Genomic DNA, 288,358 nt, shown 5'->3' with positions numbered 1-288,358 from the left:
CCATTCCTCACTTCACCTGTTCTACTCTCCAACTTATGAAACAATGCAGAGGAAATTGAAGAGTTCACAGATTCACAACCACATCTAGGAAAGTGAACAATAATCCTACAGTATGATCTAATATGCAACTCATATTCAAAATTTCTGGTCTATAGTATAGTATGTACTCTGTATACTCTACCACAGCATCCATCACAACTGTAGGATTCCAACAACTGGAGGATTCCCTATGTCCCCACAGGGAGAGTCCACTTGAGGGATGGGATCAGGAGCTTTATATCTAATCCTGGGTTGTAACAAGCACCAAGAGTTGGCAAAAATGTTTCCACAAAGGGAAGTCAGCCTTAAAAATGTAACTTTTTAAGAGGTATAGACAGCCATCAAAAAAGGGGAAACTATTTGATCTTGTATAAAAGCAAGTCGCAAACCTGCTCTCATATAAAGAAAAACCCATGTGCTAAATCCTTTCCCTTTCCATATTTGCTGTCAAGGAAAAAAGTCTCTCTTAATGAACTGAATCCAAATACATTTTATCCAGTCCAAGGATATTTCTTTGATAAATAATACATGCCATTCTATATTACCTGGTACTCCCTGTGCTTGGTAATGAGTATTATAAGTGAGCAAGACTAAGCCCCCAAGGAGTTCAAACTCTAAGAGGAAGAAGAGACGTAAAATAATTTTTTAAAGTAACTACATAAATTTAAAGCACTATGGAGATACGCACAGGTTGTTTTTATTTTAATCATGAATATAATGTAGCATGAGTAGGAAGGAATCAGATCTTAGTGGACTTCTAGCAAGAAGTCTGAAAGGTTGCTAATATATGCAGCAAGAGAGATAAAAGCAAAGACACAGTAAGAAATAGCATAATGTACACAGAAACTATAGGTATTACTGCTGAAATATTAAGTCCAAGAAAATGAGTAGAGAAGCGTTTCCTTCAGGGGATGCCCCAGCTCTGTTAAAGAGTTCTCCTACGAGAACAACGGAAGGGTTTTCATCAATGGAGTGGAGCATCACATTCGATGACAAAGTAGGTGTCTTCTAGGGTCGGACTCGACTGAAGCGACTTAGCAGCAGCAGCAGCATACACTTTTCAAAATTGGGAAATGCATGCTAAATTTCACTGTATGAGACATTTACCTTTTAAGAAGTGAGATTTAAAAACCTGGGTTGGGAAAAAAGGAAGTCTGAACAGCTTAGTGGTGTCATGGGAGTGGCAAGGGAGGGTTTATGGAGGGCAAGAGAAAGAAACACTACCATCCAAGCCAGGAACCAAACAAATTAAAATTATTTTCTGATAAATCTTTCACTATCTGAATTCCTTCTGCTTACTGAAATTCAGATCCTCAGATAATACTTAAATATTCAGGTAAAATGGGATCCTTCAGTATACCACTGAAATGGCATCCAAAACCACACTATTAAATTAAAAAATCAAAGAAAACAGAATAGTGAAAGACACTTATTAGGTACTTAAATCTGCCAAAACCTGGCAATTTATCAGATTATTAGGATCATCAAGAGGAATAAGTCATGGATGACTCCCAGGTTTTTGATCAGGGTGACAGTAAAATAATAATGATGTCACCAACGGAGATACCGAAAGAAGTCAACCAAATCTGCAAGCCACTTACACAAACAACCATTTTTCCTGGTGCAAAATACATTCTTCAGGTACTAGAAATTTTGTTTCTATAGTCTAAGACACGGAATAGGATTCAGTACATTCATTAAAATTTATAGGAATACTCTGTCACTGTCACGAGGACTGTCTTTAAATGAGACAAACTGATTTCAAAGAGTATTACATAAAACTTAACTATAGATTCAGGTTGGCAGGTACTGACCACACACCAGTTATATCTCAATAAAACTGGAAGGAAAACAATGTACAAAAAGTTGACCTTAAATGCACTCTCTAAAATGCCACCCTAAATATAACAATGAGCATTTTATACGTTATTTCAAATGTACTAGAAATCTACTCGTCTGCCTTCACCACAAAACATAGAACTCCAACAAGGCAGGGACCCTGCCTAGAAAAAAAAAATAAAGAAAATAATCCATTATGAACGGACAGTGTAACAGGTGGCCAAAAACTAGTCGACACTGACAATCCTTGACTGAACAGACAGTAAACTAGCTAAGTCAGTTTACAACTGCCTGCTAAGATAGAAACTTAGTTATCAGAAACCTCTGCTTCTATGTTCCACCTCTCAGTCTCAAGCAAAACCACCAAACCCAATCTATTTGCAGGGAGTACAGAATAAATTACTTCAATCAATAAGCACGTCTTCAGTATGCAAAACTAACCGGCCAAATTTAAACACAGATACAAACCAGAAGAAATCTCGAGTATCTGTGTAATTAGTCAAAAAATACAGCAAACAGATTCTTCCTAAATCAAAAGCTTACTCTACAGGGAATTAATGCAGACTGTATAACTTAAAGTCTAGGGAGTAACAACAAGAGGGGAAAAAACACACTAAGAAAACAACTTACGAAATCAAAAAAGTCTGACTTTTTTGATTGAAACATTTCGGAATTGGGTTACATTATTTCTTAGTAAACCTCTGCTGCATGCTAAGACGAAGCAGAAAAGTAATCCAGACTAGAGCACAAGTTCGACGCCAATCAAAGTCTACCGACTTTTACCCAGAGTTAAGAGCTTGGGAGCCTGGCGCTGCACCTCTAAGGCCTCTATGACTCTAGGTGGGAACACCCGGTCTGGCCTTTATTTCCACCTCTAGGAAGACAGGCAGGACCCCGGCACGAGCCAGTCTGAAGCCCAGGCCCGAGCGCCTGCGGGGGCGCAGGCCAGACCCGGCTGCAGTGGCGGGCGCCGGAGGCCGTTGGCAGGCCGCGCGCGCACGCGGCTTTCGCGCCTCCTGCATCGGTAGCAGCCCGGCCTCCCGCTCCGGGCCCCGATCGGCCCTCCCGAGCCCCCACTCCGCTCCGTCACCTCCTCACCTCACGAGCTTCATCCTAAAGGCGCCGTCACCCTTTCGGCCCGATAGTACACGAAATCCGACCACCGAGAGCCGAGGTTGGGCGTATGAATGGCCGGAAACACTTACTCTCGGGGCTCCGACGTAGAGACCGCGCCGAGCGCAGGGACGCACGGCGGAAACGCTGCGGCCGTGCTTGGGCTTTTCCCTTCCGGCTGCGCGAAGCGCCACGGCGGCCCCTGGCGGTTGGAGGTGTGCCTAGCAACTGCTGAGGGTGTTTAGGGCAGGTTTAGGAGACTTTCAGTATGGAGATTTGAGATTACATTCCCTTAACGGGTAGGGCAGGGCTCCGTGTATTATGCAGCACCAGATTTACTCTTAATGAAAGTTAGTTCTGGAAGAAGTCCAGAGGATTATGCTAATTCTGTTCCAACAGCAGGAACTTCAACATTGTTTTATGTGCCTGAAGAAAATCACACAATTTAACTGATTATTTTCACTTTAAATTGTGGTCACAAACCTCAAAAGGTGCCCAGAGATCTAGAGATCGTGTTACACTTCTCTAATGGATACTTTCTCCTTTAGTCCAGGTGATCTCCAAAACTAGGGCTTTAATTTGTATCTCCAGCTTGGACTTCATCCCTGGTCATCAGAATTCCTGAATATTGTGAGGCATTGCTCATCAAACATCAATGTCATCTGGAGGAAATGTTCGAATGAAATTCTGTCAGCATGGGGTCTGAAATTCTGCACTTCTAACAAGCCTTTTTATTTTTTTTATTTTATTTTTATTTATTTATTTTTACTAACAAGCCTTCAGATGCCCCTAGTCCATGGATCTCAATTTGAGTACCAAGACTGTAATGGACTTATGTGTGCTACCTTCTCAACATCTATCCCCCTGTCTTCCCAACAGCTCCTAATAATCTCCTGTCGATCCAATGTGGACCAAATGGCCATCATTTTTGTTTTTATTTTCTAGCTTGAAAATTTTTAAGAATTTTTACTCTCTCATAGTATAAAACCGTCAAGAGTCCTGAAATAAAGTCAGCAAGAATGGAGGAACAAAGAAAAAGCCTTTATTTGCTGCTAGCTAGAGGGTCAGTTTGAAAATGAGACTCCTCTGTCTTCTTGGAGTTAGCTGAGGTTTTGTATGTTACAAAAGGCTTCCCTGGTGCTGCAGAGGTTAAAGCGTCTGCCTGCAATGCGCGAGACCTGGGTTCGATCCCTGGGTCGGGAAGATCCCCTGGAGAAGGAAATGGCAACCCACTCCAGTATTCTTGCCTGGAGAATCCCATGGACAGAGGAGTCTGGCGGGCTACAGTCTATGGGGTCGCAAAGAGTAGGACACGACTTAGCGACTTCACTTTCACTTTGTATGTTACAAGTATTTAGATTGGCCATGAGAAAGAAAAGAACAAGGAAATGAGAATGCAACCAGCGGGGCAATACAGCTGTTCCATTAATTTTTAGAGGCGGATGTCTTAATGATAAGGGCTTCCCTGGTGGCTCAGTGGTAAAGAATTCATCTGCCAATGCAGGAGGCTCTGGTTCCATCCCTGGGTGGGGAAGATCCCCTGGAAAAGGAAATGGCAACCCACTTCAGTATTCTTGCCTGGGAAACCCCATGAACAGTGGAGCCTGGAAGGCTACAGTCTTTGGTTGCAAAAGAGTCAGACATGACTTAGCAACTGAACATTAGCAACATGCAAACCCTCACCAAATTCACTTATGCAAATCTTCACCAACACGAATTGTCACCAATCTTTTTATGGACAATTTGATAGGGGTAAAATTAGACCAACAGGCTACAGTCCATGGGGTTGCAAAAGAGGTAGACATGACTTAGCAACTAAACAATAACAATTAATTCGTTATGTATCAAAAATAAATACATATGGTTTTATATGGTGTAACCTTTGTAAGGATTTCCAGGTTCCTGATTGTGGCCAATACAAATACAGTGAATAGACAACTCAGAAGCAGAGGCTCTGGAACTTCCTTGGTAATCCAGTCGTTAAGACTCCATGCTCCCATAGCGAGGGTCAGGGAACTAGACCTCCCATGCAGCAGCAAAAAGATCCCACATGCTGCAACTAAGACCCAGCATGGCCAAATAAATATCTTTTTTAAAAAACAAAAGCCAATTTTGGGGGAATGGAAACTTGTAAATATGGGTTGTGTAGGTGTGTATGTCAGAATTTGAGTTATTACAGATAAAGTGGTTTACACACAAAAAAATTCCACCAATTGTCTTGACAATCTAAAGGTGAAGGTAAATGTATTGATAAGTCAGATATTTTATCAGTAGTAGATAACCAGCTTTAATCAGGTTGGCAGTCTACTCCCTGGCATTAAGGGCATAGACCTTCTGCTTAGTGGAAAATCCATGCCTAATTTAGAGCTGCCCATCCATATTCTGGGTCCTACAACCTCCCAACAATCAGTTGATGATGACTGTTAACTCTTGTATTTACTACTGGAAAAAAAAAAAAAATCCCCGCATAAACGGGTATGTTTAAACTTGTGTTGACCAAGGGACAAATGACTGTCAAGGATTGGGGATGTGGGGGTGAGGGGCGGCAGACAGGTTTTTGCCAATTATCAGAAGATATGGTGGTGTGGCCAATGGCTTCACCCACCAAGAGCTCTCATTTTGGTTTTTAAACCATAGCACCTCTCCAGACTAAACTGACAGGCAGCTCCAGAAAGTTTTATGGAAGATGATGAAAAAAAAAATCAGGTTTCACCAACTTAAGAAGGGTATATTGGGGTGGACTTGGCTTCAAAATAGGAGGGCAGTAAAAACCATGGGGAGAATCTACTTATGATCACCTCTTCAGATTCTCAAAGGCAAGAGGACTCATTTACCCATCTTCACAGTCCTACAAATAAGCAAAGAGAAGCACAGAGGGCGTGTTCAAAAGCAGTGTAGAATCAAGAATCCTAGGATCCTGGATTCAATCTTTGGAGGCTTTTGTCTCAACACACGCCGTGACTATTTGGTGGAACTTCCTACAATTTCTTGTCGACTCTTGTGCTCTGATGTCCAAGGAGGAAAGTGTGCAAAGAGACGCTGAAGCCCTGCATTTTGGGGAGACGCTGGAGTGCAATGCCGGGAAGGAGGGAGAACGGATCAGTCGCCTCCCCTTTTTTGTACACTGGCTCGTGTGGAAGATGAGAGGTATCTGAACTGGAAGTCGCAGAGAGCAGTACCTGCAACCAACAGAAGAACCGCTGGCGACGGATCTTCAAGACAAACCTCCACCGCTGGGGGCGTGGGTGGCTTTATTCCGAGACGACCCGGGGGAAACAAGGGAAGCGGCTGCCGGTCGGGTACAAGGCGCCCACCCGTGGAGGCGCGCACGCGAGGCCTCCCACCGCGCCTGCGCTGCGGCCGGACGAGGGCTCGCCTCTCCCCGACGCCCCGCCGTCCCGGCCGGGGTGAAAAACGGCGTGACACGCAGCGAGCGTGGCGGCCATCTTCAGCCTCTGGGCACGTCAACGGAGCGGGTTCGGGCAGAAGAGCGTTGCGCAAGCGCGCCCAAGACGGTCCCAGGTAACTCCCATCTGACGGGCGAGGCGTCGCCGTCGTCGCCGGAAGTTTGGCGTTTCTGTGCCGCGGGAGAGGAGGCGGCGGCGGCAGCGGCAGAAGCAGCTGAGTGTCTCCCGATACCCGGATGTGAGGCGGTCTGCTGGCTCGCGTCGGACCCTCGGCCGGGAGCGAGGAAGGTAGGCGAGCGTCCCGCCCGCCCCGCCGCCTCTGTCGTCCTCGTCTCCCTGTGGCCAGCCCCTCCGGAGAGCCGGACGCCTCTCGCCTTTCCCGTCCCACCCTCTGGGGTCGCGTCGCCTCGCACGCCTTTCCTTCTCCTAGGGTCTCGGCTTCGGGCGCCCCCGGGAGGGAGTGGGCGGTTCCGGGACGCGGTCGCCGGAGGCTGGCAACCAACCTGCGCGGCTCGGCTGCCTGGCCGCCGCATCACCTGCCGCGGCCCGCTGGGAGGTCGGAGGTATTGAGGGGTCGTGGCCAGGGTCTCGCCGGGGCTTCTGGAGCCCCGTGGCGGCGTGCAGCCATTGCGGCGGCCGGGGCGGTGTCGGCCCGCAGGTGGCCGGGCCTCGTCCCGGTCTTCTCCCCCGAAGCCGCTGCTCCAGCCCCGGCGGAGCTGCGGTCCTGCGGCTCGCTCTGCTGCCCGCCGCCCACCCACTGACCCGGCGTGAACCCCGAGGCCTCTGCAGTCTGCGGGCTGGGCTGTGGGGATCCCGGCTTCACGATCCTTAGCCTGGGAGGGGAGCGGTGGCCTGGGTCCAAGGTCAGAGAGGGATTCTGGTTGGACCCGAGGATCTGGGCGCAGGCCAGGCTCTGGAGTAGAAATTGGGTTTGTTGAGGGCCATCGCGAAGTTTGTATAGATAGATGGGAGCAGAAGGGAGTTGAGTCCTCGATTTTGATCCCTGTTCATAAGATTATTTTACAACGCGGGTTGTTTTCCTCGGGCAGAATGGGAGAGAGAGCTACTCCAAAAACTGGAGAACACTCCCTCTCCCACACCCTCAAGCTTCCCCTCCCCCATGCCCCCAATTTTTTTTTTTTAATTGAAAACCCACCTCATACAGTAAGGCTTCTCTAGTGGCTCAGATGCTAAAGAATGCCTGCAGTGCAGGAGACCCAGGTTCGATACTCGGGTTGGGAAGATCCCCTGGAGAAGGGAATGGCTGCCCACTCCAGTATTCTTGCCTGGAGAATCCCATGGACAGAGGAGCCTGGCAGGCTGCAGGCCCATGGGGTCGCAGAGTCGGACACGACTGAGTGAGTAACACACGCACAGTATTTTCCAGGAGACGGGGCGGGGGAGGAGGAAGGAGTAAGCTTTGAGGTTTGAAAAGTACTGTGAACCTTGTTTTCCGGTAGCCTTTGGATGGCTGAAAAGGGATTCTTTCTGCAGGAAGTAATTGCAGCACAGAGTATTTAGATAGTATTATCAAATGCCGTTTCAGTAAATAGCCTTTGCAGGAACCAACAAAAGAATGCTACTTAGTAGAACAGTAGGATGTGGGTGTACTTTGTTTTTTTCCCACCTCAACATTTTTTTAAAAGCTGGGTAAAGCACGAGTTCAGTTTAAAATATTTTGAATGCCGTGAATTATGCTATATTCAGCGACTTCTGATCAGGTCTTTAATACGCCCGGCACCAGCGGCAGTGGAACTGTGTTTAATTTGAAAAACTTAAAAAAACCCCATGGATAGAGGAGCCTGGCGGGCCACGTCCATGGCGTTGCAAAGAGTTGGACACGACTTAGAGACTAATACGCTAAAAAATCTCACCGTGGAATTAAATATGAGAGTAGGATGAAAAGTGCTTAATTTGGAAGCTGCAAATTGAGGCCTAGAGCTTGTGCGGAAGTGAGAAAGCTGTAACACAGACACTTCCCCTTTTTAGGCAGAATGCAGTATATGCCCCTAGGTCAGATGTGTGACTTTGGAAGTACCCGGCTTAGAAGAAAACTTGTCCTTCTTTATGCACATCTGTTCATCTTACTATTTCTTGGGTAAAGAAAATTCGTTGATTAGTATTATGATTTTGTAATGGAAAAGTAATTGTTTTAACATCAGCTTCAAGCAAGATTTTGTGTTAGCCCTTTAAATCAATACATTATGCTTCCAGAACTGGGGAAAGGCCCTAATTAATGAATGTCATTAACCCCTTTTGCTGGGTGGCCCTTTTTAGCTTGGTCATTCATTACAGCACAAAGCTGACTGTAATTATTCTAATAATGAAGGAGACTGGCATTGCACAATGGATTTTTAATAGTTAAAATGTTTATCAGGAGATTTGTTACCTGATTTATATTACACTTTGTGAGTAAGTTGAATAACCTCAACTGAAAGTGATCAGAAGTTGAGACGGTAGTTAGAAACTAACTCCAGTGAGATTTTAACCATACATAATTTGCTTAAGGACTCTTTTTCCCCCCCCCCCCCACCCCCCCATCCCCCCTCTGCAAGCCTAGACTTTAATGTTTTTCTGTGCATCCTTTTTTCTTGGCACAGTAAAAGTTCTTTGGCTCGCTCTCTGCCTAAGTTCTATCAACTACTGTGGTTACTTCTGACGAATAACATTCTGTTGACCTGACCACCCTGTCTTCTTTTTTGCGAGAGCTACATTTTATGCTTAGTTGCATTATAGTACACCTGAAGAAGTCAAGATTTATGTCATCTGCTCTCTTCAGCTTACTTTAAAGATTTATGGCTGTGTATGTGAAATTCACAAGAGATAAAGCTCAGTATATAAATTAAAATGGGGTTTAAGATGTTACTTTTAAAATTTTTATTTTATCAGCCACACCTCATAGTTCGCAGGATCTTCATTGCCTGGCTTTGAAAAGGTAGAATCCTAACTCCTGGACTGCCAAGGAATTCTCTTAAGTGTTACTTTAATATAGTGGTCTTAAGCTTTTTGGTCAGGATCTGTTTACATTCTTCTTTTTTTTTCCCTTTACATTCTTAAAATTATATAGGACTCCAAATAGCTTTTATGTCTGTTATATCTATTGGCAGTTACTATATATTAATTTAAATATATATAATATATAATAAATAGCTAATAAATAATTACAGGTTAATATAAATAACTTTTTAGATATTCTCCCGTACATGTTGTATATGAGAACCCTAAGCATAGTCTCTTTTTTTTCAAACTTTAAACTTTTTATTTTGTTTTGGGGTATAGCCAATTAACAGTGTTGTGGTAGTTTCAGGTGAACAGCTAAGGGACTCAGCCGTAAATATACAAGTATCATCTTTCCCAAACTCCCTCCCATAAATAACTTTTTAAATGCAAAACTACTATTTCCCCCCTGCCCCCCAAAAAAAGATTAGGGAAAGAATAGCAACTGTTTTACATTTTTGTAAATCTCCTTATTGTTTGACCTAATAGAAGACAGCTGGATTCTCCTATCAGCTTCTGGATTCAGTCTTTATGTTCTGTTTGAAGCGTACATCCAGCTGCACAGGAATGTGTTGAGAGGAGTAATTGAATAACATTTTGAATTAATTGTGATACTCTTCTTTGACTTTACAACAAAACTCAACAAGTGGTAGTTTCTTAACAGTTAGTTGTGGTGTGGAGTCTGAAACTATACCTATATCCTTCTCATATGGTGTTGCATTAATTTCATTGGTCTGTTTGCAGTTTGAATTGATCTTTTACTGGTATATGATTTTAATCTCATGAGCCTTTGAAAGGGTCTCTGGAATCTGCAGGATCCCTGTACCACACTTTGAGAACTACTGCTTTAAGGTAAATAATTTAATAGTTTAGAATTAATGTAATTACTGAAGCTGAAAGGGATAATGGTAATCTGGAAAGAGTTGACAAGTAGTTAAGTGAAATGAGGCATAATTAAGACAAACATTTTCTTTTTCATGCTTTCTTTTCATAAAAAATGTTACATCAGTATATTATTACAGCTAATTATTATAACTAATACTTAATAACTGCTTACGGTTCTAGGAACTGTTCTAAGAACTTGATATTAGGAAATGAAATGTTCCTGTTGTCATTGTTGCTGTCATATTCATTTTTGGGGCTTTATTTTCTTGATGTGGGTAGATGGTAGTATAATAAATTGTGGAGAATGGCGATAGTGGACTGACTTGACTGACAGCTGAATTTAAGGTGCCTTTAAGACATCAGGATGTATATGTCCAGTTTGTTGTTGGAAATCTGAGTAGCACTAGGGATGGAAATTGTGTTGGGCTATTCGTTTGTATGTTAGTGGTCTACAGGTAGTAATCGAAAGTATGAGTATAAATGAAATGAGTTAATGTGTCTTTTGTGGTAAGAAACCAAACCTTGGGGAATACTAATTTGTAAGAGACTGGTGGAGGAAGAGAATTTAAAAAATTAAATTGTCTGTCTTGAGTTTTAACTACTGATGTTGAGAATAACGTTGTTTTACTGAATGTCTATTATAAATCTAGTGTAATAAAGAGATTTTTGTCTTTGAATGTTTGGAAAAATTTATTAGGGACAGTACCTTGTATTACTGTATGTTCCTGTTGCATTCTCTGTTAATGGTTTATTGTTGCTTCGGTTGTAACATTTTATATGTTTTTGGCTAGTGGTAATTCATTTAATTTTATGTTCCTTAACATGTTTTTTTAATTTCTAAGTATTTATTGGGCACTTTAGAACATGAGAAACACTTGGATTACCCTAAATAGGGGATAATGAATGGATTGGCAGGATACACAGAGAAATAAGGAAGAGAAGACTGTATTTGTAGAGCCAGATCTTGTGGAAGGAGTAAACAGGAATCACCAACACTAGGCTTTACAGAAATCAGAAGTTAGTTCAGGACTCAGAAGGTTGCTGAGAAAAGGTGCAGCTCTGGCATTTGGCTAACTTACAAGGTAAGCCAAATGTTCATCCAGGGGTGATTTTTGCCTTCCAGGAAACATTCAGTATTGTCTGAGAATATGAATATATTTGATTGTAACAACTGAGGGCAAAGTGCCACTGGTATCTAGTAGGTATAGACCAGGGATGCTAACTGTTAAAACATCCTCCATGCCCACACCTCCATACTCCCTGTCAAAGATTTTTATTTGCTCCAAAATATTAGTAGTGGCAAGATTGGAAACCTTGCATCATATTGGCTGCTTTGGTGTCAGGAATCAGCTGGAGAGCGTAGGGACAGGAGGTTCAGAATATTAACTACTTATGAACTCCCTGAAGGCCCCCACCTTTGTTTTTTAAAGCAGGTACCTGCGGACATGGTGAATTTTCAGAAGAGGTTATGAATTTGACAAGCCACCAGTCTCAAACATAGAGTTTCCATATTGCCCAGCAGTTATATTCTTGGGTATATATCCAAGAAACTTGAAGACATATGTTCACATGATAACTCATTCAGGATTATTCATAGCATTGCTCATGATAGCCAAAAGGTAGAAACATCCCATCAAACAATTTATCTACTAATGGATAGGTAAATAAACTGTGATATATTTATACAGTGAAATAGTATCTGCCAGTAAAGAACAAGATATTACAGATACATGCTGCAAACCTACTGAATGGAGAAGGAAGTGGCAACCCACTCCAGTGTTCTTGCCTGGGAAATCTCATGGACAGAGGAGCCTGATGGGCTACAGTCCGTGGGGTCATGAAAGAGTCGGATGCGGCTTAGCAACTAAACAACTCTACTTGAGCCCTGAAAGCGTTAACGTTAAGTGAGAGAAAGTGAAGTCACTCAGTCGTGTCCGATTCTTTGCGACCCATGGACTGTAGCCACCAAGCTCCTCCGTCCATGGGATTCTCCAGGCAAGAGTACTGGAGTGGGTTGCCATTTCCTTCTCCAGGGGATCTTCCTGCCCCAGGGATCGAACCCAGGTCTCCCACATTGCAGGCAGACGCTTTAACCTCTGCGCCACCAGGGAGGCAAAAGAAGCCATCCACAAAAGGCCACGTGTGTTGATGATTTCATTTGTATAAAACAGCCAGAATAGTGAAATCCGTGTCCATGGAGAGTGGATTTGTAACTCTCAGGGACTGGAATGGGGTTGGGGATAGGGAATGCCTGCAGATGGGCTTGGGTGGTGAAAAGATTTTGGACTTAGTGACAATTAGTATACAACTCTGAACATATTAAAATCCACTAAATTGTATAATTAGGTGAATTTTATAGTCCATCTCAAATTATATCTCAGTTAAAAAAATTTTTTTTTTATTCCTGATCACACTGCTTGTGGGATCTTAGTTCCCTGACCAGGGATTGAACCTGGGCCCTTGGCAGTGAGAGCTTGGAGTCTTAACCACTGGACTGGCAGAGAATTCCCAATTGTAAAATGATTTTTACAATATCACTTTAAACTTAAAATATTTTGGGTGATGTAATCTAAATGCTTTAATGATTAAAATTTGAATATATTTTATTATAACGCACAATGCAGAAATTGGGAGTACTCTTAAATTCTCAGGTACTTTCTAACATGTGTCTTGTAAATTATCTTTCTATATAAGTGTTGTGGATTTTCTGAAGTGATCATTTTATGTTAAGTTTGATTATTGTTTTTTGGCCCCAATATTGATTTTATTAGAATTCTATTAAGAAGCTAGCTTTGGCTTGTGGAGGGATCTTGTCAGTTTGTTAACAGGTGAGAGAATGCATTTTTACAAGATTTTATTTAATAGAAAGGGATGTTATTAAGGTATATAATGCTAGGTTAATAATGATTTAACATATAGGGCAAACTAAAGTGAACTAATCCTTAGCATAACTGAACGGGTGAGTGACGAATACTGTAGATTGGTGTATCAGTTAACTTCTTTGTTCTGTTAGGACACAACTGCGAGATGTTAAAATATTTAGAAATTGGGAGGAAAAGGTGTAAAGTAATTCATAATTTTTAAAATTAAAGTTGTTGGTGCTTAAGTAATAAAGGACTTTAAATGAGTTTTTTCAAGTAATTGTACCTCAGAGGTTTGTGTCTGTGTGTGTGCGCGTGCACAGTTGCTCAGTCATGTCCGACTCTTTGCCGCCCTATGGACTGTAGCCTGCCAGGCTCCTCTGTCCATGGTATTTTTCAGGCAAGAATACTGGAGTGGGTTGCCATTTCCTACTCCAGGGAATCCTGACCCAAGGATCAAACCTGTGTCTCTCTGCATTTCTTGCATTGGCGGGCAGGTTCTTTAGCACTGTGCCACCTGGGAAGGTAAACCTCTGAGGCTTAATCTTGGGAAAATCTGGGGCTTCCCAGAAAATTTAACTATAATATGTATTAGTCAGTTATTGTTGTATGAGAAACTGCCCTACAACTCAGTGGTTTAAAACTGTGTAAGCAATTGTTGTTGATTATACATCTGTAAGCTGCTGTGGGTTAGGTGATTTATGTTAAAGTGACTTGAGTTATGCTTTGCTGTGGGTGTGGGTGGGCTTGCTGCCTCATTAGGGGTTTGGCTCCGGTTTACTGTTTATGTTTCTTCTGGGGCCTAAGCTGAAGAGGCAGCATCTACCTGCTGAAACTCCTCTTCTGGTAATGGCAGAGGTAGCAAGAGGGCAAGGCCAATTGCACAAAGACATTTTAGATCTCTCTGTATCTTTTCTGCTAACATCCCATTGGCCAAGTCATCAGACGGCAAAGCTGTAGGGATAGGGAAGTATGCTCTGTGCACCATGAGGCCAAAGTAAGACATATGGTCAAGCTGAGCCTCTGATGGGAAGGAAAATAATATACTCCTTCCATGAAGGTGGGGTTTGGGGTAGAAGATAGTGATTATTTTCAGAGAAAAACCAAATTTATTATACGGTATAAGAAAATGGGATGTAACCATATTGAACTGCAAGATTTTTGTGTATCAAGTGAAAAATTGTCACTAAGCCATTGTTAGTCTAGCTTAGTCCAGGTTGTTCTCATAGTTAATAGACAGTTAATAGATGATACTGTTTTTGTATTCTCATGTTTTTTAATAGATTGTTTTACTTTATCCGTATGGAATTCTTTTTTTTTTTTAAGATTAACAGCCAAACACATGGAAATTATTAGAAGCATCATCTATCAACTTGAAGAAAAAAATTATATGTAATTTTCATTTCAATAAGGTAAGTAGCTTATATTGTTATAAGAGATAATTGGTCAGAGATAATTGGTCAGTATGCCAAATACACATAAATATATTCAGAGAAATGTAACTTTTTTTGGACAAGATTGTATGTTCACATAATAAAATGGAATATATAGTGAAAAGTAAGCATTTTTTTCCCACACTTCTTGCACTTGGTCCCATAGTTCTCTTTCTCGGAAGTCTTCACTGTTACTAGTTTCTTGGGCATCCTTCCAACCTGTTGTGTTCACAGGCAAGCATACGTTTCTATACCTTTCCTTCCTCCCACTGTCTTCCTTTTTTCTTTTTATGACAAGGGGAAGTCCGCCCTGTTATGCACCTTGCTTTATTTGGTTTAACAGTGTTTCTCAGTTGTAGGACCATATGAGTTACTTATAGTTCTATTTTATGGGCAGATTTATTAAAGCATAAGTAGTGAAGTGACGTCACTCAGTCGTGCCCGACTATTTGTGACCCCCTGGACTGTAGCCTACCAGGCTTCTCCATCCATCGGATTTTCCAGGCAAGGGTACATTAAAGCATAATGTATGTATAAAAAATGGCAGCCTTTTAAAGTGTACAGTTTGGTGGATTTTGACAGATTTGCACATTCTTGGAACTACCATCACAATCACGATAGAGATCATTTCCATTACCTCCAAAAGTCTCTCTCTCCCTCTACTTCTACCCCAGGCAGTGATTCATCTATTTTCTGTTACTATAGATAAGTTTTCCTTTTCTAGAATTTCATAAAAGTAAAATACTTTATGTACTCTTCGTGTCTAGCCCTTTTCATTCAGCACCATGATTGTGAAGTTCATTCACGTGGTTCCAAGTACTTTGTTCCTTTTGATTGCTGAGTGTTCTGTTGTACTGAAACACCATATTTTTGTTTCCCCATTCACCGGGGCAATAATTGAGGTGGCTGTGTGGGGATCTCTCCCCTTTTGTGAGTCCCATTTTCTCCCCATCTTGTGGTACTGCCCATTTCTGCTTCTTGAGAGATCCTCTAGTTTAAGTAGAGTTGCTGCTCACTTGGCTTTCCTCAATTTCCAGTTTAGGATCAGGTTTCTTTGAGTTTGGAGGTTATTTGTCCTTCTTTGTAGCTTCTGTACTTTTAATTTTTATCATCTACACTTTTGTTCTTTATCCTTTGGGTTTATGGTTTTGTCTTGCTTCATTTTAATCTGTTGCTTTTTTTTTAAGTATTACATGAGAGTAGACATAAATGTTGTGTATTTAAATCTGCCTTTTTACTGTGTGTCACTATTTTTCTATCAATATAATTATTTATGTGCTCTATTTTTCCTCAAAGTAGGACTTGCTTTACTAGCTTAACCACTGTATGTTTGTATTACGATTTTTTTTTAATTACAAAGTTTTTCTAAAATGTAAAATTGAAATAGAAAAGCTTACTTCATTGGATGCACGTGCCATAGTTTACTTCAGATTCGAAATACTATACTTAAGTGTTACGTGTAAATGGAGCTCTGAAAACTAATGTTGCTGCTGCTGCTACTAAGTCACTTCAGTCATGTCCGACTCTGTGCAACCCCATAGACAGCAGCCCATCAGGCTCCCCCGTCCCTGGGATTCTCCAGGCAAGAACACTGGAGTGGGTTGCCATTTCTTTCTCCAATGCATGAAAGTGAAAAGTGAAAGTGAAGTTGCTCAGTCGTGTCCAACTCTTAGCGACCCCATGGACTACAGACAAAATTATGGAGTATAGATTAATATATTGATTAATAGATGAGATGTAAATAACTACATCTTTGTACTTTATAAACATTTCTCAATATTTTACTTTTAGGTGCTGTATAATGTGTTAAAAGGAAATTATAAGGAATGAGTTTGTCAAATTCTTATGAGTTATGGTGGCTGAAAGATCAAATGTTTCTTGTGGGAAAGGAGATGTAAGTAACCTCAAGGAGTAGATTGATTTTCAGCTATTCTCTGTTTATTTAAGACAGGTTTTCGATTTATAAGTCTATACTTAGGATACTTTTTTTCTGTTAGCCTTAAGTATGCTGCCCCTTCAGCTTGGCCCCAGAAGAGACACAAACAGTAAAATGGAGCCAAACCCCTAATGAGGCACCAAGCCTACCCACACCCACAGCAAAGCCTAACCCACAGCAGCTTACAGCTGTGTAATCAACAACAATTGCTTATACAGTTTTAAAGTGTATTCTAAGTATACACACTCAGTAATTGAAAGAGAGAGTAACATTTTTTGTAAGTTGTGGTTATTTCTTTGTAGTGTTAGCATTGCCAAATGCTTGGATTGTACAAAATTTAATGTTTGTTTTTTTATTTTTCCAGAAATGGCAGCACAAAAGGAAATCTATATTAATAGAGTATTTTATTAAACGGACGTGGTTAAATAAGAACTTTAAATCCAGAGACTCAGCAAACAAGGAAAGAAACGTGTTAGCTGTAAGACATGTTTCTAATGAATCAAAGTCCAATAACTGTAGACTTCAGAAGAAAAAGATTTTCAAAAACTTTGTCAAAACAGACAGGTCAGTGATAAATAACTTCTCCAGTCATAGGGCTAGGCCTGAAAACGAATTTAATTGAAACATTAACAAAACAGATGAAACTTGAATTAAAATTTTTGTCATAAAAAGTTCTGAAAATATCAGCTTAGATTTAAATTTTCCTCAAATATCTATTGCCTTGTCCAAAGTAAAGCAAATATCATTCAGCCTTCATGCCATAAGGGTGACAGAAATCTTAGCATACTAGTCTTTTGTTGAAAATGTGTATCAGTATCAGTTGATTTTTTTAGACCTGCTCAGTAATAATACTAGACATTCAGCATTTATTATTTACTAGGACACAAAAATTTCGAAAATACTCAGAAAAGGAGGACCTTACTCAGGAATGATGTCCATTCAGGAGAAATCAAAAGAAAATTCCTCCAGTGTTATTAAAAAGAATGAAGATAAGAATTTAGAAACACAGGTTCAAGGTTCTCAAAAGAATCTAGCCAAAAAATCAGATCCAAAGGAAGCTATAAAATCACTGGTTAAATCTTCCAATGAAAGTAAAGTAAATCAGCCTGAATTAGGAACATGCATGAGCACAAGGTCAGCATCCACTGATAAAAGAGCCAGTAAACCTACTAATAAAAATATGGTGACTGTAAAGGGACATTCACAACAGGAATCTACAAAACAGAAGAAAATATCTCAGAAAAAATCAGTGCACGAAACCCCTAAATCAAATGAACAGCTGAACCGGAGATCACAAAGACTACAACAGCTAACAGAGGTTTCAACAAGGTCTCTGCGTAGTAGAGAAATTCAGGGTCAGGCTCAAGCAGTTAAACAGAGTTTGCCACCAACAAAAAAAGAGCACTGTAGCAATACTCAGAGTAAATCTAATAAAGCTAAAACAAATCAGAAACATGTGAAAAGAAAAGTATTGGAAATAAAGCCTGATTCTAAAGAGGAAGAAAATTCTGTAACTAATGAAGCGATCAATTCCCCCAAAGGAAAAAAGCGCAAAGTGGAGCATCAGACGGCTTATACTTCTAGTTCTCAGTGCATAAAAGGATCTGAAAAGTGTCTGCAGAATACCAGAAAAGAAGAAACAAAATCTTCTTCTGAGATAAAAAGATCCAAAGTGGCTGCCTCAGTGGTCTCTAAAAAGAACGAGATGAAGAAGTCGGTTCACACACAAGTGAATACTAGTGCAAAATCCCAAAAAAGTCCACAGCCATCAGTGCCTGAACAAACGGTAGACAACGGGCTGGAGCAAGCAGGAACAAGCAAACGCGGGAGCATTCTCCAGCTCTGTGAAGAAATTGCTGGTGAAATTGAGTCAGATACTGTAGAGGTAAAAAAGGAATCTTCACAAATGGAAAATGTAAAGGAGGAGAAGCCTACAGAAATAAAGTTGGAAGAAGCAGAGACTGAAAGACAAATACTTCATCAGAAGGAAACGAATCAGGACGTCCAATGTAATCGTTTCTTCCCCAGTAGAAAAACAAAGCCTGTGAAATGTATACTAAATGGAATAAACAACTCAACTAAAAAGAACTCCAACTGGACTAAAATTAAACTCTCAAAATTTAACTCTGTGCAGCAAAATAAATTAGACTCTCAATTTTCCCCTAAATTGGGCTTATTACGAACCAGTTTTTCACTACCTGCGTTAGAAACGCATCAGCAAGTGACTCAAAGTACATTTTTAGGGTCAAAACCATATGGTGATAAAAATAAAGCTTGCCAGCAGGAAGAAATGAAGGAAGTTAATTCTGAAGATGTTAAACCTAATGATATTGCAGTTGAAATGAATAAGATCCCCCAAAAGGCTCCTGAAAATTGTCATTTGGGTAATCAGATAAAACCACCTCCTGACCAGCCATTGGATAAGGAGAAGAAAGATGCTTTTGAATCAAGACCGGATAAGGTAATCTATTTTCATTATGTATCTGGAGGTGTCTGAGTATTTTCTGATGAGAATTAAGTGTTTATAATGTACTTTAGCTTAAGAATTAAGTTGTAAAAGATGGAAGAGTTATTTGGTAAGGAATTAGTGAGAGTTTCATTAACCCAGTCTTGTAGTGAGTGATAGAACTTACTGACTCCTTTAGATGGCTCATATTTACATGAATGCTTGTCATTGTTTCCTTATTTTCACCCTTCATTTTTATTTTATGTGAAGCACAAACCTGTCATTCTAGCTTTTCATTTTCATTTAACACACTGGTTTGTTTCCTTTTTCTATTAATTATAACCAAAGAAACTGTTTCATAGTGAGTGACTAAAATGTGGAACTTGAAATTGGGCTCAGTTCTGATCAAGTTGTTAAAATAACTTCATCTGGCACAAGTCAACTTTTCACCACCTGATAAAACTTGAATATTTCTAGCAGAAATGCCTTTTGCTTTGACTTGTGCAGCCATTTTGAACAGTTGGCAAATAAATGCCTGAAGGAAGTAAATAATTCAGTCTTCAGGCTAAGAATAAAATTGTAGTGGGCAAAAATTTTGTAAATGGGAAAGTAAATTGAAAAACAGAATCTAAATAGCTGGAAGAAACTTGAATACCTAAGAAGTAGTTTTGGAACTTTATAAAAGCAGCTGAACCATTTCTTTCCAAATTAAGATGTAGTTAAAATATCATTATATAAAATCAGTAGGCAGAACTTTAGCACTCTATAACACTGATTTTTAAAACTCCACCAATTTTGTTTCAGTTATTTGATTTTATAATGAGAAAGCTGAGAGCAGTAGAAGAATGTGGGTTAGGCCATGTGTTTTGTGGCACAAAGAGATTTGAATTCAGATGTCCTGATTTTCAGTCCTTAATTCTTTCTACAGTGACATACTCTGGATATAAGGAGATAATTTGAGAAAGAAAAGTCACTTGAAAGTTTTACAAGTGATTTAAAGTTCTCTTTCAAGGCATTTAGGTCTAGAAGCAAATTTGAGTGAGTAAGGAGTCAGGGTTTGTGTCAGAAGCCCCCAAAATAGATCGTTGTTTATTCTCATTGATATATGGGTATTTTAATAGTTGTAAAAAAATATACCACACTTTATTTATGGTTTCCTCTGTGAAAGCCCTTTTACGTTGTTTCCAACTTTTTCACTGATACCAACAATGTGATTACTATCATAAAGAGTGGTTAGGAGATGTGGTGTTGAACATATCGTTTCAAGACATATTGAATGCCTGCTGCATTCGAGACACCGTGCTAATAAGGCTATAGACGATGGTCTGTGTCCCCCCTTTAATGAACTTACATTATACTAGTCACTTAGAGATTTTTCTTCTTCCCATAAGTACTAAGATGTTTAGTGAAGCCATCATAATAGCTTTTGTTTAATGAACACTGCTTCTTTATTAAGCAAAGGAGAGCTTCATATAATTGTCACCACATTCTACAGCGTGAGTTCTATTACTGTCCACGTATTACAGGTGAGGAGAGTGAGGCTTAGAGATGTAAGTGAAGCTTAGAGATCTGTGTAACATGTAAGTGATGGAGCCAGGCTTTCAACCGAGATTGACTGGCTTCAGAATCTAGCTGGATTTATACTTGGGGAAGTAGAAGAGTGTAAAAAAGCAAACCTTACACCATTTGAAAACTTTTTCTGTGGCTGTCTGCAATTTTTCTTCTTATTATTACATGGTGTCAGTCTCAAAAATACTGAAAAATGATGGTTAGTAAGGCTAAGCATCTGTCTGATTGGCCTTCTGAATTCTTTGGGCTGAATTTAAAGTATTTGGATTTTACAAATTTTATTTTATTTTTTAATTTTTATTTATTTTTTTAAATTTTACTTTACAATACTATATTGGTTTTGCCATACATTGACATGAATCCGCCATGGGTGTACATGAATTCCCAATCCTGAACCCGCCTCCCGGATTTTATGAATTTTAAAGCTCAATTATTTTATGATTTTTTTTAAAAACTAGTAATTCTAGCTTCCTAATGGAGATTGATTACTAACGTCATTATTTTTATTTTTTAATTATTCTACCTTTTAATGACAAAAATGTTCATATTTCAAAAATGTAATGTTCAAGAATAATGTTATGTGTTCTTTGTAACAGTTACAATACAGATAGATATAGACACACACACAAAAATTATCTGTTCACCACGACATTTCCATTCCTCTGAGATAGCTAATGTTTGAGTTTGCACTATTTTCCTTTGTTAGTTTTTGAGTATCTACTTTGACAGAGTTCTGATTTAGGAGCGCTTAGAGATACAAGGATAAATATAATAAGTTTTGCTCCTAAGAGTATTAGGAGATTAAAAAATATATACTTGAAACTATATACTTAAGTATATATATATATATATACAAAAATATACTTACATATATACATATGCATATGTACTTAAGAGTATATAGGAGATTAATAAAAAAAATAATTCAAAATAGAAAGTGATAAGGGCATGGAAGATGGATGAGGTAATTGGGAAATTTGGGGAAAAGGAATGGAAAACTTAGAGGAGATTTGATGGACGGGGTTAATATTTAATGAGTTTATACAGGGGTAAGCTGTTGTAGATTAGCATTGTTCAGTAGAGATAAAGTGTGAGCCACATAAATTGTTTAAAAATTTCTGCTAGCCACATTTAAAAAAATTGGTAAAGTTAATATATTTTACTTGTCATGTAAAAATAATGGTTCAATGTGTCATGAGTTTTAGCGGGGATGACCCAGAGAGATGTTGTGGGGAGGGGGGTGGGAGGGGGGTTCATGTTTGGGAACGCATGTACACCTTGGTGGATTCATGTCAATTTATGCCAAAACCAACACAGAATTGTAAAGTAAAAATTAAAAATAAATAAATAAATAAATAAATAAATAATTGAGGTGTTTTACTTTTTTTTTTTGTCTAATACCTCAGAATCTGGTAGGTGATTTATATCTGCAGTAAATCGCAGGTCAGTCATATCACATTTTAAGTGCCCAATAGTGAGCTGTGGCAGTGGCTCTTGTAATGGACAGTGGGACTTAGGTAGATGAAACCCAGAAAAAGCATAGAGCCGGCAGATATGGAGTGTATCTGTGGGAGAGGTAAAGTTTTCAGTCTGTCATGAAGGGGAATAATAAGAGTTGATACTGAGAGGAAGGGTAGCTTGTAGGGAGATCATAAAGAGACTCATATCTTGTGTGAATTACTCCATATATGATCTTAAATTTTCTTAGTATAGTGCTAAAATTCACTGAAAATATTGTAGTAAGATCCAAAGGTTGATACAAAAGTGAATATTAACATTTTGGATTATATGTGCTTAGAATTGCAGCCTGTGTTTGGAATCTAAGCTTGAAAACAATCCAGTGGAAAATGCCACTACTGTCTCAACTGTGCTCAGTCAAGCAAAAATTGATACAGGAGAGAATAAATGTCCAGGTAATACTTTGAAAGTATTGTTTAGATTTCACAGTAGTCAGAGATTTTTTTTGTCAGCATAACAGAAGACTATATCCACTATCAAATAAACCTGTTAAATCCTTTTAACCATTGCTTATGTTTTTCAAATGTGTGATAACTGTTCTTTGAAGGGGGAGAACTGCGCCTGTTGATTGGGTTGTGTACAGTACTTAAGGTGATTCTTTGACTCCCTACCAAAACTACTTTGCTTTTAAATCTTTTATTTTGTTTGTGAACTTACTTTCTGGAGAAGTGTTATTTAATGAATTGCTTAAATTAATGATGGCAGTTTATTTCTCAAGTATAAATGACTAGTTTACCAGGTTCTTATCTTTAAACCTTAATTACTCAGTTTTCCATCTTAGTAATTGTATCTTTGAATTAAATCACTTCTTATAGTCTGTTCACTTTTACCATAAAACACTATTTTTGTAACCTAATGAATATCTTGAGGGTAATTCCCTGGCAGTCTAGTGGTTAGGACTCAGCGCCTTTTCTGCAGGGGCGTGAGTTCTGACCCTGGTTGGGGAATTAAGATCCCACAAGCTGAATGGCGTGGCCAAAAAAATTGGGCAATATAGTCTTTGAACTCTTGAATAGGAATTTGTTCACCTACATCAGATGAAGCACCAGGAGATACAGAAGAGAAATTGCTAAATATTGATTGCATCGCATGTGTCATTTAACCTTCTCACTTAGGAGTGCTTAGTTGCTAAGGTGTGTTTGACTCTTGTGACCCCATGGACTGTAACCCACCAGGCTCCTTGTCCATGAAATTTCCCTGACCCACCAGGGACGCCCTTAGTGGGGGAAGGGGAAGTATAATATGAATACCAGAAATGCATTTATTCATTAGAAAATTAATTGTTATTGCATTATTTGATTAGTAATGTGATTAAAGGACTTCCCTGGTGGCTCAGTGGTAAAGAATCTCATCTGCCTGCAGTGCAGGAGATGTGGATTCGATCCCTGGGTTAGGAAGATCCCCTGGAGAAGGAAACAGCAACTCACTCCAGTAGTCTTGCCTGGGAAATCCTGTGACAAAGGGGCCTGGCGGGCAACAATCCATGGAGACGAAAGAGTCAGACACTACTTTGCACTTAAACCACCACCAGTGTGATTAAAACTCCAGAGACTACAGGTTTTTTTAAGCTAATGTTTTCCTTTATTTCCGTTTAGAGACTAAATAATTATGAAAGCATTATTATGAACAATTATGAAAGCATTTAAACAATTTCCTTTATTGTTCAGTGCTAGTAATTATTGCTGAAACTAGAGACACACTGTTAATCTACCATTAGATCTCTCTGTAGCTCTGTAGAGCTGTTTTGCCTCTTCTCTGCAGAGAAATTCCTAGAAAGGTGACTCTAATTTTATCAAATGGTATTTATTAAAAATAAAGCATTTAGTGCATTGAGGTTGTTTTTCTTCATGATAATTTTTAACTGTTAGGTGGAGGGCTAGTACAAAGCTTAGTACATAACCCATCTTTTTATTAAATCACAGGTTCAATTCCCAAACAGCACAGTATATTCTGTAATCAGGCATCTAAGACGAGTGATAACAGGTAAGGTATTAGATTAATATAAGTGTAAATATGAGAACTTCAGGATTTTATACTTGGAAGTTTTGAGTTTGGGGAATTTTTTCCCTTGAAAGGTTGCATTAGTAATCATCAGTGTTTCATACAGATGTGATAGAAATTCTGTTTTTAGTGTACTTTTTATTTCCTGTGTGTACACATAGTGTTTTGCAACTTTTAGTGTTTTCTCAGTGTGTTATGGAAGATAGAAAAGATATTTTCTACCTTCTTTCCTCATTCTTTTAAATTCTGTATTAGATTTCATTGTGCACATGTTCCATTGTTTATGAAACAGTTCTCTATTGAAATCTTGGTTGTTTCTAGTTTATTTCTTTTTTTTTTTTTTTTTTGTTCTAGTTTATTTCTGTCAGAAAAAAAGTGCTGCAATAAACACTTATCTTGGTCCACTTATGTGGCTCTATCTAGGATAAATTCATAGCTGTAGGATTTAACCTGCCTTGCCAAATTTCCTTGCAAAGTGGTTGAGGCTTACACTCCCCGCAACAATATATGAGAATGCTCCTTTTGCCCAAAAAGCCTCATGATATATATTAGCAACATGTAAAAGTGTTTCAGTAGATTGAAAGCTTTTTGTTTCTTTACTTTCAAAATAAATTAGTATGACATTTTTGCTTTACTGATTACTGAAAACAGTATTTAGGACAAACTGTAGTGACTCAAATTGCTGAAACTATGAAACTTAAAACTTATTCATACTATAGTAGGTACTACATTTTTTTGTCTTTATGTTGTAAATAAGATGTTTCTTTGGGTTTCCTTTTGGTTTTTAAAAGGTTATTTCCTCGCCCCCACACCCCTTGGAATTTTGTCACATTGATGTATAGAAAATCCTAAGTATTTTTCTACCAGTGATTTGAAATGATATGGATCTATAACATTTAATAGTTGGTTGGTTGGTTGGTTGTTTTTTTAAAGGGAGATACAACCAAATCATTCTTGGCCCAAGTGTAATTCCCATTTGGAGATAACAATTCCAAAAGACTTGAAACTAAAAGAAGCAGAGAAAGCTGATGAAAAACAGTTGATCATAGTAAGTATACAACTTGACCTTTTAGCTAAAATGTATTACACCATCTTATTTATGCACATTGTCAAGGAATAAGTTCATTTTTTTCCCCTACAGAGCCTTTTTGTCACTGTAATTCTTCATTATGGAAATAATTCTTGGTATTATGACAGCCACTCTCTCAGTGATTCCATCCTATAACAATAAAAATTCAAATTTCCTTACTTCTAGTTTTATTTACAACAGATTGATACTTTATTTCACATTATTTTCTTAAATGTGTCATTTGTTCCCTACTTTCTTTTAGTAGTTGGTTTAAATTTTAAAATAACATGGAACTTAATAAATACAGATGATTTTAAATATGTATATTTTAGTATATGGTGTAATTGTAAAACTACATTTTACAGGAAGATAAACCAGTAGTTAATTTGAAATAGAAAATAAGTACAATTTGGTGGCAAGGTAGAAAAGAGAGGGAGATAGTTTAACTGATGAAAAATCTAATTTGAATGAGTGAGCGTAAAATAAAAAATATGAAGAAACCCAAAATAATAAGAACATTTAATGTAGTTCCAGTTGACACAAGTAATCAGATTTTTTGGTACTGGATAATTGGTTCTAGCTTTAATATGGGGGGATACTTTTGTAAGAATTGTCTAGAAATCTTTTTGAGAAAGATTAGTGAGGGAAAAATTATTTCATCAAATTTAATACTTTTCTGTAGTCAAATCAGTATGGTAGTGAAACAGGATTAATTAGACAAGTAGAGTCTAAAGCTGCACCATCCAGTGTGGTAGCCACATGTGACTGTTGAGTACTTGAAATGTCACTCACCAGAACTGAGGTATGCTCCAAGTGTAAACACATATGCTGTGTTTCAAAGATGAGTACAAGAAAACATGTAAAGTATCCCACTAAGTTTTACAAACATTTCATGTATGTTGAAATTATAACATTCGGTATATGTCTTGTTAAATACATTATTTATTTTATTGGTTTGCTTCTGCACAGTTTAATGTGGCTATTAGTAAATTTAAAATTACCTTTGTGCATGATGTTTTTGTTGGATAGTGCTGGTCAAGAGTTGATAGTAATGATGATGTTGATGATCACGATAGCAGCTAATATTTTTCACTACATTGTTCCATTTCCTCCACTTATATTAACTAAGTTAAGCCTTAGAAAAAAAAAATGAGATAGGTACGACTATTATTTTCCATTTACCAGTGAGGAAACCGAGGTAGATACTTAGTCATTACTAAGAAAACTGCCTGCTTGAAGAGGTTGTTTGCACATCTGTGTTTGTTACTCACAACTAAAGCAATTAAAGAGTGGAAGCAACTAAAGAGCCCACCAGTGGGTGGATGGCTGAACAAAATGTGGTGTGTATGTAGACGGTGGAATGTTATTCAACCTGAAAAAGGAAGGGAATTCTGACACATACTACGATTGAACCTTGAGGACATTATCTAAGTGAAATGTCAGTCACAAAATGACAAATACTACATGATTCTACTTCTATGAAAGGTGCCTAAAAGAATCAAATTCATAGAGATAGAAAGCAGAATGATGGTTTCCAGGAGCTGGGGAGGAAGGAGGATTGGGGAACTGTTGAGTAGGTATAGAGTTTCAGGGAGTTTTGTTTTGTTTTGTTTTTTGACCACTCCTCACGGCATGTGGGGTCTTAGTTCACTGACCAGGGATCAAACCTGTGACCCTAGAGGTGGAGGTGTGCAGTCTTAACCAGTGGACCACCAGGGAAGTCTCTAGAGTCTCAGTTTTGCAAAATGAAAGTAATTCTGTGGATTGGTTGCACAACAGTGTGAGTGTACTTAATACTACTGAAATGTACACTTAAAAATGGTTAACATGGTAAATACAATGTTTTGTATCTTAACCATAATTCAAGCAATTTTTTTAAACTCCCTGAATTTTCAGGTAATATTTTGTCAATAGTTTCAGTCTTTCAGAATGAGCTTCCCTTTAGTTTTATATGCAATCTTTCATTTACCATTTGATTTCTTTTTGCTCTGTGGCCCTAGCTGTAAGGCACTAGGATATAGTTATCTTCTGTGTTTTGTTTTCAGTAATTAGTTGAAATTTCCCAGTTTCAGAGCAGCAAGAATAAAGGAATTATGCTTTTAAAATTAATATTAAAGTTAGGTCATATTGCTGTAATTTGTCCTCTTAAATGAGGATAAGTATAGAAAACCTTTTGTAACCAGTTACTATGCTACAGCACAAGTATGAATTACTGGAGTATAGGTGATTATAGTCAGTCTTTCATACTTACTTGATATAAAGAAAATAGAGAATGTTTAATTTTACCTTTGCTTAAGAGTTTCTGGTGACATCAAAATACTCTTTTTAATATAACTAGAACAAAACTATTAAAGAGAAAAGACTTAAGACATTAAAGTCTATGAAGCATTTCTTCTAAACTTCAATGGTAAAATTATCACAGATACAAAATGCATACTAGTTCTCATTTATAAGTATTTGACATTTGAGGCTTTAGAACTAAGAGTGTAGTGTTAAAGATACTTTCTCAATTCTTTTCAGTTGTTATTAAATGGTGTGGAGTGAATGATTACTAAAATGGAAAACAATTCTTAATAAAACTACAGATTTTGAAAGTTAGCATCTTCATTTTTGTCATCAACATAGAATGTTGTTTTAAACAGTTCTCACTCTATGTTCACATTATAACTTTAGAGACTGATATTGTCAAATTATTCTTTTGTGGGGGGGAAAAAAAACCCTTCTGTTTGTTTTTTATAAATAGGATGCAGGACAAAAAAGATTTGGAGCAGTTTCCTGTAATGTTTGTGGCATGCTTTACACTGCTTCAAATCCAGAAGATGAAACACAGCATCTGCTCTTCCACAATCAATTTATAAGTGCTGTAAAATACGTGGTAAGTGGAATTGATGACTTCTAAAATGCAGAATCAGATCATTAGAGGTGAATTGTCAGATTCAAGTCATGGAAAAAATTTTGTCTTTAGAAAATAGCACCATATACAAAGCCTTTGTAGTACATATACAGGCTTATTTTTTAAAACAAAGCCAAACATAAAACCCAGCAAATTCATTCTGGCTGGTGTATGTTGTGGGATTTTTAAATTTAACTTAATTTTTAAATTGTTATATTTTTAAAGTGTTATTGTACCTCTTCTAACAAGTGATGCTCTTCAACTTGAGTATTTTTTAAAATTTCCTTTGATTTTAATTGTTAACTATTGCTAAGTCTGTGTAGTATTCAGAATAGCTTGACACAACTTTTTTGGGGGGTTGATAGCGGTATATATTATACCGAATAGATTGTGTGGGGATTTCCTTTACCTTCTCTTTGCTAACATAAGAGTTTTTCTTATTAAAGAACAATTCTTGATGGCTAAAACCTCAGAATTTGTAGTATACTTTAAAAAAAAATCCCACAAAGTAAATATGTTTTAGTATATATATTTTAATGTATGTGCAGTTGAGGCATAATGGGTGTTATTTAATATTTGATTTTGGAAATAGCAAAATTTTAAATAATTTTGAACCATTTCAGATATCTTGTGAAAATAGTAATTTAATGTAATTGCTGTTTACCCGTATCTGAAATGGAATTTATTTTATACATGTTACCTTCAGTACTGTACACTCACATTAATAAGACCTCCAGGATATCTGAACTGAGATCACCAATTCATTTCACATAGGCACTAGATTTAAAAGATCTTTATTGGCTTCAGTTAAATTTGTATCCTTATCTTTGGTTGAAGAATTCATATTCGTGGTTTTATTTATTCAATTACTTCTTCCCAAGATAGGTGGGGTTTTCCTTTTTTGGTTCCCTGCTATGGTGATCCTTTATATTCCTTATTCCATCTGCTTTTCCCCCCACACACCCTCCTCCCACTTCACTAAATAAAATATAAGGTGTGTGGATATAGAATATAGCTAGATATTTATTTATAATTTGAAATTTGTCCTTTTCCAATTTGACTCTGTTAATATCCTTACAACTTGAAAAGAAAAATAGGCCTATCAGGTAGCTAAATTATGGAATACTTCTGGGGCAGAAATACTTATTTATTTTACATCCATCAATCTGGTAGAATTGTATTCTGCTCAAGTTACATTATTTGATTCTTGCAGCCAATTTCCAAAAATTATAAAGAAATTTGGTTTAAAAGACTTAGTTCTTTATTTTAAGGGAAGTTCTTAATTTCTGAGACCAGTTGTAAGGAAATCAACCAGGAGATAATGTACTCTGCTCTTCCATAACACCAAAGGAAATTAGTTTATGGAACAAGGTGGAGGCCTCACTTCTTAACAAATCCTGGCTCTTGCAAGTCCGTAAAGCAGCAGAGCAACTTAAGGAAGACTGATTCCTGCCCCAGATCCCCCTCTCCCCCTTCTTGATGGGACAGAGCTACAGGTTATTTTATTTACTTTGATATAAGCTCAAGAGAAGGAATTGAGTTTAGCAGTTGGCCATCCTTTGCTAACATCAAAGTTAACGTTCTTACCTTTTGTTGTTTTCAAACATAGATAAACATAGATTGTAAGGTAGAAACTCCTCCAGAACTTTGTAGCATTCTTTTCTAGTGTATGGAAAGGATAAAATAGTACACCCATATTAAAAATGTTCTGCTGTGACCACAGCTCTGGATTCTGGGTTGTCACTTATGTGAATCTTTTATTGGGCACCTAGTGTTGTGCTTTTGCATTAAGTACTCGTACGTGTTTGATGAAACATCTAAATTTTTTAAATGCCAGTTTATCTGTCGTGTCTGTTTCTTGGAGAGAAGCACTTAGAACTAAGAGGTCATTTTGTGCTGTGGCTTTTGTTTATATTTTTAATTTTAAATGGGCAGTGTTCACGGATGGGGAATAAAGTTCTGTACTGCTTAATATAGAATTAATTCTGTACTGCTTAAAATAGAATAAATTAGAATAAGTTTTACTTCTTTTATTTTAATCAAACACTGTCTATAACATAAGCAGTTTTTCTTGACAGTAGAAATTTTTTCTTATAATTATTTCATGATGATAATCTATGACAGGTAAAAATGTCTGAAGTCTTCTTTTCAAAAGATTAAAATAATATATGTTATATAGTCATAGTAGAAATTGATGCCACAGAACCTACTTTTAGTTGACTAAAATATTTTATCTCTTATGTATTTTCTTTGACTTGGGGTAGGGGAGAAAAATGACAGTGCTCTCTGTGTATTCCTTCATTGTACTCCATCTGCCTCATTGACCCCATTTGAGGAAATGTATTTTATGTGACTTACTGGAAACTATTTAGGAAGGAGCCTCTTAAAGCTTCCTAGGGATCCTGGATTCTGGTTTAGACCTAGCTTCCCTTCAGTTTCCCTTCAAGAAGTGTTTTCCTAAAGGTGTGAGGAGAAAACAGGAAAAACTCCCCCAAGAGCATTCAGCCTTATTGCCAAGCAAGGAACTATCCAGAATTCAGCTGTATTATAAACTTTCAGTAATGCAGAAGAGGAATAATATTTTGGGTTCTTTGCAGAAAAACTCCTGACTTAATCCTTCTCTACCTCTGTTTTTCCCTTAACCTCCTTTGAATTGATTATATGACTGAATGCATTGTGGAGGACCTTACATGCAGGATATTGGATATGCCCTTGGCCTGCAAATTTAGGAACAAAGCCTGAAAGAAATGAAAAGTTAACAATAAAAGATTTAAACAGCTATTAAAGCAATAAATCAATATTAACTGTTTAAATTATAGATTAATTTTTCAGTTTAGAAGTGATAATTACTTTGGTAGAGCAGTGATCAGAAGATGGGTGGTTTTTCCTGTCTGGGTAACCAGAGAAGCTTTGAAGAAAGGTTGGCCCAATCCCTAGTTGGCTGTATAGCTGCACTGTCCAGTTTGGTAACACCAGGCCTCCGAAAATGAGAAATGCAGGTCCTCGTTCACACCAGCTGGTGCTCTGGTGTCAGATGTTGCTAGATGCTACATGTCACTGTGGAGGGAGAATATTTGAATTGTCATAAGGAGTTCAGTTAGTGCTGCTACAAGTATATTTATCAAAACAAATAAGCTTTAGTGGAAGAGTAGGGATTCTAGCCTCTGTTTAGTTCAAATATTGCAGGGAATGAGAGAAGTACAGTGGAGGTGATCCTGCCGTCATAGCATAGCTACAAAATGAAGTCTTTAAAGCATCTTTAGAATTGTATCCAAGTTTTCTAAAGTAAAACTTAAATTCTTGTGTATATTCTTTTATTCCTGACTTATTCAGTGAGTGAAAAAAACCACTATGTCATGGGACTTTTGTTTTTCTCAATACCTTCTTTCAAACTATGAAAGATTAACTTAAACAGGTTGGCTTGCTTTTAGTGGTTAAGTCATTCAAACTGGGAAACCATGAATCTTGAAATACTCTAGTGATAATAAATATAGCTAACAGATTTGAAGGTTAGCTTCAGAAAGCATTGTGCTTAATTATGCTTTAATAGACCAGTTATATCATTCATGTCTTGTTAGCTGAACATAAGTGAAAGTCGCTCAGTCGTGTTTTCGACCCCATTGACTAGAGTCACTTGAAATCCTCCAGTCCAGAATACTGTAGTGGGTAGCCTTTCCCTTCTCCAGGGGATCTTCCCATCCCAGGGATCGAACCCATGTCTCCCACATTGCAGGCGGATTCTTTACCACAAATTAACATATATAAGATACTAGGTTTTAATTATTTTATTTTAATTTCAGCAGTTATATTATGTGTACAATTAAATTTAGTTCAGAAATAAATTGACCTCAGTCACTTTCAAACTAGTCTCAGATAATCATCTTCAGTGCTTGTGATATGTGATTTATAAGAACAATATTTACTTAGTTCCTGACTCACAGCCCCCAAAACCTTTGAAATTTCCTAAGAGATGGGATACAATGTGTTCTGTTATGTTAATGAGATGACCTTTGGAACTAGCCTAAGGATGGGAGCCAACTACTGAGGGTTGGAACTTTCAGTTCTCACACAGTGATCCTAGGAGGGAATAGGCACCGGAGATTGAATTCTGTTACCAGTGGCCAGTGATTTAATCAGTCCCACCTCTGGTGAAACCTTCAAAAAGCCAGGACAGGGTTCAGAGAGGTTTTGGGTTGGTGAACACATGGAGATTTGGAAAGGTAGTATGCCTGGAGAGAACATGGAAACACATCTTTAACAGTATTGTTAATACAAAATTATTTTTTGCACAGTAACCAAACATGAAGTTAAAATCTTCTGCTTGGGGGTAGTTAAGGTATATTAATACTTTTATTATACCATTTTATAAAAGTAGAAAAAAACAGGGAATACAAATAAGCCAAAAGGAAAAAAATTAAATCACATAAATAACCTTAGTTTATAATTTGGTGTAGAGTCTTACTGACTTTTAAAATATTCATAAGTACATGTTTGCTTTTAAAAATCATTTCAACAGAAATCTTTTTACAAAAAAAAAAAAAAGAAATCTTTTTACGTATTTCAAGAGTCTGTAATTTGTTTCTCTTATGCAGTTTTTCTGCAGTTTTTTATGCTGTGTGCCATGGGTACTGTCAAAAAGAGCATGTGACTGAATTTTGAATGAGCTAATTTTAATTTACTTTTGTTTCTAAAGATTAAAAAATTTGGAGTATGTTTATTTAAACAACAACTGTTAGTCTTGCTGTTGAACTAAAATGTCTGTTTTTCAAATTCCTTTAGTAATTTAAATAAAATTTTAATTGAAATACAACTTGTAAAGAGAAGTACACAAATAATGAACGAGTGCACAGCTTAATGGTGTATTTTTGCAAAGTGAACACCCACATGACAAGAAGCACCACTAATATCTCAGAAGCCCCTTTGTTGCCCCCATTGCAGTCAATGCTTGTCTCACCCTCAGGTCTAATCACTCTGCCAACTGGATTCATTTTACATTCATTTTTCACTTCTGAATAAATGGTATTTGCATAAGCCTTGGACCCTTGGCACAGTTTGACAATTGGGTGATTTGAATTTTCCAAAATAAAGTTCAATCCCCACCCCTCCCCACCACCAAATAGTGAATCCCCATGTGTTTTTCACTCAGCTTCAGCATAGCAATAAACAAGATTTTAAGAGTATAATCACACCTTTAAATTTTAATTCCTTAACATCAGCTATTCCCTCAGGGTTCAGAATCTCCCCAAATATCTCATAATTTTCTGTAATGTTTGAATTAAGGTCCATATATTGCACTGGTTGGTATGTCTCTTAAATGTCTTTAAAGATTCTCCCTCTAGGTTTTTTTTCCCTTGCCACATTTGTTGCTAGTCTTTTTGAAAAGCTAGTTATCGATTTTATTTCTCAGAGTATTCTTTCATGAGTATTTCCATTCAACCTTTAATGGAAGTAATTAGTAGGAACTTTTATAGTTGGGATATAATTTTAACACACAAATCTTAAATGTTTGATTGATTAATTTTGACAGTTGTATATACATCAATACATTTACCACCCAGTGTATTTTGTTTTCAATTGTAATCTTGTTCAAATAGAAAAAGAGGAAAACCCTTTCCATTCTTGAGACTCTAAAGTCTAGAATAACTAGAACAGAAAGGGCAAAAAAAAAAAAAAAAAAAAAAGATCATTGATTGCTATTAGCAGTGTAAAGCTTTCTGCTTTTTAGCAGCCAGATAGGTGAATTAAGAATGGGATTTGGAAAATACTACTTGCTAGCAGAGGGCTGTGTGTAACATCTTAGAGCTAAAGATGAAAGGTGTAAAGGCACTGCATTGAAATTTATATCTTTGGAGAAAGATAGTTAGGAGAAAGCTGTGGCTATTTGGTTATTCCTCTAAATCACATTTACCCTTCAGCATACAGCCTCTGCCTCAGTTTCAAGCAGCAGACAGACTTCGTCTCATCTAAATTCTCTAAAGATAGGATCATGTGGTTATTGACTCCAGGAAAGAGTTAACTGCAATTGAGGCATATAAATGTCTTTAGTATCTTACTTGACAGTTTTTAGCCACGTTGGTTCTTTCATCTTTGCCTTGTCCAAGGTTTGAACTTACTTTTGCATGTAACTTTGGGGGCTTTATTAATTGTGTTTTCTTAAAGTAGCACATTGATTGTAGTTTGACACCACTAGGAAGGTAGAGTGGAAATTACTAAGAGTTCCTGAATAGCTCCTCTGTGTGAGGAATCATCTTAAAGCAGTTCTCTAAATTACTAAGTGATGTGGGTGATGACAGCTATTTTGTCCATAGCCTAGGCCAGGAAACAGAATGGGTTGCAGTGATTTGCCCAAGATTATATTGCTAGTAACTCAAGAAATGGGATTTAAACCCTCAACTTTTAATCCAGAACTCTTAAAGTTTTCTCTTAAATATGCTGTCTTCATGGGTATTAGAAACTGAAGCAGCAATAACTCTGCCCTTTGCAATTCCTCCTGCTTATACACATACATGAAAAAACAACCATGTTTAAAACATTTTTTGAAAATGTATCAAATCCAATTGTGAAACATTTTCTGTATGAACATGCAAGTCTCAACTTGTTTCAAGAGAAAATTTTGTACAAAAAAGTCAATAAAGCAAAATAATTTATATAGTGCTGAATATATAAAGCAAAATAATTTATCTAGTGCCGATGGTACAGTATAATGTTGGCCAGTATTGTTATTTTTAAAGACAACAGGAAAGTAACTTATCAAATTATTTTTAGATAATTCAGCTCAGGAAACTATGACTTTGTTATAAGTTGGAGTTAGTTAAATTCTAAATCTTCATTGAAATTGTAGCTTAGTTTTTAAAATGAAAAGTCTCCATTTTCATTTTGTGTAAAATAGATTTATTTTAAATGCTTTTCCCCAAAATAACATTAATGTAAATTTGTTTTTTAAAGAGGATGATATCTCATGCCTTTTCAAAACATTTACCTATATTCAGGTCTGGATATGATTCAGATTTCATTTCTGATTTGAAAAAAATGACTTCTGTGACTATCGTTTCTGCTTCTTTTTTCTTTTCAAATTTTGGGAACACATGACCATCCTAATTATAATCATCTGAATTTGCTTTACTTTTGGGTGCTCTATTTTTAAACAAATTCTGGTTTTAAATACTTTAATCCAAACAGTTGTTTATACCAAGTTTGTTACTAGACTTTTTGTCCCAGACTAAGAAACCACCCTTTCCCAAAAGACCGTTCTAGATCATTTAGGAAAATCAATCTCCTTTCAGACCTGCCATAGTGTTTTTTAAAAATATTGTTGCCTTTTTCTTGGTTTCATTGAGCTTTAATACTCTGAAACAAATCTCAGAAAGATGCTGGTTTTCTTTAAGATAAATACATTGCTTCTTGAAAAACCTTTTTATTTAAAGTTGGTTGGGTAAGACAAATGGAACAACCAGTTAAGCTCATTCCTTCTGTACTTATTTTTAACCTCAAAGCTCCTAGTTTTAACCTCTGGTTCAGTCCCATCTTACTAGATTTAAGTGGCTTTTGTTTTGTTTTTTTTTTCATGCAGGTTCTGCTCATTAATCACCACGAGTGTGGATCTGAAGAAGAGTTTATTACCTCTCTTTTTTTGAGTATGTTTAACTTCAGATACACACAACGTAGCCTCTCCTTCCCTATTAGATTCTTAGAAGGTAGTTATATTTTTATAGTATCCTTCTTGTGACTTTTGATAGTTGTGATCAATAAGAATAAAAACTATTCCTTACATATTGGGCTCCTGCATGCAAATCAGTTCATTTAAAACCTCCTGGAGGTCTTTGGCATGCCAGACATAAAACCACGAGTGTTTGTTTGTGGAGGTAACCATGTTCCAGAGAAATTTAAGACTTTACTTACCTTATCAAGAAACTGGGAGAGTTATCCTTTAGGTTCTGGGAGTCACTGACTTTAAGGGGCTTGCTTTTGCTGTGTGATTTTCAAAATTAATTTAAAATGGAAAATGATAAATTAGAAATGCTTTTGTGGTCTTAGATCTCTGAGTGAATAGTAGAAAGAAATTAGCTTTTAATTGTACCTGTGTGTGCTTAACAAATTAGCTGATTTATCATGTCTTTTTAAACATTGGCGAGCATATATACTTTTCCATGTTTGTAATTTTTAGACACATTGATGTATTTTTCTTATTGTACATGAATATGATGTATGAAATGTGATAAATAAATTTTATTCTTTTTTTTTTATATGTATCTAGGGTTGGAAAAAAGAAAGAATTCTAGCTGAATATCCTGATGGCAGGATAATAATGGTTCTTCCTGAAGATCCAAAGTATGCCCTGAAAAAGGTAACTTTCCAGTGAAATTTCACACAGAATGAATAATTTTGCATCTGATTTTAAGAGTACAATGTATTGCTGGCAGAGCACATTTAAACACCCCATTCTGAGAATAAGAAATAAGCATTTAGTCACAACCCAACTGAAAAATGAATGCTTTAACTTTGTAGTGTGTCATTTGTTGTTGTTGATTTTCTAAGTCATGTCTGACTCTTTGCAACCCCATGGACTGCAGCAAACTAGATTTCCTGATACTTCACTATCTCCTGGAGTTTGCTCAAACTCATCTCCATTGAGTGAGTGATGCCATTCAACCACTTCATCCTCTGTCCCCGCCTCCTCCTGCTCTCAGTCCTTCCCAGCATCAGGGTCTTTTCCAGTGAGTCGACTCTTCCCATCAGGTGGCCAAAGTATTGGAGCTTCAGCATCAGTCCTTCCAATGAATATTCAGGGCTTATTTCCTTTAGGATTGACTGGTTTGATCTCCGTGCTGTCCAAGGGAGTCTTCAAGAGTCTTCACCACCACCACAGTTCGAAGCATCAATTCTTTGGCACTCAGCCCTCTTTATGGCCCAGGTCTCATATCCTCACATGAGTACTGTCTAGCATATGTGAAATGAATTTTTAGTGGATTGATTAGTATCTCATATTATCAGTAATTTGAGTAATGATATAGAAGGCATAGTAAGTGCCACATAAGTGATTTCAAGAATCAAAATACAAATCTGAATAATAATTTATAAAACTGAAACTAATAGATGTCATTTTATTCTGAGAGTAAATTTCTAATATCCTTGTTCTTAGTAACCTACAGTTCAGTATGTTACTGGTTAGTAACCCATAATAGGTTAAAATCCAAAGAATTGTGAGTCATTTGCCTTTAGGAACTGAGTCAAGTGTTGCATTGTGGGATTTTTTCCTAGGATTAAGAGGACTTGGGTTTTCATCACTGAATAAGGAATGTGTTACATGGTATTCTGCAATTCAGAAGTGTGAATACTTAACCCCCTTAGGTGTCATTTACATTTTAAACTTAGTGTCACAGATGAATGTTTATTGGACTGAATATTTGCAGATTTTTTTTTTTAACTGGCAAAGGAACTGATGTTTGAGTGCCTATAAAAATCTTGACTTTGAATACCTACAAAAGTTTGAGCTTATCGTATTTGACCTTGACAAGAATTCCAGGAGGTAAAGTGGTAGAAGCAGTTTGAGCATTATGGGCTCAAATCCCAGAAATCCCAGCTCTTTGGTTCCCAGTGTCCCATATCTGACATGGGAAAGTTATTTAACCTCTGAATTTTATTTCTTTCATATGCAAAGTGAGAAACTATCAGCCTGTAAGAGGTGTTGGATTTAAATTAGATAATACTCGTGCTTTGCATAATATCTGACCCTATAAATTTTTGATAAGGAATAAACATTTATGCCTTTTCTTTGTGCTCACTTTCACTCCACTGATGAGAGTACAAATTAAGGCTTTCTAAGAACAATGTGGCCTGCCTGGCTAAGGTTCCAGTGAAGTTCTCTCCAGTGCTCCATTCCGTGATGCTTACACTGGGAAGCCTTAGTGTCCTCATTACCTATCAGAGGAGCTCTCACTCTTGTTCCCAGACTACTGGGCTTGACATTACTCTCCATTCTTTCTTCCTTTTGCAGATTGGTCCACAGAGCTTGAAAAACATTTAGTGATCAGGATAGTCATTCACAGGCACTCTTCAGAGGATGTTCTGCTTGGAATAATATGCTCACTTTATTGAACTGAAATAGAGCATATTTTACATATATAAAATGCTTTTGTTTAAAAAATAATAATTTTTCTTTATTTGGCAGGTTGACGAGATTAGAGAGATGGTTGATAATGATTTAGGTTTCCAGCAGGCTCCACTCATGTGCTATTCCAGAACAAAAACACTTCTGTTTATTTCTAATGACAAAAAGGTAGTTGGTTGTCTAATTGCAGAACATATCCAGTGGGTAAGTGATTTTTAAAGAATGGTTGTATGTAGTTTGGTGTTTAAAGAGTTACAGCAATAACATCATTCTGGTAAATTTTTCAACAGTCTGTGTAAGGAAGAGTATGAATGCGAGAACTCCTGTGCATAATTTTTTTCCTACAGTGAAGTTGTCTTGCATGGGAGTTTGTTTAAGTCAGTAAATATAAGATAAAAATTCTACAAATCAAAAGTACTATTAAATTTTGTTTAGGAAGTTTCCTTGTTGGCTACTAATGAAATGTCTGTCTCAGTCCCCTTCAGCACTGAAATAAATCAAGGGTTGCCAGGTTATAGTCCAGAAGGCAAAATCTAGCCTGTTTTTTACAACATCTTATTGTAACATAGCTATGTCGATTTGCTTAAGTATTGTCAGTGGCTGCTTTCATACTGCAGAGATTGAATTAAGTAGTTGCAAGGGGCCAGTTATGCTGCACCACCTGAAATACTTATTTCCTGGCCCTTCACGAAAAACTTCCCACCCCTGCATTAGGTTACCACTTCTTTGGTTGAGCTCTGTTGAGGACTTGGCTTGTATTTAAGAGCCAAATGTAAACAAATAATAGGATTATAGTAGAATTGATATGTTAATATTGTAAGATGGTCCCAAGTTAGACCAATTTAAGAAAACAGAAGATTTTGGACTTCCTAATCATGCTCACCTTGAGGTAGACCTCCTGTGAATTGTCTTATTTTCAGCTGAGTTCTTGCTCATGAATTCAGTGTGCATTGGACTTGACTTTCTGTTTAGTTGATGTTTTTTAGTGTGTTAATAGTTGCCTGCAAGTATATACGCTTCATCATAAAAGTTTCTAATAAGGTGCAGAGCTGAAACAAATATGTGTGATTAATGTCTATATGTTAAGCTACATAAAAATTCAATCTGAAAAAAAAATTCAACTTGACATTGTGTAAGTTTATGAATTTTGCTATTTGTAATCACAAATTTGATTTAAATAAATAGGTGACAAGGTAGTTTGGAGATATAAATTTGATATAAAAGGACTAAGTCATAGAAGCTTGCCATCCTGTAATTGAGTTAATTTTGCATAGTGCACCTCTTATGGCTTTATTTTTTCCATTGCCCCAGATTTATTCTTTGCTTTATCATTTGTCCACTTGATAGGTCTCTGAGTCTTGATTGTCCCACTTTTAAAAGATAGCAGCAATGTTGTGCTTGATTTACCAATATGTCAAAGTGCTTCCTATGTGTATTGAATAACTGTGTTGTGTGTTTAAGGATTGTCCTTAGCAACTCATCCCCCTTAAATTCAATCCAGCTAGCATGATTTATGACTCCTGAGGAGGGTTAATAGTAAGGTACCCACTTGAAGGAAGTATCACTTTTTATGTGGGACATAACTTCAGACAGAATTGATCATTGAAACAAATGAAGTTAATTAGAGGAGGGGAAAAAGATATTTGAAGTCAGATTTGCACAGAGTGATAAGGATATTTGCAAATTTTATAGAGAGTATTCTTAAATTTGTTTGGCAAATGACTAAGCATTGAAAAAAAATTGCAGACATCTATCTTGTTTTTTGACTGTTTCTTACAGTGTTTTTTTTGTTGTTGTTTGGTTGTTTATAATGAATGTTCTTTGATAAACGCGAGTGTTGTGTGGGGTTTTTTGGCCCTGCTGAGTGGCTTCTGGCATCTCAGTTCCCTGACCAGAGATTGAATCTGGACCGTGGGAGTGAAAGCACTGAGTCCTAACCCCTAGACTACCAGGGACCTTAGCACCCTTGAGTGTTTTTTAATTTCTATTCTACCTAGTTCCAAAAATGACTTGTCGCAGTGTTTATATTAGAACATAGCTGTGCAGTACTTGCTTATTCTTTGTTAACTCTCAGTTGTGTTGTCTAATTGTTTTAACTTTTGTACCTCATTCTGTCAAAAGGCTGGTGGTGTCCCTTTTTGACCACTAGACTGGCAGAAGAGATGTATGTTTTTCAAAGTACTTTTTTTATTTTTAAGAGATAGGAGTGTAGGGAAAGGACCTTCCTAAACTTCTGATTCCTCTGCCATCGTGAGCCCCAGTTCTGCACAGCTCTGAACCCTGTAACGATGACAGCTATCACAGAAACACTTGTGTGACTGCTGAGTTCACCACATGTACTTTCACTGGTCCTAGAACATGGGAGGTGGAGAAAATTAACATTCACTTCCTATGATGTGCCAGCCGTGATGGCCAGGTGCTTTGTATTTCCTTATTTAATCTCTCGCAAGTCTCTGAAAGAGATGGCGGAGAGTTCCAGTTTATAGACAAGGAACCCAAAGCTAAATTAAGTAACTTCATCTTGTGGTCACATAACTAATAAGTGAGTTAGAACAGAATGTAGATCCAGGTCTGTTTATTTCCTAAAATGAGAGCAAAAGGCTAAGTGGTTCCTATGGTTTGTTAAGAAGCCAGATGGACGTAGTGATGACCTCACAAAAGGTCAGTATGAGACAATTGCTTAATAGTTGTCTCACTTTAAACACCCCGCCCCCCCTCCCCCTTCAGGAATGTCTGTGTGTGTATAACGGACTCACTTTGCTGTGTAGCAGAGAGTAGCACAACATTGTTAATCAACTATACTTCAATTTTAAAAAAGTCACCTATGAATTTCCTCTTAATTTTGCTGCATACAGGGCTACAGAGTTATAGAAGAAAAACTTCCAGTTATCAGGTCAGAAGAAGAAAAGGTCAGATTTGAAAGGCAAAAAGCCTGGTGCTGCTCAACATCGCCAGAGCCTGCAATCTGTGGGATCAGCCGCATATGGGTGTTCAGCATGATGCGTCGGAAGAAAATCGCTTCTCGCATGATTGAATGCCTAAGGTAACTTGGATGTAATCCTTCAAGTCATTGTCAGTAGTTTAGCATTTAAGCAGAGTTTTATATAAAGATTGACATTTAGTTCATCGTAAATGTATAACCTTTATTTATATTAATTTAAAATTTGCATAAGATTGTCAATATGTAAGAAGTATGGGAAATTTCTTGGGAGTTTAGCTTTTAGGAAAATTTTTAAGAATAAATTTGTAAATCGTAGTCTCTCAATAGTTTTTCTTGATTTTATTCCTTTTTTCTTTTTTTTTAAGTATGAAGTATGATAACACATTTACGGGAGACTTGGAAAATACGAACAAAGTTATATATATATTGCTTGATTTTTAATCAAAGGGATAGAGATTCCAAAAATTACGTTTGTTTTTTTGTCTCTTGCATTTACATATGAATTTTAGGAACAGCTTGTTAATTTTTGCAGAAAAACTCACTAACTATAGATCAATTTGAGGAGTAATGCCATTTTAGCAATATTAAGTCATCTGATTCATAATCATGGGATGTCTTTCTGTTTAGTAAGGTCTCCTTTAATTTCTTTCAACAATGCTCTATGGTTCTCATTTTTTAGGTCTTGCATGTCTTTGTTAAATTTAATCCTAAGTATTTACTTAGATTACTGAGTATTTACTATGTATTTCAGTGTTGTTTTCTAAATTTCATTTTGAATTGGTCATAGAAATAAAATTAATTTTTTAATATTGATTTTATAATTTGAAAACTTGCTGAACTCATGTTTTATTAGATCTATTATTTTGTGAATTCCTTAGAATTTTTGTATATAAAAGATCAGGTCATCTGTGAAAAGATAATTTTACTTCTCCCTTTCCAACCTGGTTGCTTTTCATTTCTTTTGCTTGTTGAATTGTCCTTGATAATAGAAGAGGTATCAGCAGTATGGCCTTACCCTGTTCCTGATGTCTGAGGAAGTTTTAAGTCTTTTTTTTTTTAACTGTTAACTTTGATGTCTTTTGATGCTCTTTATCAGTTTCTTCTATTCAGAGTTGTTGGAGTATTTTTATCATGAAAATGTGTTGGGTAAATGTTTTTATAATCATTGTTGCTTTTACAAAACAATTATTTTTAAGTTTCTAGAATATACAGCATTATTTGACGGGTTTTTTCCATGTTTAATGGTTAAAAATAATTTAATTTTCTTCTTTTCACCTTCCACCCCCCCCCCCGTTTTTTTTTTTTAACAGGAGTAACTTTATATATGGCTCATACTTGAGTAAAGAGGAAATTGCTTTCTCAGACCCTACTCCTGATGGAAAACTGTTTGCAACACAGTACTGTGGCACTGGTCAGTTTCTGGTATATAATTTTATTAACGGACAAAATAGTACCTAACATAAACTCATGCCTGCAGTATCAGAAGACATCTACTGATGAGAATGGATTGGTTGTTGACTTAAACCAGGAACTAGGGCCATTTTTATTACAGTGAACTCAGGACTGGCAACAACCAGAAGGTTGTTCCATTTTCATAAAATTGGAAAAAAAAATGAAGTAATTGCTTATTGTTGTTTTGTTTTTTAAAGAAGATATTTTATTATCTTTTACAGAAATTTATGATTGATGTATTTTATCTATAGTTATTTAGACATGTTTACATGCAGCAGATAATTGTTCATAGTGGACTGAAAACTAATGCAAGGACTATGGTCTCAGTGATAAGTATAATCTGAAGTTCTTGATTGTGGCGATATACCAGTGTAGCTTGGTACTGTATTTTTTTTATATTGATCTGCTGATACCAGTTATAGTTTTAAAGAGTGTATTTTCACAGAGTGGAAACCAATGTTTTTACATTATTATTCAAGAAGGGTGTGATGTGTTTAGGAACCAAAACTAATTCTTAAAGGGTCTGATACCTACTTTAAGGGAATCATCACAAAAAAAGCAAAGCTCCTTTAGCAAGAGAGAATTTGAAATACTGAGTTTGTTCTTCTGTTTCTCTTTTTCTGCTTCTTGCTGCCATCACGAAGCAGAAGGTGGAAAAGAATTGAAGCTTTCCTCCTTGGAGAACTATGAATGACTCGAATTAGAATGGTGCCCTTTAGTTTATTTATTTTTTCATTCTGGTTTCACTTTTTAAAATAAACGTCAACTTGGCACACTTTGGCTATTCACAATCCCAAAGAGGTTTATAAAAACCTGTGGACTAGTTGCAAGCTAAATATGTATGAATTGGTATCTGCTTTGTTACTCCTCAGAAATACTACACTGAGTATATGCCCTCATTATTGGACTTCATTTTGATACTTGTCTATCCTTCATAGTGCCCTCTACTTTTAAAGGGTTTATATGTTGAAAAACTGCTGTGGCCTTTTATGACTTGTATATAGTGTAGAATAAAATAATAAAATACTTGATAGTTTTTTCTAAGTGATAAATGTGATAATGATATGTTGTTATTGTGCTTTTTCAGGAAGTCTGTTAGGTTTGCTACCTTGAAATAAGATTAAAACAGTGGGTTTTGAAAAGGTAGTTTTCACCAGTTTGCTGCAGAATCTGTATGTCAGTAACATCTCCAAAAGACAAGATCCTAACATGGGAATTTTCTGGTCTTTCAAAGAAATGAAGAGCCATGGCCCAAGAATGAAACACCACTATGATTTAATATAGGTGAATGTTATGAGCTGACATTAAAACCAGCTAAAAATTAAGACTTTTAAGATCGACATATTGTGATATATGATATATATCATATATATCATTGTGATATACACACACATTATCACCCATAGATGTGTGATTAATTGAGTGGTGTAAGGCTCTGTACCTGTCAGTAGGGTAGAATGGTAAGGCAGTGTGACTATTTATTCTCATTCATCATGATGGTCCAACTCTTGACACTGCTTTTCTCTTTGGTCTTGAGATTCTTTTAGTCATCGCTGGTCTCAATGTTTGCCTGACAGGGAACCCATGATTTTTTAAAAGCCCAGGATGAAGACTTCAGGTGTAGCATAGATGTTCCAGTAACTGTTAAACTCACAATATAGGCCCAGATCCCATAAAAGCAATAGGATTCTTTGGGTAGCCATACTTGGTGGGTTTCAAAGGGACTTGGAAGTAGACAGACTGTATTTATTGGTTGGTTTAAAGGTTACCATTACTAGGAAGATTGTTTCTTTTCATGTTTATATTAAAGACACAGCCCCTCAAATAAATTTTACACTTTAGCTATTTCTCCAAGAAGACAATTATTAATAATATTTAACATTTGAGTGTTTGCCATGTGTCATACCTTGTGTTTGTGCTGTGCTTAATCACTCAGTCGTGTCTGACTCTTTGCGACCCTGTGGACTGTAGCCTGCCAGGCTCCTCTGTCCATGGGGATTCTGCAGGCAAGAAGAATACTGGAGTGGGTTGCCATGCCCTCCTCCAGGGGATCTTCCAGCCCAGAGATTGAACCCAAGTCTCCCACATTGCAGGCAGATTCTTTACCATCTGAGCCACCAGGGAAGCCCAAGAATACTGGAGTGAGTAGCCTATCCCTTCTCCAGGGGATCTTCCCGACCCAGGGATCGAACCTGGGTCTCCTGCACTGCAGGCAGATCCTGTACCAGCTGAGCTACCAGGGAAGCCCTAGTGATGCATTATTTAATTATGACAGCCACATAGGTAGAGTTACAGGTGAGGAGTCTAGAATTTAGACAAGCTTATAGGAGAGGCTGCAGTCTTTGTGAAAGATACGCAAATTGAACTACAGCTATGATGTGTAGGTGAAAATTAGACAAATGAACTCTGAGAAGTTAAAATTGAAGAATTGATGGAGTTGATAACTGACTAGAGAAAGATCGTGACAGGAGAATCTGGGTAATTTTGGTTTAGGTAGCAGAGTAGGTGGATTTGGGGCCGAGAAGAGCATACTGGAGAATTAGGTGGGGAAGGATGAGCTTGGTTCTGCTCACAGTTTGAAGGTGGTTGCTGAATCTCCAAGTGGAGATACCTGTTTGGTTTATGTAATGGAACATGTAGACCTCGAGTTCGGGGAAAGTTTGAACTAAGCCAATTTATTTAGTTATTTGAAGATTTAGAGGAGATCTCCACCCTGGGGTTTATAAAATTAGAGGGTAGAAGAGACTGTTGAAGAACTTGTGAGGATGCACAGGCAAGGGGAGAACCAGGGGAAAGTGGCAGAAACCAAGACTCAGGAACCGTCGACACTGTCACACCACTGAAGACGAAGAGTGACGACGGAAGCAGCATCGTGGTCTCTGGAGCTGCGGAGGCGCCAGTGCTACAGTGAGTAAACGCTAGTGGTCACAAACGTCAGCAGACCGATTCTGTAATTGCTAACTATACAAAGGTGCCTATAAATGTTTTCTCAGCTACCCTTGAATAGTTGGGCTGAATGTCTAGTATATTGACATTATAGGACCCACCAGTATAGACAGACACCCTGCAATCTTATACGTTATGCTCTTGTTTACGTGGACATACAATGGTTTTATTTCAGTTTGTCAGCATTATAAAAATCAGTATTTTATCAGTTCATAATGTGCAAGAGTGAACTTGATATATCTACTAAAATCATGACTATCATAAGAACAGTAAATACAGTAGACATATACTGATATTTTAATTGTTGCTTACTTTGCATGGCTGCCCAGCTAGGGGATCTTGGTAGGAACACAGCCACATTCCTTCCTGGCTGTAGTTCACTGGCGGTGAAGGTGGCTAAATTGATTTCTGGGGTAGCGACTGCAGACACACATATGCCTTCTACCTGTTTGCATGGCTCCTGGGCTTTCTAGCAGATCAAGGGAAGATTCTGTCTTAGAACAGCAAAGAATTGGTAAGAAAACTTAACTGTTGTTGCTTTTCCTAACTATTCCTATTCCATTTGCTATCATAATCACTGAAGTACAGTTGACAACTTGAACAACGTGGGGGTTGGGGTGCTAACCCCACACGTAGTCGTGAATCAGGTGTAACTTTACAGTCGGCTCTTTATATTAGCACTTTGTAGATTCAACCAACCAGGGATTGTGTAGTACTGTAGTTCTTTTTTTTTTTTTTTTGAAAAAAATTGTGTATAAGTACCCTGTGAAGTTCAAACCTGTATTGTTGAAGGGTCAACTATAGATTCTTTCCTCAGCTTAATACTTGACAGCTAAGACATAAGAATTTACAGTGTTTCCTTGGTCCCAGAGGTCGTTCCTGCATCTTCAGTGATGATTTTTTTGTTTTTTTTTTTTTTTTTTCAGGGAAGCCAGGGTTTCATTGTTTTATCAATATTCTCTTAGACCCAGAGGGAGCTATGAGCTTCTTGCCATGACTGAAGACAAGCCTGAGCAATGTGTGTTCTCTGGATATTGTTCAGCTCTACGTAGTTGAATACAAAGGTACAGCAGTCAGTTTCACAGCTGGTAGTCTTTCCAAGGCAGCTCATTGGAGTTTGTAGTGGGACACTGGCAGTTTCCTCCTTGCTCCTGAATCTGTCAGCATACTTAAAATAGTTACTGGCCCTCCTGAGGCAACAGCCAGGGACCTCTAACCCTAAAGAATGTTTTTACAGTTCTATATCAAAGGTTATTTTAGCACTGTCAATATAATAGAACTGAAAGGCATTTTCCCCCCCTGGAATAATAATTCTCCAAAGCTGGTGAAATTAGAATTTAGAAATAAAATGGAGAGTAACCTTAGGTTATACTACACAATTCTACCGTCCCACAGTCTGCCTCTTGGGACATGGAGATGAATATAGTTGCCATCTATAAAACAAAAGATCGGGGATGTACCATGGATATTTCTAACATCTCTTTAATCATTTCTAGATCTGTTATTCATAATTATGTGGCACTCTGCAAGTGGGCATGGTATATAGATACTTTATATGTGTGTATCTGCTTTGGATAAGCTATAGATGTTCAGTCCACAAATACTTACTCAGCACTTTCTTGGACTGTTAAACCAGAATAGTAGAATCTTAGAGTTAGCCAACTTATGACAGGTGGACTTGTGGCCTTTCTCGGACACTGGCAGAACCAGCTCATTCCATTTTTGAACATATCAGAAAATGTAAAGAAAACACACTTTCTTTTTAGGGGGTGAGGGAGAATTTAATACATTCACCAAATTAAATGAAAGGACAAGAATGTACTGTCAACACAACTTAAGACAATTTAGAATCATAAACAAAATGTGAGGTAGACTGACTAGTGAAATTCACCAAATTTTGGTTAAGAAACTTTACAGTAATAAAGTAACACAGGTGCCTCCTTTTCAAACAATCACAAGAAGCAATTGCATAAATTACAGCCCAAAAAACTGAATACAGCAATTCTCATTGTAAGTTTACATTCAGTATTAACCTGTGTGAACCCTCACATATGGCAGGGTTTAACAGGTCTATAGATCAGTTATTCTGCAGGCCAAGTGAACACATTCACACCATGATATTCTAAGGGCTGGCGAGGCTCGAAGTGGAACACACCAGGGGTTGTATTAACCAAATCATGGTGGTCTGTGCTTGTGCAATTTTATCCTTAAAGGAGAATGACCTAACATTCTCTAAAGAATTATACTGATAAGGTGATTTTAAAAGATCCAAGCCTTAGTAAGACAGACACTGAAAAGAATAGGCAGGTCAGTTTAAATTCTCCATCATCAGGGTGATGGTCTTTTGGCTTTATTCTGGCATTTCTCTTCCACAGAGTTAAACAGAATTTAAGAGATGATAATCATCTGATTTTTTCAGAGTGTAGCCCTAATAAATATGGAGTCTCCACAGCTCAAATAAGTACTTAAAATTTTTTTCTTTAAACTGAAGCCATAAAGCCAGAAGAAACCCTGAGAGGCCATCTGCCCCAGGAACAGCTGTTTTAGGATTATTTCAAGTATTTTATTTGCCCTATATAGTAAATATTGGAATATTGCACAAACAGTGGGTTTCTTGATATCATCTGCAGTAGGCCCTTTCAACAAAACAAGTGAAATACATTCATATCTAAATCAGCCTGCTTCAGAATGTACCTCTTTGCCAAAAGTTCTGCTGTACTAAGAAATTAACAAGTATTTTTAAAGCATATATAAGGCAGGTCCTCTTTAAAGATCAATTAAAAATGGAATTTTTAAAAGGAATTGTTCATTTTAAGATAATATACAACAAAAATAGCTATTAAAACCAAGAGATATGAAATCATTTTCAGATTAGTACATTCTATCTTTTCACTCTCTGTAAACTCCGTATCACAAACTAGTAAAGCTGGTCAGGTAACACTATTTATTCTGAGTGAATGCAGGCTTAGCAGGCCCTTCTCAGTAGTTTCATTCCTTAAACAAGACATCTATTCAAGTAAAAATGGCTGTGTAAAGTGGAGATAAAGTGAAAGTGATATATGGGCTAATAAGAAAAATGTCAAGCCATCAATGAGAATTGAAGTAATTTGGAAGAATCAACTTCCAGTAAACTTAGTATGTTCTAGAACATTGTCTAGAAATCTGTTTTTGATTAAAATATGTGGTAAAAGTCTGTATAAATTTATGCCTTCTACTGTTGATACTGAACAAAGATCCCCTGCTGATTTTTGAGTCAAAAAGACTTAAATGGAATTCTTCTTTACTGCACACACACACTCACTCACTCACTCACTGGTAGAATTAAGTAAAACAGCATTTCTCTATGGCTCTGTTTCCCATTTCAGCAGTTTCTGTGGTATTGTCAGTATAAGGCAGCTAATTCAGTGTATCTTGGAAAGGAAACTCTGCTTTAGTCTTTGAAACAAACTGGTTCCACTCCACATAGACGCTTAGCCTGCCTGACATTTAGCTTTGCTGGTGCCAAATGCTTAATTCCAACCCAGTGGAGTGGGTGTGGGGTGACTGCTGAAACCTTAATTGGCTCAACTTTTGAATCAGGTTTTCCTTGTACAAGATTAATCACTGTTCATATTCTCACAGGCATGATGTGCTTAAGAGACTGGAAACATTTTTAAAGAATGGATAAAGCAAAAGAACTTAAGCCAGGAGAATCTGCATAAATACACACAACGCCTGCTCTCCATTTACTAACGTGTTTGTTCAGTTTAAATAGTAAACTTTCAACTCCTGTGGAAATTTTGCCAAAAGTTTCAATACATACAAGATTATAAATCATAAACTAACACTGCACAGAGAAAGACAAGGCTACTTTTTTTTTTAAATACAAATATCTTCTACATTCTATCATTTCAGACCCCTGAGTAATACTGTACCAAAGTACAGATCTGAAGAGAAACTGAGGGCTCAGGCCTCAAATGTTAATCTTCAATTAATTCCACACCAATGGCATGAGTCTCACATAACACATTCAGGCTTGCTAACGCCAAGAGTCAGTTTTCCCCCTGACAGAGCATAGTAGAAAAAAGCAACGCAGCGTCCATGCGGTTTCTCCACAGTATTTCCTACTCAGGCTCCCGTGGGCAGACCACATCTTGAGTTAATTGCATAACTACCTAGGGTGGAGTTAACCTGAATTTAAGGTCCTGAAACTGGAAGTGAAGGAAAGTGATGCCCCCCAGAGATCTGGGTCAGATTTGGGGGTGGGGGGGTTTCTTTGGAGAACAAATACATGTTGCACTTTGCTCCACAGTGATTGTACTTTAAAGGAAAAAATTAAATCCCCAATAATTATTTCTGCCCCACCCCATCTAGGCATCCCTCTGCTAGTTTTGGTCTCTTCAAAAGGTCATACATGACGTCCGGTGAGAAAGTAGAGCGGCTTGTCGTCGCTGCTGTTGGCGGTCTGGAACTCATCCCGGAGGCGGAACTGCCACTCGTCCTCCAGCTCCAAGCGGACAATTGTTTGGCGCAAGGAGCTTCTGTCTTGGCAGATGACACACAGGGTAGCACCTTCAGGAGAGAGCAGGGATGTGTCTTAGGCTCAGGGGTTGAAAGGACTTAAGAGAACCTTTCTTGCCTCCCTCTGATTATATCCCCTAAGCGAACACTTTTGAGAACCAACGTATAAAAGTAACCTGTCAGGACTGTTCATTTGATTATTTACTTTGAATAAAGAAACTGATACAAATACCAAAGTTTGAAAGAGTGTAAAGCGAAGGCCCTCCCAACCCCACCCCACCCCTTCTTCTGTGTGTGTGTTAGTTGCTCAGTCGTGTCCAACTCTGCAACCCCATGGACTTTAGCCCAGCAGGCTCCTCTGTCCATGGAATTCTCCAGGCAAGAATATTGGTGTGGACTGCCATTCACTGCTCCAGGGGATATTCCTGATCTAGGGATTGAGCCCAGGTTGCCTGCATTCCAGGCGCATTCTTTACCGCTGAGCCACTAGGGAAGCCCTTCTGCTGTGGTAACCAGCATTAAAACTCGCGTTGTAAGGTTCTGTGAGTCCCGCCGGATCAAGGGCTCTCAGCCTTGGCAGTGGGGGCCACAAGACTATTGTGGGGCTATTTTGTTCTCGTGGCATGTTTAGCAGTGTCCTTGGCTTCTTCCCACTCTGTGCCAGCAGCACCCCACCCTGTGACAACATGAAATGTCTCCAGATACTGCCAAATCCCCCCAAGATGCTTCCTCCTGTCCCCCCCCCGACACACACACCTCCAGATGTGTTTTATACACACACTGTTCTCATAAAAATGGCACGCTGTACGCAACATACTGAACCTTTTTTCACCAACCTCAGGAGTCACCTTATCAAGGTTATTTGTGATGCTTAATCTGCAGTTTGTTCTTAAGCAAACCTCTGTATGCTACATACCTGTTGAAGCAACTTTGGCTTCTATTCCAGAATCGTAGCTCATTAATTTTTATTGAAATTAGATTTATATGAGAAGCATTTGCATTGCATCATTCCTATGTAAAATTAATAGCAGCGACAACATCTTTAAACCTGGCTATATTTATCCACATTTAGCCTAACTCCCTTATTTGAAAAAAGTCAGTGCCCCAGTTTCAAAGGAAAGTATTCAGCTTACTGGCAAAATGATTGTTAAAGTGCTCTTTTATGGTTTTCACCTCTGCATTCTGTCCAGTGGGAACTAACAGCACTCACAAGCAAGATGCTGAATTTGATTTACCTTTGAGAAACTTAAATTTCTTAAGAAGATCAGCACCTACAAAAGAGTCACAGAGGTACAAGAGGAGTCCACCGAAGCACACCCCTTCACAGTTGACGTTGCTGGAGTGGGGTCTGGAGCTGATGTAGCATACGGCCACCTGCAACCACCAAGCACAGAGCACACTAGCATTTCAGAAGCCAGTAAAACCTCTGCATCGTCAGGTGAATGATCCGTGCCTGCCTTTCTAGCTGTCCCTCTCAGGGTCAGGTAACGGAGACGTGTTTTATTGGAACTTAAGGGGGCTGCTTATCTGAGCTTTGTACTCCCTTTGTGTGTCATATTTTATACCTAAAGCTTCTCTTATTTCTCATAATAAAGCGTAGTTATGAGAAACTGCCAGATGCAGAACAAGCCCCTCTACCTGAGCGCCCCGGCCCCTCCCCCTTTACCTCTGGTCCAATGTTAAGGTAGCAGTCGATGGCCAGCACGGGGCTCCGAAAGTTTCGGATAGCTTTGGGGAAGAGTTTGTAGGAGGCGTGCTGCAGGAACTTCTCCAGGAGGAACTGTGCAGGGGCTGCCAGAAGGGTGTGCTCACTGTCGGGAGCACAGACATACTGTAGGGGCAGGATGGGCGCCATGCTCTCTGACACCTGGAATCAGAGCCAAAGGAGTGATGGGAAATGGCACTGTGTGACCCCCGCCAGGAGAGCACGCCTGCACCCTGACAGCCCGCAGGAAAGGCAGCAGCACCATCTTGTCATCCTGGGGTTCTGAAATTCTTCCCGTTGGATTAAACGTAATTTATACGCAGCAAGGGCCCGAGCAAATTTTAAAGGAGGCTTCTTTGAAAGTTTGCGCATTTAGCATGTACATTGTAAGGACCAACAGAAACCTTTTTACAGCACTTTTTTACAGCACTACTGGATGTGGATGGGTTAAATCCCATCCTGTCAGCACCAGGAAAAGAGGTCTTTAAGCTCCACTGGACAGTCCACGTGCTATAAATGATTGTGCATGCCCAGTCGAGTCCATCTTTTCCAACTCCGTGGACTGTAGCCTGCCAGGCTTCTCTGTGGGATTTCCCAGGCAAGAATACTGGAGTGGGTTGCCATTTCCTTCTCCAAGGGGATCTTCCCAACCCAGGGATCAAACCCGTGTCTCCTGCATTGCAGACAGATTCTTTACTGCTGTGCCTCCTGGGCAGCCCTATAAATGATTAGCTACCAGCAGATCTTATAAACGGAAAAGGGTAGGCCCATAGAATTAACCCTTAACACGTTTTGATCTGCCTTACTTTAAAAATAAAACTGGCAAAGGACCATGCAAGCAAGCAATTTGATTTACATTTCTCTCACCTGTTACATAAAGAATGTAAAAAATGTTAACTTTGCCAGTTTATAGAACACATTTGAAACTAAAGCTTTGATGGAGTTAAGCCTTAAATCTAAAGAAAGGTAATTTGTTGAAATTTCAAAATGTAGGTTTGGTTCTAGATGAGTCTTCAGGGAAACAAGGCTCCAGATTTGACATTAAGAGGGGCCTCCCTTGTGTCCCCTCACTTTTAAGTGGCACGTAGTTAATGCCGGTACCAGGAAGCAGATATTGAGGGATCATCGTATTTTCAGCAAGAGACTCAAGCTTGCCAGCTTACCATGATCTTTGGTTTAATGATGAAGTCCCTCTGCCCGCCAACTTGCACATGTTTCTTCATGAGACTGAAGTTGTTAAAGCGGCAGATGAGCAGTCCACTGCTGTTGGTTCTCAGGTTAAAGTCAACGTCTTCACAGAAATACCTAAATTAGAACCACAATGGCAGGTTCCATGGACTGTCACCTCTCAGCTGTGCTACTTACAGAGACAACATCTGTGGCAGATGTTAGGTGACCACCTCAAAGAGAGCTGGCCTTTCCCCCACATGGGGCTGGCTCCGTGAACACTGGCTTGTGTTGTAATGCCCTGATGGGGGCACTACAGTCATTAAGGAAGGAGCAGTGAGGTGACTGGTCCCAGACATGGCACAGCCCCTTACTTAGGCACCCCTGAACTGAAACAGGACCACATACTCTATACTCTCGTGGGACAGGAGTGCAGAGCTGCTCCCATTGTTAACATCCTGGCTGCAAACAGGATGAAGCATCTGCCAAATTTAAAACAGAAGTGAAATCGCTACAGAATATTGTAAGAGCTGCAGCTTGGGGGTTGACTTAAGAGGGACTTGCCCCCTCTGACATTCTTCTTGGCCATTTCGGATTTTCTGGGACAAGTGCATAGTTCATTCGGGAGGCAAGGCCAGGGCTAGCTGGCTTTTCCCCACAGGATCCAGATCTCAGGGTCTTGCTGACATCTCAGGAAGTGACTACCTTCCGAGTTCTGAGTGAAAGGTTAATCGTAAATAGGTTTATGGGTCCACACACTGATTTCCACTGATGAAACACTTTGGTCCCTGTTTCAGTTCTTGTGGAATAATAAGATGACTGAAATCTAAGCATTTCACCCTGCAGCACTCATGACTGAGTCTGGGTCAGTTTGAACAGTGATGATGGGGCACCTGGGAGCTTGCGATGCCCCATTCTCTGTCCATATAAACAGAATCTTAGTTTCTCAGAGACAGGAATAAACACATTACAGAGGCTGGAGCTGGGCAGAAACAGTAACCGGGAGGATGTGCATCCAGGAGCCCAGCTTACCTGTTGAAGTCGTACTGCACGTTCTGAGTCAGGTCTATGTTGAGGAGGATGAAGTCGTGCACGTGGCACCTAGAGAACGGGACCTTGAGGCTCCGAGAAGTCAGCCTGCTGCTCCACTTCTGGATGCCCAGGATCGCGTAGTGCACGATTTTTGGTGTCGCCTCCATGTGCTGCAAGACACTCTTCAAGGACACATTCTTACTGGAAACTCCTGTTTCCATGGGCTGGCTATGAAATGCAGAGTTCGTTTACATAAGAGATCACTCAGTATCACTGAAGACATGGTCACTTGGGAAGAGCTGACACTATGGTATTAATATCTGTAAAGGACACAACTAGCTGGTTGACTTTCTCTTAGTCTGGAGTGGACAAGGATGTCAAGCCTGGTTTTCATGCTGCTGATCTAGAGAAGCTGCCTTCCAGAGGTGAGCATCCTTGTGTGTGTCCAACTCTTTGCTACCCCATGGACTGGAGCCTGCCAGGCTCCTCTGTCCTGTAATTTTCCAGGCGAGAATACTGGAGTGGGTTGCCATTTCCTCCTCCAGGGGATCTTCACGACCCAGGGATCAAACCTGCACCTCCTTCACTGGCAGGCAGGCTCTTTACCACTGAGCCACTAGGGCAGTCCCCTGGGGGTGAGGCTGACCCCTTAAAGAAAGAAATCCAGCCCATTTTCAAGGTGAGTAATGAACAGGGAGTTACCAAAGAGAGGCAGCCAGAGGTTAGGAGCACACAGGTGCTCTTCCCAGTCCTGGTAATTACAGTATAATAAAGGAATATTTCTCAATGTCCCTGGCTTCAAATCCAGGGAAATGAGGGCACAGGATCACATGTCTGAGCTGGAAGGGCCTTGAGACCATGTGGCACAGTGTTTCACTGGGGCTGAGGACATCTGGGCTCATTTACTGCATAGGACTTTTCCAGGTTTAGCATTTCATGGTCCTCATGGATCCCCTCACCTCTGCGCCAGGAGGAGAAGCACGTGTTTTTGGCCCAGTCGTAATTTTATAGGGGATGGAATTGAGACAGAGATGGAATAACTTTCCTTTTCATCCAGACAGTTAGGAAGAAGAGCTAGGGCTAAAAACCATTCCAGTTCAGAAGCCAGTGGTCTTTCTACATAAACCACAGTGTCTTTCAACAGACTCTTACAGCAGACCAAAGCTGCGATAACACAAACAGTCCAGGAGTTTAATGGCATACCAAGTGTCTAGATTTAAAAAATCCCTAAGTCGCCGCAGAAAGTGCTGGTGAGATTAAGTGGTCTCAGATGGTGGCTCTGCTCTGGGAAGCTGTGCCCCTCGTTTACTTTCCTGTGCCATGATGGCCACGGAGAGGACCTGCTCGGTGGCATGTCACATTCCTGGAACTGCACAGAACCGCCCCTACCTAGTCTGCTCCTGAACACTGTGAATGTTCCACAGGACACACGAGTCATCCATCACGACGATGAAAGGCCAGACACACTGGCGTTTAACTCCCAGCTCTTCCAGGCGGTTTCTCTCCAGCTCCAGGTTGTGATACGACAGCTCCTTAATGAGGAACCTGGCAGCACCTGGAAGGCAACATGAAAAAGGCTGGGACGTCCCCCTCTCAGGCGTGGCGGAGGCCCCACAGACATGTCACATTCTCTCCATACGCACGCGTGTTCGCCTGGTGACTGTACACATCGGGGTTGACCGGACATCCAGGAAACCGTTTAAAATGCAGACTCCGGGAGCCCACCACCAGAGGCTCACACTAGTGGTGTCTGATGAGGGGCCAGAGACCTTTTCACTGGTGATTGGTTAACTGCACTTTGAGGAGTGCTGCTAGAATCCCTGTGCCTAGGCTGCCCCACCTGTAAGAAGGCGATGATAATGTCTACTTCGTAGACTGTTGTATGGTGCTCAGGACAGTGCTGCACATGGTGAGTGAGTGCGCAGTGTTAGCAACTAAGATGATGACCATCAGGAATTAGCCAGGTTTTATGAGTGGGCCACGCTAAAAAGAGGCTTCCCTAATGGCTCAGATAGTAAAGTATTTCCCTGCAATGCAGGAGACACGGGTTCAATTCCAGGGTCGGGAAGATCCCCTGGAGAAGGGAATGGCAACCCACTGCAGTATTTTTTTTCTTCCACTCCAGTATTCTTGGAGAATCCCACGGACAGAGTAGCCTGGTGGGCTACAGTCCTTGGGGGTCACAAAGAGTCAGACACGACTGAGCGACTAACACAGACCCTAAAATGAAACAAAACAAATAAAGAAGCTCAAAAAACCCCAGTTAAGTCCATGGAGGAAGCAGGAAAATAGTTTGAGTAGATGGAAGGTAATGCTAGAGTTTAGGAAAATCCACCAATACCTTTTAAGAGCATTGTGTGTAATACTTTGCATTATAAGGGCCATATATGAAAAAGCCTACAGCGAACATACTCACTAGTGAAAACCTGAAAGCTTTTCCTTTAAGATCAAGAATAAGACAAGGATGCCCAACTTTACCACTTCTATTTAACATAGTACTGAAAATCCTAGCCAGAGAAATTACACACACACACACACACACAAGTCACCCGAGTTGGCAAGAAGTAAAATTGTCTGTAGACATGACTTATGTGAGGAAAACCTTAAATATTATACACATGCACATGTTAGAATAAACTCAGCAGAGCTGCAGACACAAAACAACACAAATTAGCTGTGTTTCTATATGATAACAATGAACAGTCTAAAAGGGAAATTAAGAAGTGCTTCATTTTCATCAAAAAGAATACCTGGAATCCGTGTTTAACCAAGGAGGCTAAAGACCAGTATACTAAAAAGTACAAAATACTGCTGAAAGTGTTTCCAAATAAGTGGAAAGACATGTTCAGGGACTGGAAGGTGCAATACTATTGACAAATCCCACAAAGAATCCACAAATTTAATACAATCCCTATCAAAATATCAGTTTTTCTTTTGTTAGAAAAATTCATTTTTAAATTCACATGGAACTTCAAAGGATTGTGAATTACCAAAACAATCTTTGAAAAAGAACAGCAAAGCTGGAGGTCTCACACTTGACTGATTACAAAACTAGAGTAACCAAACCAGTGTAGCAGTGGCATAGAGATAGACATAGACCAATGGAATAAGAATACAGAGCCCAGAAACACCCTTGCGTATATGATCAAATGATTTTTGACAGGTGCTAAGACCATTCAAATGCGAAACAATGAAGCTGGACCCTCACCTTAAGGCTGTATAAAGAAGTCAAAATGGACCGAAGAGCTTTTATAAAACTCTTAGAAGAAAACATGGGGGAAAGCTTAATGATACTGGTTTTGGCAATAGTTTGTTGATTTGTTGGCTATGACACTAAAAGCATAGGCAACAAGAGAAAAAATAAATTGAACCACATAAAAATTTTAAACTGTGCAAAGAACACATTCTTGTATGGAACAGGAGAAAATATTTATAAACCTTATCTGATAAGGGGTGAAAATCTAGAATATACAAAGAACTACAAGTCAACAACAAAAACCTTACTAAAAAATGGATTCTCCAAAGAAGACACACAAATGGCCAGTAAGCAAATGAGAATATGGTCAACATCACTAACCATTAGGAAAATGTAAATCACAAAATACCATCACATACCCATTAGGTTGGCTACTAACAACAGCAGCAAAAATTCCCAAAAAACAAAAGTGTTAGTGAAGATGTGTTAAAACAGGAACCATTTTACATTGTTGGTAAGAATGTACAAGCCACTATGAAAAACAGTATGTCAATTCCTAAGAAAAAGTTAAAAGTGGAATTACTGTGTAATTAAGCAATTCTACTTTGGGGTATATACCCATAAGAACAGAAAGCAGGGTTTTGAGATTTGTGTTCATGTCCACAGCAGCAGCATTCACAATAGTCGGAAGGTGAGGAGCAGACCAAGGGTCCATTAGTTGAGTGAATGGTAATAAAAATGGGGAGTTAACCTTTGATGTTACTGAGTCGGTTTTGCTAGATGGACTAGAGTTCTGGAGACTGGTTGCATAACAATGTGAATGAACTGATGAATGCTGAACCCGTACACCTAACACTGGCTAAATTTTGTGCTGTTTTATCAATTAAAACAAAAAAAAAGCTGCTTCATTTGCGTATATGTTGGTTTCTCTCCCCAGATGATTACAAAAATGGCAAAACCGGCACGAAACAAATTCACTCAAATCTAGGATCAGCAAGTACTTTCTCCTAAAGGTCAGTTAGGCACAGAAAGGTGTGAAGGTCATGTAAATATAGAGAAAGATTTTAGTTAAGTTTGGGGATATGTGTTTTTGGGGAAGGATAAAGGACCAAAAATATGTGAAATTCTTACCTCATTTGATGTTAAGTGATGGGAAATAAAATTACATTAAAAATATAAACCTGTTTGGAAAATATTTTAATCAATATTAAGGCTAAAACTTAAGGAAATGAAAAGGAATGAAATGGAGAACAAGAAAGGAAGAGTCTTAAGAAGGAAAGGGGAGAGAGACCTGGAGAGAAGGGCCACCTGGATCCAGGGCACTACTCGGGTCTTTTCTGCCTTCACTCCAGAAGTGGGCTCTAAAGCTCTTCTTGATCCTCAGCCCTCCTGAAGCTCTGCCTCGAAGTTCCCACTGAAGCCGACGTGAAGTGAGTGAGATGCAGGGAGTGGGCAGAGGGCAGAGCTCTAGGACACTGGGTCCAGTTGGAGGTCTCCTGCCTTCAGGGGTAAACGAAGGAGCTCTGGACCTCTCTCTCTAGTTCCTCCTCCTGCTCTGTCAGTACACTCAACAGCCAGGTGTCCCCTTGAGAAATCAGCCCACTGACCTTGAACCCCGAGAGGAAAAGCAGGAAAGACTTCGAGGCACTTTTAAGATGACTGCCATCGGCAGTGATGGTGCTTCCAGTCCCCAGCTGTACAGCACCCCCGAGAACTTGCTGTGTGCCTTTAAGATCAGCGATGACCCCCAGTGATCCCTCCAGACCTGGGTCTGAACTGCTAACCACCCCTGCCTCCTCTGACTGTCCTCCTCTCTGTGAGGTCCCTGCTGCCAGCCGGTAGCGAGCAACACCTGCAGCCTGTGCTGGCCAGAGTCCCAAGCCCTCCCAGGGTGCTCAGTGTATCAGTGACTTCTTTGGATGCTGGTCCTCAGAAGTTAAAACATTCTGCAAGACTGCAGATAAAGAGAAATGAAAACTCCTGTAAAGAGGAGTCAAGGGCTTCCCTAGTGGCTCAGGGGTGAAGAGTCTACCTGCCGACACAGATGCAGGTTTGATTCCTGACTGGGGAAGATCCCACACGCTGAGGAGCAACTAAGCCCGTGTGCCGCAACTGCTGAGCCTGTGCTCTAGAGGCTGGGAGCCACAACAGCCCACGTGCCGCAACCATTGCCATCTACATGCCCTGGAGCCCATGCTCCGCAGCGAGAGAGTAGCCACGGCTCACCACAGCCAGAGAAAAGTCTGCAGCAACAAAGAGCCAGCCCAGCCAGAAAGAATTTTTTTTTTTTAAGAGTCAAAAGTCCTTTGGTCCACAGAACAAGACACTTCCTAGGGCCACGGGACCCTCTGGAAGCCTGAGGAATGGAGCTTGGCACTTTCTTCCCAGCTCTTGCCCGGCATCCCGCGCGCCCCCTTACCCACGCCTGCGTTATTGAACATGCCAGGAAGCACCAGCATGATGTGGTTGGGCCAGTATTTGCGGTACAGCGGCATCTCATACTCTTTGACCACCAGGAGGTGCAAGTGGCTGATGCCCTCCATGGCGTGAAAGAGGTTTAGAAGTCCGTGCTCGTGGCGACCGCTGGAGGGGGTGAAAATAGGGCTCTTGACCACATTCAGATTCTGCTGAAAGAAAAAAAAAAAAGGCCAGAGGCCAGAAAGAGAAATTAGATCCCTTAGATACTAGATGCTTATAAAACTGGCTCTAGCACCTGAGGCCGGCTCTATCCCCCACCTTGTCTGAGACCAGTGGCAGCCGCATGCTCTCCAGGTGCTTGCCCTGCTTGCTGAAGACAAAGTGACTCTCTTTGGATTTGGGAATGATGAAGTAGAGCTGCACCTCTTCTCCCAGCATGGAGGACGAGAATGTGAAGGCGTGGAGAGTGGAATCGGACATCTGCATTTGCAAAGAGCAAAGGGAGGGCGTGTAAGCTCACAGTTGGCAAGCTTCCAGGCTGCTCCTCTCAAGATGGTTATTGATAGAGGCCAGCTGTCCTGGGCTTCTACCTCCCGCCAGACCTGGCTGTGCGTGCAGTGTCAGAAAAGGCAAACACTTCATCTTTTAGTGGCTGACACGAGATCCAAGCTTCTCACCCCAAAAGCCTCTCTGAGGGTGGTGCAGTGACTGCTGCTGAAAACCACGATTTCTCACCTTCTTAGAACCACTAGTGCTCAGCCCTGCAGAGGTCCAGTATACTGTGAGGTCTTGCTATGCAAACACTCCCAAAGGTGCCCAGTTACGGGGGGAAACGCTTCTCTGTGCATGTGTGTGTGCTAAGCTGCTTCAGTCGTCTCCAGCTCTGCTACCCTTTGGACTGTAGCCCACCAGGCTCCTCAGCCCATGGGATTCTCCAGGCAAGAATGCTGGAGTGGGTCGCCATGCCCTCCTCCAGGGGATCTTCCTGACCGAGGGATCCTCTTCTGAGGGGGTCAGGTCAAATGATATTTTTCCTAAATAAACTATTAAGACTGACATTATTAAAACAGCCCTGTGGGCCCATCTTTCCCGGCTACACTGGAAGCTGAAGATGTCTGAATGGTCACTTACCCTAGAACTCTGGCTTCCAGAAGACTTTTGACTCATCCAAGCCACATACAAATATAACCTCTTTTTTAAGTTGCTGGAAAGTTCACACACTCTCTCATAACCCACCTCAGTGAATAATTATATACAGGTCTTTACAATGCAGACAATATTTGGCCTAATGAAAAGAGAGCATCACTAGTGAGCAGGCATGAGATGAATCCAGGTAGCCTTCCCAAGAGGTTCAACCTAAATATTATATTTCATAGAAAATAATATTGTAATAACTCCCCTTAAGATCTCCTTCATTCTGCTTCACAAGTATCAGGCAGTACTGTAATCACACAGAAACTAAATAGAAGGTTTTTAATATACTGTCTAAAAAATGAATTTTCTAATGATTTATAGATCAGGAGCTTGTATCATCTATATTCCATAAAGCATTGCGAGCTGATTTCCAACAGTCCACTGAAAGTTTTCAGTGACACAGGAAACCATTTGGGGTATGAAAGGTAACTTCTATCAGAAGAGCAGAAAGGCCAGTACATCCTTCTGGGTTCCCTGGGGAAAATGGAGAAGATCAGATCCTCAAGCGTAGCAGCAAGTCTGGGGAGGAAGCGGGGTGCCCACCCAGCACATGCTATAGAAAGGAAGAGTTGCTCCAGATGTTCAGGGCCAAGCGCTAAAGGTCAAGAAGATAAAGTGGGGAAGCAACGTGGAGCTCAGCCCCCACACAGGCGCTGGAGACAACCATCAATGGCTGCTTTCCCATCCTCTATGCCTAAAGATGCTCTAGCCAATGAGGAGAGCAGCGGTGCGGGGTACTTGCTCAGCTTCCGTGTTCTACCTCTCAGTGCTCTCCAGATAAAAGAGCACACGCTGACTCCTCTGTGTGCCTAGTGGGCAAAACCACCCCACGCTGGAGTAAGAGGGAGACTGGGTCTGTGCAGATCACAGCTCACAGGGCACACCCTACGGACTTGCAGATAGTAACACCATCTTCATCAACAACCCGAAGGAGGGAAAGAGACCCTTTTGCCAAACATACTGTAATATCCAGCTTTTTCAGAATCACAGACATACCAATTACTTTCTAAACACAACACATGAAACCATTTGATTAAGTGACTTAAGACACAAGTCAGTTTCTTTCTCTCCCCTGCCTATAATCCCAATAAACCCAAAGTCATTTTATCAACTGCTTCATGCATTCTGCTCACAAATGAGTGGCTCCATCTCATAAATAAGCTATCCTTGGAAGTTCCCTGATGACCCGCCTTAAGAATCCGCCTTGCCATGCAGGGGACGTGGGTTCGATTCCTGGTTGGGGGACTAAGATCCCACATCCCTCGGGGCAGCTATAAAGCCCACAGGCTGCAACTACTGAAGCCTGCACTCTCTGGAGCCCATGCACTGCAACTTCAGAGTCTGTTCACAGCAATGAAAAGATCCTGCATGTGGCAACTAAGACCCGACACAACTAAGTATTTTTTTAAAACCAAACAAGCCATCCTTTGTCTAGGGCTTGAAACTGGGGCTTTCCCTCTCTTGCACACAGAACCCAGGCTGGGTAACAGGCAGGAGCACAGGGGCTGCACCTGGGAGGCAGAGGTGAAGTCCATGTACTGGTGGCACTGTTCACAGTGGTGGAAGGTGTTGTAGGCCGCATACTTGGTCAGCATCATGGACATAGTTTCTCGTTTCCGGGGCTCCTCAGCTTTGGGTTCCTTTATCGCTTCTGTGTAAAAAGAGACAAAACACCTTCCCATGCTGTGTGTGAAGCCCCTATGCCTCGGCAAAAAGTCCCCCACCCCCAGAAGGGCTTTTCCTAGGATTCTGCGGTTTATGCCCTAAGAGGCAGCTCTGAAAATTACAAGGTGACCTTGCTGTTGTTTAGTCGCTAAATCACGTCCAACTTTTGCAAACCCATGGACTGTAGCCCACCAGGCTCCTCTGTCCATGGGATTCTCCAGGCAGAAATACTGCAGTGGGTTGCCATGCCCTCCTCCAGGGGATCCTGCTGACCCAGGGATCGAACCCACGTCTTATACATTGGCAGGCGGTTTCTTTACCACTGAGCCACCCAGGAAGCCCAAAAGGTGACATTCATGTGAATAAAACGAGACATGCAAAGGAGTGTGACAAGCTGCTCTCAAGGAGTAAACGGCCCCAGGTTTCCTGCCCTCATTTAGGTGAACCCTCGACCTTCAGGCTCCACGTACACTGACCTTGTTTGACCCCTGCCAGCTTCTCAGTATATACCAGGCTCATCGAACTGTACTTGGGGTCGTGCACACTGACGTCAAAGGGCATTTTACTGAAGCTCTCAATGTCAGGCCAGGGTTCGCCCTCTGACTGGCTCACTTCACTGCTTTCGCTGTGATCTAGGCCAAGAAGGAAAGTGCACAGAGCAGCCCAGTCAGACCGACTGGCTGCCCTCCCTCCCTCTTACCCAAGTGTCAGGGAAACATACAGCCCAGGTAGGTGGACAAAGGCCTTTCTGAGAAATGAGCTCCCGAGTCCAGGGGAGAGGGGTGCAGAGTGTCCTTCAGACCTGCTGGGAGGGATGCTGGCCCTCACTGGTCCCCATTAGCTTCTACACACCCAGCCCAGAAACTCCCAAATCTAAGAGATCCAACAGTCTCCCAGCCCGACCTCCAAGTGTCCTTAAAATCTTGTTTGACTTTGGATGATCTGAATCCTATCACAAGAGTTTTAGTCATGGGGTTTTAAGATGCTGACAGCTGAAAGGATTTCAGGGGCTCATTAAGCAAGATTCACAGTGTGGCTTATTAGAATCCACTGGAGCTTGTAAAACCCCTGTGCTCAGGCCACACGGCCTAGAACCACCTTCCTTAGGCACTTGTTGTCGTATTTAAAGCTCCTTCAGTGCTTCTAACATGCAAACGAGGTTGAGAGCCTGGGGCCTTGGATTTGAGTCCAGGCCACTGCCCCTGCTGATCTTGTGACTTCACACCTGCAGGCACCTTTATTTCTTAGGGTTCCCTGATTGTTTTAAGAAGTCCAGATGGCATATTGAAAGTGCTAACACCATGTGGCAGGCACATGGTGTGTGTCCAATAGGTGATATTTGTTATTAACAATAAAAACTGTAAGATCAGCTTAGGACAGTGTAGAGGGTGTGTGTGTGTGTTAGTTGCTCAGTTGTGTTCAACTCTTTGCAACCCCATGGACTGTAGCCTGCCAAGCTCCTCTGTCCATGGAATTCTCCAGGCAAAAATACAGGAGTGAGCTGCTATTCCCTTTGCCAGGGGATATTCCCAACCCAGGGATCGAACCCATGTCTCATTATGTCCAGATTTTTTAAACCTCATTATGGCAGATTCTTCACCATCTGAGCCACTGGGGAAGCCCTCAAAAGGAGAAAGAAAGAAAAAACTCCCCTCTGCCAAAAGCCCACAAGCTAGAAGCACAGCTATTACCTTTTAAGCACAACACTATTTTTACATCCTGGACCTTTTTAAAGTTTAAGTTTCATTTAAAAATATGCATTGTATTTAAAAGTTAGAGCTTATTCTCATTTAATAAAAACACATCCCCATGCCTCTCCAGTGCACCGCTGCATTCACTGGCACCAAAATGAGAGTGAAGGAATAAAGCCAAACTAACAGTGCCGCTCATCACAAAGGCCAGGTTTGACTCTCACAGCTGCAGGCCCTGTAGTAGAAATGTGAGATGAAAATTAAAGGCATCGTTCTTCCCAGGAGCCTAGGAAGTGGGGGTCAATGGGATGACGGCCCCTCACTCCTGGTCAGCTTGGCTCTGCCTTTGCACTGTAGCCCTGCCTGCTCTGGGCAGCCCCCGGGGTCTTTCAGTCCCCTCTGTAGTGGCCTGGGGTCTGCTACAGCTCAGCCAGGCACACAGACAAGGAGATGTGGACGGGAAGACAGGACTGTGTGCGTTTGTCTGGAATCATGCATGTAAACTGCAGAGGATGGAAGTTGAATCGAAAGCCATAGGAAGATGATTAAACATGGCTGATTTTACCTAGTCTGGCTCTGAACTAATCTATCCCTTGGGCTAGTCACAGGACAGGTCCAACTGTTTAGGAAAAGCAAGCGAGTGGAGTCTCCAAGGGCTAATGTGATGGACAATGCAAGGCCTTTTTCTTCTCTGGCTTCATCTTTCAGGGCTTGGGAAGAACGTCTACTCGTGACTACTCCTGCCCCCACCCTACCCACCATTTCCTCCTGCACCATAGTCCCTCTGAGATGCGAAGCCACCCTCCCCTGGCTGCAGGGCTAATGCTGGCTGACCCCTGCTCATGCCCACGCTCTGGCCCTGCTGGACAGGCTGAGGGGAACCGCCTCCCTCACAAGTGACAGCAGGGTGGCAGGGCCAAGAAAGGGGGCAGGAGGTGCAGGCTGGGGATGGCCTGTCAAGCACCAGCCCCTCCACCCTTCTGCCAGTCCCAAGGGGCTGTTGATGGCGCCAGGGTTCTGTCCTGCTCAAGGAAGTTTTCCTTTGGGTAGTAACCCATGTACCTTCACTCGCAGCCAGCAGGCAAAGTATAAGGTTACCCTGATGGAGTATAAATCGTGCCTTGGACCCTTAAGCCATAGAACACCGCAGTCTACTAATTTTAAATCTGAGCACTGTCACCACTGAGCCGTGAACCCACCTGACGGGCTTTATAAGATGCCTCTGTGCCCAGCGACTCGGGGGACACAGTGGGGATCAGGGTTCAAAGGAGGGGAAGTCACACCCCGACCTAAACGGCCACTGCATCTTACAACTCTTTGCTGGCTCCTGGCCTCTAATTTCTCAATCACCCTGCACTAACCCCGCGGAGGCCGCGGACAGCCCCGGGATGTGGTGGTAATAGCGCGCACCGCCATGCCCAGCGCTCACCGGTGTTGATCTCGGCCTCGTCGTACACGTCCACTTCCAAGAGCCGGATGAGCATGCGGAAGAGGAGCCTCAGGAACTGCAGGTAGGAGCCCGTCTTCCCCACCTGGGGCGGGTATCGAATTGTAGGCGGGGAGGGGGAGGAAAAGAGAAAAGAGACGTCACACCTGGGCTCTGAGTGGGGCCTCGACGCCCCCCGACCCGGGACACCCTCAACCCCAGACGCCGTGCCCCCACGCGCTGCCTCTGACCCCCCAAGCCCAGAACCCCTGCCCCCGCGCCCTACCCCGACCCCCAGACCCCGCAACCCCAGACCCCCGCCCCCGCGCCCTACCCCCGACTCCCGCAATCCCAGACCCCTGCCCCCGCGCCCTACCCCGGATCCCCCAATCCCAGACCCCCGCCCCCGCGCCCTACCCCCGACTCCCCCAACCCCAGTCCCCCACCTCAGCCCTCCCTGCCCCTACCTGGGGGGGCCCGCTCAGCAGGAGCCGGCGCGGGTGGCAGGCCCGCGCGCCAGAGGCGGGGTCGGGCGGGTTGCCATGGTCGGCGTGGTGCGGCCGCGCGGCCGTCCAGCGGCGGTAGTAGAGCGACTGCTCCTCGGGGCCGGCGTTTGCCGGCGGCGGCGGGCGCAGCGGGCTGGCCCAGGCCACGTCGGGGTGCGGCAGCAGGGCCGCGGCCGCCGGCAGCTTGCCGCCCCGCCGCGCGCCCAGAAGGCTGTAGGCCGCCTTGGACAGGATGACCACCGGGGGCAGCGCGGCCTGGGGGGGCCGGCCGGCCCGGCCCGGCGGCCCGGGCCACGGCAGCGCCCCGGGCCCCGATGACGACGGCGACGGCTTGGCGGTGGTGCTGCTGGCCAGCGGGGGCCCCAGCGAGTCGCACTCCTGCTTTAGGGGCTCCCCGGGTCCCGCCGGGCCTGCCGAGGGCCCCTCGTCCAGCCCCGCGCTGGGGACCGGGCTCCGGAAGCTGGGCGTCGGGGGCGGCTTCTGGGACTTGTCGGCGGTGCTGGACGAGCTGACCCCATTCTCCATGATGGAGCCTGAAAGAGGACCCACACGCCGCGCTGTCACCGCCGCCCCTGCCCCGGGGGAAGGCCCGGGGGTCCAGGCGGCGCTCGGGCTTCGGGCCGCCGCGCTGCCCCTGGCGCCCTGCCGCCCCCCTCGCGCCCCCTCTTCCCCGCCCTGGCTGCTGGGTGGGCTCGGAAACGGCCACTTATTCCCAGTTTCCTCTGGCCGGCCAGGAGAAACCTGGACCCACGTCCGATCCTCCCCACGTCTTCAGGCCGCGGGTAGTCCCCGCGCCCTGGGACCGACCACCCCGCCGCCTCCTGCTGCTGCTTTCCATCTGCCCGCACGTCTTTGTACACCGCGGGTTATTAAACTCTCCTCTGGTCACGTCGTTTGGATAAGCCATCCGAATCACTCCAGAACCCTGACCAACACACGCTCCACACCCAAGTCCTGTCCAGTGGCACTCGCCTCCTTCTGGGGTCCCAGGCCCCACCCTCCTGGATGTGGACAAGCTCCCCAGGGTGCAGCCCTTTCCACAGATGCCCAGACCAGACCGGCGTGGGAAAGCGGGGGGTCAACCTCCTCCCTCCATAACCCCCAGGGCCTGAGATCTGCTCCCCTGCAGCCAACTCACCCCAAATGTCCCCCACCCCTACCCTTCCCTGGTGGCTCAGACGGTAAAGAATCCGTCTGCAGTGCAGGCAGGATACCTGGGTTCCATCCCTGGGTTGAGAAGATCCCCTGGAGAAGGGTGTGGCAACCCACTCCAGTATTCTTGCCTGGAGAATCCCATGGACAGAGGAGCCTGGAGGGCTACAGTCCATGGGGTCACAGAGTCAGACACGACTGAGCAATGAAGTGGTTTGAAGACAAACCAGAATCGAATTGCAAGACTCTTGCTCAGACTGGTGCCTCCCAGGCATGGGGGCAAATCCCAACCTTGGGAGCTCCTAGGTGAAGGGCCAGTAACCAGAGGCTTGTGACCCCATCACCGCTGCTCAGCTGACTTCTACGTGATGGTTTTCTTCTGCCTTCAAGGCCCTTGGGTCTTCTGGCCTGCATGCCTTGGGCAATGAGCACCCCCTGAGGGACCTGAAAGTCAGCTGGAGGCTGGTGGGGTGGTGGGTAGGGTGGTGTGTGTAGGAGGGCAGCACCTGGGTCCTCCAAGATTGGGGAGGGGGAACTCCAGACAGCAGAGTTCATGAGAGCAAGGCCAGAATCCAGAGTCTGCGGGGCAGCTCTCCACGCAGAGGGGAGGGAGGGGCTGATTAAGGAGCCCAGGGAGGAAGTGGACTCTAATCACCCCACCCCACTCCACCTTCCTCCTCTCCCTCACTGATGCTGGTTGGTGTGGAAAAGCTTCTGTGTGTTCTTCCCCTTCCTTCTGTTACCCTTTACCATCTTCCCAAACTCCCTCCTTTATTCTGAACTGGCCTACCAGGCAGAACTGGGGAGTCTGTCGTTAGAGGCTGGGGGTACAGCCCTGACCCGTGACTGAAGCAGACCTCGGTAAAACAGTTCTCATGCTCTTCCAGGCACAGATACCTGCCTCCTCCATTCGGAAGGGGGGTGTGTGTGTGTGTCATGAGATAAGAGAAGGGAAACACGGGGCAGAAGGAACATGAATGGTGGTTCCCTCTGTTGTGGGATTTTCATTTTTCATCTCTCCTCTATACTTCATTACATTCTCCAAGTTCTCTATATTACACTCTATTATAACTTTCACAATCAGAAAAAAAAAAAAGGAAATAATGCTGTTGGGGGGGTAAGTTGCTTCAGTTGTGTCCAACTCTTTGGGACCCCATGGACCATAGCCCACAAGCCTCCTCTGTCCATGAGATTCTCCAGGCAAGAATACTGGAGTGGGTTGTCATGCCCTCCCCTAGGGGATCTTCCCTACCCAGGTCTTGAACTGATGTCTTTTATGTCTCCTGCATTGGCAGGCGGGTTCTTTACCACTAGCGCCACCAGGGAAGCCCTGGAAATAATGCTGCCAGGCACTGCCATCAGCCACACAGTAACATGATCAGAGAGCAGTTGGTAGGCTGTAGGCTGGATCATCCCAATCAACCAGTGGTCCCAGAGTAGCCTTCCGTATATAAACACTTGCCATTTAGGTACTTGGGGGAAAAGTCACTCATTCATTCATTCAAACAAACACATACTCAGTGCCAGGTACTAGGCCAATTAGCACAAACCACTTCAGGGTCCCAAAGGAAAAGAAGGCCTTTGTGCAAATATCAGATGCGTAATATCGATGAGATGATTAGGGTGCAGAGACTAGGAGACGTGGTGTTAGTGAGGATTCATGAAATTTACTTATTGTATTTAGCCTATTGGTCAGGAAGATCTCCTGGAGCAGGAAATGGCCACCCACTCCAGTATTCTTGCCTGGAGGATCCCTTGGACAGAGGAACCTGGCAGGCTACAGTCCATAGGGTCACAAAGAGTTGGACATGACTGAAGTGACTTAGCATGCAGCGTGCACGCATGCATTTAGCCTATTAGCAAGCTCTTCATTAAGTGCTTCCCAGGCAAATGTCTTGTAGCTGCTCATAACTCACATTTGTCAACTATGTCTCCCCAGGACTGAGGTCTGGAGGGGATGCCCAGATCAGCCACCGCTGCTCTGAAAGCTGGATGGGAGTCAGCAGGTGCCTCTGCTTTCCCTACTTCTACCTCTTCCTCTCTCCTGCCCCAACCCCTGGAGAGAGAAGGTACTGACCTGAAGTTCCTGTGACGGCGCTGCTGTTACTCTGGGGTCTCTCCAGGTCAATCAGCAGCTCCTCGGTGTCATTCTCGCTGGCCGCGGCTCGCTCTTGCTCCTTGCCACTGAGGTCCAGGGCAGCAGTGGGCCCCCGGATCACCTCTTTGGACACGTAGCAGCAGGCCAGCCCCATCTCCTGCTCCAAGGCCGTGCGGGTTAAGTAGCTCGAATCAATTAACCGGAGGTCACAGTACTTTAGAGACCTGCACAAAGTAATGGTGTCTTTGGTGAGGCGCGAAGCGTTTACGTGTGGCTGACAGCGGTCAAAATGGTGAGCTTCGGTGCCAGGTAATCCTTGATGTAAACCTCAGTGCTGCTGCCTCCTAGCTGTTAGAGCCTCGGGACAGTCACTGCACTTTCTCCACACATGGAATAGAGTAACAGTGCCCAGTGGACAGTTATTGCAAGGAATGACTGACACGACACAGGCAATGTGTTTAGAGCAATACCCAGTGGGCTGCCCTGGTGGCTCAGACGGTAAAGAACCTGCCCACAATACAGGAGACCTGGGTTTGATCTCTGGGTTGGAAAGACTCCCTGGAGAAGGGAATGGCTACCCACGCCAGTATTCTTGCCTGGAAAATCCCATGGAGAGAGGAACCTGGTGGGTTACAGTCCACGGGGTCGCAAAGAGTCAGATATGACTGAGCAACGTTCACTTAACTCACAGCAAGCATTCAGTGAATGCTGTGACTATTCTTGGGCTTCCCAGGTGGCTCAGTAGCAAAGAATCCGCCTGCCAATGCAGGAGACTCGGGTTTAATCCCTGGGTTGGAAAAATCCCCTGGAGAAGGAAATGGCAACCCACTCCTGTATTCTTGCCTGGAGAATCCCATGGACAGAGGAGCCTGGCGGGCTACAGTCCATCAGGGCCCCAAAGAGCTGGACACAACTGAGCAACTAAACAACAACAATGACTATTCTTGCTATTGCCTTCCAACCCACAGGCCCCAGATCCTTGAGGGAACAGCAGCCTAACAGAGACACTTCATCCAAAAAGCTCCTCATTGGGGGCAATGCTTCTCCTCTCTGCCTCTCTCGCTGCCCAGCTTTCATGCATAAACACTTCTCCTCCGGGGCTTCTCTCTCATTCCCCAGATTGCTAGGCAATCTCTGGAAAGTTGAAAGAATTCAAGAAGGCTAAATTTCTTATATCCTCGAGTAAAAAAATTGCCTTCTCACTTGCCAACTGAAGGAAGTGGGTGAGCATCAGCTAAGTTTTAACTGTCAGCTCAGCCAAGCAACAATGGAAAATGAGAATTAGTGATTCACATCGTACCTGGGAAAGGTTTCTCCAAGAGGATCTTTGCCAGTTAATATCACAATACAAGGCAGACCTTCTAGGTCCTGGTACGTCCGAGGGACCCATTCTTCCGCTTCATTTCCTCTCCAGGTCTGTAGAAGGGGACCCATACGATAAAATTAAACCCCTCATTGAGTTTCCACCTTTTTTGTTTCTACAGTCAGATTTTACACACATCTGTGCTTCCAAATGACTTCCACTAAGTGTGTTTGTGTGTGTACATATATTTTAATTGCTACTGAAAAGAATAAACCAAGTACTCGTGGGCTTTCACGTTATCTCAATAAGGTAAAACAGGAGATCTTAATGAATATATCATCTATTAGCCATGCACATCAAAGAAATATACAATGTGAAATATCCCACCAATGGTACAAACCTTACAGAAACTCTACTTAAACTACCTGACTCAGTGCTTTTAAGTACAACACTTTCTTTGTATAATGGAAAGATTCTTGGGATTGATTGATTGAAAAAGACCATTTCGGTTGTAAATGACTAATAAAATAATCACAGCAAAACTTATATATAATCACCTCTATACATTAACTGAAATGTACATATACACACATATGTATATCTTTAATGAATGGAACAATTTCAAATACAGGAATTTATCAAGAGGAAGAAAATCTCAACTTGAAGGATGCTCAAAAGTGAAAAGATCTTACAGATTTTTTTTCTATTTTAGAGCAGAAAGAAAATAAACCATCTCTTAAGTGGATAAGGTGATTTCTATTACTTTTTATGAAGTGTGTAGCATCTAACTGGGCTTTATATCAGCTTTCTAGCAGGAATTATTATAAGAAATGAACTGACATTTCTGATGTTTTGGGGAACAAGAACTATGAAGTGAAGTATCAAGAGATGCATATAATGTTATTTTAAAACAGACAGGAATTTCCTTTGCTAAAACCAACATGGGATAAAAAGAAATATATCAGGCAAGATATGATATAATATAACAGAGTTTGGTTACAGGTTGTTGATGTCTATAAAAACCAGTCTTGGAAATAAATATACCCACAATTACTTCAAGTAAAATGCATACAGTTTGTAAAACCAGAAGAGCCCCCAAACCTCAATCTTTTGTCATATATTTTTATGCCAAGGAGAACTCAGTGGATCTACATAACTATTTGTAAGTTTGAGAGACTTTCTATGTCTTAGAAAATCAATCTGTCAAAAACATTAAGACATTAGCAGAAAGTTTCTCCCCACCCCCAATTCAGTTTTCCATATATCTTCATGTCAAAGGGAACTAGAACATTACCTAAGTCAAAACAAATAATTCCGCAAATAAGAATCATTTTACTCATAAACCTTCTTGTTGGACTTATGAGATCCCTGAATATACTTAGGTCTCCCCAAATATACTTCATGGTTCTAGCAAGAATGAGGTTGGGTTATAATGATGGAAGAATAGAAGTCATGTTTTATAAGGAGAATTATTTTCAAAAAATGATTAAACAGATTCCACTTTTACTCTTGAGCAATCAGAGCGAGACAAACCCTCTATATGTTTTCCTGTCACATTGTTACTTATGATGATGGATGGCTGCCGTTCTTCTACTGGTCTATCATGCCCTCAGGGAGCTTTTCCTAAAGAAGCAGTTAAGACAACACGAAAGACTGAGAGAGCATTGACTTAGGGGCTCCTATGGGGTTCAAGGTCAAGGAAATCTAATGAAAGCTTCACAGGCCTTCTGGACACTAACTTAGATATAAACTTATATCCTTCCAAAGTACTTATCATCACTTAAGAGTTAACCACAATACCTAAAGGATAAGCACAAAAATAAGGCTCCCTAATGGAAAAAGAGGCACTGGATATTACCCAAGGCTAGAGACAAAAGGGATGGAAAATCCCATGGACAGGGGAGCCTGGCGGGCTGCCGTCTATGGGGTCGCACAGAGTCGGACATGACTGAAGAGACTTAGCAGCAGCAGCAGCAGAGACAAAAGGCATCCTGGTGCTGTTTCATCAGTGGTAAAGGTTGGTATTAATAATTTAGAAATCAGCAGGTGAAACAGAGACCACCTGGCAAGTGGCAGTCTTACTAAGGATGCGAATGTTTCAAATTTTCACTTCCACACTAGTGGAAAATAGGGACTTGCATGCTGGTCCAGTGGTTAAGATTCTACCTTGCAATGCAGGGGGCCTGGCTTTGATCCCTGGTCAGGGAACTAGATTCCACATGCTACCAACTAAAGATCCTGTGTGCGGAAACAAAGACCCGGTACAGACAAATAAATAAATAAAAATAAATATTTTTAAAAATAAAGAGGTGGAATATAAAAAGGATGGATCAATGTGATTAAGGGATTTTGAACATATGGAAACTCTCTCTCTTTTTTTTAAGCCATCCCCCACACATGTGGGATCTTAGTTCCAAGAGGATCAAACCTGCACTCCTGCATTCAAAGTCTTAACCACTGGACCACCAAGGAAGTCCCTAGAAATCTCTTCTGTGTAGCTGGTGCTTGGCCACTACTCATGCGAATTGAGGTGTAACTGCTTGAGAAGTAATCACTTGTGATCTCTTCATGGCACACCCCCAGCAGCCCCTGGAAGCCCTGCAGGTGATTCTGATGTGCTTGCAGCCAGGTAGGAACCTCAATTATTGACTGGTTTTCAAACTGTGGCCCACGGGGGCAAATTATTGAAGACTGCTGATTTACACTGACTTGGTAAGTGTCTGGAAAATCCCATGGACGGAGGAGCCTGGTGGGCTGCAGTCCATGGGGTCTCGACTGAGCGACTTCACTTTCACTTTCCACTTTAATGCACTGGAGAAGGAAATGGCAACCCACCCCAGTGTTCTTGCCTGGAGAATCTCAGGGATGGCGGAGCCTGGTAGGCTGCCATCTATGGGGTTGCACAGAGTCGGACACGACTGAAGCAACTTAGCAGCAGCAGCAGTAAGTGTCTGAACAAACGACCTAAGACGCTCTAAGCAGCTATACCCGGTCAGTGCCAACGGAGACCCAGAGAAGACCTTGCAGCCTCATAGCCTTTTAGAACATCTCCCTGCAGTAGGTGTGCGAGACCTCACAGAGCAGTGCTGATTACCTGCCTGTCCAGATTCCTCATCATTAGCATCATTCAAATTGTCTCATAACTAACAAGTTGTATTGTAAGAATAGTTTCAGGATTCTCATTTCTTACTTATCCCAGGAATACTGCTATATTGTGGTTTATGACTTTAATTCAAAACTGTGAACATTATATATCCATATGTGAAATGTAAATGTTACAACTTCCACTAAATATAGGAGCTTCTATGTTTAGACAGATTTGTTCCAACTGTGTATCAAGCTAATACAAGACATTTTGTTTGCATTTCGGATTATTTGAGTTAGGTAGTTGTACACAATACAAAGGTTTACGTTTGCAAAATGCTCTATGAATATGAAATAATAAAATGCTCAAATTACAGCCCTTAGAGACCATGCAGTCTAACCCTCATTTTGCAGCTAGTAAACTGCAACCCAGATGGAAATGTAAATCCTCTAAGACTGCATGCTTTCTTTTTATACAATTTGTGTCAAACTAGGCTTTTCTTCATCCAGGTTAGCTCAGTATTTAGTTTCTGCAAAGTTCAGAAACCATGTTGATCTAACCCAGACATAGAGCACCTTGCTCAGAACCGCACCTATCTGTGTGCAGAATTTCATTAAGTGCTGTCAAAGGGCTGGACACATTGGATTAGAAGAGTCCCCAGAAAAATCTGAGCGGGCCATGAGGTAGGGACTTAGGTTAGTTGATCAAAGAAGTCTCCCCCGCCCACCACACCTGACAAGGAGGGGTTCAGAAAAAGCAATGCCTTCCCCGTGCAGAGGGGTGGGGGACTTAGCCATGCACAGGCTTGGAAGAGTCTGTCCAGCCCACGCTTGGGGCCAAAGCAAGTACAAAGAAACAGCAAACTGTTGGGGAATCCACATGCAAGAGGGTGGGCAATCGTCCTCTGTGAGCTCTGAAGAGAAAACAGGATACTTTAGTGACTCTGGGTGGACAGAAAAGATTCAGCGAATGGATGATATTGAAAGGTGTGCCCCCACGGAGGTCCGAGAGAACAACTTACCTTTTTTTTTTTTCTGAGAAAACAGATGGCCGAGGGCTAGATGAATCTTGAACAAGGTCAATAAACAGGGGGTGAAATTGGGTCATCGCATTTTTTTTGCACCTGCAGTCGGAGAGCATGGAAGACCAACTGCATGCATGCACTAGCATGGGGACCCAGACCGAATGTTAATAAACTAGGAAGGCGGACACGTCCCTTAGCTTAGCCTTAACGTTGTCACGAAGATCGCATGACACTCGTGCAAAACTCTAGCAAACTGCAAGCCTCTGAGCCGCCTGCACAGGGTGGGGGTGGGGGTGTCCTAGAAAATGGAGTGAAGGTCTGTCCATTGCTAACCTTTAGTCGCGCCACAAAGTGGGCTGCCACGCTGAGTTCAGAGGCGGGGTTCCCCAGGACCACCTCGAAGCGGTACTGGAGCCCCAGCTTGTCGCGCACCTCCTGCAGCCGCTCCTTGGCCAGCATCGCCAGCTGCACGGAGGGCACCCTGAGGATAAGCATGTGTCCGCGCCCGCTGCGGTTCTTCCCCGGGCAGCTGAGGAGGTCATCCATGATGTTGAGGGTCTCTGGTGTGCTGTGGTCACGCAGGGACGCCACGGCGGTCAGAGCCATCAGAGCCTCCGAGTACTGCTGGATGAGGAGGTAGCAGCGAACCACCATGCTGTGCAACCTGGGGTACCTTCAACAGAACACAGGGGCGCTAGCATGGGGGCCGTGGGGCCCTGGGATCACGAGGGCTGTGCGGCAGGAACGGAGACCCAGCAGGGCGGGCAGGGGATAGTGGTGGGTGGTGGGCTTGAGCTCAAGAATGACCTGGATTTGAGTCTGTTCTTATAAGGTGGATGAACCTAGAGCCTATTATACAGACTGAAGTCAGAAAGAGAAAAACAAATATCGGATATTGACACATATATATGGAACCAGAAAGATGGTACTGATGAACCTGTTCGCAGGGCAGCAGTGGAGATGCAGACAGAGAGAACAGACTATGGACGCGGGTCGGGGGGAGGAAAGAGAAGGCGGGACGAAGGGAGAGAGTGGCATGGAAGCGTATACACTACCGTTTGTAAAATAGCCAGAGGAAATTTGCTGCATGACTCAGGGAACTCAAACTAAGGTTCGGTAACAACCCAGAGGGGTGGGATGGGATGGCAGGTAGGAGGGAGATTCAAGAGGGAGGGGACATATGTATACCTATGGCTGATTCATGGTGATGTACAGCAGAAACCAAAGCAATATTGTAAAGCAACTATCTTTCAATTAAAAATAAATAAATTTGTTAAAAAAGAATGAACTTGGAGACCTCCTGTAGAGCACAGGGAACTCTGCTCACTGTTATGTGGCAGCCTGGATGGGAGGGGCGTTTGGGGGAGAATGGCTACATGCATATGTATGGATCAGTCCCATCCTTGTTCACCTGAAACTATCACAACATCGTTAATCGGCTATACCCCAACACAAAATTAAAAAGTTTAAAAAGAAGAATGACCTTGGAGCCCACATCACTAGAAGGAAAAGCTGAGCTCACAACACCTGCTGGCACAGGTACCTCGAGTTCAAGAGGCTTAGGACAGTCTAGGGATCCGAGCTTCTCCCAGAGTGGTCTCTGAACCAGCAGCATCCCCACTGGGGAGCTTGTTAGATGTGCCAAACCCTCCTACCCGAAGTGCACGGAATCAGAAACAGCCTGGACAAGGTCCCTGGGTGATCTGTACCACACTGTATCTTGAGAAGCACTGGTTCGCTCAGACTATCCAGAGTCGTAAACGATCATCCCTAGATTCTAAGCTCTTGCTGCTGTCCTGGGGTTTGAATGCTTGGTAGCTTATTTCTCTGATACTTAAAATTACAGTTGAGGAAATGGATACATTAATGTAATGTCTGTGAAGTATAAGGAGTAAAAAGAGTAATTATTATGGCTAATTTGAGGTCAGCTCCCTTGTAGCAATAACAATTGTTGTTGTTCAGTCGCTAAGTCCTGTCCGAGTCTTTCCAACTGCAGCACATCAGGCTTTCCTGTCCTTCACCATCTCCTAGAATTTGCTCAAACTCATGTCAGGGCAATAACAGTATCTTCTCATAAAAATGGAGGAAGCTTGGAGCCGGCTGGAGAAATGGCATCCCCTAGTGGTGTGGTCTCCCATCCACCTGGCCGAAAGGAGCCTCGGGAAATAAATAGCAGGGGTGTCCTTGACTCACCCCAACATTCCCCGCTCAGCACCTTCCACTGGACCAACTCAGCTGGGTGTTTTTTGTTTTTTTTTTTTAACAATTACAGAGCAGGCAGAAAATAAACCTCTCATTTATGTGCTATTCCTCATAAGACCAAGCCAGAAGACAGAAGGAATACACACGGGTAAAGAGGACCCGCTTGCAGACCTGAAGAGGTACTGGTCAAGAAAGCAAGCCTGGGGGAAGCAAGGCCTGGACCGGAGCTTGGCTGGGCCTCCCGTGGAGCCTGCAGAAGGATGGTGGGTCTATGAACTTTCTTCCTGGATGCTGGCTCATAGCACAGGCAGTCTCCTCGCAGCTGGGTAGACCAGAGGGGAATTTCACCTTTGCTCCACTTTATAATTCTATTTAAAGTGAAACAGTCATCACCAGACTTGCACAGGAAAGCCCAGGGTCAAAGTACCAGTTCAGGTCAGCAAATTACTATGGTTTTGAAGTACTTAGAGCTGGAAAAGACCATGGATTGATTCCTGGGTTCTGATTCACTTTCTCATGGAAGGATGCTGATTTAAGGACTGGGAGAAATTCAGCTACTTGCCTAAGATCATCCAGCCAGTCAGAGACAAGAGTGTGGACTTTATTCAGTTCTTTGACAATGTCTTCTCAAGTGGTAAAGATTTAGTAGACTGGGGAAAAGTAAAGAACTCCTTTAGTTCCATCGGTCCTCCTGAACCAATCCATTCAAGTTCAATAAATCATAGCTATTATGAGCCTGGGGGACCTGGGCTGGAGGAAGTGAGCACAGATGATCCAAGTTTAAGGCTTACTGTTTTGTGTTTTTGTTTTTTTTTTTACTGTGGCATGTAAGAAAACCAAAGTTAGATCAAAGGGTAACTTTGATATGAAAAGTGAAAGTGTTACTTGCTCAGTTGCGTCTGATTCTTTGCAACTCCATGGACTGTAGCCCACCAGGCTCCTCTGTCCATGGAATTCTCCAAGCAGGAATACTGGAATGGGTTGCCAATCCCTTTTCCGGGGGATTTTCCCAACCCAGGGAATGAACTCAGGTCTTCCACATTGCAGGCAGATTCTTTACCATCTGACATGCAGGCTTTTAAATTTTACACTGAAAGAGCTATGAATTTAGAAGTGAATAGTTTTCCCAATTTTGTTTTTGTTTGTATTCAATTGTAATCATAGTTTTTGTAAGGATTACAAAAGTTGTATAGGAGCTGATGGGACTGTCCATTAAAAATACGAGTTATAAAACTGCAAGATGTTACTGAAAGAAAAGATAGGTTCCAAGCTGGTAGATAGAACAGGAAGCTGGGGAACACTTAGAGGGGAGACTCATGAGGTGGTTTTAGAAATCTCAGATCACAGGTGCCATGAGGGGATTAACATCTCAGTGTCTGTTAAGTCTTCTCAAACCCAACAGCTGCGAAAGTACAAAATCCCACTGCAAGCCTGTTCCTTTTCCTGACACCGCCCGATAACTTGCTGGGTAGGATGTTTCTCCCTGATCATCTTTCTTTCTTTTTCTTAGCAACCTTATAGGGCAGCTTTTAAATAGATGGTTTGTGATCGATGAGAGACAGTGTTAAGAACTAGAGCTACTAAAAATGTATCTCATCACATAGTGCCTGACTGCCCCATCACTGGATTATCAGACAGAATATTGTAGTGGAGGACAGGGAGGAACCTCTACTAGGTTAAATTCTTTTCTTTTTTCTGGCCATGCTCAGCTTGAGGGATCTCAGTTCCCCGACCACAGATTCAATCATGGTCCTAACCACTGGACTGCTATGGAATTCCCTGTTAGTTTAAATTCTTATGCCTCTTTTTTTGAGTCTATAGTTCAAGATCAGAGAGGGGGAAAAAAAAGTGAACAAACAAAACAGAAAATCCCTTTGCTCTTCCAGCGTTTCACCTGAAATTGAGGAAGAAAAAGGAGACAGAATCATAAGCCTTTACCCCAAAGTCAGGGACTGGAGGAGGGCCACTTGGAACTGAGCTCAAACAATCTGATTATTCTTTAGTGTTCTCCAGTTTACACTTCCGGAGAAGGCAATGGCACCCCACTCCAGTACTCCTGCCTGGAAAATCCCATGGATGGAGGAGCCTGGTGGGCTGCAGTCCATGGGGTCGCTGAGGGTCGGACACAAATGAGCGACTTCACTTTCACTTTTCACTTTCATGCATTGGAGAAGGAAATGGCAACCCACTCCAGTGTTCTTGCCTGGAGAATCCCAGGGATGGGGGAGCCTGGTGGGCTGCTGTCTATGGGGTCACACAGAGTCAGACACGACTGAAGTGACTTAGCAGCAGCAGCAGCAGTTTACACTTCAAGTCTCTCGTAGTAAAGTTTCATTTCTTTACTGAGGGTGCTTGCCTGTGGTAGACAGAGGAGACAAGTGTGGGGTGCACGGTGGGGAGGGGGAAGCCAGACCCCAGAGGAATGGCTTCTAATAAGCCAATCCCTCTCTGCCCACATCATCTCTGGGTGCAGCTGTGAACCTGCCTGGGAGATGATTCAGAGCACGGAAGGTGGTCCTCCTTCCCACTCGGGGTCACCGGATTCCTTTGCTGGTCCTGGATGATGATAGAAAACCCAGCTGAGTGAAAGGTCATCTCAGGACAAGCTATTTTTATCCTGCTCTTGAGTGTTATTTGCATAGCCTGGGCTCCACCAAAACTCCCTGTGACTCTGACAAAAAAGACGTCTGGCGTGTTCAGACAAACAAGAGCAGCTAAAGACAAGGTTGAAGGTCCTTATTTACCTTTCCAAGAGCGTGTTCACCATTTTTTCAAATGTCTCATCACATCTCAGAAGGGGGCTCGTGATTCCCCACTGCAGAGATTTACTGTACTCATTCAGGCCAAAGTACAGCTTCTCCTCACAGCTCACGTCCTCCTGGTTCAAAACACAGAGCAAAAGCCAGTGAGGGCAGGGCACAAGGTGTCTGATTTTCAGGGTTGGGGAGGAGGGACCTGTAACACGTTAGTGCCTGAAAATTAGAAAAAATTTGTCCCACTTGTGAATAAGCAAGTGGGACTATATCAGACTAAAAAGCTTCTGCACAGCAAAGGAAACAAAGTGAAAAGGCAACCTACTGGATAGGAGAAAATACTTGCAAACCATTTACCTGATGAGGGGTAATATCCAGTATCCATAAAGAGCTCGTATAACTCAACAGCAATCCCCCAATCCAATTAAAAAGTGAGAAGATCTGAACAAAATGCTTTCATTTTTTTTCCTTCTCTTTCTTTTTTCTTAGCAAAATGATAGGGGCAGCTTGTTACACAGATGGCTTAGAATCACCTGGAGCTAGCAGGGTTTGAAGAACTAGAGCTACTAGGCTCCCCCAGTATCACAAATCATAAGTGACATGATTTACTGAATTCTTGTATCTTCGGGGAAAATGTTCCTCTGCTTAAAAAAAAAAAATCTCCACTCCCAGAGTCCTGCCCTGTCAGTGACCCTGAGCTTAGCACTCCCTGTCTTTGCACGGCCATCTCTGCTTTCCCTCCAGCCCAACCCTCTGCTCTGTGGACGCTGTTCCCTGGAAGGTCACCAAGGACTCCTGAGGCCAAACCCTCAGTCCTTGGCCTCACTGCCCTCTCAGCCATTCTCTTCATTATTTTCTTCCATGATTTTATCTACACCAGCTGCTTTGGTCAGTGATCAGCGTTCCTGAAAAAATATTCCAAATCCTCAGCATAAAGTCCCAGCTCCTACCCCAGCTCTGTGTCTGCCACAGCACACTTGCCTGGCCTCCGCTCAGTTCACATCTGCCTTGTCTGCTTTCTGCACGCAGCTCTACTGCTCTACTATCGTCTCTTTTCCCACTAAAGGCACCACCTTAAAAATATCTCTGCCTTTTCCCTCTTCCTCAAAAGACAAATCCTAGAAAAGTTACCATTTCTTCCATCCTCTTTATTGCCAGCACCTCTATTCTGATTGAGGTATTCGTTCATTCAAACCTGAATTATCAGAGAAGCCAGATGACTCACCCCCACCTTTCTAATCACCTTGACTTGACTTCTTATAGTTAATAAATTGCCTTAAAATGCAGCCTCTTAGTATCCACTAAAGCTGAACTCTGCACTCAGCAATTTCACTCCCAGATACATACCCAACAAAAGTGTATACAGATGTCTACTAAAAGGCATGAGCTAGAATGCTCAAAGCAGCCACTGAAATCAGCGAACAGGATGAATAAATCAACTGTGGTGAGTCACCCAGCGTAACCTATATACAACCAAAAGAACGACTGTTTCACGGCTGATGTAAAATATAAAAGAATCTCACAATGTTGAGCAAAAGAAGTTATATCTAACAGAGTGCCTACTGCATGTCTGCATCACTTTAGTTCAGTTCAGTTCAGTTCAGTTCAGTCGCTCAGTCGTGTCCAACTCTTTGCAACCCCATGAATGGCAGCACGCCAGGCCTCCCTGTCCATCACCTCAGTCGTGTCCGATTCTTTGCGACCCCATGGACTGCAGCCCGTTAGGCTTCTCTGTCCATGGGATTCTCCAGGTAGAATACTGGAGTGGGTTGCCATTTCCTCTTCCAGGGGATCTTCCCAACCTAGGGATCAATCCTGAATCTCTTCCGTCTCCTGCACTGGCAGGCGGGTTCTTTACCACTAGCGCCACCTGGAAAGCCCATGCCTGTTGCACAGTTCCATTTATATAACATTCAAAATGAGGCAAACCAAGCCAGAAGAGTGCCTCCTTCTGGCGATAGAGTGCCTGGCCTCTGGAGTGAAGCTCACGTTCTAGTTTTTCATCTGGGTGCTGGTTCCACGGGTATGTTCAGTTCACAGAAAATTGAAAGTGAAAATTCACAGAGCTGTATATTAACATTGAATAATGGTGAAACTAAAAAATATAAGAATTATGCATATTCTGGGAGTTCCCTGGCGGTCCAGTGGTTAGGAGTCAGCACTTTCACTGCAATGGCCTGGGTTCAATCCTTGATCGGGAAACTAAGATCCTGCAAACTGCGTGCACAGCCAAAAAAGAAAAAAAGAGTAGGTTCTGCTATTTCTAATAATACTGTGTCCTTGCTAAAAAATTGTTCACCGATGTGTAACAAGTGTAAGCTTTCCCAGCCTGGTCTCAAAGATTCCATATGTATGTTTTCAGGTTTCATTCAATCCCACTAAGTATTCTCTGAACAATGCCTGGTGCTTCCTCCTCTATGGCCCTGCCCTGCTGTCTGCTGTCGGCAGTGTCTGCTCTGTCCTTCCTCTCCTCCAAAGCCCACCCCGTGCGCGCTGTCCTCCTTGTCACCATTCCTGATGCTCTCAAATGGGTGGCACTTTCCCTCCTTCAACCCACAGAGCACTTTGGTTTTTTGCAATTGTCTTCTTCTACTTTGTTTTTCTTTTTTCTTTTTTATGTTTGTCATTTTGTTTTTACAAATAAAAATTGTATTTATTTAAGATGTATATATTGGAGAAGGAAATGGCAACCCACTCCAGTATTCTTGTCTGGAGAATCCCATGGACAGAGGAACCTAATGGGCTACATACAGTCCATGGGGTTGTAAAAGAGTCAGACACGACTGAGTGACTAACACACTCAAGTGACTAACTTGATTTTTTTCTTTTTTAAAACTATTGAAATATAATTGACATGAACATTACATTAGTTTCAGGTATACAACGTAATAATCTGCTATTTGCATATGTTGTGAAATTATTACCACAAGTTTAGTTAACATCCACCCATCACCACATATGGTTGTAATTCTTTTTTTCTTGTGGTGAGAACTTTTAAGATCTACTCTCTGAGCAATTTTCAAATGGGCTGTACAGTGTTACTAACTATTGTTATCTTGCTGTACATTATTCATTTTATAACTGGATTTTGGTACCTTTTGACCACCTTCACCCATTTTGTCTGCCCTCCAGCCCCCACCAATTGGCAACCACCAATCTGTTTTCTCTGTCTCTCTCTCTCTTTATTTTTTAATGTGGACTTTTTAAAAGTCTTTATTGAATTTGTTACAGTATTGCTTCTGTTTTATGTTTTGGTTTTTTGGCCAGGAGGCATTAGCTATCTGACCAGGGATGGAACCCACATGCCCTGCATTGGAAAACAGTCTTAACAACTGAACCACCAGGGAAGTCTCAGAATGAATCATTCAAAAGCACAGAACTAATCCAGGATATTGATGATTATGTCAGATCATGTTACATTTTAGGGGGACAAACTCCACAGGTGGATAGTTTTGTATCTGCAGGATAACCTAAAGTAGAGCCCACCAAATCAAATTCATAGAGAACACTATTCACTAGCTTTTGTTGTTGTTATTATTTAGTCACTAAGTTGTGTCTGACTCTTTGTGACCCCATGGACTGTAGCCCACCAGGCTCCTCTGTCCATGGGATTCTCCAGGCAACAATACTGGAGTGGGTTGCCATTTCCTTCTCCAGGGGATTTTTCCAACCCAGGGATTAAAACCAAGTCTCCTGCATTGGCAGGTGGATTCTTTACCACTGAGTCACCCGGGAAGCCCATTCTTTAGCCTTTAGTGAATACTAATTGTAAGTATATGGAACTTTTAGAAGCTAAAGCATCCGTGAGGCTTTTGACCATATTTTATGATGCTCGTCTGCTCCCAAGGGAACAGAGAACATGAAGGTAGAGGAGAGACTCACTGTGCTGTCCAGCTGCATCCAGTGCACCTCGTTGCTGGTGCTGATTCGGGACTGTTGGGTCTGCAGAGTGTATGGACAGGAGGTGACCTGGAGCACCAGGAGGTTGAAAGCTTCCAGAACCTCTCTGCCATTAATGACCCTGTCAGCCAATCCATGGCCCGGCTCACCGTGTGACAAAGAGCCCGACATGACACTGTAGAGACATTGAAAGTCACATTAACACCTCCTCATTTACGTGACGAGATGCACAATCAGAGAGCAAAATAGAGGTCATGTCTTAGCTCCTATTTTTTTCAGTTCTTATTAACAGACCAGCAGTGGAAACACCCAGCATTTGATGTAGAAGAGCAGAAACAACCCTCTTTCTTACCCCTTTCAGACAGCTTTCAGGGACATTTTTTTCTTTTCCTTTTTCAGTTTGTCCCTGATACACCTTGAAGTCTAAACTCCATTATCCAAGCCAAGGATATCCAAGTCTGTAGCTTGAGGTGGATGATTTTAGTTTGAAAGCCTCACCAGTGTAAGAGAGCTCTCCATCAAAAAATGATGCTTATAACTGAGCAATGACCTGTGCCCCTAGAGAGATTCCCCAAATGACAAGGAATCCTTGCTGTGTTAATACACTTTGCTTCCTCCCTTGAGGCTGCTAGACCACGGAGAGGGCTCTTTCTGCCCTCTCCCCATGACCAACACTTTTATATCTTTGTTCCATTCAATGTGGATGTACCAGGTTTCCATGCAGCCTCAAGAACACATGCGTTTGTGTGTGTGTGTGTGTGTGTGTGTGTATATATATATATATATAGTCAAAGAAGTAATCTCAATGCCCATGAGAATTAAACAGAGAGATTCAGTGTGAAACCCTCAGAGGTTTCAAAGATGAGGTATATAAGGTCAGTGAGCTATTTCTGTTCGTAGGACACAAGCAGTAACTGAACAGGATGTGGGCAAAATTTCTTTTCTTTACCTTTCCTACCCCCTTCTCACCCGTCTGTCCTTCTCTGCAAATTTAACAAGTTATGCAAGATCTTACTTACACCTGCATGGGGCTCTAGACCAGATTATGGAGTACCAAGCACATTCTAACTTCTGAACAAGTGCTTCTGTAATTCTAACATCTCTATCACAGATCAAAAAACAAAATCCAGATGCCTAGCCTCAGTGTGTCCCGAGGAGAGAAGTCTGAGTGCTTGAGGATGCTAAAATTTCCCTCTCCCTCCCTGGTTCGGACAAACCATGATATGTAATGTGTGACAACTATTTTCCCTTAAAAAACACCTTTTTGCTTTTTTTCAATCCATAGCAACAAAGATACCCCCTACCAGATAAGTACTGTGATTTGATCTGACTCCATCACACCACACATACTACCCTATCATTAAAAAGCCCACAAAGAGAATTTTCTCTTGTTTAAACTGGGAAATTGTGTAAGATTCTGGAAATGCTCTCAGATCCTTGAAGTGGCATCCCTACTGCTGTTAAAGGGAAGAGGGAAGAGAGAAAGGTAAGGAGGAGGAGAAATAGCAGGAGAGGAAGGAAAAGAGGGCCCGGAAAGGGAGGGTAGGAGAAGAACCAAGGAGGAAGAAAGACAGCAACAGGAAAGCACATGGATCTTCTGGGAGGCCGCTCACCAGCTCTTCCTTGCTGTTACCCTCTCCCTGGAGCAGCCAAGTCCCAAGATGCTCTTAGGAGGGAATTTTAACAGGAACTTGAAATTTTGAATTTGAAAATTCACCCACAGTATAGTTAACATCAATATTAAAGCAGTAAGAAACACTGGGAGAGTAAGGAAAGGGCGGGAATGAGTTACCCATGAGAAGTTGCGCTTTCAAATTACCGCCTTTTAAATCATTTATTACATAACCATTACTGTTGGAGAAGAAATATTGTATTTGCTCACTCTGAAGCAATCACCTCGTTAGTTCCACATGGGAGTTGTCATGAACTAGCACAAACAGCGTGTACGGGTTCTGTTTCACCCTTCTCATAAAAACTTCAAACTTGGTTTGTATCTCATTGTCTAGACGAACAACATATTTCTCTGCTCTCTGATAGGCTGTCCCATTTTCCTCCAGACCCAAGTCTACAAGGACACCTGCCAAGAAGAAAACAGAGATTATCTTTTTTTACGTACATATCTATGAGATAAACTTAAGTTTAGTGTCAACTGATTTACTGAGTACTAACCATATATGGAGAGATTTACATAGTGGACAGCTTTCCTTTTCCATATTGCCCACCACTATGTGAGGAGGAAATATCAGCTCTCCTTTTCTTTAGAATACCACACTTGACCTCCCATACCACATACAAATGATACCAGGGACCAATCTGATACATTAAGTAGAAGCTTGAATAATGAGACCTCTGTCCGATCAAATTCTATTTCTATGTTAAGTGCTCTGCTATAGGCCTGCGGGGGGAAAAAAATGAAGCTTTGGGCTACAGCTCTTGGCCAAATTAATATAACAGTGCAAGTTTTCCTTACCTCAAATTTAGCAACATAACACATATAAGAAAAAAGGAAAATAAAATGTAATGTCCAAAGATACCACAGGCAGATCATGAGCTTTTTTAAGGTGGAATTTTACTCATTTTATACAGTGCCAATGTTGCACAGTATACAAAGTATGGGAAGACCTCAATGAAAGTGGGATTATGTGCCAAATCAAAAGAATGAACTGAATTACTCAAGAAAACTATCTTTTCAAAATGTTAGAAAGTGTACAACTTTAATACTGTATCATTATCTCTGTCTATAGTAAAATTACTTCTATATACAAACATCTAAAATAGGTCTAGGCGCAAGAAGCTGTTATAATTAAAACACCAAATCCTCCTTTAAAATGAATAGACAAAGTGGTAATTATGTGAGGTGAAGGACGTATTTACTAACCTTACCATGGTGAACGTTTCACAATATATACATGCATTAAAACATCACATTGTATACCTTAAACTTACACAATATGTTCATTATGGCTCAATACAGCTGGGAAAAATACCGCTCCCAAACAAGAGTGCACAGCACTCTGTCGCCCACCCTGAGACACTCAGCCCTCTGAGAGGAGGACCTTGTGACTCAAGCCTATGACCCTCTGGGGAGGAACCGGAAGACTGATCTGGGGTGATATGATCTTCCAAGCATATTCATTTAACATCCAATATCAGCCACATCCATCAGTCCCAACTGTGTGGGAAAAAGTTTTAAATTAAGACAGATAAGTGAAATGAAGAGACTTTTACCAATTATGTTGACTTAGTTTCATTAATCAATTTTTTCATATAAAACCAGCTCAATTAACAACAACATGCACTTAGCATCTAGATGCCATAATATTAACAGCTCTAAATGGTATAAAGGAAAGTAAGAAAAATGTTTTACAATATGAAACATTCACTATACTGGAAAAGGTGAACAGAACGGTAATTTTGCTTTCAAACTTTTTTCATTATTCAAAGATTTTGAAACTTTTTTATAACTTTTTTCTTTAATCAGAGATTGTTTTCAATTTCCACCCAAATGTAGTCAAGTGCTATTTGTGACTATTTCCAAAAGCCATCAATCAGATATTTAATTTGGCAGGTAGCCTGATTTCTTGGAAAATGAACTGCTTATAAAGTGTATTTAACATTCAGTAGAGGTTTCTTCAACATCTATTATGTATCAGGTACTATGTCAGGTACTGTGCTAGGCTTGGGGATACACAGGAGGGCAGGACAAAGATCTTAATCTCATGGATCTTATGATGGAGAAGACGGATATTTTTGACAAGTATCTGATGAGAGACAAAGCCCTTTGAAGGGAGCAGCTGAGCAGAGGCACAGAGAAAGGGCCTACTTAATCTCTGGGGGCTTCTGTTTCCTTTTTGTAAAAATGGAGAGAGTAGAGCCAGTCGAAAATTAGCCTGTATTTCCTAAGTTTATCCTTAGGAAACAAGCAGTGCAAGTTAAAAATCTCTAAATATGAAAACGTGATAAATAATTCACAAAAAGGAAAAACATATCTTGTGGATAATTGAGTTGATCACATTTAAAAACAAATGAAATGAAGACCAATTGTGTATGACTTTTTCACATCAGGTCCATACACGCCCTTAACGGAAAGGTAAAGTTGCACGCATCTCCGAGGTCGTTCTCTTAGACATAACATGGTGTGTTAGTCTATGTAGCCAGCTGGCTCTGCGGTGGTGTGTCTGGGTGGAAGGAGGCACATTAGATGTACTTGATTGTTTTAGCTCTAACTGGACATTTTTAGTAGATCATCCTTACCTTTAAATTTTGTTTTAGACTTGCTTTTAGTTTTAAGTTTTGTTTCTTTCCTGGTTATGAAAGTGATAGATACTCATCTTGGGAAAACTGGAAAGTATAGAGATATATTAAAAAAGAAGAAAAAAACCATCCATGATTCTTTAACTCGAAATAAGAACTGCAAACATTTTTGTGCATTTCTTCCTGTTTTTTTTTTTTAAATGGATATTCTTCTACCTAGCTGATATTTTGCAACTGTATATCCTGACCTTTTTCACCTATAACTGCAAAGTGAGAAAAAAAACCATCCACAACCAGTCTAATGATACAGTATTTATCCTTTCATAGAATCTGGTGGTCTTATACCATGTATATTAAAATGTAAACAGAATATAATTTAATATTCCAGTCTAATTCCTTTCTCCCTTCACAGCTTTTCCTTAGTGAATGTAAAACAAAAATGGGTATGGTCTCTTCCTTCAGAGGGTCTCTTTCAAGAGGTGTTAATGGCACGATTACAAGCATTTTATTTCAACTCAGTAAAAGTTTCTTGTGCAGCTACTATATTTAGAAATAAGTGGAACAATCAATTACTGCAAAAACAAAGGAGAAAGAAACAAAACTATCATTCTTTACTACTAATATATTTTGGTAGCAAACACAAAATCATCCACAGATAAATTAATTAATACAAATTTAGTTAAGTTGATGGATTCAAAATCAATTTATAAAAATTAGTTGGATTTCTATATACCAAAAGCAAACAGGAAATCTGTTTTTAAAAAACCATTTTCAATGATGTCAAAAAAATACTGCTTAGGAATAAATCTTATAAAAGATATGTAAGACCTTTGTGGAGAAAATGAAACTATTAATGACATTAAAGAAAACTTAAATAGAACTATATCATAAAATATAGTTAAAATTATTTTTAAAATGTATATGGCAGAGCAAAAAACCAAGAATAGTCAAGACAGCTCTGAAGTAGAAAAGGTGGGAGAAATCTATCTACCCAGAAACCAAGAATTATCAGCTGTATTATTTTGTATACAAAATCATTATGTATTTGCCCCATGTTTTGGCATGGGGCAAACCCTGAAAACAGACCCCCATGCATGTAAAAACCTGATTTATGATAAAGCTTGTAATGTACATCAGTGGTAAAGAATGGACTCTTTAATAACCAGCACTGAAGAAAAAAGAATATTGGCTCTTACCTTACCTGATATTAAAAGAAAAGAAATTCAGGTGGATTAAATGTGAAAGACAAAACTCTAAAACTTTTATGAGACAATGAAGGAGAATAACTGTGTGACCTCACAGAGGATTTCTTAAACACAAAAGGCCAAAGGATAGATAAACTTTAAGATTCATTTAAGTTTATTCATCAAAGATGTTATAAACAAAAATACGAGCCTTCCAAATCTATAACTAGTATTACTAAAAAGGATTAGTATTCAGAATAGAGAAATTGCTCCTATAAATCCAAGAAGGGCAAAAAAACTGGAGCAGGCATTTCCTAGAAGAAACCCAAATGGCCAATAAACATCTGAAGAGATGTTCAATCGCATTAATAAAAAGAGAAATACAAATAAAAAGCATATAAAATGGAAGCATATCAAATTAATAAAATTTTTAAAAAAACAAGATAATTGTAAGGAAGAAGTAGATGAAAGACAGACATGTGTGTTAGCATTTCTGCAAAGTAAATTCAAGAAGGATAAACCAGAAACTAAAGAGCTTGGTTACGGGAAAGCAGTGTAAAGAAGTGAGAATGAGAATGGGTGTGAGTATGAGGAGGGAAGGGATGCTTTGTACCACCTTTGGCTCTTAGAACCACAGAAAAAAGTTAATCAAGAATAGAATGGGGGATGGGAGAGTGGAGTCAGAAGGGAGAAAAGGCAGGCAACACGGAATCCAAATGGTAACAAATGAAATTGAACATCACCATCCTGCAAAGGTGAGCATGACAAGAGCAAGTGTAAGTTTAAACAAATCAGTGTGGGTTGGGAACTGCACAACTTCTAGAAAAAAAATCAAAGAAGTGAAAAAGTGCATTGTAGATAACAAGATCTAGGTTCCCTTGTCAGAGAAAGAAGTCACAAAGACACAAGAAGGACTAAAAGGAACCTTGCTTCACTGTATGACAGACCCCAGGTCCATCCACATCTCTAAAAATGACCCAATTTTGTGCCTGTTTATGACTGTGTAATATTCCATTGTATATGGGCGGGAGGTCCAAGAGGGAGAGGATATATATATGTGTATATATATAGCTGATTCACTTCTTTGTAGAGCTGAAACTAATACAACATTGTAAAGCAATTATGCTCCAATAAAAATATAAAAAGCATCTTGCAGTGTTCATATGGAATTGGCAAGATCAGTATATAGATACAGAAATAAAGAGGTATCTGAGTCTATATACAGGGCTTCCCAGGTGGCACTAGTGGTAAAGAACCTGCCTGTCAATGCAGAAGACCCAAGAGGTGAGGGTTCAGTCTTGGTGGGGAAGATCCCCTGGAGAAGGAAATGGCACCCCACTCCAGTATTCTTGCCAAGACAGAGGAGCCTGGGGGCCATATATATGCCTAGGTTAATATACATACATGTATTTTCTACCTCTGTGTGCTGAGCAACTACACAGCAGTAACAATAAATACAGTTCTAGTTTCTCTTCATATTACTTGTTATCCTTTCTGTTTTTGCTTATAGCACTCTTAGTGGGTGTGAAGTAGTATTCATTGTGGTTTTGATTTTCATTTCTCCAACAGCCTAACGGTGTTGAGCATCTTTCCATGTGCTCATTGGTTATATGGATATCTTCTTTGGATATGTGCCCATTCAGATCCTTTACCCATATCTTAATTAGGCTATTTGTCTTTTCATTGTTGAGTTATAACAGGTCTTTAAATAGTATAAGTCCCTATCACAAATATGATTTGCAAATAATTTCTCCCATTTTGTGGGTTCTCTTCATTTTCTTGATAGCATCCTTTGAAGCACAAATACTGTTAAATTTTTTAAAACTATGTAAAAATTTATGTAAAATTAAAAAAAAATTTTTTTTTAATTATTTAGGCTGCACCAGGTCTTGGTTGCAGTACTCGGGATTTTCTATCTTGGTTGGTGCATACGGGATCTTTTCTTTTGTTGTAGTTGTTGCACCCTGTGGGATCTTTAGTTGCAACATGAGAACTTAACTGTGGCTTGAAGGATCTAGTTCCCTCACCAGGGATCGAACCCAGGCCCCTGCACTGGGAATGCAGAGTCTTAGCCACTGGACCACCAGAGAGGTCCCCAAATGTTTTTAATTTTGATGATGAAAGTGAAAGTTGCTCAGTCATGTCCGACTCTTTGCAAGTCCATGGACTATACAGTCCATGGAATTCTCCAGGCCAGAATACTGGAGTAGGTAGCTATTCCCTTCTCCAAGGGATCTTCGCAACCCAGTAATCTAACCATGTCCAGTCTGTCTGTTTGTTGTTGCTGGTAGTGGCAGTGGTGATGGTGCTCTTGGAGTCTTATCTGAGAAATCGTTTGATCCAAAGTGATGACGATTTACACCCATGTTTTCTTCTAAGAATTTTATTGTTTTAGGTCTTACATTTAGGTCTTTGATCCATTTTATTGCTTTTTGTTTGTGAGGTAAAGGTCCAACTTCATTCTTTCGCATGTGGATATCCAGTTACCCCAGCACTATTTGTCGAAAAGATTACTTTCCCCATTGAATGGTCTTGGCCACCTGGTAAAAATTCAGTTGACCATAAATAGGAAGATTTCTTTCTGGACTCTCTCCACTCTACCCATTGACTTATATGTCTATCTTTATGCTAGTACCACAATGTCTAAACACTATAGCTTTGGATTAAGTTTTAACATGGGGCAGTCAGTCTTCCAACTTTGTTCTTCTTTTTAAATATTGTTTTGGGTATTCTGGGTCCCTTGAATTTCCACATGAAATTTAGATCAGCTGGTTAATTTATGCAAAAAACTCAGCTGGCATTTTGATATGGAATGCATTGAATCTGTAGATCAATTTGGGGAATAATGTCATTCTTAAAAATATGAATGGGACTTCCCTGGTGGTAGAGTAGATAGGAATCATCTGCCAATGTAGGGGATACGGGTTCAATACCTGGGGGTCTGGAAAGATTCCACATGCTGCAGAGCAACTAAAACCCATGTGCCACAACTACTGAGCCAGCAGGCCCAGAGCCTGTAGAGAAGCCGCTGCAATGAGAGGTCCGTGTACCACACGCAGATTAGCCCTTGCTCACCAAAACTAGAGAAAGCCCAGATGGCAACAAGGACCCATACAACCAAAAATAAATAAACAATAAAAAAATATTAATGTCCTCCAATTCATGAACATACAATGTCTTCCCACTTATTTAGGTCTTTTAAATTTTCTTTCAAGAATATTTTCTGGTTTTAAGAGTATAAGTTTCACACTTGTTCCATCAAATATACTCCTAAGTATTTTATTCTTTTTGATGCTATAATAAATGGAATTCTTTTTAAATGTCAGTTTTGGATTTCTTGCAATATTTCTGTGACTTTTTTGTAGTATTTTAAAATTAAAAAAGAAAAACTTAAAAAGAAGCACAACCATATAAAATATTTGCAACTGAGACACACTGCTGGTGGGAATGTAAAATATAACCAACCACCTTGGGGAAAAAATGTAGCATTATTTTAGTAAGGTTGATAAGCGTACACAATCTATGCCCCAACAATTCTACTCCGAGAAACTGTTTACCTGTGTACCAGCACTGCTTGAAATAAAATAGAAACAACTTAAATGTCCATCAGTAGCAGAAATGAATTTCTAAAAATGTGTGTTATATTCATATAATGGAATACTAAAAAGCAGTAAAATTAGTAAATTGCAGCTATACACAACAACAGGATTAATCTCAGGAACATATGTTGAGTATAAAAAGGAAATTACAGACAAATGCACTTAGAGAAGGGATTTAAAGTATACAAAATTAAACAATATACTATTTAGGAGTTTTGTACAGTGGCAAAACTAAAATGAAACAAGGGAATAATAAACACAAAACTCAGCATAATGGTTACCTTTCAAAGAAGATGAATGTTAGCACAGAGAGGGGAACAAGAGTAGCATATTTTGATGGGAACATGGTGTGTTCCCTATATTGTGATTTTTAATATCTCTTACAGAATTTATAAATTTGATCTGTTCAATATTTAAAATTTCTTAAAAGGGGGAAAATAAATATATACCCCTCTTTTAGAAATTTTAAAAAGACATTAATAGCCATACAAAATCTATTTGATGGATATATCATCAAAATACAGTAACTACTTTCCCATCACTTTCTACTTTTACTATAGAAAAGTTGAAAGACTAGTGCAAGAAATACCTATATACCCTTCAATGAGTTTCACCGATTGTTAATATTTTGCTATATTTGCTCTTTCTCTTCATTTTTATCCATTGTTGTTATTCTTGCTGAAAAATTTGGAAGTTAAGTCACATGTAATATTCAACCCTATATACCTCAATGTGTACTTCTTAAGAGCAATGGAATTCTCCTATATAACTAAAATATCCTTATCATGTCCAAAGAACTGAACTAACATTGATATAATACTCTCTAGTACACAGCTTAGATTTGTACTTTTTTAATGAATTTTAATTGTAATATAGGCATGGTATCCAGTCCCATCACTTTATGGCAAATGGATGGGGAAACAGTGGCAGACCTTATTTTTGGGGGCTCCAAAATCACTGCAGATGGTGACTGCAGCCATGAAATTAAAAGATGCTTACTCCTTGGAAGGAAAGTTATGACCAACCTAGACAGCATATTAAAAAGGAGACATTACTTTGCCAACTAAGGTCTGTCTAGTCAAGGCTATGGTTTTTCCAGTAGTCATGTATGGATGTGAGAGTTGGACTATAAAGAAAATTGAGCACTGAAGAACTGATGCTTTTGAACTGTGGTGTTGGAGAAGACTCTTGAGAGTCCCTGGGACTGAAAGGAGATCCAACCAGTCCATCCTAAAGGAAATCAGTCCTGAATATTCATTGGAAGGACTGATGTTGAAGCTGAATCTCCAATACTTTGGCCACCTGATGCAAAGAGCTGACTCGTTTGAAAAGACCCTGATGCTGGGAAAGATTGAAGGTGGGAGGAGAAGGGGACGACAGAGGATGAGATGGTTGGATGGCATCACCGACTCAATGGTGATGAGTCTGAGTGAACTCCGGGAGTTGGTGATGGACAGGGAGGCCTGGTGTGCTGCTGTCTATGGGGTCGCAAAGAGTCAGACACAACTGAGCAACTGAACTGAACTGAACTGATTCACAATGTTGTGCTAGTTTAGGCGTATAGCAGAGTGAGTCAGTTACACATATATACATATCCACTCTTTTTTAGATTCTATTTCCATATAGGTCATCATAGAGTATTACTGAATAGAGTTCTCTGTGCTAACAGTAGGTTCTTATTAGTTATCTATTTTGTATATAGTAGTGTATATGAATTTCATTAATTGTCCCAGAGCTGTGTTTTTTATTTTTAGGTCTAAGATCCAATCAAGAATTAAGCATTGTACTTGGTTGTCCAGTCTATTTATTCTGTATAATTAAAAACAGTCCCCTTTTTTTGTTTTTGTTTTTTTTCTTTCTGGTCTTTTAAAAAATGCAGGTTAGGTGTTTCGTAGTGTGTCATACACTGGATTTTCCTGAGAGTGTTCTCAGATGATTAGATTCAGTTAAACACGTTTGGCAGTTATACTTCATGGGTGATGTCATGTACTTCCCTTTGTTCATAAGGTCAATCTGTCCCATAATGGGAGATGCAAAGTTTGATTGCATGGACTCCATGCGATCCTATGGACTGTAGCTCACCAGGCTCTTCTGTTCCTGGGATTCTCCAGGCAGGAACACTGGAATGGGTTGTCATGCTCTCCTCCAGGGGATCTTCTGGACCCAGGGATTGAACCCACATCTCTTACGTCTCCTGCATTGGCAGGCGGGTTCTTTACCACTAGCGCCACCTGGATAGCCAGAACTGGAGGTTTAGACAGGGTTAACAGAGGCTTGTTTTGTCTCTGAGATAGTAGGGCAGCTTAAAACTGATGGGATGAGTTCCAGGCAGGAAGGAAATGGAAGGTAGCAATGAGAGAAAAGAATCAACAATGAGGAAAAGGCAGCATCCAGAGCCAGGTTGGGAGCATCAGACTTCAACAGAGGAGGGCAGCTCTTCACTGATTGGGAAGGGAGGGGAGAGACCAGTGTGTATGCAGTTAGGTGTCCAGATTTAGAAGGAAGTTTATAATCTAAAGTGGAGAGGGAAGGGAGAAGCAAGCAGCATGGTCATTTGCTAAGAGAAGGAGGAGGTCAGAAGTGTGAATGAAACTGAGTCTGCAACAGCCAGTCACTGTGGAGGGTGGGAGAAAGAGCCAACCAAGAAACCAGAAAGAATTTATGAGACATCAATTGAGCTGATTTCTCCCCCTACACTGTGTGTTGCAAAGGAGGCTGTGGTCTGTTGTTGGAGACCTTGGGATTTACAGTTCCAGGATCTGTAGGGTCTGCAATGTGACTAGAAGCAGGTGACTAAGCAGGAGTAAAGGTGATGGTGTTTCGGAAGAGAGAGTAAGAAGAGAAACTAGGAGCTGGTGAGGCAGAGACTGTGAGCCAGGTGCCAGCATCGGCTATATACTAGAGGTGGGCACTGTGTGCGGCTGTTTAGTTGGAAACTGACTGCACAGATGCTGACTTTGGGTACTTGTTCAGTTATACTTAAATGAAGGCGTCTTGTTATTTCTCCACTTCATCTCAGGACAGAGTGGTTTCCTTGTATTTTTTTCCCTGGATCTCATTCCATGCTGTCTTTGTCACTGCCTTTTTTTCTGGCTTATGTTTCAGGTGATGACAAGGAGATCTAAGGTTGATGATATCAAGAAAGTACCTTCCAGAAAGTGAAAATGCCTTCTCTCTCTCTCTGCCTCCCTCCTAATCTCTACCACTGCCTTAAAGCTTCCTTAAGTTCTTTTGGTTGGAATGACCTTTCTACATATCAGCAGATGACACTGTCTCTGGTTATTTTCTGATCAGGCATGCACTGAGCTGTCAAATTTATGTCATTCCCCTGCACATGATGAAGTTTCCCTGACTGGATGCTGCCAGACCTGCTCTCGGTTGCTGGGGGCTCCCACTAATACCATTCTAAAAGCAGGGAGGAACACTTCCCTGGTGGCACAGTGGATAAGACTCCACCTGCTAAGACAAGGGACACAGGCTCATTCCCTAGTCCAAGAAGATTCCACATGCTGAAGATTCCACATGAAGCCCATGTGCCACAGCTACTGAGTCCTCACGCTGCAACTACTGAAGCCCGGGCTCTGCAACAAGAGAGAAGCCCCCCACTCTTTGCAACTAGAGAAAGCCCAAGTTCAAGGCAGCAAAGACCCAGTGCAGCCAAACTAAATAAATATCCCAAGGACTATTTTTCAAAAAAAGCAGAGAGGAGGAAAATATGGACAGTCACCAACCCTTCCTGTTTTCATCCTATCCATGTTGAGTTGAAAGTGGCTTACAGTTTGATAACCTAATTCTAATTTATAGAACTTGGAACTTTTTGAACTAGAAGAATCATACTACAATATCAGCCTATTTAAAAAATGACACTAAAACAGAAGTACCTCCTATAGTCTAGAAATCCCTTTGGTTGCTTCTCCACTGATTGCTGCAGCACTTACGAGTCCTTTTAGGGCAAACATAATCCCCCTGAGGAGGACATGGCAACCCATTCCAGCATTCTTGCCTGGAGGATTCCCATGGACAGAGGAGCCTGGTGGGCTACAGCCCATAGGGTCACAAAGAGTCGGACACGACTAAAGCAACTTAGCACAGCACACACAAAAACGATTAACCCATTTCATCTTTTTTTCACCTTCCAATTCTTTTCTTAATGTCTTCTTTCCCTCTCTGCCTCCCTTCCATAATTAGAAAGGGACTTGAGGTATCAGTGGGTCACCTCGGTGCTGAGTCGGCAGCAGCTTGATGGTTTCTATTTCCACCTTTTTCTTTCAGCCACTCAAGGGCTGCCAAGGAAGTGGCCTTTCTGCAAGTCCTGGCTGCTTCTCCCTGCCTGGTGCTTTTCCTGGCAGGTGGGCCCCAGAAACGCTTCTTTTAGGGAAAGGCAAATGGAACCAGAGAGTGAAGCACTTAGACACTGGCGCTCCCTCTGCCCATCTCTCCCCTTCCTCCCTCCAGCACCGTTCAAACAGTAGCTGAGCCCCTACTGGTACCAGGCCCAGGAGAGGCAGAAAGGAGGCACCAGACACACAGAGATGAGAAAACAGTCCTTGTCCCCAAAGCACTGCCCCCTGGACCTTACATAAATGAAGCTCTCCTTGATTCACAGACCAAAATACAAGGAAACTGAGTCAAATGACTTCTTGAGAATCCTTTCTGTTTTCATAGCAATGACTTTCAAGAATTGTTTTAGTGGAGAATCTCTGTTCTGGAAAATCTCTTTACACCCTAACATGCTCCAGGTCCTTCACATTCTATCAACTGTTACGTGTTCCAAGAATATGAAGGTATTCAAATAAAAAAGTGAATATATTGTAGTATTGTTATGATATAGAATATCATATACATTCATTAAAAATGATGCTTACAGGGGACTTCCCCAGTGGCCCAATGGTTAAGAATCCACCTTGCAAAGTGGGGGATGCAGGTTCGATCCCTGATCAGAAAACTAGGATCCCAGGAGCCCTCACGCTATCCTCAGGTGAGTCTGTGCTCTGCCAGGAAAGATCCCCAGTGCCACAACTAAGACCTAACATAGCCAAAATACATAAATATTTTAAAAAACAAAAAATAAAATAAGAATGATGCTTACAAAAGCTTAATGAGACGGAAAAATAGGCCAACTATAACACCTGACTCCGGCAGAGAAGAGAGCCTAGAATATTAGGTATTAAGTCACTGAAAGTGATTATCCTTGAGTGGCAGGATAATAAGTGCTTAAAACTTCTGACTTTTATTTTTCAAAGTTAAAAAAATAACTTTTTTTCTATAATAAAAATGAGTACAGTTATTTAAAAATATCTAGAAGTGATTGTTTCTGTAGCAAATATTTCAGTATACATGCCAAGGCCAGATGTGAATACTTTTAAAAATGTGCTTTGCCTTGAATTTTCTGAATCTGTCTATAGCACTGATTTTCCTTAATTTTAAGTTACTGTAACTAGTCAAATTCCAGTACCTTTCAGAGGAATGATAATCTCAAAATACTCACTTTGGAAGAATCCAAGGGCATTGAGAAGGGGAAAGGAAGGGCCAATGAAATCTCTCTAGCTGTCAAATGTGCAGGGTTTTATTTAGGGTCTTGCACTGATAAGCTCAGTTGGTAAAGAATCTGCCTGCAAGGCAGGAGACCCCGGTTCGATTCCTGGGTCAGGAAGATCCACTAGAGAAGGGATAGGCTACCCACTCCAGTATTCCAGGGCTTCCCTTGTGGCTCAGCTGGTAAAGAATCCTCCTGCAATGCGGGAGACCTGGGTTTGATCCCTGGGTTGGGCAGATCCCCTGGAGAAGGGAAAGGCTACCCACTTTAGTAATCTGGCCTGGAGAATTCCATGGACTGTATATTCCATGGGGTCGCGAAGAGTCGGACATAACTGAGTGACTTTCACTCACTGATTAAGAAAGGTGAAAGTGAAGGTCATCAAGAGGTTATTTGAGGAAAAGGCTCAGGGTGAGGGAGTCCAACCACTGACCAGAGATGACTTCACCTCCTGAAACAGGTGCTCAGATACCCTGGCCGGCGTATGACTGAGCTATTGGATAACAACTCGGCAAGATCACAAATGCCACTTGGTACAAGGAAAACACCTATAAGAGAAGGTGCTCCCTCCACGGCAAGGAAGTGGAAAATCCACAAGAAGTAACCAAAATCTGGTGAATGCCTGGTGTGACGAAAGCCCCTCTACTTCCCTCAATGGAAGTGGGCAGAGAGAAAAATGCAGAATGGTCAGTAGTGGAAGATGCCTAGAACTCACTTCTGCTTCTGGAAGAGCTGAGAGAGAAGATGTCTAACCATCTCTGGCTAATTCACTTACAAGTCAGTATTTCCAACTGACTGTGGTGTAACCTGTCAATCAAAATTTTAGAGGCTAAAGCGAAGATTGCACTGTTAATCAGGTGCTTGGGTCTCCAGAAGGAACGGACAAACCTTTCATGTCTCAAGCACAGCCACTAAGAGGTGTTAAAGAGGGAAAAGGCTATGGTTAGCTGGCTCATCTGGCCCATGGAACTAGCAATGAAAGATTTCACAGGGAGCTGTACTTATCAAAGGGCGCTCTTCTGACAAGCCATCTGGTCTCCCCTGGGAGCTTGCTGGAAGCCAACCCAGTCCTGCTGAAGGAGATGTGCTTTTCTTTTTTAATGAATTTTTTTTTTTATGAGCACCATTTTTTAAAGTCTTCATTGAATTTGCTATGATATTGCTTCTGTTTTATGTTTTGGGTTTTTGGCCACAAGGCATATAGGTTCTTAGCTCCTGTTGGACCAGGGATCGAACCCACACCCCTTGCGTTGGAAGCCAAATTCCTAATCACTGGACCACCAGGGAGGTCCCAGGAATGTGTGTTTTATTAATAACAAGGTCCCCAGGGGCTCTGCATGTACAGTACAGTTTAAGGTGTAGTAAACGACAGGTGCAGAGTATTTCAAGCTCTTCTGAATTTTCCTGCTTCCCACCTGTTTTCAAATATATAGAAAATAAATTTTTTTACTGTGGCAAAAAGATTTATCCTCCACTTAAAAATCTCTGTGAGTGTGTTTGTGTGTGTTTGCCATCAGCTAAGGTACTCAGAAGCAACTTGACATTTATAATTTCCTTTTCAAATCCAAAGTTAACAAAAGCAGACATTTTCCAGCAGTCTCAATTTTCTAAATTCCTTATTGCTTCTTGTAATTCTAACCAAATGTGATGTTTGAGAGGGATGTTATTTACCACAGACTACTAAAATATTTGCTCCTTACCTTTTTACATTTTCTGGAAAAAAAATTTTTTTCCTTCTCGACTTATTCTCTTAGGAGATGACCTTCTCCTAAGGTCATCAGGAGAAATTCTAACTTTGCATTTTTTAAATGAGGTTTCTTGTTGCTGACACGGGGAGTGGTGTTCTGGTTTCTAGGTTGAAAACGTGTTGGTAGTGTGCTTAGCAGCAGCAGCAGTGTGCTAAATGTATAATAAAAGTCCTCCTGTGAGAATGTGACTCACTGAGCCATAGAAAGAGCTCAGGTAGCTCAGACCCCACCATCCCAAGCAGGGTTATCTCTGCCCTGAGGGAATTTCTCTTCATAAATGAGTGGCCAGCTTCCAGGCCACTGATGATATCACAGATTTAACAGAATCAGGCAAACATGCACATCAGTTTACCCTTGACCTAGGAGGAACAAGGTCAGAGTACTTTGAGGACATACTTACACATGAATTTGAAGTAATATTTAAAGTACTCCTGTGATATTTAGTACTGTAAACAAAAGGACAGAAGTGCCCTAAACATGCTTGGATTAAGCCAAAGGGAAAACGCAGAGTGAATCTAAGACTGGATCTAGGTAGGACCCTCCTTGAAAGCTCCATCTTACCTGATTGTCGAATCCGTTGAAGAGTTTGTTGTACCAGGACTTCTGACCTTGGGACAATGATGATGAAGTCCACTTTGCTGAAGTGGCCAAGGTCCAGGCTCTGGCTGCCGCTGTCCGCGATAGCACACACCTGGGACAGGAGTTTTCTGGCAACTGTGAGCTGCGGCTGATAAATCTGGAAGGTCTCATTCCCTAAATCTAAAATGTGAAAAAGTCATAAGAACACGATTAATTCACTTCTGTGATGGTCTCTATGAATCTGTACAGGGACAAATAATACACCCAGCGTAAAGTGATGCTCTGTTACCAAGAACCTTCACTTCCTACCCTCTCTCTCTATTAACTTTTAACAGATTGTCCAGATTTAATAGATTGTTTCCCTGACAACTCAGCTGAAAGGATGTGCTCAAGAGTGAATGTGGCAATTTCACAAATGTATTATTATAAAAATCGATTGTCTCACAAAGTATGAGCTCAGCACCCCTGCCTTGCCCAGAAACAAGGCCAACAGACCACATCCTTGCAGCTGGAGCCAGGACTCATCTCTGGAAAGGGGACGAGCTTCCTGGTTTCCTTAGAACTGTCAGCACAGGTCAGGTGCCCAAGCCCAGACCCCAAACAGAGGCAATGCCATAACCATAATCTTGCTGAGTTCCTTTGAGCTTTTCTGGATGGCACTGCAGTAAACACTGTCTCTCCAGCAAGTCAGCTGCAACATGGTTTGAAATTCTCCTCCCCATGACACTAACTTCACCTTTCTTTCCACTTAACTCCACTTTGCCAGTGCGTGTGACCTGGCAGGTCTGGTCAACTGTGGAGCTGACGCCTGTACTATCTGAAGAGACCTGATTCATGACACATCCAGCTGGCTGCTCAACAGGTGACATATCAGAAAAACATTGCCCAGATACTTTAAACATGCCAGTAGTTTTTTATTACAAGTTACAACCAAGCGATCAATCTCTTATACGTGCATGCGTTCGCACACACACGAGAGATAGGGTTAGTCGGCTAAACACCTGAGCAGGAAACATTTAATGCTTCTTGAAAGGACTGCTTTTTATCAGGAACACATGTGGAATTCTGAGCGGCACACACAAGGGCCCAATTAACCTGTGCTAATGAATGTTTTCTAAAACCAAGCTGCAACATAGCCCAGGCAAAGACAGTGGCCACATGACCACCAGCCACCATGGAACCCTGACAGTAAGTGGGTCTCCCACTGGCCGAGACAACCCACTAGAAAAGCCCCAAACTGCAACTTTCAAGAACAGCCCACATAGTTTTTGACCCACAAAGATAATCAAAATAAAAAATCCATCTTTGGATAGTTAGACTGTTATATCTTTCACTTCACAGGTTAGACAGCTGGGGACTAAAAGAGGAGGCATAACTTTGTAGAATTGAACTTAGCAAATTTTGAAGTTGGATGAAAGCTAAAAATGTGTTTAAGCTGTGTTTCTTTTCTTTTTCATCATTAAAATCTCTTATTTATTTATTATGTATTTTAGGCAATGTTTCTTAAACAGGGAATGGAGGGTGTGAATGTGGGAAGCTGTAAGTCTGAGAATTTTAAAATTCTAACTTGGTTCACATAATACACTTTAGATCATGTAGATGACTACTTTACTGCCATATAACGTCCAGGAGTCAAAAATCTTTATTGCCTTCAAATTCATTTTTATGCCTGGGGTGATGCCAAGCCACGCTCCTTTTCCTATTGTGGTCATCCTAATGCCTGAAGGATGCATTCCCACCAAGTATTAATAGAAGCCAAAAAGCTGTCAGCAGCTGCTCACACAGATCTGTTTCATATCCATTCCTCTGTTCTTTGTTCTGTCCTTTTTGACACTGTCCCTATCAAACAGGAACCTGAGGTAGGAATCTGAACCTAACGGAATCCAACCTAGAGATCCAACTCCTCACCCTGGTCCCACCGTCCCCCTTGGCATCCTGCAGTCCACTGTAGGGCACATGATGTGCCAGTGTTTCTGCTCCAGCTTCCAGGAAGGCCTCACTAACCCTGAGACTGTGCTTGCTAAGTCGCTTCAGGCGAGTCCGACTCTTTGTTGACCCTATGGACCGTAGCCCGCCAGGCTCCTTTGTCCCTGGATTCTCCAGGGAAGAATAACTGGAATGGGTTGCCGTGTCCTCCTCCAGGGAATCTTCCCAACCCAGGAATCAAACCTGTACCTCTTATGTCTCCTGCATTGGCAGGCAAGTTCTTTACCACTAGCACCATCAGGGAAGCTCTGAAATTATGTGTGTTTTACATATTGGAAGGTAAGTGCAGGGAGTGGAGAGCCAGGGGCCCAGGCCAGACTTTGTCCCAGATTCTTTCAGGCAGTTCTCTAAAGCCCTATGTGAGCACCCAGAGCTGGTGGGCCCAGCTGTGGAGCTAAGGAAGGTACACCAAGGACCCCAGAATCTTGTGAGGGAGAAAAAAAGAGAGAGGAGTACTGTGTTTAAAATAAAATCTTTGACCTAATTCTAGGTGACATTTACTAAGAACAAAGGCATCAGACCCAGGCCACAGGGTAAGGGAGAAGGAAATGGCAACCCACTCCACTATTCTTGCATGGGAAATCCCATGGACAGAGGAGCCTGGTGGGCTACAGTCCATGGGTCACAAAGAGTCGGACATGATTGAGCAGGCATGCACGCACAGGGTAAGGCGTTTTTAACTTGAGCCAGACCTCTCGAGGAGATAATGAGGAAAGGCCTGTCACAGTCCATGACTGAAAGACAAGACCTCAGAACCCTCAGAAGGAGTCAGCTTCTACGTCCGTCCCGAGGATGGGGTTCCCTCCTTTTGGCCTGAGGTGACATTACCCAGGTTCTGCGTGGGGATCATAGCAGCAGCCTCCTGAGGCGACACGTATTCGTTAAGGTCTCCATTGAAAGGGGTCACCACACTATCTCCTCGTCTCTGTTGCATTTTGTCTAGCAGCTTGTCTAGGTCATCACCTGTTACAAAATGAAGCAGAGATGAGGAAGTCACCAGGAAGGACGTGTTTGTATCAGATGTTGGGCAGCTAGGCTGGGTTTCTGTCGAGATCTGCCAGCCATCCCACTTCTCACATCAGAATTCACACTCAGTCACCCCTGTAACAGAATCATAGCCAGAGCTATCCTTGTTTGTATCATGCTTACAGGTTGCACGCTCTCACATACTACTGATAATTCTCTCTCGGCCCCTGTCATACCCAGAGCAGGCAGGATGGGATCATTGCGTCTCCATTTGACATACTAGAAAACTAGGTCTGGGAAGGCCCGGTGTTGCCCAAGGTCACACAACAAAGTAGTGGCTGAGCTGAGGCCTCCCATCCTAGCGCCTAAACCCCTCTGCTGCGTCAGGAGCAAAATGCTTAGCAGAAACCATTCCAAATGAGAGAACGTAAGTTGTCAAGCTTAAGCTCCACTCTCAGCTCATGGACAGGTTAAGATTTAGATCCAGAAAATCATGCAGCTGGGGACCCAGCAGCATTGCTGAATCCGACAGCCACTCACCTAATGATGTGGTTTTGAAATGCGATGCCAGGAAACTGACCTTTCCCGTGATGAGTTCATAACTAATTTCTTTCAAAAACTCACTTGTGGTGAGCATGCTCTCTGCCAGAGCCCTGGACTGGTGCTGACCTGCAGAACAGAGGGAGAGATGACGTGCCAATGCACAAATGCTCACCGGGACATGATTCATAATAAAACATCCAGAACTGAAAATGCAACCAGAGTCTGTGCCTAGAGGGACTTGGATGAGGAAAGTCTGGTGCATCCAAAGGTAATGCTGGTGACTCCCCAGCATTTGAAAGGATGATTCCAAAACTCCATTTGAAATGAAGTTTCAGATACAAAGTTAGGTGATTAAGGGAAAAAAAGCATCCCTTATGTGCATGGCAACCCACTCCAGTATTCTTGCCTGGAGAATCCTGTGGACAGAGGAGCCTGGCACACAGGCACACATGTTTGTAACTGGGAAAACATGCCATGGATGTATTTAAAAACTCACAGAGGGATGTTAAAAACCTTTAAAAAATTGTCTGCATGGCTATTATGAATATCAGTCTTAAAAATGTAAAGTTATGTTTTTTTTAAACAAATGAAAATGAGAATAAATGAATGTGTTATACTTTCTGATGAAGCTTGTTGAAAGATACATACATCACAGAGAGATAGGCAGGTGGGTTTCGTCAAAGCAAGGAGGCTTGGCCCCTTTGTTAGGAAGATGTGAGAGCCATTCACAGAGAGGAGAAAAGCAAAATTTAGTCCAAATGGCAACTCAGGATGGCATCTGATAGAAAATCAGCACCAGAAACAAAAATGCATTTTGTAATGTACCAACTCTCTGAAGCTTTTCTTTATGGTCAATGTTACAGCATTAAATACCCTCTCTGGTGAAGAGGTGAATATGTGAGTTAAGCTCCTGGCAGATAACGATGAACTGGCTTAGGCCACCTGTGGCAGTGGCTTTCTCACATGCTAGAGTGGTAACATTTCCAAAACCTTTTAAGGACAGAAGCGACAAGAGACAAGGGTATCTGTTACCAGGATGTGCTTTGAAATAATGCTCCCACCACCAGCTGACAGGGACGCCAGCCAAGCTACAGGCTACAAAAACTCTGATCTGAGGAGCAAAGGAAAAGTTAAAATTAGGAGGAAGAACCCAAGCTGAGGCCCTTGATCAGAGATTAATTGCATGGATTCCTGAGACACTCAGCAAGTAGTTTTCAAATGGACAGATGATTGAATGGATAGATTTTTAAAATTACTCACCTAATACGACCACGCAAAACTCATTTCCTCTGATTTTCGAAGCACAAATGGTTACCACATAATCCGGTAGTTTTTGATAGTGCCTCATTTCACTGAGAGTCCTCAAAGTTTCTGAAATGCCCTCTGCCAAAGAGTTCTGGGTCACAATCACATGAACCAAGTCTTGAGACACGCTGGCAATTAATCTAGCCAGCCAGGGGAGCTGTCCTGGTGACACTGGAGTGCACTGCACACCCATCTGCAGGGCTCTCTCTCTCAGAGTAAATTCCTGCATAGCTTTCAGCATAATTTGTTCAAATTCTTCCCTGAGAGGTATCTGATCAGGACCTAAATTGAAGAGAATTATAGCTAGAATTTCTTTTTTTTTTTTTAGATCACAGCTAGAAAAGAGAGACACGTACACACACACACACACATACACCAGTATGCTGTCTATTCCGGCTGGCAAGTAAGCTTTTTTTCCTGTAATGGCCTTAAGTATGGTGCATCTACTAATCATTTTTAATTGTGAAACTGCCTTCTCTCTTCTCTGTCTGCCTCAGTATATATTTTTACAATGCAGACTTCTGTTCCTATTACCTTTGAAAAAAGATGTGCTCAGAGAGTATCAATTCCACTGTATGCCTTGGGAGATGGTCACTGAGGGTGGTAATTTTAAAAATAATATCAGAAATATTATTATATAATATTGTTGTTGTTGTTGTTCGGTCGCTATGTTGTGTTCAACTCTTTGCAAACCAATAGATTGCAGCATGCTGAAGGCAGTGTTTTTGTTGACATATGAAACTTGGCATTATGGAAATAGTTAATGACTAATAACGCAAGAAGCTAAGCCACCAGTGTGTATAATCAGCTTCAGGCTTCATGCAGTTCTCATTTTATTCATAAATACTTTAGAAAAACATTTGCATGTATAGCCTCTGTACCAAATTTTGAGAATACTGTCCACAAAGAAAGTTAAGTTATTTTTCACTCCCAATTTATATTTAGGCAGTTTCACGCTTTCCCCAGATAAAGAATGCTCTCATCAGTGAGTTATTTCCCAGAGTTCTGGGGTAAAGATGGCCTTTGGCCCTCCTCTCTGGCTGTGGTTATGGCTAAGCTTTCACGGTTGATCCGTCCACCCTGGAATTAGGGGGATTTTGTTTCTCTTTAGAAACTCAACCAGGCTTTAGGACAAAATAAACAAGTCAATGTCTGGCATCCAAGTGACATAAATGAATTCTTATACTTAAGTTTAAGTTGAAACTGGAAGGACTACGTTTACTACTGCTACCCACAACCCCTTCTTTGGCTGTGCAGAACTGAGCTTTGAAACTCAGGCTTCTAAAACAGATCTAGAACCCTCGGTGTCTGTGATCTGAGATCAAGCAATTGCCTTGGAATCCAGAGTCAAAAGCCCCTTGCAGAAAAATACAAGGATGAGGGACCTGACTTCTGTATGGGAAGTAGGCAACTGAATGAATCAGAAATCTCTCCTTCCCTTTAACAGGGATTTAAGTGGTTTCCCTGACCCTGCCCGTCATCTCTGGGAAAGGAAGAAAGTGAAAGTTTAGTAATGTTTAGGACAATGAGAATTAAATAAAATGCTATAGGTTTTTTCTTTTTAAATATGTTTTTAAAATAAACAATTTTGGATAACCACAAGTACACCAATTGTCTCGCACAGGGAACTCTGCTCAATGTTATGTGACAGCCTGGATGGGAGGGGAGTTTGGATGCATGTATATGTATGGCCGAGTCCCTTTGCTGTCCATCATGTGATTGTGCTGTGAAACTATCACAACATTGTTAATCGTTGTGATACCCCAATACAATTATACCCCAATACAAAATAAAAAGTTAACAAAAAAAAAACAATTTTAATTTGAAAAAAAAACAAAAACAGTTTTTTCCAGGATTGGCTGGAGCCAGAGGGAAGTAAAAGAGTGAAGTCCTCACAGACTTTTCTCTTCTGTATATAGAAAGAGGGCAAAGTATTAGCAATGTTAACACTGGCTTTATGTTTCCATGCCTTCCCCAATCCTTTACTAGCGGAGACCTTTCTTATCACCTGGGAGCCACCAAAGTTTCTGGTCTTCATTTAACTTTACCAAACTAGCACCACGGTTCACGGCCATTAAGTACACACTTAGTAGTGAGAGGTTCACGGCCATTAAGTACACACTTAGTAGTGAGCTCAAAGTGCATAGAATTGTATTGACTGTATCAGGAGAAGGGAAGGTGGTCGTCTGTTTAAAGATTTCTCCCATCAGAACAAACCACAGCTCAAAAAGCATATGGCTCTGCCTGCCTCCAGCTTCTCATAGGCCATCTGAAGAAGCTGGTGAACAGGTATGTCGTAGGACCCACACCAAACCATGATGGAATTAACATGTTCTATTAGGCAGCATCATGAATCCCAAACACAAAGGCATTCTGGGAAAATAAACTCTCAGACACGTTCATGGCATTCTTGGTTACCTTAAAATTCACTTCTAGAGTTTTGATCGAATTACTGTTAGGAATGAGAAATGGAGGAAAAAGTATTAAAGTTTAAATGAAGTAAGAGACTTTTTTTAGAGTAAATTGCCTAGTTTCCAATCACCTCCCATCATTTCTTCATCCTTAGCCTTTACAGCTAAATTGCAGGAGGCTTTTCTCCATTTGATTATGGTCATTTTTCCCCCTTCAAGTACTGATCTCCAGTTACTCAGCCCAGACAACAGGGCTGAAAGCTTTTCAGCTAGAGCTGCCATAATAGGAAAGAACAAGGGTCCAACCGACTCAAGGTCCTCCAAGACTCTGGATTTGCTGATTTCATCATCTACTTCAAAAGACTTTCAGATTGTGAAATAACTGACTTATTTTTTTTAAAGTGACTGTAGTGGAAGGATCCATTCTTTCTGAAAAATCTTGCTTTTCTTCTTCTCTGTTACATTCAGGTAACTGAACCATCTGAGTATTAGCCCTGTCCTCTTAGGAGTCTGGATTTATTTTTTTGGATGTCTATTTAAAATCTATACAATATGTGAAAATATTCTTGCTGCCTTCTTTGAAATTTCTGAAGGCCAAAGAAAAAAAAAAAAAATTAAGGACTCCAGAAGAGTTAGTTGAGGAGAACTGACGTCTCAATGTTTAAAATTTACATTAAGAAAAAGAAACAGCTATTTATTTTGGACACCGAGAAACATAATTAATTGGTTGCCAGTAAAATTCTGGATTGAATTGATCCTGAAGGGCAGAGAAGAGTTTTGTCTAATAAAGAGTGTTCTATTTTTTAATAAAAGAACTTTTAGTAATTTAAGGGAAGATGTTTTGTTTAGACCATGTGGTTCATTTAATTAACTTGGACTTTGACTGCTTAAATTGTTACTGAGATTGAAAAAAATGCTATGCTGATATGTTTGGTTTGCTATAATAGCATTACTTCATGTGGTCTTATCTTACTGATCCTGAAGGCATCTTGAAGCTGTTTTTTCATCCTGAAACATGGTTGAAAGTCAATATGTATCAATTAAAATTATGATGTCAAATGTCAGACCCAGGAGATTTTTTATAATTTTACCACCTGCTAATAAAAATGATTAGCAAGTCCAAGATTTATCATGAAAGTGGCTCATGAGATACCTGAAGCCTCACCAAATTTCAAATGTCCATGTCAAGGCAGATCCTATGTCAAGGGATGTCTTTGGGCTCTCGAGGTACTAAGAGCTGCAAGGTACAAGGCTGCAGGCTGTTGCTCCAAGGGCTGAAGGTGAAGTTTGTGTGTGTGTATGTCTGTGTGTGTGTGTGTGTAACATTGTTTAGCCCCATGTCTTTTTATCATTTAACACCAAAGTACTTTAAAACATTGAAAAAAATTCACAAGAGCACAGATAAAATTTTTAATGTGTAATTTTACAACTCAAACATTTTTCCTAAGTAAATCAGTGGTTTGAAGTCATGGAAAGAGTGTATAATTAGGCTGCATATTAGATGGCCCACTGCAGTTTGCAAAATAAAGGACATTGCAATGTAAATGCTGCAGAGCCACTGCATACACCCACTATGGGGCTCAGGAGGAGATATCAAACAGAGGAAGGAAGTGAAGGGTTCCTGACCTACGTATCCCTTTACCCTAAAGCCCAGAAGACCTTCCAGGGAGTTCCAAGATACTACCTCAAGGAAGGGAAGTGGTCTGGGACCACATCAAAGGGATAAAGCTAGAGAAGAAAAAAAAGCGTGTAGGGACAGTGGATAAATAAGATAAAAAGGCCAAGTGGAAAATCGGAAAATAACTGTCTACGGCAATGACTACATTTGCATTCCAGATGGGAGCTGCACTTTCAGAAAGGTGGCTTGGCCTGAGTCCCCAAGGGAGGTACCCATGGCACAGCTCTCAGTTAGTCTGCCATCAACTGCTTTGGAGACCTTAGACCAACATGGGACTGGACACTAGGTGGAGCAATTTATCTCTTCTAGAACCTGAAGAAGTAAAGCAAGGAGCAAGGGAGGCTAGGTCTGAGAAAAGAGGAGAAAAAAAGTAGGAAAGAGAAGGAAATGAATAGGAAAGAAATGGAGGAAAGGACGAGGAAAAGTCATAGTGAGTGGGGTTGAAGAAAAAGAATGTTAGAAGCAAAAAAGGAGAAGGAAGAAGTGGATAAAGGTGAGAAAGTGAGTGAGAAAGGAAAAAAGTATGTTACAAAACAGAATAAAAATGGCCACCATCAAATGATTATTGAAAATAGCTTACCCAGCCGTACGAGATACTGTATTGTCAGAAGAATCATGTTTTCCACGCTCAGGAGTTGGCTGCCAGTCAACCCTAATTGTTCCAAATCCTTGTTTTCCAACTGTGGAATCTTGTAGCAGTTCACCAGCAGAGGACTGACAACAATGTCACCAACATTTCCATAGAAATAGGGTAAAGTGCCATAGCCTGCCCCAACAGAAGCAGGTCAATAAAGTTCAACATTTCCTCCTGAGGTCCAACCAGGTATATTTGTTCAGCTAGGATCAACGATGCCTACCAAAGTTCCCTGACCTCTGAATGTCTACCAAACAAATTACTCAAATATATCAATCCTAGAGAATTTACTCAAATGCTCTAAATGCTACCCTTTTATTAAATTAGATGAACAAGAAACAAAATACTCAAATTATATAGGGACATGCTAATTAATATCTCTGCCATAGAGGATTGATGAAAGTTTGCAAAAACATCTCTGTATCCTTCGTAAACCTGCAGGAATAAAATATTTTCAGATAAAATTCCTGATCAGATAAGAAGTCAGAGAATAGATAGACTACCATAACATGCTTACTTCACTTCTTGATGTTTTCTTTTAAAAAGTTTAAGCTAAACTCATAGATCAACAGCAATATTCTGCCAGTCACAAGTATTAAAACTTGGAGGGTCTTACTCTTTTTGCTATCTTAGCTATTTTTGTTATGTTCTCTTCCTGAATGTCAATAAAAGTCTCAAATCATCTTAGAAGTAGATAGGACAAAACGTGTTGAAAATACACACTGTGTTGATGGTCTGATGGAGAGAACAGTCCCTCCATGAGTCTTTCTAAAAGACAGACACCAAAGGGTCGTAGTTTTACTTATCCTTCCAAGGCTTAGCTGCACCGTGCATGTAACTCGAATGCTCAGTAAGCACTTCCTGACTATACGGAATTTAAACAACTGGATTTCCCCCAGTGCCTGGAGGTCCAGGGGGCAGCCTGATAAAGAACAGGGCTCAAAGCAAAACCACCCATGTCAGTAGGCTCAAGCCAACTGCAAGAAACAGATAACACCTCACATAGACATACCATAAAGACCCCCTGGGCTTAAACACCCTATCTGTTTAGTCCTGGGGGTAAAGTCAGCAGTCTTCTTCTGGCCTCAGCTAGCCGCACCTCCCCCCACCACACCACCCCTGGCAACGAGGGGACTCTTGATGTGGGTATGAAAGGTACCACCACTTATCAAGAGCTTAGAAAGGCTCTCACTCCTACAGCTTCCCATGGTTGAAATCTGCAGCTCTGGGGCCTCTTGGTCCTCCTGAGAAGGGCCTCTTCGCCAACTCAGCTTGTTCCTTTTCTCTGCAGCCTGGATCTCTTTGACTGAAATAAGCCCTCCCCAGCTTTGTCCGCTTTCACCCACCCTTCTCGTCCCTAGCTGAAAGGTGACTTCTGAGAAGTCTTCTCAGACCCCTCCAAACAGAGTTAAGCTCCCTCTCCTCTGAGCTCTTGGAGTTCTTGGCTGTGATCTCTAGACTCCCCCCAGCTAAACAATGCTCTTTGTGGGCAGAAAGACGGCCTTCTTCCTAACTTCTAGTCCCTTGTTTAGTATAGCTTGAAGGAACTGACCAATAAAAGCTGAAAGAATTAATAGAGGCATCAATGAATACATTCACGAATACATGAATAAAGACACATCGAAATGGAGGAGTGCTTCTAGATTCCAGGGGACACAGGCAACTTGGAATTCCTTTCCTTACCTATCAGGATAACTGGTCTAACTCCTGAGTTACTCAGCAGATTTTCAGGAACAATTACAGTTTCCCCTGCAGGAATGGGTCGAGGTTGTAAAATTCCAGTTAATGGGGTCTGTGGAACTGGGGTAGATAAAAGGGACTCTGCAAAAAAAAAGTTGTTTGACAAGAAGGATTAGATAGGAAGGCTAAATGAAATACAGTTGAAATCAACACAGTGTGACTGCCTTTAATATGCAAGTTTTATAGGTCTAATGGCTGTTTTATTAAAGATATTCATGCTTACTATATAAAATAAGAAGTGAGTGGAACAAACAAATATATCAACCATTATCAAATCATCTGGAGATAGCTACTATTTAACACTCTGGCAGTTTTTCCTTTTAGTTGTTTTCCCATATACAGTATTTTGGATTCTGTTTTGTATTTTATCTCTTCCAGCACTAAATTATCAAGGCATATCTAGTCATTACAGAAAATGTGAAAAGTATAGAAAAATGAGAATAGGGATAAATTCATAATTAGTCAGTATACCTACAGGCAATCACAGTACCATGTTGGCACAATTCTTTTTGTATGTATCATTTCTACATAGTCTTTAGAATTTTTAATCAAACAAAGTTTTAAATAACCTTATGTCCTAGAATTGGTATGTTTACATTTGTCTGTGTTTTATACAGCAAGGTAGATGGGCATTTGAACATTTTAACTGTAGGCATCAAATGGCCACAGTTGGGTATTATATGGGAGAATCAGTTGGATTTCAGGATTCTAGTCACAGACTGAACCACTCAATTCAGAAATAGTAAGTACAGGTCATGTAAGGACCCAGATCACAGGAGAAGACATCTAACACCACTACTCACAGTGCAAGTTCAGTCATGATCTGTGATGGTGGGCTGGTAGCATTATGCCCTCTGTAAAGAATGGTTTATGGATACTACAGGATACAACAAAGCCAGATGGTGACTCAAGATGATGACTCACATGATGGCACATGTGCTTGTTCAGATGGCAGATACGATGGGGACAAAAGATCAGCTGCTAGAATGCTGGACACAATTGTTGGTAAAGGAAATTTATCTTCAAGGGTTCATGGAAAGAACAAGATTAGGAGATACCTCTGCTAATTTAAGGAAACTTAAAACCCATCTTCTGTTGAAATCTTACCAGTTCTTGAAAGAGGGCGAACTGTAGGAATAGGTACAACTAAACCAGGTTGGGGGATGGGTGACCCAGGATACCATCCTCGGTGTCGCTTCTTTGGTGGCCCAGAAATGAACATGGTAGCTGAATGCAAAAAGAAAGATGAGGCTTGTCCTTAGTGATGGAAGTAAGGAAAGAAGTCAAAGTAACACAAGACCTTTACTATGATTATACTCAGAAAGTCGACGTCACTTTTCTAGAGGTAAGGATAAAATTAGAAAAAGTCACATATTTACAATACCATCTAACAACTGCAGGCTGTTTTATGATGTACAGTTTTACCTAAATTATTTCATCTGATTCTATCAACAACTCCATGAAGTTGCAGGACAACTACATTGTTATACCCATTTCATAGAGAGTGAACAAAAGGCTCACATTTACTCAGGGTCACATAGCAGAGATGAACTTTGAACCCTGTAATTTGGTCATCAAAGCCCATGACTTTTAAAGATACATCTTATATATTTGCTTCAATGTTATTTCCTTGGTAGGCCCATCCTTGTAGAATGGGCAGTAGACACACAACTGTAATTGTTCATACCAATCATAAACTTTCAAAATATTGCACGAGAAGCTAAGGAAAAACTGGGAATGCCCTGCCAGACAGTTCATCATTCCAAACTCTTTGGAGCACTTCTTCCATAACTGAGTTGCATTATTTCAAAACTCTAAGATGGGTATTGTACCTTGGTCTCCCGAGGCAAAGCTAGGTCTTGGTGACAACGAATAATTCCCTGGGCGGGCGGGCGTGGAGCTAGACGCACTGCTCTTTCCTCCGTGGCTACTGTTCCCATTAGCAGCATCTGTGGTACAAAAGAGGGGCCACTCAGAACAGAGTCTGGGCAGGACACTGCTTTCTGTGACGCTGCAACCGTACGACAAACCATGCACCCTAGGATTCAAAGACATCCCACTGATGGGACAGCTCAGCTGCGCAAAGCCAACTACAACCATCAGAGTAGTACCTTCAGTAACATGAACTATCACCCCAAGTAATTTTCTAGGACCCTAAACGATCTTTTTTATTTAGTTAGTTTTTTGGCTGTGAGGCATGTGGGATCTTAGTTCCACAACCAGGGATGGAACCCATGCCCCTGCAGTAGAAGCACAAAGTCTTAACCATTGAACCGCCAGAGAAGTTCCCCCAAGAGATCTTTTAGAATCATTTTCAGCGACATCTTTGGAGATAGTGGGTGGAAATAAAACTTTAAAAAAGACCTTTATCATGGAAATTTTCAAATATATATAGAGAGAATAGTATATGAGCTACATTCCCCCCACCCAGCTTCAACATTTATCAAGGTATGCCCAATCCTGTTTTATTTATGCTCCCTATCTCTTCAACCCCACCCCACATGTGCACATATGGGCTCTAGATTATTTTGAAGCAAACTCATTTATCATATCACTTCATTCATAAATACTTTTGTATGTGTTTCTAAAAGGACTCTTAAAAACAGAACTGTGATATTGCTTTATACTTAAAATTAACAATAATCAATAATTTCTTAATATTAAATATCCCATCAGTATTTGAATTTCCCCCAGTCATCTCAGAAATGGCTTTTTACATTTCTTATTCAAACTGGGGTTCTAAAAATATCCACACATTTAGTTGCTGCTGCTGCTAAGTCGCTTCAGTCATGTCCGACTCTGTGCGACCCCATAGATGGCAGCCCACCAGGCTTCCCTGTCCCTGGGATTCTCCAGGCAAGAACACTGGAGTGGGTTGCCATTTCCTTCTCCAATGCATGAAAGTGAAAAGTGAAAGGGAAGTCGCTCAGTCGTGTCCGACTCTTAGTGACTCCATGGACTGCACCCTACCAGGCTCCTCCATACATGGGATTTTCCAGGCAAGAGTACTGGAGTGGGTTGCCATTGCCTTCTCTGGAATTTAGTTGCTCTGTCCCTTAAACCTCTTTTAATCTATAAGATTCTCCTTTTTGTTTTCTTTTTAATTTTTAGCTTTTCCTTCAAGACTTTTTACATTAATTTTAATTAGAGTATAATTACTTTACAATGTTGTGCTAGTTTCTACTGTTCAGCAAAGTGACTCGGCCATATGTATACATATATCCTCTCTGTTTTGGATTGCCTTCCCATTTAGGTCAACACAGAGCATTGAGAAGAGCTCCCTATGCTAAACAGTAGGTTCTCATTAGTTATCTGTTTTACACATAGTATCAATAGTGCATATATGTTAGTCCCAATCTCCAAATTCCTCCCACTCCCTTGTTTTTTCTTTCTTGCAATTAGTTTGCTGAAAATATAGCAGAATTTCTCATTTTCTGTATTTCGCTGACTGGATATCCATGGTATAATTTGGTATCTCCTCTAATTCCTAAACTAATCATCAGATATAGATGCTTGCTCAGATTCATTTGATTTTTCTTTTTTTCTGACAAGAATACCTCCTAAGTCTTGTTGTATACTTCCATTAAGAGAGGCACATAATAGCTAGTTTGTTCGCTTCTTGTGATGCTAAGATTCATCAGTGGGTTTAAGAGTTGTTAGCCTAATCCTCAAGTTATATCAGCCTTTCATGCTATAGTTTTAGCAACCATGATGATTACCACCAAGATTCATAATTTCATTAATTTTTCCTTTTGCTGTAAAAACTTGGGATTCAGTTTGTTCCAGTCTATAATCTAACCAGAAGACAGATTCTGTAAGAATTGTTGGACCAAAGGAAGAACAAAAGTGGTCTGGATAAATTATGATGCCTAACTGTTGGAAAGTTGCCAACAATAACAGGTTCTCTTTCACATTTACTTCTACCTCCCTGACCATTTCTTTTTGTTAAACACTGCCATTTTCTAGGGTTCCACCTTTAGTTCACAGCTTGCCTTACTCTACATTTCTCCTTGATTGATATCATTTACTGTGGCATGCTGGTGGGTCAGCTTTACACCATTAGTGCTGCTTTCTCTCTATGACAAATTAAATGACTGTTGAATGGCTCCATTTGGATGCCTCATCGTTATTCCAAACTCAATACGTCCTAAATTGAACTCATCATCTCCTGGGGAGACTGCTACCCCTGCTGTATTCCCAATGTCAAGTAACAGAACCAACCACTAGCCCAGAAAGACGGAGATCAACCGAGACCCCTTCTTCCACTTCACGCTCCCATTAATCAGTCGAGTCTGCTCATTTCACATCCTGAGTTCTCCAATCTATCTCCTCCTCCCCTACCGATCTTCACTCTGGTCAAAGACCTCATCATTTCTCACCCAGACTACTGAAAAACCTGCAACTTGTATTGTCATCTCTTTTTGCTGCCCAAATGATCTAGTCAAGTTAAAAGAAGACTATGTCACTCCCCTGTGCCATAAGTTATAGAGTAAAATTCATGCTTCTGAGTCTGAACTCCTATGACCTTTCCCTTGTCTGAAAGTGAAGTTGCTCAGTCACGTCCAACTCTTTGTGACCCTGTGGACTATAGCCTGCCAGGCTCCTCCATCCATGGGATTTTCCAGGCAAGAACACGGGAGTGAGTTGCCATTTCCTTCTCCAGGGTATCTTCCCAACCCAGGGATTGAACCCGGGTCTCCCACATTGCAGGCAGACTCTACTGTCTGGGCCACAAGGGAAACTTCCCTTGTCTGCATCGTGCTTACTTCCTGCTAGTTCCTGAGTTTCATATTGTGTGTTTCTAACAAGTCCAACCTGCCAGAAGTTCCTGAATATGTCATGTCATACTGCTTCTCTCCTTTTCCTTTCAAGCTTTGCTCCCGCTTTCCCCTGAATATGAAATGTCTTTCCCCTATTCTGCTATACAGTGAACATCTCCTCATAGTTCAAGACTGCACTCCTCTAAGAACTCATTCTTAATTTCTCCCTAAAAGGCTGTGCTAAATGCCCCTCCTCTAGGCGGTGCTCCCCTTAGGATATTGTGTATTTACTGTGACCCTATGGACTATAGCCCACCAGGCTCCTCTGGCCATGGGATTCTCCAGACAAGAATACTGGAATGGGTTGCCAGGCTCTTCTTCAGGGGATCTTCCCAACCAGGGATCAAATCCATGTCTCATTATGTCTCCTACATTACAGGTGGGTTCTTTACCAAAGCACCACCCAGGAATTCTGCCCTGTATTTGCTGCTGCTGCTGCTGCCAAGTTGCTTCAGTTGTGTCCGACTCTGTGCGACTCCATAGATGGCAGCCCATCAGGCTCCCCATCCCCGGGATTCTCCAGGCAAGAACACTGGAGTGGGTTGCCATTTCCTTCTCCAATGTATGAAAATGAAAAGTGAAAGTGAAGTTGCTCAGTCGTGCCCGACTCTTAGCGATCCCATGGACTGCAGCCTACCAGGCTCCTCCATACATGGGATTTTCCAGGCAAGAGTACTGGAGTGGGTTGCCATTGCCTTCTCCGGTATTTACTGCAGTATACTGAAAACATCTCACAGGTCAATCTCCTCTACAAGGTTACGAGCACATTAGAGGTCAGGGATTGAGCATTATTTATCTTAGTATCCCCAGTTCCTCATCATAGCAGGTACCCAAGAAATGTATATTGAACAGAATCAATCTGTTTTGTCTCCCCTGTGTGCCAAATGTCCACTGACTCTTTCGGATCTAACAGAGAAAATGCAAATCTTTGTATAATAATGTGCTATTGTAGACAGCCCCACTTTTGCCTTCAGCTGGCAAAGAAGGAGCTTCTGTTTTCTTCTACCAAATTGGTAATTAAACTTCTCACAAGTCTTTTGTAGACTATGTATTCACCAAAGAAATATAAGTGAGGAAAACATCACCTGCAGCAAAAGTCTTCCCTACAACCTGCAAAGACAAAGCCAGTGGCTTCACAACATTCTTATTCCGGGTCAGGTCCTGAGCTCCACTTAAATTGATTGCAGAATTAGCTGGACTGAGAACCGGTGAATCTTTAAAATGAAAGAGGTTGTTCAAATTAGAAACTAGTTATATATGCAGGAAGGAAGTTAATTCAACAAGAGTGAGCCGAGAGAGAGTAGACTGTAGAATTACAGTTTCCCCCTTGATCTATTTTAAGAAAGTCCATTTTGCTGTACATCAGTTTTATTTTCTTTTTATGTATTTAACAAACACTCACTAACAGGTACAATGTGCTGGGTGATAGTCTAAGCACTTTAAATATATCAATTCACCTAATTCCTATATGAACTCAATGAGGCTGTTGCTATTACTTTAGATAGTGGTAGCCATTTAACTTGGTCAAAGTCACATGACGTGGCATCGAAGATATGATCATGTGTCATACTAAAACTGTCTCTACAGTTTCCTTCAGTCATATTTTTATGAGATATATTTATCTCTATCCAGATAAGTTTATCATTTAAAAAGTATTATGCAAGCTAAGTCATTGTAACATTGGAAAAACAACTTGCCTTTGAAGAAAACTCATGTTAATATTTGGAAATAAACTAGAATTTCTACCTATGTAATACCAGGGACATCCAAACAAAAATCCCAATTTGGATTCACAAAATAATTCAACATAGAAAAGTCAAATGCCATTTCAGAGGCAGGCTATGTGAGAGATAAAGACTCCAGCCAACTAGAATTTTCTGAAATGAATATAGCAGACCCCAACTCCCTGACTCCATGGGCTTCCCCAGTAGCTCAGTGGGTAAAGAAAAAAAAAGTGAAAGTGTTATTCGCTCAGTCGTGTCTGACTCTTTGTGACCCCATGCGCTGTAGTCAGCCAGGCTCCTCTGTCTATGGAATTCTCCAGGCAAGAATACTGGAGTGGGTTGCCATTCCCTTCTCCAAGAGATCTTCCTGATCCAGAGATCAAACCCAAGTCTTTTGCTTGGCAGGTAGATTCTTTACCATCTGAGCCACGAGGGACCTACATTTTAGTAGACACAGGAGGCATGGGTTTGATCCCTGTGTTGGGAAGATCTCCTAGAGGAGGAAATGTCAACCCACTCCAGTATTTTTGCCTGGAAAATCCCATGGACAGAGGAGCCTGGTGGACCATAGTCCACAGGGTCGCAAAGAGCTGGACACAACTGAGCAACTAAGTAGGAGTGTGAAGTCCCTGACTACACAAGCAGAACAGTGTAATTAGGTAACATAGGAATGGGTCAAAGGAACTACTAAAACTCTGAGAGTTTAAACAACAAAGTGTTCTGAAGAGCAGGATTCTGACGATGCTACGTTAGAAATTATATAAAAAATTAATGCTCACACCACAATGTGACTCCCGATATATTTAACCAGTGCATAAGAATTCATAAGAACTAAAAAGACTGAAATGGTCCCCTACTGGCTCAGGAGAGTTCGTATTCCTCTCTGCAGCTCTAACTTACACCATGGAGTGATTTTAATGCCTACAGGAAGAATAGAAGCCAGCAGCTGCACACACAACATTATAAAGTCTCAGGAAACTGAAGACAGCCCAAGTTTTTCAGGTACTAACAGAGAACCGTACAGGACAGGAGTCCCAGTTAACTATGCCATGTCTCTATACAGGTTGGTCACTATGTTTCAGGCCACAAATACACTGTTTGGTGCAAGATTCGTTGTTTCCTAGTTTACACTTAGAATTTTAGCATATTTCTAACAGTCCAGGTAAGCATACAGGTAAAATCTGGTTAATAAATTTTAAGTGATGGTAATTTTTTCAAGTCAGTGAATTCAGATAAGCACAGACCATCAGGTACAAAATGAATGTACAGAAATATGCACAAGAATAAAGAAACTGACTAATAAAAGCTCTTCCTTACACCATATATAGAAATTAACCAGAAATGGATTATAGATCTAAATGTAAGATAAGAGCTAAAACTATAACACTCTTAGAAGAAAACACAGGAGTAAATCTTCATAGTCTTGGCTGAGGCAGTCATTTTTGGATGTGACACCAAAAGTGCAAGCAACAAAAGAAAAAATAGATGAATTGGACTCCATCAAGATACAATAATGTCGCGCTTCAAGAGACACCACGGAGAGACCATTGACAGACACCACCAAGAGACGAAGAGACAACTCAGGCGAAACATTTGCAACTCATATATGGTAAAGGACTTGTATCTAGAATGTATAAAGAACTCTTACAATTCAATAATAGAGAGACAAATAACCCAGCTAAAAAATGGGCAAGTTGTTTGGAATAGACATTTCTCCAAAAGAAGATACACAGGTAGCCAATTAGCACAGGAAAATATACTCAATATGATTAGTCATCGGAAAAACACAAGTCAAAACTATACTACCAACATACACTAGGATGGCTAAAACAAAGTAAAACATAACACAGCAAAATAATATTAAGTACTGACAAGGATATGGAGAAACTGGAATCTTCACATGTTGCTGGTAGGAATGTAATATGGTGTAGCCACGTTGGAAACTAGTTCCTCAGGGACTTCCCTGGTGGTCCAGTGGCTAAGCCTCCATGCTCCCAAGGGCAGGAGACCTGCGTTCAATCCCTGGTCAGGGAGTTAGATCCCACATGCTGCAAATAAGAGTTCACACACTGCAACTAAAGATCCTGTATGCCACAACTAAGACCTGATGCAGACAAATGAAAATATGTACATTAAAAAAAGAAAATAGTTGCTCAAATGGATATACACAGAGCTATGACCCAGCAATTCCACTTCTAGGTATAAAATGAGAGCAAAGTAAAAACATGCCCATGCAAAAATCTGTACACAAAGGTTCATAGTAGCATTATTTACAACAGCCCCAAAGTAGAAAGTCAAGTCAAGTAAAAGTAGAAAGTCAAGTCAAAGCATCACTACGAACAAAGCTAGTGGAGGTGATGGAATTCCAGTTGAGCTATTTCAAATCCTGAAAGATGATGCTGTCAAAGTGCTGCACTCAATATGCCAGCAAATTTGGAAAACTCAGCAGTGGCCACAGGACTGGAAAAGGTCAGTTTTCATTCCAATCCCAAAGAAAGGCAATGCCAAAGAATGCTCAAACTACCGCACAATTGCACTTATCTCACACGCTAGTAAAGTAATGCTCAAAATTCTCCAAGCCAGGCTTCAGCAACACATGAACTGTGAACTTCCAGATGTTCAAGCTGGTTTTAGAAAAGGCAGAGGAATCAGAGATCAAATTGCCAACATCTGCTGGATCACTGAAAGAGCAAGAGAGTTCCAGAAAAACATCTATTTCTTCTTTATTGACTATGCCAAAGCCTTTGACTGTGTGAATCACAATAGATTGTGTGGATCACAATAAACTGTGGAAAATTCTGAAAGAGATGGGAATACCAGACCACCTGACCTGCCTCTTGAGAAATCTATATGCAGGTTAGGAAGCAACAGTTAGAACTGGACATGAAACAACAGACTGGTCCCAAATAGGAAAAGGAGTACATCAAGGCTGTATATTGTCACCCTGCTTATTTAACTTATATGCAGAGTACATCATGAGAAACGCTGGGCTGGAAGAAGCACAAGCTGGAATCAAGACTGCCAGGAGAAATATCAATAACCTCTGATATGCAGATGACACCACCCTGATGGCAGAAAGTGAAGAGGAACTAAAAAGCCTCTTGATGAGAGTGAAAGAGGAGAGTGAAAAATTTGGCTTAAAGCTCAGCATTCAGAAAACGAAAATCATGGCATCCGGTCCCATCACTTCATGGGAAATAGATGAGGATACAGTGGAAACAGTGTCAGACTTTATTTTTTGGGGCTCCAAAATCACTGCAGATGATGACTGCAACCATGAAATTAAAAGACGCTTACTCCTTGGAAGAAAAGTGATGACCAACCTAGATAGCATATTCAAAAGCAGAGACATTACTTTGCCAACTAAGGTCCCTCTAGTCAAGGCTATGGTTTTTCCAGTAGTCATGTATGGATGCGAGAGTTGGACTGTGAAGAAGACTGAGTGCCGAAGAATTGATGTTTTTGAACTGTGGTGTTGGAGAAGACTCTTGAGAGTCCCTTGGACTGCAAGGAGATCCAACCAGTCCATTCTGAAGGAGATCAGCCCTGGGTGTTCTTTGGAAGGAATGATGCTAAAGCTGAAACTCCAGTACTTTGGCCACCTCATGCGAAGAGTTGACTCACTGAAAAAGACCCTGATGCTGGGAGGGATTGGAGGCAGGAGGAGAAGGAGACGACAGAGGATGAGATGGCTGGATGGCATCACGGACTCGATGGACGAGAGTTTGAGTGAACTCCGGGAGTTGGTGATCGACAGGGAGGCCTTGCATGCTGAGATTCATGGGGTCGCAGAGTCAGACATGACTGAGCGACTGAACTGAACTGAACTGAACAAAGGAGAAAAACCTAAATGTCCATCAACTCATAAATTGATAAATAAAATGTGGTACATCCATAAAACGGGGATGTTATTCAGCAGCAAAAAGGAATGAAATACTGATATACACTACAACGTGGATGCATCTTGAAAACATGATGTCAAGTGAAGGAGGCCAGTCACAAAAGGCCACATTTTGTAGGCATATAGTCAGAAAGCAGTTAGGCATTAGATAAGGTCAGAGTGAACATGAATCCTTTTACATTAGTCCCTAGTCTTTACCATCTTGCCCATGCTTGTATTCTTGAGCTTATCAGGTATTGGCATATTCAGTGTTTAACAGTGGTTTTGATCAACTGGGGGCAGCCCCAGTGTCCAAAATTCAATAGCCTTTGTGATCTTACTCAGAGGTGAAGCTGAACTGTAGGCTGTTGTGCAGAAACTGGTGCTTAGACAGTAAACAGCTGATCACCTGGCCCGATTGTCACCAAGACCTGATTATCTTTACCAGTGAACTTGTAAACATGAGAGCATTTGAAAACTTGGAAAATTCCTTGAGCAAGTCACAGCTGTGCTCTCTGTGTTGTAGGATTTTGTAATATCCTGTTTCACTCTTCAGGTCATGAGCTCCTTAATGGCATTCCCAGCTTCTGGCACAAGGTCTGCCACATCATGGCTAAAGAAACAGTGAAAAAAAAGCCACAACAACTTCCTTATCCTCTTTATGCGATAGCTCAATCTGTTAGCCCAAGATCACTGGGGAAAAAAAATTTTTTTAAAGGGCGTCATTTAAATAGCAAGTAGAAAGATTCTGATTTTTTCAATTACTCTTTTTTTTTTTTGCCAAATATTACCCTTTTCTGAGATTCTGTTTTGTGACTGGCAAAATGATCCTAAAACCTGCCTCACTGTAGCAATTAACATGTTTAGCAAGTACCTAGAACATAGCAGATATTCAAGAAATACTTGTCTTGCTCAGTCTTATTAAGGGGCTTCCAGATGCTTGAGACTTTAAACCTTTACAAGCCCTCTTTTTGCCCTTGGTACCTGCATTTAACTTAGACCGTGTAGACTTCCCTGGTGGTCCAGTGGCTACGACTCTGAAGTCCCAGTGCAGGGGGCCCAGGTTCGATCCTTGATCAGGGAACTAGATCCCACATGTCACTGCAACTAAGACTTGGTGCAACCAAATAAATATTTAAACATAGACTACATAATTTGCTTCTTTCCTGGGGATAGTACTCTGAACCTATTTTCACATTCACACTGGCAATTAGAGTAATATTCTTCTAATAAGACACAATATTTTCACTAATGCACGCTGAGGCTGCGTCATTCATGTCAGTCATACTTTACTTCTGACTTAATGAGACGAGCATTTAATTAAAACATAATCCTTTACTCATGTCAGCAGCACATATACTAAAGCTGGAATGATGCAGAGAAGGATAGAATGGCCCCTCTCAAGGATGACACACAAATTTGCGAAGCATTCCATTTTGGGGCTTTTTAATATCTTCAGTGTCTACTTAGCTTCTTGAACATACGAGATATGTTTAATAACTGTTTTGATGTCCTTTTCTGCTAATTCTGACACCTCTGTCAGTTCCGGGTGGGTTTTGATTGATTAATGAGCCTCCTCAATATTAATCGTGTTTCTCTGGGCTTCCCAGGTGGCTCAGAGGTAAAGAATTTCACCTGCCAATGCAGGAAGTTCTGGTTTCATCCCTAGGTTGGGAAGATCCTCTGGAGGAGAAAATGGCAGCCCACTGCAGTATTCTTGCCTGAAGAATCCCATGGACAGAGGAACCTGATGGGTTACAGTCCATAGGCTCACAAAAAGTTGGACACGTCTGAGCCTGCACACACTCATGGGAACTCTATAAGTTCAAGGTGTACAGCATTTGACTTACATACATCATGAAATGATTATCACAAGAAGTTTAATGAACAGTCATCATCTCATATAGATACAAAATAAAAGAAAAAGAAAAAATTTTTCCTTGTGATGAGAACTCAGGATTTATTGTCTTGACAACTTTCATATACATTATATAGCACTATTAATTATGTTTATCATATTGTATGTTATATCCCTAGTACTTATTTATCTTATAATTGGAAGTTTGTCTATAAATATTCTTGAGCTTTATTCTGGAATACAGTTGAACTGCATGTGTGCATGCTAAGTCACTTCAGTCATGTCCAACTCTGCAACACTATGGACTGCAGCCCACCAGACTCCTTTGGTCCATGGGATTCTCCAGGCAAGAATACTAGAGTGACTGGGTAAGATACATATTCCTACTTTGTTCCCCATCTATAAAAACAGGCAAATGACCTAAGCTTGTCATCGGCTCTCCATGACTATCAGGAAGGCAGCCCACTGTTCTTGGCTTGACTCCCACTCTAATAAATTCTATTTTTCTTTTTTTTAATTAAAAAAAATTAAAAGAATACTGGAGTGGGTTGCCATGCCCTCCTCCAGACAGTTAAATTGCTTGGAAACAATTTGATCCTTTTGGATTTTGCTTTTCGATATTTTTAGGCTATTTTGAAGTAGTGCTCAATCTAGAATTAAGTATTCTTCATGACTGAGACAAGACTTTCCCAAGTACTCCATCCAATGCCTGATAAATTGTGAGGTTTTCCCACCTAGCTGGTTGGAACAGCCCTTATTCCTGGCCCTGTGTGAATGTTCCCTCCCACTCTTCTGGATGGAACTTTTTACCAGCCTTGATGTTGTTCAGTCACTCAGTCACGTCTGAACTTACACAACGCCCATGAGTGTCTGCAGTCATGTACACTCACTACATGCCAACCACTCAACTGAGGATTTTCTAAAGTAATCCTAACAACACTGTGGAGTGGCTGTAGTTCACACTTCTGTTCGGCAGATGAGGAACTAGACTCAGAAAGATTAAGTGTTCTCAGTGTCTGCCACACAGCAATAGATACACATGGAACTTAAACCCGAATGGGTGAATTCCAAAGGGTACATTTGTAGCACCAAAATATTTAAATAAATAATGAGTGGGGATAAAAGAAGAATTTGTTTTAAATTTTTTAACCCATGTCTCAAAGAACTGGATAGATCTCATGTTGTTGTTCAGTCACCCAGTCATGTCCAACTCTTTGCTACCTCATGGACTGCAGCACACCAGACGTCCCTGTCCTTCACCATTTCCCGGAGTTTGTTCAAGCTCATGTTCATTGAGTTGGTGATGCCATGCAACCATCTCATCCTCTGTCATCCCCTTCTCCTCCTGCTTTCAATTTTTCCGAGCATCAGAGTCTTTTCCAATGAGTCGGCTCTTTGCATCAGGTAGCCGAAATATTGGAGCTTCAGCTTGAGCATGAGTCTGTCCAGTGAATATTCAGGACTGATTTCCTTTAGGATTGACTGGTTTGATCTCCTTGCAGTCCAAGGGACTCTCAAGAGTCTTCTCCAGCGCCACAGTTCAAAAGCATCAATTCTTCGCTTTATGGTCCAACTCTTACAGTCATACATGACTACTGGAGAAACCATAGCTTTGACTATACAGCCTTGAGTAGTTTCCAAATATGCATGCATCAGCTGACTCTACACTGAACATTTCAGGGAAGTTTTCGCACAGTGCTAGGGATCTCTCTGTGAGGCTGTCTGCCTTCTGGTACTCAGTCCAGTGAACTTTACCTGCTTTGGTTCCTTCCACTCAATTTAGGGGATCATTGGGCTCCACCACAGTTCCCCCTCTCTGGATCATGGACTGAAAACTGGCAAGTAAGCTGGGGCAATGCTAAGACTCACATTATTTGCTTCCTATTGCTCAGAATCAATGTCATTTGTTGCCTGAAGGACAGTGTCCTAACAACTGTTTTTGACGTAGTTTTGTCTCTTTTTTCCTGGTTGTTTCAGGTGGTATGATAAATTTAGTCCCTTTTAATGAAATTTGGCCAAAAGTGGATATAGAATTGATCTTTATGGATTTTTTGGGGGGGATGCTTTTTTAAATTAGAGTATAGTCACTTTACAATGTGTAGATTCTGCAGTATAACAAAGAAAATTAGCTATAATATACACTTATCCCCTCCTTCTTGAGCCTGGCGCCCCCCGCCCCACCCCATCCTTCTAGGTCGTCACAGAGCACCAAGCTGTGCCCCCTGTGCTATACGGCAGCTTTCCACTGGCTGTCTATGTTACACATGGTGGTCAATGCTACTCTCTCAGTTCATCCCAGCCTCTCCTTCCCTGTCTGTGTCCACAAGTGTTCTCTACATCTGCGTCTCTATTCCTGCCCTGCAAATAGATTCATTAGTACCATTTTCCTAGATTCCATATATATGCATTAGTAGATGATATTTGCTTTTCTCTTTCTGACTTACTTCCTGGGCATGATAGACCCTAGGTTCATCCACATCACTACAAATTACCCAATTTTCTTTTCTTCATGTATTTTTCAACCTTAGTCCTCCCCTCTCATCTTCCCATTCCTCTTGCCTTTTACTCTGTTCTTGAAATTTGAGGTAATTTATGAACATTATACAGAATTCGAGGTAATATCATCTTTGTATAACCCAGCAACTGCCTAATAAAATTGTCAGTAGTGAGCAGAGAAAGTTCAAATTCTGGTTTTGTTACCTTCTAACTAACTGTAACTTAGATGCATATGTGTTAGGTTCTGGTCCTTATTCCTACACAGAATGCTGAAGAGAGATCAGTGAAAACCAGATCTTTCTACTGACCTGTACATTCGACTTCATCTTGAGAATTTCTAGTGCTTAATTATGAAAAATATACCAAAGGAAAACTCAGAAATAGAAACAAACATGTTAAAATATCACTTCTTGAAATACCATATGCCATCCCTTACATGTGGAATCTAAAAGGAAATGATACAAATGAACTTACTTACAAAACAGAAAGAGACTCACAGACTTAGAAAATGAACTTATGGTTACCAAAGGAAAGGGACAGTTAGGGAGTTTGGGAAGGTCATATACACACTGCTATATTTAAAATGGATAATAGACAAGGACCTATTGTATAGCACATGGAACTCTATTCAATGTTATGTGCCATCCTGGATGGAAGCAGGGTTTAAGAGAGAATGGATAAATGTATATGTGTGGCTGAGTCCTTTCACTGTGCATCTGAAACTATCATAACATTGTGTGTCAATTAATTGGCTATACTCCAGTATTTTTTCCATGATACAACAAAAATATCTATAGAGTTTAATATTTTTAAAAATAATGTTATTTATTTCTGTTTGCCTGTGCTGGGTCTTCGTTGCTGCATGGGGCTTTCTCTAGTTGCGGTGGGCAGGGGCTACTCCCTGCTGCACCATGCGGGCTCCTCACTGCCGCAGCTTCTCTTGCTGCAGAGCACAGGCTCTAGGGCACAGGGGCTCAGAAGGTGCGGCTCCAGGCTCTAGAGCACAGTCTCGATAGCTGTAGTGCCTGGGATTAGTTGGTCCATGGCATGTGGGATCTTCCTAGACCAGAGATCAAAACCATGTCTCCTACACTGGCAGGTGGATTTTTTAACACAGCCACCATGGAAGCCCTAATACGTGTGTGTTTGTTTTTTTAACCTTAATAGGATTATTTCGTATGTGGTTGGACAGCGTCCTAATTTTTTTTTTTTTTGACATCTTTGTCCTGTGTATGCTATTTCTTTGTTTCTATATTTAAAAGGTGCTTCTTTTCTGTCCATCTAAAGAATAACTTCAGTGAATATCTTGAGTGTCCTTTAGGTTATTTTCTTGGCTAAGGCCTCTGAAGTGAGATTACTAGAGTAGAGGATATAAATATTTTTAATGTTCTTGTTATATATTGCCAAATTGCTTTCTTAAAAGGTCATATTGAGGCTTCCCTGGTGGCTTAGTAATAAAAAATCGGCCCGCCAATGGAAGAGACCAGAGAAGGCGATGGCACCCCACTCCAGTACTCTTGCCTGGAAAATCCCATGGATGGAGGAGCCTGGTGGGCTGCAGTCCATGGGGTCGCTAAGAGTCGGACACGACTGAGAGACTTCCCTTTCACTTTTCACTTTCATTCACTGGAGAAGGAAATGGCAACCCACTCCAGTGTTCTTGCCTGGAGAATACCAGGGACGGGGAAGCTTAGTGGGCTGCCGTCTCTGGGGTCGCACAGAGTCGGACACGACTGAAGCGACTTAGCAGCAGCAGCAGCAGCAATGGAAGAGACACGAGTTTGATCCCTGGGTTGGGAAGATCACACTTGCCTCAGAGCTAAGTCCATGCGACACAGCTATTGAGCCTGTGCTCTTGAGCCTGGCAGCTGCGACTGCTGAAAGCCTGTGAGCCCCAGAGCCCGTGCTCCAAAATAAGAGAAGCCACTGAAATGAGAAGCCTGTGCACCACAGCTAGACAGTTATCCACATTCTCCAAAACAAGAGAAAAGCCCTCTCAGCAACGAAGATGGAGCACAGCCACACAAAAAATTATACATAAAAAAGAAGTCATAATTCTGTCTACCTCCATCAGCCTGAGATTTTCAGTCTTATTATATGCTTGCCAGCACTGTATATTATCACTTAAGATGGGATATTGTGGTTAATATAACTTTTCATTGTCATGATTTGCAGTTTCTTTATTTCTACAAAGTGCACCATTCCTCCTTATACTTGCTAAAGAGTTTCATTTTCTTTTTTGTGAGCAGGAGTCTCAAAAGCACTACAGTCCTGTCTCAGAGGAGTTTGGTCGTTGACTTTCTTCACTCTCCCTCCCATTCACTCTTTGGATGTTTATTGAGAAGCATTCCCTCTTTGGATATTTATTGAGCCACTTCAGGAGGCCAGATATGATGCCAGGCTCTGGGGATAGAATAGGGGAAGAAGGCAAAGATACAATCCCTGCTCATGGAAAGCCCATGTGTTCCTGGTATCTAGTTAGGAGTGGGCAGATATGCCAGCCCAAGGGTTCCACCACATGTGAAAAAAGGAGACTGTGTTTTGGTAAAGGGATAATTTGAATATTCATGAGGAACTAAGCTTAGAAAAACCTGCAAGAGGAACTTTGCTTAGTCTGACCTTAAGGAAGTTTAGTGGCTAACAGACAAATTGAAAGAGGAAAGGTACGCTTAAATGATACAGCACTTTTGGTCTCTTCATTTAAGATATCTACAATATCTCCTTAAAGCTTGACACTTCTGCTTGCTGCATTTAGATTCTTCAGCGACCCGGAATTGATTTTTGTGGATAGAGGACAACAGGGGTCCAGTTTCATTTTTTTTCCACATGGGATACCTAACTTCTGAGCATCATTTGTTGAATGGAAAGGTTCTGCTGATCTGCAAGTCACTCTGTTAAGTAGGAAACACCCACATGTCCTAGGAATCTGTTTGGGGACTTTCTAATCTGTTTTGCTGCTCTTTGTCTATCCCTGCACCAACTCCATGCTGTCTTTATTAGGAAAGCTTCATGAGGTTGATATATGACAGGGCTAGTCCTTTCATTTGTTATTGTTCTGACTTCTTTAATACAGAAGCATAATCACTTCGCAGACTTTTGGCTAAGATTAAGTGTAGTATCTGTCCTTATCAGTTTAATACACAAGCATAAGACAGTAAGGGGTTTACATTACTTTGAGCCATCAGTTGCTTATCTAAAGGAAAACCCCGTTTCATGGACTGTGCATTCGTCTCCAAAAACAGGGCTACCTTCTCCACTAGGCAGAGAAGGCACAGTGCCTCAGGTCCATTAACATTTTTAGGTGTTCATGAGAATGTTTTAATTTCTTTTAAAATTAGAAGAAAAAGATGAACTTTTGGTCAGAGAAAGTGTCTTAACATTTAATGTTAATATATTCATCTTTGGGGCTTCCCAGGTGGCGCTAGTGGTAAAGAACTCACCTGCCAATGCAGGAGATATAAGAGTTGCAATTTGATCCCTGGGTCGGGAAGATTCCCCTGGAGGATGACATGGCAACCCACTGCAGAATTCTTGCCTGAAGAATTCCATGGACAGAGGAGCCTGGCGGGCTACAGTCCACAGGGTCGCAAAGAGTCAGATACAACTGAAGTGACTTGACACACACATGGCACTCATGCATATTCACCTTTATATTAATACCACCGCAGCCATAAAACAGAACTTTAAATACTTTAGGCAAATGTATCCAGGGCCTAAGACAGTCATAGATTCATATCAGGTCCGGCCTAATAGCATCTTCTTTTTTTTTTTTTTTAATTTATTTATTTATTTTTAATTTTTACTTTAGCATCTTCTTAAAAATGACACTATTGGTCCCAGGGGCAGAGCTTAGGTGGCCCATCTCTATCCCAGCTTACAAGCTAATTTTTCCTTCTCATGGTAGATGAGCATACCATCTTCAGTTGGAAAAAGAGTACACATGAGCAAATTAACAATCTCACAAATGCTAATTTAAATAAAAATGGAATTCAAAAATATTTATTTCCAGGCATCTGCCAGTTACTAGGGTGTAGAGGGACAAATAAAATGAGCCTACAGTTTCTAGCATATAAAAAAATATATGAGGACTTCTCTGGTGGTCCAGTGGTTAAGATCCACCTTCCAATGCAGAGGACAGGGGTTCCACCTCTGGTCCAGGAAGACTCCACATGCCGCAGAGCAACTAAGCCCATGCGCCACAGCTCCCGTGCTCCGCAACAAGAGAAGCCATTGCAATGAGAAGGCCACACACCACAGCAAGAGAGCAGCCCCCACTCACCACAACCAGAGAAAGCCCTCTTGCAGTAACGAAGACCCAGCGTAAGCCAAAAAATACAGAAATAAAAATTATTTTAAAAAGAATATAGATAGTTAATAAATCATAATTGGGAGAATGGCACACAGTTCAGTTCAGTTTAGTCGCTCAGTAGTTCGAACTCTGTGACCCCATGGACTGCGACATGCCAGGCTTCCCTGTCCATCACCAACTCCCAGAGTCTACTCAAACTCACGTCCATCACATCAATGATGCCATCCAACCATCTCATCCTCTGTCATCCCCTTCTCCTCCCGCCTTCAATCTTTCCCAGCATCAGGGTCTTTTCCAGTGAGTCGGTTCTTCACAACAGGTGGCCAAAGTATTGGAGTTTCAGCTTCACCGTCAGTCCTTCCAATGAATATTCAGGACTGATTTCCTGTAGGATTGACTGTTTGGAACTCCTTGCAGTCCAAGGGACTCTCAAGAGTCTTCTCCAACATTACAGTTCAAAAGCATCAATTCTTCAGCACTTAGCTTTCTTTATAGTCTAACTCTCACATCCATACATGACTACTGGAAAAACCATAGCTTTGACTGAAGTGAAGTGAAGTGAAGTCGCTCAGTCGTGTCTGACTCTTTGCGACTCCATGGACTGTAGCCTACCAGGCTCCATCCACGAGATTTTCCAGGCAAGAATACTAGAGTGGGTTGCCATTTCCTTCTCCAGGGGATCTTCCCGACCCAGGGATCAAAGCTGGGTCTCCCGCATTGCAGGCAAATGCTTTACCATCTGAGCCACCAGGGAAGCCCTATAGCTTTGACTAGATGGACCCTTGCTGGCAAAATAATGTCTCTGCTTTTTAATATGCTGTCTAGGTTGCTCATAGCTTTTCCTACAAGGAGCAAGTGTCTTTTAATTTCATGGCTGCAGTCACCATCTGCAGTGATTTGGGAGCCCCCCAAAATAAAATCTCTCACTGTTTCCATTGTTTCCCCATCTATTTGCCATGGAGTGATGACACCAGATGCCATGATCTTAGTTTTCTGAATGTTGAGTTTTAAGCCAACTTTTCCACTTTCCTTTCTTCAAGAGACTCTAGTTCTTCGCTTTCTGCCATAAGGGTGGTATCATCTGCATATCTGAGGCTATTATATTTCTCCTGGCAATCTTGATTGCAGCTTGTGCTTCATCCAGCCTGGTATTTCACATGATGTACTTCTCATATAAGTTAAATAAGCAGGGTGACAATATACAGCCTTGACGTACTCCTTTCCCGATTTGAAACCAGTCTGTAGTTTCATGTCCAGTTCTAACTGTTACTTCCTGACCTGCATATAGATTTTTCAGGAGGCAGGTCAGGTGGTCTGGTATTCCCATCTCTTTCAGAACTTTCCACAGTTTGTTGTGATCCACACAGTCAAAGGCTTTAGCATAGTCCATAAAGTAAAAGTAGATGTTTTTCTGGAATTCTCTTGTTTCTTCAAGGATCCAGCAGATGTTGGCAATTTGATCTCTGATTCCTCTGCCTTTTCTAAATCCAGCTTGAACATCTGGAAGTTCATGGTTCATGTACTGTGGAAGCCTGGCTTGGAGAATTTTGGGCATTACTTTGCTAGTGTGTGAGATGAGTCCAATTGTGCGGTAGTTTGAACATTCTTTGGCATTGCCTTTCTTTGGGATTGGAATGAAAACTGACCTTTTCCAGTCCTGTGGCCACTGCTGAGTTTTCCAGATTTGCTCACACTGAGTGCAGCACTTTCACAGCATCATCTTTTAGGATTTGAAATAGCTCACCTGGAATTCCGTCACCTCCACTAGCTTTGTTTGTAGTGATGTTTCCTAAGGCCCACTTGACTTCACATTCCAGGATGTCTGGCTCTAGGTGAGTGATCACACCATCGTGGTTATTGTGGTTTTGGCTCACAAGTACAATAGCAAGGCTGAGTTAATCCTTAGTTGCAAAATAGGTATTGTTATTTTCAGTTTTACAAATGAGAAAATCCAGACACAACAACTGAGTGGCGTCTCCCAAGCCTCAACCAATAAACATCGGGGACAGTATTTGAACACCAGGACTCAGACTCCAAGCCCTGTGCAGTTTACTGTTTGGTCAGAAACAGTGCTCATTCTTTAGAAAACACTCAGTAAATTAGACTGGATTCAACCAAGGGAGAAATGTTGCCACTCCAAATGATTTCACCTTTGTCTTTAGAGCAGCTTTTTAATCTCCCCTCCCCAGCTTTACTGAGGGATATCTTAACTATCATAAAGCTTACTCAATTCAAGTGGATAGTTCAGTGATTTCTAGTAACTTGACCAAGTGGTGCCACCATCACCATAAACCAGTTTTAGAACATTTCCATCCCCCAACAGGAAACCTCATGCCTACTTTCAGTTAATTTTCATTCCCTCCTTGCCCCAGGCAACCACTAATCTATTTCCTATCTCTAGTAATTTGCCTTTTCTGAACATTTCATATAAATGAAACCATATAATACATGGTCTCTTTTGACTAGTTTCTTTCACTTAGCACAGTGTTTTTGAAGTTCATTCATGATATACGATAGCAGGTATCAGTAGCTTGCTCTTTATTATTGTTGAATGATATTCTATTTTATGGATACACAATGTTGTCTATTCGTTCATGAGTTGATTGACATTTAGCTTGTCTCCAGTTTTCGACTGAATGAACAAAGCTGCTATATGAACATTTGTGTGCAAGTTTTTGCAAGAACATGTCCTTATTTCTCCTGGGTAGATGGGGGTAATATTAATATTAATATCTCATTACAGTTTTGATTTGTATTTCCCTAATGACTAATGCTGAGCATCTTTTCATGTGATTATTAGCTATTTGTATATGTTCTCTGAAGAAATGTCTGTTCCAAATCTTTTCCCCATGTTTTGATTGGACTGTAAGCTTGTTACTGAGTTGTAAGAGTTCTTCATAAATTCTGGATACAAATCCTTTATTAAATATGTGTTTTTCAAGTATCTTTTTCTAGTTTATCACTTATCTTTTCATTTCCTTAATACTGTCTTTTGAAGTGTAAAAGCTTTGAATTTTGAGGAGGTCCATTTTATCAATTTGCCCAGAAATAAATCCTTTTATTTATAATCAATTGATTATTGATAAGTGAAATTCACTGACAAAAAGACATCTGTTTAACTGGTGATGCTGGAGCAATTGGATATCCACATGTGAACAGGTGAACTTAGATGCTCAACTCACATGACACACAAAAATTAACTCAAAATGACTAATGTGAGAGATAAAACAATAAAACTTTAAGGAAAAAATATGGAAAATTTTGTGTTAGGCAAAGATTTTTTTAATCTATTCTTTTTTTCTCTTCCTCTTTATTTCTGGCTGCACGACACAGCTTCTAGGATCTTATTTTGAATTCCTGTCCTTATTAAACACAAAACACATACGTGTGTGTGTGTGTGCAGTAAGTGTGTACAATACAGGTAGTAACTATGTAGCCACCTTCAGTCAAAACCATAAAATATTTTACCAGGATTGTTAGCTAAAATTTGAATTATCAATGACACAAATATGTTGAAAGAAAATATCCAAAAGATAAAGCAGCAAGCCAGCCAGAACAGAATGTCCAGAGCTCAGCAGTTGGAATGAAAGACAAAGCTGTGTAAATAGTAAATTAATCCCATCTTCAAATACTTTCCTTATTTGTGTGCTTTAGCAAATATTTTGCTAAAATGTATGCTTACATTTCTGGCTAAGAAATGCTGATTACAGGCAGTCATTGATTGCAGATTAAGAAGGCAATCTCCTACAGGAGGGTAAATCTCTATCAGCTAAGGAGATGCTGCATACGCTTAATGTTTGAAATGAAAATATAGGCTAGTATAAAATTCTTACAATCTATTACTTTCAAAATACATTGAAAAAAATTATTGTTGAAGACTCCATAAATATTATTTGTCAAGAAGAAAGTTTTAGACACAAAGTTTTACTCTTAAAGGCACCATCTTCTATTAAATTCTCTGGATTGCACCTAAAATTAATAGCTAATTTCATGGTCAAATTACCATTCTCCCCTCAACAAGGGATACACAAGAATATTGACATGGCACTTGGTCACTTGTGTTCACTGTAAGTCAGTTGTGAAAACTAAAGGAGCCTTTGCTAAATAAAGCCTGAATCTTGAATTCCTCTATTTGGAGCAATTTTCATTTTCAAAATATATTTCTGCATAATTAAAATGCTAATTAACATTTCACTATTTATTATTAACATTTCAGTATCTTTTCATTATTTTCAGGTATGACTAGTTATTTATACATATTCACCTCTCCCTTATGAAAGGTAACATGTTTTATTGCTTTTATCCCTTATTTGAGTGCTTTTTAAATCATTGGAGCCAACAATCAAGTACTGGAACCCTGCCTTATAGCATCTGACAAGGGTCTGGGAATATAATAAACACACAGTAAGTTTCTGTTGGAATGAAGTAAGTATTCACCACTAATGCTGTAGTATTAAAATTGCATTTCCTTAGACCCAAGTTCTAATGGCAGAAAATATACTTCAGAATCAAATTACTAAAATTGTAGGAGACATCATTGTAACAAAAGCTAATATTTCAGTGCCAAGAGCCAAATGCCAACTTTTTTCTTACTTGAATACCTAATGACGTGATGTTCTCTCATTTATTCTAAATGAGAATTTAGAATATTCTCTTCTCTCTTAAATGACAGCCTTTATATAAATCTCTTGGACAGTTTAAAGGCTAGACTTAAAATCCAGGATGAAATGGTTTTTGCTGAATCCAGATACATAGCAAAAAATGTCCCCAAATAAAGTCATCTTCATTATCACTGCAACTGTTACTAATATATTCTAATAATCACTTCCACCTTGAAAATAAGTGGAAACGATTTACCAGCTCATCAAAATTTCATATACATTTGGAAGAGAAATGCCAAGTAGTGCAATGAAGAAAGACAGCCTTTTTTCCAATTTGTTGTGGTTGAGTGAACTCTGGCAGAACACATATGCTATGAGGTTTGTGGGTAAAATAATACTTTCCAAAATACAAGTGAACTGAAAAAAAATTCTCTCATACTTTTGAAATACTTTTCTTCTTGCCTAAGATACAACCTAGGCTGGTTCTGAAAATTTTTCTCAAATACTATCTTCAGGGATCTCTTCAGTTACAGCCCTCCAGCCCTGCGGCCACCTAGAAACATTAAGTCCCCCTGGAGTATTATCCTGACCTGAGTGCAGGCCTTCACACTAGAGGAATTCTCAGAAGTTTTAGACTAGTGGCTTATCTGCTCAGTTATCAGATCAGCCATTCTGTTGACCCTGCTCTGATACTGTAACATGGCTTCAGGTCCTAAGATTTTATCTGGTTATTTGTAACCAAGCTGCAATCTTGTATTACCTGAAACTAGATCCTAGATTCTTCCATTGTGATCTTCAGTCCAGCTTTGGGATTTTAGTTTGTATCCAGGTTGGTTTGTAATACTCAATATAATGTTCAGCAAGCCTAGTTAGAGCCCTACCCTAGCACCCTAGTCTTCATGAGAATGTCCTCAATAAATGCCACCTCATAGTTATGACTCAAACTTCTCTCATGGCTGTATTTCTACTCACTACCTCCTGTCAGACTCCTCTAGACACAGGTCCTAAGCTTGAGCTAAATTCTCTACCAACTGTTAGTTCCTGTCTCCTTGCCTTGCCTGGCATTGGCAGTGCTGTTTGGGATTTGGGGTCCTGGTCACCCACAGACTGACCCATCTCAATGCTGAGTTCTAATTCGAATAGTAACTCAAGTAAAACCTCTATTAAAAAAAAAAATCTCTGTTCAAATCAGCCAACTGTAAGTTTAAAATGCCTCAATAAATATACATCTGCTGTTTGAAACTGCGAAAGAAAATAACCCGTTACCTGTCTGAATGAATCCTGATTTGTATCCATTTGTTGTACCGTTTTCTGGGGTCACAGTTGATGACACTGAAGAGTTTGGTTTAATGGAGTGGCAAGTGGTAGAGGATTGTCGGCTTCTACATTCTAGGAAGGAATAAGAATCGTAGAGAACAATATTCTGTTAAAACAAGTGATGGAGCCACAATCCACAAAATCTCTAAAATAAACTCCTGCTCCTCAAGGGGCAGCCACTTTCTTTAAGAGATCCCCCTTCCCCAGTCCTGACTCCAACAGAACGTCAAGCTGGTGACATAATTTGTCTTCCTAGGGCCATGTTTGGAAAAGAAAGAGATGATTTTGTTCCCTAGAACAGTTTGACTTTTGTTATGCAAAGACTAGTTTCCAGGAGAAAAATTACTCATAACCAATATAATCATGCTAGTTTTATGGGTAAGACTGAGGTTAAATTATCAATAATTTATAAAAACTCAGTAAGCTTTCAAGCACCAGTTAATCTCCTGTCTGGGACCGATTTCAGTGCAGAATAGTAACCTAGATTTGGAGCCTCCTAGACTCCCTTCAACCTTAATTTATGTTCAGAAACAGAAGCAAAGAAAAATTTGTAAGCAGAGGAGAAAAATGAGAAATTTTCAAATTCTTACTATTCTCAGTTCTTATTAAAAGAAACTGGCAGATATTATTCAAAGTAATTACTGATTGTGCAACACTAAACTTCATTTTAAATGAGACAATATTAATTGGGCTTTGGTGTAGTATTTTAATAATACTTTGCACTGATTCAGGTAGATAGCAAATATTGTGACTACCTGTGTGGCTATAACTTCCAAACAATTTATACTATATGGTGTACCGTATTAGTATTTAAAGGTAGCAGGTGAAAAAGGAATATAAATGGTTATAAATGACAAAGTTAATTATAGTGGGTCCTTTAGAGAGCTTCCAAGTTTATTGGAGACATGCAAAAGGTAGGTGCAGTTTTCTGCAATCTTCTATGCTGTGACCTTCCTTGAAGAGCTACTATATTTTGGCTGAAAAGGATATCTCCATGTTAGGTATATTGTATACAAACATGTATTTGACATTATATACATAAATACAGTTCCAAAATAGCAATGGCTATAAGTGTGAGGTTCCAGTGTGTCACAAACTATTTCAAAAAGGTTAATTCTTTACCAGAAAGATGAATTGTAACTGAGCACTAAATAAGAATTTAAAGATACTTTATGCAACCATAAAATAGTCATCACTTTATATCAACACAAAGTGTCGTCACTTCGCCGACAAAGGTCTGTATAGTCAAAGTTATGGTTTTAGTCATGTATGGATGTGAGAGTTGGACTATAAAGAAAGCTGAGCACCAAAGAACTGATGCTGTTGGACTGTGGTATTGGAGAAGACTCTTGAGAGTCCCTTGGACAGTAAGGAGATTAAGCCCATACATTCTAAAAGAAATCAGCCCTGAATATTCATTGGAAGGACTGATGCTGAAGCTGAAGCTTCAATACTTTGGCCACCTGATGCAAAGAGCTGACACACTGGAAAAGACCCTGATGCTGGGAAAGACTGAAGGCAAAAGGAAAAGGGGGCACCAGAAGATGAGATGGTTAGATAGCATCACCGACTCAATAGACATGAATTTGAGCAAACTCTGGGAGATAGTGGAGGACAGGAAAGCCTGCTGTGCTGCAGTCCATGGGGTTGCAATGAGTCGGACACAACTCGAGCAACTGAGCAGGCATGCACACTAAATGCCAGAAGAGCTAGGAAGAGCCCATTCCCTGCCCCCTAGAGAGATGTATTCCACACCCCAAGAGATAAATACAATGAGAAATTTAAATAGTTTCTATTAAAAATGAAAAGCAGCAAATCAAGGGACTTCCCTGGACGTTCAGTGGTTAAGGATCTGCTTCCACTGCAGAGTTCCCCTGATTAGGGAACTAAGATCCCACAGGGTACATGAAGCAGCCAAAAAAAAAAAAAAAATGAAGCTAGTCAAATAACCTGCCAGGGGCTTTACATTTTGGCATAGTCTTCTGAACTTGGGGTATTTATCTATTGCACACCTGGATTCTGAACCCCGTATGGGTCACAGGTCCCTTGTCAATATCCTAACATTCACAATTCCCTTCCCACCCCCAGAAGCTGACGCTACCTTTCCAGCAGATAAGAGGTCCCTTCGACAGCACACCCTGGGAGCTTCTGACTAGGTAGTACTTTAAGTGCTTCTGCTTCTTTGGCTGGGTGGTGAGCTTCAAGTTTATGTGGTTGGAAAATTCCGTGAAATACCGAAATCCTCTTTCTCCACAGCCGATACAGTTTCCAGAAAACCCTGAAATGACGAGAAACAGTTACTGGTGGCCTTGCATGTTGTTATAATACTTAAATTTTATATTCAAAAGGATAGAAATACTCACTCTTTGGCCTGTTAACTTCCTAATTTCAAGGAAATAATTCAAAGGAAAAAAAATAGGTGCAAAAAATTTAGCAGTTGTAACAGTGAAAGATGAAATAATTTTAAAATGCTCTAAAGGGATAATGATTAAGGGAATAGAATGGATAATATCACAGGATAGAATTTATATAGCTGACACAAAAATATGAAAAAGTTTGGACCTAGAGATACCTATTATTTCCTCCTTACAAATTCCCTTCTTTTTTTAAAATTTTATTGGTTTTTGGCTGCGCTGGGTCTCTGTTGCTGCCCAGGGTTTTCTCCACTTGCGGTGAGCAGGGGCTACTCTCTAGCTGTGGTGCGCAGGCTCCTCACTGCAGTGGTTTCTCTTGTCATGGAGCACGGGCTCTGGGTGCACAGCCTTCAGTAGTTGCGGCTCCTGGGCTCTGGAGCACAGGCTCAATAGGGGAGCACACAGGCTTAGCCGCTCCACAGCATGTGGGATCTTCCCGGCTCAGGGACAGAACCCATGTCTCCTGCACTAGCAAGTGGATTCTTTACCACTGAGCCACCAGGGAAGCCCCACATTTCCTTCTTAACCTACTGGCCCTGGTTCTCCATCCTACCCACCATGTGGACTTGACGCCACAGCCACAGCTGATTAGACTGTGGACCATTATCTGACCCCATCTTGGACAGTCAGTCTCTCTCCTGGAATTCTGAAATAAATACAAAAAGAATCGGTCAGATGATACCAGACCCTGGATATGTAAAGTTTTGTACAATTTGAACCCAAGTCAGGGCTATGCCAGCTAGGGTGTGGGAGAGAGCAAACTGGAATCGTGAAGAGGAGCTGGTCTCCAGATAGGAGAGTACGAACAGAGATGTATAAACTCAGGGCATTGTTCACATCCTAGTTTCTATGAGATCCGCTGTACTTTTTGGCACAAGTTTCCTGAGATTCCCAATTCCTCTCTATTCAAGGAGACCCAACCAGTCCATCCTAAAGGAGATCAGTTCTGGGTGTTCATTGGAAGGACTGATATTGAAGCTGAAACTCCAATACTTTGACCACCTGATGCGAGAACTGACTCATTTGAAAAGATCCTGATGCTGGGAAAGGTTGAAGGTGGGAGAAGAGGATGACAGAGGATGAGATAGTTGGATGGCATCACTGACTTAATGGACTGACTTAAGTTTGAGTAAACTCCAGGAGTTGGTGATGGACAAGGAGACCTGGCGTGCTGTAGTCCATGGGGTCACAAAGAGTCGGACACGACTGAGTGACTGAACTGACTGATATAAGAAGAGAAGAGAAGGACCACGGGATTCAAGACAGACTATCTTATAATGTCCCAATCTCAGAATGCTGACAATCAATTCAGAACACTTAGAAATGGGCAGTCCAACATATTATTATTTATTCAATGATTATTTGAGCACCTACCTGTATGCCAGGCATTGTGCTAAACACTGGAAAACCAGCAGTGAATGAAAGATAGTCACAACCTCCCGTCAGTTACATAATATTAGTAATTCTACATAATTAGTTTATTACCATCACTTATAGAGATATAAATATTAACATAATTTCATAAATTATTTAAAACTTATTCAGAGATGGACTGCATTCGAGGGCATTTAGCTATTTGTCTAATACCTTGCAGTTGTAGAACAAAAGAATAAAGATGTCAATGGTTGCCTCATTCACCAAATTCCTAAAGTCAACCATCCATCTAACCATTCATCCATCCACGTAGCCATGTATAGACCCACTAATCCATGCATCTATCTACCTGTCCATCCATCCATCCAACAAATATATGTACTTTGCTATGTGCTGGCACTATCTTGGGTACCAGGTTTTAGCACTGAACAAGGAAGACAAAACCACGGCCTCCAGGGACCCTGCTTTCTGATGTGATCATTATCCTTTGATGGAAAATTGGCTGACCTATGAGACAGATGCAACATACTCAAACACAATAAATAGAAGAATCTTCAGCTGAAATAAAACCAGTGTCAACAATGAGGCTTATCTCAAAGGTCCAAGCCAAGTAGTTCATAAAAGATTAATGCGAGAATTGGAATTTAAAAATTATTGGGATTAGAGTTTACCTCTTTTCCTCTACCTGTTTCCTGAGATGAAAACCAAAAGAATGTAAGGAGGAAGAAAGCAAGGGATCTGGATAATCTTCAAAGAAGAGAAACTTCCTACTAATGATGAGAATTAGCAATATAAACGAGTAAGAATGCTATAGTCCATTTTTAAAACTCTGTATGGTTTCCATATTAACTTTGATTCAAGACAGATTTTATCTGCTTAAAGTTCATGCTGTCACTATCACAAAAAAATAATGTCTCTTTCAGCGAAATTACGTTTCTAGTTTTTCCAGCAATCAGATCTTTCAATTGCATGGCAGATGTGGAGCATATGCACCGCCAAGTGGATCAATTTATTTTGAAATCAATTTCCCCATAGTCTTTGGAATCTGCATAATCTATATAAAAATTTAGACAAATTGGTATTGGAGTCCACAAGGATTACAGAGTATTTTAAGTTTTTAAAAAATTTCCCACTAAATCTTTAAAATTTTTTATTTTTATAATTATTATTTTTTTTTGCTGTGCCACATGGCTTGTGGGTACTAATCCCCTGACCAGGAACTGAACGTGGGCCCTCAGCAGTGAGTGTGTAAAGCCCTAACCACTGGACTGCCAGGGAATTCCCCCCACTATATTATAATGTATACTAAAATCATTCATCTTAAGTAAGAAATGTTGGATGAGTATTAACTTTTCCACAATAGAGTAATGAACATATAAAAATCTCATTGTGCCTTTCTATGAGAACTTTTACCGTTTTGTGGCACTACACTTTCACTTGGAGTAGTGGTTAATAAAAAATTATTAAACAAAGTCCCATGTCTATAAGGGTATTTAATAAATATGATAGAATGGCAGAATAATTACCAATTAAAGAGCAAGTATGTGCCAGACACTGCTATTGGGTACCTTATAAACTTCACCCCTTCGATCATTATAACCCTGCAGGGTAGGCATAATCGGTTTCTTTACATATCAATAAATGGCGAATCTGAGACTTCAAGAAAATAAGTAGCTTGCTCAAGTTCTTAAAGTGCTAAGTAGCAAATCTGGGATTTAAACCCAGTACTAATTCCAAAGCCTTTGGTTTCATATTCCTGATTACAAAGGATTATAAAATCTATTATTCTGATGGTCTTTTCTGTGTTCTTCCATGACATTCTGAGAGGATCCCTCTAGTCATGAAGAAAAGGCATTGAGTAAAAAGGCATTATAAGAGATTTTTCTATGTTTGTAATCAGAAACACATATTCACTGTCCCATTTGATAAAACTTTGATGTTTCTAAAGTGCTAAAAAGGTTTCCAACAACAAAAAGTTGTTCTTCCAGAACCAACTAGGTTCTTAGCTCTGTGATGGAAAAGACCATGTCTTATCTTTCTTGTGCTCACATATTATAGCCTAATGTGATTTTTAGCAAAAAACACTGTTGAATGAATAAATGAACAAAAGAATACTTGGATCTTCTTTGCTAATTTAGTCCAATGTACAAACTTTACAGGAGATCCAACCAGTTCATCCTAAAGATCAGTCCTGGGTGTTTACTGGAAGGACTGATGTTGAAGCTGAAACTCCAATACTTTGGCCACCTGATGCGAAGAGCTGACTCATTTGAAAAGACCCTGATGCTGGGAAAGATTGAGGGCAGGAGGAGAAGGGGACGACAGAGGATGAGATGGTTGGATGGCATCACTGACTCGATGGACATGAGTTTGGGTGAACTCCAGGAGTTGGTGATGGACAGGGAGGCCTGGCATGCTGCGGTTCATAGCGTCGCAAAGAGTCGGACATGACTGAGCGACTGAACCAAACTGAAGAAACTTTACCATTAGGTATCTATATTAAACTATCTGCTCAATTTCACTAAAAGAAAAAAAATGGATATTAAAAAAAATTAAAGCCCATGAAAATGAAAATTATCACTTGTTTTTCTATGAATCAAGAGCAGGCTTTGAACTATAGTTTAAGGAAACTTTACAAAGCATGTGCAGGATCATTTTCTGACTCAAGATTCTGATCTGTATACTCCTAGACTTCGCACAGCAAAGGAAACCATACACAAAATGAAAAGACAGCCTATGGAATGGGAGAAAATATTTGCAAATGATATCACCACAAACGGGTTAGTATACAAAATACACAAACAGCTCTACAACTCAGTATCGAAAAAACAAACCACTCAATCAAAAAGTGGGCAGAAAACATGAATAAACGTTTTTGCAAAGAACACATATAGATGGCTAACAGGCACAGGAAGAGATGCTTAACACTGATGGTTATTAGAGAAATGCAAATCTACAACAATGATATCATTTCGCACCTGTCAGAATGGCTATCATCAGAAAGTGTACAAATAACAAATGCTGGAAAGCATGTGAAGAGAAGAAAACCCTTGTACACTTTTGGTGGAAAAGGAACTGGTGCAGTCATTATGGAAAAGAGTAATAGAGGTTCCTTTAAAAACTTAAACCAGAACTGCTATATAATTCAGTAACTTCAGTGCTGGGTATAAAGCCAAAGAATGAAAACACTAAATTGAAAGATACACGCACCTTGAAGTTCATAGCAACGTTGTTTACAATAGCCAAGATATGGAAGCAACATAAGTATCCATCAACAGAAAAATGGATAAAGAATATGTGGTATGTATATATATATATATATATATATACATATACATAATACATCATATATATATCCTGTGGATATATATATATGTGATACATATATAACATACAAACGAGTTCCATTCCAATAATGTATTATTCATAAGTCCAACTTATTAAAAAACCCAACAGAGTTAGCCTAGGTACCCAACTAACACAGTTGGCTATATGGTACTATACTGTAATAGGTTTATAATACTTTTCACACAAATAATACATGAAAGACAAACACAAAAAATAAACAAAACATTTTTAATCCTATGGTACAGTATCTTGAAAAAGTGCAATAGTACTGTATTGATACTGTACTATTGCACAGTATTATATATAATACTATATGTATTGCTGGCATACAGGGGCTGGCATCCAGTGAACAGGCAAGAAGAGTTACTGACTAGAGGAGGGAGAAGAGGTGGGAGATGGCAGAGCTGAAGGACTGTCAGCAATAGGAGATGGAGGGCAAGCTGCAATTTCACTCACACCTTACATGACTGGACATGCAAATATACATTCACATCTTTGAAAGCCTGCGACTTGAAGGTTTGTATGTAGTGGCCTTAATATATATGTATACATACACACATGTATACACACAGACACATGCACACACAATGGAAGATTACTCAGTCATAAAAAAGAATGAAATTCTGCCATCTATAGAAACATCAATGACCTTAGAGGGTATTATGCTTAGTGAAATAGGTCAGATAGAAGAAAAAAACTGTATGATGTCACTTATCTGTGAATCCAAAAATAATACAAATGAATGATACAGCAAAACAAAAAGACTCACAGGTATAGAAAACTAGCGCTTATCAGCGGATAAAGGGAAGGAGGGGGCATGATAGGTGTAAGGGATTAACAGATACAAACTGCTAATATAAAATAGGTAAGCAACATGGATATATATTTCAGCACAGGGAATTATACCCATTATCCTATAATAATTTTTAATGGAGTACAATCTGTAAAAATACTGAATCACTTGAATTAATGATACTTCATGCCATTCATTTGAAACTAATATAATATTGAAAATGAACTATACTTCAACTTTAAAAATAATAATTAAAAAGTAAATCCACTTTTGTTATTTTCCATGATGTAGAGAAGCTATATTGTGAAAAAAGAGCCAGATTTAAAGTAACACTAGAAAGTAAAAAAAACTCTGAGATAAAAGTTACACATCAAAAAAAGAAAAGTTACACATCTTACATCATAGATATATTCCTATACATCTTGGTTGAATTAATGCTAAAAATAAAATGAGAACCACATCAATAAAGTATAATTAGAAATAATGGATGGTACAGAATAGGTATCAATAACTTACAAAGTGGATAATCCACAGTTGAATAATTGAGAGCTGATTTTATATCAGGTCCAGATCAATGACTCTAGAGAGAGTGAATCCTATTTTATTTCACAAAATAATTATTTTTGATAAATTGCATGGCATTCTTTAATGCCTGGTTTTAAAAATCTCTTCGTTAAGATGAATATTTTGAGAGTTAATAAAAAAGTGAAAGTTAACTTGTGAGAAGTTACTAAATGACAGCATATTAAAAAGTAGAGACATTACTTTGCCAACAAAGGTCCATACAGTCAAAGCTGTGGTTTTTCCAGTAGTCATGCACAGATGTGAAATTTGGACCATAAAGAAGGCTGATCACCAAAGAATTGATGCTTTTGAACTGTGGTGCTGGAGAACACTCTTGAGAGTCCCTTGGACTGCAAGGAGATCCAACCAGTCGATCCAAATGGAAATCTACCCTGAATATTCATTGTAAAGACTGATGCTCAAACTGAAGCTCCCATACTTTGGCCATCTGATGCGAAGAGCCAACTCATTAGAAAAGACCCTGATGCTGGGAAAGATTGAAGGCAGGAGGAGAAGAGGATGAGATGGTTGGATGACAGAGGATGAGATGGTTGGATGGCATCACTGATTTAAGGGACATGAGTTTGAGCAAACTCCAGGAGATGGTCAAGGACAGGGAAGCTTGGCACACTGTAGTCCATGAGGTTGCAAAGAGTTAGACACGACTGAGCGACTCAACAACAGCTAAATGAAAAAATGTTTCTTACTTAAACTAAACTATATAATCCTCAGCTAATTCTGTGATTTTTAAAAATTCCGTGATAATTTAAAATAAACTCGTATTTTAATTCCTTTATCTCAGAAGGAACTTTGCAGGTATGAAATACTCACCTAAAAGTGCATTTTTCCCATGATCATCTGGTAGGAATCGCTTGTCTACAGCACACACTAGGATGTGTTCAGGAAGGTTGGGAGACTTGGCCCCCACCAGGAGGAATCCTGCTGGGATGTCAATCTGTTCCATACACAGAGATACCAAACGCAAATCTTTGCCTGCTTGACAAAAACCTAGAAACCAATTAAAAAAAAAAAAAGAAAAAAGGACACAGTGGAATGTTTAGAGAGGTTGTAACTCCGCATCACCCATCTGGAGAGTAGATTTGCCTGTGGGAATCACTATGAAGGACTAAATTTAAAGTTCATATGCAAAGTGAAAGAAAATGAAGTCACTCAGTCGTGTCCGACTCTGCTACCCTATGGACTAGCCTACCAGGCTCCTCCATCCATGGCATTTTCCAGGCAAGGATACTGGAATGGGTTGCCATTGCCTTCTCCAGGATTGAACCCAGGGATTGAACCCCGGTATCTTGCATTGTAGGAAGCCGCTTTACCGTTTGAGCTACCAGGGAAGTCTCAAACACACATTTACCACACATGCTCTTCTGAGCAGAGCTAAAAAGATGCTCATGCTCAGTTGCCTCAGGGTCCAAATCTTTTCAACCCCATGGTCTGTAGCCCACCAGGTTCCTCTGTTCATGGGATTTCCCAGGAAAGATTACTGGAGTGGGTTGCCATTCCCTCCTCCAGGGGATCTTTCCGATCCAGGGATCGAACCCGTGTCTCCTGCATTGCAGGCAGATTCTTTACTCACTGAGCCATCAGGGAAGCCTAAAAACTTACTAAAAGGAGATATTTTCAACTGTTTTAGCCAACACTGATGGCTTTATATTTTCTCATCCACAAATAAGGAAATGATAAATATACAGGAAACTGACAAACGTACGTAATTTTATGTGCATATAATACAGTATTCTTAGTTTCAATGCAAATTCACTTCTCTAAGTCAGATTGATCATAGAACAAATGTTTTCTGTTTCACAAAGGAAGAGACTGAAGCTCAGAATTTAGTGAATCATAAATGAATGGATCAGAACCGGAACTCAGAACTGTTTAGGTTATTTTCACTAGATGAGACATCATAAGAAACGACAAAACCTTACATAACTGCTTTGTAACCATAAATTATTACCTTAATTCATTAGTTCATCATTTACTAAAAATGATTTGCAGATTTCCCTGGTGGTCCAGTGGTTAGGAATCTGCCTGCCAATGCAGGGGATGTGGTTTCAATCCCTGGTCTGGCAAGATTCCACATGCCACAGAACAACTAAGGCCACGGACCACTACTGAGCCCATGAGCTACAACTACTGAAGCCCACACATCTAGAGTCTGCTCTCCACAACAAGAGACGCCATTGGAATGAGAAGCCTGCCCAATATAAGGAAGAGCAGCCCCTTCTCGCCGCACCTAGAGAAAGCCTGCACATAGCAACAAAGACCCAGCACAGACAAAAATAAAGAAATAAAATTAAAATAAAATGATTTTCAACAAGTGCTGTCTTTGGCCTGGGGATAGAGCTGAACAGAATATGTCATCCTCTAAGAACTCACTTGTAGTCAACTGCAAGGATGTATAAGGAACTGGCAATTACAAGACAATATAACTCCATGGGAAACAGATGGGGAAACAGTGGAAACAGTGTCAGACTTTATTTTGGGGGGCTCCAAAATCACTGCAGATGGTGACTGCAGCCATGAAATTAAAAGATGCTTACTCCTTGGAAGAAAAGTGATGACCAACCTAGATAGTATATTCAAAAGCAGAGATATTACTTTGCTGACTAAGGTCTGTCTAGTCAAGGCTATGGTTTTTCCAGTGGTCATGTATGGATGTGAGAGTTGGACTGTGAAGAAGGCAGAGCGCTGAAGAATTGATGCTTTTGAACTGTGGTGTTGGAGAAGACTCTTGAGAGTCCCTTGGACTGCAAGGAGATCCAACCAGTCCATTCTGAAGGAGATCAGCCCTGGGATTTCTTTGGAGGGAATGATGCTAAAGCTGAAACTCCAGTACTTTGGCCACCTCATGTGAAGAGTTGACTCACTGGAAAAGACTCTGATGCTGGGAGGGATTGGGGGCAGGAGGAGAAGGGAATGACAGAGGATGAGATGGCTGGATGGCATCAGTGACTCGATGGACGTGAGTCTGAGTGAACTCCAGGAGTCGGTGATGGACAGGGAGGCCTGGCGTGCTGCGATTCATGGGGTCGCAAAGAGTTGGACATGACTGAGCGACTGAACTGAACTGAACTGATAACAGAGGACAGCTATGCTCTGCTACAAAGCACCAATCTCCAAGTCTTCTGGGAAATGATCCTCCCAACGCTCTAGTTATGGGATTCCCCTGGACAGCTGTGATATTCCAGACTGAGCTGGAGCTGGCATCTGGTCCAAGCTGGGCCACTGGAACATCCCACTTTTCTAGCCATAGTTGGGCATCTGACAGAAAACTGGACAATGGAGGATGGATGGCTAATTCCCACACACAACCCTGGGGAGAGTGCCATCATCGCCCAAAGCACAGTGGGCCAGAACCATGCCAGGCTCTCCGAGAATCAATGCATATTATGATGTTAGCCAAATGCCAACAAAAATTGAATGCCATCAGTGAGTATATGTTGGAGAAGGAAATGGCAACCCACTCCAGTGTTCTTGCCTAGAGAATCCCAGGGACAGGGGAGCCTGGTGGGCTGCCGTCTATGGGGTCGCACAGAGTCGGACACGACTGAAGCGACTTAGCAGCAGCAGCAGTGAGTATATGAGAAATAAATTTTAAAAAACAACCAAATATGGTATGAAGCTATGCTGCATAGGAATCAACTGTATGGTTTGGATCATTAAACTGTATAAGCAGACCGGATAAAACTAGAAAAAAGCCAGGAAATCAAAGGCTAGAATGAAAAAGACAATGGGGTTCAACTATTCCAAATTTGTAGATCCTCTTTTAAAACTAAAAACTCAAATGTAACTTCCAGTGTTCACAATTTGAGAAAAATAATATCAAATGTCATTGTGACTTCCTTAACAATTTGAATGAATTGGTATTTTTTTTATTCACAATATCATTTGTATTTATTTGAATAATCATTTATATATGGGTCATATTATTTATGCAGATTACAAACTTTTTTTTTTCTTTTTTTTTTTTGCCTATAGATGCATTGAACCCTTTAAAGAATCTGCTGTCTCCACCTCCATTAAGAGACAAAACTCTCAGGTTTGAAAGTTGGAAGTTGATGATATGATATGAAAGGCAGTTAAAATTTATGGGCACTTAACATAAGCCAGGTGGAGTGTTAAGCACTTCAGAGACTTTCTTATTTAATCCTCTCAACAATTCTAGCTAGGTATGACTATATCCCTTTCATACATGGAGAAATTAAAGCTCAGAGAGGTGAGAGTGTTTGTCCAGGCTTACATAATGAGTCCCATACTGTCGTGATGTGAGACATGGAACGTTTGCTATATAAAAACAGGCATAAAATGTATTAGTCAACTTGGAAAAAAAAAAAGCACTAAGAATAGTTATACTCCAGAGCCAAAACCATGAGGGGTTAACATAAATGTCTTTACCAAATTTTAAAATCCTAACCCTAGGCGGCTAAAAATAGAGACTTCCTGGAGGTCAGGTTAAATTAGAACACTGTGCTTCTGTTGCTGAAGGCACTGGTTCAGTCCCTGGTGGGGGAACTAGGATCCCACATGCTGTGCAGCCAAAAAAAAACCTCCTAAAAGAAGCAGTAAATTTCTTAATCAAAGGAATTATTAATTCATGTATAGACAGCAAATCTATCCCTAGTAGGTAGCACCATTATTACAACTTTCTCCAAAGGGCAAAACATAAACACCTTCAAAAAGGATGTAGATAATTCAGTGATGAGAGGTTTACGATTACTGATTGATTGAAACAGGAGATTTCTGCTTGAGGAGATTTCTCTATCACTAAGAAGTAGTACTACAAACTCTGAACTTACAGTCACTCCATATTAGAAAAAATACACAAGTCAGAACCAATCTGTACCAAACTGCATATTATTAAAAAGCAGAGACATCACTTTGCTGACAAAGGTCCGTATACTCAAAGCTATGGTTTTCCAATAGTCACGTACGGATGTGAGAATTGGATTGTAAAGAAGGTTGAGTGTCAAAGAATCGATACTTTCAAATTGTGGTGCTGAAGAAGACTTTTGAGAGTCACTTGGACAGCAAGGAGATCAAACCAGTCAATCCTAAAGGAAATCAATCCTGAATATTCATTGGAAAAACAGATGCTAAAGCTAAAGCTCCAATACTTTGTCCACCTGATGCAAAGAGCCAACTCATTGGAAAAGACCCTGATGCTGGGAAAGATTGAAGGCAAAAGGAGAAGGGGGTGTCAGAGGACGAGATGATTAGATAGCATCACTGACTCAATGAACATGATATTGAGCAAATTCCAGGAGATAGTGGAGGACAGGGAAGCCTGGAGTGCTGCAGTCAGAGTCGGACATGACTTAGCGACTGAACAACAAGAAGACTTTTAGAACATCAGAGCTATCTGGAATCTCAAGGTCATCTGATACAGGATTTTCCAAAGGGGAGTTATCAAAGTCCTGGGGATTCATAAAGGTTCTCCATGATACTGGAGAACTATACATGAAACTAAAATAGATAACATTACCAATTTCTAAAACCTAATAATTATTCTAATAGTCTACCTTTAAAGCAAAATGTTCTAAGGACATTCTATGCTATACATATAGGGATAGTAAACTCAGCACTCACTTGATTGAAGCCCATATCAATGTGTGGTTTTGATTATCCCACATTTTAAGATTGATTTTTATTATCAGTCACATGTATTGATATGTTGCTTAATATATACCCATAATAGGCTAGTGGTTAATAATGGGAAGCTTAGGGAACATAGATTGTGTTTGATGGACACGGTCATTTTACAAATGTGCCTAAGGTACTCTTTGCTAGACATGAAAGTTAGAGTCAACCTCATCCTCACTTATCAAATTATATAAAATGCACCAATATGCTTCTAGGACACCAAAAAAAAAAAAAAAGGCAATATTAAGGTAAAATTTTAGTGATTATAATCCAATTCAGGGCTTCCCCAGTAGCTCAGTGGTAAAGAATCCCTCTGCCAATGCAGGAGATGAGGGTTCAACCCCTTGGTCGAGAAGATCCCCTGGAGAAGGAAATGGCAACCCACTTCAGTATTCTTGCCTGGGAAATCCCATAGACAGAGGAGCCCGGCAGGCTACAGTCCCTGGGGTTGCGAAGAGTCAGACAAGACTTGGTAACTAAACAACGACAACAATCCAATTTGGCTTTTTGTGTAAGAAGGAAAAGCCTACTTCTTTCAGCAGCATATTATTTGCAGACAAATTCTGCAAAGAGCAGTCTGAAACTCTTTCCTCACATGGAGCAAAAATTATAAAAATAAATTAGAAAACCCTGGTAGCTTAACTGGTAAAGAATCCGCCTGCAATGCAGGAGACCCTGGTTCAATTCCTGGGTCAGGAAGATCCACTGGAGAAGGGATAGACAGCCCACTCCACTATGCTTGGGCTTCCCTGGTGGCTCAGATGGTAAAGAATCTGCCCACAATGCAGGAGACCTGGGTTCAATCCCTGAGTTGGGAAGATCCCCTGAAGAAGGGAATGGCTAACCACTCCAGTATTCTGGCCTGGAGAATCCCATGGACAGATGAGCCTGGCAGGCTACAGTCTATGGGGTCCCAAAGAGTTGACTGACTGAGTCGACATGACTAAGCGAATTTTACTTTTAATCCTAAAACGTAAAAATTCCAAAGTTTGGGGAATACAAGTGGATCCTGCCTTTTTTTGATGCTGGGAATATAAATACACTTGGCTCCCGTCCTCTGCCACTTCCCCTATCTGTCGGAAAAAGGGTTAACATTTTATTCTTGAATTTGTCAACAAAAGGTGCTTTTCCTTACACAACCAGTTTAAAGTAAATTAAACAGTAATTGCTACATGCTCAGTCATATCCAACTATTTATAAACCCATGGACTATAGCCCACCAGGCTCCTCTGTTCATAGAATTTTCCAGGCAAGGATACTGGAGCATGATGCCATTTCCTCCTTCAGGGGGATCTTTCCAACCCAGGAATCGAACGCACATCTCCTGTGTCCTGTGCACTGCAGGCGGATTCTTTACCTGCTGAGCCATCAGGAAATCCCTAAACAGCAACTAGAGGATAGAATGCAGACAGCTTTTTCTCATGCGTGAGTAATATCAAAGAGTAATTAGTATATTGATCTAAAATAAGTATTTTCTACTTAAAATTGATTCTTTATCACATGCCATGCAGTGACAGAATTAGTTTTTAAATTCCTAAGGGGTCCAAAAATTATGTATTACTATAAGAGATTTGTGAGTCAAAGACTGGGTAACACTAATCTATCCCTATCTCCAGTTTGTAGATGAGGAAACTGGGACCCATAAAGGTTAAGAAAACAGTCCAGGGTCAAATTCCCAGCAACCCAAGAAGTTGGGACCCAGGTCTCTTGACTTCAGGTTAGAGAGTTAACGTCACTCTGACCACAGACTAAAGGTTACTCTGACCACGAGACTGTCCCTGATCTGACGTAGGACACTCTCCTATGGCTTCTCCATTGCCTATCTTTGCTGAGTCTCATCACCTAGCTTTCTAGGCTGAATCCTTGGGGGCACTTGTCAGAGCAGTCCCTGCCAGCCACGGGCTCTGTCAGCATCCACCTATCTCACACCTACTGAAAGTGAATGTGTAGCTCAGTCGTGGCCAACTCTCTGGGACACCACGGACTGTAGCCCACCAGCCTCTTCTGTCCGTGGAAATTCTCCAGGTAAGAATACTGGAGTGGGTAGCCATTCCCCTTTCCAGGGAATCTTCCCCACTCAGGCATCAATCCAGGGGTCTCCCGCATTGCAGGCAGATTCTTTACTGTCTGAGCCACGAGGGAAGCCCTAAGGAATCCTCAAAATTCAGTTCTGCAAGTCACAAAGGTGTCCCTTTCTAATGAGCTTTCTCAAAGCAATACATTGCAGCCAAAGGGAGATTAAGGGGGGAAATTTAGTTTTCCCCCATTTTAGTTTGGGGCTAAACAGGAATAGAGTAGAGAAGACACAGTTCGTGTGCAAAATATCTGAAGAAAGCAGGATTTGCTCTGGAAGAAAGATGATTCCAACGTGATGTCTGTGGTATAAGGAAAACTACACAGTCCACTCAAGGTAAGAAGCACTAACAGCTTTCAGCACTTTAGCCCTTAAAGGTTTTCCCATTTATGATATGAGGACACCTAGAGGTGAAAACTTATAATCATTAAACAATGCCTGGATTCTAGGAGAAAAATTGTTCTCATAGGAGGAAGCAAACCTCTTCCTTTAATTTTTTTTTTTTTCCAAAAAGTGCCTGTGGGTTTCCTTGGTGGTCCAGTGGTTAAGAATCTACTTTGCATTGGAGGGGACACCAGTTTGATCCCTGGTCAGGGAAGATTCCCACATGTCAAGGGGCAACTAAGCCTGTGAGCCACAACCGCTGAGCCCTCATCCCCTAGAGTCCGTGATCCACAAAAGAGAAGTCATAGCAAGGAGAAGCCCACGCACCACAACTAGAGAGTAGCCCCTGCACACCACAATAAAGTCCACGTGAAGCAACAAGGACTCAGCACAGCCAAAACTTTAAAATAATGAATAAAAATTAAAAATAAACAACTGCTTGTTACAGTGAAAAGAGAAAATTTCTTCTTTTGTGTTAAAAAAAATAACTCATAATGATGGCAGCATATAAAAGGGGCACAAGAACCAACTGAAATTGCTACCAAGGGCTAAAACTGGAAAAAGTTAAACAAGAAAATAAAATAGTATTGGATTATAACCCCCAAATAAAATAAATATTCATGAATGAATATAAACAAATGACTGTAAATTCATAAATGAGGGAAAAGAGACAAACTTCCATGCAGTAGAATTCCAAATAATTTATGTAGCTACTCTGCCCTCAAGGATGTGGAGCCTAACTCCCCATTCCTTAAAAAGTGTAGGCTGAGTGTAGGGACTTTCTTTGACAGTATGGAGGGAGAGTGCAGCAGGGATGGGATACTCATGGGGAATGGAGATAACACTATCTCAGCCAGGTGATTAAGGTCAACATCACCACCCATAAATCATCTGAAAGTATGTGCCCTTGATATAGTAAGATGAAAATGACAATTTATCTCTGTGATCGTTCTTCACCAAACCCATATATAACCCCAGTCTCATCAGGAGAAAAACATCAAATTCCAATAGAAGGTCTAGAATACACCTGATCTATAATCTCTGAAACTATCAGGATCATCAAAAACAAAGGAAGTCTGAGGAACTGTCACAGCCAAGAGAAGCCTAAGGAGACACAACAGCTACATCTAATGTATTAATAGTAACCCAGACCAGTTCTATTGATTAACCTAGACAGCAAATTAAAAAGCAGAGATGTTACTTTGCCAACAAAGGTCCATCTAGTCAAAGCTATGGTTTTTCCAGTAGTCATGTATGGATGTGAGAGTTGGCCATAAAGAAAGCTGAGCGCCAAAGAATTGATGGTTTAGAACTGTGGTGTTGGAGAAGACTCTTGAGAGTCCCTTGGACTGCAAGGAGATCCAACCAGTCCATCCTACAGGAAATCAGTCCTGAATGTTCATTAGAAGGACTGATGCTGAAGCTGAAACTCCAATACTTTGGCCATCTGATGTGAAGAACCGACTTATGTGAAAAGACCCTGATGCTGGGAAAGATTGACGGCGGGAGGGAGGAGAAGGAGACAACAGAGGATGAGATGGTTGAATGGCATCACTGACTCGGACATGAGTTTGAGTAAACTCCAGGAGTTGGTGATGGACAGGGAGGCCTGGTGTGCTGCAATCCATGGGGTCGAAAAGAGTGGGACACAACTGAGCAACTGAACTAAACTGAAACCATTTCTGGATATTCCCCGGTGGCTCAAACAATAAACAGCCTGCCTGTAATACAGGAGACCAGGGTTCCATCCCTGGGTTGGGAAGATCCCCTGGAGAAAGAAATGGCTCCCTAGTCTTTTTGCCTGAAGAATCCCATGGACAGAGGAGGCTTGCAAGCTATGGTCCAGAGGGTTGCAAAGAGTCAGACATGACTGAGCGAACACTTTCAGATGGGTTCTGGAATAGAAAGAGGACAGTAGGTAGAAACTAAAGAATCCAAATAAACTATGGACTTTAGTCAGCACTAAAATTACTAATAATGTAACATGTTCACAATAGGGCAAACTGTAGGGACATACAGAAACGCTGTACTGTTTTCTCAATTTTTCTGTAAATCTAAAACTGTCCTTAAAAAAAATTAAGTCTAATAAGGAACAAATCTGTGGTTGCCAAGGAGCAGAGGAGTAACGTTGGGAGTTGGAGTTAGCAGGTGCAAACTAGCATGTAGAGAATGGATAAACAACCTCCTACTGTATAGCACAGGAAACTATATTCAATATCCTGTGATACATCATAATGGAAAAGAATACAAAAAAGAATGTGTATATATGTATAACTGAATCACTTTGCCATACAGCAGAAAGTAACACAACATTGTAAATGAACTAAATTTTTTTAAGTTCATTTTTTAAATGTCCTACTTTGTCTTTTTGCCTTTCAGTTAATCACCAACACAAGACTATAGGCAAATTAATTAAGAGGAAATAGGTGAGGAAATGAAGGCAAGGGTGAGTCCAGGGAAAGAGTCAGGAAGAAAGAAATCAATCCAAAGCCAGAAAAGGTTTCAAAATCAAAGAAAAGTTCCTCAGTTTACTTCATAGTTATTTTGAGAAGACGCTCACAAGAGTCTGGACTGTTTCCTACAAATCTTCATTCTTGGGACTCAGATCAGCTAATTATATACAAAATATATCATCAGGGACCCCCAATTAAGAAAAATATATATTATGCAAAGGGAATATTTAATTTAGCTTTTTTTAAAAAAGATTGAAAATAAGCTCTGTGCATCTGTAAAGAAGTAGCTAAAGAATCTACGAAATCTGATTCTATTTCAAGACTTATAGGATCTAAATATCTGGTATAGCAGATAGCTCTATTTCTTCACTATTTGAAATATGTCAGAATATTAATATAATAAATATTGTTGTTCAGTCACTCAGTCGTGTTCAACTCTTTGTGACCCCATGAACTGCAGCATGCCAGGCTTCCCTGTCCTTTGCCATCTCTCGGAGTTTGCTCAAATTCATATCCACTGAGTCGGTGATGCCATCCAACCATCTCGTCCTCATTAAATCTCAATTAAAACGTCAAATAAAATGGAGAAAGCTTAATACTCCCCTCTAGGGTAATTTTAAATTTCATCTGGACTAATCTTGAAAAAAAGATAGGATTTTTCTTTTAGAAGCCACTAGATGATCTGAGGGGAAATACCCTAAGGATGGTGTAAGCCTGATTACTGTACACAAGGAAAGAAAGATACGGAATGGGGTACAAACATAACAATTTATTGGACACACTTGCCCCTAAATAATTTCATTTTCTAAAAGTAATACTGACATGCTGCCTTAAAACCAAGACTCTTGCAGCAAATGATTTTAATTTTAAAGGAGTCCTAGTACAGAGCACTTCTTTGTAAACCTCATCTGCATTTTCCTTAAGAAAACAGCCAAGGTTTTCACTTCACAGAACCAGGATTTGCATTCTCCAATTATCTCCAACTTGAAGGTTACAGAGTAATCTAAGTGGGGGAGGGGAAAGTTTACTGAAACAGCTGTAAACACAAACTGAAGTAATCAAAGCCGTATTTGGAGGCTTAAAATTTGGTGGCCCTTTACCCCTTTAGACAATCAACTGCTTCCCAGTGGGGTAGAAACCTACCAATAATTTACATAAGAAATTAGCAACCAAAATTTACATCTGAATGGCAAACCCCAGAAGCCCATCAGGTGTTAAGTATCTGCTTATCTAAATTGCCTCTAAAAATAGCTTTACCTTCCTGTGAGTCTTAGGTAAATAGAAGATTTCCCATGTAGGGAAGCTGGTCTGCTGACACAAACCCAGATACTATATTGCCCTATTCCACTGTCAGTTTCATTAGGAAAATGTCGGGGCTGTTCTGCCTTTGAGTGAGAGGACTCTTAGAACTGCCTTAGAATGAACCACACTGAAAGAGCTGTGGACCAACTATAAACCATCAAGAGTGTGTGCTCAGCCATGTCCGAACTCTACAGCCCCATGGACTGTAGCCCACCAGGTGCTCTGTCCAGGGAATGTTCCTGTCAAGAATATTGGAGTCGGTTGCCATTTCCTTCTCCAGGGGATCTTCCCCACCCAGGGGTCAAACCCATGTCTCTTGAGTCTCCTGCATTAGCAGGTGGATGCTTTACCATGATCAGATTATGAACTCATTAGAAATCAGGCTGGGATAGCCAGGAAGCAGGACCATATACCATTAATGGAGGGAAGACAGTATAATTTGTTATGTGACAAAAACATGAAATATTGAAAATGTTTAAGTAGGATTTTCTTTTTTTAAAGTGTGGTTAAAAGCCTTTGTAGAAGAGGAGGCTGACAAGATAAGTAAAATGGTGTGATAAAAACATGTTCATTTTAATCTTCTATTGATAACAATATATTGGATGAATGTTCAAAATACATGGGAAAGGTAAATATTAAAACACATATCTCTGTTGTTGTTTTAAGAGTGGAACAGAAAGAAGTAGAGAGATCACTTTTGAGCAGCATTCTTGCAGGAAGTTCGTGAGGCATTGAAAAAGTCCTGAGCTAGGCCTAGGCTTGTCTTTGCCACATACCATGTCAGAGAAGTCATTCAATGGCTGAATCTCTCAGTCACCTGATCTATAAGATGGGGTGAAAATGCTTGTCTTTCTTAATAGACACCTGCTATGAAGTCACAGGAAATGGCAACCCACTCCAGTATTTTTGCCTGGAGAATCCCATGGACAGAGAAGCTTGGTGGGCTACAGTCCATGGGATCGCAGAGTTGGACACGACTGAGCGACTTCACTCTCATGAAGTCACAGGCAATAATGTGAGTGAAAGCATGATTACTCCTCATTCCTTTCTATAATTACTGATTTCCAGCCTTAAGCACCCAATCAATGATTAGAAACTAGCCAGACAAAATTAAAGGAACTGAAAAATAAAAAAGGAAACCCACCATCTGTAGTGCAAGACCCTTCAGGGGCAGGTTTCTGTGAATAGGGAATCGGTGGGCTATTTGAGTCTGACATATCTTCGTCATCTTCGTCATCTTCCATTTCATTTACTGTGAGGTTGTTAGAAAAATCCAGGCTTCCATTTTGGGTGTATCGGTGTACTAAGTCTTTATCCAGATCCTCCACCTTGGGTTTTACATCTGGGAAAGCAAATAAATCATAGCTAATTTAATAAAAAAGATGCATATGGGGAGATAGCCAAAAGAAAAATTCATAGTTCTGAAAAGATATCTGAGGACGGGGAGACAGGCATGGGTTAACATTTAACCCATGTATTTCAGAGATCCCCAGATCTAGAATTCCCACTTCTTTTAAAAGGCATGTAGAAATGTGTGGGATTGAGAAACTTACCTGCAGAGGAGAAAGGATGCTGGTCAGGATCCAGGTACAGCTGGGAAAAGATGGGTCGTGGTACCACACTACTACATCTCAGAGAGGCTTCAATGGAGTTGTGGAGAGCTTCTTCAAATCGAGCAGATTTCAGTTGCCCAGCATATGAATTCCCCATGGTCTATACCACCCCGCCAAAGAAAAAGAAAAAGGAGAAAGTTGACATTAGTAGAGGGTTATATGTCTGCAAAGTACACATAGAGCTGATATAAACTATACCCACATATCCTGTTACAATAGAAACTATATGAACTACACATTTCTTGAGATAACTTATCAATTTATCTATTCTATCACTTTTGCTTCTTGTCTTCAGAGTCCAAAGGGGCTTTCAAAAAGTTCCTTTAAGGGATCTTGTGTCTAAGCATCAAACCACAATAAGTGCTCTAAGTGAAGTTTCTCCAACTAGTAAATCAAGATTGACCTGTCAATCATGAAGCCCAGCACAGTGACAAGGGGGCCACACCTCCTCCTTAAACTGGTGAGTGGTGGGCTGCCATAACCCAAAGGAACACTATCAGTGGTTTCAGAGGAAATATCAAATTACTTCTCTCTCTACTAAGATTTTATTACCCTAGGAAGATTCTTCTCTGAAAAATTTAAAAAAAAAATGAAAGCTTTGTGATAATATATTTAATTGGTGAATTCCTAAAAGCAAGATTTGAGCCTTTTAAAATTCAAAGAACACATTCATGTATTATTAGTATTTATTTGAAAAACAATGCTGTATCTTTTGCTTAGTTTGAATCACAGTCTTATTTGGGACCTCAGAAAAGCATAGAATAAGAAGTTTTGATGCAATCGCCTTTACTTCTCATCAATAGTTACAAAAATTTCCATATATCTTAATAATAACTAAACTTATTGGGTGCTAATTATTAGCTATGCTAATGATTGGTCAAGGACCCCAAGACCCTTTCTGGGTTCCATGAGGTCAAAAGTCTTTTCAAACTATTATTAGGATATTATTTGCCTTTTTCATTCTCATTCTCTCAAACATTTACAGTGGAACTTTCTAGAGGCTATTTCATGAGTGACACCACAACAGATTGAAGGCAGAAGCTGACAGACTACTCTTTCTACTAATTTTTTTGGGGGGAAATACATTTATTTTCCATGCATAATGGGTTTATTGTTAACTTTTAAAGTTATTAAGTATTTTGAAATTTTCTTAGTTTTAATTTCTAATAAATATAATACACGTAACAAAATTCAATTGTTTTTAAGAGTGTAAAGAGGTAATGAGATGAAAAGTCAGCAAAATGTTGGGCTAGGGAATATACCAGGTACTTCCTAAAAATTATTTTATTTAATCCTCAGTATTCCAGTGGTCATGTATGGATATGAGAGTTGGACTGTGAAGAAAGCTGAGCGCTGAAGAATTGATGCTTTTGAACTGTGGTGTTGGAGAAGACTCTTGAGAGTCCCTTGGACTGCAAGGAGATCCAACCAGTCCATCCTAAAGGATATCAGTCCTGGGTGTTCTTTGGAAGGACTGATGCTAAAGCTGAAACTCCAGTACTTTGGCCACCTCATGTGAAGAGTTGACTCATTGGAAAAGACTCTGATGCTGGGAGGGATTGGGGGCAGGAGGAGAAGGGAACGACAGAGGATGAGATGGCTGGATGGCATCAGTGACTCGATGGACGTGAGTCTGAGTGAACTCCAGGAGTTGGTGATGGACAGGGAGGCCTGGCGTGCTGCGATTCATGGGGTCGCAAAGAGTCGGACACGACTGAGCGACTGAACTGAACTGAACTGATTCTGAAGTAAGGCTTCCCAGGTGATGCTTGTGGTAAAGAATCCATCTGCCAATGCAGGAGACGCAAGATATGTGCATTTGATCCCTGGGTTGGGAAGCTTCACTAGAGGAGGAAAGCGCAATGCACGCCAGTATTCTTGCCTGGGAAATCTCATGGACAGAGGAGCTTGGTGGGGCTAGAGTCCATGGGATAGCAAAGAGTTGGACATGACTGAGCAATTAAGCACACACATATATATCAAGTAATTATAGTGTATACCTAAAACTAATGCAATGTTATATATCAACTATATCTCAGTAAAACTGGAAAAAATAAATTACTAGGCTTTTCTTATGATAAGTACATGTGCCAAAGTATACATATAATACTCAAAGTTGTAAGTTGAAGAAAATCAACAAAGCCTCTCAAGTGAAATTTTCCTGAAATACCAAGGTTTTTTTTTTAAGGTTTCAGGAGTAGTATTATGATATTCTTAAAGAATTAAGTTTACAGATTTTAGAATTAAAACATGAAATTTTAATTTCATGTTTTCTATCTTCTGTAACAATTTGAAGATAGGATTCAAACAGGAATTACTAAAATATATGAAACAGGTAATCAAAAACCAAGGTTTTGTTCAAACTTGTAAAACCCTACCAGAACAAGTATAAACATTCAATTTTTCTACAGCAATTTATTTTTCAACAGAACCACACACAATCAAAACAGAGTGGAGGTTGGTAGAGAAATATACCATGTCACTAGTATACACGTCTAAGTCAAAATCCAATGGCCATTTGACCTTTTTTCCTCACTGAAGGGAGAAAAATATGAGGAAGTAGCATGGTTACTCATGGGATTTCTTACTGTGGAAAACAATAGAATAACTTCAAAGGTGGACCTTTAGCCTTTCTCCAGAGCACCAAATGCCTGAAAATCTTGCCTCTTCTTAATCTATTACCTGCTCAACAAGTTATCTTCCTTTCATCACTGAAAACCTACATTCTCCAAGGGACCTTTTTAGTTGAATAAAGAAGTACTCAACTATACATGGAAGATTACATAATCTTAATCCCTTCAATTTATACACAGTTTAAGGAGTAATATGATAGATATGGCAAATAAATATTGTGCTGGTTAAACTATTAAATCAATATAAACAGAGGTGATCCAGTTTCACTATCATAGAAGATACACAGAATATAGGAGCATAACCCTGGGAAATGCTCAGATGAAGACAACAGTAAGTTCCCATGGAACAGCCTTGGGAGAGCAAAAAGAAGGGCCTGACTATTCCAGATGAAAACATAACCAGGCAGTTTTAATTATTAATGATAATTATAAGGTGAAGAATGACAAAACTGACCCCGATCTTCTTCGGTGCTGAGTGTCAAGTTCTTCATTGACAGTTCAGTGCTACCCAAAGAAGTGCAGAGGTCAAAAGAAGAATTTTTAGTGCGATGTATTCTTAGTGTCTTGGAGAAGAAAATGGCAACCAACTCCAGTATTCTTGTCTGGAAAATCCCATGGACAGAGGAGCCTGGTGGGCTAGAGTTCATGGGGTTGTAAAGACTCAGACACGACTGAGCAAATGAGCATTCTTAATATCATATGCTGTACATAATATTTAGGGTCACTGAAATCACTGGCCTTATCCACCTAGACTACTAAATCTCTTCCTCTGAATCTCAAAGAGCCCCCAGGCATAACATCCCACTGAAAGTGAAGAAACTGTAGTCATTTCAGTTATGTCCGACTCTTTGTGACCCCATGGACTGTAGCCCACCAGGCTCCTCTGTCCATAGAATTCCCCAGGCAAGAATACTGGAGTGGGTAGCCATTCCCTTCTCCAGGGGATCGTCCTGACCCAGGGATCCAACATGGGTCTCCCACACTGCAGGCAGATTCTTTACTGTCTGAGACATCAGGGAAGCCCAACATCCCACTGAAAGTCAGTGTAAATAAATCTAACTTCAGGTCAGAAAATGGAGAAATACTTTTTAGAATCAGTTGTTAAATGAAATACAAGAACAGACTGTGACTTCCGTACAAAGGCACATATTTTATGTCTCTGGCTGTCATTGCCTGTGAGACTGCACTATATTGCTTTCCCATGTTTCCTTTTATTGTTGTGAAATTACACAGAGAAAATTATATTAATTGTCTTGGCATAGCACCACAGACCTCTGAGATGAGAATAGGCACTCTTGGGGTAATCTCTAAAAAAAGGTATGGTACCCTATATGAGCTCTTTCAGCACCATAATTAATTGCTGAAAATGCAAGTGGGATCAAGCGCAAACCACCAAGACAGTGTAGTTTGGTGTCTTTCTACTCTTCCTTTACCCCTTCTCTACAGAAGGACAGGGGCTTCCCAGGTCCAAAAGTGGTAAAGAATCTGCCTGCCAATCAGCAGACACAGGTTCAGTCCCTGGGTCGGGAAGATCCCCTGGAGAAGGAAATGGCAACCACACCAGTATTCTTGCCTGGGAAATCCCATGGACAGAGGAGCCTGGCGGGTTACAGTCCATGGGGTGGCAAAGAGCTGGACACAACTAAAGTAACTAAGCATGCATTCACATCATTATTAGTAACACAGGGAATGGTCATAGTGGTGGTCTTGGTGTTGATGGTAGTAGCAGTAATTGTCATCACTGTCATTGTCAAGAAATCTGAAAGGAAACATTCTTTGTCAAACCACGATAATCACAGTAACATAGGGGAACTTAGTAACCGCCAGGAAAATACAATTACTGCCTCCATTTTTAGGAGAACCAAGGTCTAGAGAAGTTCAGGAACTTGCCCAAGGTCATACTATGAGGAAAAGGCCAAGACAGGAGTGGAATCTAATCAGTTTGTCTGCAGCAGACGTCTTAGGTTATCTAATCACGTATGCCATTCAGTAGTTAAAACACCTACAATAATGACCCAGTTGGGAAATATGCATATTATGTAAATGCCTCCTAAATTGTGAAGCCAAGCCAAAATAAATAAATAAAAATCAAGGAAAAAGAGCTTTGTTTGCTGATTTTTCCTTGTCTACCCATCTGCTCAGATGCTCATTCATGTCCGACTCTTTGCAACCTTATAGACCATAGCCCACCAGGCTCCTCTGCCCATGGAATCCTTCCTTCCAGCAACAATACTGGAGTTGTGTGCCATTTCCTCCTTCAGGGAATCTTCCCAACCCAAGGATCGAACCTGAGTCTCTTACGGCTCCTGCACTGGCAGGTGGATTTTTTTTTAAACAATAGTGCGTCTACATATTCCGGGGCTGCAAAACAAGGCTGAAATGCGAGTTTTAATGTTGGATACCGGACAAACAGTCACAAAGACAAGCAACAATTTAAAAAATTGAAACAAAATAAAAACACCACTTCTCCTATCAGTGAAAAAACCCAAACCTCACTGTAAATGTTAGATGAAAGATAGATATGAACAGAGAGTTAAGTACTTCACAAAGAATAACAGAATTGCCCTCGGTGTCTTTAGGGGTTTGGTTCTAGGACTCTGGTGGAGACCAGTATCCGCGGATGCCTGAGTCCCTTACATAAAAACACTAGTACAGCCTTCTGAACCAATGATCAAGTTTAATATCACTTTTTTTAGTATCAAAAATGAGGCAATGAGATACTGTAGGCCTCCCCATGGGAAACAGCATGAAGCATACACAAACCACCTAGGACTTATTCCTGCCAAAGGGGGTAAGGAATGTAGTCAAACTCTAACTTCCATTTATGGGATGAAGGACTAAGTTAAATGAAACCACATGGAAACAAGCAGATTCAGAAAGAGGGACAAGTAGACAGAGCAGTAATCCGGTTTCTGAAAGGAGGCAAGGTTATCTAGTTTGTAAGTGATGGAACCAGAATTCAAATTTTGACTCAAAAGCCTGTTTTTTTCCCCTGCTAAACGAAGCTATCTGAAGTAGAAAAAAATGTGAGTGAAAATGATACATTCTGTTTGTGTGTACTTGTTTTTTATTTGAATTTTTTTTTAGGCACAATTCATTGACTATGTGCCAGGCGTAGTACTAAATAGAAAGCTTTGAATAACTTAAGAATTATTACTTATCTTTTTCTCTATAGATGTTGTCACCTACTTTCCAAAGTTTAACAATCATCCACCCAGCCAGATAGCATTTATAAAAATCCTACTATTGAAGTAGTTAAGCACACAGGGTCTGGAGTCACATGGTCTTAATTCAAATCCTGCAGCTACCACCCTGTATGATACTGGGCAAGTTACTTAATCTCTCATCTGTAAAATGGGGCAATACACTCAGTATCATAGATTTCTGTGAGAATACATAAGATTTTATGTTTTTAGAATAGTGCCTGGCACAAAATAAATGTGCAGAAAATTTTAGAAGTACTATGTATTGTTTTCTTTTTTTTGTAAGCTTGGTGCTATGTTGAGTATACTAAGAAAAGTTGAGACGTATCTCCTTGTATATTTTGGAGGCAGTGTTCTAGCAACAAATGACCACCAATGTAAAAGTTCCCAAAACCGGTATTTGGTGATATATATAATTCACTTATTAAACTTTACAATCATATATTCACATCATTATTGCCTCTTACAGCTATCAGATTCTTTGGCTTCGTATAAAAAATTTTTGTTTAAGGCATTACTGTTTAATGCCTTGTTTAAAGCATTACTGTTTAATGCCTGTTAACACACCCTTGCTCTGTTAAACATATTCGCTGATGAGAGAGATACTATGTGATTATTGGACCAAGAAATCAAACATGGTTCTTGCAAGTTCTCAAAGAGTCTGTAATTCAAAATTAAAAACAAGCATATAGTTACAGTTCTTTTATGCTCTTTTCTCATTTTATGTATTCTTTTAAACTGATATTTGTTGCTCTAGTATCTGACTTTCCCATTACACTGCAACCACTTGGGGCAAAACACTATATTTACAACTGGAGTTGAATTTAAACAAAAAAGAATACATTGAGCTTTTTTTGTCTTGCTCAATTATTCAGTAAACAGGTTTGAAGAGATATTCTGTCTTGTCAAGCACACTGCAAAAAAAGCACAAAATTTATGATGCATTCAAAACAAAAGTGTTCTATTTCATTTTTAGTCATTCTCCTTGCTGAAAATCTTTAGAAAATGCAAACAAATTAAAAGACAAAATTTTGAGCCTCCTTTAATAGTTCTGTACATTTAAACCTGGGTGACTCTCCTTGGGCAGTTTCTGAAGCCAAAAGTATTTTAAGTACTGAAATAAAAACCTAGCCCTAGTTACTTTATTCTAAGATTAACTGTTTTTAACCAATATACTTAGGGATATGTAATATGTCCTGAATTGTCATAGAAATGCTTAGTGTTATATGTGAACTAATTTCATAATGATTATATAAAAGCTGTCATAATTAAAAGATAAGGGATAATGCTATCTTTTCCTTTCTGACAGGGAGTTACATGTTACTACTGGAAATTTTTACTTTCTTCCTCGGAATACCAGAAATTCTTCTGTAAAATAAACACATCTCGTCAAGACCCTCTGGAACTAGTATAATTATCAGAGGCAATTGCTGTGTCAGATCAAAGAAACAAAACAATAATAGGCAACGTGTGACCTCTACCATGTCGCCAGAGACCAATTTTTCAACAGGCAGAAGAGTCAATAATCCAGAACAGAAAACATTAAATAACCAGAAATGCTTCCAAAGTGTGGCTTAGCACATCCATCAAGGCTGCCACATTCAGAGAGTTCTGAGTCTCTGTGGTTTCTGAGGACAAACTTCTGGGGATTTATCACAACAGTCATTAAAATCTGCATAAAGCACCAGAGGCAAAAACCAATTTCCCAAATGCAGAGTTGAATTTCAAAAGATATTACGATAATTTTCCAAAGGTCATAGGATGCTTTAACCAGTAGAGTGGGAAGAACACAGATGATTCAATAATTTCCATATAACATTCACCTTATTTTTCTTTATTTACCTGCCCCCATTCTGTTTGGAAAGCAGGCAAAGAACGTTAACCAGATAAATATAATTAGTAAGAACACCTTAAAGACTTCTGCAGGTTTTTTGTTTTGTTTTGGTAATACTGGGTCACTAATTCCAAAAACAGGGCTTTGGTCTCCTTTGTAATGTATGTAGTTGACTGACTGATAAGAATCATAAGGGTACAAAGAGGGGTAAAGAAATTCTCATTCATGTAATGATAGAAATACATTTAAAATGCACTTTGAAAAAGCACCACGAATAAAACTGCGCCTTGGTAAAGCAAAATCTGATTGATTTTCTTAGCCACTACTGCAATGTCTTCTTTCAAAATCAGATGTGAATTAGGGACTGAACACACACGTATTTGAATTGTTTAACTTGCAAACACTCATTCTACTGGTGATTTAGAGACTAATAAAAGAAGGGCTTAGCATAAAGGAAAAAGCCCTGGATATGCAAAGCCACTGTGAACAACATTCAGTTCTTGCATAGATGTATTACTGTTGCTTCCTTCATCTTTCCACTCTGTCATTTGCCCTATCTTTCCATCTTCTTATCTTATTAACATTGTTAATTCTGTTTGTCAGTTTTGCCACAATTTCAGCTACTTAAAACAGCTGTGGGTTTTCCCTAGGCAATTATCAGTCACTACACTTAGGTTTCTAAATTAGTTGTTGAAAGGCACTTTAACCTTGGGAAAATAGACACAGAGCACGCTGCCTCATTAAGCCTTACGTTTATGTGCATGTGGCTTTAAAACAAAAACTTATTTTAAAGCATTAAAAAATCACACACACAAGTAATTCGAAAATGTTTAACAAAGCCTATTCTGTACTATTCATCACTTTATCTTTCCCCCTTTACAATACAGATGGCAATACACACACTCTACGTCTATGTACATGTATAGAGTATATAAACTGGGACATCAAAATATTGCCAAATTCCTCTTTTACTACCTGTCTGCCAGGTGGCAACACCTGTGGAAAGTCTCCACAATCATGTAAGTGGTATCTTGAGGTCATGGCAAAGAAAGTTCTTCCCACATGCAGATTTCTACCCCACCACCCCACTCCCGCCTCCTCTTTCTCCATTTCCCTCCAAAGAGAAAATTCTGTATTTCTATTCGCTTTTCTTCTTCTCCCCTCCTGACTCTTACTACCACAAAATGTGGTTTTCTCCTTACTACCACAAAATGTACCAGAAGCACAGTCAGGGAGAAACCCCACGCTTAAGGTTATTCATCGGCTGATACCCATTTCTATGAAATACAACTAAATTAAAAACAAAATTCTGTAATCCAAAAATAAATGACACTTCATGAGCCGCTTATTCCTTTTATGTTAAAATAAACTCAAAGAACTTTCCAGAGTTAACTTTTGGTGTTTTTAAAGGTTTATACTATTCTGCTTTGGGGTCAGTCAAAAGCTTGTTAGAATGATTTTAAAATTAATGTAAACTAATTGCTTACCCATCTCTCCCCACCCCCAACTCCTGCCACTTTCTGCTCCAAGGAAAAGGTGATATTTCAACAGTATAAAATTCTTCACTGAGAGACAAATATTAAAATGATAAACATTTTGGAAAGCAAAGTACACTTCAAACCCTAACTGTTCTTTCAGACCTATATTGACTCTTATAGTCGTTGCCAACATTTGGTAAGGATTATCCTTCCATTAGGCAAAAGCAAGCATTCCTTAGATAAATCAGGAGTTTTTGCCATGAGACTCATAAAACCTTTTCACAACACAAGATTTTCAAGAGAATCCTTGAAGGTTTTAGGAGCCTGCTCCTTTTACTCAGTAACAAAATACACCCCATGGTGTCTCACTGACCCCACTCAGCTGTCCTTTGACCTCTTCAATTGTTGAAGCCTAACTCCAGGGCCCACAGAATTTGCCTCCCATATCAAAAAGGCGAATGAGGCTTCCTCCTAGCACCTGGTGTAACAAAACCCAACCGTGTCTCCCTCTCGCGATCTCCTCCGCTCCCTCGCGGGCCACTTTCCAGATGTCCCAGGCCCAAATGTTAAGCCAACACTAGGTTTCAGGATCTGCGTGGTCACCACGCAGGAACAACAGGAACGGAGCTGAAGTGGCAATGACCCCTCTTGTTCTTTTTGGCCTCAAAAGGATACGACGGGTCATAAAAGAGGAAAAGAGGAAAAGATCTTTGGCCTCTCTTGGAAATGCCAGGCTATTTAAGTACATTGTAACTTCCAAAAGGAGGGAGCCGGTCTGGGTTATGCCCTGACAGTCAAGAGTTACCTAAGCAGTGTCCCTAAATTCTTAATTCTAAGAGGATTTTTTATTTTCTTTGACATAGAAGGGGAAAAGGACAGGATCACCTTTCTCCCCTTCTTTGCATTCAAAGGCTTCCAAAAATAGAAACAGAAAACTTTCATAAAACTTTTAAAACATACATCTATTTCAGGGTATATGATTAAAAAATGTAAATACATGCAGTCACTAGAGGCTGTTTGGTCTTCTCTGCGGAGGCCAATAATCTGATGTCTCTCTTGTTAGACAAGTGGAAAGATAAAACCACAATCAACAAAGAACCAAGAGCTGAATTCTTATTGTCTTAATTTAGGTATGCAGGAAGAATAACACAGAGGCTGTTGTAAGAAAAAAGAAAAACCTTAAAGCTGAGAAAGTGTTTTGTTTTGGTTTTTTTTTTTTTTTGGTGGTGAGGATGGGGGAGGGGAGGGGAAAGCAAAGAGGAGAGAAAATAGAAGGAGAGGAGCTCATAGAAATATCTGCTTCATCAGTTTAAGTGCCAAAGACAGAGCTTTATTTAGATTCTAAAATGTTCCCCTCCCAAATTTGACCATGAAAGATTTGGATGAGGGGACATATTATAATTGTACAATACCTTGGTTTATTTATTAACATTTTTGAACCATGTTCATGATTTAGTTGGGCTGTCAACACTTCAGGGAGCCTGTTGCCTAGATTTTACTTGATTAAAGCTTTTTTGTACCTGCAAAAACAAAAAATAATATATACATAAAGACATGAGCTAATTTCCAAATGCATTATATTCCACAATACAGTAACTTAAATATTTACAATTCTACAAATATTGCAGCTAGAAAATTTATCAGTCTTATACAATTCCATATATATTATAAAGGGCAAATACAATATTCCTCTTTCCCCGAATGATCACTCTTTACATACCTGGAAATAATTCCTTTTTAAGACTTCCCCCTACTAAATGTAATTGGAATAAATCTGTTAAGTCTGCATTTTGGACAGGTGTTACCATAATGCTTAAAGCCCACAGATTATTTTTAGGAGAGAAATTGGTGAAAGATAATTTCCTTACTCAAAGGAGTTTGAGTTTTATAATTTCTGGTGCTACACCAAAATTTATCTTCTTAAAGAAGTGTCAAAAATTTAAGACATAACCAATGTTGATTAAAATTATTTTTCAACTTTTTGAAATAACAGTTTAATAATTTCCAACAAAGCCTGAAAGAATAAAGGCAACTACTGTTTCCTATCCTTTTGATTAGTGTATTCCTAGAAGAAATTAAACTAAATAATTATAATTACATATAACTGGTTGAAAATTACAGTGAACATATTCTTCTGCTAAGTAGATTATAGTCAATATACAAGAAAATATAGTCAGAACCAGAAAATGAAATAAGAACTATTTTTCACTGATTTTTATACATAACTTAGAAGTGTTTCTATTTTATTATTATGTCTAAAGAGAAAATAAAAGAGGATTTTTTAAAGAATACACTGGTTTCAATGCATATTTATGGCACTAAAATATGTAAAGTAATATCAAGGTATATTTTCTTTAAAAAAAGCTTTCATTTTATTTTCCTTTTAGGACAACTTGAAAGAGAGAAAAGAACTATTTTAGATTTTGAAATAAAAATATCTTACCTCCCTTACAGTCAGAAAAATGTCTTCAGGCAAAAGCACAGTTAAAAATGCAAGACCTGGATTTTCAATCTCATGCATTTCACACCCACCCGTCCACCCACCCACAAGTAGACATCTTTTTGTGAGTCAAGAGTCTTGCTCCCTCCATCCAAACCTAAGATTACCCCATATGGTCAGCAAGGTCAAACTGCATTACTGCCAATGAAACTATATGACTCCACAAGGACCTTAATGATTAAAAAAAAAAAAAAAAAAAAGGTCAGTAATCCAATTCCAGTGGCTTCAGAATCTAAAATTGCTAATTTTTGGCCACGTGCTGCACACTTCACCTGCTAGTAATGACATTTTTGTATTTTCTTCTAATTACACTCAAAGCTAAGACCTTTGGCCCCGGGCCACAGACCCCTATTCAGGCTGCACACATTCTCTTAAACGACCTGATCCTTTGTTGTCACTCTTACTCTTTCATCTATTATTTACACCCATAGAGAAGGAAGATACTCCACCATTTGTGTAGCTTAAAGCTTCTAATCATCTTAATTTCTTTGCCTTTCAACCTATGGTTTTTTCATAGACGAATGCCAAAAAGTTTGACAAAATCATTTTTTTTCAACCACATACTTTTCCCTTCTTCCCTTTTCTTACTTCTTCCAACCTCCTTCCTGTCCCTTCTCTACCACAGAAGGTACTCTTGATCAGCCGGCATTCACAAATTTTGACTTTCACCAACAAAACGAATTTCTAAATATAATACAAAATCTCCACCTTGCTCTCACAGATTGATAACAATTATATTTTTCTCCTCAAAGAGCTGATTAAAGTGGAAGTTTACTTAAAATAACTTACTATCTGCTTCAGCCTCCCTAAGACATGAGCACAGAATTTTCAGAATTCCCCTGCAAAAATGTCAAAGAAGCTTCATTAAACAGTTAGGATGTTAGTTATATAGCTGAAACTTTTCAAACATTTTACTATCTGCAGATGCTCAAATGCTTACAAGAAAGAAAAAAAAAAAGGAAGGAAAGCATAACAAAAAATACATACAAAGAAAATTTTACCAATAAAAGGATTTGTAAATTACTACCACATCCAAACAGCAAAGTACTTACATAAAACATTCTATATCATTGTAATTTCCCAACATTTTCCCCACACTTAAAAATATATATATCCAAACACATTTTGAAAATCCAAAGCACAGGACTGTTTACCATGTCGAAGATGTCCCCTTCAGATCACAGCAGCCACCCCGAGACTCTGATTTCCAAGATGTTTATAAAAGGACACACGATCCATCTTTGCTCTCTCTTCCTCTATTGCTCAGCTTACTCTTGATTTCTAGCAGTATTTCCTTGTTGTCTGTCCTCTCTGCAGACCCTGAAACCCCTTGTCTTTTCTTATTTTCACCATTTGCCTCAACCAGCAGTTCACTGGAGACCCATCCATCTTGTAATGCCTAAAGTGACAGATGCTCCCAGGAATGACCACACTGCTGAGTGAACAAAAGATAACATCACCTCTAGGAACTCCAGAGAGAAATACAACTGCAACCTTAAGACAGGGTCTGACTTGACAGACACCGGACCATAAACCTCTTCTAAGCGAGAAAGAAAACAATTGCCACACACACAAAAAAATCTGACACAATCAAAGGCAGAAAAGAGTGATTATTTGTGGATTGCCTTTTCACTCTGCAGCTCACTTTTCCCCCCCTCAATGCTTTTATATTGGGGCAATTCACTTGCCAAGAGGCAAGAGAAGTTCTTGTAGGGGAAAAGCCTTTCCCAGTATCTTCTTTCATTCAACAATATTCAAAGTGAAATTCATTCACAAGTGTGTTTCAGTAAATCTAAGCCTTATGATACAGCATCCTTAAGCCTGACCCACCTCGTCTGCATAAAGCAATGTCTAGATTCTGAAATGCTGGCTCAGTGCTACTGCTGTGAAAGGATACACATACTTTGCAAATTAAAAACACATTAGAAATTAAAAAGCAGTGTGACACAATGTCAACAATATGTGTAGCTCATAAAAGAAAGCTCACCATTCATTCATCAGACAACCTCCAACTTGGGTTAAAGAGACTATTAACAAGAGGATTCTGGGAAAGACTACAGCTCTCTTTTTCAACAAAGAAAAGGTCATATTAACATCTCCCAGCAACGAACTAATGATATGGATGCTGTAGATGCAGGGGACTCTGCTTGATACCATCTAGGTTTGGGGAGGGCGGGCAGGTTGCTTTTCATTTTTAAAAGCATTTAAAATCTTCATGCAGCAAAAGGCAAATTTAAATTCTAACATTTAAATTTAATTTTAAATTTCTAACATTAAATAAATACAATGAAGGGAAATTTTAGAACAGAAAAACAAAAACTGACTTGGAGAGCAATTAAGAACATTGTGATCAATGTCAATTATGAAGATTAACAACCCCTTTTTATAACAGATATCAGCTAAATGCATTATCATTTTCAAGCAGGGTAAATGATACAAATACCTTTGTTAAATCTAAAATAAAGAGCCAAATGCTCGAGAAAAGTCTGTCAGCCTTATTTCTAAGAAAAAATGTCAGCATTTATAATGTCATTTCTTTAATACAAATATTTTAATTTTTAAAAAAATTTGCACAGAAATCTTTTAAGTTACACTTCTTTCTCTTTGGAGAAACTAATGACGCATCCCTACTTTACTAGAAAAAATAAAATTTAAAAGATATTTTATTTTATCTCTTGCATGTAGAGTATTTGTGGGGTAAAAGAAATCTTTTTAAGTTGATAAATCAACATATCTTTTTCTTTAACATTATCTTATGTGTCTCTTATTTCCTCAAACACTTCAGTGTATCTGTACAAACAACACAAATATTTCACAATGTCAGAATTTTCTGATCCTTATTTTAATACTGGAAAAACATATGTATTTAAAATAATTAAATGAACACATACAATTAGGTAGATCAATGGGAAAAAGATTAGGTAATTATAGACTGCTTATCAATATGAAAGGACTTGTTCTAATATGGATGATCTTTAACTAGACAGCTTTGTTTAACACACACTGACCCTAAGTTGTCCCCCTAGAACCCTGATCCAAAAACGCCACCTCATTCAACACTCTCAAATTTTGGCATTAATATCAAGAGAGAGACGTGACCTTGAAATGACAGTTCCATGGCAGAAAGTAAAAAAAGAAGACCCAATTAAAAGACCTACTTTAAGACATAATAGGATCAATACTGCACGCAAGAAAAGTACACCCCCGTGGAAAGTTCTTATTGCCTGATTGATCAAAAACAAAACAAAACTTTTCCTTTTTTCAGGGCCTCTTCCAGATCACAGTCAGTGCCAGAAATCCACACAGGAAAAAAATCCATCAAAATGAAACCCTAAAAGGGTTTACCCTTCACCATCCAATTTGCACTTCAAAACCCTGTAAGGCCTTCAGTTAAACCCCAGGGCTGAACCATTTCAATAATAAGAGAGGTGGCCAGCAGTGATTTATCTCCCATTTGGCCTCTGGACAGAGCTGTAATGTCTAGGAGGCTTCCCTTCCCTGACTCGAACCCTCCCCCCTAAGTCTCAACCTTCATTTGTGCAGCTTTGGATCTTCAGTACCTTATAAACAACTCATAGGCCCTTTCCAATCAGATGCAAGAACAGTGTGTAACTCTGGGTTTTCTTGGCAATGCTTTCACAAAACGGAATGCTGTTGTAACAATCAGAGCATTGAAAATACCAGGCTAAATTTTAGGTTCTCTTTGCTGTAATGAGTTGAAGAAGAGAGAAACTTCAACTTAAGCCTTTTTCTTCTCACACATGTTGATTGTTGTCAGAACTTCTTAAATTTTCCCAATTTATACCTTGATATCCATTACATCTTGGGCTACATCAGCCAACTTCCTGTAGTGATGTTCATGTAAATTTAAATCCTTGCATTGTAAAATGTCTTAGCAAATCCAAAAATGTGGAGATTTCACAGGTCACAGACTCCTGGGTCAGAAAGACCTTAAGAACAGATAGCAGACCACTATGACTCAACTGATTTATTCTACACTTGTTATCAAATTTGTACTATAACTGACATCACACACATACAATTTTCCTCTAGCAAAATAAATACCAAACAATGTCAACAGTTATTTAAGTTGAAATAAAGGTACCAGAAGTTATCAGATGGGAAACAGTGAAGTTACTCCTTAAACACTCCTTAAACATGGAGAACATTTTGTCACTGGGCATGAATTTCCTATTTCAAAATTATGTTCATATGCTTGCTAATACACAGAGAAGATGAAAAATATATACACTCTTTTCCCTACCTACTCATTGCTTTCTATTTTCATTTCAGTGACAGGGTTTTGTTCTTCTAATTGATTCTGATAAATTCCATCTGAATGCCACATTAACAACTTGCCCTAAATGAATCCACTATAGTAATTTTGATTTTATAATATGAAAACTTTCACGTTATTCATTAATTTTATAAATTTAGAGACTCTACAGGCAAATATAAATGTATTTCATTTAAACCTATTATCAGTTAAGAGAAGTTTAAAAGAATAAAATTAATTATATGGCCCTGATAGTTAAAAATACTAGAAATACAAATTTTTGTTGATTCAAAGAAAAGTTATTCACGTTTTTGGAGCTATTTATCAATAAAAATATCTAACTATCCTTATACCTCATTAGCAAATAGTTTTCATTTTTAGAGCTCCAAATACCACAAGTTCTAAAAGCAAAAAATAAACCAACTCTTACGGCAAATGACTTTATTGCATGCTACCAGGTCAGTGAATCTCAGATTTGTGTATGAGATACTGCACATATAAATCAAGAACAGATAACTGAAAAAACCAAAGGGACATGGCTTTTTATATCACTGAAACAAACTTTGTCACTAATAACAATACTTAGAAAAACAAATTTCTTAACCTACCACATGACATTAAAAAAAAAAAAAAAGCTTTCCTCAGAGAGTCAGCAAGAGTAATTGATCCACCACAGAGGAAATATTCAATCTTTATTAAATATTTATTCAGTGCAATAGGTTGTTAGGTCTATTTAGACCTCAAAGAAGAAATAGTTCCTGTCTGGTAGGAATCAGGTCTTGGGAGAATTGAATGGAGATGAGCTGAAGTTCCTCAAGTAATGACACTATATTTCAAAACAATGATGCTAAAAATGGGAGGTGTGCTATGAAATGGTTGCTGCTACTTTGAAATCTGATACAAAGAAACTGACAGTTCAGGGAGTAGTAATTTTAACAAGGTATGACCAGCTAAGTAAGCAACTTGATTTCCTAGTAACACAGGACAATACAATCTGGATGTTTAAGATCTGCGGTTCCCAACCCTTCCGCCGTAGCCAAGCCGCCTGTCTCTTCTGGGCCTCTTTCCTTATCCATAAAATGAGAGGTAAAGGTAATCCATTTCCAGATTGAAGACACTATGGTTACAATGGGGAAGGGAAAAGATCCCAATCACAACCGGAACAACATGAAGAACGCACAGGACTCGTCTTAATGACATCACCATTTCTTCTATTGCCAAAGGTGAGCTGGATGATGTAAGTGAAAATTTACACACAGAGAAATATGCTGCGTTTCTTACAGAGAAAGCTAATGGTAAAAATACTTGTTTCTCAAACAGAAAAATAACACAATTCCAATCAAAAGTACAGTAAAATTTGGGTGGAACATTGTGAAAACATTCATAAATTCATAAGGAAGATTATCAGAGAAAAGATGGGGAAAACATCTTTTTGAAAAATGTTACAAGGGGAGGTAAGTCAAAATAAATGTTAAATGAAGAAAGAGCTTTTGTTCATTGTCACTAAATCCAGTGAACATTTTTTTTTTGGTTCTTGTCTAACAGGTCCTGAGTATATTTCTCGAAATTTCCTTTCCTTTTGCTGGGTTTCATCTCACAGCTCTCTGGTTTTCCTCCTTCCCTATGCGGCTCCTTAGTTCCCTTTGCACTCCCGTAATACTCCGCCCAGCAATGAAATGTGGTAGTTCTGCAGATTCTAGTGTGTGGCAGCCATCCTCCAACAGGCCCCATAGTTCCCACCTCCTGTGTAATCCACTCCCACGTCGAATCAGGGCTGACTTACATGACCAGTAAAATACGGAACAAGTGACAATGTGTGATTTCCAAGGTCATAAAAGATATTGCAGTTTCTTATATATAAAATAGAAAACTAATAAGACTCTACAGTATAGCACAGGGAATTCTATTAAATACTCTGTAATGGCTTATATGGGAAAAGAATACTAAAAAAAAAGAGTGGATATACATATATATGTAACTGATTCACTTCACTGTACACCTGAAACGAATACAACACTGTAAATCAATTATATGCCAATAAAAATAAAAAAAAAACTGGGAAATACTCCAAATCAATTAATCATTTGAATTCTGGAATTGTTGATTCCCTCTACCATGTTTCACGTGGAGTTTACAAAAAAAAAAAAAAAGATATTGCAGTTTCTTCCCTGACCTCTTGGATCACTTGCTCTAAGAGAGGGCAACCACTGTGTTGTACAGACACCAAGCCACTCTGTAGAGAGGCCCTCATGGGTAGGAGCTGAGGCCTCCTGCCAATAGACAGGATCAACGTCCCTAGCTGCTCTCCTTGCCTCCTCTCTAGCACTCTCCAATCACTACTCTGCCTCAAGTGAAATACAATCACCAACTCTTTGCTAAAGACCGTCGAAGTTTTATACTGTTGAGGATAAAATCAATATTGTAAATATCCCTGCCTACCTCTCCAGTCTTATTTTGCAATGTTCTCTTCCTAAACGCTGGGCTCCAGAAACACTGACCAATCTTAGACACTTCTGTTCCCTCTGTTGTGAAACCACTCATCCTTTCACTTCTGCCTAGTGAAATTCCCTCATCCTTCTAGATCCTCTCTGAAGCACTGCTTTCCTAATTCCCTCAGCCCTTTGCTGAAACCTCTCAAAGAACCTTTTTCATCTCCTTCTCAACATTTAATTAACTTTTGAGCTATGTAATCTGTATGATCAATTGTTTTAATGCTTGTCTTTCTTCCTAAATTTTAAACTACGTTGAAAGTACGGGCAATATTTTTTGGGTTTTGCCTGTTATTGAAATCATGGCACCTATTGTGGTGCCCTCTGGCACTCAAAGATCCTGTCTGAATAATTTAATAATTTAAAATATAGGACTGGCACAAGAATGACAAGCTCATTGGTGACAGTCCAAAAATTTTTATTATCTGTAAGCATTACTGCATGATAATTGAGGCATTCTGAAACAATAAATTGTTTTATATATTTACACATGGACATCACCAGATGGTCAATACCAAAATCAGATTGACTATATTCTTTGCAGCCAAAGATGGAAAAGCTCTATAGAGCCAACAAAAACAAGACCAGGAGCTGACTGTGGCTCAGATCATGAACTCCTTATTCCAAAATTCAGACTTAAATTGAAGAAAGTAGGGAAAACCACTAGACCATTCAGGTATGACCTAAATCAAATCCCTTATGATTATGCAGTGGAAGTGACAAATAGATTCAAGGGATTAGATCTGATAGAGTAAAGAACTATGGACAGAGGTTCATGACATTGTACAGGAGGCAGGGATCAAGACCATCCCCAAGAAAAAGAAATGCAGGCAAAATGCTTGTCTGAGGAGGCCTTACAAATAGCTGAGAAAAGAAGAAAATCAAAAGGCAAAGGAGAAAAGGAAAGACATACCCATTTGAATACAGAATTCCAAAGAATAGCAAGGAGAGGTAAGAAAGCCTTCCTCAGTGATCAGTGCAAAGGAATAGAGGAAAACAACAGAATGGGAAACACTAGAGATCTCCTCAAGAAAATTAGAGATACCAAGGGAACATTTCATGCAAAGATGGGCACAATAAATATGGACAGAAATGGTATGGACCTAACAGAAGCAGAAGATATTAAGAAGAGGTAACAAGAATACACAGAAGAACTATACAAAAAAAGATGTTCACAACCCAGATAATCACGATGGTGTGATCACTCACCTAGAGCCAGATATCCTGAAGTGCGAAGTGAAGTGGGCCTTAAGAACACTTCACTACAAACAAGCTAGTAGGTGACGGAATTCCAGGTGAGCTATTTCAAATCCTAAAAGATGATGCCCTGAAAGTGCTTCACTCAATATGCCAGCAAATTTGGAAAACGCAGCAGTGGCCACAGGACTGGAAAAGGTCAGTTTTCATTCCAATCCTAAAGAAAGGCAATGCCAAAGAATGCTCAAACTACCACACAATTGCACTCATTTCACATGCTAGCAAATTGATGCTCAAAATTCTCCAAGCCAGGCTTCAACAGTACATGAACTGTGAACTTCCAGATGTTAGAGCTGGATTTAGAAAAGGCAGAGGAACCAGAGATCAAATTGACAACACCCACTGGATCACTGAAAAACCAAGAGAGTTCCAGAAAAACATCTACTTCTGATTTATTGACTATGCCAAAGCCTTTGACTGTGTGAATCACAACAAACTGTGGAAAATTCTGAAAGAGATGGGAATACCAGACCACCTGACCTCCCTCTTGAGAAATCTGTACGCAGGTCAAGAAGCAACAGTTAGAACTGGACATGGAACAACAGACTGGTTCCAAATTGAGAAAGGAGTACGTCAAGGCTGTATATTGTCACCCTGCTTATTTAATTCATATGCAAAGTACATCATGTGAAATGCCAAGCTGGATGAAGCACAAGGTGGAATCAAGATTGCCAGGAGAAATATCAATAACCTTTGATATGCAGATGACATCACCCTTATGGCAGAAAGTGAAGAGGAACTAAAAAGCCTCTTGATGAAAGTGAAAGAGGAGAGTGAAAAAGTTGGCCTAAAGCTCAACATTCAGAAAACTAAGATCATGGCATCTGGTGTCATCACTTCATGGGAAATAGATGGGGAAAGAGTGGAAACAGTGTCAGACTTTATTTTTTGGGCTCCAAAATCACTACAGATAGTGACTGCAGCCATGAAATTAAAAGACACTTACTCCTTGGAAAAAAAGCTATGACCAACCTAAACAGCATATTAAAAAGCAGAGACATTACTTTGTCAACAAAGGTCTACTTTGTCAACAAAGGTCCATCTAGTCAAGGCTATGGTTTTTCCAGTAGTCATGTATGGATGTGAGAGTTGGACTATAAAGGAAGTTGAGCGCCAAAGAACTGATGCTCTTGAACTATGGTGTTGGAGAAAACTCTTGAGAGTCCCTTGGACTGCAAAGAGTTCCAACCAGTCTATCCTAAAGGAAATCAGTCCTGGATGTTCATTGGAAGGACTGATACTGAAGCTGAAACTCCAATACTTTGGCCACCTGATGTGAAGAGCTGACTCATTTGAAAAGACCTGGATGCTGGGAAAGAATGAAAGCAGGAGAAGAAGGGGATGACAGGGTGGGATGGCTGGATGGCATCACTGACTCAATGGACATGAGTTTGAGTGAACTCCGGGAGTTGGTTGTAGACAGGGAGGCCTGGCGTGCTGCAGTCCATGGGACCGCAAAGAGTCAGACACGACTGAGAGACTGACCTAAACTGAACTGAAAACAATCAAGGGAAGGAGCAATTGTTCATTTAATTACTCAAAGTAATTAATTGTTCATTTAATTACTGAAGTAAGGATCAACAATACAAAAAGTAACATCTAACAAACAATTTAGACACTAAAAATAAATGCCAGAGAGACAAAATATTAAATTTAAATATCTATACCTAAGTAGATTTATATGCCCACCCACATCAGACCATAAAAAAACTGTAGAAACAGAATTAAATATTTTTACACAGATATTTATCGTGTACCAAGATTTATTATGGTGTCATAGTGAGAATTTAGCTTTCTAAGCCTGGAAATCACAAAGGATAAGACTGACAAATTTGACTAACATATACAACTTCCATATATTAATATTTAACAGCTAAAACAAAAAGAAAAACTTTTCCAGCTAATGAAAAGAGTTAAAGTCTACTATATACATAAAGGAACTAAAAGAGGTAAACTAAAGATAGTGAAGGGCAGGGAAGCCTGGTGTGCTGCAGTTCATGGGATTGCAAAAAGTCGGACGTGACTTAGAGACTGAACCACGACAGTGTACATGATAAAGTAAAACATTAATACCTCCACTCCTGAGCACAATCTAATATTTCATCCATAGCGAACTGCAGCCTGCCAGGCTCCTCTGTTCATGGGGATTCTCCAGGCAAGAATACTAAAGTGGGTTGCCATGCCTCCCTCCAGGGGATCTTCCCAACCTAGGGATCAAACCCAGGTTTCCTGCATTGCAGGCAGATTTTTTTTTTATCATCTGAGCCACCAGGGAAGCCCAAGAATACTGGAGTGGGTTGCTATTCCCTTCTCCAGGGCACCTTCCTGACCCAGAGATCAAACCCAGGTCTCCTGCATTGCAGGCAGATACTGTACCACTGAACCACTGGGGAAGAAAAGAGTAACTAGAAGGAGATGCTTGCAGGATGAGACTCTTCCCTCATCCTGAAAAGGATGAGGTGATGGATGGTACAGAAGAGAGGAGATGGCCAGTGGACTCAGGTACTAGAAGGTGTAAAGAACGGAGAGAGGAAAAGGATGGAAGCAGCCCATACATGGCAGAACCACAGGGCAGGAGCCGGTGTTCTTGCTAACAGCAGTGCTGCTTTATCAGCCTTAGACAATTACTTCTGAACTCTTTTTAAGCGGGAAAGAAAGAAACTACTAACTTGCTATTTAGAGTTTTCCTGTCATTGTATTCCTAATGATATAGGAAAGAAGAGTGTTGATAAGCAAGCATCCCTCAAAAGCATGAAACAGCATAGCATATACAGAAGACAAGGGGGCTTCCCTGGTGCTTCAGTGGTACAGAATCTGCCTGCCCATGCAAGAGACAGAGGAGATGTGGATTCGATCCCTGGGTCAGGAAGATCCCCTGAAGAAATAAATGGCTACCCACTCCAGTATTCTTGCCTGGGAAATCCCATGGACAGAGGACCCTGATGGGCTACAGTCCATGGGGTCATAAAGGGTCAGACACGACCGTGCGACTGAGTACACATATGCACACACAACCCAGTCTTAGAAAGTCTAATAATTTGCTCAAGCTCACATGGCTAGTTGAAAACTGGTCACGTCAGGAATCAGACATAGATTCACCTTACTTCAGTGTCATGTTTTTGCTTGGCTAGGTTATCTCTCATACAATGGCATGAAATGTATGAAATAGTATGACAGGCAGTACAATGGTTTGGATTATTGCAACCTCTTAACTAGATGCTCCTTCAGCATTTGGGAATGTTCTGGCCCAAAGCAGTTTTTTAAAAATGCAAATTGGGGAGGATGGTGGTATCTTCTCTGATTAAGGGCACTTTGGAAGAAGATGAGGTTTTGAATGGAAGATGAAAGATGATGCTTTCAAGTCTTAGATATACTGATTTTGAGATGGCTATGAAATATCCAAATTGAGATATCAAGCAGTAATTTGATAAGACGCTTCTGAAGTTTAGGGGAAAGCAGGTTGGAGATAAAGCTCTTGGCATCAATTGTTCTTAGAGGTCAGCTAAAGTCAAGGCAATTGCTGAGACTTTTCAGGGACTCCCAAGAGTAAGAGCAGCCTGTTGAGAAAAGGGTTGTGGGTACAGACTTGAAAAGAAAGGAGTATTTTGAAATAATTACTTAAGAAGAAGGAGACCAACTCAGTCAAGGACAGTCAAAGATATCACTAAGTTGTACTTACGGTTAGGGATAATGAATTTATACTGATATCAGTCTGAGTGGTGGGAGGGTTTTCTACTGTATAAATTACTAACTCAATAGTAGGAAAACTTGCTAATATTTCATTATTTTTCAAGTTCCTTTCTTTTCTCCCAATGTGAGTTGCCTGAATTGACCTGAGCACTTGACTTATTATTTAAATCCATCTCCCGTTCAGACTCTGAAATCTTCAAAAAGTCTGTTGAGACTCTGAAAATCTTTTTAAAAAACCATTTTTATTCCCAGCAACTTGCACGGCAATATCTGTATACTTGTTTTATCTGCTGGTTCGACTGTCTGTAAGGGCAGGAACTGTTTCACAGTTGCTATCGTTCAGTCACTAAGTCCTGTCTAACTCTTTGCAACCTCATGGACTGCAGCACATCAGGCTTCCCTGTCCCTCACCATTTCCCAGAGCCTGCTCAAACTCATGTCCATTGAGTCAGTTATGTCATCCAACCATCTCATCTTCTGTCATCCCCTTCTCCTGCCTTCAATCTTTCCCAGCATCAGGGTCTTTTCTAATGAGTCAGCTCTTCACATGAGATGGCCAAAGTATCAGAGCTTCAGCATCAGTCCTTCCAGTGAATATTCAGGATTGATTTCCTTTAGGATTGACTGGTTTGATGTCCTTGCTGTCCAAGTCTTCTCCAAGTTGGTGATACTGTCTAGCCATCTCATCCTCTGCTGCCCCATTCACCTTTTGCATTCAGTGTTTCTCAGCATCAGGGTCTCTTCCAATGACTTGGCTCTTTCAATCAGGTGGCCACCTGATTAGCACTTCAGCTACAGCATCAGTCCTTCCAATGAATATTCAGAGTTGATTTCCTTTAGGATTGACTGCTTTGCTCTCCTTGCTGTCCAAGAGACTCTTAAGCATCTTCACCAGCATCACAATTCTAAAGCACCAATTCTTCAGCGCTCAGCCTTCTGGTCCAACTCTTACATGACTAATGGAAAAACCATAGCTTTGAGTAGATGAACCTTTGTAGGCAAAGTTCTGTCTCTGCTTTTTAATATGTTGTCTAGGTTTGTCATAGCTTTGCTTCCAAGGAGCAAGCATCTTTTAATTTCATGGCTGCAGTCACCATCCACAGTGACTTTAGAATCCAAGAAAATAAAATCTACCACTACTTACACTTTTTCCCTTTCTATTTGCCATGAAGTAATGGGACCAGATGCCATGATCCTAGTTTTTTGAATGTTGAGTTTCAAGCCAATTTTTTCACTCTCCTCTTTCACCCTCAATTAGAGACTCTTTTAGTTCCTCTTTGCTTTCTGCCATTAGAGTATTATCATCTGCATATCTCAGGTTGTTGATATATTTCTCCCAGCCATCTTGATTCCAGGTTGTGCTTCATCCAGCCCAGCATTTCACATGTAGAAGTTAAATAAGCAGTGTGATAATATACAGCCTTGCTGAACTCCTTTTCCAATTTTGAACCAGTCCGTTGTTTCATGTCTGGTTCTAACTGCTGCTTCTTGACCTGTATACAGGGTTTCTCAGGAGACAGGGAAGGTAGTCTGGTGTTCCCATCTCTTTAAGAATTTTCTACAGTTTGTGATCCACACAGTCAAAGCTTTTAGCATAGTCAATGAAGCAGATGTTCTTCTGGTATTCCCTTGCTTTCTTCATGATCCAATGCATGTTGGCAAATTGATCTTTGGTAATTCTGCCCTTTCTAAACCCAGCTTGTACATCTGGAAGTTCTTGATACACATACTGCTGTAGCCTAGCTTAAAAGCTTTTGAGCATAACCTTGCTAGTATGCTCAATGAACACAACTGTACAGCAGTTTGAAAATTCTTGGACATTGCCCTTCTTTGAGACCGGAATGAAACTGATCTTTTCCAATCCTGTGGCCACTGCTGAGTTTTCCAAATTTCCATATTGAGGGCAGCACTTTAACAGCATCACCCTTAGGATTTTAAATAGCTCAGCTGGAATCCCATCACCTCCACTAGCTTTGTTTCTAGTAATGTTTCCTAAGGCCCACTTGACTTCACACTCCAGGATGTCCGGCTCTAGGTGTGTGACCCCATCATCATGAGTCCTCATGCACAGTATGTTCTTATTAAATATCTGTGAGATTGGATTGACTTTAACCTGTAAAACTCACTGTAGAAACTAACCAACTATCTAATACTATCAAGCAGTGATTTTTAAGATTCCAGACTTGGAATAAACAGTCTCCTCTCAACCTTTTATTCTGTTTTTCATCAAGAGGTGATTAGGACACCTCCACTCTAGTATGTGCCAGGTTGCGTTTGGAGTTTGGGTGGGCCCTGAGGGCCACTCTTTAGGTTCTGTGACCACGGATGAGTCACCAAGCATTTCTCTGTTTCCTGAATCCTTGAGTGAAACTCAAGTGATTGGACCTGATGATAGCTGGTGTCCCTTCTCATTCTAAACTCCAGAGATCCCATAACCCCCTGGAAGACCTTTAAACCACACCTGAGAACCACCGCCTTATAAACAGCAATTAACACATGACCTCCAGGGTGTCTGTGGTGGTCCAGTGGTTAAGAATCCCCCTGCCAATGCAGGCAACAGGGGTTTGATTCAAGGTCCAGGGGAATCCCAAATGCCACAACAGAGTTCATATGCTGCAACTGTCGGAACCTGTGCTCTAGAGCCTGTGCTCTACAACAAGAGAAGCCACAGCAATGAGAAACCCACACACAGCAGTGAGAAGCAGCCCCTGGTTGCAGCAACTAGACCAAGTCTGTGCACAGCAACAAAGACCCAGCACAGCCAAAATAAGAATAATAATAATAAATTTTTTTAAATGGGCTCCATGTTTCAGTATTGGAAAATGGGTGAATGAAACCCTCTCCCTATAAAACTGGGTTATAATCTACAAAGCACATTACTTTTAAAATTAAGACCCTGATGCATGCGGGCATGCTAAGTCACTTCAGTCACTGACTCTCTGCAACCCTTTGGACTGTAGCCCGCCAGGCTCTTCTGTCCATGGGATTCTCTAGGCAAGAATACTGGACTGCATTGCCAGGCCCTCCTCCAGGGGATCGTCCAGGCCCAGGGACTGAACCTGCATCTCTTCCATCTCCTGTATTGGCAGGCAGGCTCTTTACCCCTAGCACCATCTGGGAAGCTCAAAGACACGGATGCTTTATATTTAATTATTGCTTTGATCGCTGGTAAAAACATTTTTATCAGATGCAAGTTTGTTTTTCAACAACCAAATGAAAGGGCACTTCAGTAGTAAAAAAGAGAAGAAAGCTAGAAGAATATGAGACATCATATTGGATCTCACGTGTGCTTTGTTAACACTTTCATTTTTTAAAATTTTTCAGATGAGAAATGAAAGGGTGTAAGTGACTCAAGATTGCAGAAGTAGTAAATGGCAAGGCTGGTACTAAAATGCAAGGCTCCCTGTCATATACTAAAAAAAAAAAAGAACTGGCCAAAATTCCTGAAAGACAAAAACAGATGAAGGTGAAATGCCAGTTAGTTGAGTTTAAACAGAGGCTCCACTTTGTTCTTTGCAGGTTCGAGAATAAACAATTCCAGTGATTAACATGAAGGGCTGCCAGATGAAACGTTCTTACTCCTAAACAAAAATATTTGTCATTTTGCACCACAGTTAGTAGATCAATTGTAAAAATTCAAGTAAATGGAAAACAAGGAGAATTAGCAAACCCAGAATACAATTTTCCTTCACTCTTTCAGAAGACAGATTGAAAAAAAACAAAAAAATAAAATCCCCATACCTCCCTTCATTAGCAGCCAGAGTGGTGAGTCCCATTGTAAATCCCACATATAAAGGCTCAGGGCTACCTGCAGAGCCTAGGAGTACCAATCACATTAGTGAAGACACCAGATGACCAAAGGGTCTGGGAAGGCGAGTAAACAAAAGGCAGCATTCCAAACGAATGCCACTGCTAGAGCCTGCAGTGTAAAATGCCTGGGTTTAAGAGCCCTAAAGCAGATTAGTTTAAGACAACAAAAGATTCAAGTGAGCTACAAATAACTCATTTTGACACATTAAGAAATTGTCTTCATTAGATCATCAGGTACTTAAGTGCAATTATTAAAAAAAAATAATTCCACCTAAATTGTGTTTCAGGCACTGAGGCCTAGAAGAACAGGGTTCAAAAAAATGGTTCATGACCAAAATTCATGAACCAGACACAGGGGCCTTTTCCCTTTGAGTCTTCCTGACATTTTAAAGGCCTATCATGACATTAAAATTTGTTGTACACATCATTTCGGTTTTACCACTCTATTTAAAGGTGCTACTCTAAGTACCAACCAGAAAAGCTCAAATCTCTCCAACTGTAAAGTGACTTTTCTTCCACACTGTTACCTCATTTACAAAGAAAACAAGCAACACTTTTGGGGTATGAATGGCCAAAAAGAAAAGTTAGGCCCTGGTGTAACTTTCTGAACATTTTCTATCACTTTACATGCTTGTTTCACTTTTGTTGCAAAGTTTAAACTCAGATATAATTTAGATACTTAAATTTGAAAATGTTGAAGGGAGATTTATTTCCACGTGGGGAAGGCTGAGATTTGTTGCTATTTGTTTTTTATTGGGGAGAGGGACAACTAAGAAATTATGTTAAATAAATTTAATAACCTCCAATATTGTTTGCCATTTTGCTCACTAAAGAATCCATTTTGTCAAGACTAATAATACTGATGTAAAATAAAAACAATTACTTATTTAAAGTCCTGTAAAAAGACATGGTCTCATATGTGTAAGAGTAGATAAAATGGCCTTCCACTCAACATCTTCAGGTGTTCAGACCATCAGTAAGTCTGAAACTGTACAAATGTATTTAGAGACTCCCTTTCTCACTAGCAGATGAGCAGATGGGCAAATGTGGTTCTGATCATTTAAATAGTCCTAAAATCCTAAGACCAAAATTGAGATGTAATTATGATAACCTTTCCCCCTAAATTTTACTTTTCAAAAATTAATTTCTCATCACTGGTTTAAAATCTAATAACACCCCTTACCAAGAAAAAAAACAGTCCAGCTCATACTTTCCCTTAAAAAGGTGCACCCATCGTTTCATCAGGCCCTAACAGGGTCATGAGCAAGGCTACACAAACACAGAAGGAAATACTTTACAGCTAATGGGCTGATGTTACCTGAAGCAGCGGTCCCCAACCTTTTTGGCACCAGGGATCAGTTTTGTGGGAGACAATTTTTCCATGGACAGGACAGGGGGATGGTTTGGGGATGATTCAAGCATATACATTCATTGTGCACCTTATTTCTATTATTATTACATCAGCTCCACCTCAGATCATCAGGTATTACATTCTGGAGGCTGGGGACCACTGACCTGAGGCTTTTAGGTCAGGTGAAAACTTTTGACTTCACTTGTGTTCAAGTGAAAAAACACTGGAAAAGTCAATGAGTCTGAACTCCAAAAAGTTTTTTGACTTCCCCATTCTTCTAGGTTTAAACACTATATCATCATATAATAAAATTATAACAAGGTTTAAAATTCTTATAATATGTATACAAGTAAATAATCAGTCAATCACTCTCATTTCAGAGAGAAAAGATGTATATATAGAGAGGGACTTGTGGCAGAGCCACATTCTAAGTTGTTTGTAGATGGTGACCCCTAACTATAAGCTCTCAACTGAAGAGACCCTCATCATTGCTGTGGCCTCTCTGGCCTTCTCAGTTTTGTCGCATAGACAGTGACAGAAAGAAGCCCGGTCACGTCAGTGACAGTGTATTTTCTTGGACAGCTCCTTATTTGCTGGAAAGGCTACTTCATTTTCTCATCTACTCCTTTCTTCTCTTCTTGACAGTCAAGAGGCAGGACCAAGAGTGGCCTGACCCATGCTGCTTCTAAAGAAATAAAGATAAGCAGTGCAATGAGGGAGAAATCTGACTCAAATCATTCTCTTCTACTCTACATCCGTGTGGCCTGAGGCTAGTTATCTGCAAAATGGGAAAAGTATCTTCTACTTTACAGTGTTAAAACAGAGAAGATAATAACTGTGAAGCACTTGGTATTTATTAGGCATACAACAAACGTTAATACACTTCATATATAAATCTGTAACCACAGGAAGAATAATGCTTCAGAGTTCTTTCATGCATGTATGTTATCTCAGTTAATCCCTGTATGATCGCCACACTCGTAAAGAGCCAAGGACTCAAATGCATGATCTCTGACTCCAGAGCTACTATATTTTTTTCTATTGTGCTGCTACACGAGGTGCTGTGCTGATGGAGGCCACATTCCATACCTTTATGTCAGCCCCTGTGATGGGTTAAGGAGTTTGGCAGAAATCTTAGAAGCAAGCAAAGGAAATTTAAAAATCACAATCAAACAGAGCCAGGCCACTCAGGGTAATTCCAGAGGGATGTGCTGCCCTATCAATAAAGTAGCTTTGATTGATAAAAAGGCAATGAAAACAAAAGTAAGACCCATTATAATGTCCTAGGTTCCAGATCTTTATAAGAACACAATTATTTTAGGTTGGCCAAAGAAAACTCATGAAATAGACCTATAAAATCTTGCCTCAGTCTCAAGCTGACAGAGGTATCCTACTTCTCATTAGATGTAACCAACAACTAAATTAACCCCAAATTTCTAAACAACACCTCAGAACTGTACAGGGAACTTGGATACACTTTATTTCATTTAATCCTCAGAGTAGCATTTTAAGACACATGTTGTATTCACTGCATGAGAATACAGACTTCAGAACCTCTCTGATGATCCAGTGGTTAAGAATCTACCTGCCAATGCCAGGGACACAGATTCAATCCCTGGTCCAGGAAGATTCCACATGCTGTGGGGCAACTAAGCCCATGCTTCACAATCCTGAGCCCACACTCTAGAGCCCACAGGGCACAACTCCTGAAGCCTGAGTACCTCAAAGTCCACACACTACAGCAAGAGAAGCCACCGCAACGAGAAGCCCGTGCATCACAACTAGAGAGTAGCCCCAGCTCACCGCAACTAGAGAAAGCCAGCTTGCAGCAAGGAAGAATATTTTTGGCCGGTGCAGCCAAAATTAAAATGAATTTTAAAAATTCTTTTAAAGAAAAAATTTTAAAAAGAGTACAGATTCCAAAAGATTGAGCAATTTGAGAAAATCCGCAGTGCTGAGATTCAAACATACATTCTTTAAACCCTATGTGCTGTGCTCTTCAAGCTAAGTTACACTATGCTCTCTACAGCAACAGAAGAGAATATGTGAAATGGCCCAAAATGTTAACAAAATTGTTAATTAAAATTCAAGAGAGAACTAACAAATTCTAACTGGTTAAACGTGAGTTTACTTACACAAATTGTGAAAATCCCTATTTAGAGAATTGTGAGGTTAGAATGACATCCATAAGGAATTGCTTTAGATTTTAAAACAACTTAAAAAGCTATTCCTAGTTTACTTCAGAAGTCAGACTAAAAGAAAATGGGCATCCTTCACACTACACTGTTTACATTAGGTGTGATGGATTCTATGCCATTTACATTTGACTCTACTTAGTATTTTTTTAAACATCAAATTTTCTAATCAGCTAAATTTAAAACAACCCAGAAAGACAGATTTCCATCCAGGAATATGATCTTCTCTCTCCCTTATAACTTTTCATTCTATTACCTACCCTGAGAAAATCTGCGTTGAGAGGTAATATAAATGGAACTCCCTGATGGACCTGAGGGATATAGACCAATGGCCTAGTTGGAAGGCACAGTGCTCTTTATTCCTGATATAATGTAAAGAGACCAAGAAGAATCCTAGGAAGACAAAGTGGAGAAAAGCGATCGCAGAGACGGATGAAGGCAACCAACAGCCAAGTGAGGTAGAATGAATCAGTCCTGCTGACCTGGGCAGAGAGGCTGGTCAGATGGTAATGGTGGTGGTGGGAGAAAGTGCTGAAAGAGAAATCAGGAGTCACAGTGAGGAAGAATAAAATGGATGTTCCCATTTGTTTCAGCAACTGCTGCAGCAAGGGCTAGATTTAACCTGAATGTCACAAAACAGAAAACCTGGTTGGAGTGACTACTGGTTTTTCCTGATGATACCAACGTGGCTGCCAAGATGCCCTTTAAGCTCAGAACTCTTTAGATCAGGGTTTTTCACAAAGTCTAGTTCAAGGACTACAACAGAATCACCCAAAGAACACATTTACTGTGTGCATTCCTTATCTTCTCCCTCAGAGATTTACGAGTCATGGGTCTAGGGATGGAATGAGGAATATGAATCTTGAGTACCCCAGAGAATGTTGCCAGATTTAGCAAACAGGCAACCCTAAGCCCAGGAAATCAATCCTGAATACTCTTTGGAAGGACTGATGCTGAAGCTGAAACTCCAATACTTTGGCCACCAGATAGGAAGAGCCAACTCATTGCAAAAGACCCTGATGCTGGCAAAGATTGAGGTAAAAAAGAGAAGGGGTGGCAGAGGATCAGATGGTTGCATGGCATCACCGACTCAATGGACATGAGCTTGAGAAAACTCCAGGAGATAGTGAAGGACAGGGAAGCCTAGTGTGCTACAACCCATAGGGTCGCAAAGAAGTGGACATGACTTAGTGACTGAACAACAACAACTCCACGTTATTCTATAATGTTAGAGTTTGAAAGCCACTTATTTGGATTAAAAAAGAGAGATCAAGAATATATACAATTGTTAAATGGTACGCTTACTTGTAGCAGTTAGCCAAATACATTAAAACAAAAATTTATAACCTTGCTGCCTGATCTGAGGACTGGATATCAGACTGCTCTGTGATTCAATCTCCTCCTTTGGAAAATGGAAACAAACCAGTGATGGTGCCGACTAAACCCCTTACCATTCTGTCCTTAGGCTCAGAGGAGGAGCCTGAGGACAGAAGAGAGTTAGAAAAGGCCATTTTGTCAGGACAACATAAAACTCATCCCAGGGGTGAGCATCAGGTCTGCCCCACAGCCCCGCAATTTCTTGGATGCCTGTGGCATTTGACCTTTACTGTTTCCTCTCAGGCTGGCCTCAGCAAGGAATAAAAGCGTTAAAAATAAAAAAATTAAAGCCTTGTTTATCCATTAGGTTTTTAAATACAAAACCTAAAAAAAAGTAATCAACTGGAACCCTGAAAACAAAATAATCCCAGAACATCCTGGGAAATATTGTTCTCATAAATGTGAGTGAAGTCACTCAGTCCTGTCTGATGCTTTGTGCCCTATGGATTTGTAGCCCACCAGACTCCTCTGTCCATGGGATTTCCCAGGGAAGAATACTGGAGTGGATTGTCATTTCCTCCTCCGGGGATCTTCCTGACTCCTGCCTTCCACATTGCAGGCAGACTCTTTACCATCTGAGCAACCAGGGAAGCCGTAAAATGTCACCAAAATCATTGGGATAAAACATTACGCTTAGGATCCAAAGGAGAAAACCCAACTCCCCTAGGTTTTGTATTCTACTTTTCCTTCCAACATGGCCTTGAACTAAACTTTAAGAAATGATGACTGGATTCTGCATTAGATGAAGGCTATATTTCTAAAAAACACTGTGGGATGTTCAACTATGAAACAAGAGGCATCAAGTCTGTAGCATTCTGAGGTAAAGGAAGCTGCAAATGCTACTCTTGTCTCATGGAAAAGTTAGAAAAACTGCAAATATTAATGTCATGTGCACGCACGTTCGTTGTGTCTGACTCTTTGTGACCCCATGGATTGTAGCCCACCAGGTAGGTTCCTCTGTCCACGGAATTTTCCAGGCAAGAATGCTGGAGTGGGTTGCCATTTCCTATTCCAAATATTAATACCAATTATTAAAGTCTTTAATTAGAGAAAGAATGCCAGAAAGAAGGAGAGTTCTCAGAAAGTGGTCCAGGAGCATAGGAGGGCAGAGGTGCGAGTAGAAAGGCATTTTAGGGGGCTGGGAGAGGCCTGCAAAGATAAATCTTGGACTTCCCTTGTGGTCCGGTGGTTGAGAGTCTGCCTGCCAATGTGGGGGGCATGGGTTTGATCCCTGATCCAGGAAGATTCCTCATGCTTCAGCACAACAAAGCCCATGTGCCACAGCTACTGGGTCGACGCTCTAGACCCTGTGCTCCGCAGCAAGAGGAGCCACTGCAACGAGAAGCCCGCGCTCTGCAACGGAAGAGAAGCCCTCGCTTGGCTTGGCTAGAGAAAGCCCACACATAGCAACAAAGACCCAGTGCAACCCAAAACAAATAAAAACAAAATCTTGAAGCCCTGCAGTCTCCTGATGGTCGGTAAACGCCAGTGCACCTCAGAAATCTTCCACTGCTGCCTGTGACATGTAGGTGTATGCCATAAAGGAAAACAGATTGAAAAACGAGTCGCATTAAGTTAAGCTCATGCACACAAACAAGTATAATCCGACTCAACGTAAGGGATACCCAGCAGAATTTGTTGGCTTACTCAAGATTTCTGGCCATATCACCGTCGCAAGGTCCTGTTACTTTACTACCAACAGGTATGTGGGAGGCTGGGTTGAACATCGTCTGAAGTCATTCCCAGCGCTGAGGGCTTTATTTTGTTAGTTTCTATATAATGATGCTCTTGGACAGTGAGAGCACCCAGGATCTTTCCTTATTAGAGCAGCACAAGTCATTTTACAGAAGAATGACACCTGATTCACATGACCGGGGAGCATGTGAACTTTGAACACTTTGAACAAAAGAGGAAGCTTTGTGCCAGATGTGAAGAAGTGAAGTTTATTTTTCCATTTAGCTTGTTTATTTAAGTAAGAAGGAAGGAGACAGTGGCTGCTTCCCATTCCAAACCTCTCAGGGAATGACATTCTTTTTTTCTTTTTTTAAAAGACTTTTTTTGGGGGGGGGTGGTGCTATGGACCATTTTTAAAGTCTTCATTGAATTTGTTAAAATATTGCTTCTGTTTCATGCTTTTGTGCTGCAAGGCATGTGGGATCTTAGCTCCCTGACTAGGGTTCCAACATGCACCCTGCATTGGAAGGCAAAGTCTTAACCACTGGACGACCAGGGAAGTCCCCCCTCTTTTTCCTTAATAAATGGACACACTTGGCTATTGCAGCTTCCAGAGGAGGAAAGGAGACAAATCACTCATGCTTATATTTCATCTATAGTGAGTTTAACCTTTGAAACCTACCAGTCAACAGAGGAGACCAAGAGGGGAAGTCGGAGCAGCCTTCCTCATCTAGCATTCTCTGTTTACATGGAAAATTACTTCTTAAGGAAATTATTTTAGGAAATGCAAAGCGCATGATAGAGACTTTATTCAAGATCTCATAATACTCATTTAAACATCTAACAGCTGAGAAACTCTCAAGTCTTAGTCTATTTTTCCTTTTAATCACTGTGTACAAGAGGCACAGTGATAGAGCTTTTACATTTAAAACAAAATATCCAGAGAAAAAAATCTTTCGTCCTTGATTCATCTATCTTTTCAGAGTATCTTGGTCAGGCACACCATGTTTCTAAACTAAAGATCTTGTTGGTATACATGCAAAGACACACTTTTTCACAAATTGTTGAAACATTCCTCCTAATGCTGAAGGTATTATATGATACTAATACATGATATAAAATACACCACAAAACAGTCATTAGTATTTTGATCATGTATTCCCAAGTGACGCAGTGGTAAAGAATCCACCTGCCAAAGCAGGAGATGCAGGTTCGATCTCTGGGTTGGAAAGATCCCCTGGAGAAGGAACTGGGAACCCACTCCAGTATTCTCGCCTGGAAAATTCCATGGCCAGAGGAGCCTGGAGGGCTACAGTCCATGAGATCATAAAGAGTCAGACACGACTGAGCACGTGCGCGCGCGCGTGCACACACACACACACACACACACACACACACTCATCAAAAAAGGCCAGGCTACAAAATATTAAATGACCTTCCACTATTAACTATTTATGTGTCCATTTAAAAAAAAGTTTACCTCCTCTCCATCCCCCATAGCATCCTCTCACCCCACTTTTTGCAGGAAAAGAAAGAACATCATCACAAAGATTAATGGAGCATCAATAAAGTATTTTAGGTACAAATGACCCACTTTTATGTACTGCCAGAGAAACTCAGCAAGGGTTTAAGAAGAAGAAAACCTGAAGTTCTTTTCCATTGAATTCACGTAGCTGGTGATGAATTGATTGTTCTCTTTTAATGGCAGGGTCAGAAAGACAGAGAGGAAAGAGGAAACATAGCTGGCTATATTTTTTATTAATTAGTAAACTGTTTTTTTTCTTCAAATGTTCTATGTCACTGAGATGAATTATCTCCAGTTTTAATTAAAGCCCTCTCAAAGGATAACTCATCTTTCCAGAAGAGAGGGCAAGAGGGGCATAACAGAATGATTTTTCTTTCAGGAAGACAAAACATAAAATGTTCTCTCTTTAAAAGGAAAGAGGAAAGGTATTGTATCTACCCCCCTCTCCCAGATTTTTATTCCTTGGAATTGTTTCTTAAACGTATGTGCTAAAGAAAATCATCACTCTACCTTCAAAACTCAAACTGAAAATAGACTGGTAACCAATCAAATATTAGATCCTGCCTGAAAGTCGAGAATCTAAAATTGTGAACTTATATCTATTTATTAAGTATCACTATCAAGTGTAAATTAAAAGTCACACTCAGTCTTGGCTATGAATTTTCACAAAGATCTGAATCTGGTCCTGTTATAATACAATTACTAGTTAATTCCCTGGTGACTCAGTGGTAAAGAATCTGCCTGCTAATGCAGGAGACGAAGGTTCGATCCCTGCGTGGGGAAGATCCCCTGGAGAAGGAAATGGCAACCCACTCCAGTATTCTTGCCCAGGAAATTGGACAGAGGAGCCTGGTGGGCTACAGTCCATGGGGTTGCAAAAGAGTCAGACATGACTTAGTGGCTAAACATCACCACAACAAACAACAAAACTTACAATTACTAACATCAGCTAATAGGTAATGTTCAGTTTAAAGATATTTTTCCCCATGCAATCTAGTAGCCGATTTTTATTTAAAACCTTGGCACAGCTACCATTTGATACAATTAGTAAGTAAACATTTGTATGTACATGTGTATGCCTGTGTGTATGTATGTGCACGTGTCTGTGTGTGTGTCTACACAGTAAGGCCTCCTTCTAGACATCAGACTTCAGGGAATCCTCCACCATCCAGCCTAGAACCAGTCAAGTACCCAGAAATAAGAGAAAACTAAAACTTTACAGCAGTGTAATGGAAGGAATGTAACTGGCCTGTATTATAGGTAGAGGTTACCCTCCGGTATAAAGCAAAATAGCAGTTTACCAGGCACGTGACACACAGATTCCAAGGAGAAGTGGTAATTTATCTGAAGGGAAGAGACTCCATATCTATGAAAAATAGACAGTAAAAATAAAAATATGGCTGCTCAGGCCATTTAGTGTGGAGGCAAACAACTCCACGAAATACTTCAATGGTCACTGAGAAAATCACTGCATTTCCGGGTAGCACAACAGTGGGACTTTATAATCAGGACCCTGAGTAAGTGAATGCCCATCATTTAAGAGTATTTTTAAAGATAGCATTAAGTGATATATTTTAGGAAGTTCTTTCACTGAAACTTTTTTTTTTTACTTTCAAGGCTTCAGTTATCTGGAAAATAAAGTTAACTGAAACAACTTTTGTATTGTTTTACTTCATGCAGTGTATTTTGTCTCTAACTTTCAAAGGTTTTTCTGAATACTGATTTATCATGCTCAGAGAGGTTTCAAGGAAAGGAGATATCTTACACAGTATCATTATTTACATGCCGATTAAATTACACAATAGAGTTGATTTTTTAAGGATTCCTTTTCAAATTATAGTATTATTTGCCCTATTAAAAACTATATTTATTAATCTGTTGTACAAGTTTTACATTATACCCCCCAGGGTCTCTTTCTCTGCATTACTATAAAAAGGTGCCATTCTTAGCTTGTAATAAGTTATCCCTCATACTATTGTTATGTTATTTTAAAATCTGATGCACAAATGGGTATTAAGACCTCCGAAGAGATCTGCATAAGGAATGGGAGGAAGAGTGGTTTGAAACAAAAATTCCTGATTCATTAGTTACTTGTTGAGCATCACAATATCGTGGATATAATCCAACAGTTCTGGAATATGCTTAGAAGACAACAGAATAAGAAGATTTTGGAGCAGCTGAAATCTTTAACTCTCTTCCTTTGAAAATCTTCTGTCACAAGTCAGAAGGATAATGTCTCTTTTCACCCAATGAGAAAGCTGTTCTCACACGAGCATAATTAATCTTCTGACACGACGACAAAGAAATTCCTTAAAAGGATTTCTCTGATTTCCTCTCAAGACAGAAGATTGTCTTTATCCATCATCTGTTCTTCCTGATCCCTTCTTTTTGAATATCCCCATCAGCAGAATTGTCCATCAGAAAGGACAGCAGGAGGGAAGTCTCTGCATGATGGATAGGGCTCAATGCTCCGCAGGCCTATTTAAGTGTGAGCATCTATTGTTGCAAACTTACTTTACAGCAGTTAAACAAATATAATAGTCACCAATTCAACCATTGTGCAGCTTAGACTTGACTAAAACTAGTAAGTGAAGTTGGCTAATGACAAGGCACTGAGTTTGAAGCCAGATAAAATTTTGCAGTTAGCCTAATGTCTACTCAGAAAAAAAGAAAATTCTCCAAGTTACGCAATGACATGCATAGATTAGAAAGTGTTATACACTATTCTGTATGTAGATGGCCATTCCCATCAAAAAATAAGAAAACTCAGGGACTTCCCTGGTGGTCCAGTGGCTGAGACTCCGCTCCCAATGCAGGGGGCATAGGTTCGATCCCTGGTCAGGGAACTAGATCCCACATGCCACAGCTAAGACCTGGCACAGCCAAATAAATTATTTAATTTAAAAAGTACTTATAAAAAAACCAAGAAAACCCTGATACTTGTTATCCTAACAGTCAATCGGTACTTCTTACCTGTATCATGGTTATCTGGAAAGAACTCCCTCCAAACTACATGTGCTGTTATCCAAAAACTCAGGTGTGGCAAAGAAAAAAGGGCTACAAACATGCCTCTAAGAACTTCTTTTCAGACTCATCCTAGTAAAGTTGTTTCAAGAAGAGATGTAGGTATGTCTGTGTGTTCTTACTCCCATCTGTGAAAGAAAACCAAAGGCCTTTTGAGGCTCCTTGTGAGCACCTGCTGTAATACTTCCTTGGGAGAACAAACGAACCATTGTTGTTCGGAGCACCACGAGTCAGTTCCAAGGAGGGGAGCGAAGCATTCTGGGCAAAGGAGACCCCACCAAGGACAATGCAGGCCTGGCCCCACTTAGAAAGCAACCTGCAGGAAATGGAAACACGTCTAGAAATCTCACTGAGCTGTAAGAGGACACCCGATATCAACAGCAGAAGTTACAGCATGCTCTGTGTTCTTTATCAATGCTGCCAAGAAAGGCCATTTAAGCCCAGACACCAGGACACACTGACACCATATGTTCTATTTGCACCACAACGACCTTGACTACTCAGTTCTGGGTGCACCCTATGAAAATATTTGTTTATCCTTCCAATTCCCAAACAGTGAGGCCAGTCCATAGGCCGGGGCCTGGCTCACTGGTGGTCTCCTGGCACTGTTAGAAGGACACTGTCCAACCCACCGTGGGGCTTCTTCTCCAGCTGAGCTGCCTCCTCCAGAGAAGGAGAGCAACTGATAGCTGATTCAAAGCCAGGACCCACGTGTTCTACAAAGAGTGGCTTGATTTCAGTTTTTCTTAAATTACAGGTTACATTCAGGACCAGTTATCCTTTTGAAGATCTAAGAAAAATGACTTATATCCAGGATAAAGACTGAGGAAAGACGCTAAGAAATCTGAATAGAGAATATGGCCCACAGTCTGAACGTAGAGAAGCTGGAAGCCAACAGCAGTAAAGAAAGTCACCCCGAGAGAGGGACAGATGGGGAAGGCAGGCAAGCAGCCCAGAGGGGACTCTGAAATGTCCCCTCACCAGCTGAGGACCTACATATCTCTTAAGGGCCCACATCACCAACAGCTAGCTCCACTGTGCTAGTAAACAGTTCTTTGGTAAACAACTTGCCTTTGCGACAAGATTGTGTGTGTTTGAGTTGGGGGTGGGAGGCAGGGAAGGTAGCCAAGAATCAGTCCCCATCATTTTCATTTGCTAATTATATCATACAGCATCTTCTCAAGATCAACAGACACTACCTGGTTCCAACGGAAGTTAAACACCAGGTCATTAGGTCTGTTCAAGGCCAGGTGTGCAGGACCCAGGAATGAGATAGGTAAATCTTTCCATATACTAGGGGTGAAAAAGCAATGAAGTCTTTGAGCTGAAGTCCAAGTTCAAGACAGAGAAAACAAATTAGCGGTTACCAAAGGGTAGAGGGAAGACGTAGGGCCAATTAGGGGTATAGGATTAAGAGACACAAACTACTATGCATAAAATAAATAAGCAACAAGGATATGCTGCCAGCACAGGGAATTATAGCCATTATCTTGTAATAACTTCTAATGGAGTACAATATATATAAACACTGAATCACTATGCTGTTCACTTGAAACTAACATAATATTACAAATTAACTATTACTGTTTCTTAGTTGCTAAGTCATGTCCAGCTCTTTGTGACCCCATGGATTATAGCCCTCCAGGCTCCTCTGTCCACAGGAGGAATACTGGAGCAGGTAAGAATACTGGAGTGGGTTGCCATTTCCATCTCCAAGAGATCTTCTCGATCCAGGGATCGAGCCCAAGTCTTTCACTTGCCAGGTGGATTCTCTACCAATGAGCCACGCTGGAAGCCCTTAAATTACTAAGAACTATACTTCAATTTTAAAAAGTCCAAGTGCAATAGGAATATCCTCTTCCCTATAATGAACCTTGGAGCCAAATCCTTGATGAGAAGAACCTACCAGTGTATATGGGAGATCTGTGCCTTTCTCTTAATTTCGCCATGAACCTAAAACCGCTCTAAAAAAGTAAAGTCTTTTTTTTAAAAAAAAAAAGCCAAAAACAAAACAAAACCCACCAGTGTTCACAGAACTAAGGGGAAGTCAAACATTTTATTCTTTTGCCTTTCAGACATTTCTTTGTTAAGACAAGGATCAGTTATAGACTAATTATGTTGGAACTGCTTTTAGGTGAAGACATGCATTGACTGGATCTGAGCTTCCCCCCTTCCAAGGGTGTATACCATTCAGTCTCTTCAATTAGCTCATCTGTGAAGTAGGAATAATAATGATGTCTACACCTTTCAGGTTGTTGTGAGGATTAAATGTAAATCCTGATACTTGGCAAACACTCAATACAAGACAATGGATGATTTGATATTCTCTATTGCGCTTTTTCTCCCCCCATCCACACAACTCTCTAAATAGGCACACCCAGCTCTATTTCTGGGAGTTTATACACACACACACACACACATACACACACGAGATACAGTGGCCTTTAGTGCCAAGGACAGAGCAGACCCAATAGATGGAGCTAGATGAACACTTTGGAGCTATTGAGAGAAAGGAATGAGGAAATTAGGCAGAAAAAAGCAGAGAAGAACAGGGCAGGCCAAGGTGACATGGAGCTGGTAGCAGACAGTTTCTGAGGACTCTGTCTGAACCGCTGAGGCCAGGATGTGCCTCATTCTGCTCATCAGCTCAGCATCACCACCTGGTTTCCTGGTGCTCTGGGCCCTGTTGTCAGGTTGGGGTCTCCCTGGGACACACGAAGCACATTCTGTGCTTGCTTTTATTTCCACTCAATTCAACACATACTTATTTTGTTCTCATAGTTGCCAAGCATTGTGATAGATGCCAAGGATAATCTGTGAATAAAACCGTACCATCCAGAAGTTCATGGCTCAGAGGGACTGACGTGATGATCACAGACAGGCTAAGAGGACATGTCCAGTGTCCAAGAAGCCTGGAGGGAGGCGGCAGCACTGGGTTGGGACTTCTTGGATGAGCAGCAGTTTACATGACAGAGAAGGGGGTTTTCACGTCAAGAAACTGTGGGTTAAAGAAGTAGGTGTCACTTTGAATGTGTATCTGAGTCGTAGAGCATATGAAGGCAAAATGCTGAGAGGTTAGGCTAGAGTGGAGCTAGGTTAAAAAGGCAATTAGGCTTTTAAAGAAAAAAATTCTTACAGATATGGGGCATCCTTAAAGATTGTTGGCAAAAGAGTGACATGATCCAATTCATTTTTTCGAAAAGACAATTCATCATAGAACCAGATGGAAGGCCTTGGAATGGGAACAGGAAGAGGAACAATAAACAAATGGAGAGTCTGGGAAGGACAAGATTAGAGTGGTCTGGCGGAGGACAGTGACGGGCTGACAAGGGGTGGAGATGAGACGTCATTTACTTAAGACTTAGGGAGGATGCCGAGTTGATGGGATTCAGTGCCTCATTGGACACAGAACATGAGAAGGCGAGAAGAAACCTTAGATAGCTGGGAAGTTTCTAATTTGAGCACTTGAGTACATGTCATGCCATCAGAGGTGGTAAAGGAAGTCGCCCTGTTTCTGTGTATGTGAACTTGCAGAATACCATGCCTGAAGGCCTTTTGTTTTTCTTATTTAACATCATGCTGCAGATTAATTTATTCATTAATTTTGTTTTTTGTGTTTTTACGGGTTCAATGTGGATTCAGGTTTTCTCAGTTAATCTTTAATTGAATGTATTTGACATAACTGCATAAATTTAAGGTATATGATATGTTAATTTGATACTTTTATGTTATGGACTGTCATATGATTGCCTAAAGGCTTTTCGTCTAAAGGTTTATGCCACTAACACCTGGACTCCCCAGGAGAAAATTTAAGAATAGATTGAAACTTCAAGAAACTAACATTTTCCAATTTGTCTTTAATAAGGTATTCCTTTACTTCTTCATCCTTTCCAAGGAAATCCCATTACACCCACTAAAATAAATTCTAATTTCAACAGTTGCCCCAGAGATTCAAATTTCAAGGTTTATTTCATAAACTGAAAGGCCTGATGGATTTTGTGGCTAGACCAGTCTTTAAGGATGAAACAGCTACGTGAAAAAAGAGCCAAATGGGAAATGAGAAGACATTTGGAGAAAGAGCTGGGAAGTTTTTTAATGGGGAGAACTTGCTAAATGATCAGTTTCAAACATTAGAGGTCCAAGTCAAAGAAAACATGGATACTTTTTAGAAGGTATCAGCAGGCTTAGTCTCACATCATTGTTTTATGGGCATCTATATCAGACTAATCAGAGAAGGCAATGGCAACCCACTCCAGTACTCTTGCCTGGAAAATCCCACGGACGGAGGAGCCTGGTAGGCTGTAGTCCATGGGGTCGCTAGGAGTCAGGCACAACTGAGTGACTTCACTTTCACTTTTCACTTTCATGCATTGGAAAAGGAAATGGCAACCCACTCCAGTATTCTTGCCTGGAGAATCCCAGGGATGGGGGAGCCTGGTGGGCTGCCGTCCATGGGGTCACACAGAGTTGGACACGACTGAAGCGACTTAGCAGTGACAACAGCAGCAGCAGCAGCAGCAGCATATCAGATCAATAGATGATTTGTATCCACAATTCACTAACATGTTACAAATGTAAATAAAATGAATATTTTATTTAATGATATTTAATGATATTTTAAAATAATGATATTTTAATGAAAAGCAATTTGGTTTACTCTCTACTCTACAGAATTGATGCTGCTGAACTGGGTTGCTACTGAAGGTTCTTGAGAGTCCCTTGGACTGCAAGGAGATCAAACCAGTCTGTCCTAAAGAAAATCAACCCAGAGTATTCATTGGAAAGACTGATGCTGAAGCTGAAGCTCCAATACTTTGACCACCTGATGCAAAGAATTGACTCAGTGGAAGAAACCCTGATGCTGGAAAAGATTGAAAGCAAAAAAGAAGCGGGCGGCAGAGGATGAAGATGGTTAGATAGCGTCACTGACTCGATGGACATGAATATGAGCAAACTCTGGGAGACAATGGAAGACAGAGGAGCCTGGTGTGCTGCAGTCCATGGGTCGCAGAGTCGGACACGACTTAGCAACTGAACAACAACAACAACAAAGCATGATTACCCAGCATTCATTTTGATGAAAGAATATAAAATTATTACTGAGAGGGGAGAAGGATTGTGGACTGGATGGCTGGAGCTCCAGCACTCAGCTATCTTGGACCATGAGGTGTCTTTAGGAACGGAAGGCATACACAGTAGAGCAAAAGATGGAAAGAGCCTGGGACCATCTCAGACCCACTCCAGTATTCTTGCCTGGAGAATCCCAGGGATGGGGGAGCCTGGTGGGCTGCCGTTGTTTCCCCTGGGAGTTCCTAATCATAAGAGAGAGATGAATTCTATTTTATTTAAGCCACTATTTCTTAGCTCACTGTCAAACAATTCCAACAGAAACAGTTCCTCTTAACATTTTTCCTACATAGTCTTAGGGTTTGTTTTTTGTTTGTTTAGTTTTTGTATATGTCTGTGCAATTTCTCTCACAAAGAGTAGGTATTATATTGTACATACGGAGCTTTTTTTGAATCAATTTATGATGTTGTGCAAAAAATAATCTATGACATAATCTTTGAAGATTACCATAGAATTTTTCTATATGAATGTGCCATTGTTTATATAATGAATTCTCTGTTTGAAGAGATTTAGTAAGTAGTTTTACTTATCAACAGTCTCACTCAATTTATTGTAATTTATTGAGGATCAAAATTTATATGGCTGTATTTTCACAGCAAGCAAGCACAATAAATATTTGCTGTCATATAAGGTTGAGCTGTGTGGCCATTATTTCACTCAATTCAAGCATAGAAAAATGGTACAGAGAGAAATCCAGCAGGTATTGAGCTATTCGTCCACCAAAGATGGAAAACAGCAGAGACTGCTGCCAATCTGAATAAATTTATGATAATATTTTATCAAAAAGCCTCAGAACTAGAAGATTCACCCCCACAAAACACCATCTTTATAGGCTCAGTAGCAACTTCTCTTGCCATGATCTTCGTTTTCTGAATGTTGAGCTTTAACCCAACTTTTTCGCTCTCCTCTTTCACTTTCATCAAGAGGCTTTTTAGCTCCTCTTCACTTTCTGCCATAAGGGTGGTGTCATCTGCCTATCTGAGGTGATTGATATTTCTCCCGGAAATCTTGATTCCAGCTTGTGTTTCTTCCAGTCCAGCATTTCTCATGATGTACTCTGCATAGAAGTCAAATAAGCAGGGTGACAATATACAGCCTTGACGTACTCCTTTTCCTACTTGGAACCAGTCTGTTGTTCCATGTCCAGTTCTAACTGTTGCTTTCTAACCTGCATATAGGTTTCTCAAGAGGCAGGTCAGGTGGTCTGGTATTCCCATCTCTTTCAGAATTTTCCACAGTTTATTGTGATCTACACAGTCAAAGGCTTTGGCATAGTCAATAAAGCAGAAATAGATGTTTTTCTGGAACTCTCTTGCTTTTCCCATGATCCAGCGGATGTTGGCAATTTGATCTCTGGTTCCTCTGCCTTTTCTAAAACCAGCTTGAACATCAGGGAGTTCACAGTTCACATATTGCTGAAGCCTGGCTTGGAGAATTTTGAGCATTACTTTACTAGCGTGTGAGATGAGAGCAATTGTGCAGTAGTTTGAGCATTCTTTGGCATTGCCTTTCTTTGGGATTGGAATGAAAACTGACCTTTCCCAGTCCTGTGGCCACTGCTGAGTTTTCCAAATTTGCTGGCATATTGACTGCAGCACTTTCACAGCATCATCTTTCAGGATTTGAAACAGCTCAACTGGAATTCCATCACTTCCACTAGCTTTGTTCGTAGTGATGCTTTCTAAGGCCCACTTGACTTCACATTCCAAGATGTCTGGCTCTACATTAGTGATCACATCATCATGATTATCTGGGTCGTGCAGATCTTTTTTGTACAGTTCTTCCATGTATTCTTGCGACCTCTTCTTAATATCTTCTGCTTCTGTTAGGTCCAGACCATTTCTGTCCTTTATCAAGCCCATCTTTGCATGAAATATTCCCTTGGTATCTCTAATTTTCTTGAAGAGATCTCTAGTCTCTCCCTTTCTGTTGTTTTCCTTGATTTCTTTGCATTGATTGCTGAAGAAGGCTTTCTTATCTCGTCTTGCTATTCTTTGGAACTCTGCATTCAGATGCTTATATCTTTCCTTTTCTCCTTTGCTTTTCACCTCTCTTCTTTTCACAGCTATCTGTAAGGCCTCCCCAGACAGCCATTTTGCTTTTTTGCATTTCTTTTCCCTGTCTCCTGTACAATGTCACGAACCTCATTCCATAGTTCATCAGGCACTCTATCTATCAGATCTAGGCCCTTAAATCTATTTCTCACTTCCACTGTATAATCATAAGGGATTTGATTTAGGTCATACCTGAATGACTTCCCTGGTGGCTCAGATGGTTAAGCGTCTGTCTACAATGTGGGAGACCTGGGTTCAATCCCTGGGTCGGGAAGATCCCCTGGAGAAGGAAATGGCAATCCACTCCAGTACTATTGTCTGGAAAATCCCATGGACAGAGGAGCCTGGTAGGCTACAGCCCATGGGGTCGCAAAGAGTCAGACACGACTGAGTGACTTTACCTTACCTTACCTTACCTGACCTTACCTTACCTGAATGGTCTAGTGGTTTTCCCTACTTTCTTCATGGGAAATAGATGGGGAAACAGTAGAAACAGTGACAGACTTTATTTTTCTGGGCTCCAAAATCACTGCAGATGGTGACTGCAGCCATGAAATTAAAAGACGCTTACTCCTTGGAAGAAAAGTTATGACCAACCTAGATAGTATATTCAAAAGCAGAGACATTGCTTTGCCGACTAAGGTCCGTCTAGTCAAGGCTATGGTTTTTCCAGTAGTCATGTATGGATGTGAGAGTTGGACTGTTAAGAAGGCTGAGCGCCAAAGAATTGATGCTTTTGAACTGTGGTGTTGGAGAAGACTCTTGAGAGTCCCTTGGACTGCAAGGAGATCCAACCAGTCCATTCTGAAGGAGATCAGCCCTGGGATTTCTTTGGAACGAATGATGCTAAAGCTGAAGCTCCAGTACTTTGGCCACCTCATGCGAAGCGTTGACTCGTTGGAAGACTCTGATGCTGGGAGGGATTGGGGGCAGGAGGAGAAGGGGACGACCGAGGATGAGATGGCTGGATGGCATCATCGACTCGATGGACGTGAGTCTGAGTGAACTCCGGGAGATGGTGATGGACAGGGAGGCCTGGTGTGCTGCGATTCATGAGGTCGCAAAGAGTCAGACGTGACTGAGCGACTGAACTGAACTGAGCAACTTCTCTAGCCTAACTGGGCAGCAATCTGTAAGATTTAGATAGAAATCTGTAAGATTTCTCTACTAATTAGGTGACATCAGGAAACTCAAAAACTATAAAATTATGTCTAAACTTTAGACATAAAGTATGTTTAAACTCCTTTATGTCTAAAGATCAGCAAAACACACCTCTACCAATATTTTTATTTAAAATCATTCTCAAATCCCAGTGAGTGTCCTGAGAGGGATGAAAAGTCAGTCTGTGTACTGAGTCATCAGAATCTACAAACCTACCATGACGCGGTGACAAGTGCTGTTGAGAACTACAACCCTGGAAGACCCAAGGAGTCTTCATATGCATCAACTAGCTTATGTCTGGTAGAGTCTCCTTCTAGAGCAAGAAAGTGGACTAATTCCCCTTGGACATATTTACAAAAGTAAGTGTTGAAACAACAAAAAAATGTCTTCTGCTTGGTTTTATACAAAAATCTCCAGTTACCTAAAATTTCTAGTTACTTGTTATCTTAGCATATGAATAGTTGCTATTGTTGTTCCGTCACTAAGTTGGGTCTGACTCTTTGCGACCTCAGGGACCGTAGCACTCCAGGCTCCCCTGTCCTTCACAGCCTCCCAGAGTTTGCTCAGATTCGTGTCTATTGAGTTGGTGATGCCATCCAACCATCTCATTCTCTGCCACCGCCTTGCCCTTTTGCCTTCAATCTTTCCCAGCATCAGGGTCGTTATCCAGTGAGTCGGCTCTTCGTATCAGGTGGCCAAAGTACTAGAGCTTCAGCTTCAGCATCATTCCTTCCAATGAATATTCAGGGTTGATTTCCTTTCGGATTGACTGGTTTGATCTCTTTGAAGTCCAAGGGACTTTAAAGAACCTTCTCTAGTTGTCTAGATTTGTCATAGCATTTCTTCTATGGATAAAGTGAAAGTGAAGTTGCTCAGTCGTGTCCAACTCTTTGCAACCCCATGGACTGTAGCCTACCAGGTTTCTCTGTCCACAGGATTTTCCAGGCAAGAGTACTGGAGTAGGTTGCCGTTTCCTTCTCCAGGGGATCTTCCCAATCCAGGGATCGAATCCAGGTCTCCCGCATTGCAGGCAGATGCTTTACCCTCTGAGCCACCAGGGAAGTCCCTCTATGCATAGAAGTGAAGTGAAGTGAAGTGAAGTCGCTCAGTCGTGTCCGACTCTTTGCGACTCCATGGACTGTAGCCTACCAGGCTCCTCCCTCCATGGGATTCTCCAGGCAAGAGTACTGGAGTGGGTTGCCTTTCCTTCTCCAGGGGATCTTCCTGACCCAGGGATCGAACCCGGGTCTCCAGCATTCCAGGCAGATGCTTTAACCTCTGAGCCACCAGGGAAGCCCAGGGATACTCTATGCATAAAGTATCTTTTAATTTCAAGGCTGCAGTCACCTTCCACAATGATTGTAGAGCCCAAGAAAATAAAATCTGTCACTGCTTCCACTTTTCCCCCTTCTACTTGCCATGAAATGATGGGACTGCATGATTATAGGAATAACTTTTCCCTAGAACATTGTAGAAATAGGAATGAATCGGCACTCAACCTCTCACAAACCAAGTTCTCTAACGCAGCTTTTTTACTCTTGCCCAGAATAGCTAGGATAATACACTGCTGTTTCCATTAGGTTCAGTAAACATGAACTGAACAGCTGTGTGCTGAGTGTAGAGTGTAGAGTCATTTCATTAAATAGCGTTTGTAAGAAGCATGAAGTATGTACACATCCAAATTTTCCAACAATCCAAATACAGTAACAACTTCTCTCTCTAGGGGTCACTGACCCAAAATTATCAACTACTGGAAACACAATCCAGTGTCTACAAGTCAGCAAACAAGTATACAAATAGACACAACAGATAGTACAAAGTTCACATGCTAAAACCATTTGCACTACTTCACTCAAGGGGAGCCACTCAGGCACTCACTCAAATTCATTTCCTCTCATTTTAGACCATTGGAGGAAATTGGCTTATATGATTCCTAGCATTTGATAGATTAAAAATGAATAAGATGCCAGGGACAAGGATAATGACAGTAAAACAAAACAAGAGGTAACCCTAAATCCGATACTGACAGTGAAGACACAAAAAATAATTTCAAAAGAAGACGAGGAGAACTTAAAATACACAATAATCTGGAGCCATTCAGTTTAGGAGTACATGTTTCTAGTCAGTCGCTTGGCCCAAAACTAAGATGTTGAAAATAATCAAAATAATCAAAAAAGTAAATAATCTATAATAACCTTTTGAAAGAGGACTATAAAATTATTTCTTAAAATTTAAGAATCTCATAAAATAAATTATAAAGGTCCTTTACAACTAAAAAACTCTATACATTCATGATTCTCTGGAAAAATCAGGAATTGTTTTCCAATAATGTGGGTTATATACATTTAAAAATGTAATACCACCTGTTTTTGTTTTTCTCCTTTTCTCACTAATCTGAATAGTATCTTTTCTTCTGGTATGTCATCTAGTTAGTTGCTTGCAAATTCATAAAACATTACTTATTTCCACTTCTAAGTTATATGGAAACCCACAATGATGATAAATCAAATTGATAATAGTGACCATCTTTATTTTGAATGCTTCTAATATTTCCCCATTAAGCACGAGGCTGGTTTGGGGTTGGACACATGATATCTCATGCAAAGGAATAGTGTATAATGCATTGGATGTATCCATCTCTTGTTATTATTTTAGGAGTTTTCAACCAAGGGCATCTGTTGAATTTACAAAGTACTTTTTCAACATCTGTGGAGAAAATAATATGCTATTTCTTTGAGGCAGAAAAAATTTTGAACAATTCTAGAATTCCTAGAATAAGCCCCACTTGGTAACATTATATCATTCTTTTAGAATGCTTTTGAATTACCTGGCAGGCTACAGTCCATGGCGGGGCGGGGGTCACAAAGAGTCGACGCGACTGAAAAACTAACGCTTTCACTCTTCAGGAAATATGTTTCCCCAAATCCTCTTCTCCAAATGGTCCTGGATTAGAGTTGGCAGACGTGGAGGACACTGGTGTGAGATTCGGGGGTGGGACTAAGGGAACAGCCATTACCGGTGGAAAGTTGCTGCAGTCAGAAACAATGGCAGATGGGTGCCAAAGCGGGTCCTCACTCGTTCTCTCTCTCCTCTCTTCCACATCCAGCTTTTCATCCTCACTCCTGGCTGACAGCAGCTCCAGGCCTACCAACGCTGGCTGCTGCTCCTCCGAGGCGGCGACACCGAGGCTACAGCTCCCCACAGACCTCTCCCTGAGGCAAGCTCCCACCTAAGAAGCAGACCTAGCTGTGCACACGCTCCTGTTCGTCCACCCACATCAGTATTTCAGGCGACTGGTCAGGGACTCTGTGAGCCTCTGCTCCCCCGTTCAGACTCTCTTTCCCAGCTCCTTCCACATTTGTTCAATTTCTAATTGCTAAAATAAACCCCTTACTCCATCACATTCTGGAGTAGCTCTATTTCCCTGATTGAACCCTGACTGATCAAATGGGGATTCTGTACCTATCATTTCCAGTTTGCATATGTTTAGAGTAAAATATGAAATAATGAGTTCAGAATACTTCTAGATTTTTAGGCCCCTCCATCAATATCTTTCACAATTTCAACAGGACTTGTTTTTGGAAATTCACCTTTACCAAGTCTGTCCAAACTGTTAACCTACTTTTCACAGAAGCATTAACTATCTTTGTTTTTTTAATCTATATGTTATTGGTTATTTAACATTTAATTAAAATATGCATTTATAGTAACAACTGGCAAATACATGTTTGGGAGCAAACAAATAATTCCCGTAAGGGCTACCAGATAACAGCCATGATGGTTCAGCTACTGGCGTGCTATCTGTGGGCATCTGGTGAGTGTGTTTTACATATAGAATGAAGAACCCTGGTTATTCCTGTGAGGTGAAAACTGTTTTTCCTACAATCTGAATGTGACACACCCCACAAACTATTTTTGGAATAAATCTCTGTCATGTTTACTTATCATTTACTACCTCTTTATGAAGGCAGAAGACAGAATATGCCCTTTTTGTCTGAGTGTCTGAGTTTCATCCTCATTCAGTTCAGTTCTTCAGTTCAGTTGCTCAGTCGTGTCCGACTCTTTGCAACCCCATGAATTGCAGCACACCAGGCCTCCCTGTCATCCTCATTAGAACTACATTATTCTGAGTTTTTTAAACTTTAGGTATTAGAAAGTAAGACGGATTAGGACTGAGTTTTGACCCATACATGTGGCCTTGTTAAGATCACACTAAGTTCTTTGGAAGAATTTGACCAGATTCTTTAAAGAGGCACATAATTAAAAGAATGTAGAAAGGATAAGATATGACTTTTAAGGTCATTCTGCTGTCTATATTTGGAAGGAAAAAAGTGAAAAACTGTATAACACACTCTAAGTATCACGAAGTTTTTCACCTAAATTTAAGGACTGTTACTGGTTTTTAGTCCTTTTTTTTTTGTTTTTTTTTGCCACGCCAGGCAGTTCATGGGATTTTAGATCCCTAACCAAGGATTGAATGCAGGTCCTTGGCAGCAAAGGTGTGGAGTCCCAAGCACTGGACTGCCAAGAAAATTCCATACTTGTATCTAGTCTTAACTTCCTTCTTTTGCTGTGACCTGATCAAACCGATCTGATCAAACAGATAAATCTAAAGATTCTCTAGACATTGTTGAATACTTAATACATACCAAGTTCTGAAATGGCTATTTTCACAGGTGCCCATCTCACTTAACCTTTACACTAACCTGGAGGACATGATTTATTCCTATTTTCTATATGATGAAGGAGATCAGCAGGGTTGGGGACTTAACCAAAGTTACTCAGATATTAGCATCAAGCCAAAACTGACTCCAGGTCAGTTCAATGGCTTTTTGCTTCAGAGTAGAAAGAATATGACTAAGAGATCACATATCTTAGTCCCACATAATACAATTATGAAACTTATATTTGTTTTCCAACTACAAAATTACTATGTGATGAATTTGCAATTATTATTTTTAAATGTTATGTAACTTGGGATAGGGGAATTTTTAAAAATGTTATTAGGAAAGATGAGGCCTATTTCAATAAACTGTCTAGTTGCCAAGAAATGGTAATAACAAGATATATTTAAAAACAATTTTTAATTTTTTTGGTCCTGCCATGTAGCTGTGGGATCTGAGTTCCCCAGCCAGGGATCGAACCTGCAATCACTGCACTGGCAGCTTGGGGACTTGACCACTAGACCACCAGGGAATTCCGAAGATAAATTTTTTTCTCTAAGTCATAGTGATGTAAGTAGAACTCTGTATTTTTATTCTCTTTTTTTAGCAACTTAATTTCTAGAGACATTGCCTGCTATCTTTCACAAGAGCCCAGTAGCAAGAAGTGTTTGTTACTGCCAGTTAACACAGGAAGAAGCAAACTCAGAAAGTCTCAAAAACATATAAGTATGTGGCCAGGGCAGGAGTAATCATCTCTGAGCCTGGTGTTTGGTCCATTATGTTGGCTACATCTCTTCAACCACATTCAAAATCAGCCATCACCATTTGGCAGAGACAAAAAGATCTGGGAGACAAATTTCAGTTATAATCTTGAGTATTCTAAACATAGTATCGCACCTTTTCTGATTTTCTGTAATTTGAGCCAGACCTCTCTCTTCCATCAACTTAGGCAATGACTGAAACAAAAGGCAATTGTTCATGTCCTAATTTTGCTGAAGAACACAAATGGTAAAGGTGGCAGATTTGCTTTTTGCTTGTCACAAATCCATGTTTCCCTGATCTACTACATAAGCAGGCTATAGCTAGGAACTTACTTTGCAGTAAAAATCAATAGCTACATTCTCCACCCAGCCTCTAAGTGAATTCTGAAGAGATGCATCTGGATAAAAAGAGATATGCCTTTCCATCCAGTTAACAAATATATTCAAGATCATGGAAACTCCAGTCATAGACTCTGGGGAGTTCTAGGTTTAAATCTTCTGGTTTAAGTGATATTAACATCTATGCATAAACATCATTTATTTGGGTGAAACTCCCACCAGACCCAGAAAAAATGAATTACCAATGATTCCCACCACCTCCAAACATGTTCATCTTAGCTTCACTCTTTGTACTTAGATTTTGTTCGGAGACAGTTCTCTAGCTGAACATTCTATGCTTTATATGTTCTCTTTCCCATTGATTGGCAAACATCCCAAGAGAAATCCATCTCAATTCTGCTCCTAGCTCACAAGTCACAGAAAGGGAGAGAGTTAGTATAGATACAAAAATAATACTGATGGCTCACTGCACACCAAGTCCTCTTTATACGTTACTACTTTGACTCCTCACAAACATTTTGTGATCTAGCTATTATTATCACCATTTTGGGCTTCCTAGGTGGTACAGTAGTAAAGAATCCGCCTGCCAATGCAGAAGACATGGGTTCAATCCCTGGGTTTGGAAGATACCCCTGGAGAAGGAAATGGCAGCCCACTTCAGTATTTTTGCCTGGGAAATCCCAAGAACAGAGGCGCCGGGTGGGCTACAGTCCATGGAGTCACAAGAATCCGATAGGACCAAGCACATATGTACTGGTACTATTGCTGATTCAGTTCATTGTACAGCAGAAACTAACACAACATTGTAAAGCAACTATACCTCAATTTTAAAAAGATAATAAAACTACCAGTAAAAAAAAAAAAAAGTAAGGAAAGAAATTAGTAGAGAGTATAAGCACTTTTACTGTAGCAACTTAGAGTTTGAACTGCAATAATTAAGCCACCTTGGTGAAAAATCACTGATAGCGGACATAGGAAGAGCAGGCAAACAGGCAAAACAAACAGCCCCTGTGTACCAAGTAATTCCTCCTGCAGAAATTCCTTTGATGTTTCTGCCTTCACCAGTCAGGGAAAAGAACTTCCCACTTTCTGACATCAGGACGAGCAAGACACTGGGAAACTGTTATTTTGCTTAAAAAATTAAAATTCCTATTTATGAGAAAATGCCCATACATGTATCGTGAGGAAAGAGAGAAAGAAAAGAAGCCAGCACTATTGTTTTACTCACCATAAAGAAGGGGGGCAATAACAGAGCAATCTAACTTGGGGAAAAGACAAAACCCTGAGCCAAGTATTTCAGAGGATTCTAAGGAATGCAATTTGGATCCAAGTTTGAGGGAAGTATTTTGTGAGTTTTAATGGGCAGAAAAAAGGAAGAAATTATTTTACAACCCAGATACTGTCTCCTTTTTTGTTGGCACAATTAATTTGTTACAAAATTGCATTAGACCAAACGAGAGGCAAGTTTCTTGAATATTCTGTCATGCTGGACCATCACTGGTGCTATCCTACATCACTGGGATAAAAGGGAGAAAAGTGAGTGTCTGTGGATCTGCTCTCCCTTGCCTCTTATTAGCTGGTCAGCCTTGTGTAAGCATCGTCTCAGAGCCCCGTCCTCTGAAATGTTGATAAGGTGGTGGTTTAGCTGCTAAGTCATGTCCTACTCTTGCGACCCCATGGACTGTACAACCCACCAGGCCCCTCTGTCCATGGGATTTCCCAGGCAAGAACACTGGAGTGGGTTGCCATTTCCTCCTCCAGGGATTGAATCCGTGTCTCCTGCATTGCAGGCGGATTCTTTATCACTGAGTCACAAGGCAAGTTGGGTCTTCTTGCAGAGGAGGTAAGGTACCATGAGTCAGCTCATAACCCAGTTATTGCCATGTATTTGGTGCTGAATGAAATATGCTTCTGTTGTTGTCATCATAATTTACAATATATAATAAAGCCCCTGAAACAGACTTCCCAGAGTTGGTGGAGTAGACGTTTGTCTCCACTGTTTGCCTCAGCAAGTACCTGCCTGGCTTGCTTTTTTTTTTCAGTCACTAAAATTCTACTAACAGAGATGTCTTCCTTTGGCTATTGAAATCTTCTCTCCCATTGAAAGTGGTCAGCAAAAATGCATATGCTTCCGCATACTTGACATCCTGACATGTTATCGGCTGAGCCCTCTCTGGGGATTAGGTGATATCTAGCTGAGCATAATGTCTTTAGGATAAAGTTCTCTTGTTAAGCAACATATGTGCCTGGAGAAGGGAAAGAAATATTTAGCTGGCAGGTACGCAGGTGCCACTTGAGGCATAGTTTATCCTTTTGTCAAAGATTTATCTCCAATGGCTTATTTGTGGAAATATGCTCATTTGCCAAAAGGAATACCCATCTAGAAAAGGACAGGCCAGTCCTCCTGGTTCACAGCAATTCAGAACCAACAGAATGACTTGTTCTGACCTACTTAGAATAAACAAAGCTCTATGCAACTATTAACTATTCGCATTGCCTGACTTCTTATAACTGTGTTATAAAAACACAGTTCTCAGAATATGTCCAAAGTATTGGCCAAGGTCTCTGTTTTGTTGGCTTTGCTGCTGTGAGAGAAGTCAAAGACAACTAATATTTGCATTACTAATTGGCTTTGGTAAAGTGTCTTGATTATTACATTCTTCTTTCAAGTGCTTCAAGCGTCCTTCCACCTAGTCTGTGCTGACCAAGAAAATCAATTACTGTCCTCTGTCCCTCACCAAGCGTTAGGCCAGTTTGACTTGTTTTCCTCAACTTCCACCACTTCCTCTATGCTCCTTGTAAATGTTACTTCCATATTCACAACTATGGATTTTGCTCTCTCAACATTGCCCCTCTTTGAGAGTCCTCAAACCCAAAGGACTTATGTCCACCTTAACCTCTACAACAATGTGTCTCTAACAAGATGTGTGCTGTGCAAGACAGTACTTGGGGTGCAGAAAGAAAAAAATTTAACTTTTATTGACATTAAAAATTTTTATTTTGTGTATATATAAATGTGTGTGTGCGTGTGTGTATATATATCTTTTTTTTTTAAACAGAGACTCCTGAGGGCATCTGAGATCCTTTCAGGGCATCTGTAAGGTCAAAACTGTTTTCATAAAAACACTACAATGGAATTTATCATTTACAGTCATTGACTCATGAGTGTACAGTGGAGATTTCCAGCGGCCACATGACACAGATATTGCAACAGATTGAGTGAGGAAGCAGATATGAGAACCCAGTTGCTGCTATTAAGCCAGATATGAAAAGGACTTGAAAAAATGTAAAACAACGATGTTCTTGTCACTAGATTTTGCCCTGTTTTAGATGAGTCGCTTTTCATTAAAATGTTATTCATATTAACATGTAATGAATGATTATTGTGTTACGCAAGTGAAATGGTTTTAAATCCTGGTTTTGAATATCAATATGGTGAATATCAGTAGATATACAATGATGTGTTGGTGCTGGCTCCTACTCCCTTGCAGAAGAGCAATTCATTGCTTAAAATAGTCCACGGTGAGAGTTTCCACCACAGAAATCGGCAAATGCCACAAACTAAGGCTTTTGTTTTGAAAGACTGCTTTACCAGCACACCACTGGATATGTCATTTAAAAATTCTTTGGGCTCCTCAATGATTTTTAAGAGTGTCAAGACTTCCTAGGCTTCCCCAGTGGTTCTGCTGTAAAGAATCCACCTGTAATGCAGGAGACACAGGGGACACGATTTCAGTCCCTGGGTCAGGAAGATTCCCTGGAGGAGGAAAAGGCAACCCACTCCAGTATTCATGCCTGGAGAATTCCATGGACGGAGGAAGCTGGCAAGCTATAGTCTGCGGGGTCGCCAAGAGTCGGACACGACTGAGTGACTGAGCACGCACGCACCCAGAGTTCCTAAGACCAACACACTGGGAGCCTCTGCTCCACAGTATTCAACAGTGTTAACAACTACACCTCGAAATCCTTTTCATGCCCCACCTCCCTTTTCACCCTGGGCACAACATACAGCCCTCTCTGCTCATCTCATCCTTATTCTTCACTCCTCCCGCTTCCCCTCAAACCCTTTAGAGCACCAGTCATTCCCCTAATTTAGTCTCTGAAACATCCCTCTGCTAAAATATATTGCTTCTCAGAGTGCCACAAAATCACTTAGGGTGCTTATTAAAAATGAATATTTTAGAACAATTGTACTGACCCAAACCTACATCTCTGGAGGGGGTAGTCATCAACTTCTTCATATCCAGGAGTGATTCTTAGTATGACCCTAAGTTTGAGAAACCTCTCACCCTCTCTCCTTCGGAGATCTCACTCATTTCTAGATCCTAAACACTTTGTTTTCTAGCCTCAGCTGCTCTCTTGAGCTCCAGACATACATCTTTAAATGCTCTTGTTACATCTCCATAGATTGTCTTGCCACCACTTCAAGTTCAACATTCCAAGCAAATCTGCCACTCATCCTGCTGTCTTCCCTAGGTCAATGACACCACAGTTATCTCCAAGACTCAGATTTGCACTATTGAAATGATGCTACCTTTTACCTCTCCACTGCTCCCATGTCTACCTAGGTCTCCAGGCATCTACATCCCATCTTTGAAGCATCACTTGCTTCTCTCCTGTCCATTTCCAACCTGGTCTTGCCTTTCTTAACTCTCCCCTTCATGATTAAATCACCTTTCTTTTTTGTCAAGAAGTTCAAATTCTCAGTGATTTGAAGGCCATCTTTTAGTGCCCCTAGGACTTCTAATGCCATCTGCTGCCAGGTAAATAATGTATGACATTCTTGGAAAGTTCTTTTTGGAGTTTGTTGGGTAGTCACTCACCATTCACTCCATCACTGGGTACAACTGCATGGTTTTCTGCACAAAAAGACTGATCTGAAGATGGACAGAAGCAAGGCTTTGGTATGAGAGTGAGTCTGAGATCCCACGGCCATGCAGGCAGCGCAGAGACCCTGAGGAGCCGTCCCAAAGAGTTACAACACCGACACTACACACACACTTGTGGAAAGGACAGACTGGAGTTACCAAGAGAAGGCGGAGTAAAAATGGGAGGAAAAATTACATGGAAGGCCAGTGAGAAGGGGAAAAGGTTGAAAGAAAAAGAGCAGACAAGGTGTGTTGGGTACTCCCTGTTTATCCCTTGATCCACTCTCTTCTCATCACCCTGCTCTGTGCTGGGAGGCACACAGCCACAGAGGTCACCTGTGCTCTGACTTCTGGTTAGGATTAGCCTAGGGGAGATCTGGAGAGAAGGAGAGTATAAGGAAGGGGGAAAGTGAAGTCAGAGTATCTCCCTCCAGCCAGATCACCCGTGGCTGCCTGAGTTCTCTGCTGAAGGCTGCGGCTCCTCCCAGGCAGCTCTGTCCACTGTTCCCCAGTGCTGGGTCCCAGTAGGGTGCCCTTCCTAGCACCTTCTGTCTTGTCCACAGGAAACCAGGACTGCGTTCAGTCTCATGGCTTCTATGAAGACATCCCACCCCACCCCCCATGCTTAGAGATTCCTCTAAATTTCCACTAAGATACCAAGCTTTTCTGTCCATCACTTTTATAAGCCAAAGTTTGGACAGGGGACCCCAGATTTGCACTGTCTGGTGTGGCAGTCTTTAGCTACAGTGTGGCTATTAAAATGAAAAATTCAGTTTCATAGTTTCATTAACCATGTGTCAAATGTTCAATAGCCACATATAGTAATATTAATAGAATTATTATTAATAATAATAGAATATTTCCATCATCACAGAAAGTTCTGTTGGACAGATTAGAATCTAGACTAGGGTTTCTCAACCTTAGAAATACTGACATTTGGAGCCAGAGAAGTCTATGTTGAGGGGTTCAGAGGGGCCGTCCTTTGTATTATAGGACATTCAGCAGCATCCTTATCCTCCACCCACCAATGGCAGCAGCATTCTTCCAGTTGTGACAACCAAAAATGTCTCCAGAGCTCCCAGACTCAGGTTTAGATGAAACCATTCCACTATAGATTGTGTTTTGCTTACCCACAGAGAAGGGCAAGATAAGTTAAAGGAAAAAAAGAAAGTGAAGATACACCTGGAGCAGGAGATAAGAGTAAGGAAAGGAGGCGAGAGAGGGGAAGGTTTCCACAAAATCCTGTGCAGTTTACTATCACTTTTTCGTAACAAGTTCTAGTCGTTCAGTAAAGTGCACTGAATTTTCTTTGGCTGCTCCCCTGGCACTTGGAACACTCAAACAGGGTCATCATAAGGTACAACACCTCCACTGCACACTCTGAAAATATCAGGGAGAGTTTTGGCTGTAGTGTTGATTGACGATATCTCCCATTGGGAGCACAAAGGGCAGGGCGGCCAAACATCACATAATGAAATTAAAGACAACCAGGAGGCCTCACTAACTGGACAGGGTCACCCGCACACATCCCTCCCCCTCAACATAGGAAGGCAGTGTTGTGTCCTCCTTGACCTGCCCAATCCTGTGTTAGGATCTTCAGGGTTAGCAGGCATTGAGAGCAGAAAAGTTACTACGGCCTGGGATTCTGGTGGCTACAACTCCACTATGCAAATCAGATTTCCCCAAAAGTCCTAAGGGACGTAGTAGAGTGAAAACATTTTTTAAAGACAATGGCCCACATTTAACCAGAGGCCCCTTCTTCTGAAATATACCTATTGGTTTTACCCAATGCTGACACAAAGAAAAGAAGACTTGTGTTCAACCTGAAATCTTCCATCTGCCCAGAAGGGTTTCCTTGACACTCTGAAAGATCTCCATCCAGCAAGACGAAGGCACAAAAGAGGTCCTGTTGTGGGCTCAGGAAACGGTCACGCTTGAGAATCACAGAGGCCACTGGATGGAACTAGGAGGTGGGAACTAAGAGCAGAGCACGCCAGGGCCAGACATCAGGCACAGCCAGAGAGGCTGGCGATTTCCTGCTTTCTTATCAAGCTCCCAAGGCAGGGACCACAGATGATTCGGAAGGTCTACAGCACCTGGAGCTGGTGTGACTCAGATGGTAAAGAATCTGCCTGCAAGGCAGGAGACCCAGGTTCAGTCCCTGGGTCAGAAAGATCCCCTGCAGAAGGAAATGGCTACCCACTCCAGTATTCTTACCTGGAAAAATCCCAAGAACAGAGGAGTCTGGCAGACTACAGTCCATGGGGTCGCAAAGAGTCGGATATGACTGAGCGATTAATGCTTCCACAGCACATGGGCTGGAGGGACACAGAAAGCAGGGTGACACCTACCCTCTCAGTTCAGGGTCACAAAGAGCAGTGACAGAGGGTCAGGACCTGGGCATTAGAGAGGTTTATAGAGCTAGGGGAATAACTCAACCAAACAAAGTAAGTCACCGGGTGAAAGTCTTCTGCAGGCTCCAGCCAGGCACCATGTGGTACTAACACTCTAACAATGAATAAATCAAAGCTCGTGCCCTCCATGTGCTCACAATCAGCCCCGATGGTCTGACCATGGTGGTGGTGGTGGCTGGTGATGACATACGGAACCTATTGTTTAATCCTGGCAAATGTGTGAGGCTGGGAAATGGAGGGACTGTCCAGTCCAAGACTGTGAATCATAATTATCCGAACACTAGAATGTTCCTTAAACACACAGTTCAAGATATAAAATGGCAGGGATTAAACAGTGCTCACCTTTGAATTCACCTCAGATCCATATACCATGTCTGGTTTACAGAAGCCAGTCAATAAGCATTGACTGAATACGGAATGAGGCAAAGGAGAGGCTTATCTATCTCACATGATAGATTCCCCCAGAAAGCAGTGACTTTTTCTTTTATTTTGTGCCCGCTCCATAGGTTGCTCAGGTGATAACTGAGTAGTAGGTACTTAATCAAGAATAGCTGGGCCTTCCCTGGTGGCCCAGAGGCTAAGTCTCTGTCCTCCCAATGCAAGAGGACCCAGGTTCAATCCCTGGTCGGGGAAATAGATACCACATGCTGCAACTAAGACCCGGCACAGCCAAATAAATGAATAAGTAAAAATAAGTATTTTTGAAAAAGGAAATATAAGAAGATACCATGAACAGCTATAAGATAACACAGTGGACAACCTAGAAAAATGGACAAATTCTTGAGTTATACAACCTTCCAAAACTGAATCATGAAGAAATAGAAAATGTGACTAGGCTGATCACTAGTAAAGAGATTGAAACAGTCATCCAAAACACTATGCCCAGGACCAGACAGCTTCCTAGGTGAATTCTCCCCCAAATTAAAAAAAAAAGCTGATAGTATCCAAAAAAAGATAACACTTGCATCAGAGAGGATTCCAACAGGAAACATGCCACATTTAAGTTAGGCTGGTTTGCAGAGACTTATTTGAAAGAGACTATTTGCAAATTTCTGGGCGCAGGGTGGGAATACTATTGAAATTCAGGGTTGTAGCAGCAGCATTGTTACCAACCCTGGAGAGAAGGGAAGAGAGGAAGGATTGATTGCAGGAACCTGAAAGGAGAAAGTCTGAGAGTGAAGCACCATGACCTTAGGTCGAGGGCCACAGGCAGCGCAAGGCAGCCCTGCAAGCAGGGGGCCTGGAGCATAATTAGCCTGACCTCAGCTCTCGCGCCCTGGCTCTGCTATGGGGACTCTGCTGTTGTTGGAAGGCGAGGGGCACAGGAGTCCTTGGAGAGTCCTCACAGGCAGCCTCCCCGGTACAGCGAGGGAGGGAAGAGAGGGAGACAGCAGGACAGAAGCAGCAAAAGGAAGACTCCCTTAACAACAGGCGATGGCTGTCCCTGAACGGGTGGTGTCTGGAAATGCTTGAGATGCCATAATCAATCTTTCCATGATGTGGTGAGAAAGAATTAACTTGAAACTCTTACTCTGTAGTCATGGTCAATAACTGAACATTAAGACTACCACTCTAATTGAAAAACAGGATTTCATCTAGGCCAAAAGTCAAGTCCCAATTAAGAGAAATGTTAAGTTCAAATAAAAGTATGAACCTCAATTCTGTAAGACCTGCAGGTCAGCCACAAATATACCAACTCCAGATCCCTGGCTAGCGGTGAAGGGATGGTGATTCCTGTCAGGAAAACTAGTTACAGGAAATACGTTGCTGCATGTAACTAAAGCTTCTATTGTTAGAGAATATAGCACAACTTAATATTGGGCAGTTGTCAGTGGAAGAGGGAGAAGGCAAGATGACCAAAACTTCTAAGGAAAAAATTACTACCGTGCAGTAGAACACAGACAGTTGAGGACTGGGAAATTCACGACGAAAGTCAGTGAGAAAAACTCTACCTTGAAGGCTGCTACTTTCCCTAAGAAAGTGGAAAGGAAAATATCCATCAAATGACAGAAAATGACAAAATGCAATATTGGAAAGAAGAGGCTAAGAAGAATTCTTATGTGGTCTTAGCAATCAATAAAAGAAACAAAACCAAAACATCTTTATCACCTTTTAACTTTGGTGGCCTCCAGCCTATTGATGTATACCAGCAAATTACAGGCAGGGAAAGAAAACGATTCATTGGCTTTCTCCTCTTTTCTGCCTAATCATAGGCATACATCCAACTTGTTATACTTGATTTGCAAAGATTTACAGTCACGAAATAAATACATTAAGGGTTCATTATTTCCATGTTCATTAATTCCTGAAAAATCATAATACATTCAGAATCTTGACAGTTAAATTAATTGCTGCTTATCACACTCAGTCTGGAATTTGATGTTTTCCTTCTAAAGAGAGACATATGCATGGCTACGACCTGTTCAGTGCAAGCTGTTCTCATCATAATGAGCACTTATCACAATTTCAGACTCTTACCTACAAGGAGTACACCTTGTACTGTTGTTCAAGCATATAAAACTCACAGCAAGTTGCAAATACAAGATATGCACAACTGATAAATGATGACTAGTTTATATGTACAGATACGGCAAGAGAAGATGCCAAATGACTGCAATTGCCAATCTCATTAGTTTTGCCACAAATTAATAGAATAACCAGAAGAGAAAGATCTATTCCCTTGCCTTGGGGCCACTTAATTATCATGAATATTTGGCAGCAGTATTATCACTAAAATATAATCTATGTTTATGGATTCAATAGTTTATAGTCTTCATGGACCTAAATATTCTTATTCACTAGTTCAACCACAAGTATTAATTGAGCACCTACTGTACACATGAAACAGTGAAGGCCAGGCAAGGTTCTTGCCCACATTGAGCTTATTTCAAAGGTAGATGGCAAATTACAATCAGTAGGTAAATAAGTAAATAAGGATTTTACACAGTGACCTTTCATCCAAGAGTAAAATGAAATATGTGATGGGATGAAGAAAAACAGGGAAGGGAGGATTTAGGTGAAATACTTAGGGAAGGTCTCTTTGAGGAGTTGACAGGTAAGGAGTTTATATATGAGTTGCTTAGTCATGTCTGACTCTTCACAACCCCATGGACTGTAGCCCACCAGGCTCTTCTGTCCATGGGATTCTCCAGCGAAGAATACTGGAGTGGGTAGCCATTTTCTTCTCCAGGGGATCTTTTTGACCCAGGGATTGAACCCACGTCTCCTGCATTGGCAGGCAGGTTCTTTACCACTAGTGTCCCCTGGGAAGCCCTAAGCAGTTTATAGGTAAGTCTTGAACAACAAGAGTAAGTCAGCACATGGAGCTACAGCAAAACAGCATTCCAGACAAGAGCGAGCTAAGCTATAAGCCCTGAGGAGGGAATGAGCAGAGAATGCTTGAGTAAGAAGGTTGGTCAGTGAGAGGGAAATGATAGGAGATAAGGTGGCCTGGGTAGCCAGATACCAGACCTCGAAGCTCCTTGGAGGGCAAGGAATTCAGATTTTGTTCCAGGAGTAATGGGAGGTTGCCATAGGGTTTGGGGACAGAGAGGATATGATCTCTGTTAAAAGGATAATTCTGGCTCTGAATGGAGAACACATTCTAGGAGGGAGAAGATCATTGCAGTCATTCAAGTGAGAAAAGATGGTGGCTGGAACTATGGTAGGAAAATGGACAGTCTGGAAACCTATTCTGGAGACAAAACCTACTGGCAGATTGAATGGGGATATGCTCAGGGAAGGAGGGCTTCCCAGTGGTAAAATGGTAAAGAACCCACCTATCAATGCAGGAGATATAAGAGACGTGAGTTCAATCCCTGGGTCAGGAAGATCCCCTGGAGTAGGAAATGGCAACCCACTCCAGTATTCTTGCCTGGAGAATCCCATGGACAGAGGAGCCTGGTGGGCTACAGTCCTTGGGGTCACAAGAGTCAGACACAACTGAAGTGACTTAGTACGTATGCTCAGGAAAAGAAAAACATTAAAAAATAACCCTCAGGTTTTTGACTTAAGCAACCAGGTATTGTCATTAACTGAAAGGGGTAAGAAAAGGAGAAAAACAGGTATGAGGTCGATGGAGTGGTTATGCAGGGGAGTCAAGAATTGCATTTTATACCTATTATATTTGAGAAACTTATTAGATATCCAACCAGAGGTAAAAAGCAGATAGTGGAACCTGGAGTTATGGGGAAAGATCAGACATACTGTTTTTTCATCTAAATGAAAAATATTTTTAGAAAAGTAAATGCAAGAGCAGTGGGGACTGTGTCCCTAAATTTACTCTCACATTCCAAAGTGTTGTAAAAACACGGGATGGTGTGAAGTAGTAACTCTAAAACCCCAAACTGAAATATCACTTTTTTTTTGGTTTGCTTGATGTTCCTACAAAACTCATCTCAAGTATTCCTCCACCAGAAAAACACAGGACTGCCATCTTCTTGTAGCAGAGAATGATCACAATCAGGAAAACTATAGTACGGGCTGAGTTAATAAAGATTTGAAATACTGTATGGATTTGGAAGCAGGTATACTGATTCTCTAGCTCAAGCCTGAACAGAAGCGTCCCTCACCAATGATTTTTAGGCAGAATCCGGCTTGGGAAGGATCTGTCACTGTTGCTGCATTGAAAGAGCAAATTCTATGAGGGGCAACTGACTAAAAGGTGTTAATAATGCCTTTTGCACGGGTAGGCGGAGTTAGGTCAACAGAATTTCATAGAGACATAAACACCTTCTGACTGGTTGTTCCTTAACACAGTCTCAGCTTTGGATTGATTGGCTTTCTTACTCAACTACACATTCATCCATTCATCTTACTCAATGCATGATTCACCCCAGATTGAGAGAGGGAGAAAAGGGAGGCAAAAAACATTTCAGCTCTTTTAAACGGAACTCTTGAAGTCCCAGGAAGAGTTGTGTGTGTGTGTGTATGTGTGTGTGTGTGTGTGCACGCGCGCTCCATTGTCCAACTCTTTGCAACCCAGTAAGTATCACATTATAAATTATATAATAAAACAGGCTCATATAAAAACCCAACGTGTTGAATTTAATAGACATGCAAATATCAAGAATTTTTACTTGGGCTGATTTCTTTACAGTAAGGTCTAACCCCACAAAACCTCTTTGTAAGATCAATAGGGCAGGAAGTGGCAAAGTCATAATCAGTGACCTTAGATCTTTTTGAAGTGCAAAGAAGCAGAGTAACAGCCTACAGGGGAAAACTAACATCACACCTTTGAATCAGTAAGTGAAGAAAGATGATCATTAACAGCTAACCTATCCTTTAGGGATACTTTCAAAACCAATTAGAAAATCTCTGAAAAATATTATATTTATGGTTAAGAGTTTAGCCCTTCTAAGAATTTTTTTCCCCAGATACATTTCAGAATTAAAAAAAAAAATCTACTTTCCATTTGGGAACTTCTTTTTCTACTTTTAATATAAATCTGAGATTATTTGGCGGTTTCTATGCAAGTCTAATAAACGACAGTAACTGCACACGGGGGTAAGAATGCAGTGTATATACACTTTGAGTTTTATCTTGAAAGTGCCCATGCGAAGACCTAGCCTTTAAGAACTTGTTGCATTCAAAACACTTGGAGACATAGATTGAAAGTGATCATTAAAACCCTCTGAATATGGAACCCACTTCCTTCCAACAAGTATATTGCTGCAATTCAAGCCTGAGACATCCTTTGGGCAGTGAGGTATGTTTCTTCAAATCTTCCAACAAATCCTACTCCACCCCCGGGGTCGGGGGGCGGGGAACAAAACTTGAGCATCTTATATCTTAGTCTGCTTATCTTTAGTTTCCACATATTTATATCTACTCAAAGAGGACAGGAGGGAAAAGAGAAGAGAAAGAAAGAGAGAAAGAAGAAAGCAAAAGGCCATCCATGTTTACTTTAATATGACAGAGTTAAGAAATGGTAGGTACTATCAAAAGCATCTGGTCTACCAAGGCATCCATGCTCTTTGCTATTCTTCTTGAAGTTTCCTCCTCTTCCATCTCCCTTCCTCTGTTCTCTACCTTTTAGCAAACCCCTTCCACCCTAGTCTCTACGCCACCAATGGCCACACCATACAGAAGCAGGGCAAAAAGTAAATGATGGGTATGTTTCAACAGTCATAATAAATCAGTATAGCATGATAGAGTTAGCCAGTTAAAAAATTTGGTAATTGGTTTGAGTCAAGCTGAGTAAGTATTCCAAATTAGTGATTCTTCTAATCACAACCAGCAATAAAAGGTTGATAGGATTTATCTAAGACATGTAATCAAATTATGTCCTATAGCTATTTCTAGTCTTTCAGTAGGAAAAATGACCCTGTTGCCGTTGTGTGTTCAGTCACTCAATCCTGTCCGACTCTTTGTGACCCCATGGACTGTAGCCCATCAGGCTTCTCTGTTCTTGGGATTCTCCAGGCAAGAATACTGGAGTGGGCTGCCATTTCCTTCTCCAGGCGAACTTCCTAGCAAATCCATAACTCCTGCATTGCAGGCAGATTTTTTACCACTGCAACACCTGGGAGGCCCCTAAAATGATCACAGGAGACCTAATTAATATTTCAGCTCCACCACTTCTAGGCTTTTTTGAAAAAATTCGCCAATATTTGGGGTTCGAGAGCATGAAAAGAATTCAGGCACCTCAAATGCTTTTAATTCATTGGCCTAAAGCTCTCAACAACAAAGTTCTCCAGGAACAAGGTGTACATGGATGTTGTTCAGTTGCTAACAAATTATTGCTGTTTAAGGTAGGACTACAAACTGCTGTTCAGTCGCTCAGTCATGTTCAACTTTTTGCTACTCAACCCTATGGCCTGCAGCATGTCAGGCTTCCCTATCCCTTCACTATTTCCCAGCTCAAATGGACATGCTCAAATTTATGTCCTTTGAGTCGGTGATGCTATCCAACCATCTCATCCTCTGCTACCCACTTCTCCTCTTGCCTTCAAACTTTCCCAGCATCAGAGACTTTTCCAATGAGTCAGCTCTTCACATCAGATGTCCAAAGTATTGGAGTTTCAGCTTCAGCATCAGTCCTTCCAATGCATATTCAGGGTTGATTTCCTTTAGAAGTGACTGGCTTGATCTCCTTGCAGTCCAAGGAACTCTCAAGAGTCTTCTCCAGCACCACAATTTGAAGGCATCAATTCCTGGGGGGCCGTCCATCTTGGGTGGCCCTGCACGGCATGGCTCATAACGTCACTGAGTTATGCAAGCCCCTTCGCCACGACAAGGCTGTGATCCACGAAGGGGTGTATACATGGATACTATTTGCTAAAAGGAGGAATTGAGCTCCCAGGGAGGGGGGCAATCTGCTAGCAACCAAGACAATCTGTGACAAAAGACTCGCCTCTGGGAGGGAGTTTCTGCACACAAACTTCACTCCTAGGATACCAGCAGCCAACGATGTGCTTCCTCCTGTTGAGTTCTACAAAGCGAACAAAATGACTTGTCACCCTCACTCCAACAATACACACAGATAAGGGAGGTCCAAATTCCTTTAAGAACCAATGAAATAAATGGCAAATTATCTCAATTACACTAAATGATTCTATGACACTCTGCAAGAACGATGACATTTTCCTTTGTGAATAGCCTTCTGCCAGATAGCAAACACCCTCCAAATACCAGCCACATGGACGGCATCACAAGTACGGAATTAAACACAGGCTCTACATTCCAAACACTAGAGGACACAGGAAAGAGTCAAACTTCCTTTGGGCATATGTTAGGTGTGGCTGGATCTTGGGTGACCCTTACGGTGCCAGAAAGGCCTCCTTGAAATTAAGCTGGAGAATAATCCTCTGAGAGGGAGAGTCTGAGAGTCTAACTGTAGGATAGTGTGACTTTATTCAAATAGGAGGCCTTTTTCCTCCCTACTCAAAAATGGTGTGTGTGCTGGAGGGTAGGGAATGGCAGGTATTTCAAGATAATATTTCAAGGAAAGATAAGAAAAGTGAGGAAATAGCATAATAATAGCAAAAATATAGCAGTGAAAAAGTTTTCCAGACTAATCTGTGTAATGCCTGGCCTGTAGGGGGACATAAGCCTTAAAAGATATTTCCATTCTTCCTGCTTATTTTGGGCTGATTTTATAGAACAAAACAATGTAACTACATCAAAGTATCTGCAGAGATAAAATCTAAGGACTTTTCAAAACCTAAGCATGTTTGGAGAAGGGGAGGGGAAGGCGAAGAGGGAACAGAAGTTAGAGGAGGATAGAACAGTGGCAAAACTGACTTTTGAACAAAAGTAAATAGGAGCATTAAACATTTATGAGTGTTTTCATTCATACGATTTCTTCCTAACTCAGCGAACACTTTGGCTTATGATGGATTGACGCCACAGTGAAACTTGACAACTTCAAAATCAACTTCATGTTTGGGTTCCATTCTTTCAGGTGATGAATAGTGGGAAATCAGTGAAGGAATGCCAGTTGAAGTCAGTCATTTATCATGAACCAAAATGGCTAAGTGCCCCATAAATGCAATGATCCATTTCCTATTAGCATCACACAACAGAAGGCAGCCTCATCCGCATTAACAAGTCTTACCACCTCCGCAGGCAGAGAGGCTAATGTTAGGAAATAGGTTATTTTTGTTCTGTTATAAATCCTCATTATTATACCATAAAAAATTCTTTAAGGATATAAACTACTGATTGATACATTAAGGAATTCTTTGAAAAGATCTTCCCCTGCTTAGGTATTTATGATTATTATATTTTTAAAAATTTAAACTTGGTAAAGTACTTTAACTGTTTTCACTCAACCTCTACCTGGATTTCTCTACATAATAGAAGCTTCTTTTACCATAATGTCAAACATCACGACAGACTACAATTAAAATAATCTCCTGTTTGCCACATTTAGGTAACGCTGACACATTTTCAGTGTCCTAAGTTTGGCAAATACTAGGTTTCCTAATTCCAAGAAAAGGCATGACCACAGCATGTCATGACTTAAACTAAGACCATTAAAGTGTTAAGTTCAATACTTTTCCCATGAACACAGTCTAACAGTTTAAACTTGTTAGTGGCTCACATCCACATGACTAGTGACACTCTTGCCTACAAACATGGTCAGGAGTTACCTTCCTCCAACAAATGGCATCACTTCTAAACAGAAAGAAAAAAGAAAAAGAAACCCAAATGGCAAGATGAGAAAAGCAACGAAGGAGAATGGGTACCATTTTAAAAAATGAGGAAAACAGGACTGTTTACTACGACACGATGAATCCATACATTTTTAAAACCTCCTCTTTTGAAATGAAACACTGAAAGCACAAAAAAAGATTTTATCTGATAGTACAACTTTGAGTTAATTTTTAACTACAGAATGTAATTTAAAATACATAAAGTATTTTTTACTGTCTTTGAAGATTCTTCAGCCTTCCCGCTTCCCCTTCATTCTTTTCTTCAAAAGAAACATCAACAAACTTGGAAAACACAACAAATTTGGAAAACAAAAAAGGATATGGCAAACTACTTTTTATCATTAATACTCAATTATGATGAGCACCCTGAGAACAGTTATTTCAAAAAGTCACAAATTCCCAAGAGGACAAGAGGAATTAGACAAGGTCCACATCCTCAAGATGCTTATAATCTACTGAGGAATATAGGATGTGTGTGTTAGTCACTCAGTTGTGTCTGACCCTTTGTGACCCCATGGACTTAGCCCCCCAGGCTCCTCTGTCCATGGAATTCTCCAAGCAAGAATATCGGAGTGGGTTGCCATTTCCTTCTCCAGGAATATAGGACACCTTCATAAATAAGAAAAATGTTTTAAAAACCCTGCAGCAACATGGATGGGCCTAGAGATTGTCATACTGAGTGAAGTAAGTCAGACAGAGAAAGACAAATACAAATGATATCACTTATATATGGAATCTTAAAAATGGTACAGATGAACTCATTTACAAAGCAGAAACAGAGTTGTAAATATAAAAAAACAATCTTATGGTTATCATGGGTGAATGGGGGGGATAAACTGGGAGACTAAGATTGACATAGACATACTTCTATATATAAAATAGATAATAATAGGAACCTACAGTGTAGAACAGGGAACTCTACTCAGTACTCTATAACAACCTCTATAGGAAAAGAATCTAAAAGAGTGGATATATTGTACACATATAACTGGTTCAGTTTGCTGTTCAGCAGAAACTAACACAATATTGTAAATCATCTATACTCCAATAAAAAATTTCTTTAAAACTTTGAGTGAATTATTAAAAAATCAGTATATACTATAATACTTTTAAAATATCAGGACTAAAAAAAAATACTTGATGACTCATTAAAAAGGATTTTTGGAAATAGAGAAAGAGAGAATAGACTATGAGCTGGGGTGACTCAGGAAGAATTCATGGAAGAAGACAGCTTAAGCTTGGTGTCGAAGAGTGAGCAAGTTAGTGGACTGATAAGTTCAATATTTTTTTCCAAACAAAATAATCTCTGAAAATATACAGGCTCCCCTCAAAGTGTTGTCCCAACTAGAATACATCATTCTGAGTCTCCACAACAGCCAGCCTTTCATACTTGGACTTTTAACCTCTCCATTTCCTGAAATTCTCCCTTGCTGCCCATTCAGCAAATGATGACCATCATTGTTATCCTTTCTCCTTTGAAATCGCTAATAACCCTCAAGTCAGAAGATCCCACCCACCAAGAACTAGAGGATCCTGCAGAGTTAGGGTTGCCTGTTTATGACCTTATTTATGTCAAGTAGATTTTAATCATCAGAAACTTTCCTGACTCTCTGAGAGGATGCCCTTCAAGGATAAATTAAAATAAAAGAAAAAGTTATAAGGGGTCTCCAAAAAGATGTCTGTGACGATTTCTTCCCAGCTCTGCCCTGGAGATTTGGGGACAGGTATTTACATGTTATACAGATTCCTAAAGCATGATCAGGCTCTTAACTCTTGGCCTTTCTCAACTTTCATGGGAATTACTGCAACACGTAGACCATGTCTCCCCAACCCTAGAACACCCCTGGCCCAGTGCATTCCATATGCTTCTGCCAGGAAAATCTTTCTAGACTACAAAACACTACACAGAACCCCTCTGGATAAAAAGCCTCCAGGGGATCACGACTATTGATAGAGTGCAGTCCAGTTCTCTAGCTGGTGCTGCCCTGCCTTTTTCCCCCTCAAGAGAGAATGCAAGAATATTTATAGAGCACATACAGATAACCAGAGATGTCTTGCAACAAGAAATACAAGCATCCCCAGCGGCTTGAGGGCAAAGTAGTATCACTGCCCACCTGTAATTCATTCCTAGTCCAGCACAAGAAAATCTGGTTAGGTGATCTGCCCTCTTCAGTCATATCTCTCTTTTCTCCTCTACAGCAGGGAGTCTCAAACTGTACTGTGCATACAGGCCACCGGGGATCTTGTGAACATGAAAATCCTGATTCACTAAGTCCGAGATGAGACTTGAAGTTCAGGATTTCTAACAAGCTTCCGTGGGGGACGGCTCTGCTGGTCTGAGGACTGCACTTGGAGTAAAGAAGATGATGGCAGTGGTTCTCAGGTTGTCCACGAAAATCACCTGTGAAGCTTAAAAAAGTCAGCTGCCCAGGTTACAACTCAGACCAACTGGAATCTTGAAGAGAGCTATTTTTAAAACTCCCTAGATAATTTTATTATTTTTTATTTTATTTATTTATTTATTGGCTGCATCACACAGCATGTGGGACCTCAGTTCCCCAGTCAGGGATGGAACCCGTGTCCCCTGCATTGGAAGCGCTGAGTCTTAATTACTGGACCACCAGGAAAGTCCCTCCCCAGATGATTTCAATGTGCAGCCAAAGTTGCATTTTCTACTTGAGCCAGACCATTCTCTCACTATTCCCCGTTCCTTCTCTGCTCAGCTAAGTCCTACCCTTCTCATAGCGCCTGATGTTAGTCCTCCTCTGGGAAGCTTCTCCAGCCGTGGATAACATCGGCTGCACCCCCTCAGACCCTCTAGACTGCCTATCCCGTCCTTGTCCTCTGCCCTGAATCAGCAGTGGCATGCGCAGTGCTCCAAACAGGTGCTGCTGATTACCTGTCTTCACACGCTCAGGCCTGGCAGGAACAAATGTTAGATGTACCTTGGTATGACTTTGAGATGCACTTTTGGGGAAACTCAGCAAATAACAACAAGGGAGTTATTTCATGTCTGAATTGAAAAACACAGGTACTGTCTCAGTCAGGAAGGATTATTTTCAGGCCTTGACCGTGCTTGCCAGTTAACCTCAGTTAGGTTCCTCTCGGTTAAGGATAGCAGAGCTTCTATCCAGTCACTAAGATCTGCTCTCAAAAAAGGGTGAAAAGGAAGAAAGAAGCTGGAGCCCAGGGTCATGACCTTTAGGGTAAGATGTGGAGAGGCTCAAATAACAAGCCATTCCCCCCACAGGGAAACAAGAATTCTCTGGGAATGATGGTCATGGGAGCCCATTCAAATTTGGGAATGAATGCACTGGCTTCTCCAGTTTAACCGACTAATTCCCTAACTACTCCAATTTAGGGTATAAAAGGCTCCTACTGCCATAAATATACAGAAAAAGCAAGGAGTTGTCAATTCAGGTATTCTCAAAACCTGAGTTCAGGAAACGCTTAGTTAATGAATAGACGATCTCATATCAGTCTCTTTGCCAGAAAAACATTTTCAATATGAAACTAGAATTTTTTTTAAAACAAAAGGCGTGGACTTTGAGTGGTGGGAACATGTCACAAAAGACAGACCAAGGGAAATCCATCATAATTCCAAACTGAGAAGAATTTGAAATGAGAGACAGAGGGTCACTGATGAAGATACTGATCTCTGAAGTAACAGGCCTGGATTCAAATCCTGACTGTCCACTTCATGTCTGCAGGCAAATTCCTTTACCTTTATAGGCCTCAGTTTTCTCTCCGTGAAATGGGGATCCTAAGGGCAACTCATGCGTCAGTTTTACATGATAAATGGGGCCGTTTCTCCAACAATGCATATGGTATGCATTGTTTTATTTTAAATACTTTTTTATTTTATTTTAAATACCGTAAGTATTTAAAATGTTAAATTTGTTTTTAATCTGTTCAGGTAGGCCTTTACCACAAGAGCTATGTCACAGAGTATAGTACTGCAGTGATCTACACTTAGACCTTACCAAGCCACCTGAACCTACATACATCCATGTTTTTAATGCTTCAGTGCTTCTGCACTTTGCATTTTACCTGGAATGAACCCTCCCAACTTCCTGCCCTTTGCCTCTGCCAAAATAATTAAAATAATAACTCCTATTATTATTATTTCGTCTCAAAGTCTCACTCCCATGGAATCTCCTCTCCTCTGGGTTCGTTCCCTGTCACCTCCCCATTGGAGCTGTCTCCTGTGCTCCTTGTTGTTCAGTCGCTAAGTTGTGTCAGGCTTTTGCAACCCCATGAACTGCAGCATGCCAGGCTTCCCTGTCCTTCACTATCTCCTGGAGTTTGCTCAAACTCTTTGTCTATTGAGTTGGTGATGCCATCCAACCATCTCATCCTCTGTTGCCCCCTTCTCTTCCTGCCCTTAATCTTTCCCAGCATCAGGGTCTTAAGTCCTATGCTCCTAGGACATCTCATAGGGACCTATATTGGAGTACATATCATACTCTGAGTTGTGAGTACCTGTGATTCTTTCTCTCATTTTGTGAATTTACAGAGCCATGCTGTCCAAAGTGGTCACCACTAGCCTCATGCGCCACTATCAATATTTAAATTAATTAAACATAAATTAAAACTCCCAGTTCCTCAGTCTCATGAGCCACATATCAAGTGTTCGAGAGACACATGCGGCTATGAATACCATATTGGGCCATCATCACAGAATATTCTCTTGAACAGCAATATTCAGGAGCTTCCCTGGTAGTTCAGTGGTAAAGAATCTGCCTGCAATGTGGGATACCTGGGTTCACTCCCTGGGTTGGGAAGATCCCGTGGAGGAGGAAATAGCAACCCACTCTAATATTCTTGTCTAGAGAATTCCATGGACAGAGGAGCCTGATGGGCTACAGTCCACGGGGCAACAAAGAGTCAGACACAACTGAGCGATTAAACAACAACAAATTCATCCTCTTGTGCAGGGATTATGTCTTGTTTATTCCTATTGCCTCACACTATAATGAGTTTGTAAATGCAAGACAATATCAACAAACACAGGCATGTCTATACATACTCTTTCAGCTGAAAGAGAAAGGATTAATTATTCATTAATGTTTCAGCCTACAAGAGAAAATATAAATACTTAGCATCACCACAAGGCAGGCAATGAATAAAGGATGTTTAATCATGCTTCCCAGGTGGCGCTAGTGGTAAAGAACCTGCCTGCCAATGCAGGAGACATAAGAGATGTGGGTTCGATCCCTGGGTTGGGAAGATCCCCTGGAGAAGGAAATGGCAACCGATTCCGGTATTCTTGCCTGGAGAATTTCATGGACAGAGGAGCCTGGTGGGCTACAGTCCATGGATCACAAAGAATTGGACACAACTGAGCAACTATCAGGACAGGAATCATGTGAACGAAACTGGCTAAGAAGTCAAATTCCTTGCCTTCTGTTATAAGTCATAGTTATTCAGCTAGACAACTATTAAAATTTTATTTTAAGGAAAGTCAGTACAATGGCTGAGTGGTCAGTCCTGTTCGGTGGTTTGGTTTTATCTTGCCTGCCTCATCTGGCCAAGTCCATTTGCTCCTTAATCTCAGCCCCAGTGTTTACCCCTCTCACGTGAAAGCCTGTAAAGCACCTCTGAGAGGTCTCCAACAGACTCAGACCAGGTCAACAGAAAGCATTTCCCCGCAGGGCAGAGCAGGCAGCAAGACCATTCCTCTAAATCCTGCTTTTTTCCTAATGATTTCCCCAGCCTCTCTCTGTCCCTCGACCACCCTGAACAAAGATGCTGAGATACCAGTTACTAAACTGCCCTGCTTCATGACACGATACCACCCAGTCCAGTGTTGGTCATCTCTTCCCTTGTCCCTCCAAAAAGCATTCAACCAAGTCCAAATCCAACAAAAAGATCTATATTTTGCTTGCTGAATGCCCCAAAGTACCCTCACTGTGCTCTCTCCTTGCTGTCTCAAGTTAATAAATTTAACTGTGATTACAGTAGCTTTCCCGCAGTCTTACCCTATGACCAAATTTCAGGACCCAGCCTATCATGTGCGCCACATAATTCTCCAAGAAGAAAGAAACAGAATATTTTTTGCTCATTGATTTGCTGATCAAGAGCCATGTTTGTGGTCTTCCCTGGTGGCTCAGTGGTAAAGAATCTGCCTGTAATGCAGGAGACCCAGGTTCAATCCTTGGGTCAGGAAGATCCCCTGGAGAAGGAAACAGAAACCCACTCCAGTATTCTTGCCTGGGAAATCCTATAGACAGAGGAGCCTGGTGGGCTACAGTCCACGGGGTCACAAAGAACTGGACACAACTGAGCAACAGAGCATGCATGCATGCAAGGAAGCCAGACAACATATTCAAGTTCTACACAATGTGAGATCCACTTTCAACTGGAATTACAAATAGGAAGTGACATTTCCCTCAGAGTTAGCTTAAAACACCCCATCTACTGCCATGCTACGCAAAGCACATTCATCTCACAGAGAAAATAAACAGGCGTCTCATCAAGAGACTGCTGAAAAGAAAAGAGGCACAGAACGGCAGCGCTGTAAATGGATAATATGAATAACCAGCAAAAGCAAAGAATATTCACAGAAAGAACAGTCGTGTATAGAAACCAAGCATGTGGACATGGTATTTGGGCCTGCCCTGGAACGAGTACATCAGTAAAACACAAGGACCTTTCTACTCTTCTGTAATTTGGAATTAAGGTTCTCAAGCAAGGGGGCAGACCTCATCCCCACACACAAGCTGGTGACGGGAGACACAGAGAGAGCTCAACCCAGATCACGGCAAGGCTTGGTGCCTGGCTATCACCAGCTTCCCAGAGAGGAAGAAACGGAAAACCCATCAGCACACTTACAGCTCACACCATAGAATATTCAGAGTAAACTATATAGACCAGTGATACTTACTTTACAAGGGTGGCTTCTGTTATCTCTCAAAAATCTTTCAGGCTTTCACGGTCATTGCATAGAGACACCTGCACACGTCGGGTGTGGTGGTGGTTTCAGGGCTCCCAGAAATTCCACAGTCCACCCTCTCATGCCCCAAAGTAGTCTCTACTTCATTCATTCTCTTTCTTTAAGGTTTGAGGCCCCAGGGAAATGCATGAATTTAGCACTACAAGGAAAGTCCAGGACACTAGTTATTTCTCCCACTTCACAGTTCACTCCAAGATTGGCTGATTCATAAGTTCAGCATGTTGTTTAACACAAAGCCATCATGTTCATAGTATCTTCAGGAAACATGGTTCCTCTCTGCTTCTCTCCATTAGTAGTATAAAAGAATAAAAATACAAGCTTTATCTGACCCTGCACGCATTCACCCAACACACACTGCATCCCAGGTAGTACCCCAGGTCCTCAGGAACACAAAAGAGAAAAAGCACTTACTCCGTAATGGTGAAATCAACACGTGCTCAGCAGGGAAATGCCCCAGGTGTCCCTTACATGGGCTGCCAGTGAGTCAGAGAAGGCTTCACCACAGAGGTAACACGGAGCTGAATGAGGTCAGGCTTTCCTTAGGCAACTGCATCTGTGAGGTCAGGGGCAGGGGGGAGCATTCCAGGCCAGCCAAGGGGACAGTGCGTGCAAAGTCACTGAGATGTGAGAACACCTGGGTTTCAGGAACAAAGGGGCAAGTTCTCAGTGCAGCTCGGGCACAGCCTGGGCAGGTGGGAGAGGAGATGAAACAGCCAGATTACAACGTGTAATCACCTGGCTGAAGAATATGACAGAATGTTGGCCTAGCAATCATTTTTAGTGAATGATATCTGTGGAATGATAAAGAAAACTCCTTCAGAGAATGACTTGCTTGCCTGGAAAAATATTAGGCAAGCAGTAGGACAAGTATTGCTCGCTATGAAGTTAGGGAGTTTGGAGTGGACATGTACACATTGCTATATTTAAAATGGATAACCAACAAGGACCTATTGTATAGCATAGGAAACTCTGCTCAATGTTATGTTGCAACCCAGATGGGAGGGAAGTCTGGGGGAGAACTGATACATGTACATGTATGTCTTGAGTCCCTTCACTGTTCACCTGAAAATATCAAAGCATTGTGAATTGGCTATACCTCAGTACAAAATAAAAGCTTTCTTAAAAATGGAAAAATAAAATAAAATAAAAAATAAAAATAAATGAATTGTATCAATCAAAAAAAGAGAAGTCTTTTTACCTAAATAATAGCTACTGATACCATTTATACAGATCTGCTACGCCTTGCACACTTTGAGCCTACAATAGAGGTTCACCATAAATTTGAGATGTCCTGTTTTAAATGAGCTGAGTTTGGGGAGTTTGAAGGGGAAATAATGTCTAAACGATGATTTAGAAAGAGAAATGGAGCCACCTGCCCAGTAGTTAGGGATTAGATAAGTATTTATATAAGATGTAATTTTTTTTAAGTAATAATATTCACATGAGAGTATTGTGATATCAAGATAAAACAAACAGTGGTTTTAATACCAAAAGATGAATCATCCATTTCATACAAAATAAGAGCAACTTATCTGAAATATACCCATTTGAATTCAGAGTTCCAAAGACTAGCGAGAGATAAGAAAGCCTTCCTCAGCGATCAATGCAAAAAAATAGAGGAAAACAACAGAATAGGAAAGACTAGAGATCTCTTCAAGAAAATTAGAGATACCAAGGGAACATTTCATGCAAGGATGGGCACAAGAAAGGACAGAAACGGTATGGACACAACAGATGCAGAAAACATTAAGAAGAGCTGGCAAGAACACACAGAAGAACTATACAAAAAAGATCTTCATGACACAGATAACCATGATGTGATCATCCACCTAGAGCCAGACATCCTGGAATTTGAAGTCAAGTGGACCTCAGGAAGCATCACTAGGAAGAAAGCTAGTGGAGGTGATGGAATTCCAGATGAGCTACTTCAAATCCTAAAAGATGATCCTGTGAAAGTGCTGCACTCAATGTCAGCAAATCTGGAAAACTCAGCAGTGGCCACAGGACTGGAAAAGGGCAGTTTTCATTCCAATCCCAAAGAAGGGCAATGCCAAAGAATGTTCAAACTACCTCACAATTGCACTCATCTCACACACTAGCAAAGTAATGCTCAAAATTCTCCAAGCCAGGCTTCAACAGTACATGAACCATGAACTTCCAGATGTGAAAGCTGGATTTAGAAAAGGCAGAGGAGCAAGGGATCAAATTACCAACATCTGCCAGATCTTTGAAAAAATGAGAGTTCCAGAAAAATGTCTATTTTTGCTTTATTGACTATACAAAAGCCTTTGACTGTGTGGATCACAACAAACTGGAAAATTCTTCAAGAAATAGGAATACCAGACCTCCTGACCTGCCTCCTGAGAAATCTGTATCCAGGTCAAGAAGTAATAGTTAGAAATGGACATGGAACAACAGACTGGTTCCAAATCGGGAAAGGACTATGTCAAGGCTGTATATTGTCACCCTGCTTATTTAACTTATATGCAGAGTACATCATGAGAAATGCTGGGCTGGATGAAGCACAAGCTGGAATCAAGATTGCTGGGAGAAATATCAATAACCTCTGATATGCAGATGACACCACACTTATGGCAGAAACAGAAGAACTAAGAGCCTTTTGATAAAAGTGAAAGAGGAGAGTGAAAAAGTTGGCTTAAAACTCAATATTCAGAAAATTATGATTATGATATCTGTTCCCATCACTTCATGGCAAATAGATAGGAAACAATGGCAACAGTGACAGACTTTTTTTTTTGGGGGGGGGGTGCTCCAAAATCACTGCAGATAGTGACTGCAGCCATGAAATTAAAAGACACTTGCTCCTTGGAAGAAAAGCTATGACCAACCTAGACAGCATGTTAAAAAGCAGAGACATTACTTTGCCAACAAAGTCTAGTCAAAGCTATGGTTTTTCTAGTAATCATGCATGGATGTGAAAGTTGGACTATAAAGAAAGCTGAGTGCTGAAGAATTGATGCTTTTGAACTGTGGTGTTGGAGAAGACTCTTGAGAGTCCCTTGGACAGCAAGGAGATCAAACCAGTCAATCCTAAAGGAAATTAGTCCTGAATATTCACTGGAAGGACTGAGGCTGAAGCTGAAGCTCCAATACTCTGGCTACCTGTTACAAAGAACTGACTCATTGGAAAAGACCCTGATGCTGCTGGGAAAGATTCAAGGCAGGAGGAGAAGGGAACAACAGAGGATGAGATGGTTGGACGGCATCACCAACTCGATGGATTTGAGTCTGAAAAAGCTCCGGAAGTTGATGAAGGACAGGGAAGCCTGGTGTGTTGCAGTCCATGGGGTCACAAAGAGTTGGACACGACTGAGCAACTGAGCTGAACTGACTGACTGATCTGAAAAATAAAGGCTGAAAACTTACTTTATCCTTGGAATATGGTACTACCACTAGATTTCATGGAAGCCTCCTTACTCTCTTTTTTTGGCTACATCTGGAAGGTAATTAAAAAGATCCATTTGGCAGCTGAATGAAGAAGGAGGACAGGAAACCGGGTGTTCATGGTATTATATTTTTTAACAGAAATACTCCAAGGCCAAAGCTCACTTTTGTTGTTGTTGTTGTTTAGCCGCTAAGTCATGTCTGATTCTTTGCGACCCCATGGACTATAGCCAGTCTGGCTTCTCTATCCATGGGATATCCCAGGCAAGAATACTGGAGTGGGTTGCCATTTCCTTCTCCAGGGGATCTTTCCAACCCAGGGATTGAACCCGTGTCTCCTGCTTGGAAGGTGAATTCTTTACCACTGAACCACCAGAGAAGCCTAAAGTCCATTTTACCTTCTCCATTTCCCAAAAGCCAAGTAACATAGAGCATTTGTCACAACTACAAAGACAGGGCAGGAGGTCAAGAGAAGCTGTTATAACCCGTCTTTCTCAGTCATCATAGCCAGTGAGCTATTGGTTATAAATAAGTAGTTCGGATGGAGCCCTTTTTTGCATTTGCCCCAAACACTCTGCATCTTCAGCAGGGAAACCTTTTTGCTGTCATAATTCTGAAAGCAATTACTAGCAACTCAGAATGGAACTTGTTGCTATGGTAATGGCATACCACCAGCAACTATCACCCATGGTCAAATATATATATACCATCTAATGAAAAATATGTATACCATCTAATGAATCCGCCTGCAGTGCAGGAGACCCCGGTTTGATTCCTGGGTCAGGAAGATCTGCTGAAGAAGGGATAGGCTACCAACTCCAGTATTCTTGGGCTTTGCTTGTGGCTCAGCTGGGTAAAGAATCCACCTGCAATGTGTGAGACCTGGGTTCAATCCCTGGGTTGGGAAAATCCCATTGAGAAGGGAAAGGCTACCCACCCAGTATTCTGGCTTGGAGAATTCCATGGTCTGTATAGCCCATGGGGTCGCAAAGAGTTGGACATGACTGATTGACTTTCACTTTCTAGTTTTATTACCTAGATAAAGCAGCAAAAAAAAAAAAAAAAAAAGGTTATCACAGTGACTGTATTTTTCTCATTCAGATAAACAAACTGTTCCCCATCCTACACAAAATTAAGGGCAAGATTGAATGCAAAGTAAACTGGAATCAACCGGCACAAAATTATTACTTAAGCCAGTGTCAGCAAAATAGTAGTTTACATTCCATACAAACAGGTATGTATATTGAGGATAAGATTAAAAAGCATATTTTACTGAAGCTCCCCTCTGGTGAATCTTCACCATCGTATACTCCAGGGAACCAGAAAGAAAGAGATGACTGTTAGCATTTCCTTACAGTAAGTCAGAGTCCCCTCCATGCACTGGGCAGCTCCATCTGTAATTCGCAATCTTCATCTTCCCATCCTCAGGCCTCAGAGAGTGAGCAAGAAAGAGAAAGAAAGGTGATGACCTTACAAAATTTATGCCACTTCTTTCAATCCCTCAAGAAGTTACCATAAACTAAGTCTGTACAGAATAACAGGGTGACAGATATGCTCAGTAACAAGAGGCGTCATATCTAAAATTAGAGCAAGCTGCTTAAATCAGGGGCTGTCCTCGTAGTTCTTGCCAGCCATGGCCTTGGAAATACAAGGAAGAAGACTGGGAAGAAAAGTTCCGACATCCAGTGCCCCCGGAAAGAAGAAAGCATAACAGGAGACGTGGGAGAGCGTGCCTTGTGTTTCAAAAGTGCGTTTGTCTTCTGGTCTGTCTCAGACTTGCTCTTCTCTGCTACCACATGGCCACTCAACCTCCTCATTACACCAGTTTTAGGACACACACAGTGTACGGGTATGTAGGTGTGTTTTAATGAAAGGGGATAGTTACCATGACTATTATTGCTGTTAAAGTAACTTTCCTCATTTCAACATGGGAATAGTAATATCTACCTCACATGGGTTGCTATGAGGAATAATTTAAAGGAAATGACTTTATAAGCTGTAAAGCATTGCCTCAAATGTTATTTCCGAGTATAACAGTGTCTTGCAACAGATATGTATCATTTCCTTATTGGCAATGTACTTTATCAACCTCCCAAAGTATTTATCACGAAGTTAAATAAAACATTTCTGTATCCCCTTGCTATCTTTCACTATTAAAAAAGAACTACATGAGGGACTTCCATGGTGGTCCAGTGGCTAAGAATCTACCTTCCAATGGAAGGGATGTGGTTTCAATTCCTGGTCAGGGAACTAAGATTCCATATGCCTCATGGCTAAAGAACCAGAACATAAACAACAGAAGCAATATTGTATGGTCCACATCAAAAAAAACTTTTCTTTAAAAACAGGTAGAATGTCACCCAGAGAATGCCAGAAAAATAGAAGAGAGCTGTTTTCCTTAAATATAACTTTCTACATTTCTTTGGAGTTTGAAAAGTATAGGTTATATAAAAGGAGTATTTTTAGCTCAGCTCTCAAAAATCTCCTAGATGTATGCTCAAACTATGAAAACAACAATATTTAATTAATATGAAATACAGCCTTTTCATTGTTATTTACTATTGATAAGGAAGAAATAACCCTGTTGGCATTCTTCAAAGCTGAGCTCACCACCATTCGTTAATATGCAGTGCAAACTGGTCAGCTCAGAGGAGTGGTACTTGGTCCAAAATCAGCAACCTGGTTGTAGCCTTGCAGGGGTACAAACACATTCACTGCAGAAATGAGGGACCGTAAAACTTTGCTCCACAGACAGACACACACCTATTTTCCCCAAGTAGAATAAAATGTTTTTCTGCGTAGACTTCTTGTTTATCTGGGGGAAAAAAAAATCCTCATAGTCTGTTTTCATCTGTGTGTGCGTTTTAGTTGGTCAGTCATATCCGACTCTTTGCAACCCCATGGACTGTAGCCCACCAGGCTCCCTTGTCCATGGGATTCTCCGTGCAAGAATACTGGAGTGGGTAGACGGTCCCTTCTGCAGGGGATCTTCTCTACCCATGCATCAAACCCAGGTCTCCTGAATTGCAGGCAGATTCCTTACCATCTGAGTTTTCAGCTCACACCACCCAAAATGTCTTATGCACAACAAATAAACAAAAAACAAAACAAGAACAACAAAGGCAATAATATTACACTGATTTTAAATAACTTAAAATAATTTTTTAATTTATTATATGCAGGTAGGTTTAAATTGATTTTGATATTCTTTTTCTCTTACCACAGCAAGCCTGCTATAATCTTAGCAGGAGGACTCTTCCTCCTCTTCATTAGATTAGCACCTCTACTCAAATGAAAAGATGGTAACTTTAACTCTCATGCTTGGTTTAGAAATATATTCAAGGTAGGAGTGAGTCCAAAGATATTTGGCTGCCACAGGAAACAAATGGATGGGTCTGTTTTTTAAATTAAAATTTATTTTTAGTAACATGTAAAAAAAATAGATAACTTCAAAGAAGCACAGGTGACAGGGTTGAATCTGAATGTCTGACAATAATCACAAATTTTCAAGTCATGTATTAGGGAATATGTATTTCAAATAGCAATGAACACTGTACTCCATTTTTAAAACATATTTATTTTATTATCTGGCTGCGCTGGATCTTAGTTGTGGAATGTGGGATCTAGTTCTCTGACCAGGGATTGTACCCAGGCCCTCTGTATTGGGAGTACAGAGTCTTAGCCACTGGACCACCAGGGAAGTCCCTGTATTCCATTTTAATTAAAGAAAACTCCCTCTCCTTCCCCAGGAGTTGCTTTTACTGAGTACCAATAGTGCAGTGGAGTGTGCAGCTCTTTAGAACAACATGTGCAAGTTCTTGTTCTAAGTTCTGCTGTGGGGAAAAAAATAGCATCCATGACTAATTACACACTCTAGTCTATTTCTTAAGCAAACAAAAAACTCAAACTCCAAAAACGTTTCACAAAATTAATCTTTTAGAGGGTAAACTCATTCGGAAAGCCATAGCACTAACTGGACTTAACATCAGTCCAGTTCAGTTCAGTTGCTCAGGCGTGTCTAACTCTTTGTGACCCCATGGACTGCAGCACCCCAGACTTCCCTGTCCCTCTCTGCCTCCCAGAGTTTGCTCAGACTCATGTCCATTGAGTCAGTGATGCCATCCAACCATCTCATCCTCTGCTGTCCCCTTCTCCTCCTGCCTTCAATCTTTCCCAGCATCAGGGTCTTTTCCAATGAATCAGTTCTTCGAATCAGGTGGCCAAAGTATTGGAGCTTCAGCTTCAGCATCAGTCCTTCCAATGAATATTCAGGGTTGATTTCCTTTAGGATGGACTGGTTTGATCTCTTCAACACAGCTTACATTATACTTAGCATAGCTTAGATTAAATTCTTTATCCTATGTAATGGAGAGACTAGAGAACTACATGACTAGAACTAGATTTACAGGGCTTCCCTGGTGGCTCAGTGGTAAAGAATCCTCCTGCCAATGCAGGAGACACAGGTTCGATCCCTGGTCCAGAAAGGCCCCCCCATGCCACGGAGCAACTAAGCCCTTGCACCACAACTACTGAGCCTGTGCTCTGGAGCCTGGGAGCCGCAAATATTGAAGCCCACAGGCCCTACAGCCTGGGCTCTGCAACAAGAGAAGCCACTGCAGTGAGAAGCACCGCAACTAGAGAGCAGCAAGCTCCACTTGCCACAACTGGAGAAGGCCTTTGCAGCAAAGACCCAGCACGGCCACAGATACATAAAGTAAATTCATAAATACTTTTAAAAATAATTAGATTTATAGAATGCCACCTCAAAATTGGAATTGAGAATCGCTGGCCTAGTGTTATCACCCACCCTAGGTTCAATCTACTTCACAGGGTTATTTTGCTTCAGCCATGACTATAACCCTCAGAACTGTCTCTCGCTAAGCCACTTCATCTCTCCTGTGTGTGTGCTCAGCCACTCAGCTATGTTGGACACTTTGAGACCCCATGGATTGTAGCCCACCAGGCTCCTCTGTGCATGGAATTTTCCAGGGAAGAATACCGGAGTGGGTTGCCACTTCCTACTCCGGTTCACCTCTCCTATTCAAGGCCAAATCTCTAAAAATTTATACAAAAGACAGTTGAAGGACTAAAAAGAGTGGCTAATGCGCTATCTGGTATCCAAGGACACTGATAATCCTCAAGTCCATGGCTGAAAATGCTAAGCGAGATTTGCCAAAACCTCTCTATAAAGACACTCATTTAAGAACCTAAGAATCTAGGTACTGGGTTACACACTCCAACCATCTGACAATCACGCCATTCATCTGACGTGACCTTGGGGCAAGTTACTCAATCTTTAGAGCCTGTTTCCTCATCTGAAAAATGAGGTTAATAGAGCTACTGCACAGGATTCTTGTAAAGATGAAACGAGATAGCCTAGGTAAAGAGCTTAGTACTATATTTAGTACATGATGGTACTTAGTAAATAATTCTGCTACTGTTCCGTCTTCACTTGTGCAGCCTCAGGTTTGAGTAGGTATTTATTGTTTGTCTTTTGCTTAAACTCTCATGACTTAGGTCTTGAAAGTCTCACTGTGTTTCATTTTACCACTAAAATCAGTCTTAAATATGAAAGCTATTTCCCAAGATACCATTCCAATTATATCACAAACTCCCCCTTCCTTTTCAAATCTTTTCATTCTACAGAAGAAGAAGAAGAAACTCAAAACATCAGCATCTTTTCTTACCCCTGAGCTTTCATTATAGTCAAACAGATCTCCTAATGGACTCCATGGACAGATGATCCAAGCCCCTGTGTGAGCAATCATGACAGCCCACCCTCTAATCCAGTGTTACTCAAAGCGTGGTACAGCAATTTGACTAAGTAGTTTTAGTCTGTTGGATCTAATTTTTTTTAATGGAGGTTATATTTTGTATGTATTGTATATTTTGTATTTTGTTATATTTTTTCATTTTTCTCATTATTTACGCTTGTCACATTTTACAAAATTATTAGTCTACTTGAATTGAAAAGAAAGAAACTGGTGCTTCACCACACACAGTTTGAGAAGCACTGCTTTAATGTACTGTCCTGTTTGATTAAATGCTATCTTCCAAGGCTCCTAGAGCAAACCTCGCCTCCTTTTCCCAATATGGAGGGTTCCAGGTAACCTCACCACTGGAGACAATACTAAGCTCTAAAGAATCCACTCTACCTGAGCGACTCATTGGAAAAGACCCTGAAGCTGGGAAAGACTGAGGGCAGGAGGAGAAGGGAGCAACAGAGGAAGAGATGGTTGGATGGCACCACCGATTCAATGGACACGAGTTTGAGCAAACTCCAGGAGATAGTGAAGGACAGGGAAGCCTGACCTGCTGCAGTCCATGGGTTCTCAAAGAGTTGGACACAACTTAGCGACTGAACAACCACCTCAGGAGCAAACACAGTCATCTATTACATACCCGTGTCAGTTGTTTTGCCCACTGGAATCTAGCTAGATGACAACTTACTATAGCAAGGAATTTAATATAGGATTAATCCATTCGGGCTCCCTTCTAGACATTCACTAAGTTTTTTCACTCTCTTAATGAGATGATTCAGTTAGAAAAATATTTAAATAAGTGCTCCTACTGCACGAACCCTGAAGACAACATTATGAGAAAGGTCTGGCTGGTCTGTTTTTTTATCAGTAGTGTAGAGTCATCAACATTATCTCCTTATCTGTAAGGGGACTCTTACCAGTGCCTTCTACATGAATCATAAACCCCAGTCACCATATACAATTATTAGTCTACTTGAAAGGAAAAGAAAGAAACTGGTGCTTCACCACACACAGTTTGAGAAGCTGGGAGGATCTAGATAGGTTTTATGGTATATGGTACATTTGAGAGAAACTTAAGAGGATGGATAAGGCATCAACAGTTCATAGGATGAGGCAGAGAATGAAGAAATGAGCATGAGATTAGTTTTACACACACACACACATACACAAACTCATTTGCTTACTGCCCATAAACACCCTCTTCAAAGTCTATGGAAATTGTATTAAAAATTAGTCTGTCATTTGTAAAAGCTGTAAACTGTTAAGGAAATCCATTCTCTCATCACTGGATTATACTGTATTTTATGGTTGTTAACTCAAAAAAGTGAATGTAATAAATCACATTTCCAATGTCAGGAAAAGGACAGTGGCTCAAAGAGGTGTTCAGTTTCCATTTATACTACTAGCAAGATTCTTTAGCTATAAGATATTAACAAGGATGTCTTTAAGTTAATCAGAGGTGCAGAAGCCCAGAAGAGAACTTGTATCACCTAGGAATTCTCAAGACACTTGAGGAGGGGGCTGAACTGATGAACAGACCAAGTTGGGTATCAAAGGGAGCAGATCTTCCGGCAGGCTGGAGAGCATGTGGACATGGAGATCACAGTAAAGTAAACACACACAATCTCTACCTGACACTTCATCTCAGCAGACCCCCAGGGTCTCCTTATCTGTTAGCTCCTGCCTGGCTCTAAGTCATGAGCATCCCAGTTACCAAGACCAGGAAATGGAATTTCCTAAGGATTAAAAAGGTATGTTCCAACAGTTGTTTCTTTACTCTCCATTTCCCTGGAGCCTAGAAATGATTCTTCTTTTCCATTAAAGTTTTCTTAGTGAAAAATATCCTTTTTGCTACATATCATAAATATTCCTCTTATTTTCTATGTTTTAACCTATCAAACATCTGCCGATGAAGTTGAAAGAACATGGACTTTGGAGAATCAGATTGATGCAAGTTTTCCTGGAGTACAGATCACACCTGAGACAGCAGTAGGAGATGAAGCCATGGATGAAGGATTGAAGAATCAATCTAGATGCAAAAATGCCTGGAGTATAGTTGGTTCTATTATGGACTACTTATACTCGATTATTTATCCAGTGCTTGTTGGGCACATCACATGGATTCTCTCATTTAATCTTCACAACATCTTTAGACAAAAATACACTTACTAAACCCACTTTATATGAGAGGAAACTGGGAGAGAGAAAAAACACTTAATTGCTAACATTTATATGAATGCTAACATCTACATGAATGTTTACATGAATCTTTCTCCTTTTTTCTCAGGACTAAGGGCAATGAAAACTTCATTGACTGGGAGAGTAAGAAAGGCAGATTCCCAAAATCCCATTTTGGTGCCCAAAGCAAACACACAAAACAAGACCTTGATAAGCAAAGTGAAAAGACAGCCTTCGGATGGGAGAAAATAACAGCAAATGAAGCAACCGACAAACAACTCATCTCAAAAATATACAAGCAACTCCTGCAGCTCAATTCCAGAAAAATAAACGACCCAATCAAAAAATGGGCCAAAGAACTAAATAGACATTTCTCCAAAGAAGACATACAGATGGCTAACAAACACATGAAAAGATGCTCAACATCACTCATTATCAGAGAAATACAAATCAAAACCATAATGAGGTACCATTTCACACCAGTCAGAATGGCTGCGATCCAAAAGTCTACAAGCAATAAATGCTGGAGAGGGTGTGGAGAAAAGGGAACCCTCTTACACTGTTGGTGGGAATGAAAACTACTACAGCCACTATGGAGAACAGTGTGGAGATGCCTTCAAAAACTGGAAACAGAACTCCCACTACTGGGCATACACACCGAGGAAACCAGAATAGAAAGAGGGACCCCAATGTTCATCGCAGTACTGTTTATAATAGCCAGGACATGGAAGCAACCTAGATGTCCATCAGCAGACGAATGGATAAGAAAGCTGTGGTACATATACACAATGGAGTATTACTCAGCCATTAAAAAGAATACATTTGAATCAGTTCTAATGAGGTGGATGAAACTGGAGCAGAATATACAGAGTGAAGTAAGCCAGAAAGAAAAACACCAATACAGTATACTAACGCATATATATGGAATTTAGAAAGATGGTAACGATAACCCTGTATGCGAGACAGCAAAAGAGACACAGATGTATAGAACAGTCTTTTGGACTCTGTGGGAGAGGGCGAGAGTGGGATGATTTGGGAGAATGGCATTGAAACATGTATAATATCATATAAGAAATGAATTGCCAGTCTAGGTTCGATGCAGGATATAGGATGCTTGGGGCTGGTGCACTGGGATGACCGAGAGGGATGGTATGGGGAGGGAGGTGGGAGGGGGGTTCAGGAAGGGGAATACGTGTACACTCATGGTGGATTCATGTTGATATATGGCAAAACCAATACAGTATTGTAAAATAAAATAAAAATAAATAAATAAATAATAAATAAAATACAACACAGTAAAAAAAAAAAAAAACACAACAAGACTTTGAGACCTACAAATTCAGTGTAATCTCTATCAAAATTCCAACTGTTTTTTTTTTTTTTGGCAGAAATTAACATGCTGATTCTAAAATTCACATAGAAATTCAAGGGATCAAAATTTGCCAAAACAATTTTCCAAAAGAGCAAAGTTGGAAGACTTACACTTCCAATTTCAAAACTGCAGTAAGCCAAAAGCTATAGTCATCAAGACTGTGCCGTTGGCATAAAAATAGACATACAAGTCAATGGAATACAACTGCGGATTCAGGAAAAAATCTTATCTTTATGGTCAGTTGATTTAAAAAAATATTTATTTGGCTGCACCAGGTCTTAGTTTCAGTACCTGGGATCTAGTTCCCTGACCAGAGATGGAACCCAGATCCCCTGCATTGGGAGAGCAGAGTCTTAGCCTCTGAACCACCAGGGAAGCCCTCCATGGTCAGCTGATTTTTGAGTAGGATGCCTAGATAATTCAATCAGGAGAGAAGAATCTTTTCAACAAATGGTGCTAAAACAGCTACAAATCAACATACAAAGAATAACGCTTGACTTTATACTACACATAAAAATTAGCTCAAAATGGATCATAGACCTAAAATGTGGGAGCTGAAACTACAGAACTCTTATAAGAAAACAAAGTGTAAATCTCTGAGACTTGGATTAGGCAACAGTTTCTTAGTCAGGACACCAAAAGCACAATGACAAAACAGGAAACAGACAAACTAGACATCATCAAATTAAAAACTCTTAGGCTTCAAAAGACACTACTAACAAAATGAATGCTACAGCATGAGTGAATCTTGAAAACATAAAATGAAAATATGAAATACCTAAAATAGGCAAATCTATAGTGATAGGAAGTAGATTAGTGATAGGAAGTAGATTAGTAGATTAGTGACTAGGACTGGGGGATTTGGGAGGAAATAGGGGTAATTGCTAATGGGCACAGGTTTCCTTTTGGGGGTTGATAAAAATTTCTAAAATGGATTGTGGTGATGGCTGCACAACTCTGGATATGCTAAAAACCATCAGATTGTACATTTTGAATGAGTGAATTTTATGACATGTGAATTATATCTCAATAAAGTTATTAAAAATAATAGGCCCCTGAATCAACTAGATGGTGAAAGGCTGATAGGCCCCCACATAAAGGGGAAGGAACTGGAGTGCTCCCTGCCCCTCATACTGAGTGTTCCTGGCCACTTAGGGTCTGAAAGAGGAGACAGAGAGAGAGAAAGAAGTAGCTGTCAATGAGGGAGCTAATTTTACAACTTGGACAATCTTTTAAAATTACCCTTTAGAGCGTTGGCGGGTCTTCCCCTGTGGCTCAGCAGTAAAGAATCCGCCTGCCAATGCAGGAGATGCAAGACTCAGGTTCAAGCCCTGGGTTGGGAAGATCCCCTGGAGAAGGGAACGGCAACCCACTCCAGCATTCTTGCCTGGAGAATCCCCATGGACAGAGGAGCCTGGTGGGCTGCAGCGCACGGGGTCACAAAGAGTGGACACGACTGAGCAACAAAACAATGACCACAAAGTGGGGGTGACAAGGTTTCAGGTATCATGCCCTGGTTACAGGATAGAGGGCCACGAAGTCAAAGTTGCAGACAGTACACGTTGTCTCTCAGGAGCCAACTTGACCTTGGGCTTCCTGAGCCCCTACCATCTAACTCATTCACTGAGCACAGCATCCTAGACAGGTGGCTGCTTTCTATCTCTATAGACATAATTTATAGGTTCAACACAATCACATGTTTATATATCACCCAGAAAAGTCAGAATGGACGTGTACCAAAATTTTATAAGTGATCCATTTATAGATAATCAATTTATAGGTTATTTATAATATATAATATAATTATAAATTAATTTATAATTTATAGATAATTAAACTTTAAAAATACTTTTTCTGAAGTTTTAAACCAATTAACATCTATTGCCTATAGAGACGGGTATTGGATTTCCTTTCCTCTTAAAAAAAGACATATAAGGACTTCCCTGGTGGTGCAGTGGATAAGAATCCGCCTGCCAATGTAGGGGACATAGGTTCAATCCCTGGTCCAGGAAGATTCCACATGCTGCAGGGCAACTAAGCTCATGTGCCACAACTATTGAGCCCTCTCACCAAGAACCTGTGCTCCACAAGAGAAGCCACATCAGTGAGAAGCCCACTCTCTGCAAGGAAGAGTAGCCCCTGTACACTGCAACTAGAGAAAGCCCGTGGGTAGCAACGAAGACCCAGCACATCCAAAAACAAGTAATTCAATAACAATAAATAAAAAGGATATATGAGAATTTCACATAAATGACAGATTATACTTCCATTTCTATCAAAGCTAAAAGCACAGCAAAGGGTTTTTAAAGACATGAAATCATAAGGACCAAAGAGAACAGAAGCAAAAGAAACGCAACAAAAGATTTAAACTGGAAAGCAAACGGACCAGCAAATGACCACACAGAACTGAGAAAGCTGAATCCCATGTTAAGTTTTAGAAACAACCAGTTTACACAGTAAACCACATACCTCCCCAAAGGTACTGCAAGGTTGGGTTCCAGGTATGAGGATAAAGGTGAGGCTAGAAACAGGAGGATTAACTGAAATTCTTCCTTTGTGGCTCAGCTGGTAAAGAATTTGCCTGCAATGCAGGAGACCTGGGTTCAATCCCTGCGTTGGGAAGATCCCCTGGAGAAGGGAAAGGCTACCCACTCCGGTATTCTGGCCTGGAGAATTCCATGGACAGTCCATGGGGTCACAAAGAGTCGCACACGATTGAGTGACTTTCACTTCACTTCTTTTAAGAATCAGATAAGTTGCAGAGCCCTTCCCCAAGTCCAAGCAGGTAACTTTATCTCCTGCATCTGTAGAAAGCTGGACAGCCACAGTTGTCCCAGGGGGAGTGGGGCAGGGGTGAGGGTGGGGGTGGAGTGAGGCGAAAGCCGTACCAGTCTGCAAGCAGGGGGATCAGATGAGCATTTTATATACTAATAACTGAGTCCACCCACTGCCAAATGGCTTTTCCAGCTCAGCTTCCAAACAAATGGTAACCCATTTTTCACCATCAAGAGAGAAGGTCAGAAGATTTTTCTCCAGAGAAAAACCTAACCAGCCCAAGAGGAAAGTCTTAACATACCAACACTAAGTATTCCTTAGTGAAATGGCCCACAGGTGGCAGGCCTCACCATGAGATCAGAGCTTCTTATCAGCTTTATGGGGCATTGCTCTTAAGTAAGACCAGACAACTAGGATCACCAGACAGATGAGGAATATCTCAGACCCAAAAGATAGGGACCGAAACAAACAAATGAAAAGCAATCTGGAGAAAAAAGAGTCTCAAGAGGGAGAAAAAGTTGTTTAAACATGTTTCATTAATATATTCTGAGCCAGAAGAGAACACATGTCTAAATCAATAACAGGTAAGTATAAAAATATATTTTACCCCATGAGTTGAAAATGTATGTCCATACAAAAAAATCTGCATATACATGTTTCTGACAGCTTTATTCATAATTGCCAAAACCAGAAACAATCAAGATGTTCTTCAAAGAGTGAACAGATAAACTGTGATATATCCTTACAGAGGAATATCATTCACTGATTAAAAAAAAGAAACAAGTCATTAAGCTACAAGATACAGAGGAAATACAAACGTATACTGTTAAGTGAAAGAAGACAGCTTAAAATGGCTATATATTTATCTGATTCCAACTATACTAACATTCAGGAAAACTACAGAGACAGTGTAAAGATCAGTGATCGCCAGGGGCTTGTGGGGAGGAAGAATGACTAGGTGGAGCACAGGCAACTTTTAGGGCAATGAAACTCTTTTGTATGATACAGTAATGGTAGACACATGACATTAAACCTTTGTTAAAACCCATAGAGGTGTACAATACTAACAGTGAATCCTAACGTAAACTATGAACTTTAGTTCGTAATAAAGTATCAGTGTTCATTTATGAATAACTTTCATTCATCAAACAAATATACTACACTAATGCAAGATATTAACAATAGGGGAACTTATGGGGGAGGCAGAGCTAGAGTGGGTATCCAGGAGCCCTCTATACTTTCTGCTCCATTTTTCTGTAAACCTAAAATTGCTCTAGAAAACAAAGTTTATAGTTGTGTGTGTGTTTGGCCGCCCTGCACAGCATATGGGATTCTAGTTCCCCAACCAGGGATCAAACCTGTGACCCCTGCATTAGAAGTGCGAAGTCTTACCAATGGACCGCCAGGGAAGTCCCTAGAAAACAAAGTTTATAAACTAAAATAAGGCAAAACAACAATGAAGATGAAGTACTCTTTAAAACACCTGCTAAATTAGCAAGGAAACTGGTATCTTACACTTCAAGGGGAACTATTATTGGAAGACTCCTCTGGGAAGTCATTATGAAAGTATAACTTTCAACCGAGCAATTTTACTCTTGGAAATCTACCATAAGAAAAAAGCACAAAGTATGATGGGGAAAAATCCACAGTATCAAGTAAAAAAATGGATCTCATCTAAATTACCCAATAGGCAAATGGTTAAGTAAATTATGGCATATCATTAGATGATACCAGGTGAAAGTGAAAGTGTTAGTCACTCAGTCATGTCCGACTCTTTGTGACCCCATGGACTGCAACCCACCAGGCTTCTCTGTCCATGGGATTCTCCAGGCAGGAATACTGGAGTGGGTTGCCATTTCCTCCTCCAGGGGATCTTCCTGACCCAGGTAGTGATTTTATTTTACAAAAATTACAATCATAACTATTTAGTAACATCATAGAAAATTTTTCATGAGAGAATACTAATTTTAAAAGCAAGATATAAAATTATATATGCAATTAGAATTATTTAAAAATTTCTGTAAAATGCTGTGTGAAGTTGGTGAGATCATAGCTTCCATTTTTCCTCTATTTTTCAAACTTTCCAAAATGTTACATTTGATTTAAACAAGGAAAGGATTTGAAGTGATAAGGCAAATTGCATTGTGGGAATTACTTTAATATAATGTTGGATTTAGTAATATCTCAATGATACTTTCCTACCCTATGGAAGACTTAAACCTTAAAGGCTTACATTTACAATGAGTTTTTGAGGGAAGAATTAGAGAAATATGGAGTTAGTTGTAGATAATTGACTTTATAGGACATGTGTTCATTGTACAGGAACTATTACTGTTACAAAGTGACTGTCGGGATATTCTAATGTTCATTAATTTCAAATTTCCAAAAGTCTTGAATTAACTTAAAAAAATCATTAGTCTTAGCACTAAGACAATTTGAATTTACAATACCTAACTGATCAATTTCTGGTCTGAGGGTAACATACATATCTTTTTTTAATGGCTTCTGACTGCCATTCTATTCATTCAAATCTAGGCTCTTAAGATCATAATTCCTCTACATTATAACACAACGTGACTGGTGTTTTCTCCCTTGTCTGTTTTATAGTTGGTGTTACAAATTGCTCAAGGCTTAGTAATATGACTTAAACATTCTCAGAACACTTGATACTAGAACATTTTAACTTAGAACATCTCACGCTGTGTTCTCAGTGCTGCCAAGAACCAAGAATTCAGGTACTAGCTGAAACTGTGCTAAGTGCTAAACGTAAGATCTTCAGCAGTTACTGCTAAACTTCACGTTTTGAGGAGAATGCTGCCGTAGGCTCTGCAACCTACACTCCTCAAGCTGAAAAGGCGTTGGTACTAAATAAAAAGTCATCTGTCATAGCTACTTAATGAGTTTCAACAGGCCTCATGAGTTTTTATTGTTTTAGCAACAGACCCTAGAAAAGGAGAATGTTTTCTGCACTTCATCATCCAGCCAATTTCCCATCCTCAGTTCATTTCAGAGGACAATCTATTGACTGGTTAGTCGTGATTTCTGTCGGGAACACCTGAATCCCAAATAGGTTCCATCCTTTCTTGTTTTCCCTCATCTTCCTTACTTCCACTGTCTCACACGTTTATTGAGCAAACTCAGTGTACTGAATGCAGAATTACAGAGCTAAAACAGGTTGTCCCTGCTCTTGAGAGGCTCAAGATGGAATTAGGCAGCGACCAGTCAAGGAGCATAATGGCACAGAGGTTCACGTGGTGTGACAAAGGATAGGGTGGTACCATGTGGAATGGCATAATGGGGGTAAAAGGGAGCTGAATTTTGTGGGATTCAGTTTGCAATGGTCTTAGGACATCTAGGCATGTGGAACTCCTTGTAGGCATTCCTAGTAGGCACTCTGAGGCGTCTGAGAAAAAAGGTCCAGAGTAGGGGTAGAAATCTGTGAGTCAGTGGTATAGAGGTAATGAGATTGCCGAGAGCAGAAAGGCTCGCCCGAGGACAGAATTCTACTTAAGGTGGGGGACGAGTAGCAGCATGCAAAGGTCTTGAGGGAAAGGAAAGAAGAAAATCCGAGGAGAGGAGTACCAACAAACAAAGTGAAGGCAGTTGTAAGAATGAGGTCATAAACTCAGATGCGTCCAATGAGACAGGGATGGGAGGGGGGCACTTGCATGGAGACTTGGCCAGAGCACCCTCATGAGCTTCACAGGAGGTACACCATATGACACTATGAGGAAGTGGTGACAAGCCAGGAGCATGTGCTCAGAAACGTGGCTGTGAAAGGAAAAAAAAGATGTGTGGCCACAGTGGTGAGGGGTGTAGAGTCCAAGGAATCACCATCATCTCTTCTTTATTTTTCTCTCCTTCCATCCTCCTCTTTGGCTTTATCTCATCTTCCTTTCTCTCTCTCTCTCTCTTTATTTTTTCCTTCTTTCATTTTTTATAGGAAGACCAGAGATGAAATAGGTTTAAGCTACAGGCAAGGAAAACAGTTTAGAGGCAAATGTTGGAAATAGAGCAGGAATGGACCTCCCTCATGGTCCAGTGATTGGGAGTCTTCATGCCAATGCAGGGCACCGAGATCTGATCCCTGGTCCGAGGATTCCACTTGTCAGGGGCAGCTGAGCCTGTGCACCACAGCTACTGAGCCTGAGCACTAGAGCCCACATTCTGCAACAAGAGAAGCCGCTGCAACGAGAGGCCCGGGCACCGCAAACAGAGAGTAGCCATCAATCACCACAACTAGAAAAAAAAGCCCATGCACAGCAACAAAGACCCAGCGCAGCCAAAAATAAATAATACATTAAAATGTGGAAAAAGAAAAGAAAGCAGGAAGAAGGTATCACAAATGAATTCCTCATCTTAGGAATCAGAAGAGGTTGGGATCCGGTATTTACTGCATGAAGTCTTCTTTTTTTTTTCTTTGTGATGTAGAAGTAAGTTCATTTTCAGATAGCTAAGAAGAGAACAAGAATGGTAAAGTGAGAGAAGAAAGTTTAGGTAGGGCAGCTGTGAGATGTACTTGGAGAGGAGCCCAACTTGGGGTCATGTAGGAATTTAGAACAGAGTTCCTAGCAGAGGAAAGAGATCATGAATTGTAGTTATATCACCAATTGCTCTAGTTGTGTGAATTTACCCAGAAAAAGTCAACAACCTGGATGCAAGAGGAGAGAAAAGTAGATGGTTAGAGGGTCAGGTATTGATAAAACCCAGAGAATGTGTCTTGAAAGCACTGAAGACTCGAGGGTGTGTTTCCCATGGAAGAGATAGGGCTGCAGAGGAGGGTAAGGTTAAGAAAGACAGGTCAACAGGAGGACTGACTCAGCAGGAATAAGTCTATGAGAGGACAGATGCCTACAGGCTTTCAACCCAAGATGAATTCAGTATCAGATAGGATGGAGGTGAGGGAGAGACCTCAAGAGCCTAATCAGACCACCTAAAGCCATTCCAAATGGAAGAGACTCTCTCTTGTCTTTCAAGACCACCAGAAGGGGATATTCCTCCACATCAGAGGTCAAGGAACCTTTTCTGTAAAGGACCAGATAGTAAAGAGTGCAGCCTTTGATGGCACAATTATTCAACTCTGCCACTGTAGCTTAAAAGCAGCCGCGGACAATATGCACGTGAATGAGCACGGCTATACTCCAAGGAAACTTCATTTTCAAAAACAGATGGTGGACTGCATTCAGTCCAGGACCAGTTTGTTAACCCCTGCCCTAGACTATTTTCTTTGGGGGGATTTGTTCCTTTTTATTGATTGTAAGAATGCTTTATACACAGAGTATTAACACTTTGTCTATTTATATACACTATCTTATTTATAGTTTTCATTTGATATATTTGGGGGAAACATAAAAGTTTAAAAAAATATATGTTCACGTAGTCAAATCTATCAATCATTTCCCTTGTTTTTGACTTTATAATCAGGATTAGAATGGTCTTCCCTAACCAATGTTACATTTTTTCCCCTATAACTTCTACATGTAGTATGTGTGTGTGACAGATTAGAACAGAGACTCTGGAGCCAGGATGCCTTGGTGGTGGTTTCGTCCCTAAGTCTGTCCGACTCTTTGTGACTCCCTGGACCACAGCCCATCAGGCTTCTCTGTCCATGAGATTTTCCAGGCAAGAATACTGGAGTGGGTTGCCATTTCCTCCTCCAGCTCATCTTCCCAACTCAGGGATCGAACTCACGTCTCCTACACTGCAGGTGGGTTCTTTACCACTGAGCCATAGTGCCTGTAGTCCCATCATTATCTTTCTACGCATCCATTGCTCTAACTGTAAAACTGCAGAGGGGACTCGCTCCTAATTTATAGGGCTGTTTCAAAGATTGACTGAGTAAAATCTGTGCAATATAATGAAAAGTGCTTCAATCAGGGCTTGATACATAGTACAAGCTAAATGTTAGCTATTGTTATTTTGGTATCTTTAATTCATATGAAATTTCTGATTTAAAAAGTGAATCTGAAGTCAAATTCTACTCTTCCCTCCACTTATCTAACTCCATCTAACTACCACATTTTCTCAATCTAACTTCCAAAATGTAACCAATATTTTCAGGTTTTTCTCTTTCACTCTTGTTACAGGATGGTATTCTTTTTAGTTTACAAATAAAAATTGTACTTCACTGAATGTATATCCTTGGTATTCATATTTTAGTCCTTGGCTAAAAGGTCAAGCTAAAGGGTTTATTATATGTTGCCATCTAAACAGCTAAGTTCTGAGACTTCCCTGCTGGTCCAGCTGTTAAGACTTTGCACTTCCAACGCAAGTGGTGCAAGTTTGACCCCTGGGTGCAGAGCTAAGATCCTGGTGGTGCCGGCCAATGCAGGAGCCACAGGAGATGCAGGTTTGATCCCTGAGCTGGGAAGATCCCCTGGGGAAGGGCATGGCAACCCACTCCAGTATTCTTGCCTGGAGAATTCCACGGACAGAGGAGCCTGGCGGACTACAGTCCATGAGGTCGCAAAGAGTTGGACACAAATGAGCAACTCAGCTTGCTTTCAGCAATCAAAAACCCCAAACAACAGCTAAGTTCTTTTTTCTCTTTTATTGAGTCACATGAGCTAATGGATTAAAGCAAGGGTCCAATGAGGTCCATGAGGTCTGGGCATGTCTAACTCTGGGCCTGTCCCCCTCCAACCTGATAACCCTGGTCTTTTTCAGGTCCTCCCAGACGTCAACCCCCAAGAACCTTCATGTATTCTCAAGTGCACTTTCCCAATTCTCCTCTAGCTTTGTCTCACTTTTTATTTTCATCTCAACACAGACAGTACCTCCTAAGAAACATTCTTAAATCCCCAATATAAATTATGTGCTCCCTGTTACTCTTTGCCTTTCTGGTGTTCATCCCAATTATAAATCATATAGTTAATTAACTACAGTCTAGTATGTTTATCAATGTCTTGTTTGAGTAAGAACTGACTGAATATTGGTTAATGAATAGACAATTTAAATAGTAAGTATTACAAATATTACTGGTGAAATAAAAACATCACCAACTTGCTTTCCACAGATGTGAATTTTAAGGTCACTCAATATGTTTAATATATTTATGAAAAACTGTTAAGATCTTTTTTTTGGTCATGCATGTGGCATGCGAGGTCTTCCCTGACCAGGGATTGAACCCATGCACCCTGCACTGGGAGCTCGGAATCTTAACCACTGGACTACTAGGGCACTCCAAAATTTTAAGATCTTCACCTCATAAGCATTTGTATGAGCATAAACCATCACTTGAATGAACTGCTGGCAAATAATTTACATGTAGTCATAGCATCTAGTTGTATACAAATATATATATACAAAGAAAAATATATATATATAAAGAAAAAACATATATCTTTATAAATATTCTATAAATCAACATTTTCATGAATTCAAAACTAGCCTTTTCTCCCATTAGTCTGCTTTGAAGTTTTATTATTGTCAATACGTCATTCACACATTTATCCGTTTAATCATTCATTCAATTACATGTTCATTGACTATCTTCTTGGCATTAAGCCCTGGTGACTGAAAGATGAACTGAACCTGGTCTGTTCCTGCGGGAATTTACAGCCAAGTGAGACACATGCTAACTGGCTATCATTGCCAAGGAGCAGCACACACAGGATTAAAAACAGTAGGCTGCCTGCTGCCTTGAGAAGTCAGGAAGGCTTTTCGGAAATGCTGTGCTTAGGACTTTGTGTGTTAGCCGCTCAGTCATGTCTGACTCTCGAGACCCCATGGACTATATACCCCTCCAGGCTCCTCTGTCCATAGAATTCTCCAGGCAAGAAAACTGGAGTGGGTTGCCATTCCCTTCTCCACGGGATCTTCTCAACCCAGGAATAGAAACCAGGTCTCCTGCCTGCATTGCAGGCAGATTCTTTACCATCTGAGCCACCCTAAGACTTTAATTTTCCATATTTTAACTATCCATAAAGAGGAATGTTTGGTGAAAAGATCTTGAAGAAATATCAAAAGATAGTAAATCTCATTTATTTATAACTTTGTAAAGAATGCCTTTATTTATTTTGTCAGCTGTCTTCTGTGACAACTAGATTTGCGTTGACTGCAGCGTAGCAGAAGCTGACTAGAGGCTCAGCAAACCCACCTCTCTCCCTGGACATGTGGGAGAACGTTTCCTAGTTCTCACAGTAGAATGTGCCTGACATGGTGGCCAAGACAGTTAAGTGTTGTGTGCTTTCCCTGTGCTCTTCTTCCTTCTAGAGCAATCTTGGCGGCTGGAATCAGAAGATGGCAGTTGAACAAGACAGAAGGAGACCGGATCCCTGAGCAAATGTGAAGACCTCGCCACGATGGACTGAAGTGCCAGCAAGTAATTAATTAAGCCGCTGAAAAGTTGAGGATATTTCTTAAAGCAGTCAGCTCATTTGGATGCATCACGACACTATGAGGGTAGCACACAGTCACTCAGAACTATAAAGAAGACGATGATGACAGCTACTCTTAGTCCCTTGTCTAACACCCACCTCCCTTCTTTGCTAATAGGACTCTGATTCTGTTCAGCATGCTAATAAATACAACTCCAGCCAAAGGATTTTGACTGCTCTAATGTGCTAAGTCACTTGAGTCGTGTCCAACTCCTTTGAGACTGCACAGACTGTGAGCTGCCAGGCTCCTCTCTCCATAGGATTCTCTAGGCAAGAATACTGGATTGGGTTGCCACTTCTTCCTCCAGGGGATCTTCCTGACCCAGGGATTGAACCTGTGTCTCTTATGTCACCTGCACTGGCAGTGGGTTCTTTACCACTAGCACCACCTGGTCTAAACTCATCTTGAAAACTCTGTTCCCCACCTTTAGCCTTCCCAGCAGTGAGGCATGGCCATGCAGCCTGGTTCTAGCCAAGGTGACCTCAGGGGAGTGGGCTGCAGCAGTTTCTGGGGAAGGTTTTCCTCTCCTGATAAAAGGGGGCCTACATGGATGACATCACTCTCATCCCTTCTTCCTTCTCCTTCACTCACAAAGTGACCTACATTCTGAACTAAGATAATAAAATGTGTTCTGAACTAACAGAGCATGTTTACCAGTGCCGTAAATCTGTGGGCTGATATGGGATAGTCGTGGAAAGAAGAGTGCGTACCCCATCTAAAGGCATTCAAACATAATTTTGTATTTAAACGCTGACATGACAAAATGAAGGCCTCAATGGACCATGGCCATTCAGATCATGAAATCTGAAACATAAAGGGCTATTAATTTAACACTAACTCTTAATATTTCTCTCATCATTTACTGCTTCCCAGATGGCTCAGTGGTAAAGAATTTGCCTGCGTGCACAGGAGATATGGGTTTGATCCCTGGATCGGGAAGATCCCCTGGAGTAGGAAATGGCAACCCACTCCAGTATTCTTACCTGGAGAATCCCATAGTCAGAGGAACCTGGTGGGTACAGTCCATGGGATCGCAAAGAGTCGAACATGACTTAGTGACTAAACAACAACAACAACTGAATATATTAATAGCTTATCCTTCACACTTTGTCCATGTGTGACTTTAAATCAGTATAACACACTGGCCAGAAGTTTAGGTTTTGCAGTCAGACTACCCGGATTCAGATCCTGGCTCTGACATTTACCATGTGAACTTGAAAGTGTTAGTCACTAATTCGTGTCTGACTCTTTGAGACCCCATGGAATTTACCATATGAACTTAAAAGTGTTAGTCACTGATTCGTGTCTGACTCTTTGAGACCCCATGGACTTTAGCCTGCCAAGCTCCTCTGTCCATGGGATTTCCCAGGCAAGAATACTGGAGTGGGTTGCCATGCCCTCCTCCAGGGGATCTTCCCAACCCAGGGACAGAACTCTGGTCACCTTCATTACAAGCGGATTCTTTACGGCCTGAGTCACAGAGAAGACTTATGTGAACTTAAATGCTACTAAGCTTTGTCCATTTTTTTCATTATTAAAATGGAAATAATAACATGCTTCTAAGGATAATGATAAGGATTAAATGACACAGTCATTATCAGGTTCTGAGAAGAGTATTAGGCACATATGCTTAATAAATAAAAGCTTTTATCTTTATTCCCGATTTCATCTACACAGCTTCAAGCAGTGAAATAATCCATTTTCTGAGAGGGGAGATCTCTGCTTCTTCTGAGTGCAAGTGTGCTTTATGTTCAGGGCCTCCTGGTGAGTGAACTAAAGAATAATTAAGATTGTGTGACAGCCTTTGGACTGCCTCGGTTTTAAGCAGGGTTAAAATAACATCACAGCTAAGTTGTTTTAAGTCGAGGATTAAAGTCAATGACTAAGAGTCAAGGGCGGGCTGAGGGAGGACAGCGGTGGCTGCACCCTCTCATCCCTGTGAACTCTTCCGCCCTGGACGTGTGGACTCTGGAGCCTCACCCCAACAAGATGATAAAGAGACAAGAGCAAGTAATGGCCACAGATGATAATCCTCCCAGCGGCAGCAAGTCGGGCTCCCACCTCTCCATTCACCTCCCCCATGCTTCTCCAAAACGGATTATCCACCATTACAAGGACACAGCCCACCTCCACATGTTCCTGCCTTCACATCTCTGCAAGCGCTACTCCCTTCCCTAAAAAATCCACCAGCATGCAAGAGAGACTCCAGGTCATGAAAATGATTGCAATACAGAGACACCGCCCAAAAATGTTTAACTTGTATGCCTTTGGACTGCAAGGAGATCAAACCAGTCAATCCCAAAAGAAATCAATCCTGAATATTCACTGGAAGGACTGATGCAGAAGCTGAAGCTCCAATACTTTGACCACCTGATGGGAAGAGCTGACTCATTAGAAAAGGCCCTGATGCTGGGAAAGATTGAAGGCGGGAGAAGAAGGGGATGACAGAGGATGAGATGGTTAGATAGCATCACTAACTCAACGGCCATGAGTTTGAGCAAGCTCCGGGACATGGTGAAGGACAGGAAAGCCTGGTGTGCTGTCGTTCATGGGGCTGCAAAGAGTCGGACACTGAGCAACTGAACAACAACATATGCTCTTAATGTTGTCACTGGCATCAGAACAGGTTGACTGATAAAAATGTTTAATGTGTAATAATAGCCCAGGTTTCTTGGCAGATGAAAGATCCTAAACAAAATTCACATATAAACATGGCTTTCCTTCTGAAACTGGAGGAGGAAATGGCAACCCACTCCAGTATCCTTGCCTGGAGAATTCCATGGACAAAGGAGCCTGGTTGGCTACAGCCCATGGGGTCACAGACAGTCAGACACTACTGAGCGACTAACACACACACACTTCCTTCTGAAAAACGGCAAATGGAGTTTTCTCTTTGTGTGCATTCATTCAAATATACATATTCAGTATATTTATTGTCACTATACATAGTGAATGTATCCAACAGGGGAAAAAAAAAAACAACACCCCATCAGCCTGTCAAAAGCGTATTCACTTCTGAGTCTAGCATTAAGTCCTCCTTTTTCAAGATAGCATCTCTAGTTTCCCTCTCAAATAGTCTCTCTGACTCTTCTGAATTCTTGCTGAACATTCAAATATTTTTTAATACCTACTATGAAACTTGGAATTATTCCATGCGCTGAGGGGACATGGTCTTCTGAGTCTCTTGCTTGGCAGGTGGATTCCTTACCACTGAGCCACCCAGGATGCCCCATTACATTGCTGCTGCTGCTGCTGCTGCTGCTGCTGCTAAGTCGCTTCAGTCGTGTCCAACTCTGTGCGACCCCATAGACGGCAGCCCACCAGGCTCCGCCGTCCCTGGGATTCTCCAGGCAAGAACACTGGAGTGGGTTGCCATTTCCTTCTCCAGTGCTGCTAGTAAGCAATTCGGGGCTTCCCAGGTGGCTCAGTGGTAAGAATCTGCCTCCCAGTGCAGGAGACTCAGGTTCGACCCTGGTGGGGAAGCTCCCCTGGAGGAGGAAACGGCAACCCGCTCCAGTATTTCTGCTTGGGAAATCCCACGGACAGAGGAGCCTGGCGGGCTACAGTCCGTGAGGTCACGAAGAGTTGGACACGACTAAAGGGACAGCACGCACACAGTAAACAATTCCTTCCCAGGTAGACTGAGTCTGGTACAAGTTTATCTCGCGTTCTGGCATTCAGGGGGCAGCTCTGGGTCTAAAAAGAGATTTAGGAACATTGCCATCCACAGTTCTAATTTCTTTCAAGAGCTTTATTTAATCCACTATTTCAAACATGTGCTTTTATCTGAATCTCCCTCATCATATCAACTTTAATCTAAAATCAAGTTTATCACTTCGCTTCCCAAAACACTGACTTCTGTCTTCCCTATTTCTGTTAATGGTACCATTTTTCTCCCAGGCAATGGGGCTTGAAGACATGGAGTCATCAGTTGCTCATTCCTTCCCCTTGACTCCAAAATTTAATCAGCAATCACAAATCTCATTTTATTTTTTATTCTTTCTTTTTTATCACCAACACTAATATGAAGTCCATTTTACCCTGAGCCCATATTTATGCTATAGGACATACTCACTTTTCTAACACAGCACATTGTGTCACATTGCTGTTCAGAAACTTTCAGTGGACTCTTGTCACTCTCTAAATGCAGACTGCCCTTCAGAGCCTCGAATTTGCCTGTTCCATAACATGGTCTCTATTCCCTGTGAACTTCTTTTCCACCCCCACCCCTCTCATACTGCCTTACCCAGGGTCCCTGTAGTCACTTTCATTGCTCCTCAGGGCCCAACTACTCTGTTTACCTCCTCCTTGTCAATCCAAACTCAATTCTTCAAGGCTTAGGTACAGTTCCACTCCCACCAACCAACCAGGCTTCTCCATCCTTCACTTAACTCATAGTACTGACTGTCATCTACCTGGATCATTCAATGACTATTTGTATATACAGCTCTGTGATATCATTAATTGTGTCTTAAGGAAATTTTCACACTTACACCAATGGTATACATATTAGCTATGGCTTGTCTTTTAGTATACTAAATGAAAAGCATGCTATTATTACATTATCCTTACACAAGTATGAGTATGCTTTTACATCTTATTTTCAATTGAAATGTAATTGACCTACAACATTATTTTGATTCCAAGCGCACAACATAGGAGGTTGATACCCCTATACATTACAAATTGATCACCTTAAGTCTACTTATCATACAAAATTATTACAATATTATTGATATATTCCCCATGCTGTACATTTCATCTCTGTCCTTCATTTATTTTGTAATTGATAGTCTGTACCTCTTAATCTCCCTCACCTATTTTATTCATTTCCCCCTCTCTTGGCAACCACCTATTTGTTCTCTGTATCTATGAGTCAGTTTCTGTCTTATTACATTTGTTCATTTGTTCCACTTTTTAGGTTCCACATGTAAGTGAAATCATACAGTGTTTGTCTTCCTCTGATTTATTTCACCTAGCATAATACCCTCTAGGTCCATCCATGCTGTCAGAGATGGCAAGACTTCATTCTTTTTATGGCTGTGTAATATTCCATTGGGAAAATAGAGAGGAAATACAGATATATCACAACTTCTTTATCTGTTCATCTATTGATGGATGCTTAGGTTGCATCCATGTCTTGTCTATCATAAATAATGCTGCAGTGAACGTAGGGGGTGCCTATATATTTTTTCAAGTTAGAGTTTTGGTCTTCTTCAGAAGACTACCCAGAAGTGGACCTGCCAGATCATACGGCAGTTCTATTGTTAATTCTTTGATAAACCTCCATACTGTTTTCCATAATGGCTGCACCAATTTACATTCCACCAACAGTACACAAAGATTTCCTTTTCTCCGCATCCTTGCCAACACCTGCTATTTGTTGTCTTTTTGATAACAGCCATCCTGACTGGTGTGAGGTGATAATCTGATTGTGGTTGTGGTTAGTGATACTGAGCATGTTTTTTGGTGTCTGTTGGTCATCTATATGTTTTCTTTAGAAAAATGTCTGTTATACTTCTTTTTTGATTCACAGTACTCAGCACCTAATCGTCACTTAAATATATCATAGAACTTGAGAAAGGGAGCCCTGGAGGTCATCTATTGCCAACGCCTACTCAGGATAAGAATCTCTTCAACACTCCTCAGAGCCGATCCTCCAGCCTTTCTTGAACACTGGAGTAACAGTTCTTAGCTACATCATAAGACAGTCTGTTCCACTGCTGAAGAGCACGATTCAACAGAAGGGTTTTCATCAAACTCTGAAATACAGCTGGTCGAAAGCACAACATACTCAAGAGTACATTCAGTATGCTTCCCTATGTGCATGTATATGCCCAGAAAATCTCAGGAAGGATATTCAAGGAGCTGGAGTTATCATTGGACAGAGAATTAGGGTAGCTGGGAGACAGAAGAAGACCTAATTTTCACTATTAGACTCTTTGGTATAATTAAAAATTAACAAGTAAAATATGATTTAAGTTCTTTCTTGTTGTATACTTAAATCTTCCTCCATGAAACTTTCATCCTGATCCTATCTCTGATCTTTGGAGCTATCCACCATAACTCAGCTATGCTGATGGATAGATCGACATTTTAATGAACTGTTGCTAAGAATCATGTAAATCGGTACATTCAACTGAGATTTATTAAAGGCTTCAAAAGTAGAATACGCTCTTACATGAGTTAAAAACTGGCTCCAGCAAGCTTTATAAAAATTTATTTTATTGAAGTATAGTTGATTTACAGTTCAGTTCAGTCGCTCAGCTGTGTCCGAGTCTTTGCAACCCCATAGACCGCAGCACGCCAGGCCTCCCTGTCCATCACCAACTCCCGGAGTCTACCCAAACTCATGTCCATCAAGTCGGTGATGCCACCCAACCATCTCATCCTCTGTGGTCCCCTTCTCCTCCTGCCTTCAATCTGTCCCAGAATCAGGGTCTTTTCAAATGATTCAGTTCTTCGCATCAGGTGGCCAAACTATTGGAGTTTCAGCTTCAACATCAGTCTTTCCAATGAACACTCAGGACTGATCTCCTTTAGAATAGACTGGTTGGATCTCCTTGCAGTCCAAGGGACTCTCAAGAGTCTTCTCCAACACCATAGTTCAAAAGCATCAATTCTTAGGTGCTCAGCTTTCTTTATAGTACAATTCTCACATCCATACATGACTACTGGAAAAACCATAGCTTTGACTAGACGGACCTTTGTTGGCAAAGTCTCTGCTTTTTAATATGCTGTCTAGGTTGGTCATAACTTTCCTTCCAAAGAGTAAGCGTCTTTTAATTTCATGGCTACAGTCACCAACTGCAGTGATTTTGTAGCCCAAAAAATAAAGGCAGCTACTGTTTCCACTGTTTCCCCATCTATTTGCCATGAAGTTGATTTACAACATTGTGCTAATTTCTGTTGCACAACAAAGTGATTCAGTTATACATATATATATTCATTCCATATTCTTTTCCATTATAGTTTATTGCAGGATATTGAGTATAGTACCCCATTCAACATGCTTTAACGTGCTCGTGTGTATTAGTTGCTCAGTGGTGTCCCACTCTTTGCAACCCCATGGACTGTAGCCCACCAGGGTCCTCGGTCCACGGAATTCTCCAGGCAAGAATACTGGAGAGGGTAGCCATTCCCTCCTCTAAGGGATCTTCTCTACCCAGGGATGAAACCCAGGTCTCCTGCAGTGCAGGCAGATTCTTCACCATCTGAGCCACCAGGGACTTATTTTTTGCAGAATTTCCAAATCAGTTGTCTTAATTGTCTTAAATGTTTTACATAGGCCTTCTATTGTCACCCATATTAGCATAAGAAACTTGTTGCCTAAGGCATTATGATGTTATCTTGTATATTATGTAAGCAACTTTGTGATGTTCTTGACACCTGCCGTGCCCTCTTATTACCTGAAGGCCTAACACATAGTTAGTAGCTCTATTAACAGGCTATATTAACAGCTTTCAGATTTATGCATAATCCCCAAATTTCAAAGTAACCTTGAGAAGAAAGGCCATTTCTAAATATTATGAAAAATTTACAGAATGAATAAAGATATTCTTTCAGCATTATGAATAAGAAATCAAACAACCTATGTTCTACTCCCGGCTCTTTAAGTAAATCTGGGCCCTCTATTTCATCTCCATCAGTATCACAGGTATGGGTATTAGACTATTTTTAAGAGCCTTTCTCTATGGAGCTTTCTGTTTATGACATCTTTGCTGCAGAAGGTACTCAGAAATTATAATACACACAGTTTGGATTTCTAGCTATTCACCTAACGAAAGCACCCCTGGGGGTATAGCAAGGCTTCCTTAAAGCGGGAATCACTACTGACTCTAGGCATTCCCCTTGTCAATTATCAGCAGCAAACTTGGACAGAGATCCTGCACAAGTCTGTATTTTCAGACATGACCAATTTCCCCATTTGAATTATAAGATATTGACATCTATGACAGCTGTCATCCTGAAACTCAGGTCATGAGCTTGCAGAGGTATAGTACAGACAGATAGTGATGATGCCAACTAACACCAGCTACAGTGTGGACTGTAATTAGTAACTGGCTATGAAAATCCCATTAATAAAATTCAGCTCAATTAAATAAGCACTTGTTGAGTGTCTACTAGGCCCAAGGCAATGTGATCCTGCTCCCATCCTCTGCCACCCCAATACAAAGAGAAGAAATACAAAAGGCCTCTGTGAGCGAAAGGGCTTCTTGAGATGACGCTGTTCATCAAGCACATGCTTCCCTCTATCAATTCTATCACGCTGACTAGACTCTAATCTTGCATCTAGAAAGTTCTAGTTCTTATAATCTCAGAACCCACAGAGTCATGAGGCAAAGGAAACACATACACACACACCCCTGAAGTCCAGACTAGTGATGTGATCCTTTTACAATGCACTCCCCTATCTGCACTTGGGCCACCTGCAGATCTCATGGTGCCCTCCCACTGTATCTCAGTTTGGATGGAGAGCTATAATTTCCACATTCCAAGTTTCACCTGTTGGTAACCCCTCCCAGGGGGTTGGGGGAGAGAAAGGAAGGGGTGAGATCATGTTCACTTTCTCAGACACAGTAGTATTCTGGCATATATATACACTTATCTTAAAACTCTTTGGTCATTTCTACTATTCCCAGAGGGCAGAAAGCAATAGTAGAAGCAAAAAAAAAAATTTCTGCAAATACCTTCCCTTATCACCCTTCATAATTGGAAGAGGTCATAAGGCAACAAAGCATGTGCTTCTTGAAGTTATTCCTGTATCAATAGGCATTTACAGATTCCTCCATCCATGCTGGGATCTGAAGAATCCAAAAGCAGTGAAGATACTGTTCCTACCCTCTGGAGCCTTATGATTGAATGGGGAGGTGCTGCTGCTGCTGCTGCTGCTAAGTCGCTTCAGTCGTGTCCGACTCTGTGCGACCCCATAGATGGCAGCCCACCAGGCTCCCCCGTCCCTGGGATTCTCCAGGCAAAAACACTGGAGTGGGTTGTCATTTCCTTCTCCAATGCATGAAAGTGAAAAGTGAAAGGGAAGTCGCTCAGTCATGTCCGACTCTTCGCGACCCCATGGACTGCAGCCTACCAGGCTCCTCCGTCCATGGGATTTTCCAGGCAAGAGTACTGGAGTGGGGTGCCATCGTCTTCTCTGAATGGGGAGGTGAGATTTACCCAAATAACCGATTGAGAAGAGCCAAGTGCCAAATCATCTGATACTGACAATAAAGAAGGAATCAATGGCACAAACACTATAGGAAACCTAGGGAAGATCCAACACAGCTTCTCCCCATAAGCAGAAATCTTCCATCATCCTTGTCAGGGCCACTGAGCTTCTCACTTAATGGTGGAACTCACATGTCACGAAAGCAGTCCATTTAGTTTTTCAAAGCCTCTTACTGCTGAAACATTTTGTCCTACATTGAACCAAAATTCTCACCTATTTTTTAATTCTACACAGTAATGATTTTTCAAAACTTTAGTTTAAGTACCTTTAAAAGAAATAGTAAGCTAACAAGCCCAATAAATAAAGCAGTTAAACATGGAATTCTTCTGTTGGGAGCTGCAGGGGCCCCCAGCATGTCCCCTAGGGCCCCCATCTCCTCCACGCAGGGTCCCCTGCAGCCCAAGGCATACCACAGAAAGCCTGATGCTCTGCAGAGCAAACCACTGTTTTAAAGGTAATTAGAGTAAATCTAATTTGAGCTGTGTTTGCCAGCCCTTGAAGACAGCTATCTTGTCGCTAAATCTTCTTGAATTAAACTTGCCCCCTTTCAAACTATTTATTTTATATTATTTTCCCCCATAACTTCCTCATCCTGCTCACTCTTCTAAAATGCAGAAACCATATCTGAACATAGTTCATTAATGACTATGATCAGCTAAGGGTAGCGTCTCTCTCACACTCTGGACAGCAATAGACGCAGACGAGGGCTTAGTGGATGAAGAAGGACCTGATCTGGACCCTGAGAAATGTGGGATTTAGATAGATGAAGAGAAAAGAAGATAAAATTCCAAGCTGGGTGATCAGCATGAACAAAGACACAGAAATTAAAATGAGGGCCTCTAGACACACTTTGAACACTTCTCTTCCAGACCCTTTCAGTTCTTCTTCATTTGGCCAGTTGCCCACACTCTTGTATTTCTCAGAAGAAAATTAAGCCAGATCTTACCTCCATGAATTTAGATTTCTATTGTGTTGATATCTGAGTGCCGTGATCTAATCCATACTAAAACTAGATCATTTCAATATTATATTTAGTGCCACAGGGAAACAGTACTTGATGAAGATATTTAATAAGCCTATAAAAACAAACGGTCATCTTTTCAGTGAGTCAATATCTGGATAAGAAGATTCATAAAGGCTATAACACTACTGGGGAACATCCCTGGGGATTCTCAAATCTAAAGCAAACCCAAAGAACATCTTGCCCCTAAGACATTATCTTGTTTATCACTTATCACACCATAGGTAATTCATGCCCCAAATGGTCTCTTGACTATGAAAAAAACAACAGCTTTTTCATATATAGGAGTGCTAATCCACCAAGGCAAAACATCCCATGAAAACAAATATTAAAAGATCAATTTGTGGGGCAAATACTTAATACATTCATCAGCCTACCTTCTCATGTTACTTAATATTCAGCACATCAGTGTTTCATATAATCTGATTTGTTATTCAGGAAGTAAGATCTTAAAGGATTTCACTATGTAAATCTTTTTCCCATGAGAATGTATTTGTTAGTGATTATATGAATATTTGCTATTTTTCATTACAGAAATGAAATTTTCACATACACACAGCACTTACAAGACTGAAGAAATTATCTTGTCCTAAATTTTAATGTGTGTTATGAATCTAAGAGTTTTAAGGCATTGAGAACAAAACTGATGTTACTAGCATTCAGGGAAATTGACTCCAGTGTTTTATTTCCATTATTTTTCTCTTTCCCTTCATCTCGAAAGAAGATAATCTGAATTGCTCTAATCTGAAAAACAACAATAAGTGTAGCAAATACTTGACAATGAAGATAGAAAGCCTCTAAAAATCTGTTACCTTAGTAACAGCAAGAATGTGGAAGAATAAGAATACACTGTCAGGACATCATTTCAGATTCCACAGATTTGAGGCCTAAATACAGTCAGCTTTCATTAGTTTTTTGTTTTTCCCAGCAGGTCCTTGGACTTTGAAACAAAACCTGAATGACAGCTATGAGCAATTCCAGCCTGGCTCCTGATTAGCTATGCCAAACAAAACAACTCTCAGCAGTGTAAACTTCCAGGCATCCGAAGCCAAGCCTCTCTGGAGACGAGGAGTCCTCAGTGAGATCTGAAGGAGAGCCAGAGGTTGGGGGGTAAAGGGTGAACAGGATGGGGGAGGGGGAGAAAAGGATAAGACCTTCCCCTCTACCTCGAACTCGTTCCATGAACTAGCCTCTGATTAAAATGAAGTAGTAACTAGTCTTGGCAGTATTCTCGTTGTAGCTTTATAATTCCCCCTATTCTATGATTTAACCCATCAATTCATTAAATCTGAATATTCCCTTCCAATTAACACCCATAACATTCTCCTATTCCAAACTACCCACTCTTTTAAACCAAACAAGCAATTCTGAGGCCGTATTGGCATCAAATAGAGCAAGCAGTCGATTAAAGGGATTCTAAAGAGATTCTGAAGAGACTGGAGCAAAACATAAGAATAGACAGTGCCCCATATGGATGCAAACTAAGACTGTGTGCCATTTGTTGTTATTCACTTTCGCTGCAAGCGGACCTAAAATTAATTACAGCGAATGACAGTGCACTGTGCCGTGTGGTCCCAGCTGCTCCATAATTACATCCCAGCGGAACTAACGATTAAAAAGCTTTTTTCTTACCATTGATTCCACCTAAAGAACATTCCTTTATCTACACAAAAGCATTACAGATTAGATCTCAAAGAAGATCAGATTTCCTTTTGGTCAGATGCTTGATTTTTAAAGTTATAACTGGTTTCAGAAAAAGTGGTCTGGAGAAAATTCTGTATTGGATTGCTAGATGGCAATTCAGCTGTAAAGAGAGGAGTCAAACTAAAAGGTTGACTCCACTCTGCCAACAAGCCTCTTAACACTTCAGAAGTTAAAAGTGAGTACTTTTATATTTCTTGGTCACATAGCAAGATGGTAGCACTGACATTTCCTCTTGTCTTCTGGAAAAGTGACATTTAACCACACTCTGATCACTACTGTTTCTGAGATAACCTACAATAGCTGATGGTTGATTTACTTATAATGCTGGGCAACAAAGGACCCTGCTTGTAATCTGTAACCACCTTTTTTTTTTTAACAGTCTTGTGATGATTTTGTAGCATGTAAAGTAAGGAAAATAGCTCTAACACCCTAAGATGTAATTTGCAGATATATGGTAACAGATGCCTCAGAAAGCTTAACCGTTTACATGACCACATCATAAAAGCCCAGCCTGGATTTAGGACATTAAATTTAATTCATCAAAGGTTCAAGTAGAAAATTCAAGTTCAGACATACAGAAGAGAGAATATATAAAGATTCATCAAAAATTACAATCAGGGAGAGAGATTAATTTTGAAAACTAAGAACTAGGAAAATTTCCCTCTTTGAGATAGGTAGTATGAAACCAGAAAGCTACACTCCCAATTATTTTCTTTGACTTGTCTGCAATCCCACCAATTTATTAAACTTACAGAAAAGAATCTTAAGAATATTTTTGTAATAAATGAAGACAGTTAAGGCTGTCAAAACAACAGAAATCCCCTCAATATGAGTCTAAGCTTGAAATCCCAAACCAAACCTGCTGATTCAGCACAAAGTCATCAAACAGAATTCTTATCAGTAAAAGGAACAATCCATTGTCTGGCTGAAACAAAGGGCAATGCACAGGAAATCAGCCAAATCTGGGCCAGATGGTCACAGATTCAAGTTTCATTCTCCCCATCCCCCACCCTGCTGGGCACTACAGAAATACATTCAGACAGCATTTTTGATTACCAGGTAACACCCCGGGGTGTAAGGTATAAACCTCTTATAATGACTATACCACCCCCCACCTCAATACCATCTAAGACAAGGTCCTTACAAAAAATTAAAAGAGGAAGTTACTGTGTAGCAATTGTTGAAAGGAAAATACCTCTGAAAACCCAGTGCCTATATCTTAGGCATGGCATAGAGGTTTACTAGGCGGGATAATTTAAAATATTCACAGTGATTTATGCTCATCTGTTTTTTTTTTTTTCTTAAACCATGACACAAAATAGAAATGAACCCAGAGAAAACTGATTTATTATACCCTTTTTCTCCAGGTTGACCACTGGGCTATCATCACCTTATAGAGTCTTATGGTTTGTAACCCAGGAACACTTTTTACCAATAACAAACTACCAACAAAAGGAATCACTGATTCTGATTATAAACCGACACATCTGACTTCATAACACAGAATCTGTAAGTTAAGATACTGCTGTGAATAAACATTTCACATCCCTACTAGGTTTTAAATTCTGAAGATTAACTGTTAATTAAAGGAAAACATGCAGAATTATGTTTTAAAATTTGCAAGCACTCTATAGAAACCTACATATTAAAAATGGCATAAATAAAAATTCAAGCGCTCTCAAAATACTCAGAAAACACTCCTTTACATTTCCTAATTGTATAAAAGATATTTAGATTAAACAAAGGTCTTTTCTTTGAAGAGAAACCCATGACTATAGTGGTTTCTTGGAATGTAGTTACATTTATGTGACCTAAGTACATTTTATCAACCAATGAATAGCAATTCCTTTAGTAAACTTTATCATTCTTTTAACAAGATTACTTTGGAAATGTCAGTGAGTGGTATGCCACTCTTTCAAAATTTACATATAGAAAGGTTAGAGTAGATCAAAGAGTTTTTTTGTCTATTTGTTTGTTTTTTTCTTTTTACACAAGATAATCACAGGCTAGTAATGTCTTCGAAAAATGACTTCAAAATATGCAATCAACAGTGACTCACACAAATGGCCTGTTTTATTGTAGGGAAGTAGAAAAAGTTAGCACAAATAACCTCCATTAAGAGAGCATTCATGGTAGCTGACACAAAGCCAAAAAATAGGTATAAAAATGAAGCCAAATATCAGAACTTTAAATCTTGACCTTCTGTCTTAAAGTGAATACTAATAACTAGAAACTTTTTCAAAAACTTGTTCTCAGAAATTGTTCCTGAAAGTTGAGTTAAAATTACAGTATCAGACTAAGTTTTCAGCAGACATTAGAAATATAGTCTAAATATATGCAGAGCACCGTATGTAGATTTGTGTGCTATGCATGTGTCATACATATGTCAGTGTGATACATACATCAGTGTGCCTCTGCTAACTTCAATAGTTTTTGTTTAACACCTCAGATTTATTTGAAGTGTATTTCTACAACTTGTACTACAAAATAATACTCAACATCATACTGAAAATTGTTGAATTATGGCTGTATGTGCTTTTGAAACATATAAATTAATTTTCCTTCAATAGGATTATAAATTAGAAAAACTGCTGAGAAAAATCAATAATCCATTAAGAAACTTCAAAATTAGCTAGTTTACAAGTTTTATTTTCTTCGGTATAAAATGAGAATTTATTTCACTATTCATGAAAAAAGAAGTAAATGACTATTCAATTAAAATTCTCTACCTTCTGAGCTCATCTTTAGAGTCTCTAAGATAAATTTACATTTAAATGAAACACACACAAAGACAGCTGGTCTATCTATCATAACCATCCCACACACATGAGTGTTTTCAGAGATTTAAATCTCTAGTTCTAAGCAGAGAGAAAATTGTGACTTACAACTATTTTTAATCAGTCAGTTTTATTTCTATATCATTGCAATAGCATGTATATGCTAATACTTTAACTTAATACAAGAGTTAAGGGGAAAGTATCTCTCAACAGTTCAAAACAGAATTCTACCATCAAAAGTTGACTCTGAACAAACTTCTCATGCACAGAAGTTTCTGGAAAGCTAGCTTCTAAATAAGATAAAAACAAAACCTGTATCAACAACAATAAATACAATGTGTCAGAATTCAGCAGACTAGTAGGCCCTAATATAAAAGAGTAACAGAGTTTAAAGCCAAAATATTAATATGTAAGCAATAAGTTGTAGCTGTTCTTTAAGTCCTTTCTTTTTTTTTTTTTCTTTCCTTAACATATATCTTCATCTTGGGACCCACAAATCAGGTAGAAAATTTAACTCCATTCAATTAAAAAAAAATTATGGTGTCTTTTAAAAAGATGACATATTTATAATAAATATGGCACTGATTAGTCTTATTACTTTTTTAATTACTGTACTTAATAAGAAACATGGGCTTCCATGGTGGTTTAGTGGTAAAGAATCTGCCTGCAAATGCAGGAGACATGGGTTCGACCCCTGGGTTGGGAAGATCTTCTGGTGAAGGAAATGGTAACCCACTCCAATATTCTTGCCTGGAAAATCCCATGGACGGAGCAGCCTGACAGGCTATAGTCCATGCAGTTGCAAAGAGTCAGACACGATCTGGCGACTAAATAACAACAATAAGAAACATGTATCAAGGGCCAAATTTGAGTGTGCATAGCTTTCATTGATGAAAAATTGGCAAGAAATCAAATTTCTAGGGTGAAGTTTATAAGAAGATATATTTTTAAGAAAATGCTCTTTGATCCCATACTTCAAATGCTTATCATTTCTAAATATAATCTATATGCATTATAGTAAAATAGTAGTTTATTACACAAATGAGTGTAAGTTTGTTTTAAACATAGACTAAAGGTCAAAATAAGCTTTCACTCATTTTCTCTCTAAATGACAATTTCTCATACCTAATATTTACTACATAAAGAACCTCTAAAAAGGAACTCATTTACTAAAATTAATATTTGTTCTACCAAAAAAAAAAAGGATACAAATTGAATACTTAATGTCCATGAAGTTTTACTAACAAATGTAAGGCTCATACAAGGATTTCCTTAACATCTAGCACTGTTTCAAATTTTATATTCAATACTTCAGGAACAAAGTTTAAAATGTCTTCTAGCTTAAAACATGGACACTAAATTTCCACTAGATATCAGTTCAACTGAATTGTTATTATAATTTTGGTATTTGGCAACAGAATAAATAACATGCTTCCGTATTATGTTATATAAATCTTTTACTATATGAGTAGTGATTCGAGAAACATGATTTAAATAAAATTAGATCTGAATCTACAAAGCCACAAGCCACAAAACTGTCTTAACTAGATTGTAGGCTTCCCCAAGGTCAGGAATAATTCTTTATTTTCCTCTCTTTCTCTCTTTCTAAGGCACCATTCTAATTATAGGTACTTGGTGAAGACTTATTAGCTTGACTTTTATTGTTAATTTCCTGCCCAATGGAGATTTCTGTTAACCCTACTGGATATTAACTTCTTGCTCAGTAAGAAAACTGGAGAGAAAAATTATTTTTAAGGAAATGACAAACATATTTGATGCAGCGATTACTTTTTATCCAAAAGAAAACTGAGAAGCAGTGTGATATTACAATTGCTGCTGCCAATTAGTACTTCAAAGCCTTAAGAAAATAAGTACAGGTCAAACACAAACTTTACGGTGGAATTATGGTATCTGTTTGCAATACGTGAACTTTAGCTTCCCAAGGGTAAACAGCTGCCTCATAATCTCCCATGTAGAGGTATCTAAAGTCCGTGCATGCTAGATCCCTTCAGTCGTATCTGACTCTGTGACCCTACGGACTGTAGCCTGCCAGGCTCCTCTGTCCATGGGATTCTCCAAGCAAGAATACTGAAGTGGGATGCCATACCCTCCTCCAGGGGATCTTCCCAACCCAGAGATCCAACCCATGCCTCTTTATGTCTCCTGAACTGGCAGACAGGTTCTTTACCACTAGCGCCACCTGGGAAGTCCTGGTATCTAAGTAAGTCCATGCTATTTTGATTTTGAAAGCCTTATCAATTTAAAATCAAACGAGCAAAACGAATTGTAATGTTTAAACGGTAGGAAAGATTTGTCCCATTTTTCAAAACACTTTTTCCAGACTTCCAATTCTATGGTTTTCTTCCACTATGCAGCCTTATCCTGGAAACAGATGGCTTTCAATTATTTCTTATTAACTAGGATATTTATTGACAAATTTAAAGTTCATGTTACCTAAATTACATTAAGTAAATTTTTAAACAAGTAAATATGATGATAAACTTAACATACATGAAGGATACATGCTCATCCTTCATGCATGAGAAACCATTATTTTGTAAAACTCAAAAAGAAGAGAAAATCAAGGGCATCTCCTTTCATTTCTGCCACAGTATTGTTTCAGTTTTATTTTTCCTTATTACTATCCTTTATGCAGAAGATAATGCTACTGATCTAGCTTCTGTAGTGCCTGGGCTCATCGTGGGATTTCCAGTAGAAGTGATAAGCTTATGTTTTTTCATCTACCCTCTCTCTCCCAGCTCCCTTGAAGTCAGTGGCTTAGATCTGAAAGAACCTTGACCCAGGTGAAGGACAGATTCCAGAGCCATAGAAGAAAGCTCACAGATCCCTACAGAGGTCATGCATTTATTCGTTGACAAATATTTATCGAGGAGAACTAAGTGCTTGTTCTAGGTGCAGAGATAGAGGAGTGAACAAAAGGACAAAGCGCTTCCAGTCACGGAGATTTCAAGTTGGGTGAGTAAATCCAAGACCTGACCTCCATTATGCTCCTCAGCAACCAAGATACAGCCTTGGTACAGTCTATTTCTCAAAAATTAGGTACTGAATGGTCGCTTGATGGCCTGAAAGAGCTAATATGCCCTTGAGCACCTATGTATGCCATCTTCAGCAAGAGCAGCAATGTTTTCCATGAGATGCACCTTCTGATATCCAGATCTTACCTTCCAGTTGAGTCACAAGACAGGCACCCAAGAATGTGACATAGAAGAAAGAACAAAGATTCTGAATTAGCCAACCTTAGATCTGACTTTTCTACTTACTACCTACAGGAGCTTACAAAATTTACTTCAACCTTTCAGAGCCTTAGTTTTCTTAGATATAAAAAGGACAATGATGCATACTTTACAAGGCTGTTGTGAAGATTAGAAAGAATATGTGTGCAATGCCTGATGAAGTGTACATTAACTTTTATTAACTTACTGGGTTACATTACTAATTCCTGCTATAAATTAAATTATTAAATAGCAGGAAAGGACTAGTCAGAAAAGTATATATGGATCATAAAGACTTTTCTGGTTGTTTTTTTATTAACGGTTATGTTTTATGCTTATGCATGTTGCTTTTATGCTCAGTCACTTCAGTCATGTCTGACTCTTTGTGACCCCTCTTTGAGCCCACCAAGCTCCTCTGTCCTTGGGATTCTCCAGGAAAGAATACTGAAGTGGGTTGCTATGCCCTCCTCCAGGGGATCTTCTCTGATCCAAAGATTGAATCTGCATCTCCTGCATTGGCATGTGGGTTCTTTACCCACCAAGCCACCTGGGAAGCCCTATGCATATTCTCTGACATATACACATACTTTCTCTCTGATATTCCAGATACATAACTATGGGATGCATTTCACTGTCCTGCCACATTTCCTGTTCTGGAGGTAGAGTTGAGATAAGGCATACCACTGACTCAAGACTCTTTATGATGGCAAAAAACCGCAAACACTTAGAATATCTGAAATACCATAACTCAGACACCACACTTCCAGACTCCAAAAGAGCTTTAGCTTTAGAAATACCTGCCAATATCCAACAGCTTCTGCACATCTTTTGACCAAAATGCTATGAAAATATTTCCCCTAATATTAGATTTCTCCATTTATATGAACAAGGGGCAGAAAGGTGATTTTAACATAGTCTAACTTTTCCAGAAAAGGAAAAACTTGGTAATATTAGTTGGGAGGGCAAAACATTTAATACTAATTGCTATTCTGGCACTAGTAGTAAAGAACCCACCTGCCAATGAAAGAGACACAGGTTCCATCCCTGGGTTGGGAAGATCCCCTGGAGGAAGGCATGGCAACTCATTCCAGTATTCTTGCCTGGAGAATCCCATGGACAGAGGAGCCTGGCAGGCTACAGTCCATAAGGTCACAGAATCAGATACGACTGAAGCGACTTAGCACGCACGCACTTAAAATACCTTTACAAGGGAGATTACGAGATAGTTGTTTACCCTTGGGAAACTAAAGTTCACATATTGCAAATAGACACCATAATTCCACTGAAAAGTTTGTGTTTGACCTGTACTTATTTTTTTAAGGCTTTGAAGTACTAATTGGCAGCAGCAATTGTAATATCACACTGCTTCTCAGCTTTCACTTGGCTTCCCTTGGTGGCGCTATGGTAAAGAATCTGCTTGCCAAGCAGGAGATGTGGGTTCAGTCCCTGAGTCAGGAAGATGCCCTGGAGGAGGAAAGGGAAACCCACTCCAGTATTCTTGCCTGGAGAATTCCATGGACAGAGGAGCCTGGCGGGCTACAGTCCAGACAAGAGTCGGACATGACTGAAGCGACTTAGCACACACAGACACACACACACACACACACACACACGATGAAGTCTGAGGCATGTCATTCAGCAAATCTGATGAGGAAAAAGAACTGAGATTTCTTGAGGGACGATTTTGTATTAGGCATCCTGTTTGGTGCACTGATCCATTATCTCAGAAAGGTGACTGTTTTGGAATCCAACAAATAAATAAATCCAATAAATAAATCAACTGTCTGAACATCAAAAATATATCAGGAGTCTCCAGTGGAAAATAGTTATTTGTTCAATAAAGATTTCATTTCTTGAAAAATAAATTAGAATAATTTTGTATTATAAGGTGGCTTCCCTAATAGTTCAGTTGGTAAAGAACGTGCCTGCAATGCAGGAGACTCCGGTTCGTTTCCTGGGTCGGGAAAATCTGCTGGAGAAGGGAGAGGTTACCCACTCCAGTATTCTTGGGCTTCCCTTGTGGCTCAGCTGGTAAAGAATCCACCTGCAATGCAGGAGACGTGGGTTCAATCCCCAGTTTGGGAAGATTCCTTGGAGAGGGGAAAGGCTACCCACTCCAGTATTCTGGCCTGGAGAATTCCATGGACTGTATAGGACATGACATCTCAAAGAGTTGGACACGACTGAGCGACTTTCACTTTCACTTTGTATCTTAAGGTAATGAGCCTACCAGAGAATGCTGTTGTTTGTTTTCATGTCAACCCATAGAATGATACAATCTGTGAAATTATGCACAAAAGAATATAAGAGAAGCATTCCTTACATTTAGTCTTTACATTAAATGAGATGCTGCTGTTCATGACTCCCATTACTAGTAATATGACTATTACTAATATTAATTATTAGTCTAACTTGATCCTTCACTGGACTGCAACTTATAAAGATATGTCTAATATCTCTAATATACCAAGACCTTAACTTCCTGCTCCAACAATTTTCATGTGATTATTAAATCATTAAAATAGAGGAGAATAGTTACTGGATTCTCTAGATAGGAAGTAAACCCTGATTCATGTGGGGAGTTGAGTTGCAACAAGAAGTTCTCTATCAGCTATCGCTCCAAAGGTTCGATTAGTTTAGGAGATTCCACAGGAGAACCAAGAAATCAGAGCATATTTTAAATGGTCATTTTTAAAAAATGCTGCAAACCCAAACTTTTATAGGGAATATCATCATATAATATTTGTTAGAAATCTAAGCAGAAAGTTTTCAGGTTTATTTCTAACAAATGAAATTGAGGAAAAATATTGTAGAAATACTTTTATCATCATCTATCTTCTTTCCCCAATACCACAGACAGTTTTATGACATTTCAAAGAATTGCCAACTAAATACAGACTGTATATGTCAAGTCTGTAGAATGTAATTAATCAGTCAATACTTTGTACTTACTATGTACCCAACACTGTATTAGACATTTTGAAAAATGCCATATTATCTCTTCTCAAAGGGCTTACATTCTAACATTCAGAAAAAAAAATCTTTCTGAAATAGAGATAATACCTATAATGAAAATCTAAAACTTTGATACATAAACTACAAGTGCTATAAAAGTTTAGAGAAGCAGAAAATTAATAAAAAGTCCAATATTTAGGATACTTCCATAAAGGAAATAAACTAAACTAGACCTTATAGTGATCTAGTTTCTTCAACTTTTGGAGGCATAAAAGTGGCCTGGGGTTAAACACTCAGAGCTTGGTATCTACATTTAGACAGCAACTTCAAGTATCCAATAAGTAGTTAATATCCAAAATATACAAAGAACTCATACCACTCAAATTAAAAAGAAAAAAACAACCCAATTAAAAAGTGAACAGAAGACCTACAGATAGGCAACAAGTCACATGAAAGGTGCTCAACCACTAATTATCAGGGAAATGCAAACAAAAACCACAATGAGATATTCCTCACACTGTTAGAATAGCTACCATCAAAAAAGACCACAAAAAACAAGTGTGGGTGAGGATGTGGAGAAAAGAGAACCTTTGTATAATGCTGGTGGGAATATAAATTGGTGAAGCCACTATGTCTAACAGTACAGAGATTCCTCAAAAAACTAAAACTAGAACTACCATACACTCCAGCAATTCTACTTCTGGGTATTTTTCTGAAGAAAACAAAAGCACTTTTTCAAAAAGATTCATGCACATGTACGCTCACTGCAGTAGTATTTGCATCATCCAAGGTAAGAAGCAACCTAAGTGTCTGTCAATGGAAGAATGGATAAAGAAGACATGGGAGATATATACAGATATAAATATAATGGAATATTATTGGGGCATTAAAAAAACACGAAACTTGGCCTTTTGCAAACATGGAGGGACAAACGGAGAACTATGCTAACCAAAATAAGTCAAACAGAGAAAGACAAATACTGTGTGATTTCACTTATATTTGAAATATAAAAAACAAAACAAATGAACAAACAGAAACAGTCATCCATACAGAGAACAAACAGGAGCGTGCCAGAGGAGAATTGGGGGAAGAGAGAAGTAAGTGAGGGCGATAAAGAGGTACAAACTTTCAATTGCAAAATAAAGGAACCACAGATATGAAATGTACAGTGTGGGAAACAAAGCCGATAATTATGTCCTTTCTTTGTATAGTGATTGATGGTAACAAAACACTGAGGTGGTCATTTTGAAATGTATAGCAATATCGAATCACTATGTTCTATTTACAGGAACTAACATAGTTTGGTCAATTATACTTCAAAAACAAACCAACAAACAAACTCACAGGAAAAGAAACAAATTTATGGTTACCAGAGGTGGGAAGTGAGAGGATCAGGAATTGGATGAGGGCAGTCAAAAGTCACAAACTTGTAGTTATAAGATAAATAAGTACTAAGGACATGATGTACAACATAAGAAACATAATTAACACTTCTGTATGTTACAAAAGTTAAGACAATAAACCCTAAGAATTCTGACCACAAGGAAAATAATTTTTTCTTTAATTCTGTATCTGTATGAGATGATGGCTGTTCACTAAACTTTTTTGGTAATCATATCATAAGGTCAAATCAGTCAAATAAGTTAAATCACTATGATGTACACCTTAAACTATACAGTGCTGTATGCTCAATAAAGCTGGGGAAAAAATAAGTATCTCTAGTTGATTCTGATATAAGTGGCCTATAGTTTGGCAAACACTGTTTAAATATGATGTGCAAGACTCTTTAGAGTAGTGTTGTCCAAAAAGAACTTTCTAAAGTGGTGGAAATAGTCTGTAACTGTGATGTTCAGTACAATAGACACTAGCTACATGTGGCCATTCCAGGGCCTTGAAATGCAATTAGTATGCCTGAAGAACTGAATTTTTAATTTAACTGTAGTTAATTTTAATTTAAATAGCCACAGCCAGCACTAGGGAATAGGAAGAGATTTCTAAGAGGAAAGTGAGCCAAGCCACAGGTAGGAACGCATATGAGAAAGGCAGGAAAGACAAGTGATCGGCTTGTCTAAAACAGAGGTTTTATATTTGATTACCATGAGGTCAGGTTATAAAAAGCCTTGAAGGGAACTAAGGAAATTGGATTTCATGACACATGCTGCTAGTTGTATAACTGAATCATTTCCTGATCTTTTTCCATATTAAAACTTATGGGTTATTCATGCTTATCTCAGAGAGGAGACTTCTCCCCAAGCTCTGGAGTGAATCTTCATTATTCTACACCAGTCGTGGGATTTCTGTTTTCCTCATCAGTAACTAGCTGGCACATGTCATTCAGTTGCTAAGTCATGTCTGATGCTTTGCGACCCCATGGACTGCAGCACGCCAGGCTTCCCTGTCCTTCACTATCTCCCAGAGTTTGCTCAAACTCATGTCCACTGAATCGGTGAGGCCATCCAACCATCTCATCCTCTGTCGCCTCCTTCTCCTCTTGCCCTCAATCTTTCCCAGCATCGGGGTCTTTGGAGAATGGGATTCAATGAGAATCCCATGAAGAGTATGAAAAGCTTACACATGAGTATGCGATAAATTCTAACCAGTGGGATTTGGGACATCTGCGATAAATTCTAACCAGTGGGATTTGGGACATCTATATATGTGGGTAAACTCTTTAGAAAGTATTTAACTTGAAGAAATAGAATCTTTTCCTGACTCCAGTCAGAGCTTTGCAAGGCCTGAATGTGCTGCTGACACCTGGGTACAATGAAAGGACAAGGTGGAAAATAAACAGCTAACAACTAAGGACAGCAGAAAATGACGGAAAGAACCCGAGTCCTCGACAATATCATCGAGCACCAAGAAGTGCTCCCCGCACCCTCTCCCCATATATTTTGGAGATATAAGGAATTAATTAGTTTAACTTCTTTAGTTTTTTGTTCTCTTCCATGCATTAGAACGGAATACTAATATTTCGGGGAAATGCTAAGGAAGGCATCTGATCCAGGTTGAAACTGATATGAAACAAAGTTCAAGCCTTAGAAATGACAGGCATGAAAAACAGGTCAGAAGAGAGGACCAGAGTCAAGCAGACTAGCATGAAAGTCCTGAAAGTCAAAGTTGCCAAAAGATCTTGGAAATATTAGTGAAATATTATCATTTGTGAAGTCATTCATGCATATAGCTAAGTACTTGAGGTAAGGTTGGAAAAGCAGTTCATTTTGTAAGGGTAGTAGGATTGTGATATGTGTCTTTGCTGATTTTTTATACTGTTCTCATTATGTTATTATTTCCACTTAAAATCTCCATGACAATATAATTTGTTTAAATGCTGTATATTCAATACTTTTTTGAAAATGGAAACATTCTTGAAATGTGACTTCTCTATATTAGCTGCAGCTAAAGGCATGAGAAGATTCTAAGGAACAGGACAGTAAACCAGAAAGGATGAAGGAGTAGCCAGGTGACCTTGGGAAGTCAAGTAAAACCCTGTTTTCCTCTTAGGATTGATCTCTGGCTCTAAAATCCACAATTTCTGTTTTCAAATTGAAGAAAACTTTTTGGAAAAAAAAGAAAGTCCTACAACTGATCTCAAACTCCAGTTTTCTGGGCTCTATTCTCATCTCTTGTGCTGTGTTGTTGTTGCTGAATTGTGTCTGACTCTTTGTGACTCCAAGGACTAAGGCCCACCTGGCTCCTCTGTCCATGGAATTTCCCAGGCAAGAATACTGGAGGGGGTTGCCATTTCCTTTTCCAGTGCCTTGTGCTATGAGTTGAGTCTAAAAGAGAATAAAAGTCAATCTCTCCTCAAATTCTCTAAGGAAATGAGAAACCTTGGAAAATAATTATGCTTTAGTATAACTGTTGAGAAAAAAGTTTCTGCATAGATTTTCAATGAATAACGAAACTGATTTTGGAAATTTTAATGTGAATTAAAGATCTATATTAATATCAGGTAGGTATCAAGTGAAGCTTACTATTATTTTTAACTTGCATTTCCAAATAACTGATAAAGTTAAGCACTTTTCATATTTTTGACCATCTGGAATTGTGCTTCTGTGAATGACCTAATCACAGCATTTTTAAACTGTTTTAAAATTATGTTTTAGAAAATATTTTTATTATCATTTTGTGAAGACTTCCTTATATATCAGATGGTAATTTTTTGTCTGCATATGCAATGATTTTTTTTCAATCTAACATTTGTCTATGGTATTTGTTTACAGTTCTTTTTTTGCTTTACAAAAATGTTTTAAAATTATATAATCAGATATGCCTGCCATTTAGTATACAACTCTGGCTTCTTGTTTGGTGTAAATAAATATCCTCTGGTGAAGTTAATGGTTGTTTAACTGTGGAATATGTATATCACAGAACAGTATGCAGTCATTGAAACAAATAAACAAGAGCTATACCATTTGACTTATAGGTATGTCTTGTGTTTCATTAAATATTAAGAAAAAAGAAATTATATGTATAATTATGATTATATATATAAAAAATACAACATTATATATAAGATGTTGAAGATAAAAAAAAAAGATGTTGAAGATATACACTATATATATATGTTTCCATGATCATGGAAAAAGTTAAACAAAATAAAGAGCAGACTGGCCACACTGTAGAAGTGAAATGGGAGGTTAAAGAGGAAATTTAGACTCTCTGAACCCAGATGACTCAGTGGTAAAGAATCTGTCTGCCAAATTTAGGAGACACAGGTTTGATTCCTGAGTCAGGAAGATCCCTTGGAAAAGGAAATGGCAACCCACTCCAGTACTCTTGCCTGGGAAATCCCATGGAGAGAGGAGCCTGGCGACCTACAGTTCATGGGGTTGTTCAGACACAAATAAGTGACTATGCACACACAACAACGAATTTCTTAAAAGATGTGACTAGTTTTCTTAAAAAACATACGACCCTATCGAGTAAAATTGTGTTGGTGAATATATATAAATATGCATGGAAATGTGTAAGAGAATGGTGACCAAAACATTAACGGTATTTAAGATAGTTAGATTTCAAGAAGAAAGGAAGAGGAACGAGAAAATAAACAAGAGGCAGAGAGAAAGAAACAGAATGGGAAAAAAGAAAATATGATTTTAAACAATCAAATAAATTGAAATTCACCCTTTCCAAAAAAAAAAAAAAAACCTGGATGAGGGGTAGGACAGAACCCTCAAGTGAAAAGGTTCCTCATTCTCTGATGTGGGTAACAATTATGACAATAATTACCATCCCCGAATACTCCAACAGAGGTATACACATAAACTTACTATGCTGCTGCTGCTAAGTCGCTTCAGTCACTTACTATAAGTAGTATCAATTTAATCAGTTTTAAAATGCAGGAAGTAAATGAGACACTGTATCAATTACATCTTCTCATTATGACCTCCACAGGCTGTGGTGAGAATTTTAGACACACCTCCTTTCTAGAAGCTAAACTTGCAAAATGATAAATGTGAGGAGTGGTTCTCAGACTTGTGTGTCCATAAAAACCACCTGAGAAGATCGTTAAAACCCACATTCCAGGGTCCCAGCCTAGAAACTCTAATTCCTCAGGCACAAGTAATCCGCATTTAACAAGGACCCCAGGCAAATAAGGCAGGTGTCGACAGATCACACTGAAAAACAGTGAATTTAAGGATGTCTGATCTCATTACAAACTGATTAACCAAAGAGTTCGAGGAGTTGGGTACACTAGGGAGAACAAAGAATTCTGAAGCCAGAGGATCTCGATGGCCGCTCTGATCTGATCCCCTCACTCCCTCACTTGCCTCTGCTCTTCCTGCCGTGGCCTCCCAGTTACCCCTCCGAGGATCTGAGCCCTGCCAAGAACGCTCTGTCTTCAAATTTCCAAGAGTTCCGTCCCTCCCAGCCTTCAGGTCCTCACTTAGATGTCACTTCTCAGTCACACCCTGGAGAGAATCTCAACTCCCGTCTCACTTTCTAAGTCCTCTTTCTGCTTCAGTTTTCCTCCCCAGAGCTTCTCACTACCTAAAAGACAACACATTTTACTGACTTATTTCTTTTGCTTATTGTTTGATTCCCATCAGGACAGGGATGTTTGTTAGTTTTCTTCACTGCCACCTCTGAAGCACCTCAAACGGGGCCTGGATCGAGTTCAAGGAGATCGCACTTGGCCAAGATAAAACAAATAAAGCTTGAGAGATCAGTGATAGGAGGTAGATACTGGCAGGAAGTAGAGAGCTTGTTATTACACAGATCCCCGGGCCCTTAGATTCTGATTCAGGATGTTTGGAACGGAGTCTGAGCCTCTGAATTTCTAACAGGAACCCTAGTGATACTGACGCAGCCTGCAGAATTGTCAAGTGTCTCTGCTTGCTCTTTTGTGAAAGTCAACCAAGTCTAATATGAGAAGAGCTACAGACTAAAAAGGCAGAGCTTTGTCATAACTACAATCATTTGCTGGAGGAGAAAATTTGTTCCCCTAATCTCTACGTGGGCTTCCCTGGTGGCTCAGACGGTAAAGAATCTGCCTGCAATGCAGGAGACTCAGGTTTGATCCTTGGGTTGGGAAGATCCCCTGGGGAGGGAATGGCAACCCACTCCAGTATTCTTGCCTGGAGAATTCCGACAGAGAAGCTTGGCAGGCTATAGTCCATGGGGTTGCAAAGAGTCGGACACAAATAAGCGACTAACACTTACTTTATTTCTGTGTACCTAAGTTATCCACCCAAATAAATAAAATGATTCTGCAACAGGGATACTGTCACTAACAATGTATCATGGATATTTGTGTGTGTGTGCCCCATTGCTCAGTCATGTCTGATTCTTTACAATCCCATGGTCTGTAGCCTGCCAGGTTCCTCTGTCCATGAAATTTTCCAGGCAAGGATACTGGAGTGGATTGCCATTTCCTACTCCAGGGCATCTTCCCAACCCAGGGAGTGAACCCATGTGTCCTACATTGGCATGTGGATTCTTCACCACTGAGCCACCTGGGAAGCTCATGGATGTTTAATACAACACAGTTTTTAGTAAAATATGATGTTCAGTTTGTTTCTAATTTTTTACTCCTATAAATAATGTTTAAGATGATGTTTTTACTACATGCATTTCTCTAATTATTTCTTTCTATCAAATTCCTAGAAGGGAAGTTTCTGACTCAGAGGTTCGACCAGTGCTATCCATAAGAACTTTCTCTGATGAAGAAAAAGTTCCACATCATCACAGTCCAATATTGTAGCCACCTACCACATGCAACTAATGAGCACTTGAAATGTGACTAGTGTAAATGAGAAACCAAATCTTTAGTTTTATATAATGTTAATTAATTTAAATTTAAATAGCCACAAATAGTGATGGACTGCCACATTGAACAGTATAGGTACAGACATTTAAAATCTTGACACGTGATGCCAAACTGCTCTCCAGAAAAGTTGTAATTGTCTATTTATAGTGTATAACAGAAACCATTTCTTTATCCCATTGCCAATGCTAGATATTATTGATCTACTAAATCTTTATAACCTGAAAGTCAAAATATGTCTGTATGATTTTCATGTGCATTTCTTTATTAATAATGTTGAACAGAATGCTTTCTTCTGTCATCATAATAATCCAAATGCAAATATTTTCACCCATTTTGGGGGCTTGTTGTTTTTTTTTTTGCCACACTGGCCAGCATGCAGAATCTTAAGTTCCCTGACCAAGAACTGAACCGGCGCCCCCTGCAGTGGAAGTAGGGAGTCCTAATCACTGGACCATCAGGGAAATCCCCACCCATGTCAATTAATTGAGAAGTTGGAAATTATCTGGCTTCCAGATTTGTTTTCCTGGGTCCATATGTTTTCTTTAAAATGTATTGTGTGTGTTAGCTGCTCTGTCATGTCCGACTCTTTGTGACCCCATGGACTGTATCTCTCCAGTCTCCTCTGCCCGTGGAATTCTTCAGGCAAGAACACTGAAGTGGATTGCCATTCCCTTCTCCAGGGGATCTTCCCGATCCAGGGATCATACCCGGGTGTCTCGCACTGCGGGCAGATTCTTTACCATCTGAATTTACTGCCATCATTTAAATTCATATAAAAATATGAATTTTCAGTTCAACTTGAAAAAGAGGTAATGATCTGGTTAGCAGTGACATACAGGGCAAACATCAGTGCAGCCTTAGAAATCATGCTACCTTTAGTCTTTCTTGCCCACCAGAACTCAGCATACCCTATTATTTTACAGGTGTCCTGCTTCACTCAGGCAAACTATCTGCTCCAAGGCACCTGAGTTTACAATTCCTGCTCTGAATCACATTCAGAGAGGTTAAAAGGTGAATGATAATAGCTAACTTTCATTTCATACTCAGCACGCTAAAGTGATGTTGTATTTCTGGATTATCTTACCACTAACATTTAACAAGGAGAATACTATTCTAGGGATTAATTGACGTTTACTACTCCCAATGTGAGTGCATCAGTGTCAGAAGTGTTGTTTGTTAAAATGTAGAACAGGCCCCACCCCCACGATTTGGGTTGGACCCCAAGAATATTCATGTAACCCCATGCTCCCAGCACAGCTCCACACTGGGATAGGGCTTCCTCAAAGACACAGACACTCCTGGATGTGTAGTGATAATATGTAATTATGACGCGGACACTTCTGGATGTGTAGTGATAATGTGTAATTATGACAACACAGTGTGAACTCATACACCCTTTTCTTCTAAAACATGCCCACATTTATTAGTTCATTTTACCTTCACAACCATTCTGTGCAGAAGGTGGATAATTAGAGCAGTCCTTTAATTGTCCATCCCATTTTACAGAAGAAAAGAAAGACACAAGAATTAAGAATCTCCTCTAAACACACAAGAAGTTCAAAGGGCCAAAGCAAGCAGGTTCCCTAACTCCTAACCTTGGTAGTACAGGCAAACACAGCAATCCAGCACACCACCTGAGCTTGTTTTCTATTTCACCATAAAAACAGCACGATGCCCAGGAACAGAGAAGACCATAGGAGATATGGTTCACAGCAACAAACATTTATCCAGTGCCGATTAAGCGTTAATCTGCGTTAATCACGCCTACAGTTTCTACTGTAGGGACTGTTGAAGACACTCATAAAGCACAGAGATAAACTAAAAATAAAATCTGAAACCACAACCTTGAAAAGAGTGAATTCCCTATG

The 288,358-nt window shown here is 40.5% G+C and overlaps 3 protein-coding genes, 2 long non-coding RNA genes and 1 other non-coding gene across 11 annotated transcripts in view; 4 read left to right on the top strand and 2 right to left on the bottom strand.

The window, feature by feature from the left end:
* The window catches only part of SNRPD1 (small nuclear ribonucleoprotein D1 polypeptide), an 8,036-nt gene extending 4,884 nt beyond the window's left edge, over positions 1-3,152 (bottom strand). Inside the window, exon 1 of one of the 2 annotated variants that reach the window (XM_040264714.1) lies at positions 2,977-3,152. In XM_040264714.1, coding sequence (XP_040120648.1) covers positions 2,977-2,990 — 14 coding nt within the window. In that variant the 5' untranslated portion in view covers positions 2,991-3,152. The remainder of the gene's footprint in view (positions 1-2,976) is intronic. The other variant, XM_040264715.1, reaches the window with a different exon arrangement.
* LOC120881128 overlaps positions 1-3,861 on the top strand; it is an 18,079-nt gene extending 14,218 nt beyond the window's left edge. Inside the window, exon 3 of the long non-coding RNA XR_005725221.1 lies at positions 3,775-3,861. This is a non-coding gene — a long non-coding RNA (uncharacterized LOC120881128). The remainder of the gene's footprint in view (positions 1-3,774) is intronic.
* Positions 3,862-4,776: 915 nt separating this feature from the next.
* ESCO1 (establishment of sister chromatid cohesion N-acetyltransferase 1) lies at positions 4,777-43,572 on the top strand. Of its 4 annotated transcripts, none has more exons than XR_005725219.1 (13): positions 4,777-6,686; positions 14,468-14,553; positions 16,366-16,468; positions 16,875-18,971; positions 22,324-22,438; positions 23,966-24,026; positions 24,978-25,092; positions 27,857-27,988; positions 35,577-35,700; positions 36,261-36,350; positions 38,175-38,318; positions 40,970-41,157; positions 42,366-43,572. XR_005725219.1 is itself a non-coding variant. In XM_040264711.1 (12 exons), the coding sequence occupies exons 4-12, from the start codon at positions 17,439-17,441 to the stop codon at positions 42,511-42,513; spliced, it is 2,526 nt and encodes an 841-aa protein (XP_040120645.1). In that variant the 5' UTR covers positions 4,777-6,686; positions 14,468-14,553; positions 16,366-16,468; positions 16,875-17,438; the 3' UTR covers positions 42,514-43,572. The 4 variants fall into 4 exon arrangements, 2 of the variants coding, with proteins under 2 accessions (XP_040120645.1, XP_040120646.1); XR_005725220.1 differs by lacking the exon at positions 4,777-6,686 and adding an exon at positions 10,045-10,247; XM_040264711.1 differs by lacking the exon at positions 35,577-35,700.
* Positions 43,573-46,429: 2,857 nt separating this feature from the next.
* Positions 46,430-50,189, top strand: LOC120881129. Its single transcript, XR_005725222.1, has 2 exons — positions 46,430-46,517; positions 49,807-50,189. It is a non-coding gene; the product is annotated as an uncharacterized LOC120881129 (long non-coding RNA).
* Positions 47,213-169,350, bottom strand: GREB1L (GREB1 like retinoic acid receptor coactivator). 2 transcript variants are annotated; one of them, XM_040264709.1, is made up of 32 exons: positions 169,173-169,350; positions 158,553-158,712; positions 158,144-158,341; positions 145,963-146,139; positions 138,740-138,916; positions 136,588-136,710; positions 113,466-113,582; positions 112,741-112,860; positions 111,577-111,714; positions 109,840-110,025; positions 105,126-105,452; positions 103,863-103,991; positions 103,185-103,319; positions 100,353-100,550; positions 85,367-85,547; positions 83,453-83,645; positions 79,562-79,695; positions 74,949-75,288; positions 70,504-70,619; positions 69,183-69,427; positions 65,915-66,486; positions 65,451-65,553; positions 62,807-62,962; positions 62,177-62,316; positions 59,790-59,951; positions 59,473-59,677; positions 55,247-55,412; positions 53,858-54,085; positions 52,822-52,963; positions 51,620-51,820; positions 51,189-51,327; positions 47,213-50,004 (listed from the first exon to the last, which is right to left on the bottom strand). In XM_040264709.1, exons 2-32 carry the CDS (start codon positions 158,707-158,709, stop codon positions 49,841-49,843), a joined length of 5,769 nt encoding a protein of 1,922 aa, XP_040120643.1. In that variant the 5' UTR covers positions 158,710-158,712; positions 169,173-169,350; the 3' UTR covers positions 47,213-49,840. The 2 variants fall into 2 exon arrangements, with proteins under 2 accessions (XP_040120643.1, XP_040120644.1); XM_040264710.1 differs by lacking the exon at positions 169,173-169,350 and having other exon boundaries at positions 158,553-158,757.
* LOC120881242 lies at positions 123,393-123,495 on the top strand. Its single transcript, XR_005725270.1, has one exon. It is a non-coding gene; the product is annotated as a U6 spliceosomal RNA (small nuclear RNA).
* Positions 169,351-288,358: the final 119,008 nt, after the last annotated feature.

Source organism: Oryx dammah, unplaced genomic scaffold (assembly GCF_014754425.2).
Source record: "Oryx dammah isolate SB20612 unplaced genomic scaffold, SCBI_Odam_1.1 HiC_scaffold_22, whole genome shotgun sequence".
NCBI classification, from domain to species: domain Eukaryota; kingdom Metazoa; phylum Chordata; class Mammalia; order Artiodactyla; family Bovidae; genus Oryx; species Oryx dammah.
The sequence above is the reverse complement of the archived record's forward strand: the minus strand, read 5'-3'. Positions and strand labels throughout refer to the sequence as shown.

Coding starts and splice junctions, on each gene's coding strand:
- ESCO1 (XM_040264711.1), top strand. CDS start 17,439: ATGATGTCCATTCAGGAGAAATCAAAAGAAAATTCCTCCAGTGTTATT. Junction 25,093..27,856: donor ATGAAAAACAGTTGATCATA/GTAAGTATACAA, acceptor TTTTATAAATAG/GATGCAGGACAAAAAAGATT. Junction 36,351..38,174: donor CAAAGTATGCCCTGAAAAAG/GTAACTTTCCAG, acceptor TTTATTTGGCAG/GTTGACGAGATTAGAGAGAT.
- GREB1L (XM_040264709.1), bottom strand. CDS start 158,709: ATGGGGAATTCATATGCTGGGCAACTGAAATCTGCTCGATTTGAAGAA. Junction 136,711..138,739: donor ACCTCTTATCTGCTGGAAAG/GTAGCGTCAGCT, acceptor ATTCCTTCCTAG/AATGTAGAAGCCGACAATCC. Junction 110,026..111,576: donor TAGACCAGTTATCCTGATAG/GTAAGGAAAGGA, acceptor CTGTTGGGGCAG/GCTATGGCACTTTACCCTAT.